Source organism: Ambystoma mexicanum, chromosome 2q (assembly GCF_040938575.1).
Source record: "Ambystoma mexicanum isolate Mex_15411 chromosome 2q, UKY_AmexF1_1, whole genome shotgun sequence".
Lineage (NCBI taxonomy): Eukaryota > Metazoa > Chordata > Amphibia > Caudata > Ambystomatidae > Ambystoma > Ambystoma mexicanum.
Window position 1 is genome coordinate 464814444 of NC_090924.1, and position 288358 is coordinate 465102801.

At 45.0% G+C, this 288358-nt stretch overlaps 1 protein-coding gene across 1 annotated transcript; it reads right to left on the minus strand.

Annotated features, from left to right (window-relative positions):
- Positions 1 to 14285: 14285 nt before the first annotated feature.
- LOC138569531 (cytochrome P450 3A24-like) lies at positions 14286 to 238694 on the minus strand. Its single transcript, XM_069647587.1, has 13 exons — positions 238527 to 238694; positions 198047 to 198140; positions 176940 to 176992; positions 155653 to 155752; positions 130120 to 130233; positions 128840 to 128925; positions 100592 to 100740; positions 95457 to 95584; positions 79186 to 79270; positions 68954 to 69114; positions 59294 to 59520; positions 28722 to 28884; positions 14286 to 15380 (listed from the first exon to the last, which is right to left on the minus strand). Exons 1-13 carry the CDS (start codon positions 238595 to 238597, stop codon positions 15288 to 15290), a joined length of 1524 nt encoding a protein of 507 aa, XP_069503688.1. The 5' UTR covers positions 238598 to 238694; the 3' UTR covers positions 14286 to 15287.
- Between the last annotated feature and the right edge of the window lie 49664 nt (positions 238695 to 288358).

Sequence of the window (288358 nt, forward strand, 5' to 3'; positions counted from 1 at the left end):
AGGAATCCACTGTCTCTATTCTCCTCTTTAAAACATTTTTTAACAAGTCCACGTTGATGAATTTGTTCGTCAATTTCATCGGGCCTACTTTCTTTGGTGCTTTTCTTTTCGTTGAGAATTTTCTTGCAATTTTGCTTATGTTTTATCGGATCTCTTTGTGCAGCGGGTTATTTTTTGTCCTGTGGTTTTCAGGTATTCTTTTAATCTCTTTTGGTGTTTTAGCCATGTTTTGGCACCCTTTAACACTCGCCTCCTCATGCAAGAGAGCAGATTTCGTCGGCAAGCTCTCTGAGGTATCCTGTGCTTTACCAGTTCTTTTCGTATTCCCTGGATTTTTTGCGTTGAAAGTTGTGGCTTTCTCTTGGTTAAAGCTGTGGGATGTTTCTGCATTCAGCTCTTCTAACTCGATCGGCCCGTTCTTTCCCTATATTAACGATGTCTTTTTCTGTAGAGGAGCTAACCCATCCCCTGGACTCTTCAGGTCTTCACAGACCGTTGTCGCTTGGATGTCTATTTTGCACGATGTAGTGGCTTTCGCAAGTTGAGTGGATTCAGCCTGCTTTGGAGACCATGTGCGTTCACTTGCTCGGACAGCCGTAGTTGAGCTTGTTGCGCCGTCAGAATGGTCTGGTGTAATCTCCCTTTCGACTAGCTGGGTGATTATGTCTGGCTCATGATTTTCGCATTGGCGCACTCGTTGCTATTGTAATCTTGCCCCCAATCTGTAGGAGTCTCACATTTTCCAGGGGGGGTTGCGGCGACAGCGCTGTTGTTAATTTGGGCCTGTCGGGCAGGCACTGGTCTGCTATGGTAGGCGAGGCAGTGCTAGGCGATAGCAACAGCAGGGTTCTTTCCTCGCTCCCTTCCCCAACCCCACCCCACCTGCCTTTCATGATCGGCGGGATCGTTATTTTCTCTGGGGTGTTTTTTCCAAGGAGTCATTTCGTTGCGGTCAGTTTTTCGGACCATTTCTTGAAGTTTGCTTTGAAAATTGTCGATTCTTTAGGGGGCCGTAGCACCCGCCTGTTAATTTCCGGCTCGCTGGATTCTGTTGAACTACTGCATACAGGTAGGTCAAGAGGTTGTGGCAAAAGTAGAGGAAGAGGAGCATCCTTACCTGGGGTAGCTTTGCCTGTTTTCTCTGCTGGTTCGTCTGTTTGATCCATTGTTGGTAGCAGATGAAAATAGGGGAAGATAGCAGGGAGGGGGACTTTACTTCAGGGCTCCTTTCTCACCTTTTTCTGCACTCGTTGTTCCTCGATGGTTGTTGGTTTTTACACTGGTCACATGGAATTATCGCCCTTACAGCCCGCCACAATCTGCCAACGTCTGCAGTCACTCTGCAACTCACTCCCTGGCCGCTCCATGGCCAGCCCCAGTACTTGAGGGATAGATAAGGTTTGTTCCGCCTCTTCAATGAAACCAGTAGAAAACTCAGGTAGTGGTCTGCCAACGTCTCCAGTCACTCTGCAACTCACTCCGTGGCCGCTCCGTGGCCAGCCCCAGTACTTGAGGGATAGACAAGGTTTGTTCCGCCTCTTCAATGGAACCAGTAGTGAGACTCAGGTAGTGGTCTGCCAAGGTCTGCAGTCACTCTGCAACTCACTCTGCTTTTTTGTATCACTTTCAAACTTTTGTCCAACATACATTGGCTTACTCATTCTACCTTTGTTGTAAGGATATTATGCTATTGTCTTAGAAATAGAACAATATCACACAAATGATCTTAAAAATGTGTTGTACTTATTAATTTGATAAAGCCAATGCATTTTGTTTGCAAATTGAGAGCCAACGTATTTGCCTAATTCTTGACCAGTTTCAAGGCCAGCATACAATATTACAACACAGTGTAATTGGCCAAGGCTCAAATAAGGCAGAGACGGGGCACCCATGACTACAGTGACAGGCATATTTATGAGGGGACCCCCTAAATGCCCGGGAATGTCAGAACAGGTCACAGAATGGGACATGGTCTCATGGTCCTTTTATAAATATTTAAGATTTCCTGTTTTCAATCGTTGGTTTTCCAGTTCTTGTGGTGTTTTTCCTTGATTTTCAAAATTTCTCAAAAACGGTTTTATCCATGTTTCCCTTGATAAATTGCAGACAACTTTTGAAAGTGTAGACACAAATCTTATTATTGCATGTACAATAGGATATCTTGGCATTGTATAGCACCTCCTGCTATAGGTTATGGAGACGCTCTACCTGTCAGAGATGCAATTTAGTAATGTGATAGAACATGCAGTAGTGATAGGGAGGGGCAAAGTCGAGTAGATAGTTGGGATGAGGGTTAAGGATAGATAAGATGTTCAGAAAGGCAAGTGAAGGTGGAGGAGCTATGTATACAATAGGACCTAATCTACCATAGGACTCAACTGTATTGTATGGGGTGCAGCCAGGGGGTATGTCCAGAATGTACTCACTACATGTTGAAGCATTGCCCAAGAAAACACAGGCAGCAAAGCCCTTCTACTTACTTCCCTAGACCCCCCAGCAACATTTGGGAGGGGGTATATGTCAGAAACCCTGATTTGCAATGTCTGCAAAATCTCCAGTTTCTGGATTTGAATTGTGCATAATTCTTTTGAAGCAAAAAGAATGCACATGCAGAATCACAAATGATGCAGACGCAACCGCTGTTCTCTTTTTGCATTCTTGGACTTTTAGTCCTGAGTTTATAATGAAAAGGAAATCTAAACGTACAAATAACAAAGACTTGATGGGCTCATATTGCCCGGTATGGGGCAAGGTAAGAGTTTGAATTCATTTTGCAGGGAACCCAAAGGCATGCACTATTCAAAGTGCAAATGAATCATGCTGTACCGAGAGGAAGGGGCGTGGGGACAGCTGTAGGTTTAGCTGTTTATTCATTTTCAAAGCTCCATGTAGGATAAAGAACCAACCAAACATTTTTAAAACCGACTTGTGGGGAAGTGAGCTTTTTTTAGTCCATGTCATCAATATAACAGAGGATCAGTGGAATACCAGGTGCCCTTTGATCAAGTAGTCCATTCAGATCCTCTTACTAGTGGACTTACTGATGTTTTGTTTTTCAGCACTGCATCTTTGGGAATCCAACAGTTAAAGTCAAATTGCTACTTTGTCAATACAAAAAAATTAAAAGAACATATATGGCCTACTTCAGATCAAATCTTCAGGTTTGCAAAGTGCAGGATGGCAGAGTAGCCGGGATTGGAAGGAGCTAAGCTTGCGAGGGGCTGGCTCCGAGCTGTAAGGATATGCAATGCAGAAATGGGATGAACCGTGGTAAATTGACCTCAACCATCCCCTCACACGCAGCAATGCAGCTGGAAACTACATCATCTTGGTATTGGCTATCAGCAAGGAAGCACTGCGGAGCAGCAGCGACGTGCCTGCTGACAGACATGAAGCTACAGATCAGAGGCAGGGCTCCAAGATGGCTTCTGGGTCAGTTAATTGAGAGTATACAGGTGAGCCAGATTGCACTCAGATTAATCACGAGCCAGAGACCATGGACCCAATGGGAATGGGGACTCCCCCCACCTGCAACTCGGGATCTGGCGCTAATTGCGCCAGACCAAGTTATGATAACGCTATTAGCGTTGGGCGGTATTCTGGCGCATTTACCACCAGGATACCGCTCAACGTCTGATGATCCCCTGAATATTTTGCTTTTCCAACACTGTTTCGTATAAAAATGAGAAGTGGGTTTGCTATCCATTACAAAACATGTGTACAAGACACAAGTGGTCGAAATCTGAAAATGCGGTCAGTTTGCTGCTTTATCCGCGCCCGCTCGTGGAGGTTGATATTTTTCAACTTCACTATACTTGAAAAAAAACAATATTTCTATTGGATTAAACTTGGTACTATAGTAAATTCACACAAGCAGCTCTTAAAAGCTATTTATTCCAGAGCTCATCAATCCTGCACCTCTCTTCCTTGCTGTTCCTTTCCTAGCTCCCACTCTGGAAAAGCGGAGCCTCCTCCATTTTTGGAAATCAAATGGCAAACACGCGTTTAGATATATCAGCTATGCATGATTGTGTCACTGCACTGGTTGCCCTATCAGTCTCTATCTGAGTGTCCAAAAAGGGCACTTGAGCCGTAGCTCTAATGGAGGCTCCTCTGATGAAGTTCCCCATACTGAACGTCAAAGAAATGATGGGTGACAATACTGGTCCTTCTCAGTAGATGTCGCTATACTGAACGTCAAAGAAATGATGGGTGACAATACTGGTCCTTCTCAGTAGATGTCGCTATACTGAACGTCAAAGAAATGATGGGTAACAATACTGGTCCTTCTCAGTAGATGTCGCTATACTGAACGTCAAAGAAATGATGGGTGACAATACTGGTCCTTCTCAGTAGATGTCGCTATACTGAACGTCAAAGAAATGATGGGTGACAATACTGGTCCTTCTCAGTAGATGTCGCTATAGCTCATGTTTAGAACCACATCATTAGTTTCTGACATGTATTTTGCTTATTTGATTTGCAACATATTGCATGGAAGATCCTATTCATTTATTTTTGCATGTATATAGCGCACACAAACACTCAGGCATCCGGGCGCTTGTGGAAACGAGTTGTCTGTGGCCCGTAGGCAAGAAGCGTACAAATTCAAAAGCATAACGAGTGCCAGTCTTATAGTCGTACTATCCAGAAAATACATTGTTCGTGTTCTGCAACCAGTTATTACACTGATGTGCTGTCATTAGAAGGATTTAATAACATTGGTGAACAAATACAAATCATGGATTTCCATCCAAAGAACTGAGGCACTGGAATCTGCATTGGTCCATTTCGTTTTAATATGTATATATTTTATATTAGTCCTTTTTTACTGCTGGTTAATTACATTATTTTTAAAGCACCTTTCCAAATAGATTTCACTCACTTTCAAGCTAGGTCTGAAAAAGTGAAACCGTCTACTAAGCCACGCCTTAAGTTACAAAGGACGCACGTCTTTTAAAAGGTTCCTTAGCTTCTTGCGATTCTTGGGCCTCACCAAACACTTCTTAGGCCCTGCCACCAAATATTTTTTTTTTACCTGAAATAGGTCATAGCCAATCATCTCAGTGATACTGCTGGAGTGTAGCAGCACAGGCCTCAAAGCACCCAGTTACAGTCCCTCTTAAAAAAAACACATTGGATCCCAAACCACCAGTTTTCCAATCTGCAATGGAAATCTTGTGGAGCGGATAGTGGCAACACGGGAGCAATCTTATGGAGAGCAAGCACCTGCTTTGGAGTCAGCGGGCTGGTTTGCTTCCCGCTATGGGGCCTGGATCTGTGCTAGTGGCAGTCTTGGATCACAGTCAAGAGGCGCTGCTTGGTAACCGTGCTGAAGCTCCAATAGCCTTTGATCTCCCTGGCTGGGCACTTACATGGATTCATTTGCTCCTGGTAGTAGAGCTCAGGGGATGCCTCTGTTCCACCTGTTTCCTCATGAACAGTTGGCCCTGGCTTCAGGACTCCCTGAGTCTCCTCTTCCTCCCACCATTTCATTTGACCTCTTACTCGGAGCCCTGGCCACAGAGAGTCCTCTTCCACACGCACATATGCATGTGAACACAAGTCCTGGGTGGCTCTGTGGCCATCTTAAGGCCGGAGCAGAGGATATCCATGCGTGCCTTTCTACCAGCTGCGGTTGAAAGGATCCATTTGCCTAAAGTTGAATGTATGCAAGAAAGAGCTCATTATTAAAGACAGGGAGATTGCACCCTGGAGCCTCCACAGTTGACCTATCTGTATGTGTGCTTGCTCTTCTCCAGTAGATCATGTTGTGTTGTTATGTTATGTTAAAGGTATTTATATAGCGCACCGTCACCACCGGAATTGGTCCCGAGGTGCTCTGGCGGATCTGTAACCAAGAAGGAGGGTGGGTAGGGTTAATCGGGTGGAGGTGGAGTAGGAGAGTGGAATAAGTGTTGTGCTGTTGGCGGCTTCAGTTCGTTATACACTGTGCGCTGAGCTTTGGTGCAAGTATCGGACCGGGCGAAACCTCGTGTGCTGTTGGTGCTGTTTATGTGTTGTTTGCATGTTGTTGATGCAGTGTTCTAAAGTGTGTGCCTATTGCTCGGTGAGAGATGGTTGTGTGAGTTTTGGGTGGGTTGGGTATGCAGAGAGTTGAAAGTAGAGTTGGTGGGTTCTGTATACTGATTCTAATTTGAGTTGTATTCCTGTGGGTGGGTTTGTTACTGATTTCTTATTGGCTGTCTGGCTGTAGCGTGTGATGGTGCAGTGCGGTCCCAGCTGTATTCAATGAGCATTGTATAGTGTAGTTAGGTATGTCTCATTTCCATCCTTCTATTGTGGGAGCTGAGGATGTGGGTTCCCTTGTTATGTTTTGTGACACTGGTCTGTTGGCACTGGGTATGGTTCAGGGCCGGGTGCTAATGATGAGTCGTCCTAGTACTCCCGTCTCGGTGAGCCTATGGATTCAGTCTTTAGTGTGCTCCTATCATGGCTATCTCTCAGTTAGTTGTTCAGAGTGTCGTGGCTATCTTCCTTAAAATCTATGATTTGGTTGTTGCGTGTGTGATGGTGCGGCGCATTCCCAGCTGTATCCTAATGAGCTTTGTATAATGTGATTCGGTATGTCTATTCCTCGCCCTCTGGTTTCTGAGCTAGGTGATGGGTGTTCCCTATTCTTTGAGGGCGCTATTGTTGATTCACCCTAGTGCTTCCGTCTTAGTTTTGCTATGTATTCGGTCTTTAGTTTCCTATCATGGCTATCTCTCGGCTAGTCGTTCGCTATGTTGTAGAGTGTCTTCCTTAGAATCTATTCCCAATTGATTGCTTAGTGTGAATCGGTGTCTGCCTCTTCATTCATTGTTGTTTCAGTTGTGTGTGTGTCCCTCGTGTCCGTAACATGGCAGTAATGCTGGATAAATAACTGACTGGGAACCGAGGCAAAATGCTGTTTTTTCAGGTAAACAATCTCAACTAAGAACGACATTTTTGTTCCAAAATCTAGGTACCGGCAATGTATTCCTTGGTGTCCTTGAGATTAGAACATGCTGACGCCCTGCACCCGAGTATGCCTAAAGACATCATATAGCTTCTACAAATCATTCAAAATTCTGCTGCCTAAACTCTACTTGTTCCTTTTAGGAGACATCATGGCTCATGTCAAATAAAGGCTGTGGGCGGCTGGAATTGCTCCCTAGCCTGTTCCCGGTCCCAACCTATAGTATATTTTACCTGCAAAAAGCCTAATCAATAGCTCAGTTATATCCAAGCATTTCGGCCTCTCCTTTTGTTTGAGAAATAACAAGATTAAGGGCCTCATTACAACAGTGCCAGTCTGGAAACGGGGCCGGCGAGCTTACCGGCACCGTTGTTTCCGGACCGGCACACTACAACTCTGCGGGCGGGTGTCGTCCCACCCACCAGGTCAGACCTGCCGGGCGGGACAGCACCCGCATGCAGAGTTTTCACGGAAGCACCGGCAACAATGGTGCCGGTGGTCTTCCGTGGTCCCTATACCCTATGGGAATGGGCATTTACAAACATATCGGCACCTGACTTCCCGGCCGCTGGGGTTGTAATCCTCCAGTGTTACTGGGAAGTCAGATGCTGGTAATTCATTACGGGTCTGGCGGTACCCGCACGGTTACCGCTGGACCGTAATGAGGCCCTAAAACAAAAAACTTCACAAACATGCATTAGAGCGCTGTAGAATAAAAAGATTACATTCAAAACAAGAGGAGAGAGTGGCTGCAATACGGGGGGCTCTTGCAAAGGTTGTTTGAAGGACATCATAAGTGCCCTAATAAATGCGTGCTAATAGCATAGACTTGCTTGTGGGTGGAGGGTGTGAGCATCACCATCAGCATACCTGGGATTAGGATTTCAAGTATTTTTTAAGGAATGGAGTACCAGCCGTATCCTGGAACATGTGACAATCATTGGCAAAGCCAACAATTTTGACTTTTAAGTAGGTTCGGGATAAGTATGTGCCACGCTTTGCCTTAATGATACCTGGCCATTAGATGGAGACAGCTGGCAAATGGCTTGCGCATCTGGGTATATGATGACAGTGCCGGCAAATGTTTATCTAATGCCTTCTAATGAAGCAGAACTATTGGTGGTGCCTTTGTTTGTTTATAACAGAAATTCGAAGGAAGAAAACACACTGCTTCAAAATCAATTAGCTAAAAGAACATTTGGTTACAATATTTATATCACAAGAAGAGCTGATTTACAACTGCAACTAAGCCATTACAATGGCAGCCGCATCAAAGGCCATTGTTTGATGCTATTGGATGATACATGCTAGTTCAAACACATTCCCGCAGGGTGGCAAAGGGACAGTTGCAGGGTGGAATGGCCATAGGGATTATATGGCCATGGGCGGTAAATGGTCGAGTATGGAGCCAAACACCAACATGCTGTGTATCCCTCCTCACATTTCATCTCCCTTCTCTCTGTACTCCTATGCCTAAAGTAGGTAGACTGAGCAGACCAACTTAGAATTATAGATAATACTCTGATGACATCATCCCGGCCTCCATCGTTAAACAAATGATGGGACCCACACTGAATACGCTCCTCAGCATCATTAATGCCTAACTCACAGAATTGTCATTCTGGACACCCTCAAATCTGGTCTTATACAACCTCTTTTAAAAAAATAACAAATTACATACTTTGACAACCTGGCCAACTAGCGACCCATTATGAACCTTACATTTATTGGCAAAATCTTGGAAGAAAACGTTGCTACACAGCTACTCGCCAGGACTCAACAACTACATCTCGTAAATGAGTCAGGCTTTTGTCCCAAGTATAGAATCAAAACAGCCACCAACCACGAGTTGGATTATTCCCTCCAAATCATGGATAAGGGTGACTGATGCCTTCCTGTCCTCCTTAACCTCTGATGCTGTCGACCACTGCATTCTCCTCTTCCTCCTCAGGAACAGGATGGCATTCCCTGGTACTGTCCTGAATTGGTTACCTCCTACATCTTAGTTTACCTTGGACATTTTGGACAGACACCAAGGTGCTACATGTTGGGTTCTCTCCTGCAGAGTTCCTGAAAGCTCCATCCTGTCACCCATTACATTTAACCTTTACTTCAAGCCTCTGGGCACGCTCCTCAAAGATCCTGATATACCCATGCACCATTACATGGATGATATTCAGTTGTACATGAGGGTAATAAGCCGGTATTGGCATAGTTGACCTAATACCAACTTCACCTACTACGATTTGACTGCATCTTTTTGGTCGAAATTGGTAGGTCAAATGGTATATTTCAGTTAAAAAATAGTTGGTCGGTGGGGTTATTTAATAGGTTGAGGTGGGGTGAAGTCGGGAGGGGTGCCGGGGGTCTCCCCCACATCAGGTGGGGATGCGGGGGGTCTCCCTCCACAGTAGGTTGAACAAAATGTGACAAAAAGAGTCAAATTGGCAGTAGGTCAAGGTTTTTAGGTCAAACAACCATATCAAATCAGCCCACAGGCCATCATTTGTCTCTGCGATTCCCTAGCCATTATCATCATCCATTCCTGGATGTCGACTGCCTACCTCAAACATAACCCATCCAAGACCAAATGTGTCCTCATCAGTCCCCCCTGCTAAACAACAACTTGTCCAACAATGGCTCAGTGATATATGCCGAGAAGGATTTGATCCACAACTCGCAAATTCAGAAAAATCTTTAGGCTTCAGCATTGACAGTATACTGTCCTCCCAGAAACACATAGCCAAGTAGGCCCAAACGGCATGACTCCAAATCTCCGGCCTTGGCAAAATCAAATCCTTCATCCTGCCACAGGAATTACAGACCACAGTGGAGGCCCTTGTGTTCTTGGACATCGATGGGGGAAATCCCTCCTGACAGGGCTCCCAACTGCTCACTTGGGTTCCATGTGTTAATATCCCCGCAAAAATATTGCAATACAAAAATATCGCCATGTCTTTGCGACAATATTGAGCCATGAACCCTGTGGGGGACACCCCCTCAACCCCTGCAACCCGCGCACCCACAAATTATCCACCCCAAAAATATCGCTTATGGCGAGATATACAACCATTTGTATGGCGATATTTTTGGTGGGGATAATATGTAGGGATACCCTCACTTGTCTTCCCTAAAAGAAGTCAACAGTGCTGCAGCATGTCTTATTACAGGTATGCAGCAATGTGACCGAATCACCTCTGTCCTACTTGAACTACATTGGCTCCCTCTCCACACCAGGATACTGTTCAGGACTGCATGCATCATCTACAAAGGAGTCAGGAGGAGCACGTCAGCATAACTGGCGGCTGAGCTTCGCATATCTGGAGGCACATGTTTATCCTTTAGCAAACTGATGAACCCCATTGAATCCCAACTAGACCACCAATAGAGGAGCCGCAAATAATCCTCCTCTCGACATGCACACACCTTCTTGAACTCAATTCCGGTATTGGCTCAGAATACCCCCACAATTATCCAATTTCACAAATCACTCAGAATGTGGCTTTACCAACAACACCTGACCAAGGACTAATCTCAATGAATGCACAGTCCACAACTCACAGTACTGCTATGATATGATATGATATGGCATTTATACCGTGCCTATATACAAGTGTTTCAAGGCGCTACTGTTAAAAGATGCCAGCCCAAACACTGGCTACCCACGTCCTGTACAGTGCTCTGCTGCTCTTGAGCTAGGTCTGAGCTTTAAACAATAAAAAAAAAATAAATGGTACCCCGGTGGCAGAGGCCTAAAACAGTAACACAGATGAAAGAGATTGAGGGACCGATATTTTTATTTATTTATAGAAATCACAAGGAAGCAATGCATTGTTGGCACAAACACTTACAAAATGTAACATTGATAAAGGAGAGGACATGGGTCCTTGACAAAGGGATAGAGAATGTGATTTGAAGACCAGATGTTGGCGGGGTAACAACTTTGACAAGGAAGCTATTGCTTTAGGAGCCGCTCTGAATAACATTAACCATCACGTTCAAAATAAAAATCGAACAATAGGGTATAACAACATTTTGGACTGGATTGTGATCGAGAACCTTAACAGCAATATTGAACAGCCTGGGCCATATTTGTGGGGTTCTATGCTCTTAGATCGCCAGGCTTTTTTCTACTGAGTTTTTGATGAAAAGTTTTGGCCGAAAGAAACTCATCGATTTTTTTTTTTGGGAGGTCCCACCAAACCACCCTTCCCTTTTTTGTGGTCCCTATACCCCAAACCCCCCTACCCCTTATATGCTCTTTCCCACCCACCCCCTATATTTTTCAATGACATTTTTGGCCGAAAACCTTTGGCAAAAATATAGCAAAAAAAGCCTGGTGATGGAATAACATCTTACAGTGTGTGGGCGGACCATTTATTTTATAATAGACTTCGACATCTGTCCACCTAATCTCACAATGAAACCTAAAAACCTCACAAAGATTGTCTGTAGCCATCATTTTAAAAAGGTGTTATTGCAGGACTATCAAACGTGTCTCGATTGCATCATGACCAATACCTCTAGTAGCACCTCGGGTAGTGACCCGGTGGATGTTTTTACTAGGAACTTTCTAACAATGTTAGACAAATCTGCCCCCATCAAATCAAAGTTGTTGAGAGAGAACCTAGGGCACCAGAAATGGTTTACCACACCACTCACGACATTGAAAAAGCTAAAACACAATCTATGGTCTCTCTAGCTGGAGCATCCTACTGAGGAAAACAAAACTGCTTCGAAAGTGGCAGATATAACCTATAGGCTTCAAATAGAGAAAACTGAAAAATATTTCTTTAACTCCCACATAGACTTATCAACTAAACATACAGGTAAACTCTTTGAAATTCTTAAATCATTGGAAAAACCCAAGGCTTTGCAGGTTCTGTTTCAACCAACTAACCAGGACTACGAGAGAGTTCAGGGGGCTTTTGAAGTTAAAGTCAATAATGCCAGAAAAAAAATAAAAAACCTGCTAAATCAGAACATCAAATGCAATCTGGAGCAAGAAGCTCTTCAATGGACCTCTGCACAGGCAAAGTTCCGCCTATCTCCTATTTCCACTACCGAGATGGTAAAAATGCTCTCATCTATGTGCCCTACTTCTTGCGCTGGAAATCTCTTTCCACCCAAGATTATTTTATAGCACAAAGATCTTTTTGCTCCTTTTTTTAATAGGTTTATAAATTCATCTTTTAGAGACAGTCAGGTACCAGCCTCCATCTTAACAGTTATTGTTACTTCTCTTTTGAAAAAATCTAATCTTGAGCCTAAGGAACCCAGTAATCTTAGGCCAATCACTAATTGTAATTTCCTCCTGAGAATTCTTGATAGGTTCGCCACATGGCAACTGCAAAATTTTGTTGAAACAAATTCTATCCTGCATGATAGACAATCTAGCTTTCAACCATCCTTCAGTAACAAGACTGCTCTAGTTGACTTGCAGACCCATTTGTTGGGAATGATGGATGAGGGCAAAACGGGTCTTCTGATGCTGCTTGACTTGTCGTCAGTGTTCGACCTAGTGCACCTCGATCTCCTTCTCGGTACTCTTGGTAACTTGAGGCAATGCTCAAAGGAAGCCATTGTATGGTTTCGCTCCGTTCTTACCACCAGGGAGTCAAGAAGCCAATGGGACCAGGTCTGCTCCCTCTCTGATCCCACTTTATGTGAAGTACCACAGGGGGCCTGCCTTTCACCCCTCTTGTTTAACTTGTACATTAGATCTCTTTGTTTGCTCCTGGAACACTTGGGTTTGGTGTTTACAAATTATGGGGGCAACACCCAGGTGGTCATTAAGCGAACAGGGGACTATGTTCAAGATCTGGCTGCCCTGACCAGGGTGTATAATCAAATAGAATCTTGGATGTCTGCAAATTGGCTCTGTTGGAATGGAAACCAGACAGAGCTTCTTATGGTGGGATCTCAGCAGGCTCTGACCAAATTGAGTCCCAGCTACAAATCTTTTGAGTGGCATGGGAAGATCCTTCCCAGTTAGAGCAGTTAAATCTTGAAACACTCTGCCCTCTGTTCTTCGGCAGGAAGTAAACATTGGAATGTTTAGGAAATCGTTGAAAGCGTTTCTGTTCAACTAGTTTGCAACATGATTGATTCTCTGAATGGTTACTTTCGATTGTCCCGTTTTTGATGGTTGTCTTTTGTGTGTAGTTGTTGCGCCCGATGCCCGCAGGCTATTGGCGTGGTACAAACAAATAAATAAAAATAAATTAAAAATGTTGCAGGGGGAGGTGGAAACATAAACCAGGGACGAGGACAGGACAGAATAACATAGGAATGGGATGGTGGAGGAATCATCATTATTATTAGACTAATGGTTGCCACTTAGGTGGCTGCAATCTGCCCAGGGTGCATGGGCTGTGTCCGCATGAGTCGGGTTAGTGTTGTTGGAAGAGAAATGTTTCTAAGCCTCTGTGAAAGAAAACGAGGTTGAGGACTTGTCACAATCAGTGGTGGAAGGCACTTATAGCTTTTGGAGGTAAGAGCAACACAGTCTCGCCCACTGGAGTGAGATGTGTAGTAAATAGTGATGATGAAGAAGAGAATGTCAACGGAAAAACAAAGGTCCCCGGTAGGAAGGTAGCGTTGGTATTTGTAGGCAATGAAAATTAGCTCTTGATACTGGAAGGCACAATGAACAAGGCGGAGAGACTTGAGCAGTGTGAAATTAGCAACTGGTACTCAGTAGAGGGCAAATAGTGACTAGAGGTGATTCTTACTGGATCGCAGCAAGTGAGGGAAAAGCCTTAAACTATGTGGGGCCCACAGAGTGCAATAAGCATGCAACTTTACAGAGCGGATACCATATCCCATAGTTTATGATAAAAGCAAAAAAACAGGAAACAATTTTTCCTTCACTGAAATTAAATGACGTTCCCATTAATTGTTTCTCAACTTCTTGTCTAAGAAGTCACCTCACCACTGAAGGTCTGTTACATGCCTTTGACATTTGAGTTGAGTTGAAATGCAATGGGGCAGCCAGCAATATTTGCCACCAGCTCCCAACAGGACCCAACCACAGCATTATCCAGAGGCAGAAAGTGGGCTGCTCGTCCGAATTCATCATTGCTATTTTGAACGTTCTTGGGATTGTTGCTGGCAAAATCAAAAAAGGACTCCAGTGACATCAGTGGTTTGAACAGGTTCTACAGGACTGACAGTCCCAGGTGCAGCAGAAACGGTAATACGTTCATGTAGCTGCATGCAGCCTATAACCTGAGCCATGAACATTTATTCTCCTCAGACTTTACTTTAATGTGAGAAATATTTTCGGTCCTACTTTTAAAAGTTAATGTAATTTACATTCACGTTTTTCCAAGTGGTAAACATTTTCTTTCTTTATTCCTGCAATGTTGCTTCTTAAAACATTCCTTACCATTTATTTCCATAATTCTTCAAGAAAATCACCTGGAGATGTGTATTGTCAAATTACAGTTCTTTTGTAGCCCTTCCCACAAAAAAATGCATTGAAATGAGTCAATATTTTCAATAAAAAATTCTTTCAGGCCATGTAAGCCACATATCTAGAATTGATCTCGCAATCACGCTATTTAAAATGCGTACATAAAAACAATGTGTCAATGATTGATCATGCTGATAATGAGGCCTCATGATCAATCCATTGACGTATTCATGCCACTGATATGCCGGAAATGAGGCCTCATATCAGAGGAATGAATAGTTCAATGGATTGATCATGCCGGAAATGAGGCCTCATATCAGAGGAATGAATAGGTCAATGGATGGGCCATGCTGGACATTATGCCTCACATCAGTGGAATGAATATGTCAATGGATTTATCATGCTAGAAATGAGACCTCATATCAGCGTAATGAATAGACCAATGGATTGATCATGCTGTAAAGTGGACCTAATATCAGCAGAATGAATATGTCAATGGATTGATCATGCTAGAAATGAGACCTCATATCAGCGTAATGAATAGACTAATGGATTGATCATGCTGTAAAGTAGAACTCATATCAGCGGAATGAATAGGTCAATGGATTGATCATGCTAGAAATGAGGCCTCATATGATCGGAATGAACAGGTCACTTGAAGCTCTGACACTGAACGTATAATCCAATTAAAGAAAGAGCATCAGAAAGTCAAAGGTCTTCTAAAACCTTAAGGCTTTTGCAGAAGAATATTGTGTCTGAGTTGGTCAGATGCATGAGCTACTGGCCCATATTTGTTCATCTATTTTGAAAGTAGAGTGGCGGTTCGCTGTCGACGAGAGCAGGTAGGTTTTCCAGGAGAACTCTTGTTTGGATGACCTCAGATCGCTAAACTGCTGTCGATCACCCTGATCATTTTTCTTCAGCCGCCGTCCTCGGCACAAGCTTTAACATTATCGGCTTCATGGATTTTATGATGCCTCTGGTGTCCAGTTCAAGTGGAATCTAGGGACAAGGAACGAAGAGATGATCAGTGACAGCAAGTCAAAAACAAGCATTGGCAAAGCCAATAGTTTTGGAGTTTACTGCTGTTCTTTGCATTTTGCCCTTATTGGCACCATAGTGCAAGGAGGAAAGTGCAACATTTCAAAGGAGGATGCAATAAGAGGTTCAGGTGTGCAAGAGAATGAGAAGGAAGAAGAATAGTGAAAGAGAGGAAATGATTGAGAGGGGGTGTCATCGATGATGAGCAAGAGGAAATATGAGCGAGTAAGGTTGAGTGAGAGGAAAAGAAATAAAGCGAGAGTGAGAGAGGAAGGATGAGAGGGGTAAAGAGTGGGGGTGGATGCTTTGTAGAGAGTGTTGGGTAGGTTGGGGTGGAGAGAGTGGAGGTAGGGTGGTTAGGGTAGAGAGAGTGGAGGTAGGGTGGGTAGGTTAGGGCAGAGAGAGTGGGGGTAGCTTGGATGGGGTACAGTAAGTTGGGGTAGGGTGGGTGTTGGTAGAGAGTGGGGGTACGTTGGGTGGGGGTAGAGAGTGGAGGTAGGGTGGGTGTAGAGAGAGTGGAGGTAGGGTGGGTGGTGGTAGAGAGAGTGGAGGTAGGCTGGATGGGGGTATAGAGAGTGGAGGTAGGATGGGTGGGGGTAGAGAGAGTGGTGGTAGGATGGGTGGGGGTAGAGACAGTGGAGGTAGGGTGGGTGTGTGACGGTAGAGGGTGGAGGTAGGGTGGGTGGGGTGGGTGTTGGAAGGGTAGGTGTGTGGGGGCAGAGAGTGGAGGTAGGTGGGTGGGGGTAGAGTGTGGAGGTAGGATGGGTGGGGGTAGATAGTGGGGTGGGTAGTGAAGATTGGTCTTAGGGTGGGTTGCAGTAGAAAGAGTTGGGGAAAGGTGGGTGGGATAGAGATTGTGAAGTTAGGGTGGGTGGGGATAGAGATAGTGGGGGTAGGGTAGGTGGGTGGGTTTAGCGAGAGTAGGGCTGGGTGGGGTGTGTGGGGGTAGAGAGTGAAGGTAAGGTGGGTGGCGGTACAAAGAGTAGGGGTAGGGTGGGTTGGGTAGAGAGAGTGATGGGATTAGATGGGTGGTTGGGGATATAGAGAGTGGGTGTAGGGTGTATGGGATAGAAAGAGTAGAGGTAGTGTGGGTGAGGGTAGAGAAAGTGGAGGTAGGTGGTGGTATGGGGTAGGTGGGGATAGCGAGAGGTGGGTTGGTAGAGAGAGTGGGGATGGGTGGGTGGGGTAGAGAGACTAGGGCTAGGGTGGGTGGGATAGAGAGGGTGAAGATAGTGGAGGTAGGGTCGGTGGGGGTAGAATTAGTGGAGGTAGGGTGTGTGGGTCAGTGGGTGGGTAGGGGAGTGAGTGGGTAGGGTGGATGGCTGAGGTTAGAGAGAGTGGGGGGTAGGGTGGGTGTGAGTAGAGAGAGTGAGAGTGGGCGGGTGGGTGATGATGGTTGGTTGGGGCAAAAAAGCAGCCTCAGAAGGACTCGTCTAAAGTAGTCCAAAATAGCCCAAACAAAACCCAACCAGCACAGCAATGGGGTGGGGTGTTTGGGTGTAGAGAGCGTGGGAGTGGGGTGCGTGAGGGTAGAGAGAGTGGGGGTGGGCAGGTGTATGTAGAAAGGCAGCCCCAGGAAGACAAAAAAACAGATTGTCAAACGTATCCCAAACACAGCACAAATGTCCGTGTCAAATAGCTAAAAATGGCCCAATATGAAATCACTGCACAGCTGGGAAACGGAAAGTCCAGCAGTCGACTTGCTTATTGCAAAGCTGCTCATTGGAGCACATATTGCTAAAGGAAATTATCATTGGGTAGTACAGCAGAGGAGTTTGGGAAAAGATATTTTAGTGATTTGACAGTTTCATGCCATGGCATTTCCCGTTGCTATGCCAACCAGATATTCTCATTTCAGAAGCCCAATTACCTCTCTCTTCTGTAAGAAGGGTTTCTGCAATTTTGTGGTGCAAGTGCCACAGCAATTTGCCAAAACCGACCAGGAACATGAAGCAATACATTGCCTGCTCAAAAGGGCCTTCAATTGTGGATCCACATTAATTACGTTTGGGTGTTAATATTTGATATATCCAACGGAAGCAACAATCATAAATATAAATGTTTTGGGTTGATGGTTTCCAGATGGCAGCAGGAGAAAGTTTTATAGTCGCTTTATAATAGGAAAATCCTGTGTTGCCCACAAAAGCGCAATTGACGTGGTGTCTATGTGGCTACTCCCACTGGGCATTCCTACCACAACAAATTGTTTCACAGCCCCTTCCCTCTGTGGGAACCCTCAAGCACACGCTGCGTGGGTTCCGCTCTAAAGGCAGTGCGCCGGCCTGCTTTGGGCCAAGAATCACGCACACATGGAGAATCGGGGAAATAACATCTTTATTGCCTCACCACATAACAGCCAACTGCCGATCCTCCAGAACCCTGTGACCAAGTGGACCTTCCCTCTTCCCTAGCCTAAGGTAATCATTGAAGCTCTTATGACCTGAACTTCAAACCACCCACTTAACGATGTGGGGTGGCTGGAGAAATCCCTTTACATCCTGACATCTCCTCCCCTTTTAAAGTTCAACTAGGTTGGCACTATCATTCCATTTCTTCAATTAGTCTGATGGGCTTTATACGACTATGCTTCGGTCTTCCATAGAATGGAGGTTCTTGAGCTATTGAGCCATCTTCATGCATTGTCTTCCTCGTCAGAGGGTTCACTGTCACCTTGGTATGACTAATCCAAGCTTAACAGTTCGTCACTGTCTTCGAACATTTCCCGTCTCTCTGGAATGTGACCATGACATTTTTAGAAGTATGATGAGTTTCTCATTACTTCCTGTTGATGGTCTCCACTGGCCGTACCATGTTGCCTTTTTTTGCAATTACTACCAGCATCTCAGGGACAAACACAGAGTCTTCTTTTCGGATCTTTGGTTGACACATTATGACCTGGTCTCCTAACTCTATCTCACACTCTTGTGCTCTTCTTTTCTTATCTGGGCTGTTCTTCATTTTCTCTTTTTGTTCTAAATCATGCGTTTGGACTTGTTGTTCAAGTTGTGTGATGGGTGGTTTGTTTGGACTCTCAGGCAGCTGTGATCTTATAATTCACCGAAACATCAGGTCCGAAGGCCTTACCCCTGTGGTACTATGAGGAGTGTGACGATAGTCACGTAGCAATTGGTACAGTACCCGTTCAAATGGCCTGTTGAGCAGATGTGCTATTTGTAAAGATCTCTTGAAGTTTGCCATAAAATGCTCTACAATTCCATTGGCTTGAGGCCATCGTGGCGTTATCTTGCGGTGTAAGAAGCCCATGTATTTGGCGACATTTTCAAAGTCATAACTTGTAAAGGGTGGTCCATTGTCCGTTTTCACAATTTTTGGTATTCCATATATGGATAGAATGCAGTCCAGAGCAGGAATCACACAGTTTGCTGATGTGGAGTCAATGATCTTGGCATCCGGAAATCTCGAATGTTCATCAACTAGCACTATGACATATTTTCAGTTTTGCAGGGGCCCAAATAAGTCGACTGCCACTTCCTCCTTGACACCTCCAGGTAGCGTTGACATTTTCAAGGGATTTGGATGAGACTTGGGAGCCACTAGGGCACATAACTCACATTTTCCAATCACCTGTTCAACTAGAGTGTCCAACTTTGGAAACCAAACTTTTCCCCTTAAGAGGCGTTTTGTGGAGGTTGGACCACAATGACTCATGAGCAAGTTTGACTACACGTTCTCTGAGCATTGAGGGTATGAAAATTTTTGATCCTTTCATCAGTATGTGATTCTCGATGAATGTCAGTTTATCTTTTACGAGATCCAAAGCTTTGACATCTTCATTTACTGTATCTTTTTCTGGCCTGGCTTGTTTTGCCTGAGACATCCTGTCTCTACGTAAACACTGAGTTACTATACTGAAAGCCTTATCATTTTCTGATTCTTTTCTTAGAGTTGACCATTCCACAGGCAGTGGCTGAAGATTATGAATGATATAGTTGATGTAGTAATCTGCGATTGAAGGCTTATTATCGGGTGGTCCAACCGGGTGTCTCGACAGGTAGTCTGCTGGGTTATTTTCTTTTCCGGGATGATGTATGATGTCAAATTTGTAATCTAACAGACGTAGACCCCATCTTGCTATTCTTGGTGGCATTCTTGATTTTAGATCACCAAAGATTATAAGGAGGGCCTGGTGATCAGTGAAGACTGTAAAGGCCTTTCCATATGAGAAAAAATGAAAGTATTCACATGCCCATACCATCGCTAAGCTTTCTTTTTCCACCTGTGAATAAGCTTCTTTTGTCGTCGTGAGGCTCCATCTCACGTAAGCCACCACAAATCTTTCATTGGGTTCAGCAGGGTTGCACTGTGTTAGTATGGCCCCAAGTCCTACAGGGATAGCATCCACTATTATGTCAGTTTTCCTTGAATTGTCAAAATATGCCATGGTATCAGCCCGAGTGATGTTTTCCCGAATGGTCTCAAAAGCTGTTTGACACTCCTTCGACCACTCAAAACTATTTTTGCGAGTGAGTAGGCGGAAAGGATTGCTCACTGTCGCATAGTCTTGTATGTATCGAAAACAATAACTCGCCAATCCAATAAATGATCGAAGTTCTGAGATATGCTGTTGTGGCTGAGCTGAGTTGAGGGCAGTCACTTTTTCTGTATGTGGTCTCATTCCCTTTTCTGAAAATATGTGACCAAAGAATCTTAGAGAGTCTTTCCGAAATTCACATTTTGCTCGATTGAGCGCGAGACATGCTGTTTCAAGTGCTGAACAAACTTTGTGTAGAGCAGCATCATGTTCTTCCTTTGTTTTTCCATACACGAGTACATCATCTGAATAATTTAGACAGTTAGGGACATGATGGATGACCGTATATATTTCTTTCTGAAAGATCTCTACTGCCGATTAAATACCAAAACTGAGCCTTTTATATTGGAAAAGTCCTAGATGTGTTACAAATGTGGTAATGTATCTAAATTCTGGGGTGATTTCAATTTGATGATATCCTTTGGTTAGGTCAAGTTTTGGAAAGTACTTGGCTCCATGCAGTAAGTGAATCATAGCTGTTATTCTTGAGGGTTGGTGTCTTTCTCTTTCAATGGCCTCATTTGCTCATATCCAGACATAACCTAATTGATCCTTCTGATGTTTTCTTAGGTAGTTTGTATCCCATCCTCGTCGCCAGTTGAGGGAACCCTCAAGCACAAGTTGCTAGGGTTCCGCTCTCAACGCGGTGCACCGGCCTTCTTTGGGCCAAGAATCACACGCACGTGGAGAATCTGGGCAATAACATCTTTATTGCCTCACCACATAACGGCCAACTGCCGATCCTCCAGAACCCTGTGACCCCACCCTCTTCCCTAGCCCAAGGTAATCATTGAAGCTCTTATGACCTGAACTTCAAACCACCCACATAACAATGTGGGGTGGCTGGAGAAATCCCTTTACATCCTGACATCCTGCATCACGGATGAAAAGGGGAATTACAGACACTAGAGGAAGACGGATGCTGAGTTAATGTTACCACGTGTAATGGGTCCCACTTGCCTGTTCCTCCAAATCAGAATAGCCAGTCTGGACATAGGATTTGAGCTGGACTTTTCATCAGGCCCAGACACCTAACGCATGAGCCCTACTGCTCATGTTCCTCCACTTTAGTGGGGAGATGAGAGGACCCCCACCCCAACTGCTGCTTTCACTTCTCTTTACCAGAATGTGAAAGTTGAAAAGGGGTACATTTTGGGTCAGAAAGAGAGTTTCCTCGATAGATGGGTAGCTGTGGCAATGTATCTCCATTCAGCTAATACTAATACTGAATTATTTTTAGAATCCATCTCTTAACGTTTGCCAACAGCAAGTGGTAAGAAAACAAAACAAATGGATCAATCTCATTAAACGCTTGAGAAGGTCATTTGTGTTCCCTATTTTGGGCGAGGAACACATTTAATTCACCCATTTAACCACTTAAATGAAAGGGTGTGTTTCCTTGCAATATGTTCAGCTTTTTAGTAGGGTCCAGGTAGAAGCCCTAGCTATGCTTTGTCACTATTATTCACCTATATGACAACCTCATCCATTTCGTTCGGGAGCCGCTTGTCCAGGCCTAGTTTTAGATTTGCATTCTAGGACTTGTAGTCCTGGGTTAATCGTTGGGAGATCCAGGACTACAATTCCCAGAATGGAAAGTTAACACTGGCACAGGACTAATGTCTGATGGTTGGAATGGACAATGTTGGCATGTGTCCATGTATTTGAGTTGTCTGAGAATGGAGAAATGCTGGGCACTGGGAATATTGGATTTACCTGAATGTACATTGAACTGCAAAGGCACAGAAGAGTACACAATGATAGGGCACTGAGAAGGGCAGAATGCCAGGACACCTAGACGAAACAAATAGTTTAAAGGAGTTGAGAATACTTATTTTTAAGGGCCTAAAGCCTAATTACGTGAATTAAAGCTACTGTGAATAACAGAAGGCTGGGTACGGAAATGATGAATGAATGTTCAGAGGGGTGCAGAGAAAGACGATATGGTTGGGTGCAGCGGATAATTAAATACTCGAAATTGGGATATATGAACAGGCTGAGAAGTGAGAAGAATTAAACCCTGGCCACAGACAGCAAGGAGACCTTTGGAGGGTGCGTGGAACCATTAGGCTGCACAAAGAAATTAACTTCTTTATGGGTGCAACTTACTAAATGAAAAATGACGAATTTGGTGACAGGCACTGACAACTTAAAATGGAACACTGGGATTTTATAAGTGGCACAGAGACCTTAAATATAAGCTGTAAAATAACAGAAGACTATCCAATCACTGCAGTGTAGGCGGGATAGTACCTGCAAAAGCGAGTTCACTTTGTAGGGTGCTGCTGATTTGTAGGGCATGGGTGAATTAGGAGTGGTCTCAGATAATGCCCATGTTTCTAAATGGGTTGACTCGTCTTGGTGCCAGCCCGAGCCACTGGTACCAGCCAAGTGATCATGTAAAGCAGGCCTCTACTCTGGACTCAATGCATTTTCCGGGGATATTGACAACGATGAGAGGGTGATTTCAAAATCTATTGCCTGTGACTGCATATCATTCACTGTGCATGTACGCTGCATATAGCACCGTGCCCCACAGCACACAGTTGAATCCCACAAACAAATTCTGGCTAGCTGTCACATACTCTCTGCCATATGCATGTAAAGTATAAAGAGCGTCAACTGTACACATATAATAATAATAATAATAATAATAATAATAATAATAATAATAACAATTTCGCATTTATATAGCGCTACGAACCCTCAGGTATCTGAGCGCTGCTTATTATTACCCACAGTGTGTGGTTGCCCTAGGGATCCATACACTTGTCTTGCCCACTAATTTCCTCCTTTAGGTCTGCGCCCCATACCTTTACTGCATAGTCCCATGACAAAACAATCAGCCCAGTCTATACTCAATCAGCTCCAATACAGTCTTTGCCTCTTCCTTATCCATTCTTTGGCCAAGAATGTCTCCAGGCTAAACATTTTTGCTTTCTGTACAGTGCTTAAATTACAATTTCTGTTGCATGCATTGCGTTGCTCCTCTCTCTCATCTTTTCTGACCACTGGCTGCGGAAGGGCCATGATTCCTACATTGCTTCGACACCATTACATATGGCAGGAGGATCTTTTCAAATATGAGATAACATAACTTGTCAAACCACCCAAACATACTCAGTGACTTTTTGGGAAAAAGTTGTGCAGGAGGGCCCTGTGTGAAATTGCTGCCATCCGATGCGGACCCTAAAACACGTACCACTGCCCTGTGAGGGCCAAAGTTGGTCCCTTCAGGGCAGTGGGTAATGATTTCTACCCTATTGCCGCCCACGCTCGAAATAATGTTTTCTCTTCCTCTAGCTTGAGGTGGATCTCAGGCACGACATACACAAACATTTTATTTTTTTAATTCGTTATTTTCATTTGTGTCCCTAATTTGTTAATACACTTTAACACCCACAAATCAATAATACAAACAATTCAAATATTCAAATGTACAATTGATCTATATAAACAGATGATCATTAACATCATTTTATTAAAATTCTTTTGTCAATCAACTAGACCTAAGAATCCCAAAATTCCCCTCATTAATTCATATATGCTATTTCTTCCAATGGATTATGTACAACTAAAACTTTCACTAAAGCTATAATTAATGTCCTCATTTGACATCCTATCAACTTGTTCCAAAACCATTCACTGTCCAAGACCTCTTCCTATGATACAAATCTATGTAATGTAAATATTCTTATATTGAAGGTTGCTGGACAATGAATTAACCAATGCTTAAGGGTTTCTAGACAGTTCTTGCATAGCCTACAAAATTGACCCTTTCTCTATATTCATCTCATCGGAATGCATCTCTGCAAATCCTAACCAGCAGATAGAGAAAACTAAATTTAGTGCTGGGGAATTTCAACACATACCCTATATTTTTACATTTCTAGCATGTGCAAACTCACACAACAGCCCTTGCAAGTTCTTTCAAATCCTCCTAGACCTGCAGGTAGAGTATCTAATTTACCTACTGGACCTAAGAGAAGTGCACTCACCCCACTGTTGAAGGGTGAAACATTTTAGCAACACTTTCTGTAAAATAGTGCATGTCACCATAAGCCCACTTGATTTTTGGTGCACTGCTGTCAGTCAGAGGTCAGCCAGACACAGATAAACATATTTTGCAGTAAATGTCCAAAGATTAAAGTTTCAAACACCCAAGAATATAACTGTAGACGGCAGGAAGGTCAAGTTCCAGGTACATGTTACTTGATCTTCATTCAAAGTCCTAAACAAGGAAATGTTTTGTTTCTATTTGTATTGTAGGGGTGAAGCTAAGAGAGAGTCTGTCATTGCATGGGGCAGCATGATCCAAAGGCCAGTGATTGGTTATAGAGGAGACAAGCAGTGTTCAGGCTAAAGCTAAACAGCTTTCTTTTTTACTGAGGAGTCCCAGCGTGAGCATGTGAATTCATGCCAGACCCATGCTGGAGAATAATGAAATGTAAAATAAGAGTAGTGTTTTCTTCTAACACAAAACAATAGAAAGTGTGACACCAGTATTAAGGCCTTACACTGGAAGATCTCTTAACAAGCATTAGCAAAGTCAGGTATTGGGAACACATGGACAGATAATCAAACAGTCTGTCAACTATTACAATCACATGATCAGTTGCTACCATACCTTGCCATGACATGCACACAGACCTGCATCATATGGCAGGTGTTGCCATTATTTAACCAGTAATGCTATAATATTCCTGACTGCTCTCTCCACTTCCCAGGTTTTGGGATTCTGGCAAGTGATCACAGCATATGCCACATTTTGCCATCAAATGTCCAGGAAGTCACACCATTTGTTTGGGATTTCTATTATGTGTTCCGGCACTCATATTTCCCAGGCTTTCTTAGCAAAGTCCAAGGTACTTGCCAACAAATGGGCAGGTAGCTATCCCAGTAACTGGGCTAATATGACAGGTGTCACAATGTTAGGTTTTGCCATTATATGCCCAACCACTGACATGTGCCAGGATTGCCCTCAAATGACGAGGAACTTAGACCATTTACCAGCTACAGATATGTGGCAAGCTAAAAACGAAAGTGATGGATGGGCTGCTTTGAATCCATCATAACCACTGGCATTGCATCAGGCAGCATTCCCTACCATCTTTTTACGGAGTCTAAACCATCACAGAGGGGGAATAGCCAAACGCAAATCAGTCATGATCCTGTCACTATTATCCAGTTTGAAACACAAGCGACCTAATAAATGGCCTGGGCCTGTCGGGCCTCTGTGAGGTACAGCTAACACTAATGTTCGTATAATATCCTTGACGAAACCCAGACTCACTGAGTCTTCTGGGTATTCGTGATTTGCTGAGTCAGCAGTCTTTCATCTTGTTAATAGGTAAATCAGAGTGTTATGTTGGCTTGCCATTGTCATGGCCTCTTAGTGCGTAGGCACCTGAAAGAAGAAAGGCGGGGGGTTGGCAGGTGTGGTAAATTAGTGGGCACATAGGGCAAGGTAGCTATGGCTGTTATTTTGACATATACAAATTGGAAGTAACCAGGCTCTATGTGCATCTAAGTGTCTAGGAATATGTGACGGAATTGTGTGCCATGAGGCCCAGCCTGGTCATACCTTGTGGTGAGCATCTTTGGTATCAAGCATGAATTTGTGTGAGTACATGGGTATGTTAGTGAATGTATGTCATGTGCTTTGAGATTGAACAGAGTGTTTTGGTATGATGGTGGTATAGAGGAATGTAGTGTTGGCTGGTGGGGCATCTGAAAGGTTGGTGGGTGGTTAGCAAGGAAATGCTACAAGGAAATGCCACAGGTGAATTACATTATTTCTGAACTGGTGTTCCTTCCATCTGGACCACCCGTAAGCAAGAAATGGAGGGAAGGCAGTTGCTGAATGGTAAACATTGGGCAGGTTTATACTTTGCAAATGAGTGTTAATTTACATTGCATGCAGCATAGCACAACCAATCAGCAAATATAGTAGGCTATGCTGTACCAGACATTGGGCCTCATTACACGGTAGGCGGCAACCGTGGCGCTATTAGCGCCACGGTTGCCGCCGGTATTTTACTGTGTCCGCCTTGGTGGATGGTGGAATTACCGCCCTACTCCAACGTGGCAAGGGCGGTAATTCCCCATTCACCAAGGCACTTCCCCATTCCCATTTTTGCCCCCATAGGCTCAATGGGAATGGGGAAAGCGCTAATTACGGTACCGCTAATTGCGGAACCGTAATTAGCACCAAGGTCCCTTAGCGGGCCCGTTCCTTAACGGCTGGTAAAACCAGCCGTTAAGGTCGGGTCCCGGAAAGGGACCTCGTAGTAAGGCGGTAAGGGTTTACCAGTACCGGTGCCCTTACCGCTACCGGTAAACCCTTACCGCCTACCATGTAATGAGGCCCATTGTCAGTGTGGTAAAGCTGTGGTATCGATGTGTATGGTTGGCTACATCAGTTGCTACTGGTGGTGCTGTGGTTGGAATATATGTGAGATGTCAGTGGTCATTCCAAAGAGATACCTCAGACAGATGGCTACAAATTGCGTCTCTTTGCATAATGCGACCTGACAGAACAGCATAACCTAACATTGCATAAAGTACTCAAAGACTCAAGACTCAAGACCCAACTCACGACCCACCCGTCTTCAAGGAGTCTCTCTCCCTCACACCTAGGCCATCATATCGCCCTTCACGCCACTTGACGAGCTAGACGCCGCTTGCCCCTCTCTTCCCCGCCACCCGGTACATCTGTACCCCTCCTCTGTGCGCCTCTGTATCCTACCCCCGTTGTATATCCGTTCTGTTGCTACCTCTGAAAAGCGCTCTGTTGCTTCTCAAAGCTATGTCCGCGCTTAATAAATATCATAATAATAATAATAATAAAAATCGGAAGTAGCCAAAAATTGCATGTCATGCTGTACAAGCGACTAACCAGGCCTAGAAATACATGAAAGGCATTCCAAGATTTAAGAAACAACTTCGTATAACACAGCATAACAAAGTACAGCAAGTCATAAAAAGGAAGATCTTCCTCTTTCACAATGGGAAACAAGTATCAGGGGATGGCAGATAATAAGTACCATAGAAGTATTGGTAGAGGATCTAGGAGGCATGCGTTTATTTATGCCGGGGAGGGACTGAGTCCCAATCATAAGTAGGCAGATTAGAAAGATTACACCAAGCTGCACAGGCTTAGTAGAAGAAGTCCTTCTACTATGTCCATACCAGAGATCAATGGAACAGAGGTGGCGACTGAGGAAGAAGATGGAAGTTAAAGATGGAAGCGGAAGAGCTTCCTTCTAAAAAAACAAAAACTAAGTTTCAATGACATCCAAGTTTGTATGTGTTCAACAGCAAGGATTCACTGGAACTCTGATTTACACATTTTCGAGATTTTCCTCATTTTTCAGGGGTTGACATCCGAATCTCTGTGGATCACTTTAAAAAAAAGTTGTTGATGGTTAGTACCCACACAATGGCAGGTTTCCCTATCACAGGTGCTCATGCCATTTGACAGCTATTGCAGACATTTTCTGGGGTCTACACACCACTTGATCAGCATTGCCAGCATTGCCCACATACTCTCCAGATGCTAAATGTGTTGACTCGTGTTAGCGCCAGCCAGACCTAATGGGGCTATTCAAAGGGTAATGGAGAGCTTGGGCAATGGGCTTACTATGTATTCTAGGGAAAGAGGTGAACATGAGAGGCTGATCCAGTAACTAGGATCAACGCATGTTCTGGAACAGTGACGATAATAAAAACATGGTAAATGGATAGTCCTGCTCAAACTAGTTCAAGCAAACTTTGAATGGACCAAATTCCAGGTGACTCGAAAGTTGTGTATAAAAAAAAAAACCTCTTGAATTAATCATATGGCATGTACTCACATTATGTCAGTTTATGCCATGAAGTGGCCTCATGCACTAATCCCTGGGTATTGTAACAATCCTGCAAAGAATACCTAGGCCCTCATGCCTACTATAGGTCGGGTTTGGTGTTAAATGCCCAAGGGCACACAGCTCTTGCAGGTACTGTGTGACATTCGAGGTCTGAGAGGACCCAGGAGGTGGGAAGAAGGACATGAGGGATACCACACTCCTCGCCGTGCGTCTCTCCGCTGGCAGCCACCACCAGAAGGATGCTGTATTCTTACTCTCCACTCCACCGCCTGGCTGTCTATTCCCACTGCAAAGGCAGAGAGGAAGGCATTTGGGTCAGTGAGAGAGCAGAGACAAAATGCTCCTGTCCCGCTCCTCCCTTCTGGCAGTGGGAGAGGAGCGTTGCTAGCCTTCACTACCCAGGAAAAAAATTTATTGCAAGTATAGTTTTTCATATCAGGAAACCCACCGCTCAGCAGTTCATCAAAGCATTTTTTGGTTGACAAAGGCACGTGGGTCTAGATCTGTGGCTCAGTGGACTAATACATCCACTACAGCAGGGTTCCCCTGGAACCCTTGGCTCTCCAGATGTTTTGGACTACAATTCTCATCAGCCCTATCCAGTATAGTCAATTGGGGTCATTGGGGACAGTCTAAAACATCTGGGGAGTTACAAGTTGCAGACCCTGCACTTCAGAGATCTATGTTTGATCTCGTAGTCAAAAGTTCAAATCCCAGCAGATCCACTTAGCGCCTTGCCTGTCGATAAATTGAGTACCATTGAGTTATGCAACACACATCTGTTATGCAGCTGCAAGAGAATGCTGGGATAATGTGCACTTTACAAATACACTGGTTATGTTATCCATAAGGGTTATGGTCCTGGGGTCTTTGGTTACCCACCGTGGTGTCTTTGCAGGTCTGGAAAGTGAAGTGCTGGAGCAGGGCAACGGTGGCCACTTTTATGTTGAGAAGAGCGAATCGCATCCCAATGCAATTCCTAGGCCCGCTTCCGAAGGGCAGGAAAGTGTAGGGCTCTTGCGACTCTTTGTTCTCTTTGCTGAATCTGAAAATATTCATAAGGAAAAGAAGATGGAACATCAGCACAGAGGTGAAAGCACTGGTTAACAATGGTTTCAAATTGTATGGAAACGGATTCTACTGTCAATGGTGGTTGCAACTGGTATTTAGTAAAAATGTTAAACATGCACAATCATTTTTATTTGCCTCCAACTTAAAGGACACACTAGAAAAGCAAGTGCACATTACATTTAACTGAGTGTAATCCAAAAATGTTTGTTGTTTACTTTTCAGATCAGCATCTACTTAAATGGGCACGGTCTGGAGCAACTGTGGAGTTATAGAACTTGGCATTAGTATCTAGACTATTGGTTGAATGCTTATGCCTAAATGGATACAAGCATTAGTGGACTTAGAACAAATGTATCAATAATTACGAAGATGACTGACAAAGGGTGTACGATTGTATTAATGAATGATAAAGACTATGGCGCTGCAGCATACCAACAACTTAATTATGAGCAATGTTATGAAAAATTGAAAACCAAACCACTCAAGAAACTTTATGAAGACTGGCACATACTGAGCAAACACTGGCAATATTCGGGATTACTATCTGAAGATGAATACAATTTCATGCATACCTTGTTCCCACTATGGCCACAATATACTTCATTCCAAAGATCCATAAACCATTCAATACCTTTCCAAACTGTAGACCAATCATCAATGTCCCTTAGTGAGCCCATCTCAGAATATATTGATTAGCATTTACAACCTCTAGCTTCAGGGCTAGCATCTTTCATCAAAGACACCAAACATGTTATTCAACAGTTAGAAAATATTAATTGGGAAACAGATGGCTACTCTGGATGTTTCATCATTGTGCACAAGTATTCTTCACAGTAAAGGTATAGACATCATTCATTACTTTCTGAAATCCCGTTTAGTCTCTTACCATTTTCAAAACTTGATGCTCATTGAAATGTTGAACTTTACACTAAAGAATAATATGTTTACCTTTGACCAGCACATTTTTCGACAAAAGCAAGGGAATGCCATGGGTGCTAAATTTGCAACCACATATGCAAACTTGTATATGGGCCATTATGAACTCAATTTTGCATGGCAACATCCCTGTTTCACAACTACAAACCAAATAATATACTGGGGTCGATCCATCAACAACATTCTCATTATCTGGAAAGGAGATGAAACTTCACTAATTAACTATTTTCAATATCTCAATAACAATGACTACAATTTGAAATGTACATCACACAACAGTATCAACAAATTGAGCTTTCTAGATTTGGAGCTCTATGTGGAGCAAGATAAGATTCAAACTACTCTGTTCATCAAACCGAAGGCTGGAAATAGCACATTTCATGCTGCAAGCAATCACCCGACTTATGTCATCCACAATATCTCTTTTGGTGAACAATTGAGGATTAAAAGAAACTGTACACAACAATCAGAATTTGAAAAACATGCTGAAATCGGTGTACATAAATTTTGAGCAAGAGGCTACTCAAGGACAACCCTTCCGAAAGCATATGTCAAAACTCTTCAACGTTCTCAGGAAGATCTTCTCATTTCAAAACCCAAACCACCAAAGAGGCCTAAAAAAAGTCCAGTGAGCTTCATCAGAATATACAGTTCCCAAACACACATAATGAGACAAATACTAACAAAAACTGGTCCATTCTAAAGTCAGATCCAGATCTAGCCCCACACATTAAAGATCATCCACTAATTACGTATCAACGGGCAAAAACAATCATGAATATCATTAGCACGTCGCATTTCAAGGCAGAATCCAAAGAGGCTGGACTTCCACAACTCTGGAAAACTAAAGCTCTACGGGAGAATTATAAATGTGGCAAAAGTACCGTATGTCTACTGTCTGATAATGGGAAACAATCTTTCAAATTACCAAATGTCAAAATCTGTCAGATCAGGCACTTTATTAATTGCAACTCTAAATATGTAGTGTACGCAATACAATGCACATGTCCAAAAATATACATTGGGAGCACCTTTCGTCTGCTAAAAACCAGAATTGCAGAACATGTTCGAGCAATTAAAAATAAGGACCTTAAGTACCCTTTAGCATACCATTTTGCAACCAAGCATACAGAACGGGATACTCGGAACATTACATTTTTTGGCCTGGAAAATATTCAGCTTCCGCCAAGAGGAGGTAATATGGAACTTATCTTACGCCGCAGAGAATGCTTTTGGATAAATATATTGGACACATGTTATTCTGGATTAAATTCAGATACAGGATGAATCATTATCTGAAACTCTATGGACATAAGTATTTTGTTTTGTTTTGCAATTTCAGATATTAAGTAAGCATTTTCATAAATAATGTATTTTATGTCCTGCTCATGGTATACCATGTTTTTCATGAATGTGTATTAACAGGCTCTACCCAATATAAAGGCACCCGATTACCTTATTTCAAAAAGCACAAATTAAATTAGACTAAAGGTAACGTTAATTTAAAGCCAAGGCAAATCTAGTCTCAAGTAATATGGCTGCGGCGTAAAGCCAGTGCTATCATTGCGCAATCCTGATGCGATTGCGCAACCGCGCCGATATAAAATCGCTGCGAGAGTCACAGAAACGCACAGCGAAACACTTTAAAATCTACAATTTTTGTTAAGTGTTGGATTTCACTAAAACTTTATGGCCAACATTTAACTTTGACTACCCAGAAATGTTTTTATATCATAAGATTTGCAAAATAATGAGTAACGCTCCTACTACCATAAAACGTTTCTTCACTCCTTTAGGCTCCTCCACATACAGCAATCTGAACAAAGTGGAGTGTAATACTCATTATTGAGTTTGAATTTGATACCCAAAACTTCATTTGGTGCATATAACATACAATATCAGTAAGTACTAGTATTTGAAACTTCTTTTCCTTTGAGCAAGTTTCAATAGCAGAATAGGCAATCGAGTGCAATTGTTCAAGGGCAGAGCCTAAAAACAACAACATAGCTTTGTCTTTTTTCTTTAACTTTCAGATCAGCACTATTCCCCCTGATGAACCGCATGAAACAAGGCGGGTAAACACGTTTTGAGGATGTTATTTTGAAGAAGTTACTTTAAAATTTGAGGATGTTACAGTACAATTGACTGTGCCACAACTGGCAATCCATAATCTTTCTCTTTGAACTTTGACATTAAAAAAGTTAAATTGGCGCAACAAATGGATTCCGACCCTCTCTAACACTACATGGATATTGGTGGGTGATTTTGTATTCATTTGGTTAATTAACATGGACAAATACATGAGGGACTCTCCACGAGAGAGAGATCCCTGCAGAAGTCAAGAAGGGCTGCGTCTGAACACTTAGGGTCATGACAAGTGGACTTTGAAAAGGTTTAGTTATCAATGGGATCTCGCCACCAATAATTTCCATTGCCACGTTGTCATTGCTTGCTTAGCTGAATGGCACTGCCCTACCCTACAAGACTGAGCAAGGAGGTCAAATTCACCTTTGTGCATTAAATGCATGTGTGGCTCCAAAAGAAGAAGTCTCAATAATCAAAAGGGAGTCACTTTATTATTTAGAGCCGGCTGCTTTGCACAAAACAGAATTCGGACTGCGTAAATCCATCAAATGGCAAATGGGATATTTCATCGCAAGAGATTTGGTCAAAGCCAAATCCATTGAATATTTGGGCCAGAATTTACTGCAAATATTTGTGGGGGTGTGTAAGGGTAATAATTAAGGTAGGAGGGCAAGGAGGGGCTGCGTGCAGTCTCCCCCCTGCATATATTTGCAGCTAAATGGCATAAAAGAAAAAAAGAATTAGATGGATTTGGATTCCATGAAATCTCCTCGATGAAATCACATAGACCCCATCAAATTGTAGAAAGTGATGAGCCACGCTATGCAGTTGGGCAGGGATTCAGAGAAGCTCGGTGTAAATAGTGCACAAACAATGGCAACGAAAGGCAGCAGACAGCCCTACAGATAAGAGGTGCATCGGCCACTTTTACACCCTAAAAATAGGCAAATACTCACAAAAAATAAAATCAGGGAGTAAAATTACTCCAAATAAAAAATGGGAAATGGACACACATAGGAGCTTGTGCCCCTGCTTTCATCCAAACAGATCCATGGATGTGTTTGGACCAGTATTTTACGCAGTACAACAGGAAGAAACAACTATAATTATGGAAGAGGTCAAATGTAATCTTTTAATGGGCATGAATGACTTGGTGCCAAGAGGTATTTCTCATAAAAACATTTCTGTTCTATAGTTGAACATATATTTACTCATTTATAAAATACTCCCATTGGGAACGAGACTCAAGTGTTTACTCCCAAAAAAATAATTTTACTCCCAACTTTCAAAAATAGGGACTATCCCATTTTAAAACCTTATCTGGAGTACTGTCAGCAGGATTTCTGTGTTGAAAACAGCGCTTGTGATGAACATTTGAATGGACGGGTAATTATAACACAGGAAAAGGCACGGAAGTCAAGGTTAAGGTAAATGTCTCTGGGGCGCCAAATTCGCCCCATCTCTGGCAAATTTGTTTATGGCTCAGTTTGAGGAATCACACATATACAACCAAGTGGCTTTCAGAAGGAATCTCATTGCATGGAGGCGTTTGATAGATGATGTCTAGTTTAGCCGGAAAGCTGACCACGTTTCTTTTGATAATTCTGTTCTGCACGTCAAAGCAAATGATTTTGGCATCAATTTTACAGGTTCCGCCAATCCAGACACCATTGATTTCTTAGACCTGCATATCTTTGTTGAACACGGCCACTTGCAAACCAAAACCTATCGTAAGCCAACAGAGGTCATTTCTGTACTTTGTGCTCACAGCAGTCATCAACGCTCAACAATCACTAACATACCTTCAGGAGAATTTTATAGGGCAAGAAGAAATTGTTGCAAAGATGCTGATTATGTGGAAGAGTCCAGTGCTCTGACTAGAAGGTTTCTGAATAGAGGGTATCATCCAGACAGCATTAGCAAGGCTGTGAACAAGTATACCAGATGCAAGCAGTCATATTTGCTTTGCGAATACTCCAATGTGAAAGCAGAACAGAAGCAGATTGCTATCATTACCCAATTTTCTCGAGATTCATCCACTCTCTACCACTTGGTGTTGAAACATTGGAATACTTTGAGATTAGAGAAGGATTTGTTACCCTTTCTGTCTGACAGACCCAAATTCACTTACACAAGAGCTCAGACGATTAAGCAGAAGTTAAGCCCTTCCTTCTTGAGCACTAAAGATGATAGCACCAATGATAATTGGCTCAGAAAAAGCAAGGGTTTTTTCAAGTGTGGTAGCTGTAATTATTGCAAGTATGCCCATGGAAACTGTCAAACATTTACAGATACTAATGGAACTGTTATTAAGATTAATGGGTTCATCAATTGTAAAACATGTTATGTACTGTATGCTATCATATGTGTCTGTGGCAAACTATATGTGGGGAGCACGATTAGACAGCTCAGAATTAGAATTAGGGAACATTTGGCAAGTTTGAGAAACATTGACCCTAAATCTCCACTGGCCATACATTGGCAGGAACAGCACCAGTGGAGCAACCGAGAGGACATACGCTTGATTGGATTGATTAAGGCTAAGAGAGGGAAAAGAGGTGGTAATGTTAGGCTCAAACTAAGACAATTGGAATGTAAACTAATCTGTTTCCTGCGATGTACTTGACTTGGCTTGAATTGTGATCATGAGATGCATGTATTTTTATGAATTTTGCTTGGAGGCTATTGAAGGACATACTAAGAGTCAATACCTGATGGCACAATGGTTTATTGTATCTCATACTTTTTCAGATTGTGAAACCTCTCTGTATCCCCAGTGACAATAGATAGGTCGTGAACAGCATATAAGAGGATCTTCAATTCAAAGATTGGTAGATAACTCAACCCAGAACCCAAGCACGGGGATACTACATTTTCTTTGCTAACAATGTCAGGACACAGTTCATATTGGACTACAAGTCCCCTTTATTCACACAGTAAAATGATCTAACATCTGATATGAGTAAATGACAACCTCAAAAGGGTACACCTATGTGGAAGCACATTTCGGATATCTATATTTAATCTTTTGCTTCTGAATACTATGATATAATACCTTCCCTAGGGAAATTATGATACTGTGTGTTAATAATGTAGGCTTTAATGTCTTACAATATACTTTCAGGTGCATCAGAGCTGGTTTTCTGTGCTTTGGAGATCAGTGTAGTTTACTGAAAACTGATTGCTGCGTTGCTATTTAAAAAAAATGTTTTACCTCAAGAGCGTACCATAACAAATCTTGGTCAAGTTGGCTTGTGGCATCTAACATCGTATCGTTGTAGTCTAGTACTAGTCAACGGGTTTATAATTTCTCTACCCATCAGCGTAATTGATACAATCACCAGCACAATCATATATATTTCATCATGACATTTGGATGTTAATTACTCATTTACCATATTTTTGTTACAATAATGTAACTCATACCGCATCAGGACCGCGGGAAGTGACGTATTGGGTTAGATTTGTTTACTTAGGATGTCATGCGCAAGGCAACACATGACGTCATCACGTTCTAGATGCAATTTTTTTCTTTTTTTGATTATTGGCGGGTTTGTATCTCGTAGATCAGTCGAGAAGCACATTTCGCTACGGGCCATGAGCCAAAACATATAATTTTTGGATGGATTAATCCTGAAATTATAGGTAATGTTACTTATGATCTCTACCATTAGGGTGTTAGCTTTTTAATTTGTTAGACTTTTAAGGGGACTTTGAAATCCAATCTCTCTGGGGTCCACTTTGTGAACCAACACCATTTATTTCAGGCTAAACACAATGGATGGAGATACAGAGCTTACATTGAATTAATGATTTGTTTGACACTAATACGTAACATTTAATATATAATTTTTGAGCATCCTGGATTTTGGGGTAATCTTTAAATATCATTATTCTTTATAGGGCACGCCACTCGCAGAAACTAGTATTAGAAATCTCAAGCGAGGTTTTCTAGCACCAATCCTGTTATTTAAACCTTACAACAAAAGATAACTTTGGAAGGTAAGACTTCTGTGCTAGCACTCATAGTTTTTGAATTTTGAATGTTGATTTCTCACTGGAAGAGGACTCTATTTGTTGAGGACTCTATTTTTACAATATCTTACAGAGTCAGACAAATTTGACTACAATCAGTCACTTTCTTTGGAATTGGATGCGTTTAAGTATTACATGTGAGAATCTTCCGGCCCAATCAACGGGCTAAGATTCCTGGAAATTATTTCAGGTGAGCGACATTTTGCCTCCTACTGTTAGCTATATTCTTTCCTCAATCGGTTTTTATGCACAATTTAGTAATATCAATCACTGAACTTAATAGATCACACAAATTAATTACATTATGCACTATCTCGCCTTGAAATGGCTTTTAGCAATAAAGACACGCTAGTGGGTTTTCCACTGAATACTCAAGGGGTGTAACTTTTTGGTTTCACAATCTAAAAATAAACAATTTGCAAAAATCAACAAGAATACACTAATCAATTATTGTTCTTGACAAAAAAGAAAAATATATGTTGACATGTATCTGGACCCACAAAGTGTGTGCAATGGATTTACAATTTTGTTGTGGCATTGTCACCTAATACAATGATTTTCTGTTCTCTGGTCATTTTGGTTAATCTGTGGTTCCCCCTTTTACCTCCTGTCCTACATCATTTCTCTCCAAACCAACTTGTCTTAATTTGACTCCACTCCTCCGTCCCTGATCTGACCTGTGACACAACATGGTATATCTTTTAATTATGTAATAATGATGATACCACAAACCTTATTTTAATTTATTTGCCTTGGGATGAATGTCAGATAACCTTTAGTTGGATTTCTTTATGTTTAATTACTTTGTATTTGATTTTATTTCCCGCAGCCTTGATAACGACCAAGGGGTCGAAACACGTGTCGGCGGCATATGTATTGAAGAATAACTATCATCTATTTCACAGATTCTTCTGAGTGATATACTATTTTGATATCTGTGAACATTCTAAATTGGGGTCTTGAGTGTGAGATACCTTCCCGAACCTCAATCCATTGTGTACCTGTTTTCAAACTCTGTGGGAAGTTTGAGGAATCAGTGTACTCGCTGCCACTCATCTCTTTTCTTCATTCCTTTTTCCCTTTATAGTAACATAGGTTCAAGAATGAATAATTAGCGAGTGGTAACTAGCGCACCTGCAGAGATTGATCCCACAATAACAATTAAGTTTGTGGGGAGAGACTTCCATCTTTATGTGTTCATGTTCCATAAAAAAACACAAAATGTCATGCGTGAAACATGTTTGCACTCCAAGCGCATTCCATTCTTAGTCCATATATATGTTCACACTGAAAACAAAGCACGGTGGTGTTAGCCCCGGGCCTTTAACAGCTTTACATACCAGAGCTCTGGCCTCTGCCGGCTGCTACAGCCCTTAAACCTGCTTAGCCACCTTTGCTTCACACAGGCTGTTAACTCAGGTTTCCGGGCTGTAAGAGCCATCATAGCCCATTTGCAGTCAGACCACACAGGATTAATCAGTTTCATCATCATGCTGTCCAAAGGTAAAGGTGGGTCAATAACTAATTCCAAGAGTTTTGGATGATGAATCGAGAGGAGATGGATTCAGGGATCTGCATGCTATGGTCATGTGATTAGGCCATGAACGGACTGGGATGGATTCTGAAGTGTTGATTAGGATGAAACCCCAGCAATTCGCAATGTAAAGAGTTTGGGGGGAGCAAGTGGTGTGCACGGTAAAAGGGGGGATAGCTCTGCATAGCTGTACTGGTATACTAGCCCACCGATATCTGAGCAGGAGGGCAGAATTAGTTAAACACTTCATCGAAAGACTATATTTAAAGACGAAAGGTGTAGGTTTTTGGAAACATTTGAGGTCTATAAAGTTATTGGCCCTAAAGACGTTGTGGGGATTCCACACTATTGGAAAAATGAGGTGGATGGTGGTCAGGCGAAGGTATTTCGAATTGCGGTTTGGCAAAGGAGTGCATTGTTTGGAAGGTGAGAGTCACAAGTAAAACCTGCTTTGAAGGGGGATAGTGAGATTGGTGTAAATGAGCGTAGGTTGGAAAATGTCAAATGTTTAACATGGCTTGCCTCGTGGGGAAGATTACATTTTGAAGGACAGAGATTAGTGTAAGGTGAGACAAGCAGAACACAGGGGCCAGATAGCAGAAACTGTGCCACGGTGCAAGTGCAAAGTTGCATAGTATTAGCAGTTGTGCAAAAACATTGGGGCCATATTAAAAAACATTTCACCATGACAGCTGCAACTTTGCATGGTATAAGCAAACATTGCCCTAGTGCAAAAAACATTCACTTTCAATGCATTTTTGAACCAGAGCAAAGTTTGCACCAGTGCTAATACCATTCCCTGTTAGGACTAAGGCAGATTTTGCCCTGGTGAAAAAATGCATGTTTTTTTTTGCAAAAGGACAATGTTTGTCCTGGTGCCTATAACATGCAAAATTGCACTTGTCATGGTGCACATTTTTTTTAATATGGCCCCAAAGTTTGCCCAAGTAAGAATGATGTGCAACTTTGCACTTGCACCAATACACAGTTACTGTAATCTGTCCCCAGGAGATGAATAATGTGATCATTTAATGGTGACAACATTGAGGTACACATGTGAATCAAACCTCAGTGATGTTTTTGTGGACGTCACCAGAGGAAGTGATAGAAAATTAGTCAATGCCAGGCTGCCTCCTTTTGTTTTATTAATTTGGATTTGGGAGAAAACGGAAATTCAGGATGGGGGAGAAGTGGTGCCACATTTAATTTAGAGAATAGTAGATGTAGGCCATTGTGCAGGATGAGGGCGGTAATTCCAATACAATGAAAAACGGACAAGTGACATTTGATAAGCATTCCTTTTCTGTTGAAAGTCTAGGTTTGAGGTAGGTTGAGTGGGTCTGCAATCAATACATTGCCATGGAAAGACCCTAAAACAATTAAGAAACACTCTATAAGGAAATTACATGATTTCAACATTAATTTAGCTTATTAGCATACTATTAAAGTATGGACTCACCAGAGGCAGGTAGGTTCCAAAGAGAACATATTTATTTAAGTAAAATAGTATCCCTCGCCTCTCAACCTCTGCTTCTCTCACAACCATCTCACATGCAACCCACACTACCTTCTAGTACCTCTTCGTCTGTAAACATTCCAGCAGGGAGATGCAGCTCGTAGGCTGGTAGGATGCATAATACATTTTCATGAACACAATATAACATACCTCAAACCTCCCGCTTTCACGTCCTCGCCTCAATTTGTAGCCACGTCCATCTTGGCCCTCCCCCTGACATCCACCTTCCCTTTTGTCCACACCTTGCCATTATCATTGACCACCGCACCTTTGAATATTCGCACTACTTTCTACGGACGCCTAAACCGCTTTTGGATTTTCGAACCAAGCACTTCTTTCACCTGCTCCTCATCCCATTCCACAAAACGTGCCCGCCCCAACTAAGAAGGGCAAATGGAAGTGGGAGGCTTCCTTCTTTTACATCAAACAGGATTAACCTCGTTGTGGGATGATCGGCTAATCTACATGCATAGACCCTCTTCTCCACCACCTCCCCTTAACTCTCTCCATCTCATAAAGCCCTGCTGATGGCTTGCATAAGGGTGTTAATAAATCTTTCCACTGCACTGTTCGTTTCAGGATGGTAGAGGGATTTCTCATGGTGCGCTACCCCCATTCCCAGCAGAAAAGTCCCAACCATGTGTAAGAAAAATTGGGTACTGTCATCATTTAGTAGCTTGCTGGGTAACCCCTCTCTTTGGAACACTTTATCCAAAACAAAATCACTACCGCCCTACAGTCAGCCTCAAATTCCACTTTCATTTTCACCCATTGGCATACAAAACCATTAACGCACCATCTAGCGGTCCCAATACATCAAGCACAACATATTCACAGGGTAAGCTGGGAAGCGCCGAGGGTGTCAACGGCTGAATCCAGCTCCTCCGGAACCTATCCCTTCACTACACACTGCAGATCCCTTCACCATCTCCTCTATGTCCCCATCAATCCTTGGGCACCAATAATCTCCTCTGAGTCTCCTGTTGGTCTTTGACATTCCTAAATGGCCCTCATGACTCGCCTCAAATATCCTCTTGTGAACTCCCTTACACAGATACCCATTGTCTACATTTAGTTCCTACATGACTTTTTCGAAATGGTCTCAAAGCATCCCTTTCCACTGCAACACCTCATTCCATTTCATCACATCTAATGACATCTTTAAAAATTGAATCTTCCGTAATGGCCTTCTGCCAATGCTCCTTACCAACTACACCACAACATATTTGAGGCCTTCCTAGCCCCAGTCTCATATTTCTGTTCACTGTTTCAGCTCGAGAGAAGAAATCCGCCATTCACAGCAACAATCATGACCTTGCAATGATTTGACCCACCGCATTATCCTGTGTGAGTCCCATCCCAGCCCCTTAGCCATGAACACCCTCACAAGAGGTTTGTGATCGGTGTGAATCCCAAATCTCCTTCCCAACAGGAACGCACAGAGCCTATTCACTGCCCAAATTACACTGAGCACCTCCTTTTCAATAACATACTACCTGAGTTCCACTCCCCTCAAGGTGTGGGACAAGAATTCCATCACTCTTGCCACTCCCTCTGGTTCTGCAAGAGGATAATACCTAACCCGGGCTCTCAGGCATCCATAACCACCCAAGTTTCACATTGTGTATCAAGGTTAGCAAGTGCTGAAGAGCTCACTATTGCTTTCTAAACCCCTTCAAATTCCACACCGCACTCACTCGACCACACAAATTCAATGTGTTTTACACCGGTGGTAAATATGTTTGCATTTATCTGAAAAGCGAGCAACACATTTGGTGCAATATCCTACCATTCCTAAAAAAGACAAACTCTTGTCTGATTCTGGACTTTTCCAGGTGCACAGCTGTCACAATCAGATCTGTATTTGGTTCCAAGCTCACCTCACTCAAATTATGTTCTAAATAGTCAATAGTAGTCACCCACCCACCTCTGATCATGTTCCTTCTCTGTCACCCTGTCGACCAACATATCATCCTGAAAACACACAACTCCATCCACCCCCTTTATCATGGCATGCCTTACCCGCTGAAAGAACGCGGTTGCTGAAACTAATCCGGCAGGCATCCTCCTGAACCTATATATCACTTCTGGCATTATGAAAGTGGTATGCTGCCTCAAGCTGCAATACTAGTGAATCTGATGATAGCCAGAGGCTTAATTCAAAGTACTGAATAACTTCAACCCCCCTCCCTACAAAGCTCATCATCTCCCCTATATTGGGCAGGGGAACTTATACACTGACTCCACACAGTGATTGACTGCTCTAAGGTCCACACAAAATCTAATCTGTTAATTTGCTTTGCATGCCACCACTAGGGCAGAAACACATTCCGACGTCTTCAATGGTTCTAAAAACCCCTGGTCCTTTAGCTTGCAGGATTCCTCAGCTAATTCTGTGTGCAGGCATATCAGAACATTCCTTACTTTGGCAACTGAGGGGGGTGACCCTCAACTTCATGTGAATTTGATGTTGATATCCTCTCATACATCAATGTTCCTCACTAAATACCCCTGCATACCTGTTCTTCCACTCTATGAGCATTCTCTACAGTTTAAATTATCCATGGCACTGGGGTCCAACATGACACACATGTCACTCACACCAACCCAGGAGGCATCCTCCACCCCTTCACAATACACGTTGGCAACAGTCGTGTGCTGCTTGCATTTTTAGGTTTGCCTTAAATTCAGGAATTATCTCAATGTGTGCCCGTCCATATTCATTTGCACAGACTCTTGGCTTTTCCAGATTTACCTCTGTACATTTCGACCTTCCCTTCCAGGTTTTCCCAATCGATGATAGTGTAATCAATGACACTAAGATCCTCAGTCAATTAACATGGGAATGTCCCTCGCATTGACCCTGACCTCCAGGTGAGGTTTTTCCTTTGTGTCCTGCTTTGGACCGCAACTTGCTCACCGAACAACACACCTCCCTCTTTCTCTAGGCCTTCTTCCCCCATCCATCCATACGCATTGTGATGCTGGAAATATATTGGAGGGACAGGGCATCCGTATCCTTGTCTTTTATCGTGTGTTCTGTCGTGTTTTCCGCACAGGAGTTCATGTGGGACTCCTGGCGGTGCAGCTCTCTCTCTTTTGGTTTTGTGAATGGACCGGTGGGATACCCTATGGCACCCATGGGTGAGGGTACAACCCTGTGCCCCTAGTGTATGTTTTTGGGCACCTGTGGGTGGCCCGCAGAGCAGGGTATGGGCTGGTGGCAGCTCCATGCTGAAATTGACAGGTGCGCGGAGTATCCTCCATTTTGGGATACCCCGGCCCTGCCATTGGGATCAGTTGATTCCTGATGGAAAACAAGATGGCCCCTGTGGCCTCTTGCTTTCTATTACCCATTACCTTGTTTTCCCAAAGTCCTGGGAAGCCCTGACTCTGTCCCTTCCCCCTGACTGGCTGTTGGGTGGAAGTGCCATATATGGTTTTGTTGTGAAGGCCCGGCCAGACTAGCTGGAGCCTTCCCGTTGATGTATGTTGTGGGTACCTCCTGTGGGTGGGACCTGGGTGAATAGAGTGTGTGACGAATATGCATTCTGTGTTGTGGATGTCTAGTATCTGGTGGTTGCCACAATGACTGAGACAGCCCTGCCCGAAACCGGTATGAATGCAGCTTGGAGTGTTGAATGGCTCGGTACTTGTCCCAATACACATAACTTGTTGTGAGTGTCTGGAGAGAAGTGAATGGCCTGAATACCTCATGTGCTTGATTGGCTGCCTGCCTGCATGAATGCCCTTAGTCGTGATTGGATGCTTGAGTGTGACCCAGTGGAATGAATGGGAGATCAACAGTATATCTGGGGACCTCTCACTGCTAGGAATCGTGTTCAGAAGCTGAAGTCCACTACGACGAGTAACTGGAGTAAGTGAAGCTTGACCTTGAAGCCCCGCTGGATGAGAAGAAGTGCTGTTGCTCTCCTTCACAATCTGAAAGCTGTTGTGCCTCCAAGGACTGACTCAGAGAGGACCTGGTAAGGCGCCCTCTTCCCGAGCTACGAGGGACCATCGTGCACAGCTGATCTTTGCCAACGCTCCCTGGTAGACAGTACTTCGACAGGCTGCCGACCCGAGACGGGGACTGCCGCGGAATCTCAAAGAGAAGCACTCGGACTGTTGTCCGCCACTGTCGACGACCGCCGTCGCCGACGGGATCCGCCATGCTCCCGTTTGCCTAAGAACTTCATTTGATCATCGGACGCTCTCTTCTGCATCGTCGCCCGCTTTATCCCGCTGGAGAAGGCCCGACCGTTGATGCGCCGAGGAGCATCCGCCGGTGGGTTTCCCGCCACCTAAAGACCACAGAGACGCCTACGACTCGACGCCCTTGCTGGACCACAGTTCTTCATCATCTCTTTGCGGTCCAAAACTATCGTCACCGAGGTGCCCCGCACGCCTCTTCCTTGCAGGACGCCAACGCTCTGTCGTCGACGAGCACCGCTAGGAACGAAGCTGCCACTTCACTGCCGTAGTTCAACCTGTTCGCCGTCGGACGTTCGACGACCTGTGACTCCTGCCTTAAAGGGAGGGCACTCAAGAAGGGCTGTCGATTTCCCGACACCGAACGCCAAGTTCCTCGACAGCTCTCGACGATCCGTGGCTCCTGCTTTAAAGGGAGTCACTCAAGAAGGATCGGTCGACGCATCTTCGAAGAACTCTACTCCACCAGGTACATTGGGGGGGTAAAACCTTAATAGGAGGAAATAAGACTATTGAACAATATATGGACTGGGCTTGTGCTATATATCTTTATTTACAGGTTGCCCAGGTGGGGGGATCTCCACACAGAACTGTGCCTAGCGGTAGGGGTCAGCATTCTGCCTATTGTTTCAACCATCTTGTGTTCCTTCCCATCTCTATTGCTGGTTTCCTCGTTATTGATCTGTGTGACATTTTAACCGTACAGTTGATGCACTTTAATGAGATTCGATAACATTGGTGGTACCACTTTAGAATTGTATATATTTATCATTATTGACTTCCGAGTACAAAGTGCGTTATTGTGATCGTGTACATACCTTTGAATATTAATTATATAAAGACTGTTTTCAGTAATACAGTGTGTGGACATTCCTTTGTGGGGGTTCATGGACTACACTGTACTTAAGAACCAGCCCGCATCACCTCCTGAAAAGCTAGGCCTTGATTGCTCGTCCTTTGCTACCTTATAGAGAATCTTGGCTGGGGTCCTCTGTGCCTCTCCTCTACCATATAGAGAGCAGAAGTACAGACACCCCCTACCAGTCTTTACACGCATCCCCTGAAAAGATTGCCTTAACTTCCCCTTTTTGAGAAGTTCTCACATTGATGTTTTTGGACAATGCACTCATTATTTCAAGAACCTCAATGGAACTCTTTAAAGCAGTTGTAAGCCCTATTCTATGCCGGTATAAAGTCACGTCTACAAATCAACATTAAAAACACAAACTCAATGGTGTGCCATAACACCAAGTAAATATCACTTGAGTTGTCGCTGGAGGATGAACACATGAAATCTATTGAGTGCTACGGTTTACCTTGCGAATAAACTATCTAGAAGGGCAACTTGGGAGAACCAGTTAAGTAAAAGCGAGGTGACCCTGATCTGTAGATTGGGGATGACTATCTTTCGAGAACATATTTGGTTAGAAGGAGTTAGAAGAAAAAAAAACATTGGTTCATTTGAAAATTGTGATAATTACCAAGGGGTACCCCAATATTACCCCTGAAGCATGAAAAGGGATTTACGGATATCAATTATGTGATCCTCTTCAAGCCCGTTTTACTTTGGCCCAGATAGTGGTCGCTACCACAGCTTCCTCCATAATAAGAAGCCCTGTCTGATACTAAGCCCCTGGCAGCGTAACCCATGTGAAGAAACACTGCATGGAGCACTTTCACACAACCGGAAAATCCAAGTGAAGGCATGGTTGGCAGGATCAATGTAGATCACAAGAAATGGGCCATTGATGGGATTATTTCAAAAGGCACGTGCAAGATACCGGCAGGTAATATATAGCTCAGGGGCAACGCGTTTGTCTTGAAAGCAAGATAAATCCGGGCAACATAGGTTCCAATCCCAATCCCGCCCTTAGAAGCAACTCCTGGTATTAAGGGTGATATAAAAGAACAAATAATTTTAAAAAAGAACAATTAATTATTCTGCAAAAGACCAACCTCGGTGCTGGATACATTGGTTTTGCAACATGAAATGTAAGAGTAAGAAATAACAATGAATTGAATTTGTGGCGTTTGCAGTTTGTAAACAGGCTGCGCACAAAAGCGTGACATGCCGTGCGTCGACCTTGCGGGTCCAGACAGTCCGCGAACAGAGGCGCTGGAGTCAGCAGCAGGAAAGTGGTGGTCGCACAGCAGAGTGACCCCCCGGGAATCTGCAAGGTCGGACCTTTGGTCCCGGCCTCTGACCTAGATCCATGGGTTGCGCATATAAGGGAGCCATTGCAGGTTCTCCTTTAGTCGAAGCATGCATGGGAAGCCACGGAAACTCTCTCCGTGTTATCTTCCAGCAGATAACAATTTTACTTTCCATGGGCCAGTACCATTTGTTTAACACATCTCACTGCATGACTTTCAGTTTCACATCTGTAGCCAGGGGCGCAACGAAACCTACATTTGTGGGGGTCATGGGGGCTAAGTGGTGATGGGAGGGCCCTCTTCAGAAAATAGGTGGGGCAAACATGGAGGCTCCGCCCCCACTGTTCTACCCCCCACCCCCATGGTCTGGTATGGAGACAAACTATCAAATAGTGTATTTTAAAGCGCAATATGCAGAAAGGCGATGGAAGTCTTTCTTGAAAGTAGCAGCTTTAAAGTTTTACTGTGTTTGTTCAAGTACATTTTTCTTAACAAACACAGTAAAACGTTAACACTGCCAGTTTCAGGAAAGGCTTCCCTTACCACTCTGCCTAACAGAATTCAAGTGCACACATCCAGGGGTGCACCTAGGCTAAAATTTAGGCAGGGGCTAACACTTCAAATGTTGCGAGAGGTGCTAACTTCAAAGACAGTGGAGGAGCGGCAAAACTTACTTGTGTAGGGGCATCACACTTCTTTACTAATTGTAATGAGACTATTCTAGTGCAGCTTCAATGCTACAATCAGTTAACTCTCTCCTTTAAGTCTGAAAACACCCACTTCTTGCAGATCCTGAAGGTCCTAGAAAGTTCGAAAATGGCAAATGGTGTGGAATCAAAGATTCAATATCTTAGCATAACAGGACATAGCAGAGTCTGGGGCAGTACTCTGGACGGCCCAAGCAACTTCAGTGTCTGGGAGCAACAGGGGAGAAAATGTAATGTTGGTTCTACCACAGTTAGTCCGCTAAACTAGAATCTCTGGTGCACTGACAGGCTGGTGAGACTATGGGCCTCATTATGACTAGTGCGGAATGGGTTTAACGATGCTGGTAATGGTGCCGGCGCCGTTAAACCCACTCCGCACTATTACGCGGTCCCCTTGCGGGACGGGAGCTAACAATGGGCCGGTTTGTAATGGGACCGTTGTCAGCTCCCTCCCCATTCCCATTGAGCCCTATGGGGGCTCGAATGGGAATGGGGAAGGACCGGGCCCGGATTCCCTGAAGGAGGAAATACTGGGTCCTGCATACTCGGAATGGCCCGGTATTTCCCCATTCAGGGAACCCGGACACGATTTTGGAGGCAGCCATGCCCTTAATAATGGCTGCCTCCAAAGTCGTAATGAGTCCCCATGCCTGCCTGTCAAATCAAGTGACAACAGACTGGTGGAGGGCCAGTGCAGCAATAATGCAATTCTATGTGACAGTATTAGAGCTACTAGCAGTGGAACACCAGGGCACACCAACCTGTCCCTACACTTATTCAAACTGGCCTATTGTAAGGGTGCAAACGTAATAACTTATGGGTGTGTCTGTGAGGTGGCTTCCCAAGGCCTAGAAGAGCCAAGCATGTGAGTAAACGAAAAGACCTAGCATACATACTGGCTAAACGTAGGATTGCAATGTGTTGGAAAGCACAGACGCAACCGTCTGCTCAAGGATGGTGGAGAGATTTAGTGAAATGGGCAAATGTGGAAACAGTTATGTGGCAAGAAGCAAGAGGGAGGAACGAAGATTCAGAGGATGGAGGGTTGGAGGCATGGAGGCAACTGATTGCTGCTCTGTACGTCCCAGAGCAGGTTGCCCAGGACGGAGGCAAGTCCAGGTGTGGATAGGATACTATTTGTAGGACTGTGGGATGGGATAGAGTAGGTGGAACACGGAGTGGGCCATGTTGGGAGGTGGAAGGGTAAAAGCATATAACTTGTTGTATATGTTGATGGTTGAATAATGGTTTGTAAATGTGAATGTTATATGTAAAATCCAATTAAAATTGTTTACAAAACAAAACGTAATCAGTTATAAGCACTCCAATTTTTACAGTTGAAGTCAAGGTGAGATTACATCATTTGCCTGGGATCACACATTTACGCTAAACAGCAAAGCTGCGATTGTAACCAACTCTGCAATTTAGGCACAACCACCTTCTTCCACGCTTTACTTGGAACAAATATTTAAGTTTTGGGTGTGAAGGCCTACAATAATACTGTCCTATAGAGTTTACTTGCAAAATACACAAATTGCATAGTAAAGCATCATGATAACAAATAAATCCTTATAGCAGCAAGTTGAACCAAAATAATATCAGTGTACCTTTATTTTCCACATCCTGAATGCAAAACTATAAGAGGCAAAATATATATGTACCCACTTTATTTTCAGCGCTTTAAGACACACAATAAAAGGATTTGTGTAATAAACTCACTTAGGTTTGGAGATTCATCACAAACCTCCAGAGTGTTGTTATGTATGGTTTTAAGAACATTCAACTAAGGACATCAAAGCAAACTTTACTTTTTAGCATATGAAGCTTTTAGTCATTATGGGTTGAACACATTTTCAAAGCATGCTTTATTGTGTTGCTCGCTTTAACTATCACAGCTTTGCAAGGTGACGTGTTCTTTCAGTTGGAAATTCACCATCATGCATAAGAAAGGCTATGTTGCGGATGACAAACGAAAGGTGTTGTCGAGTTCATTACGGCACTGGCTGCAGAGCCAGAGACACAGCCTGTGTGTCTCAGGGGGGTTGTGACTCGGGGAAACGGACAGTGCTTGATCATCCGATCCGAGCCGAGCAGATTTGGCCGGACGAAAGAAAATGTGCCAAAAGGAACATGTTCCTGATCCTTTGAACTGTTAAAGGCTCAGCACGGAAGCCCCACCCCTCAGCTACCATTTGGGGGGGGCTTCAGCCCGTTCAGCTCAATGATGTTGTGCGCGTGTCTGTAGCAAAAATATAACGTCCCTACAGAATTACTCCCATACTCTTTTGCTGAGAATTCAGTGTTTAGGTTCATGCACAATATATCTTGAGTTCAGTGAAGGACAGAACTAGCAACTTAAGGACACCACTTAAATCCTAGTGAAATATTGATAATTCACACTTTTCTGTGGTTGTAACCCTGAGCTAAATTGGTGTGATTGCTACATGCACATAGACAACTTGTCATGGTTTAGCGCTGAACTGAGCTTGGTCGGCGTGCATAGATTTCACGGTTTCTTTTTCTCTTGGGTGGATCCGGGGGTCAAAAGACTGGGGGTAGGGTGGGTGAGTCCGGGGGTCAAAAGACTGAAGGTAGGGTGGGTGGGTCCGGGGGCTGAAAGACTGGGGTTAGGGTGGGTGGGTCAGGGGTCGAAAGACAGGTAAGGGGGAACCGGCAGTCGAAAGACCCGGGGTAGGGTGGGTGTTTAGGTGGGTGTTAAAAGACTGAGGGTAGGGTGGGCGGCTGGGGGGGGGGTCAAAAGACTTGGGTATGGTGGGTGGGGGCTAGAGAGAGAGGAGTAAGGTGGGTGGGAGTATGATGGGTGGTTGGGTGTAGAGAGAGTGGGATCCAGGCGTGGCATTGCTCATTGCTATGCCAACCAGACAGTCTCAGTTCATCAGTTCAGAGCCCCATTTCCCTCTCCCTCTTTTATCTTTATATGTAATTCAATATTACAATATTAAAATAAGATGTAATGGCATCTGATTGGTCCTAGCTGGGTTTCCAATTTAATTGCACTTCATGAACCCCAACCACCTAAGGGCTCTTCCCAAAAAACACTCCCCCAAGAATGTAGAAGCGTTTGTTTGGCTTGCTGCCCTTTGCATTCCGCGACCTTTTCACATTGTAAACACAAGATTGAAATGCACAAACTGCATGACAAGGTGGGATACCAAGTTAGGGATGGCTACATATCTCGCATGCAGCACAGAGCTAAGGGGGAGCCGTCAGCACTGCTTTCAAGCGCCCCGAACCTGCTCATAAATAATCACGGGGCTGGAGTTTCAGCATCCCCCCTCCTAGGGGCAAACCCATGGATCGTATTACAGAAGCATGAGGGCTGGGCTCAAGGGAAAACAATAGATTTGCCTAAACTCAGACTACTGCTGTTGGGTCACAATATGGATGTCAAACATAATTTAAAGAAGTGCAGTTGCCACTGTGTGTGATGTAAGATGACAAGAGGCAGAACCTCAGCTGGTGCTGCACAGAGCAGTCAAAGAGGTGGTGGGCAGAGGTGTGGGTTGGAGGAGGATGAGACATGGTGAAAGGAAGAGACAGAGTGACAGTCACAGGTAGTGGCTGAGACGGGCATACAGAAAGACCCAGAGGGGCCTAGAGAGAGGAAGGCACTTAGGGTCATAAACTGGCAGCAAAACTGAGCTGCGCAAAGGCAAAGAAAATATATAAATATATACATGTACATTTTTTGAAAGTGGACTGAAGCTTCGCCTTGTGTCTGCAGGTCTACGGGTCTTCCGTGCCAGACTCAGCAAGCTTCTAGGAAGCCAGTTCCTCTCCGGTAAATAAATCACTGCTGTGGACCCATTTTGGACTTTGCCAGCATGGAGGTCACGCTGCATTCTAACAACAAAGGCAGCTTGCCTTGCCTCGTAAATCAGAGGGCTGCCTGCATGCCTCAGTCTCCCTCTGCCAACAGATCACTCCACTCTGAATTTATACATAGACCGACAGGAGTTCATCTGACAAAAAGCACTGGTGCATACAAATGAAAATCTAATGTGCATCTAGTTAAGTGCTGTCATTTTGCTCCTACTTCAGTAGCACGCACAGCTCCCCAGCAACAGTAGCAGGCCTGCAGATGCGAGTGAGAGGGTCAAGGCACGGCTGGTGCTTCGGCCATTTCATAGCCAAGCATCTGCAATTTGCCTGCCATTGCCATATACTGCTGCCAAACTCCCCTTTCTCCTATTCTTTTTAAAATATTTACAGTATCAATGTTTTAGCAATTAGGTGGCTTACGCCACCAAAGCACCAAAACCAAAAAATGCATTCCCAGAGTTCAGCCATTGAGGCAAGCAGCTCATTAAGAACATTGCTGTTAACTGCTTGTCATTTCATCATCCACACTTCCTCCTTAGTGCTTGTAGCCTATGACTATATTTGTGTACTTAATGTTTGCACAAATCATATATATTAAGGGTTTACTCCAAAGAATGAACCATGCATAGATTTCTCATTTTGTTGTTATTATTTTGCAGAGTTCTAAATAGAAAGTTAAGTGTATTTTGCCACAACGCCAAATCACCGACTTTTGTAAAGAAAACAGCTGTCAAGCGGCCCTCCAAGTTGCAAATGGCCAACCTTGAGTCAGCTTTTCAGCCATCAGCTCTTTGCATTCTGAGGGCCTCATTACAACTCAGGCGGTAAGGGGTTTACGGCGCCGTAAACAGCGCCGACCCTTACTGCCTGAGTACGAGGTCCCTTAGCTTTTAGCAGGTGTTAAAATCCATGGCGCTAAGGGACCATGGAGTTAATTACACCACCGTAATTTACGGTGGCGTAATTAACGCCTTCCCCACTCCCATTATGCCCTATGGGGCAAAATGGGAATGGGGAAGGGAAAATGGGAAAATGGGGATTTACCGCCCCGCCAAGGTTGGAATGGGGCGGTAAATCCGCCAACCACCATGGCGTAAACATAGTTTACGCCATGGTGGTAAAGTCACGGCCCAGGCGGTAACTTACCGCCTGGGTCGTAATGAGGCCCTGAGACTTGCAACTTGGTTGTCCTCGTTATAAGTAGTATGTGCCTTCAGTGGGTTAATCAACCTGCTATAGAGATTTCTGTGCATTCGAAGATCATACTTTTGACTGAGTCTCATGCTTGCAAGATGTGGAAACTGCAAATTCTAGTGGCATGCATATAAGTGACACGATTATTTGGGCTACATAAACTTCAAATCTGTGGGGAGCAACAATGTGTGCTAATAGCTCAAATTTGTACTGCATTGGAATACTTTTTGGGTGCTATCTTATGGGTGTTCTAGCATCTGTTGCAAGTGTTAGCTCTGATGTAGGCATTAGAAAGGCTTCTACCAGGCAGTGCCTGCCATCATGTGCCCATGGGCTCACATCATTTTCCAGCTGTTGCCATCTTATGGCCATGTAATGCCATTACAGCAGGGGCTGCGAAATACCTATCATTACACAAAACCCAAAACTGTTGGCTTTGCAAATGCTTGCTTGCTTTGTCTTCTGGTATGCTTGCGAGGGGCTCCAGCCACCACAACTCCTCAGAAGACCTCTAGAGTGTAAGCTCTGAGTTGCTAACCCACACAGCCCTAACAAATTCAGTTCTGAATACAGAAGACATTCTCTTGAGTGACAGTGGCTGTCACAGATCATTTCGGTAATATGACTAGTGTGCCGACACTGCATTGCAGTTAAGTCAACTGCTGCAAGTTATTAAACCAAAATCTATGATGCCGAAAGAGACCCACTTTTCAAGGTGCTGGAGAAGAAACCTCTCAGTAGGATACAGCAAGTCAATATTTCTATTCCTGATTCTCGGTAGAAACCATGTGGGATTTCATTCACGTTACAATGTCCCATCAAGAGAATCTACCAAGGGAATGACTGACCATGCTGTTGCTAATGGAAACCAGATCCAAAAATCCTAATGTTTATGCCTCTGGACATAGTCTCATATCAGAACGCTACTAGGCAATGCATACCCACACCACTATTTCTACACCAGGTTACGGTATACACATTATAAGAACACACATTTCACAAGTCCCTGCATAATGTTTACAATGCCATGCTATCGCAATGAGCTGGATTCCTGTACGGACAATACATACACACATAGCATGCCTTTAGTGCATGCAGTTTTTACATATTGATTCCTTCAGATTACGCACTCTACCAATCACCTGTGGATTCATGCAAAGATCCATCATTTCCACTGTGATGTCCAGTCTTTACAAGCAACCGCTCAAAACCCTCCTCTCTCCATAAAACATCAAAATCCACCAATACGCAGATGACAAGCAGGTCTCCCTCAACATAATCTCCATCAAAGACATCAACAGGTTCAAGGCCTGCCTCACATAGATCCAGTCGTGGATGTCCAGTGCTTTCATGAAGCTCAACCCCTCCAAGACTGAATTCCTACTGCTGACAAACAAAACTGAAAACCCAGACATCCAGACATGGCTCTCTGCTATGAACCTCAAGGGCCCCAGACCCCAGCTGACCACCTGTTCCAAACCCTTGGGTTCGAAAATGACAGACACCTCACCTTCAAACAGCAGCTAGCAAGGAAGACAGAAATGGCTTGATACCTACTTTCTCTCCGGCAGAAAATCAAGAAAATATGGGTCCATTCAACAATATCACAAATGCAATCGATATTAAAGCATAGCTGTGGGCTTGGCACACTTTTTTTTTATGTCCATTGATTTTTTTTTATACAAAACAGAGTAGTGTCATTATCATATCATAACAGTATCCAACATATCCCAAACTTCTTAATAACCAATTAAATTCCTAACTTCCCGCCCTCCGCCCCAAGCCTGTTTATAGTGTTCCAGGATCTACGTTGTAGACTTTCGCACACTCGCTACATACTTGTCCCATACCGACTAGACCAAACGTTCGCTCTCACTATCATTGAACAATGTTACTGTGAGGGCAACCCACTGCTGTATATCCCTCCAGATTCTAGTTTTTGCTCCCCTAGCACCTTCTCCCATACCCCGGTTTCCGCTGTTGCCCATTTCCTCAGGTCTCCCCACCATCTGTTAACACACGGCTCTTTGTGTGCTTTCCACCGCATGGCTATGTTGCGCTTGACCAGCACATATAGCAAATCATTGATCTTGCCCATCGCTTTCTGTTTAGCACCTCTCTTAAACAGTCCCAGTATACATGCCTCCGGGGATTGTGCATCTAGGATAACGCCCCCCGGGGGAACTGTGTTCGCCATGTGCTTCCAAAATTCCTGTATGATGCTGCATTCCCAAAACATATGTGTCATACCTGTATTCTCCCTTTTAAACTTGGGACATGTCTGCATGCCTGCCCCTTTAAACTTGGCAATTGCATTCGGCGTGAGATATGCTCTTTGTGTGATGTTTAACTGAAGCAGCTGTATTCTGGCATTCCTGGAGACTATTTTGGGATATGAGACTGGGTTTCCCAGTTCTTTGTCATCAAAGGACCTCCCCAGTTATTTCTCCCATCCAGCTTTACATTTAAATACTTCCCTAGAGTTGCACTCTATCAGGACCTAGTAGAGTCTGAATATGGCGTGACCCGCCTACGAGATATTTATAATAGTTTCTATTTCCTCCCTCTCTATCGTGTCTTCTGTAGCTGTCAGCCACCTTCCCTTTATTGTGCTTAGTATAGTTCTGTGCAATAGGAACTGGCCTTCATGTATACCCATGGCTGTTCGCAATTCCCTAAAATCTAGCAACTTGTTTTCTCCCCGCAGGTCCCCTATTGTCGCAATACCATAAGACTCCCAATGTGCTCGCACTCCTGCCCGTAGGCCTCTTTTATCAGTCATTACTGCAGCCAGAGGTATCTCTGGCGATATCAGGTCTTTGATTCCCATTGTCCTACAGGTATGTTGCCATATTTGGATTCCTAAGGCCACTAGTTGTGGGTAAGGACTTAATTCCCGTTGGGCCAACCATATCAGGTCTCTCAGGTGTAGCTGCTTTATTGCCAGCTGCAGGAGTGTAGTGTCTGTTGTGGGGTTGCCTGCCAACCAATTTACAACATACTGTAGCTGGCACGCCAAGAAAGACAATTCAAAGTTAGGAGTCCTCAGCCCTCCCTGCGCATATGGTCGTTGCAGTGTGCTGAGAGCAACTCTCTGCCTAACCCCTGCAAAAAGAAGCTCCTGCACTCCTTGTCCAGTTCAAGAAAGAATCCTCGTGGTAGGTTATATGGGATGTTCCCAAAGCAGTGCATTAGTCTAGGGAGTGCTAACATTTTCAGAAGGGCTGCTCTACCCGCCATGGACAAGGGCAACCTACCCCAGAACTGCATAGACTTGATCAACCTCTCCTTTGCTTTCATAGTATTGTGTTCATGTTCCTGCTTGGGATCATGATAAATATCTAGTCCAAGATATCCAAAGGAGGTCCTGTTCCACGGTAGTGGCAAAGCAGCCAGCCCTGCTTCAGTCCTTGCAGCTAACTGTGCCATTGGAAATAAGGAGGAGCTGTTATTTTTGATACCTATCCCTATTAGTACACTAAAGTTGTCCTGAAAATCCAGAATATACTGTATGTTCTCTTCAGGGTTTTGTAAATATATCAACATATCATCTGAATGCATAGATATTGTGTGTTGTACTCCATCAATGTCTATTCCGGCATAGCTATATTCCTGCCGAAGGAACACTGCTATGGGCTCCACCACAATTATATAAAGCATCGGGGACAAATGGACAACCTGCCTGGTACCTTTTTGCAGCTCCCACCTACCTGTGTATGTGGCTCCTGTCCTTACCCTCGCCATTCGTTTAGTATATATTAGTCTTACCCATTTCATGCAGTGCGGCCCGTTTCCCATTTTAATCATAGTAGCATACAGCCAGTCCCAGTGCACCAAATGAATCAAATGCTTTGGTCGCATCTAATGAAACAAACACACAGTTTCCTTTCCTATCTCTGGTACTGTTTATTACATGATGTAGCCTTCTTAAGTACCTGGAAATATTGCTCCTGGGAACATAACCCATCTGGTCAGGGTGTATGATCTTTCATATCACCTTCCGTAGTCTATCAGCCAATATTGCTGTGAGTTTCTTACTGTCTTGGTTTGATAGAGAGAGGGGTCTGTAAGATCTGCATTCTGTAGCGCTTTTATTTGGTTTGAGGAGAGAAATGATCAAAGCTTCTCGCATGCTACTTGGAGGATCCCTATGTCATATGCTTCGTTGTATATCCGTGCTAGGATTGGCACTAGTGTACTGGCAAATTCTTTGTAGTATTCCCCTGGTAAGCTATCCGTTCCTGGGGTTTTGCCCATGGGCAGAGATCTTATTGTGGCAAGCACTTCCTCTGCGGTTATGGGCTCTTCTAACATGCCCCCCTGTTGGTCATCCAGGTGAGGCAGGGTGACAAGATCCAGTGTGTCTTGTACCTCTTCATCCCTGTTCGCATGAGAGTCCTTGTAGTACTCCTGAAATGCCGAATTGACCGCTAATTGTGTATTTACCACTACGTCTTCTGAAGTTTCAATAGAGTATATTGGAACTTTTTTATTGTTGCTTCTATACAACCAGACTAGCATTTTACCGGGATTGTCTCTGTGTGCATGACTTTGCTCAAGAAAGTTAGCATAATTAAATTTACCCAGCCTGTCCCATTGTATCAGGAAAGTCTGTTGCAGTCTAATCTCCTCCTCCAGGTGATCTCCCCAGCACTATTCCTCCTCTCAATTTCAGCTAGTTTTGATTCAGTTTCTCCTATATCTGCGGTTATCGCTTTCCTAACTCCCACAGCAATAGCTATCATCTCACCCCTAATCACTACCTTATACGTTTCCCATACTGTGGCCACCTGCTTGACACTACCTTTATTGACTTATATAAATGTGGGCGCACATTTCCTGACATGCTCCCTAAACGCAGTGTCTAATAGCACTTGGCTACTGAGTCTCCAGCTGGGTATTGGCGGTCTTGGGGCCACCATCGCCCATTTGACCAGCAGAGGGCCGTGGTCCGAGAGAGTTCTCGCTAAGTACAATGGGGGCTTGGCACACTTATACTTTCACTAACCTTACACCCACTTTGCTTTGGCTTCATTGGCGAAGTTTAATGTACAAAGGCTGTAGTGATTTGTTCCACTTGCGGGTAGCAATCGACCTAAGCAATATTTACAAATATTTTAAGAAGGTGAAACACAAGGTAACGCTTTAAAAAATCCAATTTGGTGAATGCATTGGATTTATGTGAATTCCTTCTGATTTTGATAGTCAAGTTTTGTGGCAATTTTTCATGGCTTAGTGTGGCTACCACATCCAGTTACAATTCATTATCACAAGTAGGACTCAATTACACATAACAAAATCTATCAAATAAAACAGTGATTGTTGATCAGCTCCATCGTCAAAAGCCATCTGTTCCTGTGATTTCTGAAGCCATACATTTGACAACTAATAAACGACATTAAAAATGCAGCACCCGCATTTGCACTTTATGCATTTATTACGTTGCATATGTGCTCATTGAATTCTTGTTGTACCACCAAGTGATCCCACCTTACTTAAGTCATATCTACGGTGTCTCTTCTCCTTTGCATGCCTGGGTCGCAGAATGTCAGTTCATTCTTACTTGCTCTAACCATAGGAACTTTGTTCTCTATGTTTCACCTTTTTTTATAGAGTCTTGCATTCCTCCATATCTCTTAAAGGCATCTGTGTTACACATTTGCAGCACACAGCACCCTATGTGCAGTGTTGCTGGGGACCCTTTGGGCGCTCCTTTTTATATTCTTTCATTTTCCCTAAAAACTGCTGTTCTTAAGGAAAGAGAGGTACTGTGTATCCTTCCTAAAACTTTAACCTATGAGAGATTAGTACACCTCACCTTATGTTGAAGGTTGACTTTTTGGTCAAAGCGACAACCCTATAGTTGGTTATGGCTGGTGGCAGTGGACTTGTTCACAGCTGCAGGTATGCACAAAAGGGTCACCTATGTTCTAACCTGGTGTCTTTCTTTTTTTGCCATTTCTTGTATGGTTGTCCTTTGTTAGCCCTTCTTCTACAATCCCACGAGGAGGAGGTCTGAATGAGAGTTTTGCCTTTGGCAGGAATCCTTTGTGTGTTCGCCAACGCTCCAGTGTGTCTGTGAGGACAGGAAGCAGGGGAGGCGTATGACACTCCCCAGTCTTTTGTTTGCTGATGTGCTTGAATGGAACCAGTTCCCAGTGGGGAGTCGGTGGGAGGTGGCTGTCTGATTGGACACCCACCCACCCCTTTCAGTAAACTCCAGGGAGTGTTTGCAGAGGAGTAAATGGGAAAACTGAATTAAAGGTGAGGTTCCTGAAGGCAATTCGACCACTGGAACAGAAGATCTGGAGCAGAAGATGAACAGAGACACTGGCAGACCCTTCCAGTAACCATGAAGCGACCACTGCTGTCCTGACTGTTTTTTCTTATCGATAGAGGAGCTCCGAAGAGAATGACTCCTTCCCTTTGGCTGGTGGGACCAACCAGCCCTAAGACAAACTGCAGAACGAGCCATCCCCTGACATGCTGTGACCTCCCAGGGCTGCAAAACGTGAATACCAGGGGACCTCCAATGCAATTGCAGTGCAACTTTTTTGTGTGAACGAATCCTTCCAAAACTTTGGTGAGCTTCAGTTGGGCCACCAGAGGCACAATCTCACTCCTCCAAGTCCCTCACTAGAGTTCCGGACTGCAGAATCAAGACGGATTGGCCGGGCAGTAACCGTTCACTGTTGGAGCCGATAAAAAGATGCCAAAACCGCAGACCAATGTGGGAGAGCAAACAAATCCTTGCTGAGGGGCCATTCTCAGGACTGCTGATGCGACATCCTTTCAGAGTCCTTCCTTTCATCAGCAGACCGAGGAATCAGGAGATCGGATCCGTCGCTATTGCACAAGAAAGAATCCAGCTGCATTTTCTTCATCCACCCTAAGGTACTGTGGGGCTCAAGGTAGTACTTACCTCAAGCTGAATAGTCGCTCCAGTGTGACTGGGGTGCGATGCCAGGTGTTCCCATACCTCTTACCCAGGCTTACAGCTTGTGCTGTTTTAGGGAGTCCTTTGCAAGCTTCCTATTGATTTTGTTATTATACTAAAGCATTTTATTTAAGGTAACTGAAAGTATCCTGAGGAACTTTACCTTTTCTGCTGCTGCATAAGAAATTTCACCCATCCTCCACTGACTCTGATATATTCTTGAATAGTCAGGGATTGGACTGCTAAAGCATTAGGATCAATGAAAAGTGTTACTAAGAAGTAAAGTATTGCTGCTAATGCTGAATAACCTCTTTTTCCTTCCTACAGACTGGGCCTCATTACGAGTCCGGCAGTAACCCTTTCTGTGCTACCGGCGGGTTGCCGCCGGACTTGTAAAGTTTTACCGGCACCTGACTTCCCAGTGCCACACAGGAAGATTCCAACTCCGGCGGCCCGGGAAATCAGGCGCTGGTAAAATGTAATTCCCCATTCCCATACAGTCCTATAGGACTTGATGGGATTGAGGGCATGGAAGCACCAGCACCATTGCTAACAGTGCAGTGCTTCCGTGACCGGTTTGCCTACCGTGGCCCCTGCGCCCAGCAGGGTCAGACCTGTCGGGTACGACGGCTCCGGCAGGCAGACTCATAGTGTGCCAGTCCGGAAACAAGGGTGCCGGTGCGCTTACCGGCACCCTTGTTTCCAGACCGGCAAACTTATAATAAAGCCCTTTGTCTGAGTGACTTTGTAAATTAATGAAACTGTCATTTCACTGTAACAATTGCAGGTGCGCTGCACTACTATTTAAACAGTGGAACTGTCATTACTGTCATTTTCTATAACAATTGTGGGCAGGAGCCACTACTATTGAAGCAGTCACCTGTGAAAAGTATTACTTGTGTTTTCAATGTGTATTGGTTAGTCTAAAATAGTATTTACTTACCTTGCCTTTTGTATATAAAATACATGTATATTTTCTTATAACTTCCAGTGTGTAAGAGTTTCTTTAGGCTAATGTACTGACTGGGTTCATTGTACTTACCTACAGCTCACATCCTCCTCATAAAATAAGCCTGGCTGCGCTGCCATTCTACCAATCCGTTGGGTAGTACAGACGTATACTAAGAGTTGGGGACCTGTATACCAACGGATTGTTTTATTGAGTCTCACCACCCGGAACACTTTAGGAAATATCTCCTATCACATTAACTCTATGCATGCAAGTGATACCTGTCTGGATTGAACACATCTGGTTCCGGCCAATAGTCTGGGTCCCGATGCAGCACATACACTGGTATCATCGTCACAACCCCTTCTGGAATGGTCAGTCCATTGATCTCAATGGTCTTCTTACAGATTCTTTCAAGCCGTCCTCCGGGGGGGTATAATCTCATAGTTTCATTAATCGCCATCTCCATATACTCCATCTGCACAAGCGCATCGTATGTAGGGCTGGCCTGCGGTAAAAGGGAGATATGATGACAAGATAGCTTTTAAAAACTTCAAGTTAAATTGTATTTCATGCTACACACGCATGCATCACACATGTAGAAACTCTACACTTTGTGGTTCATTACCATATTGATTATAGGGGCAGAGTTGAAGTAATAGGCCAACTATCTGAAACATTGGTCTGCATCCCTTCTCCCTCTGAGCCACTCACCTATACCAGGCATCGCATGTTGACAAATTCAATACTCCATGGTCTACACAGTCCTGATGACATGGATGACCACTTGCTTCATATTTCCCCAATGCATATCCATAGAGTTTAGTCAAACGTAGTTAAACGTACAAAATCTACAGTATATGTTCTGCCATAACAGGTAAATTCCCTGTGAGTCAACACATACGGTGAATTTATTTGTGTGTGTATGTGTGTGCTTTGCAGGTACCAATAGTGACTTTCAAAGTGTAACAAGTCATTCCAAGGGATCTCTGGGGATTTATAGCCAAAAGTCGTAAACATAAATCCTGTATACCTATATTTGTGTGTTGCATTTATTAGAGAGAACATAGTGCTTCAAACATAAGATCTGTTGATAATGACAAAATAGCAGGCAGGTTACTCCCATAGTTTTGTGCTTTACAATCATTGAGTGAGGAGAGATGGGCATAGCATGTGCCAGTTAGAGTGATGGTGGGAGGCAACATTGGGAACAGAAAATATTGAAGGCACCAAATGAACAGTCTAACACTATAGATCGTGTACTGAAATACATAGATGGGGAGAGGGAGTCATGAAACCAGCGCACCCCACAGGTGCACACTCAAGAGGTAGCACCTGCTTTGTAAATGCAAATGTCAAGTCTTGTAATGAGTTTATGCGGCAGATTTCATAAGAAAGGGAGCTCCTGCGGTAAGGAGAAAGGAGAGTAAAGGACCGGAAGCAGCCGGTAGTGCAGATTGGGTGGAAATGGAGTGGTTGAGGAGGACGCAGGAACACAGCATGCAAGGAGCAGAGTCGCTGGCAGTAGAGTTGGTCAGTTAGGGAATTTGTAGACCAGAAGAGTGAGTTCATAAAGGGAACAGGGTTGGATGGAGAGCAACCCCATTTGGAGGCAATGTGCTGAGGTGGGTGAGAAACATTGAACGTTTCAGACAGCGTGACTCAGTGGAATAGTTGTGCAGCCTGTTGTGGACAAGAGTGGAAATCAGGGTTTTTAGAAGGAGTGGTAGGTGAAGTGGGGTTTGGATTTGCAAATATTCAGACGAAAGAGCCTGGCAGCAGAGTTGATGAACAGTTCGAGTTTGAAGTCTTTGAAAAAGAGGACTACTAGGTTACTGCTAACTTTGGGAGATTGGGTGAGGAGATCAGAGGGAAAGAACATGGGAGATTTGAGGAGAGGGAGCACGATCACATCTGTTATGGAAAGGTGAGTATTAGGCAACAGAGTGCCACCCAGAAGGGTGTGTAAAAGGACAGTTTATTATGGGAGAAGATAGTTTGTCTGTTAAGGAGGAGACCATTTCCATGCCATGAACAACTAGGTACGGGAATATGAAGGACGACAGGAGTTTGCCAAGTGCAGAGTGGTTAGGGAACTGCTACTGGGGGCAGTTTGGCAGAGAAGTTCCCACTGCTCCTTTCATGAGCTAGAGTAGGTTCAATCAGGGAGATAAGAAATCCCAGGTATGAGACAGAGTGAGGAGAAAGATGATTAACTGTGTCAAAGACTGAAGAGCGATCAAGAAACCTGGTTAGAAACAAGTGTGGAGAGGTGAGCTATCATTATGAGCTTGGAGATGTGAGTGACAGATGTTTCCGTGGAGTGACTGCTGCCCACAGAACTTGGAGGGGGTCCCTGTGTACTTTCATTTCTAGGTAGTTTTAATGTGGTTGAATAGCATACACCCACAGACATTAGAGAAGTGGGAGAGAAAGGGCCATGCCAAAAGTTAAAGTCAGTCGATGAATTTTCAGGATTGGTAGCATGGTAGCCACCTTAAAGAGTGCTGAGAAGGTCCCAAAGGCAAGTGATAAGATGAAAGGAGGGGAAAGGCATGAGTAAAAGAGGGTGCTACTTCCTTCAATATCTCTGGTACAATTGGGTTCCAGAGCACTCTCTTTGGCAGACAAAAGAAGGGGTGCCAAATCAGCTTGGGCAGTGGGAGGATGTAATCATAAAGAAGTATTGGTGCCTGGAGTGTTTTTGATGTTTGGTGAAACCTGCTGTTCGAACTGCAAAGTCTTTTTTTCATTGCTACCAATAAGTGGAGTGGAAGAGCTTGCCCTCTCTACATAAACCCCAGTATTCACAGAGTGCACAGAATGCCTGCAGTGTTTTTGGTGTTTGCTGTGTTGTGAGTGAGGTTTGCCTGATCCAGCCGAGTTAGTTTTCGAGGACTGGCTGAGTTTAGGCTGTAATATTCTTCTCGCTCGCCCGCCCCTCTACCCAGCCCTTCTCGTTCTGTCTGCAGGACTCCCACAGCGCAAAAGGCAAAACGCACTTTCTCCGATCCACCGAGGTCGGAATCGTCCTTCCCTCTGGTAAGCACCTTTTATTTATTGCCCTTTGAGATTGTTGGACTGTAGGCAATTTACACACATGAAAAACAACATCTCTCGAAGGCACAGCCTTCACAGCGGCTCGCCCAATATGGGCAAGCGTGCCCACAGTGTGGTATAAAATCAGGCCAGTGCTAATGAAGCGCCTTGCCCTAAGAAAAGGAAAAAAAGACTACAAAAACAAGAGCATGCAACCCGTAAGTGAAGCGACGTCCCAATCAAAAATCACAGGCTTTTCTGAGGTGGCAACAGTAATGGCGGATACCAAGGAGAGTCCACTGGTAAAACCTTCATTGAAAGAAAGCACTCCTGTGTGCTCCCCCTGCACCGACAACAATATAGAAAATAACATTGATAATAATGGATCCCTCCTTAACCTTTGTCTCAACTTTAGGAGAAATTCTCTGGGCCCCACTTCAATTAGCTTTGACAACATAGTTGGTTCAAACCTCTCTGCCTGCCCTAACCTAGAACAGTTGGTCTCCTCCTCAGACTCTTCCAGCAGCAAGAACGATAGGGAAGAATGGACGACCATACTCTCGCATAATGACTCCTTTGGCTACTAGGTTCTCCAGACGAGCCTCTTGCCACAAACAAATACTATCTTAGCCAAACGTGACACTTTACTAGCACTTTGTACAAACATTGCTGTAGAACATTGTGAGCTGCAATATATACTGGGCAAAGTTATTGACATTATCCTTGACAGCAATGACAATCCTCATATGCCAATATTTGAAGACCTTGAGGTACGTAGGCCTTTATATTTCCCTAAACCTGGCCCCTCCTCAGCGTGTGTTGTACTGGGTGAGCAGCAAATGGTCGACTTAATTGACCCATCAAAAAATAACGGGCCGAGCGCCGGTTTTTTAATCTCACACTAACATTGATTCTTGGCCTGTTCCATCTCTAGTTAATTTATCTCTAATTAACATCGCTGCAGAGACAGAGGAAGGCGCCCTCAACGCATTATGTAATGAAATATCAATGACCTATAGTCCAGCCATTCCGCGGAAAAGACGATGATGGAAGCTCCAGCTGGCTTGTTCCATTTATCAACGAGATAAGTATGTGACACCTACAAACTCTTTGCTGTGGCAGGCTACTTTGGGCAGAACAACCTTGGAAAAATAAGCACCAAACCTACGTGAAACTATCTTTACAAAAGTCCAAGGCGCTGCCTCTATTAGACAAGTTGTACTGGAGGGCCCTTTGGATAAAAGGGTAGGCCTTGGCAACTTGCCTGCTATTAAGAAAGTCCAGAGCGAGTCATTGGGCCTCATTACGAGGTTGGAGATAGCCATGGTGCTGTAAGCACCATGGCTACCCCCTTACCGCATACTGGGTCCGGGTTCCCTGAATGGGGAATTACCGGGCCTTTACAACCTTGGAGGACCCGGTATTTCCCCATTCAGGGAACCCATACCCATTCCCATTCGAGCCCCCATAGGGCTCAATCGGAATGGGGAACATGCTAATAACGGGCCCGTTATTAGCATGCTGGTCCTTTAGCGGCTCCCGCTAAGGGCGCCTGGTAAAACCCGCTAAAGGACTTCGTAATGCAGAGGTAAGGGGTTAACGGCACCAGCACCGTTACCGGCTCCACTAACCCCTTACCCCCAACCTCATAATGAGGCCCCTTGTCTTCCAAAAATCCTAAACTATTGGAGATCGCCCTGACAACGCAAGCTGGACCTCCTGTAGAGTTTGCCACTTTTATTCCTCTTGGCGTTCCATCCCAAATTCAGGCGCCTCTGCAACAACAAACTATAGCAGTGTCTTATGGTGCAGTCTTACCCTCAAATATCACCTTTCCTTGTTTGACATTTCCAGCTCCGGTGCCATAATGCATCTCCAACCTTGCCACATCCTGGGAGCCTACTATCCCTGTCTCATTAGGAAAATAGGTGAGGTGGAAGAGCTTGAACCTAGAGTGGATAGTCCTTTTCCTAATCGCACATTGCTATTAGACATGTGGAGTAATATCCTTTGACTTTCGTCCATCTCTAGCAATGATCTAGCTTACATTGAGCTCCCTACAGCAGAGAGCAATACCAATTGAGTGCTGATTGAATGTGCTTCTCCAGCAATAGTGTCACTTTTCTGCATGTGCAGGAACGTTCCAATATCTGGAATTTAAGCTCACAGTGTGCCACAAGAAAATTGTTAGGGTGGCCGAGCACGAGGATCCTTTCCTATCTATGCCAACACAAATTTGCAATAATTGTACAGCTGTACAAGCCACTGAAAGATCCAGTCTGTGGGCTGCCTTCGATAACTCCAACGTCCGTTCAAAAACCGGAAAGGAGATTATTCACTGGGTCCTCGAGTCACTTGACCAGGATAATTAAATGGACTTGCTGGAATACGCGTGTTTATCGCTCATCCAGGTGCATCCAGTGGTGTTTTTATCCTTCAAGAAACTTGGACAGTCAAGGACTTCTTTCTTGATGGCTATACCATGTCACATTGACCAGCAAGTAGTGGCGTCAGGGGTCGCCCAGTGTGAGGCCTTGCAATAGGAGCACAATCTGCTTTTAATTTAAAACCTTTTTGTGAGGCCCTCATCTCTCCCTATATACTGCCAGCCATTTTTCCCGATTCCTTCTGCCCCTCCCCTACATTAATCATTAACATATATAATCCTCCTGGAGGCAAAGCCACTAAAGCAATCCAGGGCTTTATTAACGTCCTCCTTAACTGATCCGAAATATGTTCTAACAGCAGTATTATAGTGGCAGGCGACTTCAACTCTTCATCCCTATCGCCAAACATCTTACCCTCATTGGATGATTCCATTTACGATCTGAGCTGGTCCACTAACTCATTGTCAACAGGGGGGGTCTTGCACTGGGTCAATCTTTTTCACACTTTCGACCTGTTTGCTTGAACTACAAATTCAGCAATGCAAAGACCTGGGAACTTTGCAGTAATTTGTCTACCACCTCACTTCTATCAGCAATCATGCCTACTTACTTATCAGAAAATATTCTCGGCTATACTATTGAAAAAGCTTTCTCGACGGGCCCTAGATAAAGGACTGCTCTCTCCCTGTTAAACAGGATTTTGTAAAGGGCACAACACACTACATAATGTATGTGCCCTTACCTTTGTTATGGCGACATGCAAGAGCAAAGCCAAGAGCAAACTCCATCTTTCCTCCATTGATTTCACCAAGGCCTTTGACACAGTGTCTCGTCCACTGCTTTGGATGAAATTAACGGCCTGTGTAAAAGACCCATCTTTATTATTCTTTATTACTACACTGTATTCCAACACAGTGGTTGTGGGGTGCACCAATCGGGAGGGAGTAATCGCATGGGAAATATCAGTTAACATAGGTTTAAAGCAGGGGTGCATGTTAGCCCCCTTGTTTTATAAAAAATGTTATTACTGCGTCGTGAAATCTCCCCCCCAACACCTCCCTCCCCGTATATGTGGTTTCACAGTTTCCTGGCTTGGATACGCTGATGATACTGTCTCCTTGGGCTTAACCCCTATTGGATTGCAGCGCTCATTAGATGCCCTGTCATCGTATGCCACCAAGAACCATCTTAACGTTAATGGTACAAAAAGGAAAATATTGTTTTTTGGTGGCAAATCAAAGGAGAATAAACACTGCTGGCATCTTAATGTAGCCCCTTTGGAAATAGTGGACCAATTTATACATATCTAGGCACCCCAAATGGCGCATTCCCTAACATTGATTTTAATGGTGAGTTTATTCGACCACACATTTTTAAGAAATGGTTTTACCTTAAAAAATGTAGCACTACAAACAAGGGGCTCCAATGTCACACACCCTTGACATTAGAGCCCCCTTTTGTATTGATACTTTTTTATGGTAAAACCATTTTTTTCAGAGGAGCATATTGCCAGGGATTCTTTACGGCCTTTCAGTACTTACAGAATACTAACTGGGCTGGGTGGGCAAATTTGAAGGGAAACGTCTGCGCTTAGTTTTGGGAGTTCCTATCTCGGTGCCAGTTGAGTGAATTCCCTCCCTTCGCTCACTATGGCTCCAACAACGCTGTAGCCTTTTTTTTTGGATAAAATCATCACTACTCCCCCGGGACCAGATACATTAATAGGTCTCCTGGCAATTCATTATTTCCAGGACGCCTCCAATACTTTTCTGACGAACCTAAACTCTACATCACTTACTCAACTCAGTAATATTGAAATTGCATTGGACACAATGACACAACTCCCAAATTGTATTGATATTTTAAAGAACAAAACCAGAGCTTTTGATACGATATTAAACCTTGATAGTTGATCAAAGAAAAAACGGTATGTGGCAGAGAGTATAGTAAAACTCCCTGAGATCATATTTGACCAAGTTATGCCCTCCTCATCTACGTCGTCCTTACATAGTGAGGTTTTAATATACTTCCGTGCAGGGAGCACACAGGCAGATGGTCAAATTTACCCTGTGAGGAGTGGATTTTTTTGTAATTTGACTGTTGAAACGGCACGTCACATTCTCACCAAATGTTCTAAATTGATGCCACAATATTTGAAGAGCTACTCCAGTCATGTAAGTAACATCAATTTTATTGAAACAGAGCAGTTTTAGAGCAGCCTATTTGGGGCAGAATCAATTATAATATTGGCTGCTTCTTACCACGTCTGGAAAGTCGCTCTTAACCTGATTGCTGATGAGAGCTTTAATCAAGAGCATGAACATTTTATTTATCGTATTGATACAATTTTTATTAGCATGGTTTTAATTTCATATATATTGGTGTCAAGCTGTCATCAATTGAAACATCTTGTCATTTCAGGACATGGTGAAATGCATATAGTACTCGATTTTACTTTCTTTTCCCTTAACATGACTTACTTTGTACGCTGAGGTTTTGTATAATTATAGCCAATGCACAATTAAAAAAAAAAAATAAGTATTTGGTAATGGAGGGCGGTCTTCCCTTTCATCTCTTAAACCAGTATGTGAATTATTGCAATTAACATCCAAAACAGTACAATCGCTTTTTAGATTGTTTACAGCCTTTTAAAAATGTATTGAACTGAAATGAGTATGTAATGATGTTAATTGCTGTACAAGAGAGATTCTGATAAATTAGGACATATTTTAATGTTATGTAGATTGTACCTTGTATAATTAGTACAGTACGGTGAAGGTTATTATTTAATCGTCTGGTTAAAATATCTTTATAGATCATAATATCCTTTTAATGAACGTTAGGTATTTAATTAATGACATAAGAAAAATACAGGTTTTTTCATTTGATTCCACATTGATTATTGAGAAAATTAATTATACACATTTCACACACGGATCCAAGTAATGTGCATTTATTGTTAGCATCATCTCAACCGCCTTTCCATCGATAAAGATAAATAGAGTTTATCTGTTGATCGATCCTACATCATCCCTATGGACATTACACTTACAAGGGCCTTTTCTCGCTACACCTCTAGCTCTTGCAACCTCTGCTTTACATTTGTTCCATGAGAGCTAGCAGCTACAGCTGTTGCACTCACACTTCTGTCCTCATAGACAGACACTCAAAATGAGCCTATTACAAGAGCGCAGAGGCGTAGAATGTAACTTTGCTTGGATGGCGCAACTCCTTGAACCATGAGAAAAGAAGAGCACACTGATAACACATGGGACCTAATGGGTGCACCTAGCAACAACGGATGCTAACAGTTTACAACAACTAATAGTGTTTCAAAGAACAGAGGGCTCATAAACATTGTAGCTGTTGGTAAGTGTGTGCTTCTTTGCTTCTGTTTTTGTGTAAAGATGTTTGGCATGAAAACGGTGTTGATCATACTGGAATGTTTAAGTTTCAGGTCACAACCTCCCAAAAATTCTTGAATTGTTAAGAATGTTTTTTGCTCACTTAGAACAAAGACGTAATCTCCAAAACATGCAATCCAAATGCTACCGAAAAGGTTTTGTGTACTTCACTTGTCATTTTGAACAATAGACATGCTTTTGAGAAGTAGTATGAACATAAGGTAGTTGCTAGCAAGCCATTTGTGAAGTGGCTTTAGTGTTCAAGGCTCCATGTTCGGGACACACTGGGACATTATAGGAGTAATGTATTTATATAGGGGCCTATATAATAATAACATGTGCAAAAGTATCGGCATGAAGAGGCCTTATGGAAATGAGTGATGTGGCACTGGCGCATTAGGGAAAGTGATAATGTTGGCATATTCTGCATCCTGTGTTTAGTTTATCTGAGTAGTGTACAAAAAGCAAGGACGCAGGCTCGTAGACTACCTACCACGTGCACTCACTAAACAAAGCCAATACTTGAAGACTTACATTCAGGGCTTTTGTGATGCACAGAGATTCTAGTGCTTGTGTAGTGCAGTGTGCCGCTACATTCTTTTTGGAAGAATATGTGTACCATGAACATACCAAAAAAGCATCCCACAGCCTCTGGATGTGTACCGTGTTTAGTGTATATGCATGGTGCACACAGCCCTGGGCAGATGTCCACCTCAGATCAGCACAGGATTGAAGTGCACGCACCCGCTATGCTTTTATGCAGACATTGTAAGTTACCTACTAATTAAAGCAGAGCAAGCTTCCCATTCAGTAAACTGGAAAAACACGTTCTCATGCAAATGCTTAACCTCTGCATTTTGTGATGGCCGTCATTTTGTGGGTATGCCGCGTGTCAGCTACTTTACGTCGGACCATAGAGACTATATTTAAGAGTCAAAATTCTCATGCTTTGTTCCCACCAAATGGAGCTTGACTACCAAGATAATACCTGTGAGATAGGCTAGTGGTAATGTACTTTGACACGTCACTGGAGCAAGACTGTCACTCACTATCACTACGCAAGTACAAAGTCTCCCAAAGGCCTCCCGTCCAGGTGAAAACATCTGCTCACCTTGTTTGGTAAGAGGGTATCGATCTCCTCCTGCATCCTCTTCTGAACGTCAGGGTGGGTCGCCAGATTGTAGGCCAGGAAGGCAAGAGCGGTGCTAGTGGTCTCGTACCCCGCCAGGATGAAGACCATAGACTGGGCCATAATCTCTTCATCGGTCAGTGCTGCGAGAAGAAGAAAACCACCAGGAAAGTGTCAGGCCCAAAGAAGGGACAAGAAAGGGGCAAGGGTTGAGGGAAAGATACACAAATCGTGACCAGAAACAAAAATGCTTTTTTTCTCAATTTGTATACAAAACATTTTGGCATTTTCTCTTTTGAAATGGCCAAAGTACAGGATTTCTCTCTGGGCTACAATTTTAGAGTTAAGCACTTTTGGCAAGCATGCGATGACAGGAATTAACTTTCTTCTGAGGTCAGGGCATTACACAAGTCTAGCAACACCTTCCTCTTAATTGGGACTTGGCAATGTTGACTGCATGACCTTGTCTGAATTTGTACTATATGGGTATAAATTTCAATTTGCAAGCTGGTAGCCACACAAACCGTCACTTGCCCCCTCAATTCTCCAGATGCACGCAGAACAGCATTACCTATTCGCCAAGAGCCAATTATCCCTTGCCAATGGCTAGCTGCAAGTGCCCACTTTGAGACCTGGTATTACCAGGATGGGCCTCTACAGTGGGATATTCTTGATGAATTGCATTGGTATATTATTGGCATGACGCGCCGGGGAATATACGACTGACCTTTTACTGCATCTTTTAGTATTGTAAAATATGGACAGCAGTAATTTAATGTATATTTGAGGTGGATGCAGGAGCTGCACTAGTGAAGATTGTCTTCTGGATTTGAATGAAAATGAAGATATAATAAGACTGACAAGTGGTCAATGTGAAGTGATGAAATAAGGTTCAAGAAAAGTTGGGAAGGGAACTAGGAGAGCCCCCACCATAAAAGCAAGAGGTCTGGCTCAGGGGAAAACCCCATGCTCAAGTAACGGAGGAGTCCAGGAGTGTGAAAAAATTACTGCTTTAATAATGAAATTTGAGAAAAGCACAGATATGCATGGCCCTCTCAAGATTTTCAATGCTCTCAACTTGTTACAGGCTTGTCATGAAGTTGTATTACAAAGTGATGTCACAAGCAAATGATACATTGCAAAAACCTAAGGTGGGATAGGATTGTTTAGTGAAGTAGGTTACAAATATAAACTACAGGGGGTTAGTGTTTCCATTGGCTAAAAGCTATCTGGTGGCTTCACCTGCGACCCCCTCCTAAATGTTGCAAGTGAAATCATGTCATGCTAGTGTCATGCTAGTGTGTTGTGAGTGGATACTGCAACAAAGTGTAAGCAGCGTTAGAGGAGGGTAGGGATTGGCCATTCTTTCTAAGTCTTGATAAATTACCAGCACATCAGCTCAATGGAGGTGGTGAGAAGGGCCTCAGAGTGCCTTTTCCCAATAAGGTTACCACTCTCTGACTCCCCTGGCTGCAAGCAAGGACTTGATACCTTTCAACTTCATGCTGTATTGTATCCTTTTCTCCAACTGAAATGGATTCTCTGAATAGGCCTTCTATGCCACTTCAAGTCATGTGTATAGACACTGCATTTCGGATTATCCGGCTCAGTACTTTGTGAGAAGTTGAGCTGGTTTTACTGTAGATGTTATTACCTCCCTTGGCCTAGATAGAGTTCTGTCTCTCGCCTGGGATTTAGTGACTGTCTGTACTTTTCAAATGCTGGCTCAAACCTCCCTTTTCATAACCACCTTGGTACTGTGCACGAACTGTGGCTCTTTTTGCTGGCTGAGCAAGACTGGATCTTTCTCCCCACAGATGCACATTCATTTACCATGGCTGTGTCTTCCATCTTGCTTTATATGGCCACTCAGTTTGGTTGATTTCTGCATCAAGCAAGCAGTTACATGTATTCTTTGTTACATGTATTCTTTGTGTGATTGTCATTTCTGCATAAGAGATAGGGCTTGTGTGATCTGTATCTTAGTGATTGCAAACATGTTCATGTGTCTAAGAGCAGTTTGGCCTAAGTGTCTGTGTAGCTTCATGCAGGGATGCATGCCCTTCATGTCTAACGCATCTACATATATGTGTGTGTGTATGTGTGTGTGGTCGACGCCCACTGCAGAATATTTTAGTTTCAAAGGATATTTGTCAAATAAAACATCCCATCTTAGATTTCACAGAATGGCGTTTATTCTACTGGTAAGGAATGAATCGTCATATACAGGTAGACGGGCTCACATGCATTCAAAACGAGACATGGTCCAGTCTACGTGTGATAGTTGGAAGGATTCATTCTCCAGCATCATGAGAATTAGAGGTCTGTTACATACTAGGTGATGGCCTTTGATACTGGCATTTCTGGTTGGCTCAGTGAAGGATTGGTCTTTAGTAGTCCTGGAAAAGGAACAATTGTTCTGGATATTTCCAAAGCAGATATGTTGGGTTTAGTCATGATCGGTAATGGTGGTTGTTACATGGCCTGCAGGAGAAATGTATTCAAAATTCTCTGACACAGGCTCAAAGGCAGAGGTTATGGGACATTTGAAAAGGCGTTAAAATAGTACTTCATGCCCAATTCATCAAGTTTCTAAGCACTGGGAAGGGCAAGCTTGGACAATGTTAGGGGACTTAATCTGCCATCTATCAACCCAGCCGAGTTTTAAGAGTGGAAAATGGTCCTTAATGGGTCAGCTAAACTGAGGGTATATCTGGGTATCATCAGCACAGGAGTGGAAAAGACTGGAGCCTTTAGAAATAGCTTTAAACTCCTAGCGGTTTGAATACCCTGTTCTTATGATGCAGCATTTAGGAGGGACTCAATGGCCAACGATGGAGACGTTGATTCCTAACCAAATACTTAACACTCTTGACCCCAGGGTTGGATGTCAGGGAAATGATAAAGAACAAAGGACTACAAGATGAAATTCCACCCTGTCCTCAGAAATAGGTTGGCATTTTTTTTTTTGATGAAATGCCAAATAAGGTACTGTGATCTGTGTCCTGCAAAATCACGTGTACTGGCCCCAATTACAGGTAGATGATGATACCAATAAAACAGATTGCTTATTTACTTATTCTATTCTCTCTTTTACATCATGAAGCGAATATGTGGCACTCATACAAATAATTTAAAAGGATATAGGTGCACAATTAGAGTAACACACTGAATAAAAACCCAGAGGAAAAATAAATAATTGTACATAATGTTCACTAGGGAATTTCGGGAGATTGTAAATTTTTCCTAGCTACCTTCCGGAAAATTGGGCTTGGATGGAAAGCATTCCTTGGCCTGTAGTAATTTTCTTTGATGGATCCATGTCATTTCATCGCCAGTAATTACTTGGTGGTAATTTGCTACAAAGTTATTACATCGAAATTTTACATCTAAATGTTTCTTTTGATTGGGGGTCCCCTCTTCCTCTTCATTACTACCCCAACCTAAAACCCTCCCCACCCCCTTTTTGCCCCATAACCCATAAATAGTCATATTTTTCATAATAATGTTCAGTAATTACTTTGTAGTAAATTACCACAAAGTAATTACTATCGATAAAACAACAGGATACCTCTTTGATTATTCCATGTGTAGCTTTCCTGTGGGTACAGATCAGAGTGGGGAGAGAAGATGGTAGTGTGGAACGCAGGTCCTTAGATGAGGGCACCTGAGATAGAGCTTCTTGTGGCTCAAGATCAAAACTTTCTTTGCATAATGAAAGCCAGAGAATGAGAAGAGATTTTAGTGCTGATGAACATGGTTTAATTACTTTGAGCTAAAGATGTGCTTGACATCTCGGGTTATGGACAACTGTAACTGGTTTGAAGGTCGTTGGGTAGGCCCAGATAGAAGCTGTTGCATTAAGCCAGTGTACTTAGTGCAACTGCTTTGATGAGTTCCACCTTATGGTTTCTACCGAGGAAGGGTAGGAGTTTCTTTAGGATGTGCAGTTGACGGTGGACCATTTTGGTGAGGGAAGTGGTCTGGAGGAGGAAAATAAGAATGGCAAACCAAACAAGAACCTAGGTACCTCAACATTGTTGGTAGCTTGGGATCGGGAGATTACTGCACAGCATATTTGGCCGGATTGTGCCAAATATATATGTGGGAGGTGGGTTTTGGGAAATAATTACTGTAGGGGAGTCATGGGGTTGGGGGGCTCTGGGTTGTCTCCACCCATATATATATGCAGCAAAATCAAACTATAAAAACATTTTTTTTTTATTAATTCTCATTCAACCAAATGTTTTCGTTTAAGTCACCCTAAACCGTTAGCTTCAAAGGATCCCTGATGTGGGGACCAAATGAATGAAAAATGAGGGTCAATGGGTTGATGACAGGCATCGACTATTTCAGTTTTCCCAGGATTGAGAAAGATCATAATGGAGACCATCCAGTCCTGGATTTAAGTGAGGTACTGGGAAATCGGGACATTACCACACATTATCATGAACCTTGAAAAGTAGTTGCATGTTGCCAGCATAGAGGTGTAATGATTCTAACAGGGATTCAATAGGAGGGTTGCATGTACAAGTTGAAAAGCAACAGCGAGTTAGGGGTGGATAATAACATGAATTTGCCTAGTGCAGGGGTTTGCAACCTGTGGCTGCCCAGATGTTTTGGACTACAACTCCAATGATCCCTCAAGATTAACTATGCTGGCTAGGACTGGTAGGATTTGAAGTTGAAAACATCTGGAGAGTAAAAGGTTGAAAACCCCTGGCAAAGTTATACCTGGGAGAAACACCATGAAGGAATGTCTATCAATTTCAGTGGGGTGCCTTGTATCCCAAAGCAGTTCAGTGACCTATTGAGGATGATCTAATTGTCCACTGTATCAAAGGCTGTAAACAGAGGGAAGAGAATCAGCAATCCCCTTTGGTAACTACCTACCAGCTTCATAGTAGTGCAATAATCTCCCTGTAGCTATCGCTTCTAGGATACTGGTGATGGATCGCAAATTCTAGTGATCTGTTGAGTCCGCAAATGCCTTTTTTAGTGCAGGAGAAATGTTTGCATGCTTAAACTGACATGGAACTATCCCTGACAGGAGAGGCATCACACAAGATTGTAATGGCTGGAGCTACTGTTTCATTGCTTGCCTTGATTAAAGAAGCGAGGCATGTATTGCACAGGGTTGTTAGCACGTTTATCGACTTTATCAACTCAGTGATTGCTGGTTCCTTCAGTGGAGTGAAGGATGTGAATTATGAGTTTGGACCCGTTAAGACTAGGATGGTGGAAGAAACAGGATGCTATTTTTTTGCTCTTTCATATAAAAGCTGGTTTTCTTGTGCCAGCTTGAAAAGGTCACTGGAAAGTAAGAAGAGTTATTTTGCTTTATTCAGTACTTATATGTTGCTATCAGTGAAATATTCTTGCTCTCTACTCTGAATGGTTTATTTATACCCCTTGCGTGCATTTGGCATGCAGGCGCTTCTTCAGGGACAAAGGATTGGTACCATTTCCTTGGTCTTCCAGAGCGTTTGAGGTTTGCCAGTTCAAGACTAAACAATTAATTTGCTTTTCTTAGTAACAGTTTTTTTCTCTTTCATATGCAACTATGGCTAGTTTATCGCTTGACTGTCTTAGCTGGTCATGTTGGAACACCTAAATAGTGGAGGGAAATGTGGCTGCTGTGATGGAGAGGCAAAGATTTGGTGGAAGGATTTATTTGTGATTGATTGATTATTTATAATACGCCTATGTGTTCCGAGGCGCAACAAGACAAGAGGGTGGGGGAAGGGATGATAAAACAAAGACAAAAAAACGATCCTACTAGGCCTTGTGACATTCGGAACGTGCGAGTGCAATAAGAGACGTACAGGGGAGAGGGTGAGGGTGGAGTAGTGCCGGTCAGGGTGGAAGGGCCATGAGAAAAGCGAGTGCCAAGGAAGGCCAGAGCCAGGGGACAGCAGAGAGTGCAGGGGAAGGAAGGTCCATGAGCTAAGTGCAAGGTAAGGGGCTGAAAGGGCTACAGGGTACATGCCCAACCAGGCAAGTGTGGAGGGAGGGGTCCAGAAGGGCAGTGCAGGTTAAGGGCACATCCTGGGAGACCAAGTGCAAGGGGAGATTGGAAAGCGAGGCCTGGTGCCCTGAAGACTCTGAAGAAACCAGGAAGCCAGTCAAAAAGCAGACATGAACATTAGCAGGGAAGGGGGATAGGGTAGGAAGAAGAGAAAGGCAGGGTCTTGATGAGCTTCTGGAACTTAAGGAGATTCGTCTCAAGTCTGAGAGGGGCAGGGAGGTTGTTGCAGAGGGAGGCACCTGCAGAGGAGAGAGATCTACCCCGCCACTCTCTGCTTGTAAAAGCGTCTGATCTGCAGAGAGTTATAGCTAGACGACTGAAGGGCTCTAACAGGGTGTTATTGATGGCATGGAGTGGTCATGCAGTGGCCCGATTATTTATTTTTGTGTACCCTGTACATGTGGAAACAGTTCAGTATTTTGATTGTTAGCAAGAGGCAATCTGTTCCGAATTTATTGCTGGTGTTTGGAGTCCTGAGATAGATGTCACAACAAGAATTCTGCTAGTTGATGTCCATCCTTAGTGGAGGGACCAGAAGGTTGGTGTATGTAACCAAGTGATGCCATAGTGGATAGAAACTCTTGAGCTGCTTTGTTTCTAGCTCATTATAGCCACGGGTTCATATATCCTATTACTAGTACTTTGCTGGAGGAGTTGGAGATTCATCATTAAATCTGACCATTGCTCTAGGAATTATTTTTAATTGATAGTGGGCGCTATACTGTGACTATGATAAATATGGAGTTAGTGCACGGTAAACATTTGGCGATTAAGGCTTCAAAAGGTGTCAAATTGGTTTATTTTGAAGATTGAGCACTATAGCATTGCATTGTATTGTATTGTATATGGATTTGTAGAGTGCTAACCCAGGCCCAAAGGCATCGAAGGTGCTAACAGTCACTGACAGGGGAGGGAAACTGCTCCAAGTCAAACTCCAAAGAGATATATTTTCAGGATCCTTCGAAACTGCAGGTGGTCAACAATGTCTCGGATAGCCGCCGGGAGAGAGTTCCACATAGTGACGGCCAGGACAGAAAAAGAGCGACCTCCCGCTCGTGCCCTGTGGTAACTCGGAATTTTAAGCAAGATTTGTGAAGAGGAATGCAGCAGTCTGGCCAGCTTATATAAAGTAAGTTTAGAGTAGAGATATTCTGCACCAGTACCGTGAATAGCGCAATGTGCTAGGTTTAGTATTTTAAACTTAATCCGGCTGTCAATCGGAAGCCAGGGCAGCTGACAAAGCATAGGCACAAAGTGAGACAGCCTCTGGGCTCTAAGAGCCAATCTGGCTGGCGCATTCTGTAAAATCTGGAATTGCTTAAGCAGGACTGCAGGCTCCCCCAAGTAAATGCCATTGCAGTAATCAATATAACCCATGGTGGAAGAGGTAACCACTTTGGTCCTAGACTTCGGTGGAAGAAAAGGAAGATCCTTTTTCAATACTTTCCGATTAACAAAACCCATCAGGCACACAGAGGAGACTTGAACCTAACTGGACCATAAAGCAAGAAGTTTCACACCTAGGCTTTTCACAGCTTGCACCGGCTCAGGACAAGGCCTCAAGGAGGTAGGCCAATAGTTGACACTCAATGAGGCCCCAGTGGTAGCAGAGCCAACCACTACAACCTCTGTGTTATCACTGTTAAGCTTTAACCAATTTGCAGCCATCCTTTCCCCAATGAAGACAGGCAGTTCCTCAGCTTGAAAGGGGAATCCATCCTGGGGCATTTAAACGAAGGATAATCTGCTCGCCACATGCGTATGTATAGAAGCCTACCCCAGGGGCCAGCAATAAGGTTGGCCAATGGGCGCAGATACAAATTATACAAGGGCGAGAGGGTAGGACCCTGGGGGACACCGCACATTAATGCCGTTGGCGAGGATTTAAATGGTGGAAGCGACGCAGTCTGAAATTTATCGGATAAGAAAGATGTAAACCATAAGAGTGGAAATCCTGTGATGCCAATCCCTTCCAGACTGCGTAGCAGAGTCCTGTGATCAATGGTATCATAAGCCGCAGAGAGGTCAAGGAGGATCAAAACTCTGACCTCTCCATGGTCCTGAAGCAAGGAGATGTCATCAAGAATAGAAATCATCACAGACTCCGTGCACATAAGGGGGCAAAAACTAGACTGGAATGGGTGAAGGTGGCGATTTACTTCAAGAAATTGAGAACATTGATTAGTGATAATTGCCTCCATCAGCTTTGTGAGGACAGGGAGAAGCGAGATGGGCCGGTAGTTCTCCGCCAAAGAAGGGTCAAGATTGCCCTTCAGTAGCAGAGAAACAATTGTATGTTTTAAAAGCATTGGAATGTTGTCAGGTCATTGTAAATAATGGGTCAGCAGAGGGCCTTAATCATTGTTACAAAGCTCTCTCATTATTCTGCCTGAATGTTCAGTGTCTTAGTCCACATTCCTATTGGACAAATGCTCACAGCAACTTCTCCAACTGTTTTTGTATATGTTTTACCTGTTTATACCTGGTATTGTGATATTTCCATATTATAATGACTTTACATCCCTGGGAGAGGGCTCTAAAATGTTTTCTTGCCCCTACTCTCATTATCCCCTTCTCGGCTTTGTCTCGGGCCTACAACTAAGATGCGGAATGATACCACCTACTACAACCCTCTCCTCTGGCGGAAATGTCTCATTTAATCACTATGAGTATATAGGGCAACTCTTTGACCCATTTTGGGGCCTCTCTATTTCTGGTGATGATTTTATAGCATGATGGGTCCAGCGTGTCAAGGGTCACCCAAATAACACTCTTCAAGGAGGTAGTTGTCATTTGTAGCTAGGTGTCCACACTTTCTCGAGACTTAGCAATGGCCAGATTTACTGCCAAAGAACTGACATTGAATTAACTAAATTGTTGTTCAGAAAAACCTTGCTGTGATTTAGATGAGGTTAGGGTAGTAATAACATATCTAAAGGGCAAAAGACCACCTGGAGCACTAAGATATGATGGTAACATTGAGAACTGAACTGAAGGTAACCCTGATATACAAAAAATACCTCAAAAGAAAGTTAGGTCCCAGATTGTTGGAGATAAATTGGAGTATGAACAACACTCCATAAAGAATGCAATGATAAAAATTAGAACATTTCTCGGAAGAAGACAAGGCAATATGTGGTCCTAAACTCTCCTGAAGATAGCTATGTGATGATGAGCTGTGAAGATAGTCTTTATGAAGATAGGAGACATATAGCAATGTTTTTGGAGGGCTCTATTGTAGAAAGATGGTCATCCCAAATACAGCAGAGTTAAGTGGTCTTGAAAAGAGCTGCAAGACATTACACTGGTTGTTAATTATTATTATTATTTGTATTATTATTATTAGGATATTTATTAAGCGCAGACCTAGCTTTGGAAAGCAACAGACCCCTTTACAATCATAGGGGGAAGAACAATGTTAGGGAGCAGAGAAACAAGGGAGTGGGGATCTAATAACAGGGGGAGGGAGGGCAATTGTCAGCAATGGATCTACAAGTAACCAGGGGAAGACAGTGGGGGTCAGATCACCCAGTCTCAGGTATGGTGCAGAGTGAACTGTGATGGACCTCGGTTATAAAGGAGGAGCCATTAATTTGTTAACTAAAGTTTGAAGGGAGTCCTCCGAAGAATTGCTGTAATTGGTCAAATTGAAAATGCTTGGGTGACTAGCTCTCTGAATTATGCAATATTGGACATGCTAAACATTTAGAAGAGATGCTTCAGTGGAGTCACTTGAATGCAAAAAGTACTGGCGAGGGGGCCAGGGATATTAGAATTGTAGTCTCTTGCATTAAATGGTTTCCATTCATTGAGTAAGGCCTCCACCCACACAGCCTGGGGAATCTGGATTTTGCATTTTAGCAGACCCTGGCCATAACTGAAGATATTCAACAATGGGAACTTTTCTATGGAGATACAAATAATAATATCAACCTCAACTAGAGGAAGGGCTGAGTCAGTATCCGGCAGGTCTAGTGTGGGTGGGTAACAAATTATCTTCCCTTGACCATAACACTCTTTAATATGCTCAAGAGCTAGAAGGCACCACTCATAGATCAGTGAGCCCCTCAAAAAACAATATCACTCTTATTGTCACAGTTATCCACCCCCCTCCAGCATATTCTTAGGTACCCAAAACTCAATTTCCACATAGAAAGAAATGGCCAGCCATAGTCTACAGTGTTACCTTTAAACCCGTGATTCGTGCCATTGTCTTCTGGGATTTTGTCGGTCTGAGAATCTACCATCAACTGCAAAAAATCCACACGGTTCTGGAAAGAGAGAAATACTCTGATTATAATAAGCAATTTTAAAATTCCAGTGGCTAGCAAAATCATTAAGGAAAGTTATTAAAATACATGTTTTGGGATAAAAATAAGAAACTGTTATTGTTGTTACTAAGAATGCTCGGGAGATCAGGTAAATTGACATGAAGTTCTTTATTAAGTTACATCAGTAGGTTCTCATGTAAACCTCCTTGCAGACTCAGTAAGACTCAGGGTAGACTCACTGGCTCCCACCAACCAGGCTCTATTCCTTCAAATGCCTCAATATGGAAGCCCCTTCATGCATACACATTCTAAACATTCACTCAACATTCTCTCATGAGGTCACACACACGTCTTGCATTCAGAAACCAGCGGAATGATATATAAAACATGATATAACAGTTATGTATAGTCTTTCTCAGAGACTGCTAGCAGTCGGTTTGCAGTACAAATCAAACGATACGTTAGGAAATTTACAAAACCACTTGGTATGACATTGGACAAAGAAAAGATAGGACACAGCCTCAGTTATCCCTTTACATTTTTTTAGTGTCTACTATACAGTCTATTGGCAGAATCGAGATCTTGTTTCATTAGCCCACACAACTCAGTGTGCAGGCATTTGGTCTTGAAGGAAAATATCGGTTTTGTCTTTCCCCAATGTCTCCCCATTTACACCCGTTTTTATTTATTAAGGACAGATACAATACACATCCACAAATGGAGAAATGAATGTAATAATATTATTTAAAATGATGGTTGTCATTTGGCAGAATATTGAGCAGCACTGAGATATAAGCTTAATTATTTTGCAAGGGCACATTAGGAAAGGGTGCATCAAGTCCTATAATGGAAAAAACTAAAAGGGGGCCTGGTAAAGCTTTGATCGCCCAGGTCAATACATCAAATACTCTACAGAAATTATCACGGCCTATATATCAGACAGACCAGGCCATGCAAGCTGCTCAGCCAAATTACTCAACAAAATATATAATTTTTTATTTTTCTAAATCAAATGTTAAAAACACAAGAAATATAAATCACTAATGTAAAGTGTGATAGCAGCCACTTAAACCACAAAAAGAAACCAGAAATAAATGATCAGACATATAGAAGGTAATAAGAACGAATACAGAATGACACCTACTCTTACACTCTGGTGACACCAAGAAGTCACATACAAAGGTTCAAAACATCAATATTGAAAAATCTAGAGACACAGGGAAAAACAGACTTATACAGTTCTAGACAATGGTAAGAAATACATTTAACATATACAAATGGGCACCCCTCTCAACTCGGGGGAAGCTACCTTCATTTTTAGTTTTCTCTGCAACACCTGTACGGTCTAGGCAGGTACTACTATTATATACCTAGGAACTCCCACCATTTTGCAGCTGCTACCATGAATAGCCACTACAACAGTGTCTGGCAAATGGCTTTCCCATGCCTACACAAAGGCTCTAACTATTGCCATTACCAACGCTGGTTTCTCTTTGCATAGGTGCTAGCACACACACGAGATGCACAGCTATGGCCAAGGTTTGGCTGTGCCACATTTTGAACTCCCCAGTGATGCAAGAATCAGTGAAGGTAGTGTGCGCACACACACATTGACATTTAAAGGGGGCATAGCACCTCTCCGCTGGAAAGTAGACTTGAGCCGCTACGCTACAAAATGTCCATATACAGGTAGGATATACCATCATGTTGTATAGTGATGCTCCGGAGGAGTGGATCATTTCTTTATAGTAGGATCTTGCAGATTCTTCTTGGCGCAATCATTTTTTTTTGTATTTACATTTGTATTAATTTTCAAAATACAACATTTTAAAAAGGTAAAATTATCAAAATAATACAATATATACGAAAAACAAACATATAAATAACAGGAACAGCGGGTCTAGCACAAGTCAAGATTTCAGATAGTCGCCTCAAACTTCCCCCATATACCCTCATACAGTTTCATTTTCCTCTTTTTCCCCAGAATTACCCTCTCCAACTATGACATTTTACGTAAGTCCTCTATCCATGGTGAAGTGGTAGGAGCAGTGACAGATCTCCAGTCACTTAGAATCATTTTCTTTGCCGAAAGTGAAGCCCTAAAAAAAACAGCATTTTTCTGGGTGCTCCAACTCTTCTAATAGGGCATTGTCTCCCAATATCACAGTTTTAAAATCAATATATGTTAACAATATTCTGTTCATTGTTTTGATCACATCCCCCCAAAACAGTTTCACTTTTGAGCATTCCCAGATAGCAGTATTGTAGTTTGGCCTTGTCTTCTTTATACCCTTTTTCTGCTAGTACTGTCAACATGTGTACTAAGTCGTTTCTAAGTCGTTTCTACACTGTTCCTCTGTCTTGCTGCAAATTAATATGTCAACTACATACTGTATGGCTGTGCCCTCCATCTGTACGTTGTCTAAGTCCATTTGGATTACTCTGTTGAATATGAAAGGTGATTCACAGTACCCTTGAGGAAGTCTTGTATGTTTTCACTTCTTATTTCTATATAGAAGTGAAGTTAAGTCCTGTGGGTCTGGGTGTAAGGGTATAGAGAATAATGCGTTCTTCAAATCTATGACCGTGAAGTAGGCAGCTTCCGTGGGGATGCTACACAAAATTGTCGCTGGATTCAGAACTTAAGGAAATTCTGCTTCAACAATGCAGTTGAGAGGGCACAAGTTCTACATAAAACGCCATGACCCCGTTACCTTTTTGACAGGGTACACAGCTGTGTTGCATTATGATTCTGATGGCATTAGGATGCCCTGTTTCACTAGTGCTGCAGTGGTCTCATAGATACCCTTGCCTGCCTCCCTCGACAGTGGATATTGTCTAACTCTTGGTAAAATGGCTCCTGGCTTCAGCTTTATTTTCATTGCCCCTATCTCTTTCAGAAGCCCTACATCATAGGGACTTGTGGTCCATAAAATGCTCGAGACCTTGACCAAGTCATCCTCGAGAAACGTCAGTGGTGCTTTTAGCATCATCACCATCCTCTGAGGTACCTCTCTGTAATGTAGTCCCACCCAATATGTGATGCTCATTTTGAACACCAGCTCGTGATCTGATCTGTTGTCCTTGAATAGCTCTTCATCTGTAACTGTAGTCAACCTGTATTCTTCTGCCACCGTGATCACTACTCGCCATGGTCGCCTTTGTCATCTGTCCCATGTACTGCTATCCAGTCATCTCCCATTATTACTGCCTCTAATTCTAGTGGCACTATCGTTCTTTCCTTCTCATCTAATGGCATTTCTGGCCTGAATAAGTACTCATTTGGAATGCGCCACATTTTCCCCATAATTCCTGCTATTATTGTTTCAGTCCCATAATGGAACAGTTCATCATCTACTAGCACCCTCCTCTGTACTGTCTGTCCCCAATAAGCTTGAATAATCGCTCTCACATTTAGAAGGCGTGTCCCTGGTGTGGAACACACTATCCCCTTGTCAGTGAATGAAATGGTCATGTTACTTTTTCTCATGATATCTGTCCCCAGTATGTTTACGGGTGTCTGTCGAGAATATAGTAGGGGTAAAGCTAAGTCGTGTTCCCCTATAAAAGTGCAATATCGTCTGTAAAAGGAACCAATTCTTTCGCCCCAGAGAAACCTTCAGCATTCATGGCATCACCTGACATAATATACTTCCCCTCCCGGATGCAGGATCTAGTCGCCCCTGTGTCTACAAGAAAGGAAAAGGTTTTGTCATCCATTGTCACCCTTATGCAAGGTTCTTCCGCAGGGTTGGGTGTAATTGATAGGATGGAACACATCAAGTCTGTCTGTGGGATGTCCTATTGAGGATATAATGACATTCCATTGTTGCCCCCACCACTGTGACCCCCCAAGTTTCCTAATTGGAGTTGTTGTTTTGGAGTCTGTGCGTGCCACTATCCCATCATTTGGCTGCGTGCGGTTCTGCATCTGCGGTATCTACTGTGCTGTGTGTAATTGCTGCATGTTACCATGCATCTGTGGTATCTGTGGTGCATGTGAACACTGCTGCACAGGTGTCTGCATTTGTGGTGTCTGTTTCATGGGCTGATGTGTCTGCGGGTATGTGTTCAGTCTCTGTCCTTGCTGCTGCATCTGATCCTGGGCATAGAACTCATTTTGTCCCCTGGATATGCTGGCTGGTATTGCATTTCACCATTCTGTTGAATCCCTCCTCTGCTTCTGCATACCCTTGTTATATGTCCTATCTGTCCACACACCCAGCACGGGGCAGTTCTCTCACTTGTCGCTGATACTACCCAGATAATCCCCCTGTACCCTGCTGCACTTGTTGTCCATATCCTCAATACCCTCCTGGAAACCCCCCTTGGCTCTGCTGCATTTGCTGCCCATACCCGCATCCTCTTGTTGGCCCCCCTCTTCCTTGACACCCATGCTGCGCATCCCCCCACCTATGAACCCCCTCCCGTGGGCGGTGGTGCGTACGTGTCTGTGGCATCCCTTGTCCTCCCGCGCTTGTTAATACTGCCCCTTGCATGGCTTATTTAGACAGCTTATTCTGCTCTAACTTCAGATCCTCCTGCTTTCTTTCTTCATGCTTTTTCCTCACATTCTCTTGCATTAGCCTGCAGTAATGTACTATTGTGAGTTGTATTTCTGACCATTGTTTTGCTTCCATTCCCACCAACTTCTTTAGTTGCCTTTGCACCTGTTCTGGTAACCCTGGCATAGTATATGATAGAATAATGCCACTGTTTTATCCCAGGGTTCTCGCGTTTAAAGGCGCCAGATCTTTTGAATAGCCTGGATATATTGAATAGGGTCTTTGTGTTCCCCCATTCAGCATCCCATAATCGCACGAATGTCTGGGCACTGCGTACGTAGAGCTTGCCCTATGGCTGCTCAGCAGTTAGCGAATGGGGAACCTTTGTGCACCATGTTCTGTGTTGTTATTCCTGGGTTCCCTGATCTTTTCCATACAACAGCGGCAGCCTCTCCAAGGACCGCCACTAGTAAACCTTTTATGTCCTCTACTGCGAATTTCTGTCCTGCCATCATCCTTTCCACCTCTTATATCCATTTCCCTGCACCTGTGGTCAACAAAGGTAGCCTACACCTCACGTTTTCCTTGTCTATATGCTTCCATGGTATGTACTTAGGTTGCCCCCCTCCCTTTTCCAGTAAGGGCAACTTTGTGAACCCAATCTCCCCATCCAATCCTCTTGTCAACTGAATCTCCCCCTCTGATCTCCTTGTGTCTTTGGTGGTGGTGAACGCCCTTACCATTAACTCCCTCCATCGTGCTGGGAGGCCCCTAAACCTCTGCACATATGGGGTTATCCCATCCAGGCAGCATGATGTATCCCTGAGCCATCGTGGTCTCTCGTCCTTGTCGCCCTGCAATTCCCCATGCATCTCTGTCTGCTCCCCATGTCGAGCTTTGGTCGGTCTTATTCCCTGTCGATCGACTAACAGGTTACCCCATCCCCTCGTCCTTGCACTCTACCTAGTCGTCTTCTGACTCAGTGTCTCCCAGGTCACTGTCAAAGTCATCAGGGAAACTTAGTCTCCTCAGTACCTTGCCTCTCTGTGACTCCCCTCCTAAGTCCATGAGGTTCCCACCGTACCCCCTCATGGAAGACCATGCGCACGTTTTGTCTGGCAGCATGGCTGCCTTATCATATGTCTTGCTGTGATCTTGCTCCGCTTGCCTATCTTTTCCTGTGTTATCGTCAGACGCAATCAATCCCCATTTCAGTCTTATGTGTCTTACTGCATGATCCTGCGCCTCCTCCTTGCATTTGTGCTCTCCTGCAAGCCACTCTAGTTCCCACTTCCCCCTTGCCCTTCTTACCAAAACTTGCTTCTCATCTTGCTCCCTTTGCCTCTCTATTTACTCAAGCTCCCTCTTTCTCCTCATCTCTCGCTGCTCCTGCTCTTTCGTTTCTTCCCTTTGCTTTTCTCTTCACACCCTCTTGTGTACCTCCTTCTCTTCCTTCTCTTTCCTACTTTTTATATATCTCTGTTCACTCCCATGCTTCACTGCTTCCCTTACACCCATATACTTCCTTACTTCCCCCTCCTTTTTCTCCCACTGCCTTCCCATCTAATTTCAATAGTATTTGCCCTCCTACCCACTTGTTCACTGCTATATTTTTCCGCCCCTCCCTTGTGCTCGTCTGTGTCTCGCTGTGTGCCCCTTACTGCCCCTCCTCCTTGGTATATGGTGGAGTTTCGAGCTTTGGATTTGTGTACCCCTTTGCTGCTTGCAATACCTGTATAGGGTACAATCCCTGTGCTTCTGTTGTAGCTCCTTGGTTCTCATGGTCAGGTGGAGTTGGGGGAGCAGGGGCTGAGCGCAGGGTCGCCTGCTGGAGAAGCTCCTACATTGTGGCACTGCTTGCCAACCCCATTGCCGCACTCTGCCCCAACTTCCAGTGCTATACAGATGACACTCAGCTCATTTTCAGGCTACCTACAGCCACCTCCTCTCCCTCTCTCATCTCTGACTGCCAGTCCGCCATCCAGGAGTGGTGTGCCGCCAATGATCTCTGCCTCAATGCCAGTAAGACTGAGATTCTCCTCATTGGCACACCCAAGCCCTCCTTTGCTGTCACTCTCTGGCCAGCCTCTCTTGGCCCTATTCCTGCTCCCACCTGTGAGGAAAGAGACCTCAGGGTCATCTTCGACTCCACACTCTCCTTCTCGCCTCACATCTCCAACGTCTCTAAGAAGTCACACTACCAGCTGCACCTCCTCAGAGGTATTCTTCCTTTCCTCTACTTCCCCCAGAAGCTTCCTGTCTCCAGAGCTCTGGTTCTCTCTACGCTTGATTATTGCAACAGCCTCTTTCTAAATTTGCCTGCTTCTACTCTCTACCCTCTGCAACTCATCCGGAACAGGACTGCGAGACTTGTCCTTGGCCTTAAGCCCAGGGATTGTATCTCTCCAGTACTGACATTTCTGCACTGGCTCCCAGTGGCTGCACGGATTAAGTTCAAAACCTTCTGCATTGTCCACAAGGCCTTCTGGGGCCTGGGGCCTCAATACCTTCAACTCTCTCTTCCTAAATATCTTCCTTCTCGAGCTCTTCGCTGATCCACCTCCAACTTCCTCAGGCTCAGTCGCTTCTCCAAGCAACGAGTTGGTGGTAGATCTCTTTCTTCTGCCAGGGCCTCCCTCTGCAACAGCCTCCCTGCCTCCCTGACATTTGAGGAAAACCATTTACGGTTCCGGAAGTACCTCAAAACCTTTCTCTTTGCTTCTGCTTTCTCTCCTCCTCTCCCCTGCTGATTTTCCTGGCTGATACTGAAACTGCACCGGTTACCTGGCCACCCTCTGATCTTGGGCCCAGGTCCACTCCCCCGCCATTCGCACACCTGCACTGGCTTACTGGCAACCCCTGCACTTGAGGACTGTTTTCTGTATCCCTTCAGTCCCCCTACCATCACTTGACACCGGTTGTCTGCACTTACCCCTTGCACTTTTACTTATTTCTATTTATTCTATTATCCCATGTTCTGCACTGTCCCCTCCTTCCCCCTTCCACCGCTGCACTTTCCCGCTTCCCCCTACCCATGCACGTGTGTGATCTGAATGACACCTGGCCTGGTAGGATTGCTGTCTTTGTCTTCCCTCTGTTCCCCCTCCCTTGCCTTGTCGCGCCTTGAAACACTTGTGTATAGGCGCGTTATAAATGCCATATCATATCATATCATATCATATCATGGCGTGGTCAATTTACCTTCTGTGTTTTCCATCCATTCCGTGCTATATTTACAAATCTTGCCTTATGTCACGGGAGGGCCTTACATAGGTGCTGTAGGGACGTATCTCCCCCGCACTTCCCCTGATACATTGCTTTATACTCACTTGACCTCAAGTCATGGCTTTCGACAAATCCATTATTATTCAAACAAGAAAATACTTTTAATCTTGTTTTTCTCAACTTCACACATTTCAGTTCTTGTCAATTATAACTAGCCTCTCTGGCTCCCAGCCAACCTTTCAGGTGTGCTCTGTGCATCACCCTTCTATAACTCCTCTGCCTCCTCAGGAACACCTACTAATCTTGCGTCAATTGTAAATTGTAAACACCTACTCCTATACCCCCTCGTGCTCTCCTACTCCTATGCAAAGGCCCTCTGGGTGATGTCAACGCTACAGTATATAAGGGAATGATGGGAATCACTGACAAAGCTCACAACGCTATTGTTCCATCACACAGACATTTTCACAAACCCGTCATAAACCCACAGCTGTCTTCCTGCCTCCTAAAAGGGGATATCAATATTTCTCATGGTCAATCTGTACCTGCTGCATCGCCTTGTCGATAAAACGCCTCCACGAGACTTAACCAGAAGAACACCTTCTGCAATTTTAAGGTAGCTCCATTTGCTAATCCCTATACACAAGGATGCCATCATCCATGACCCGAGCTGAAACACCCAGATCTAATCCAGAACAGGACTGCAAGACTTGTCCTTGGCCTCAAGCCCTGGGATTGTATCTCTCCAGCTCTGAAATCTCTCCATTGGCTCCCAGTGGATGCAATAATTAAATTCAAAACCCTCTGCATTGTCCACAAGGCTTTCTGGGGCCTGGGTCCAAAATACCTTCAGCTATCCCTCCGCAAATACCTCCCGTCTCAAGCTCTTCGCTCCTCTACCTCCAACTCCCTCAGGGTCAGTTATTTTTCAAAGAAACGAGCTGGGGGTAGATCTCTGTCTTTGGCTGGGGCCTCCCTCTGGAACAGCATCCCTGCGACTCTAAAACTTGAGGAGTACATAGCTGCGGTTCCGGAAGCACCTCAAGACCTTCCTCTTTTCTTCTGCCTTTGCTCCCACTCTCCTCGTCTGTTCTCTCTTGGCACTGTGCACCTGGCCACCCTCTGTCCTCCGGGCCCAGCTACCTGCTCACCCTGACACCCCCCTGCACTTCCTCCGGGCCACCCCTCACACTGGAGTCTGTATCTGTACCCCTACAGCCCCCCCTTTTTCTTCCTGCACTTATCAGACCTACCCTGTCTGCTGCCTTAAACCTAGCACTTGCAAATTGCTGGCTGCACTAAAACTGTTTGTTGCCTTTATTATTTATTTATTGTTATTTATCTGTTTCTCCTCTGCTTCGCACTTTCCACTTCTCCCCCTTTCCATGCACTTTTCCCCTCCCTTTCTCCCATGCACTTGCGCGTTCTCAATGTCACTGGGCCTAGTAAAATCGCAGTTTTATTCTCCCCTGTTCCCCTCCCTTGCCTTGTCGCGCTCTGAAACACTTTTGTACGAGCGCGATAGAAATAAAATATCAATATCAAAACCAATATCAATCCACAGGAAATTCAATATTTACATAACGTTTGTCATCCGTACCCTTAAGTCAATAGTCTAGGTTAATCGCCTGAACCTTTTACCTCAAGACTGAATACTCCCTGGCCACAAAAATGACATCTACCTCTGCTCCTTTCCCTACTATACTTCACAGTACTCAATACTCCTATACAATACTCAATGATACTTCAAAGACACTCAACAAAACTCGTCACCACCCCATAGCCAACATTTCTTTACCACCCCCCTCAGTTGCTGTGTGGCTGAGTCAATACTTACACTCCATGATCCACTGACACTGCTCAGCTACTGGCTCCCCCAAAGCTGCTGCATCACCCTTCTGGTTTGCTGGGCTACCCATGGACCGTGGACAGGATATTCTCCAAACTGGCTCCTCACGGCATCGGCATGGGGGTGCACCTCACCTGGGGCTCACACTCCGTGAGGCGCTGCGATGGAAGAGGCGGCTTTATGCCAAACGGGCATAGTCAACCATACCTCTGCTACAAACTTGTTGGCTTTGGTATATTATAGGGACTGGGGTTCACACTACAAGCTCACCATTCGCTCACCAAGTGCCCCAACAAACCCTCCCCTAGTACACAGACGGAGGACTCAGTCAAGAGCAAGTTAGAACTGTTGTTTATTACACAAACAGACAGGGATTGTACAGGACATTGAGAGTCTCCCGAAGTCACATCTCCTAAGCCTGTGTCGGCCATTTTGTTAATTTACCATGTCACAACATGGGGCTCTTCCCCAAAAACCTGAAGCTGATCCCTCCCCAGGCCTGGGACCCAGCTCTGTTGTCAGCGCTCAGTGCACCTTCTCAAGATGATGAGAAAGACAGTGTAGCTATTAGTATTACCACTTTTGCCTTTGAATGTGGCTGCAGGATTGCAACGTTGTTAAAGAATCCATGTTTCACTTCATGTCGGTGTCGCTGGGAACGGCTCATCTTCCCACAGTCGTTGAATGATCATTGTCTGGCTCAGCCGAACTACGTGGTTGAGGAACGCAAAATCGAGCTCTCTGGTCTGCAATTTGTGAGGATTTATGCTAGTATTTTGCAGATGGCTTCTTGTCTCCGAGGCTCAGGAATGTTCTGCTCATTGCTGACCTTGGCTGTGAGCCCTGGCCTGCTGCTTCATGCAGTCTGATTCTGTTTTTCTTCGCCTCTCATCCAAAGGCTTGTGGCCTCATGTAATCGCACTACAATTATACTATGATTTCTATATATCTATAACATGCTTTGTTTCTTATTGGTTAGTAGTATCGTGGTCCTTCCAGGATTCTTATACGATCCTGTAGTTCCATATGGTTAGTTGCAATAAGCGTCTGCAAGCTTGATCTGCAGCTCTTCTTCTTGCCTTGCGTTCTGTGTTTCTGCGTTTGACTAATGAAAAAATAATAAAGGCTTTCGATAGTATGTCTATGTATCTGTCCTCTATCTACAGAACTGTGTAAGCATGTTCTTCGTGTGTGCACGTGTGTGTCCGTGTAACTTTGTGCATGGGTGAGAGTTTGCTTCATGACTAATGCTGCTATGTGGTGGTATCACTAATGATGTCAGCACAATGGATTTCCTTTATGAGTCAATCTGATCCATTGAGGCATTAGGATCCATGATCAGTGTTGTGGCACCTGTATCCAGTGAATATGAGTGAATATCTGTTTGCATATGTGGATGTCACCGGCCCTCCGGGGGGGCCTGTCCAAACAGTGAGTTGCACCTTGGGTTATTGACTCTTCAGCTGTCATGTTCATGGGGGTGAGGAGGGGCTTTCCAGGGACCCTCTCTTCAGAGAAAAGGAAGAATACCTCTAATGAGGTGCAGTTGGAGTGGGCCTTCTTGGGAACATCTGTGATGTGAGGAGACAAGGAGAGAGTAGAGTCGAAGATGACACCAAGGATTTTTGCTTCACAGGAAGGAGGAGGAAGAGTGCCCAAGGAGGTTGGCCAGAGGGAGAGAGGGAAATTGGGAGCAGGGGTCCCAATGAGAAGGATCGCAGTCTTACTGGCATTAAGCCAGAGATTGTTAGAGGCGCACCAATACTTAATCGCAGACAGACAGTGAGGAATGAGCAAGAGAGGAGAGGAGGCTAAGGGGAGTCTGAAAGAGAGCTGACTGTCATCTGCATAACACTGAAAGTTAGAGGAGAAGGTGGAGATCAGGTGGGCCAAAGTGGCCAAGTAGACATTGAAGAGCCAGTACGAGAGGTTAGAGCCCTGGGAACACCACAAGTGGAGAGAGAGGTGGAGGAGTGTAAGGACCCAAGTTGGACCAGCAAGGGTCGGTCCAGGAGGAAGGACAACCACTCCAGGGCCTGATCTGTGATGCTGAGGTTCTCACAGAGTTGATTGATCAGGTTGCCGTGATTGACTGTGCCAAAAGCCGAGGAAAGGTCAAGGAGGTATGAGGACAGAAGGAAGGCTTGAATCGAGATTAGTGAGCAGATCTTCACGGGTGTTCAAGAGAGCTGTTTCCATGCCTCTGGCTGCTCTGAATCCAGACTGATGGTCATGGAGACAACCAACAGGTTCCGTGTGGAGAGTAAGCTGGGAGATGGCCAGCTTTTCCAGGAGTTTGCCCAGGAAGTAGAGTGATAGATGTCGGGCGATAGTTTGCTGGACAGGTAGGATCGGCGGCAGGCTTTTTAAGGAGGGGTGCACAAAGGATTGTTTGAGGAGAGCAGGGAAAGTTCCAGTGGCAAATGACTGATTGCAGAAATCGGCCAAGGGTGCAGCAAGGGTGTTAATGTGGTCCTTGGTGGTTCTGGAGGAGCAAGGGTGCACCTGTTTGGACGACACTTTCATAGATCGGACCTGTCTAGAAACCTTGTCAGGTGTAGTCGGAGAGAAGGGAGGAGAAGAGGGAGAGGCAGCCAGAGAGAGGCCACAAGAGGTAGAGGAAGTAGAGAGGGAGGGCAAGATGTCCTGAGTTTTATTATGAAGTGAGAAGCCAGAGCTGTAAAGAGGGCCTGGGAGAGAACAGGAGAGGTGGTGACTGCAGAAGGATTGGCCAGCTCTTTGCATATTTTAACAAGTTTGGCCATGTTGTTAGAGGCCATAGAGATGCGGGCTTGAGTGTGGGCTCTCTTCTTGGACAACACAGAGTCTGTATTGCCTTTGGAGCAGGCGGCAGGCCAGTTTGTCAGAGGATGCGCCTGATGCCCTACACTTCCTCTCAGCCTCCATACACCTTTGTTTCTGGGTAGTGAGGTTGGAGTCATACCAAGAGTTGCACTTGGAGGTAGGCTTCAGATGGATTATTTTTACAGGGGCAAGGTGGTCCAGAGTGTTGGAGATAGAAAGATGCAGGTTTGAGAGGGCTGTGTCAGGGTGTGAGTCAGCTTCAGGTGTGGGAGGAGCAGAGAAAGTAGCGGCACAGGCATCCACTGACACACCCTTCATGGGCCTAATGACAGAGAAGGTAGGCGGCAGTGCTGTACAGGGCTTAGCCTGGGGCACAGAGAGCGTCAGGTGAGAGGAGAGCAGAAAGTGGTCAGTCCAAGAGAGAATAGTGGTGAGAGGGTTTGAGAGGGGAATGTCTGAAGAGATGAGAACATCTAAGGTATGCCCGGCAGAGTGTATCGGGCCAGAGGGTAGAATGGAAATGGAGAATGTTGCAGAGGTTGCGCAAAAGAGTCCCAAGGAGGGAGAAGCCAGAGCCGTACTTGCCGTACTCAGCCTTGTTATGTTAGAGGTGGGGCTAGGGTGGGGCATTTGCGGGGACGTGATGTGCGTGGACAGGATGTCCACAGGCAGTTGAATAAAGAAGGGTTTGAGCCCAGTGCAACTGTGTGGGTGTTTGTTTATTGTCAGGGCAGCTGGAAAGGTACCTGTGCCTGCAGGTCCATTGTCGGGGGCTGCCTGTCAGACAGACAGTGATTTACACAAAGAATAGCACACTTAAAAAGTTAGGACATAGTGTAAATGCAGCGTACCGGGATATGTGCTGTAGCTCTTGCCCCAGAGGTAGTCTGAATATGCAGGTTTCCATAAAGCCCTTTGCCAACTATCAGTGCTTTTAGTGGGCCGAGGGTAGTCGTGTGAGTTCAACGCTCGCTTAAATCACGATACAGGAGAGGGGCTGAGCAGGGCCTTGACACAAGTTATTGTAATGATGGCCTCTGCATCGATATGCAGAAACCCATTAACGCATGTTTCTCTGCGTGCTTTTTAGTGCGCACATTACAGTAGCCATGGATTGATTGCTGCTGCTATCAGGCAGGTGTTCTTTGCTTTCTCAGACCATTGCCCCTAACTCCCATTGAGCAGTACCATGGCAGGGTGCTACCTGACTACAAAAGGTGCGCATTTTTTTTAAAAAGAAATTGAAGCTCCTGGGCTGTAGCCAGCGCCATATGGCTCTTTGTTTCTGGAGTGGCTGGCTTTCTTGTTCAAGCCTCTTAAAAAGACAGGGGTTCCACAAGTGTAACACTTTAGAAGTGACCCTAAATAAGAAAGAATAGGAATAACAATATGTCTTTCTGGAATTCTATACAATAATTGCTAGACTCATTAAAGGTTTATTTCAGGCACGCTTCAGTCACTGATTTAGTCTGTTCTTAAACACTTCAAATTGACAATGCAGCCAAAAACGTCCAAAAAGCATCTAGAGTAGAATAAGCATCCATGTTGGACTATGTATTTTGCTTTTCACACGTTTTTTCTGCGGTTGTCTCTATTACAGTCATCACAAGACATTCCATCTCGGTGTCCTCGGTCACTTAACAAAATCCTTGTGCCATAAAGCTTGTGTACAGTGTATAAATGTTTCACCATTGCACATAAAGTGGCCCTTGATATCATTGTGCCACAATTATTGCTTTGTTGCAATGTGTCTATCCTATCTCCATGGCATGCTTTTCAGGATGTTTGTTTGCATGTATGTGATAACGAGTGCTTAGAGTACGGGATGCCATGTTAGTGCGCTGCTTTCCCTGTGCTGCTCTAAATTCTTTAATAAACTGTTATGAACCCTCCCAATGATATGTATTTTGCCAACCTCTGAAGCCTGAAAAGTAGATCCATGTAGGCTTGAAATGTGGCCAACTTTGCAACGGACCTGCAGATTAACTGGCCTGCTGTTAACTACCAGTTTAAAGGTATGCACTACAGAGTGTAATTTGCTTTCTTACTTTGAGAACATTTAGACATGCAATTATTCATTTTACTATAGCTGGTAAGATAGCTCAGTGGGTTGAGCGCTCGCTGCTGCGATGTGTGTGTTATCTGCAGTGTGAAGGTTCAACACCTGGCAAGCCCAACTCAGCCTTTCATCCTTCTGAGGTTGATAAATGAGTACCAACACAGGTTGGGTGATATTGTTTGTATATTTGTTCTATATAAAGCGCTTAAGCATAGGTGCTATATAATAACTTATCATTTGGCCTTGGACGCCGGCTTTCATTCACAGTAATTTGGTAATATGGGCCTATATACATTGATATTAACGATACAGACGGTGATCCATTCTTGTATGAAATGTATATCACATTACAGTGATATCGTAACCATATCTTGCGTACTGTACTTAGGAACAATGCTATCTGATGCCACTTCCTGTTTTGTCAAGTGGTGAAATGTTGTGTTTCATTGCCTTCCATGATGTCATTTTGGGGTGGGGTCCAATGATACCACTTCCTCTGATGCAATCAGAGGTCAAGGCTCATGTGAGCTCTCTTCCACTACCCCAGGCATTTTGGTGAAATGTTGTCCCTGAAGGCAGAAAAGCCTTACAATCATAAAACATGAACACTAAAGGAAGCCCAGCAGCTGGAATCTATCTGGCAGAAGGAAACTCGCGATGCTTACACCCGGCAACAACAGGCGGTGACCTGGCCTGCTAGGCAGGGCTGCTGGTGCCAAACTGCCAGCTTGCAAATGCTGGGTTCAGCCACATCACCCTCTCCTGAGCCATGGAGACACCTATTGCATTCTCCTAGTACAGCTGACCAAGTGGGTGACCTCCTTGAGTATTCCTTCATGGCCCAGGGTGGAGCAGGAGGAGGAGCTACTGTCCCTTCATACCTGGCATTTGCACTAGCTCCACATCCATCAACAGCTATTTAGGCAGTGGCAGTGTATTGCCAGACATTGGCAGCAGCATCTTTCATCCAATGCTTAAATCATTTACATTTTGCCACTTTGACGTAAAACATTAACATTACTTTTTACAAATCCCTACTATTTCCATACAAGGAATGTGAGGATGGAAGTTTATTTTGTGCCATTTGATTTATTTTTAGTGCAGAAATTATACATGTGAATCAACTGCATATTAAGTTGCATTAAGTCCAAATGATGCGTAAGAAGTAAGGCCTAGTCAGCCAAATTCTTAAGAATCCAACTAGACTAGTTCCTTTGTTTACGTACTCTACCTAAGAGAAATGCACCTGGCCCTTGGTGATGAGTGACAGCATTTTTTTCCAGTTCTTTCTATAAAATGGTGCATGTCACCATGAGCACACTCATATTTGGAGCAATGCTGCCACCAAAAGGCCAGCCATTTACAGTAAAACGTTTATTTGCCATTTACTGCAAGCAAAGTTTGTTTGCAGTAAATGCAAGTTTGCAGTAAATGGCAAATAAAAGTTCCCAACAACTCAGCAGCAAGGTTGAGTGCAATGTAAATGGTACTCACCCTTCATAAGAATCTCCTTGACAATACGAGTAGGTTAGTAGATTTTGAAAGCACAACTGGTGATTAATGTGCTGTGTTAAGGCCCTGAAGTTTGTGTGCTTTGATCACGCTGTCTCTCCATATTAGTCACCTGTAGCTTGAATCCACTTACCATAGGGTGGTATTAGATGCAATATAATGTGAACATTTTAATATAAACATTTGATATGTTGTACATCGTTTCCATTTATGAGGTAAGGTTGGACTCACCTCATGGTTCCCTTTTTGCCTCTTCTCTTTGATACTTTTGACTGCAGATGTGAAAAACTGGACCAGCTCCTTGGGAAACAGCGAGATGTCCATTTTTTGAAGAATAGGAATCAGAAATGGAAAAAACACTGGAAAGGAAAATAAATAACTGATGGTAAGTTTTCCAAAAGAGTTAATTTCATTGTTGAATCTTGGCAGGTGTTGGGGCCACCTATGTTTCTAGCGAGTAGCTATTTCCCAAACCTGGACATCAAAATCCCTACCTGCCATTGAAACTTAGGCACTTACATTTATCAACATGGTGATGCTACTAGGTTGGTCAACAAACTTGAGCACACTTTCATGGAAATGTGTTGATCATGGTTTTCAAGTCCCTCAAATTCCACAAAATAGAACTGTAGCGGAAATCAACAGTGTGTATATGTGAACGTTTATAATCTGTGTGTGACCCTCAACTTCATGGAACCAACTAACCATCTAAATGGCAGGAAAAAAAGATCTAAAGGAAACAAAATGATGAATGTGTGCTCCTGGTGAGACGATACAGAACGCAAATGATCTCCTTCCCAGCAACACAAATCAGTCGATAGGTTGCAAAACAGAAAAGTTCTAGTCCTCTCATGCGTTGGTCTTTAACAGTGGATATAATAAGAGCAATTGCCAGGTGTGGTGGCGTGCGCCTGCAATCCCAGCATGAGTGCGGGAGGCTGAGGTTGTGGATGGGGGTTCGGGGCTGCTGTTTGCATCCACTGGTGATCTGCTAGAGCTATCCTGAGTATATTCTGTGTAACCCCGAGTGAAGGGGCCTGTGTTCTGCTCCTGGTGAACCCTAAGAGAAGGGGACTTGCTTCTGTGTCAAGTGGGATCTACGATGTACACGAGCAGTGAGCTGGGCAACACAGACATAACCTCCACACAAAAGAAATTAATACAAAATAATAAATAAATAAATACATAAATAAATAAATAAAGAGCAATTCATGGTGTATACATGGTAGTAATAGTAGATATTCGAAAAACATCCAGAGATCACATGGGTTGGCACAGGAGCAGGGAGATTAAGGTGTTTGCCATTGGAACTGTTCTATAACATGCCCACATGGCTGACTCAGAAACCTACAGACCACAGACTTCGCAAATGGGGGTGGGAGTACTGCAGGGGAAAGAGGTATTAAGTTAACTGAACATAATACACTTTCATCTGTGCAATGGAGTCCTGCCAATTTCTAAGTGCACCCCTGGCTTTGAAGAATGAGGTTGGGTTTATGCCCACATTGCCTATGACCAAGGAGCATGCCAAGACCATATACTGAAGTTCAACGCCTTTATTTGTAAGTTAGTCACAAGAAGGAACCAATTTAAAATAGAAATGGGATTTCGCTGGGTCTCACCACGTCAGGGTCCTGGGTTTCCAGGGCCTCTTTAAGACTCTGATCCATTCCTTACAGTTCTACAGGGGTTTCATCACCTCTTTCCAAGATTCATGGAGTAATGGACTTTAGGTCCTCCCAAACCCTTAATCTGATGACTGCTTAGTTGCATAGCGTTTGGGGTAACATACTCCAAGACTCACTTTGGATCAAAGTCTCTCAAACAAACGGACCAGGGGAGGTAGCTGACAGGGAGAAATCGAGAGGCGTCCCTGGGGGTCAATCTTGCGTGCGGTACCTGCTGCTTGTTTTCCCCTTGCTTCTCTGGTCTCACTGTAACCTCCCTGGTACATACTCCTTCCTATCACTGCCTGGTCCTTATTAGAGCTGGCCTGGCCCACCGGATCCTTCCCATCATGTCTGCATAGAGGACTGGTTTACACCTACTCCTCAGTTGCACCTTCGTACCTGATGCACCCACCTCCTCCTCTTCTGTACCACCTTCACCTCCTGATGGTGCCCTGTCCTTCTCCTATCTCACTATGACCTGGTGGTCCATGACACATTTACCACCTGCTGTCACCTGCTCTCACCACCCCTAAACCACCTTCTTTTGGTGTTCTCTCTTCCAGGCTACTGCCTTTTACTTTCACTATTACTACTTCTACTTCTTTAACACCTTGAGGTTCCACTTCCCCCTCCTCTGTATCGCCACTTAAAGTTATTATCTCCACTGTGTCACTTCCGATCCCTGGTGTATCATACCACATCTTCCTGCACTCAAACTCTCACCACCTCCTCCTTACTTTTATCTCATCCTCCTGATGTTACCACCCCTTTCTTAAGTCTCTTAGCTCCCATCATCTCCTTCAGTTTTCCTCTACGGCCACCATTCCAGTCTTCTCCGTCTCACCTGCCTCTACTTTCTCTTACTCACTCCCATCTCCAACCACCACCAAATGCAAGCATCCTGCTCTTTCCAACCCACACTGGCAGGCTAGTTTTTATTGTGCTCGCCATGGGTTGAGTTCTTAGTGAGTCGCTGTGTCTGGTAATTGGTTTAGATTTGAGATTGGTTGGTGCTCCTGGCCTCACTTTGGGACTAGCGGGCTGGAACAAGCCTTCATCTGGCATGTCTGCCATCTTGTTTTCACTTTACTGCAACCCTGTAGTGCCGCCTGTGCCTTAGTTCGTGCTCTCCAGTCCCCTCAAAGTATGAATTACAAGTGGAATTGAAAACGCAGTGAGATGGATAGAAGGTGTTAGTTACACAGAATATACAACATTTTCTCTGCGGAAAAGAAAAGCTGTTCCATGAGACAATGAAGTGGCAACTTTGCATCATATACAGGAAACTGCATTTGGAAAACCATAGACTTGTAATATTTTAGCCAGCACCGGTCTCCACAGCCCACAGAGCATCTCACTAGTAACCTTTGTTTTGGTGAACGAAGAACCACAAGTTTGCAACATTGTATAATGAATGAAATTGACTTGATGTGAATTAAAGTGCTTTCCCCCAGACCACCCGCCCCCCCACACCACCTTCCCCCCCCCCCGGGGATTCAGGGTCTCAGTTGATAAGATGGCCCACTATAATTGCTCAGTACAGCCATACTAGGAATGGGCCCGGACTGTCATGACTGTCCTGTCAGAAGCTTACACACGGGAGCACCTGGATTGACCCTTGCTCTATGATGGAGATAAAGGGAGGGGAATCAGGGCATCCTCCCCAAACAGATACTTGTTTGCGGTGTAACCAGCCCCCCCCCCTCACTCACTACTGTTTTGTGTTGCCCAGGTTTCAGCAGAATCCAAAACAGAGGCGAGTTGGTGCTTTTGACTGTGGCAAATAAATTTTATTTTGCACTGATGTTAACCTTTTTTTACATATTCATCTACGCATTATAGAGATCTAAATTCATGTCACTAGACATACATTTCAAACTAGTTTGAACTCACTTGTCATAAACTATCCCAAGGTTTTGAGGATGCTCACATTTGCACTGCTGATGTTCTGGTGAATTAGAGTGTATCAATGAATCCCGTCGGCTCCTTCTGCTAGTGCAGGGATCTGCCAGGGCTAGGGCAGGGGTCTGCCACCTTTGGCTCTCCAGATGTTTTGGACTACAGCCCCTATCGGCTCTAGCCAGCATATTCAGTAGTGACAAATCATGGCAGTTGAAGTACAAAATATCTGGAGATCCACAGGTTGCAGACCCATGCAGACCCCTGTGCTATGGCATATGCAATAGGTCAAGATGAGCCTGTCTTTTTGGCTCCCTGTATGCCTTCTCTGTGAGTATGTGGCTGAATGATTAAAGTCTTGCCCTTGGACGACCTCCAGCTATCTCCAAACAACAGCGTGTGACCTTGGTTCCTAGTGATAGATCAGAGACATGGACAGTGCCTTTCAACATGGCTTGAGATGCAAAGGCTGGTGCAAAGAACTCATTGGAGATCTTCCCCTCAAGCTCCAATCCTTCTAATGAACATGGGTGGGTTAGATTGGAATTTGGTGGTGTGGTCTTACAGTAGGAACCAACCTTCAACATTAAGGGTCACTTAGGGAGAAAAAAGGAATAACAAAGCCATTTAAGGTTTGGAGAGCTCATTCTCCATCATGGCTCATGTTGGGTTTAAGTTGTGGGTGGGTGTATTGCCACTATCACTATACTGTTTATAATCCACTCAGTAGTTTCTTACCAACCCTGCCCCGCATCTAGCACCAAGACACCAGTAATGGTGATAGTCACACAACACACATTGAATTAAATAAAAATATGCAAGTTATCATTTAGGTGGAGTTCAAGCATAAGTTGCAAGTGATACAAAAGCAGTAACACTGACCACTCCAGTACTCTCTGGCAATCTTTTTTGACACAAGTGAATGACCTTTCCTCAAGAGTCCAAGTTCTTCGCCTTAGTCTTATAGCCAGTTTTCTTTTAGTAGGATGTCTCGGAGGAGGTGAATTCCCTCCATCTTGAAATGTGGCTAGTCATGTAGGGTCACTTATTTGAGTGGGACTTGAGACCTGTTAATGGCAGCGTACTGCCTCATGTGGCTGGCAAATCAACCTTTCAAAAATAGTATGGCTTTCCAACTATAGATTATTTTAGTATTTTGACTGCTATTACAAATTTACATTTTTCCCAGAACTGAAAGATCTTATTCTGAAGAAATATATTGTGGCTGCCTAATTCTAATATTCTTCACTTGGAAAAATCAGTAATAGAAGATATTTAAGATGGGAGCTCCTGGATAACGAAATAGTTATTTCTCAAATGTTTGCCTCTTATTCTATGTCAAGACTGCAGGCGAGCACTATACTTTATTTCGATTAATGCTACCATCCAACAGCTTTTAAATCTCAGAAAAGAATATTCTATAACAACTTTTAAACCTTTTAAAAAAAAATTCTAGTCACATTAAATCCACTAGAAGCTATCTGGGAAAACCTCCCTCTCATGAGTCTTTTCCTCCCTCAGTAGTTTCCTCTTCAAAATCCACATGTTGGGTTCAAATGAATTATTGTGCAAATCGGTGCAACATTCTGCTTGAAAAGTGTAGCACGCCCCTATCAGCAGAGAGTCAGCAAATGTCAGACTGCTAGCTTACGTCTGATATTATTTATGCTATTTTAGGAGTATGGTGGTGGAGCAGACAGGATCATTGACCTTTTGCTGTGTGGTTTTTCAAACAAATATTCTTAGCTTCTCAGAGGAGAAAGGTTTGTAAGATGTTGAAAGAATTCCGTGTCTCACCTACGAGAAGTAGCTTTGGACTCAGGAAGCGGAAGTTGAACAGTCTCCTGCCATTGGTCACAAAGGGATCATTAGGGTTGTTCATCGAGTCCACATTTACGCTGAAGGAGGTGCTTAGGACCACGTCAGTACTGTAGCTGGCAAAAATCCTGAGAAGAAAGATAAAGCAAGTGAAACATGTTAACTTCAGGTGGTGAACCACAAAACCTTACAAAATGTTCGTAGAACAGAAACAACAAAAGCCTAATCTAGTAGCATTGAAAATGACAGTCATTTCAACTATTCCCCGTCAGTGTCATGAACCGGCGAAATTGCCCCTTCTGGACCTCATGTTCATTGTCACGAAGGGCTTGTACTCCTTGTTCCTCCCAACATGGCCGTACCAAGCTCCATGCTATGCACTAGCTTTCACGTCGTAGCACGTACTATAAATTGGTCACGCCCCTGCGGGTCCGCGCGTCTCAACGCTATCTTCGATAGTGACCCGACGTGTGTTTGCTCTCTACATTTGCTTCCTTGATCCTCTTTCTTCCTTCCTTGCCTTTTTTCCTGTTCCTGTACTTCCCCCCTACATTGCTTGTTTATCGCTAATCCTGGACACCCTGGAACCACGAACTTCCCGGAACTCTGAACGCGCTCTGCAACCTGACGAGGCTCGGGCGAGCCTATTCAAGACCCGAACCACCCACAGGAAGAGTCCTGCGGCCGAACAAGGGAGATCCCGATCACAGGTGAGACGGGGGGAGATTTATGACAGTTTGAGACGCCAAACGATCAATACGGATTCTACCATGGAGAATGCTATTCAGGACCTGATGCGCGGAATGCAAGAACTTTCCACAGAGATGCAGAATATAAAAGCCGAGAATGCAGCGCTAAGACAGCTCGTCTTGTCACGCGACTCCGCGAACAAGGACAGCGTATTATTGGGAGGAGTGGTTGATAAATACGACGGTTCAACAAAGACCTTACGTGGATTCCTGGATTCTTGTTTGGTACATTTTACCTTTAAGCCCTACTATTTCACAACTCCTAGGGCTAAGGTGTGCTTCATAATATCGCATCTTTCCGGTAATGCCCTTACATGGGCCACTCCATTACTCAATTCAGGGGATGCTCTCCTGGATGATTATGAAGGGTTCATCGCGGAACTCAAGACCATGTTCGAACGACCAGAGCTGGTTCACAGTGCTCAAGAAAAGCTACTTGACTTCCAACAAGGATCCCAAGACATGTTGACCTATGTTACCAGATTCAAACAGCTAGCCAAAGAGGCAGACTGGCCCATGGAAGCCAGTTTTACTTTGTTTCTCAGAGGTCTAAATGAAGAGATTAAGGACGAGCTAGCCAGGGTGGCACGTCCTAGTTCATTCCAGGCCCTCCTGGACTTGTCTATGCAAATAGACTTTAGAATCCAAGAAAGAAAGGCCGAAAAGAAAAAGAATAAAGTATCAATTCAAAGATACTCCCTGTAGAATACTACAAGGACAGAATCTGCCAAGAGTCCGAGCACCGATTCTGAACCCATGCAACTTGGAGCCTTTCGTGGACCAATTTCCCCGCAGGAAAGGTTAAGAAGAATACACACAGGCTTATGCATGTATTGTGCCTCGGATAAACATCTAGTTAAAGAATGTCCTCTGGCTCCTCCCCGGCGCTCGGGAAATGCCAGCTCCCGATCCTAAATGAAGCAAGGTTTCGGGAGAGCGATGTTTGCTCCACATCAATTCCATTCTTGAACTCTCCTGGACAAAACAAATTGGTGATATTACAGGCCTTTTTATCGCCATCCAAGGACAAGGTCTACCCCATACTGGCCTTGGTGGATTGCGGAGCAATGGAAGTCTTCATTGATCAAGATTGGGTCAGAAGTCATAACATTCCGTATGAAGCAAGAAGTTTTTCACAGCCAGTGGAAGCGATCGACGGAAGACCTCTTTCCTCAGGACCCATAAGTCTGCAAACAATGGAGATCCATCTTTTCATAAATCATCATCAAGAAAGAATTGTGTTTGACATTATAAAATCAGCCCATTACCCAATGGTTTTGGGCATGCCCTGGCTACAAAGGCACAATCCATATATCAACTGGACGGCCGGATCCTTATTCCTGGGCTCGGAGTTCTGTATGAACCATTGTTTAAACCTGGATACCTCTGTCACAGCCCCTAAAGGTCCACCAAGGTGTCCGGAGACACCACTCATGGTTTCCAATATTGTACAAGTTCCAGAGATCTATCAAGGGTATGCTGATGTATTCTCTACTGCCATCGTTCAAGCCTTACTCCACATAGACCCGAAGACTGTGCCATAGATACTGAACCCTCAGCAGTGATTCCCTTTGGCAGGATGTTTATCCTTTCAGAACCAGAAAAGAGAGCCCTCCGGGAATACCTAGACACTAATCTTGAGAATGGCACCATAACACCTTCAAAATCACCAGCTGGTGCTTTCATTGTTCTTTGTTCCTAAAAAGGATACCAAAGAGCTCAGACCTTGCCTGGACTATCGGGGCCTAAATCAACACACCCTGAAAGACAGATACCCACTACCCCTGATCTCAGATATCCTTGAAGCTGTGAGAGGTGCAGTGATATTCACAAAACTGGATCTTCGAGGTGCTTACCATTTGATCCATATCAGGGAAGGAGACGAATGGAAAACAGCCTTTAGAACACCCTTTGGTCACTTTGAATACCTAGTCATGCCCTTTGGTCTGACTAATGCTCCCGCAGTCTTCCAGCGTTTTATGGATAGGGTGTTCTCTGACATGTTATTTCTCAATGTTATCGTCTACCTGGATGACATATTGATCTTCTCAAAGGATTCCTTGAAACATGAAGAACATGTAAAGGCAGTACTTCAACGTCTCTGTGAAAATCAACTCTTAGCCAAACCAGAAAAATGTTTGTTTCATGCTACATCAGTTCACTATCTGGGGTTTGTCCTTAGTTCAGAAGGAATTAGTATGGATCCTTCAAAGGTGAAGGCCATACTGGCTTGGCCCGCCCCAACATCTGTAAAGCAAATACAGTCCTTCCTGGGGCTTGCCAACTTCTACCGGAAATTCATTCCCACCTTTTCCGAGATTGTTCAACCCATTGTTAATCTCCTGAAGAAAGACGTTCCATTCAACTGGTCTATACCATGAGACAAGGCATTCCAACGCTTGAAAAAAGAATTCACTCAGGCCCCCATCCTGGCCCAACCTGACATAAATCGTCCTTTTCTAGTGGAAACAGATGCCTCCAATTACGCCATAGGAGCAGTTTTAAAACAAGAATCCGATGATAAGTTGGAACATCCCATTGCTTACCTTTCACGGACCCTGACTACCAGTGAGACTCACTACTCAGTTCTGGAGAAGGAGTTATTGGCCATTCGTCATGCCTTCACTGAATGGAGACATCTACTCCTGGGTGCTAAATATCCAGTTCAAGTCCGTACTGATCATCGAAATCTTCAGGTCCTACAATCCATGGAGTGCAGGAACAGTAGACAAGCTCGATGGGCCTACTTCTTTGCTCAGTATCAATTTCAAATCTCACATGTTCCTGGACCGCAAAACATGATTGCCGATGCCCTTTCTCGGCGTCCCGACTACGTTCCCTTGGAGGATAAGATCTCTCCTAAAATGTTTCCACCTACAATCTTTGTAGCTCAAGCGATCAATCTCCTGGAAGAAATCAGAGTACAGACTCAATCATCTGAACTCTGGAAGGACATATCCGAGAAAAATCCCTGGCGTTTGTCAATCAGGGAAGGATATTTATTCAAGAACAATTCAGTGGTCATTCCGACAAAAGAACTTCAACAGAAGGTAATGAATCTATGCCATGATACTCTTCACTCCGGCCACGAGGGGTAACCAACACCTTCCGTCTTATACAAAGACAGTTCTGGTGGCCAGGAATGAAGTCCAGTGTAGTTCAATACATCAAGACCTGTGCAATTTGTAGTCAGAACAAATACGATAATCAGAGGCCGGCGGGTCTGCTTCTACAACCTACGTTGCCAACCAGACCCTGGGAAGTTATTGCCACTGACTTCATTGTTGAATTACCACCTTCCCGAGGATATACAACCATCATGGTAACCATTGACTTGTTCACTCACCTAGCTCATTTTACACCATTGTATAAACTACCATCTTCCTCAGAACTTGCTGGAATTTTCCTGGAACATATTTTTCATCTTCATGGCCTCCCTTTCAAGATTATTTCGGATCGGGGACCTCAATATATTTCACAATTCTGGAAACATCTCTGTCGTGTCCTAGGAATCCAACATGCCCTTTCTTCAGGCTATCATCCACAAACCAATGGGGCAACGGAACGAGTAAATCAAACCCTGGAACAATATCTTTGTTGTTTTGCCACCAAGGTTCAAGACGATTGGTCTCTCCTTATACCTTTAGCCGAATTCTCCTACAATAACTCAGATCATTCAGCTCTCAAGATCAGCCCTTTCTATTGAAGTCAAGGTTATCATCCGTCTGTTTTACCATCAGTTCTTCCAGAATCTACTCCGGTACCTACCCTTGACTCTTGGATTCAGACGCTGATCGACTTACAAAGAGAGGCAAATGGATCAGTTAGAACAGGCCCAGACTCGAACTAAAAGATATGCGGACTCTAACAGAAGACCATCACCTTCCTATGCAGTTGGCGATCAAGTCTGGCTAGCCTCGAAACTGTTACCTCGACATCTACGACCAAACAAATTGGCTCCTTGCTATTATGGTCCATTTTCTATAAAGGAGATCATCAATCCTGTCTCCTTCCTACTTAAGCTCCCAGATTCCTGGAAGAAGATACATCCAGTCTTCCATACTTCCCTGTTGAAACCCTACGTTAGTTCTACTCGAAAACCCTTCAAACCCACACCTGTTGTTGTGGACGACCAGTTGGAATATGAGGTGTCCAGGATTTGTGATTCCAGGTATAGAAGGGGTCGATTACAATTTCTGGTCGAGTGGAATGGCTACCCCCCTAGCGAGAGAACATGGGAACCAGTTTCTAATTTAAAGACCCCTCGTTTGCTCAGAAGATTCCATCTTATTCACCCAGGCAAGCCTGGAGGAACCAGTCTTCGGAGGGGGCATGCTGTCATGACCCGGAGAAATTGCCTCTTCTGGACCTCATGGTCATTGTCACGAAGGGCTTGTACTCCTTGTTCCTCCCAACATGGCCGTACCAAGCTCCGTGCTACGCACTAGCTTTCACGTCGTAGCACGTACTATAAATTGATCACGCCCCTGCGGGTCCGCGCGTCTCAACGCTATCTTCGATAGTGACCCGACGTGTGTTTGCTCTCTACATTTGCTTCCTTGATCCTCTTTCTTCCTTCCTTGCCTTTTTTCCTGTTCCTGGACTTCCCCCCTACATTGCTTGTTTATCGCTAATCCTGGACACCCTGGAACCACACACTTCCCGGAACTCTGAACGCGCTCTGCAACCTGACGAGGCTCGGGCGAGCCTATTCAAGACCCGAACCACCCACAGGAAGAGTCCTGCGGCCGAACAAGGGAGATCCCGATCACAGGTGAGACGGGGGAGATTTATGACAGTCAGTGAGTATAATTAAAAATAGTAGCTTAAGTGTTTAATGACGTGACTTAGCGCTCCCCTACGTTGGAATTATTTAACTTCAATCTCATTTCTAGCTACTTGCAATGTGCTTCCTTGCAATATGGAAAGGTACGGAGGATGAGCTCAAAGCATTCAACCAATACCTGAATAATAACAACTTTGGACTGGAATTGACTTTGGAATCAAGCACACGCAGTATAACATTTTTGGACTTACTCATCAATGTCAAAAATTTAGAATTATGCACACAAACTTATAGTAAAGAAACTGATGTGAATTCCATTCTGCATTCAACGAGCTGTCATAAGAAAAAAAATGCATATGCTCGCTAATCAGTTGATGTTGGTGTTTTTGTAAGGTCTTTATAATTTGTGTTTTTGCTATATGGTGTTTTTGTAAGGTGTTTACAATTTGTGTTTTTGTTAGATCTTTGTAATTAGCTGTGTTTGTGAGGTCTTTATGCGTACAATCTTTTGACAACTTTCATAAAAAGCATAATGACATAATTATATAAACAGTAAAACCTTTTTCCTCAGCGCATGGTAGTGTCTGGATTTCTTTTTCCTTTCTTTTAACAGTGAGTATAATTACTTTGCATGCATTTGAATACAATCCAAATGGTGATGCTCTGTCCTTTTACATAAAATGCACATCTTCCAAAGCCAAAAAGAAATTCAGAGCCATGAATTACTCTTACTATATGTGTACTTTACTTATTAAGAGCACTCACATTTTACCAAACAAATCCCCAAAGCTCTTCTTCTGAATTTCAATCAAGAGCACCCCCATCCCACTTAGCAGCCTTAACATTGCATGCTGTTATACTTCGTCACAATGAATGGACGCGACACCCAGATCGAGGCGCTCCTTCGCTTTATTACCTCCTTCCTCGTAATATATATACCAACAACCACTCCCGTGGTCCGTGCCCCTTTCTCCTCCTCCCTCTTCCCGCCTTGTGTCATGGCTCTGCTTAAAGGTGCAGTAGCCTACAACACTACCCCCGGACATGTGTTCTAAGGTCTGACTCAGCATTCTTCCACTAATCTTGGAGGTCATCTGATAACCCTTTGGGGGAGGCGTATTCCACCCTCAGCTTCCTCGTCAGCCGGTTCCCTTACTTTTTCACCTTCATTTTTTCCTCCCCTCATGGGGGCAGCGATAGGTTGTCTTGTGGTTCTGACCTCTCTGGCTCTTGGTCCACCATTGTTCCTTTCAGGGCCACCACTGTGAGGGGTCTAAGTGAAATTCTCATGGTCATCGGATGTCTTACTAGGGCCTCCTCGCCGACTGCACATCTTTGGGCACTGCTTTCCGCCTTTCGTCTGTGTCTTGTTTGGCCCTTTCTTTCTTCACTGCTACTCTGGTCGCTATGTCCTCATCTTGCTCCTCGTGGTCATCTGGGTTCGTCACCAGTCTGGTCTGTATCTGATGGGCCATTAGGATTTCAGCCATCGCCTTTTCGGTAGCTTCATGGGGGGTATTGCGGTAATCCCTGAGCATCCTACACAGTCCCTGGTGGGGGTTTGTGGCTTCGACATGAGCCCTTTGGATGGTCAATTTGATAGATGCCATGAATCGCTCCACCATACCATTTGCCTGGGGCCCTCGGGGTGTGATCTTTTGATGGCTGAACCCCAAATGCTTCACAAATGCAGCAAAGTCATGGCCTTTGAACAGTGGGCCATTGTCGGATTTGATTGTGGCCACTTTCTTGATGATGGGGAAACGTGAATATTCATCAATGAAAACTAGTAGGTATTCACCTGTGTCCATAGGGCCAAAGAAATCAACTGCCACAGGGTCTTTCTGGGATTTGTGTGTGTACGAGCAGTATTGGCGCTTCCGCCCTCGCAGTGCATTGCGGGGTAGGCAGTTCTTTACCCATTCCTCTATGCGGTTGTCCATGAAGGGGAACCAGACGTGGCACCTCAGTAGCATCTTTGTGTTGTCAGGGAAGTACTGACTGCTACAAATGTTGACCACTTACATGTGGGAGCGGGGAGGGGTTTGCAATGTACCATGTTAATGTTTCTTTTCGTTTTGCTTTGTTTCACAAAATGCCAATAAAATGTGGTATAAAAAAAGCTGTTCTTGAGATATTGTCTGAAGCCAAACTCACCTTCAAACAATGCATTTGTCTTGGATTATCGCTCCAGGGTACAGATTTAAAATACAAACCTGACCTTTTGTCAAACCTGTTCGTGTCCTAGCAAGAAAATATTGTTGCATTGTTCAATCCCGTCACAGCTAAAGAAGATGCAGAATAAATAGCTTCCTCTCCAAGCCAGTCAAGCTACTCGTTTTCTACAGGTAGTCAAACGTTTCGGCTGAGCACATCTGCAAGAAGATTGTGTTCTCCTGGAGCTTGTTGAGACTGGAGGAACATATTGGGCCTCATTATAAGGCTGGCGGCCGCGGTATGAACGGTGCCGGTAAGGCACCGGCACCATTCATACCGGGCCGCCGCATTACGAGTTCTGCTCGCGGGTTCCTGACAGCCCGCCAGGTCTGACCTGGCAGGCTGTGCAGCACCCGTGAGCATAACCATGCTCCCCACCCCCATTTTGGCCTATGGGGCAGAATAGGGATTGGGAGCCCGGCATTACCGCCTCCCGCGAATGGGCAATTACCGGCCCACTCATCTCGTAATGGGCCGGTTATTGTCCAATCGCAGGAAGACGGTGCCGGTAGCGAGCATGGCAGTAGCCGTGCCTGGCATACAGGCACGGCTACCGCCATGCTCGTAATGAGGCCCATTGTGTTTAAGTGCCCACTTCCAAATGCTTTGGGCCAGTTTTGACAGCCCTGGAGAGTGTGTCCCTCCCTGCTTGTTTATGTAAAACATGGCCATGGTACTGTCTGTCAGGTCTAGTGCGGGTTTCCCCTGTAGCTGTTGTTGGAAAACATTTAAGGCTTAGAAGACTGCTAGAAGTTCTAACAGGTTAATATGTTGGTTTGCCACTGATTATGGCCACGTGCCATGCGCTGTCTGGTGGAGAAGGTGTGCTCCCCACCATGACAGGGATGCGCCTGTGGTGAGAGTGCCCCTTTTTGTCCACCACTGCAGTGACAGTATGAGGGCTTTTGAGACAACCACTAGATTGTCCCACTGACCGCTTGCTTGACACCATGGGCTCGAGAGTCACTCTTGCCTTTGACGCATGTGCAGATGGGCGTGTGGCACCAGTAAAATGCAGGAAGCCATCATTCCTATCAGCCACATGGCTTTCTGTGCGGTTATCTGACTACCGGCTACATATTGAGGGATTTGAAACAACACGTCTTGGACCCTCTCGCTGTAGGGCAAAACAATCCTGTCTTCTGTCCAAATTAGAGTTACCAGAAACTGTTATACTTGGCCGGCGACAAGGGTTGTTTTTTTTCTCATTGATGGAGAACCCCAGTTGGAAGAGTAGGTCTATAGTCTTTTGGGTGTTCTCTAGACATGCTTGATGTATGTCCCTGGTTATTAGCCAGTCGTCTAGAAAAGGGTACAACGGAATGGGCTATCTGTGTAAGTGGAGAGGGCAAAGTGTGTTGATCACTCTCAACCTGCGCCAGCTATGATAATGAGAACAGGATCACGTGTATTCGTGGGTGTCAACATTTATTTTCAAAGTGTCAAGCCAACACGTGTTTCGACCTGCTAGGGTTTTCCTTATGGATTTCGAGCGAGTATTTCAGTTCAAATATCAAATAATGCAGCGGGCTAAGTCGCCTAACTTCTGTGTTTAGAGCAAATAGGGTGTTTCAGAATACAATAATACAGCAGTCTCCTAATACCTATATAGCCGCCTGCCTGGGGTCCGCGTCAACAGTGTGTCAATGTTCAGCATAAGTGAGCTTCTGCCACTGCAGAACCTTGGTAAAAACCCTTGACTCTGAGGCAAAGCCAAAGGGAAGGACCTTGAATTGATTGATAGTGAGTGTCTCCTATTTTGAACCTCAGGTATTTTATGTGCGCTGGCAACATTGAAGTATGAAGTATGCATCTTTCATATCCAAGGTTGCTATGTAATCCCCAATGCTTTAGCAGTGGATATCCTCCTGCAGAGTGGTCATCCTGAACCTTTGAGGCTTCACATACTTTTTTGCAGGATGCAGATCTAACACTGGGTGCATGGTTAGATCCTTTTTGGGTACAAGGAAGTAGATTGATTAGATACCCTTGTTTCCCTTGTGAGCAGGGACATGTTCTATCGCTCCCTTTTGCAGCAGGGCCTCCACCTCTGCTTGAAGAATAAGAAGATGGTATTGGGTCATTCTTCTTGTTTTTGGCGAGTGGTACCGAGGTGTCTGGAGGAGCTCCACAGTATCCCTCGCCCACTGTCTTGAGCACCCACTTGTCTGAGGTAATCCCCTTCCATGCGTGGGTGAAACATGTTATCCGATCTCCTACTGGAGATGCATGGGAGGGGACGCAGACTGGAGAGTCATTTGTTGGCAAGGGAGCCTCGGAAGACTGCATTCCTACCTCTTCCTTTGCCACGGCAAAAACCTTGTTGCTGATGGTTTGATAGGAGCTTTGGGGACCTTGAGTTAAGTACCAGGGTGAACCTCCTGTGGTGTAGGAGGCTTGTGTAGGTCTGGAAAAGGACTGCCCTCGAAAGGACCAGTGGTTTTGAAAACCCTGCGCTGCAGGTACCATTGGTTGGATATTTTATTCAATGACTTTAAAGTTTCATGCTCTTTGTTTGTCTGTCTCGAATGCTTCCTCTGCTGCCTTCTCAAACAAAGCAGACTCCTTAATTGGCCTGTTATTAAGGGAAGCCTGTGTCTCTGGTATGAACCCTGAGTTCCGTAATCATATGTGGCGCTTGAGTAGAGTCCCTTCAGCCAAGACTCGGCCAGCTGTCTTGGCAGTGTCTAAGGTGTTTTTTTAAATATTTGGGTGACCTGTCTGCCCTCCTGAACAATAGTAAGCAATTGCGACCTGGCAGGCTCAGGAACACTTTCCAGGCCTTCTTGTACAAGACCCCATCGAACGTCATTAAAACTGGCAAGTAAAGTAGTGTTGTTTGTAATGCGGGTAATATAGGCTGCTGTAGTTGTGATCCTTTTGCCAAGGGCATATAACTTCTTACATTCCTTGTCAAGAGGAGTCAGCCAAAGACAGTGGGGCTCATGCATGCTTCCTGGTTGGAGTAAAAACCCGACAATCAGGAACAGAGTGTACCCGAAAGTATAGGGGATCTGAGGGAGCGTGTCTAAACATTTTTTCAACCTATAGGCTAAATGCGCGTGTCAAGGAAGGCGTGAGAAGAGAAGGGGCAAATCTCTTCTTTACATAGTTAAGTAATGGAATCGATTGACTCACTAGCTTTTTCTCCTTAAGGATATCCTCAACAAGGTCAGGCACTGCCTCCTGAGTGTGTAGCTTAAAATGTTCTGCTGCTTTTGTCAACATATTATTTAACAGCAGCTGATCATCAATGGGGGATGTGTCTCGAGGCTGCACAACAGGTGTAGCATCTGCAAATATATTGTCCGACTCTGCTTCATGAGTGGGCGTTGTAGGCCCAGGCCTCTGATTATCGTGGTCATCAAGCCATGTGTCTGGGTCCTGGGTAATAGGATCCTGGATGTTGTCCTCCTGGTCTGGGACATAATATAAATCATCATCCTGCTCATATTGATCATTGAGAAAAATATCACCTGAGGTATTAGTGTGTTTAGGTATGGGCTAGGTAGTTGAAATAGGAGGGGTTGAAGCGTAGGTGATTTAATTGGCCGTGTGCCCTCATCTAAGGTAAGCGTTCTTTTAGGAAATCTGTCGGAGAAATAAATACATTCAGACACTCTCTCCATGGTGTGTTCCAATCTGACCCTTGTTAAGGACCCTGGCTACCTCATCTTGAACTGGACTTTTATGATTTACTTGAATGGTACCAGCTTGGTCCAAGGCCCCCAAGCCAACCTTTTCCTCTTTGATAGACGCTTCCTGCACCTCATCAATTTCCTTTCTTCTCCTGCTGTCCCCTCTGTCCCCTCTACGGCTTCCTCGCCTCCCCCTACTGTCTCATCCTCGGATACCTTGCCCTCTCTTCCTTCCTCTTCTGCCCCCCCTTGGGATGCTTTTACACAGGGAATACCTCTGACTTGTACCCCTCCCCGGAAGTCTTTCAAGGATGGCAACCTTTACCATATTGCCACTCTAAACTCTCGCTCAGCTGTCAAACACTCCTCTGACATCTGCCGCTTCCTGGAGGAACTTGACCTCGATGTCCTCAGTCTCACCGAGACATGGTTCACGGCCAGCTCTGTCACGAGCTTTGACACTCTCTTCCCTGATGGCTACAAGATCTTCTCCGGACCCAGATCCAACCGTTCCGAACGGGGTGTAGTCCTGATCTTCCCTGAGTGGATTCCTGCCTCTGTCATTCCTACGCAGGCATACTCCTCTTTCAAATGCCTTGGTTGCAGGCTCTCGCTCTCTCCTGACCATTCCCTTACTATGGCTACCATCTATCAGCCACCTGGTCAAATCTCCTCCTTCCTCTCTGAGTGGGCAGGCCTCTCCTTTTCCCTCCTGGTCTCAACCACTCAACTCCTCCTTCCTGGTGACTTAAACATCCAACTGGATGCTTCCTGTCCTTACACTGGACTCTTTCCTGACCTCTGTGACTCTCTCTCACTCTCTATTCTCCCCTCTGGCCCGACTCACTCTGCAGGGCACACTCTGGATGCTCTGATCTCTTCAGACCTTCCCCGTTCTATCCTTCTCACCACTCCTCTCCCCTGGAGTGATCACTTTCTCCTTTCCTCCCATCTCACCCTCTCTCCTCCTCAGGCCAAGCCAATTCCAGCACTGCCCACCTACCTTCTCGGTTATCCAATCCATGAAGCGTGTGTCAGTTGAGGCTTTCGCCGCCACTTTCTCACCTCCCGCTCCCCCCTTGGCTGACTCACACCCTGACACCGCCCTTTCCATGCTCCCCTCTGCTATATACGATACTCTTGATGTTCTTGCCCCCGTCATGAGGATCCGATTGAAGCCCAAAGCCAAGTGCAACTCTTGGTACAACTCAGACTTCGCCACCCTTAAACGCAAGTGCAGGGTTGCTGAGAGTAAATGCATACTTCCGGTACATCCTCTGACAAACTGGCCTGGCACCTGCTCCAAAGGCAATACCGGCTCTCTGTCCGCACCAAGAAAAGAGCCCACATCCAAGCCTGCGTCTCTTTGCATCTAACAACTCGGCTGAAATCTTTAAAATCTGCAAGGAGCTGGCCAACCCTGCCGCCGTCTCTACCTCTCCTGTCCCCTCCCAGATCCTCTGCATGGTCCTGGCATCTCATTTCGTCTCTAAAACTAAGGACATCCTGTCCTCTCTCTCTTCCTCTCCCCCTCCTCCCTGCTCTTCCTCTGGCTCTTCCTCTGGCCCTTCCTCGGCCACTTCTCCTCCCTCCTTCTCTGCCTTTCCCCTGATCTCCTCAGATGAGGTTTCTAGACAAGTCCTATCTATGAAAGTCTCATCAAAACAGGTTCACCCCTGTTCCTCCAAAACAATCAAGGACCAAATTGACACCCTGGCTCCTGCTCTGGCTTATTTCTGCAACCACTCCTTTGCCACTTGAGTCTTCCCCTAGCCCCTGAAGCACTCCCTTGTGCACCCTCCTCTTAAGAAACCCTCTGCCGACCCTTCCTGCCCGGCTAACTATCGTCCATTTCCATTCCTGGGAAAAATCCTGGAAAAGCTGGCCATCTCCCAGCTTAATCTTCACTCTGAATCTGTTGGCTGTCTCCATGACCACCAGTCTGGCTTCAGAGCTGCCAGAAGCATGGAAACTGCTCTCCTGAACATCCGTGAAGACCTGCTCTCCAACCTCGATTCCAACACCCATGTGTCCTCAGCTTACTTGATCTCTCTTCTACCTTTGACACTGTCAACCATGCCATCCTGCTCAACCGTCTCCGTGATAACCTGGGTATCACTGATCAGGCCCTAGCTTCGCCGACCTCCTTCCTCTCCGATCGACACTCCAACCTCCAACTTGGGTCCTTCCTATCATCTATCTCTACCTGTGGTGTTCCCCAGGGGTCTTACCTCTCTCCCTGGCTGTTCAACCAATACCTGGCACTTCTTGTCCACCACGTTGCCGCTCTCTGCCCCAACTTTCAGTGCTATGCGGATGACACTAAGCTCATTTTCAAGCTCCCTTCAGCCACCTCTTCTCCTTCTCTCATCTCTGACTGTCTGTCCACCATCCAGGAGTGGTGTGCCACCAATGATCTCTGCCTTAATGCCAGTAAGAACGAGATTCTCCTTATCGGCACACCTGCTCCCTCCTTTCCTGTCACTCTCTGGCCTGCTTCTCTTGGCCCTCTCCCTGCTCCCACCTGTGTGGCCAAAAACCTTGGGGTCATCTTCGACTCCACACTTTCCTTCTCTCCTCACATCTCTGACATCTCTAAGAAGCCACACCACCAGCTGCACCTCCTCAGAGGTATTCTTCCTTTCCTCTCCTTCCCCAAGAAGCTCACTGTCTCCAGAGCTCTGGTTCTCTCTAGGCTGGACTACTGTAACAGCCTCTTGCTAAATCTGGGATCGTATCTCTCCAGGACTGAAATCTCTGAACTGGTTCAAAACCCTCTGCATTGTCCACAAGGCCTTCTGAGGCCTGGGGCCTCAATACCTTCAACTCTTTCTTCCAAAATATCTTCCTTCTTGAGCTCTTCGCTCATCCACCTCCAACTCCCTCAGGGTTAGTCGCTTCTCCAAGCAGCGAGTTGATGGTAGATCTCTTTCTTATGCTGGGGCCTCCCTCTACAACAGCCTCCCTGTCTCTCTGAAACTTGAGGAGAACCATCTCCGGTTCCGGAAGCACCTCATGACCTTCCTCTTGGCTTCTGCTTTCTCTCCTCCTCTCCCCTGCTGACCTCCTGACTGAATCTGAAACTGCACTGGTTACCTGGCTACCCTCTCATCTCGGGCCCAGGTCCCCTCCTCACCAGTTGCACAATTGCACTGCCCCCCTGGCACCTCTTGCACTCTGGGACTACTTTCTGTATCCCTACAGACCCCACTAGCACTTGATACTCGTTGTCTGCACTTACCCATGCACTTGCCACCAGCTGGCCGCACTTTTATTTGTTGTCTTTATTTATTCTACTGGTATCCTATGTACTGTACTGCTCCCTCCCACTTCCCCCCCTCCCCTGCACTTGCACAATCTCAATGTCTCCTGGCCTAGTAGGATCATTGTCTCTGTCTTCCCTCTGTTTACCCTCCCTCGCATCGTCGCGCCTTGAAACACTTGTGTGCATTTTTGGCCTTGGAGGATTGCAGGGGTGTCCCCCGCTTCCTAAGGATTGGAGGTGGGGCACGGGAAAAAAAAAGAAAAGGGGACCCTGCGGCATCGGATCCGACCCACATTGCAGGGATGGAACTGGCACTACGGTGGCAAGAGGGGCAGCAGCTGAGGCAAAGGTAAGTGGGGGGCATAGATTTGGCCGCTGCAAAATTGGTTTAGTATAAAAATTGACTACGGTCATTTCCGCCGCAAACAATTCTGCCACAGCCAAATCACACACATCCCTCAGTTTGCTTATGTATTTTAAAACGCTTTTCCCAAAAATTAGGTTGAGTTTTTATCATCCACGTGCATTTTGACATGTTCGAAAATGGCCGTCAAAGATTTAGGAGGAGCACCCTAAGAAGTTGAAGACTTCAAACCATGCGCTGCACACGGAGGCAGAAGCGCAGCGGGTTGAGAACAGGTAGGTTCTCCCAATTTCGTAGTGGATTTCAATGTACCTGTAGGTGCAGTCAGCTTCATCGAGGATCGCATGTGGGTTGTGTGTTTAACCTTTGTGTGAGTGTGTGTGCCTCTGTCATCAATGGGTGGAACCCCATAGCAGCGCGTTCAGCATGTGGGGCTGGAGACCGGCATGCGGGAGTCCAAAGACTCCACTATAATGTCTTCGGCATCCGAGATGGAGCCGTGGCTGCTGGAGTTTCTCATCCGACGCGACAGCGCCAGTGGGGGAATGGGATTTCCCTGCATAGTGTAGGCCGCCGACCGCTTAATGTGTCGCTCTTTAAGCGTTGGTCGTGGTCACGAGGAAAACAGTTTTTAAACTCTTTGTAAGTGTCCCTCTAAGGGATTTTCCTGTTACAGGAATGGCAAAATTTAAATGGAGTTCTATCCATCATCAAATATAAAGAGTAGAGCAGCCAGACAAGGGAAAGTATAGGGAAGGACAAGAAATGGCATTCTCTAATGAAGAAGTATGTCCAGAATAAGACACTCCACTCTCCCTACTGTCAAAGGCCGAAGCCAAATGGTGAAGTCCCCAACCAATCATCGAGAGTCCAGAAGAGGTCTTCAGATGGTAGAGGTAGACAGTCGAAGGAACGTCAAACGTACGGCAAAAGCTGGACTGTAGTTTAAATAATAGCAATATAACCGTAGCACGCTATGAGCTCCGCATTATGGGAGCAACCATTATGGCGGAAAAAAACAATCTTGGGTACACCGACGCGTGAAGGATCATGGGTACACTACACATCACGGTAGGGATAGTGTAATAAACACGCCCAGGTCGACGTCCCTTTTCAAACTTTGAAAACAAGATGCAATACTCAGCGATTACCACTGGATGTCGGACTATATGCACAGCATGTGACTCTAAGCAGATTCAAAAGCATCAGAAATATTGTTACCTTAAAGATTCGCCTCTGCTCAGGTAGTAATAATATAGCTTCTTCTTGAGGCAAGGCTCCGCTCGTACAGATTCCCTGAACAGATCCGTTGAGTTGTGTGGGTGGAAGCAGTGGGGCAGGCCTCCTCGTGCCAGTGGTTTCACATGTTTTATTGGGAGGATGTGCATTCTCTTTTTGTTGCGATAATAGGTTATGTGGATTTTTTGTATACTGTGTCAAATCACCAACGTAGTAGACTCCAAGCACCTAGACCAATCAGAGAGTTAGCGTATTGTGCCCAGGACAGGGGCATTCAGAACTAAGTCTCTGAAAGGAAAGTGAGCAGGTGAAAAATAAGAGAATGGGAAGGTAGGGATAAATGTCACAGACATAATGAAGGGAGAGATGAAGGGGGAAGAATGAATGTTGATAGCATGGGTGCATGTCAGTCCTGTTCGGTGGTCCATACAATTTATGATTAAGAAAATATTGGTTTATTCTAATATGTAAGGGATTAATGGCAAAATGTTATAAGCCAGATTTGGAGAATAGGAAAATATTGATAATATGAAATATTAGGATGCATGCATGGCATGACGTGTGCTCAGGAAATCCTAAGATTTGGTGACTTGTCCGCCCAGGCCAACCTTTAAATTATTCCATGGCTAAATGCCAAAATATTAATTCTGCGGCCGCCGAGCATGAGGGCCGAGTGTGGCCCATCAAAAAATAGATTGTCTATAGAGGAGAATGTGGATGAAAGAGCGAGGGAAGGTGAGGGAGAAGAGGTAGAGTCTGACTGAAAAATTAAAGCATTGGCGAGCAGTATTGAAACGGCTCCAGTTCCAACTGCAGCTCATCTTTGCATACTTTTAGCACTCTGCAAACTGCATTCCAACACATAGGCAGAGTGCTTTGTGTAAGCCAGTATGCCACGTCTGAGTGATGATAGAGTAACACATCCAAGGGCAAAGACCTGCAATGAAGCCCAAAGGTACAAATGAGTCATGAAACACACGCAACGTATAGAAGAGGTCATGCAATACAAAGAAGACACCCATGGGTATTACATGATAAATGAGAAGGCGTGAGACTCACCATTTAACAAAACTTGGTCTGTGCCAATAAACTCAACAGTGCTGCCCTAAAACAGGCATTAGAACCGATATGGTTGTGCAATCATAAACACGAAAGGTCCATATGAGAGGGTGCTCATAAATGATGAATAAGTCTGTGTGATTGAATCCATCTGCACAATTTACCTCTGTCCCTGACAAGGCGATTATGGTTTGGGTTTTCAAACTCTATCGAATGGCCTAATCATTTTTGTTTAGATATCTTTCCTCATCGGTATAAATTGTTGATAGTGGTCCTCTAAAATATCAAGTGTTTTTGTATGCTATTCATGTTATATTGTGTGAAATTAACCAGCTTCTAATGCACGTTTCGAACTTCATAGGATCACACATTTTAGATGTCCTTCCCCAGGGCTAAACTTTGATGCTAGTGATGCACTACTTTTAGTTTTTGCCCGTTTCAAAGCGTACAAGTGGATGGTTCGCTTCTTATTTGTAGGGATGATGAGTAACAAACATGGAAGGTGATGACCAATCGATATGCAGCTTAGTGATGGAGTAGTTGTCATGGTCAAGCCATCTTTTTTAGAATTGTCTTTGGGCCTCATTATGAGTTTGGAGGCAGCCATGCCCTTGTTAAGGGCATGGCTGCCTCCAAACTCGGGTCTGGGTTCCTTGAATGAGGAATTACCGGGTCACTCCAACCTTGGAGGACCCGGTAATTCCTCATTCAAAAAACCCATTCCCATTTGAGACCCCATCATAGTGCTCAATGGGAATGGGGAGGGAGCTAATAACGGGCCCGTTATTAACAGGCCCGTTATTAGCTCCCTGGTCCACTTGCGGGACCCGCAAAGGCCGTCTGGTCTGACCAGACGTTCAGAGCGGGTCCCGCAAGGGAACCTCGTAATAGGGCGGAATGGGTTTACCGGCATCGGCACCATTACCAGTGCCGTTAAACCCATTCTGCCCACCTCGTAATGAGGCCCCTTGAGGCTCATTACGAGTTTGGCAGTGTGGGAAAAATACGGAGTTAATACCGTTTACCTCAATTTTTCCCACACCACCAAACTACATGTTTGCCGGTATTACCACTGCTGGTGTTACCACATGCTGGAGGTAACTCCTCCACTTAACCTCCCAAAATCGCTGGTATTCCCATCCAGTAATACCGGCAAAAATCCCCAATAGAGTCCTATGTACTCCGTTAAATGGGGATTTCCAGTGACAAACGGTCACTTGTAATCAGGTGGTAATACTGCCTGGCCATGTGGTGTTATCCGTAACTCTATTTGCCAGGATTCTGGTGGATTTACCGCCAGAATACCGGCAAACTCGTAATGACCCCAATTTGCTATTTACCCTTTTGCACCACTTTGCACATTGATGCTTTTTGTGCACATACTGAGTCGAATGATCCAATGATCCCCAACCACTTCTCTTTGGTGTTATGCAGAAAGGCTAAGATCCTTGTGGGTCAATGCTGACACGTTCTGGTTATTGTGTTTCTGACGCAGAGCAGCCTTATCATGCAAATAGAAAAAGTAAATGCATTTTTCAGGGGTGGGGGGGGTCCCCCTGTCCATTCATTTTTCGTTTTTTGCATACTAATCACAAGCTTTAAATATATTGTTGCCCAGGCTGGACTGGATAGGGTTCAGCTGCTTTGCTATTCATTGGAATTTTAAGGTGATACAAATAATGCTGTCTGGTGCCTGGGACCACGCTATCTGCAACTCTCTCTTACTAAATACTCTCTCTCTAGACCTCTGCAGTTCTCTGGCACCAACTCTCTATGTGTAAAGCGCTTCGCTAAACAGAGTGCCGGAGGCAGATCACTTTCTGCAGCTGGCTCCCTCTTATGGAACAACCTCCCCCGTCCCTCTTCGTCTTGAGCAGGACCTCCTGAAGTTCCAGAAAACTCCTCAAGACCTTCCTCTTCACCTCCTCCTTCACTTCGTCCCTCCTCTGCTAATCTCACTGTCGCTGTGATTGGTGGCCAGAGCACTTATGTGTCACTCGGGGACCTGGCCTCCCACACCCAATCACCCCAGCCTCTACCTACCTCTCAGAACTTGCCTTGGCACCCTCCGGCCTTACTTCTGTAGGCCTGCACTTTCCACCCAATAGCACTTACCATACTATGCACTTCATTTCCTGCTCGCTCACGAGCACGGACATTCCAGCACTTACACACACACCCTATTTCCCCTCCTCTCGCTGCACTTGCACGTTCTGAATACTCACAAGGCATAGCAGGTCCGTCTTTATTTTCCACTGTATTCATTGTTTTTTATTTCTATCCTATGTTCCCTCCCTGTTGCCCTGTGGGCGCTTTGAAACAGAATTGACTTACTGTGGAAGCGCTGTAAAAATGCACAATAAAGTAAATAAAAAATAAAACCTATTTATGTGGCAATCTTTGCAAAGAAAGTTTTCCGCCATGTTAGACAGTATTAAAATCACACGAAAAAGGCGGTTGTGATACCTTTTATTGGACTGATGTAGTGTAATTTGTCATTTGTATGGCACCTTTTCCCATTGGTATGGTCTCAAAGCGCTGTAGGTGAACGCCCTCGGGGGACCAAAGTCCAAGGTATGGGAACATTTATCAGAGGAGTCTAGAATGCATGTGTGCATTTTAGCCAATGCAAAGGTGGGTAGGGGTGACCATGCCCCTATTGAGCTGGCATGTGGATGGTTGTTTTAAGGACGTCTGGGGTGTATGCGAGTGCAGGAGACGCATAATGTGTCCAGCTAGACCACATTTTTGTCGTGGGGGATAGCTGTATTCTAATGGCAGAGGTGTTGTGCGATATGTCTTAAAAATGGTGTATGATTGTAGATGCGTGCCGGTGGATGGCCTTGCCTTCAGCTATCTTCCATAAGCATGGAATATGATACGTGCCTATGTTTTCTGGCTGGTTTCTTGGTTTCGTAGAATTGGCGTGGTTCCATCCAGTGGTCTGCTGAAGTGTATTCTCTCCGTCACTTGGTGGGTTCATTGCTGTCACAGCCTACCAGAAAGGTGGTTAACGAACCCGAAGAGGGCATGGGTTTGTCAGGATGCATATGCCAAAGTGCCCCGCTGGTCTGGGAGTTGGTTGGCACGATGGATAGACTGTTGCATCTGCTTTGGTGGCTAGAATGGGTTACTGGGGGGCCTGCCACACTATCAGCGCACTCAAAAGGAAGCTAGGTTGAAAATGATATGCAGGGATGGGACATTGGGCTTCATTACGAGTTTGGAGGTAGCCATGCCGTTTTTAGTGGCATGGCTACCCCCAAACCGGGTACCGGGTCCGGGTCCCATAAAAAGGGAATTACCGGGCCATGCCGACTTTAAAAGGCCTGGTAATTTCCATTCTCGGGACCCGGACCCGGTACATCCCCAGTCCCATTTGAGCCCCGATAGGGCTCATTGGGAATGGGGAGGATGTTAACAACGGGCCCGTTAATGACGGGCCCGTTGTTAGCATCCTGGTCTGATAGTGGGTCCAACTCTGCACATCTGGTCTGGCCTGGCGTCCAGAGTGGGGCCCGCTGCAGACCTCGCAATGTGACGGCCCAGAATGAACGGTGCTGGTCCCTTACCGGCACGGTTCATTTCGCAGCTGCCTTCCTCGTAATGAGGCCCATTGTCTTGGCTTTTGAAGTTACATAGATTTCTTCATCAGACGTTGGAGTGAAATGAATAGTAAAAAAACACTGATATTACACATTCCAAAAGCATACACAAAAAAAGCCTTCCCAATTTAAACTTCATTGGTTGGTTGGTTGGAAAGTATGCAAGGAATGCAGGTCTTATCTAAAGGAACATAAAACTCCTGGAATCAGAGAACGCATAACAATTTTCAATGAAAAGCAGTCCACATTTGTTGCTAAGAGCTGAATGTAATATGTTCTCAAATGTAGACACATGTAGTCCTAAATTGGGCTCCATTAATTTCATAAAATGACTGGTGTTCTTTTAAAAACATTTTATATTGAAAGATTTAAAACCGCATAAGTGGAAAGCAGGGCATGTATTGCATTTTCCTCACACAAAGTTCAAAAGAGCGTAACTGCCACGGGCACAGAAATGGTGCCAAAGTATGCTAACCTCTTCCTGGCAGACCTCGAAACAAGAGTTCTTACAACAATCTCTGAGACCACCAAAAGACATGCGGCACATTGACATTGTTCTGATTTGGACAAAAGACAAAGACCCTCGAAAACAATTTCACTAAATTAAATCACTAAATGGTTTCAACCAAAGTTCACCATGGAACACTCCATTGAGAGTATCTGCTTCCTGGATACAAATATCTCTGTTGGAAGGAATGGTCATCTAGAAACAGCTGTATATAGGAAACCCACTGACAGGAACAAATACCTGCACAGGGCACGTTTCCATTCAAGCCACATACAAATGTCCCTTTTACAGCAAATCCATCCAATCGCAACACATATGCTCAAACAGGAAGCCAAGGGACAATCAACTTGTTGCATGCTATACGTCCTTCTTGCTTTTGGCCACTCAGCCAGACAAATTGACAGGGAATTTGATCCTGCATTAAAAATACCCAAAGACAACCTACTGCAATACAAAGACAGCAGATATGCAGAATGAAAACCCTTGGCTGTCACCTACAGCTAGCACTAACAACTGAATAGGATTGAGATGGACCTTCAACCAATATTGAATAGAGAGGATGCACTGAAAGTTATTTTCAAAGAAGCTCCCCTAATTGCATAGAAGCAATTGAGAAATTTAGCACAATCCCTGACCATGTGTACATTTCCGCTAGATCAAGAACAAGGAAGACCTGGAACGTTGCCATTTAATGAGAGGAAATACATTACGTGGCAAATATTGGCACCAGATAAGCCATAACAACCCCACAGAACTGGATAAAATAGATAAAAGGGAAATACATGCATATCATCCAATGTTGTATACGCCATCCAATTGCAAGAAATGCCTGCAAGGAAAATAATTAGGGGAGAGCTGACAGGAGCAAAGTGAAATGTTGAACCTTCATAGTCAACCACAAAAAAGAAAGGACTAGTGGGGCGCCACTTCATACAAAATGGCAACATACTGCAGGATCTATCAGTGATGGTTTTAAAAGGTGACCTCTCAAATAACACACATAAAAATCTGGGAGCTCATGTATCTGAAGATGCTTAGTCTAAAAGACAGAGGTCTGAATAAAGGTATAGGTTTTATGGCGCACTATGGTCAACTTTGAGCAGAGGAACAGCAAGGCAATCACATCAACAAAGTGAGATGACAACCCTCTGGTGCCACCTCTTGTAGGTGTCCTCTAGCTGTTGGACACGATAGTTCGGAACCCCTAATGGGTTTTTCGATAACGGAAATCTTGGTCGTCTAGGCTGAAATGGCTGGTACACATTGCATGACTGTTATACACAATGAGATAACAACAAACACTGCACAGTTAAAAAATGAGTAATATATTTTGTATTTGCCACATTGTATACAAACCAGGAAGCCATTGTGAAGCCTGAAGCATACTGTGAAAACACTCGAGACTGCACGAGTCATACCTGGTGAAAATATGCTTTGGTGTCACGTTAGGAAAGATTTATTTGCTGCTTTCCCTCAATAGACAGCTATGGGACCCACAAGGTTTTGTACTAGTCTTGACTTTTGGAGGCAAGTGAAGCCTTTTACCATCACTTGCCTTGCAAAGCTCATCTGTTTTGGGGGCTCTGATCAGTCCCTATGGCTATCAGTGCAGGAGAACTGTTCTCTTTTGTGAAACTTGGTCTCATTTACACTGCATACTTCACCTTAGATTGAGGTATGGTAGGAGAGTGTGTCCCTTTAACTTTATTATTCGTAACTTTGTGGTTACTTCCATGATATGTCCAAGATGGGCTGGTGGCAGTGGATCTTTTTCTACCGTGTTTTTTATTTGTCTTGTACTCTTTTGCATTTTACTGCATAATGCCTTTTCGAGTAACATATGCAAAAATGGCCATGCCACGAGGTTTTCCCCCGGTACTTTGGCCAGATTATATTTTGCCCTTTTTCCTGCCCTCCCCGGTCTGGATTTACCATATATGGGAAGCTGTTTTCCAGTGTTCAAGGCCGGATGCGGAGGCTGGACTGTCTGGTCCCAGTCCACATGCATGTCAAAGTGTGTCCTTTGCTGATTGGACACCCCCTGACAGTTTGAATGGTGCATATCCTTACCTTTGGTTGGCTTGTGGGAGACTCCAGCTCAAATCCTGGATAAAAGGAGGATTTCTGCAGCCATTGAACAGATTGTCATTTGAGCCAAGACTCCTACAAAGAGGAGCATCCCGCTGATGACTCGGAACTCGTTGGTGCAGCCATCCAGCTTTGTCTTCATCGATTGTCCCGGAAAAGCCCTGCTCCTTTGTGGTTCTCCAGAAGGCCTTCATCATTTAATCGACCCCTGTACCAGTTGGAACAACCAGTTCTGAACCCGGCTTAAGTATCCTGCTCTTAGACCTTAGAAGCCCTCACTGGTGACCCAGAACCATCCTGGTCTGACCAGCTTCCTCATGGGCTACCTTGTTGCATCAGTCACTCCCGAGAGTTTGGATGTTGGACTCCCCAGACCCTAGCCTTGTGAAACAAGAGGCATCCCTTTGCAATTGCAGCTCTCCAGCTTCTTTGTTTCTGCCATGAGGGTTGTCTGCCATCATTTCTTCAGAGTGGCCATTGCTAAACTCCACCTGCCTCGTGTCCTGGGGTCTCAGAGGACATCGACAATGTGGTTGTCCTTTCTTCATCGTACCAGGGTCGTCCAGTTGTCCAGTCTCAGGCAGCTTCTTGTCAGAGCGCAGAACCGCTGACTAGCCTAATCTAAATCTGGATGCTGAAAGTGATCTCTGCACTCACGATCCCATGACCTCCTTCACTGGAACCAAGACACAGAGCATGGGGCTCAGCAATTTCAGGAGCTGACAAAATGGTCCATGAGTGTATCAGAGCACTAGGGGTGAGTAAACATACCCTTTTTACATCCTGCCTGCATAGGGTTTAACAGGCACAAAAAGTCCTTGTCCTACCACTACATCATCTGCCGTGATTGTTGGAGTTCATCAAGGAGCATCCCGGGGCTCCCCCAGGGTGTTTGGATTAGGAGAGGGCTTTACCAAGAAATGTGCATTCATTGTTCTTCAACTTTGAGACACTTGCATCTGCTTGTTAGCTATGCCAACACTTGTTCAGACTCCCTTTAAAGACTCCCCGCCTTCTGAAAAGAATTGCATTGGGGCCTGCGACTCTACGGGTACTAAGCCCCCACCTTTCTAGCTAGGCAAGGACTTTAAGGTCTAGTGCCTTATTTTATAATAAGGCTGTGTATGGTCTTTCTAACTCCTTTCTTTCCTACATAGGAGTTCTCAAATTTGGTTTTTACTTACCTTGTTCTTTATTCACCTGCTTTACTACACTACAGTTGTGTAGTTTTTTTCGTATTGTATATGGTTTAAACATTTTTTACAATTCATCAGATAAAAGAAAAAGAAAAAACACATATACACATCATTAAGAATAGACAATTACATAAAAATGATCTTGTCATATTACTGCCATCATTACAATTATCCTTCAAGTAATACACAACTATTTCAATGTATAAAACATCCTCAGTCTAATATTAAAACACATCAGTGCGAAAAGAGACTAAGAAAACGATTTAAAATGCATTTCAACAAATTACACTCTCCTTAATATCGAGTGTATTATCGAGAGCGGCACCCATCTTCAGAGAATTAAAAAATCTTGCCACAGCAATTCCAACTGATGGTAAATTGGTACTTGAACCACCATTTCCAAAAACTCTCTCTGGCCGTCCAATTTATTTCAAGGAGCAATTTCTTAAAATACACCATTCTCTACACAGAGAGGGTGGAACTCTCCAAGAGTAGGGGCCTTGGTGTTTCTGTTTCCATTTTATCGTTACAAAATGGCCACATGGATTCCCCACTGCAAATTTCTTTGCTTTTTAACAAGACCTCGCTTGTCGGCAACGGGTTCCATCTCAGGCGTAACAGAGTTGATCTATAAAAATGATTTGGAAGCAAGAGCAAGTAGGGAGTCAAAGTGACACTGCTTTTGTGTTAATGTGCAAGATGGGACATCGACGGATAATTTTGAAAATGTTCAATTCTGGTGCACCAATCAACATTATACAAGACAATTCACTAGCTAGGAGTCCTTCAGCAATAAAACACAATTCTCTTTTAACCTTTCCATAAAATGAGAGTGGTCGGCCTGGCCCTGCTTCATTTTCATACAAATGTTTATAGCACTATATATGGAATCACTGGATGAAGTAATTATTTTGTGGAAGGGGGACCGTGGTCTTCACTGAACGCATACATTCATTGATAGAAGACCAAGCTCAAAGCGCATTGCTGCTAGCGGGACTGTGTCTCCAAAGCATGGTCTCCAATCTGCCCAACCGACCGTAAATGGCCTTAAGCCATAATTCAATCCCATGGATCAGTTTGGGTACGAACTTACCTTCGTAAAGGTCAATAGCCAGTTTCACAGAAAAACAACCGTATTTCCTGTCTATCTTTAACAGTTGGTTGGACAGAGATGACGCCTTCTGCCTTAGGATAGTACGGATGTTCAGGCTACCCTGTTATGTGGAAGCCTAAGTATGTTACTCTCAAGGCTCGAGTCAGCAAAGTGTTTTCCAAGTACCATTTGAATAGGCTATGTTTTTACCCCTTGGAAAACTCAAGGATTCCAGTTTTCCCTGGATTAATTAGAAGGCTGTTGACTTTAGAGTATTTAGTGAAAACACATTGAAGACCAATTCGTCTAGTATCAAAAATTTAAACGTAATTAGCATAGGCAATCTAGAGAATTTTAAATGCACCCATTTTGGGGGATATAAAAGCAGACCAGTTTAAAAAAAATCACAGGCGTCTGATATATATATATATATAGGTTGAAAAGGCAGGGCGCCAAACACGCAGCCATGTCTCAAACCTGATACCATTTTCATTCTTCTTGACAAGCTTCCCTTGTTATTGAGTTTTACTTTAATTCCAGAGCCTTCGTGGAGCCGATTATCAATTTAAGTAAACCATCAGGCAACCCCAGGCGAGCCAGTTTTTACCAGAGTCTACCCAGGTCAACCCTGTCAAATGCTGATGAGAGGCTGATTGAAGCAGCAAAGGTGCTGCGAGTCTTATCTTCCCGTGCTTGTTCTTGTATGGCTCTTACTGCCAAGCCATTCATATAATCGTCCAGTGGCCCTTTTGTAAGCCAGTTTGTAACTTGTTCGTCCTACCAGAGGTGTGCGCCCAGTCCTCATAGGACAGATTGTTTTAACTATGTTCATGAGTAAAGTTTTAGTGCACTATAGCAGAGCACACTAAAAGTGCATGTGTGCTGTAATACTTACTTGTAGTTTTGAAATGCTAAGAGTTTGTCCAAGTCCAGAAAGAATTATTGTAATAATTACATGTGTAAACATTCTGCCTAACTTCACGAGTTTCACACTGTCCTAAGTAAAAGCTGGTATGGATTTCACTCTCCCCCCCTGGCAAAGAAGACTATTGCTTAAATGTTTCTATTCTAGCTTTATTCCAAATGTCCAAATCCCTGCAGGATTATTCGACAAGGCACTTCTCTGTCTCCAACCTTCGTAGCACTGGGACTCCCCAAAGTCTGTTGGTTCTCTGTTAGGTGTCTTATTTTACAACAATAATATTTAACTTGGGATGTCTGCTTGTTCGGGTATTGCAGGTTCTCGTGGCCTTATGCCCTTAGCAAGTCTTGCTGCACAAACTTCACCTTCCCTTCACACTGGTTTTCATAGGACGTATCGATGTCCTCGGCAATTCCAGCCTTGATATACAATGTTCATATCTCGCTCATGCTGTGTTAGTGGGGGCATGTGCCCCTCAGTTTCTCTTAAGTTTCTGTGCTTTTGCCGGCTATCCCAGCCATAACACAGTGTTCATATCGCTTTCAAATTGTTTTTTGTATCTGCATCATTGTCAGTACTGGGTCAAACCAACCGTTTAGGGCTCACTGGCATCCACACATTAGTAGCGTCCATGTTCCCACCGGTGGAGCAAGCACTTGCCTGGTGGTGCTTGTAGGATCAGGCTCCTCTCCGGTCTCTGGTCTTGACGTTGGTAGCAGGGTGCTTGGCTCACCACTGATCTTCAGTAGTCGCCCAACGAGAAGACGGGTGTCTTCCCACTGCATCTCTTCTCCTTACTGGAGCCTCTTACTCGGTCAATGCACCTGCCGTCCAGTCTCCAGCTAGTGGGTCTCACTTCATTCACGCCACCGCTGGCTCCGTGGCTTGTCGGTGCTCCACCCCTCCAGGTCATTGTTGCTACAGAGGCTTACCTCTGCGTAGCGGTTGTTCTCCTCCCTCCCTAGGAGTCTCTCCCTAATTCATGGTCCGTCCTCTTCACAGCCTTACCAATTACACACTTGGGTACACACCCTAGCATCAGACACACTCACAACTCTAATCATTTCACATACCTTCACAATTTAAACAGATTCCATCAATCTCACAAGCATCCACATTTCCACCTCATAACCGCCCGCTGTTTTCCTCATCCATTCAACCTTCAATACAACTCACTCTTCCAGTCAGAGCCATCCTTCTATTCACATACTGCACACTGTACAATCCTCTATATTTCATCCACCCCACAACTACCCATACTCTTAAAATTCTCTCCCTTAACTTACAACACCTAAGGTTTACCACTATTTGCCAACCCCCACTGTTCCCTTAACCATTTCAACTGCACACATACCCTAAGCTTAGTTGGTGTAAAGTGTTGGGTTCTGCTACAAGCAATAGTATTTGCTACATTGTGATAACCTCTACCTTTTGCAACACTTGAACTGGATCCATTCCCCCTCCACACACCGCCGATCAGCTTTCAAATCTTACTTACTGCTTCATATCCATGGGCTCTTGTCCAGATTTTTTCTGGATATTTTTCACCAAAACATCTCCAAAGTTCTTCATGATTGGAAACATCTGAAACGAAAGCACATACACAATATATTGGTTGCACTGATCATCGAAATGTCTGGCAAATAATGCTAAACCTTGAATACAGGCTGAGATTTTGAGTTTATCCACATAGCAAAAATGGGCTCTTGCTTTTTTTATGCATAGACAAATGCACTGAAAGTTGTGTGCCATTCTCAACACGCAATCGACCGAGTGAGCTAGACATAGAAGGGACCAGGCAAAGCAACAGCTCAGGCTCTCGTAAGGAGTAGGGTAGCAATGGTAAACACATGTGATATTTGAAAACCCACATTTTACCCCCAAACACAAACCAATTAGGATATGGGATATTTACTCAGGGTGCGAAATTAAAATTTGATGACTGCGTATCGGTCATCAAGCAGTAAGCAGAGGTTACCACAGCAGAACCACGAGTCAATACATAAAATGCACTGCAAATCTAACTGCTGCATGAGATGAACATGTTAACGTTTTGCCCGTCATGCATGATCCATTATTTTTAAATGTGTCCTAATTCTTCTTTATTTACATTCTCAAATATTTAAAGTTAAGGTCACATATATACATGTTTGTAAGGTATCGGTTGTCCTGGTAAGGGTTGGTTTTAAGCTATCCATCCTCTCCTAGGGGAGAAGCACAAGCTAAATAGCTCCCAGCTATTTAGAAACCGGTTTACTCCATAGGGGCCATGGAAAGTAATGCATATGGGCTATTTATTAGCTATGCCATGTCACAAAAAACCCAATCGACCCCCAATTCCTAAATAGGTGCTATTTTAAAAATAGTAGGTATTTAAAATCTCACATATCATCAACATGAGGCTCGAGAGGCTCTCGTAAGAGCTTAAAGGGAGCTTGTGTGGATTTTGTTGGATGCATTGCCAAGGCAAAAGGCAGGAGAAATGGCACCTCTTTTTTTCGCTCAATTTTGATACTTGGAAAAACCTCATGAAATGTATATAAACCAAAGAAGCAAACTATCATATTCAACAGGAGGAGAGGCACGCGCCAGGGTCAAAAGAGGGGCATTTAACAACACCAAAGCCTTTCACGCAGACAGCGCCTTCTCAAGGTTTGATCTACATACAGAGTGTGTGAAGGTGCTCGGTTACTCTTACAGGTGCCAGTCAGAGGTAGGGGGGGAACCACACCTTCAGCCATGCAGTGTACATGCAAACGTATGACTTTTCTTTGCTACCTCCTTCAATTTCCCACTGGTGAATGTCGGCGACAGCACTGCACGAATCCTCTTCCATTGCTCGTCCTTGGCATTGGTGATGGCACGCTTCAGAGGTCCATCCAAACCCAGGGACTGCAGCACAAAAAAAGAACACAATCATGATTACTGACAATAAACTGCAGCAACAAGGTATTGCTGTTCTATTCACTGTAGATACTAGAAAGACTGCCTCATTTTATGCAATATTTTTACAAAGTAGTGAACATTCAGTAATCCTGGTGTATTGCGCTGTACGAAAGTATTAATAGTAATAATGATTAATTGCCTAACAGAAGACCCTGGTTCTCTGCTGGATTTTCTGTAATCAGGTTTCATGACGACCTAAACAAAGCAGAATTGACTCTCCATGTTACCAATTCCGGTCCCTCTAACTCCCCCTCCCCTTGGTCGCCAGTGTGAGTGAATGCCCCACACCCCCTCCCCTTGGTCGCCAGTGTGAGTGAATGCCCGCGACAGCCCCTCCCCTTGGTCGCCAGTGTGAGTGAATGCCCCACACTCCCTCCCCTTGGTCGCCAGTGTGAGTGAATGCCCCCTAAAGCCCCTCGCCTTGGTCGCCAGTGTGAGTGAATGCCCCCCACACCCCCTGCCATTGGTCGCCAGTGTGAGTGAATGCCCCCCACGACCCCTCCCCTTGGTCACCAGTGTGAGTGAATGCCCCCACCCCCTCCGCTGCTCCTGTATGTCTCAACTCACCTCTTAACCCCTGCTGCCCCCTGTATGTCTTACCCCCACCCCTCCTCTGCCCCCTGCACATCCCCACTCTCCACCCCCCCGGTTGTCCCTGTTTATCTCTACCCCCTACACCAACCCCCTAGTCGTTCCTTCCACCCCTCTCCTCCCACCCCAGTAAGTGTATTTAGTTGCCCGCCATACTTTGAGATTTGCTCCAGGCTGGTGCCCGTTGATTGACACCTATGTATTAGTATGCACTTGCCACCGTCCAATAAGGGACTGGCCCCATGCTTTTCTATGCTGATACCAACTAAGCACCTATGTGTAGCTTCTCTCCTTGGTATCTGTGCTGGGCACCACGCACTTGCCCATTGAACATGACCACGCATTCATGTGCTGCTGCCGCCATGCAACCCTTCGGTGGCACCTAATGTACACATACTATTCTTGACCTCACAACTGTTTTGTAGCTGCCTCCATGCAACATGTGGCTGGCACCATGCTCTTGCCCATCGATGCTGACCTTGCAACTTTATGTAGCTGCCGCCGTATAAGATGTGGCTGGCACCATATACTTGTCCACCAATCTATGTAATCACTGTTATGCACTTATTGTAATTGCCTAAGCAACATCTATGTGTGTATGCCCTCTAATGCACTTATGTAATCAAGTAAGCCTTCTTAACAGCGCCATAATGCCCGAGGGTAGTGAGCGCTTTACAAATTCAAATAAATAAAAATAAGTATGATCACTCTGTAACTGAAGGGTTTGGGGACATCACCTTGATGTTCTCTCCATGCTATAACAATGATGGATACAGCTACTTGTCAATGCATGCACAGCTAGCTTGGTGCATATTGCTATCTATCTACCTTCATCTACTTTATCTGAGAACCTCTATACCTGGCAAATGTCCTGAACTTAATATTATTTCTGGTGACTCTCATTTTAGAAATAATTGGTATGTTTGCTGTATAAATTGATGATTAAAACACTATTCTGCAGAATGGTTAAGTAAGACATCTCTGTGAGGTGGAAAAAGGAAGGACTCCAGTGACCTTCTACTCCCCAAAGATATGCCAATTTACATGCCCTTCATAAAAATGAGATTTTCTATGAAAGGCTTAGACTGGCAAGTCATGGATATGTTTGGAGTTCCAGGGAATCCGAGTCTGAGGAAAAGTAAGGAGAGCCACAAAGGTACTGGGACTCTGGCTTTGACTGAACATATAGCTCATGGAATAGTCCTAGAAAATGCAAGGATTTCCAATATTGTGTATTGAATTAAGCATAGAACAAGCAGGTAGTCTCTTAGGAATTAGATGCTGGAAAAGCTGGAGAATCAAGAATCATATTGTTCTAAAAAAACATGTACTACAATATCCCAGGAAAATCCAAGAATTTCCAAAAATAGGGATGTGACGGTTATTGCCTTTGCTCGGTCTGCCTTCTGTCTTCTCCTCTATGCCAGAGGTCTTTGGAATAGACTGTATTCCCAACAGTGGTCCAGTGAATCCTTCTTGTGATAGTCAAAAAATCAACTAAGAAGTGGGTTTCCTATCACTATGGATTTTGCAATCCTATATGAGGTTGAGCAACATGTCAGTGGATTGGCCAAAAGCAAGCCTGTTGTAAGGGGTGCAATCCATCTCTCAGCTTACCTCTCCCATGGCTACACTAACTCCACCTCCTTCCCATGTCTGCTGACTTCAGGGGGACACCAGTGCTCAACACTCTTGTGTGAGAGTTTCTTGATTATGCCCCTCCTGTCTTTGATGCACTGATTCCTTGGGGAGAGTACCTACGCCCTGCGGGGAAGGTTTTCGAGTTTTATGTGATATTATTGGTAGAAAAACCATTATTGAGAGAATTATATTTTTGTTCCCATTTTTCCTAACATTTTCTAGGAGGAGAATCATCTACATAAACAAACTCCTTTTCCTGAAACATGTCGGGAAAGTTCTGGACAGTGTGAGAAAAATGTGTTTTGTTCTACCAACAATGTTTCTTTCTACACTATAAACAACACTGGATACTGGTTTATTATCATTTCTCCAGGCGGATCAAAATTCAGCTTCCTGGCCATTGTCACACATCGCTGTGTTGAAGACATTGTGGCCAGACAACTAATACACATTACACTGTCATATGATGAGGGCGCTCACCGATGCTGACACTAGCATGATATCAAATTCTGTGGCTGTATAATTGTGTGACCCTACTAGCCAGCATGCCATAGGCAACCATGACTTATATTTACAGTTTAAAATACCACCACGCTGACTAGGATGCACAATTATGTTTTGAATCAAAGAGGCAGACAATTAAAAATCCACCTCTGTGTGCTGTAACATGTGTTTCAGCAGCTGTCAGGAAAACAAATGTCACAGCTGAACCTGCCGTTCTGCCACTGCAGGGCTAGTGCTGCATGTGTCAGGAGACTGTCTCAGAAAACAGTGAATGCACTAGAATTCTGGCAAAGAGCATCTCAGATAGAGGGGTCTGATTAGCAGGCCCCCCTTTCAGAAAACAAATTGTCTGATTTATTTTAATTGAATACAAATCCCTTCCTCACCAGGTGGCATTATGTCACCCTGCCATATCTAGGATTTATGACCAATAGATTGCACAGAGATTGCTGCAGCATGTGTTTCAACCAACTCAGGTGCCCTACACATTATTTTTAATTATCTATTCTATGGAGTTAAACTCTTATGGGTAAATGGATCATAAGGGTTGATGATACATGGGAACTGTAATTCTGGAGCAGATAGCAGTGTAAAATCAAAAATGAATGCCATGTAATTGTGTTTTGTATACTGTGACTTCTATTTGGGAGGCCTTTCTGCACTACAAAAATGATGCATGGCCTTGAATGAATCCCGAGGAAATATATAACATAGCAGCCATGCACCACTCTTCGTTTGATAGTTATGTGATAATGTACAGAATATGTATTTGGTGCTCACCAGAAAACCACACTAAACACAATGTGGTAAACAAAAGCATTCAAGGCAAAACAGGAGCACCTCTCCTTGCGACTGGTGCAGAATGACTACATCCGATTCAAAACAAAATGATACAGTCACTGTAAAAATAATTGCAGTCCACAAGTTATGCAAAAGGGGCTTGGCCCACGGAATGCTCCTGACATCATGGTATGTGTGGATTATTCAGAGATTCTCCACTGATGATGGACCGCCCGGTCCGCAATGCACTGCCACTTTTTGATCAGCCGCATGTAAAAAAAATAAAGATGCTGTCTCATTCATTTGCACCAAGGAATGAATCATTTTTGAATTACTTGTGGACTAGAATTATTATTTTTAATGTAGCTTATAATTTTATTTCAAGGGGATGTAGTCGTCGAATGTATCCCGATCACTATCAATTCTCTAGGCAGCATCCCGTGCCATCTGCCTCCTGGCAACCCTTGCACTTGGGTCTGTGTCTGCAACCCTACAGTCCCCTTCCTGCACTTATTGACACCCGTTGTATGAGCCCTATTCTTGCACTTGCCACCTGCTGGCCGCACTACCTGTTGTTGCTCTATCTTGTGTCCAGCACGTTCCACTCCTCCCCTGCCCCTTGCACTTTCCCCCCTTCCCTCTCCCCTGCACTTGCACGTTCTCAATGTCACTAGGCCTAGTAAGATCGTTGTTTTGTCCTCCGTTGTACCCCTCCCTTGCCTCGTCGTGCCCTGAAGCACTTGTGTATGGGCGGGATATAAAGAAAATATCATATCATCACACTTTGGACTGGCTGTGCCATTACACAAGAGGACCAGCCAGTTCCAGTTGCAAACCAGTCTCTGTCCTGCTACCTAGGTGTGGTATGTAAGATCGCCCAAGGCAATGTTAGTGGTTAGGATTTATTTAAAACTTTCGAACCATCACTTTTTAGTTTTGATAGAAAGCAGGCTATAATGTTTTTTTTAAAAACAAGCCTAACCCAATATGTTATCCACAGGATCAGCCCTGTGAAGTCACTTCACATGACATCACCAGGGTCAAAAGTTGAGCCATAAGTTTCAGAACTCCACCCCATTAAAATTTAAAAGTTGGCATCCCTGCTTGGGGCCATTGGGACCCCATCCTGTCTATAGTCACAAGGGAATTAAGAATATGTGGCTTGGACCCCAAACGTTTTTTCGGGTGATCAAGAGAAGAGCACTTACAAGAGCTGTGCAGATGGCAGAATTGTGAAAACATACAGGGTATCTTTTTGGCGCCCCAAATTTATAAGTTAGGGTTGCACTGAACTTCGGCTTTAACCAGCTATTGCTCCACGTTCGGCTCCAAAGATGCGATTCGGCTTCAGGCGACTAAAGATCACCCCATTCCAAGACACATATCATTTCAGAGAGGTTGGGGGTGCAGGCCACAAAAGTGAAGTATAACATAGGCTGACTGAATTCTTGAATGAATACCAGAATTGAGTGAGCATGTTTGTGTAGTGGGTGGAAAGAGGCAAAAAGGAATAAAACGTGATATGGCTTTGTTCCTAAGAACAAGGCTATGGAGAAAGTTGAAGATTGCACAGCAGATAGACAAAGAGCAGCAGGACTGGCGGGAAGTCTGTTTCATATCGGATAGACGCATATCACCCGTCTGGCCGATTAGAGGAACTTCTCATTGGAAATCAGTCCAATTCACCTATAGGACAGTCTGCATTAGAGGTTAATGAGTGATGTGTGGGAGGGATCGGGTGGATTGAGCAATGTTAAGAGAACGCGGCTCTGCTTCTGTAATTGGGAGGAAGTGACGTAAGCCAAAGTGGACTGGCCTCTCCGGTACATTGGAAGATGGCCCCCAAAAGGAGATTCTCTCATAGGTTGGAAAGACTGAGAAAAAAGTAGGGCCTCAATATGAGATTGGCTGGGTGGTTAACATTACCACCAGTGGCAACCTGATCAGCTCCACGTAATTACAAATGCACTACCATATGGAAGTACCACAAGCGGCAATGGTAATTGCGTGGTCCGGACAAACACCCTATTAGCACCATTGTGTAGCCAAAATACAACTATCGCGGGTGGAAATTACCTAACAGGAAAAGGAAGCTGAGTGGCAGCCATTACTGAGATTTAATCTATTGACAATATCTGTGTCATGATGACATATGTTCCGGCATCAGGGAGGTGGGAGGTTAGGAGGGGGAAGTGACGCGGGGGGGGTGGGCGCGGGAAGGGGCAGTTCGAAGGGAAATTTCAATAAAGGAAGACGTACAAGTTAAAGCTCTGTGTGCAGTGTTTTATTTGCAGCGTCACCGCTATATGGAAGGGCCCAAGGAGGCCAGAACACTGGCGACGAGGTGGCAGCAGAGCCGCAGAGAACCACTAACGCACCCACAGTCAATCCAGCGGCTGCCTGGAGGAGCCGCACGCCCATACTAGGTAGGTGACGGCGGGCCCCACATCCCGGCGCAGGTGCGCTGGCCTGGTCCGCTCATCTCCCAGGCTCACAGGGGCGTGACCATACCCCAGGCCACAGTGGTTCTATAGAACACTCATCTAACATTCCACCGAGCGGGCAGGAGCCTGGGACAAAGGGAAACACATCCCGGGCTGCGGTGGTGATTTCGAACGTGTGCTCAATGTTCCACAAACATTTACAGGCCCAGGCTGCGACGGTGAAAAAGGGAGAACACCCAAGGCTCTGAGACCATGCACCACGGGAAACAGAGGGATACCAAGGGGATGGATGGTGCTCTTGCCTCATAGGGCAGCCATCTCCTGAACATGACAAGGCACGTGGAGGAGACCCTTCACATGGTGCTTGTGCCTCCAAGGCAGCCGTGGGAGCCATCAGAGGTCTACAAGGACCTGGGTGATCTCATATCAACACAATGTCGGATCAGGATGGAGCACAAGCCCTGCAGGCCCAAGCTCAGGGGCCACCAGCACAGGGGCTACTGGCACAAGACCAAGTGCCTTATAAATTACCAGACACTCTGGCAGCCCAAATGCGAGATGCTTTTGACGTAACAGACAAAAGCAACATGGGTCCCAGATGGGCTCGATGGATAAGGGACTGAGTTATACATTGGGGCCACAGGGCCCATTGAAGACGAAAGACAAAAATGCCTTCTCAAGCTGGCTGTCAGCTCCGCCACACACGACATCATCGACAAAATGCCCACCGACTCAATCTACTCCATTCAAGAACGAAAGGACGTTTTGGCAGCATATTTCACCCCGCATACTAATGTGGACTATGAGTGCCACCTATTCCATAGCACCAAGCAGACCAAAGAGACACATATGTCATGAGGCTATGAACGAAACTAAAACACTGACTTTGCAAACTATTCCAACACGGAAGCTCTGAGGTCGCAGATTATCGTGGGATGCGAGTCACAAACCTTCAGAAGAAAACTACTACAAAAATCTCGTACATTGGATGAGATTCTAGCACTGGCTCAGGCTGAGAGAGCTGTTGACTCACAAGTGGAAAGATTCAACACCTCTACGCCTACTGAAACTGTGCATCGTCTCCAACAGGAGAGAAGGACGGAGGAACCATTCTGCTACAAATGATGATTTGAATATCCGCATGATGGCACGTGCCCAGCAATTGGCCAGCGGTGCACCACATGCGGGGGGAAGGTCACTTCATGTCGGTATGCCGGCTCTTCCGTGAAAAAGGAAGGGACAGAACCAAAGAAATGCTGGTGAAACTCAAAGGGAGGTCCACTCCACCAACGCCAACACACTCCAGCACCGCATCAAAACGCCCACAAGGCCAATCATACTCGGACCAGAGAGAAAGAGACTTGGGGGAGGAGAAGCTGAGAAGAGATAGGAGAGAGCGCAGAAGATATGTCACGTGCATGAGACCCAAGCGCAGATCCAGGCGCCATGTACGATACTTAGTGGAACAATCTCCATCGGAATCAGACCCCAGTTCATCCAGAAGGGACCAAAGGAAGAAGGTATACGTATATGTACTTGGAAACCCCACAGCCAAACAGCCCGACCCTCATCATAAAATTGAATGAACAACCTACGGAGTTCCTCATTGACACCGGGGCCACAGTGAATGTGGTGAGTGAGAAGATCTTCACTGAACTCCGTCAAAGGCCAAAGCTAAGCCCAGCAACAGTGGACATTTATGCATACTGGGCCAAAGCACCCCTCAGGTGCCTAGGACAATTTGAAGGTTTGTGTCACTACAAAGGCATGAGAAATGGATACCCATACATGTGCTTGCCACTGAAACAGAAAGTGGCTGTGTCCTCAGCTTTAAGACGGCCATCGACACGGGGCTCATACACATAATACACAACATGATGGTACACAAATATATCGACCCAGTGGAGATTATCAACAACCTTTAGCACAGCTTATTCAAGGGAGTTGGAAGACTAAAACATAGACAGGTAAAACTACATATAGACGATTCCATACGCCCCAACATTACAGAGGCATTCCCATCAACATAAAAATAAAAGATGAACTACATAAACTGCTGGAGCAGGACATAATAGAGCCCACCACGGGTCCCACGACCTGGGTTTCGCCAATAGTACCCGTCCCCAAAAAGGGATCTGATGGCATCCGGCTATGCGACAACATGAGGCGACCCAACCAAGCCATACTAAGAGAGAGTCACATGGCCCCACGCATAACAGACATGATCTACCTTCTGAATGGGGCCAAGGTGTTCTCCAAACTGGACTTAAAGAAAGGATACCATCAGCTCGTCCTGAGCCCCGAAAGTAGAAACATAACAACATTTGTCACACACCTGGGGTTATTTCGCTACAAAAGGCTAAGCTTTGGAGTGTCCTCAGCAGCAGAAATATTTCAAGCTGAGTTGCACAACGTAATAAAGCACATTCCGAACTGCCTTAATTATAGTGATGATATCCTGGTATTTGGAACGGACGTCCAAAAGCATGACGAAGTCCTCTCAAAGGTGTGCAAAGCATTGGAAGCCGCCAATCTCACACTAAATCGCAATGAATGCGAATTCAGGAAAAGCACATTGTGGTTCTTGGGACACATCTTCTCGGAGTGTGGCATGAGACCCGACCCGGAAAAGGTGGCAGCGCCAAATGAGACAACACCTCCCGCCAATGTATCGGAGCTCAGGTCCTTTCTGGGCCTCGCCGTTATATTAAGGACTTTGCCACGGTGAGTGAACCGTTGAGGGCACTAACAAAACAGGATGCCACCTTCAATTGGACCGTCAAATGTCAAAAGGCATTCAAAATCATACGTGAACGGGTCGCAAAAGCTGAAAACCTGTCATACTATGACACAAACTGTAAGACAGTGCTAACAGTGGACGCAAGCCCGGTGGGCCTTATAGCCACCCTGGCTCAAGTGGACCCAAACCACACATCTCAAACCCACGTTGTCGCATACGCCAGCAGGCATACTCCCAGGCAGAAAAGGAGGGTCTGGCCATGGTGTGAGCATGCAAACACTTCCACCTCTTCCTATATGGCAAACCAATTTGCATAGTGACAGATCACCAAGCCCTGCTGTTTCTGTATGGCAATCCACAAGCGAAAATGCCACCCACATCGCGAGGTGGGGGTTGAGACTGCAGGACTACTCCTTTGAGATCACCCACAAGCCTGGAAAAGGCGAGAACCCTGCTGACTTTCTCTCCAGATGCCCAAGAACCGGGTGTGTCCCAGAACCGTCTGTGGCGGATAGATGCCTTCGATATCTGACACATCAGGCTGCGCCTGAAGGAATGGGTACCGAGCAGATAGCCTGTGAAGTCAAAAATGGCACAGCCTGTCAGATCATCTGCCAAGGTCTAAGCTCGGGACTCTGGAGAAGAGCTAACGAGAGAGGGAGGGCAGCAAGCGAGGCTATACAATCGAAGTAGAGCGGCTACTACATGTCAAAGAGGAGCTGGCACTCTCGGATGATCACCTACTGCTGAAAGACCGCAAACTGGTGATTCCCGCTTCACTGCGGAAACAAGTCATTGAGCTTGCTCATGAGAATCACAGAGGTGTAGTAACCACCAAGCGCATGCTGCACCAGAAAGTGTGGTTTCTGCATCTCGATTCCCTGGTGGAAGAAGCACTTGGCGCTTGCCCCATCTGTAGCCTCCTCAGTCTGAGCAGACACCCAGAACCACTAAACATATCAGCACACCCAGAAGGGGTATGGGAGGACGTAGCTGCTGATTTCTTTGGACCTAATAAAGGGGGAAAGTATGTGCTAGCAATCATGGACGAATACTCCAGGTACCCTGAAGCGCAGCTAGTCTCCTCCACAGCTGCCCAACATGTAATACCCGTACTAGATCGCCTCTTCACTGCGTACGGAATCCCCAAGGTGCTAAAGACGGACAACGGACCCCCATTTAACGGACACCACTTCACCCAGTTCGCAGAGTACATGGGATTCCACCATCGGAAGATCACTCTACTATGGCCGCAAGCCAATGGCATGATCGAGAGATTCATGGCTAACCTGCAGACAGCGTTCCAGATCGCCAAACTCACAGGACAACCATGTGAGCAGGTAATGCATCAGCTCCTGCGGAACTACAGGAGTACCCCGCATAGGACCACCAGGAAAATCAGGACAAGGATACCCCAATCAAAGGCAACAGACAATCGTCCAGACATGGACCAATAAGTGAGAGAGCGCGATGATGCAGCGAAAGAATGCATGAAAGCTTACGCATATGCTGCAGAAATATGTTTTTAGGCAGTGTTAATGTACACAAGTGTACCAAAACGCAAAAAGCGAGCCCTTAGGGCCAGTGTTTGTGGAAGCAGTGTCCAGGCAGCAGCAGAGTGTCAAAGCAGGCAGCAGGTCACAGGGGTCGGCCTCTCCCTCCCTCCCTCCCATCCTGAAGAGAGGGCCAGGGCCCCATCTGGCACCACCCTTAAGATGCCATTGATGCGCTCCTGACGCTTATGTATGACAGGCTCCCGGCACCGCATGGTTGCCGACAGCACATTTCACCGAGACAGGTCATTAAATGCTCGAGTAAAAATAAAGTATTTCCATCCGTGTTTGCGGATGAAAATGCAAGTGTGACAGCCGCGGTTTTCAGAGCAGCTGTCACACTTTAAAGCAATCATGACAGGGTCTGAAACTACCCTGCCATGATTTGCGCCATGCCCTGCACCTGCTTCAAATGGTGCAGGGGGAGGACCCTCATTTCTGGCCACAAAATGTTCCTTTATTTACGCAAATGCACAAAGGGGGAGGAAAGGGCATCTGAGATGCGCTCATTCAGATGCCCTTTGTGAGTTGCGCTGCTCCTTTTTTTGGCACAAGTGACTAACTTGTTCCAAAAAAAGTTTTGTGAACCTGGCCAGATTCATTTAAAAGAGACTTTACAGATTGCACAATATTTGAACAAAATGAAATGGGGTGTAGGTGTTTGTAAAATCAGCATTTTTAGTTGCTATTTTAATGAAATCGCATAATCTTATCTCATTTTACCTGAATTTATAAAGCAGAGCGTAAGCCTGAAGGCATCATGGCACTAAATAACATAATGCACAGTGTTCTCAAGTTTCCCTGTGCCATGCCCGAACTGGTCCATCCTGATCTGATTTCTACTAGTCTCATAATCAGTCCAGTAGCACAATGCCATGTTGCTCTGGGTTTATCAAAGTGCTCCACATAAGAGCTTTTCATGTCTACGCACCGTTACTGAATAATAATAATATATTTCTTATATAGCGCTACACACCCCTATGTCTCAAATAACAGAAGACATTAAATACCTGTCTCGAAGCCAGAGGACTTTGAAGCCTTCACCACAAATGGTGTAGACGCAAGTGGCAGGGTACCTGAAGCAGGGGTGAGACCGGAAGAGACTCCCACCTGCAATGTCGCGACATCCAACAGACATGCGCTCCGGGCGGACCTCCAGGTGGAGGCCTGCAAACCTGATGGGCCTGATGAAGGCAAGACTAGCGAAACAATTCCCAGCAAAGCAAGGGAACATCGCCTGGAAGGAGCAAGGGACCTGACCATAATAGAATAGCTATGGGGGCGGGGGGGATCAGGACGCTGACCCAAGCCATGGCAGTCAAAATAGATAGTCTCTTAAGAAATGCAACCGAAAGGGGGGAAACCTCTTACACCAGGAAAGACATTGGTGCTAATTAACTATATTGTTTGACTTGTGGCTCTGGGTGTGCAGCCAAGAATCGCCCGGGATCCGCTGCCGAGGGATCAAACATACCCTCTGATGCACCACTGCGGTTACCGACAAAGGTTGTAACAGGCATAGAGGGTCGCGGCTCAGGCTTATTGTGCTCTGACATACCGCAACCAGGGAGAGGCCTCCTTGCTACCCTGAATTCAGTGCAGCCATGGGAAATGGATGATGGAGGTTATCCCCTAAATATGGGAAAGCGCCCCTGTCCCAGGCGCCCTGGACGGGCAGACAACAGGGCTAGCCCAGTGATCACAGCAGCCATTGATAGGTTCGCCCAAGCTAATCCTTGCAGCAGGCCCCAACACCCCAAAGCAAACACAGTGCATAGAGCACCCGAGAGACCAAAGTCTACATCTGCATATGTGCATCCTAGGATCATGTCCCACAATAAAGGTTCCAATATTTTCCTACATAATGTCCCTAGACTACCAAAGGGGCAAATTTGAGAACAGCAAGTCGTTGGTTAACAAGGTTATATACTGGGTAAGAAGCACAAGGGGGGTTGCACCTCCTTGTTTAGAGAGTATATTCTCTCCTGTACCAGGGTAGAGATGCAGGGAGGTGGCACTGATTGTATTCGATTAACCTTAAGGACTGACTTTTTGACCAATGGCTTGCTGTCAATTGAGCTGCGTTCATATCCCCCGAATGGTACCAACATTATACTAAGAGCTGCCCAGCCTGAGAATGGACTGTCTGGCAGGACTTAGGGACAGTGAAGAGGCCAAACCAACCAGGAGCAGGGGGAATCTGGCTTGAATGAAGTGGACTGACTTAGACACCCTCAGAATATTGCAGAGGCTCAAGCCTCGGAAGACATCAAATGCCTCTCAGGGAACATTGCAGGAGTGGCTAAACACGTGGTGGACCCAGACTGGAGAAGCTTTATCCAAGGCTTCGACATAATATGGTTTCAAGAGACCTGGGCTTTAGAACCAATTGACATACAAGGATTCTTGGTCTTTGACATTCCAGTAAAAAAATGGGAAAGAGGCCGCCCGAGAGGTGGCCTGACGAACTAGGTCAGCTCATTACTAAGCTGGGAGGTTGTACAGGTCCCCACTGATTTCCCGATTTGCAGTTTTTGAAAATCATTACTAGTGGGGGAACGAGGATGCATTTGTTTAATGTTTATAATAGACTGACGGGTCCCCGCCGATGCCAGGCTTGCTAAGAATGAGGGAGATCATAGTAGGTTGCGAAAATCTGGAGAGCTCACCACCATTAATAGTAGTATCTGGCGATTGGAATATTCAGTATGAACCGCACTGGTTGGCTGACGATAAGTGGGAAGAGCAAGATACCGCATGCGGCATCCCACCATTAATGGCCGACTACCCTAAAAGAGTTAACCCATTATCTGTTGAAGCAGAACAACCCCTGAGTGATCTTAATCTTAGGGCATGCAATGGTCGTTGTGCTGGGAACTATCCTGCTAAGAACACTTTTTTATGGATATAATGGTAGGAGCAGAATTTATTATGCATTGATTGGAGTGAAAGATTGGGACCTGATAATGGTCACTGCAGCGCGTGTTAATTCTGACTGATACCAGCGGTCATTCTAGAAGGGTGGTGACGCGGGCAGAGGTGCTGATCAAAGAGCAACGTCCAGAGATTTATATCTCTACTACTGGGCACATAATGGCAATCTGTGATTTTAATAAGGGTCCAGAAAATATACTGGACGAATATGCTGATATGGTTGCATCTTTACATCCTTTATTCACTAAGCCAGGCAAAAAGAGCAAGTGGGGTAAACCATCTGGCCCGGGTTGGTATGGCAAGGAGTGTCGCTTGTGCAAAGCCAATATCCTGAAATGTCGTAAAGAAGGCCCCCTACTGCAGGCGTTATTAACCTGCAGATTTACAGATCCATCTATAAATCCACCATAGAGAGTAGAGTAAGAAAAAGCACTTCTTGTGAGAAAAGTGGGAGGCCTTTGAGGAGGCATGCAGGAATAACAAAACTTTTTGGAAGCTCGTTCTTCGCATGTCACCTGATGCGGGCCGCAACTCGCAATGTAGCATAGCACCTGAAGTCTGGCGTAACCACTTCCAAAATCAGTTCAAGGATCCCGAGGCTCAGAACTATGCACAGAATGTGGTGGTATCTAAAGGGGATTCATCCAGGCATTGCATGGACTACACTACGAGTTTAGAAGATGTGGAGAAAGCCATTTGTGCCCAGGGTTGTGGGAAAGCAGCAGACCCTGACTGCATACCAGTGGACCTCTTCAAAAGCGAGCTGATAGTTTGGGGCATGGCCTGGTCTTGACAAGAGCTTTTAATGCAGTAACACAGCTTGGTGCTGTGCCTACGACTTGGGGGTGGGGGGGGGCTGAAATCGCCCTGACCTTTAAGAAGGTAGCAAAAGATCCCCCAGAGAATTATCGCCCCATTTCTCTGCTGGATCGGGCGGGAAAATTGTAGGCAAAAGTAATCCTAGCCCAGCTGCAGGAGTGGGTTGAAACAAGAGCGATCATCAGTACATTGCATGTGGGCTTCAAACAGGAAATGGGAACCCTTGAGCACTGTCTCAGGCTGAACCTCATTGTTAGTAAGTACATAACTCTGAATAACAGTATTACCGAAATTGATCGAATATTATTGATCGAATGGTACATTTGACTGAATTCGGCCAGTACCATTCGATCGATTTGATTCAATCAAGTTGGGTAAGAAATACAGAACATTGGGAGCAGGGGTTGCGGGGGGGGTGTCCCCCGCTCCCCATGTTCAATATTTTTGGCCTTGGGGGGTTACGGGGGTGTCCCCCGCTTCCTGAAAATTTGTGGCAGGGGACGAAGAAAAAAATAATGGGACCTTGCAACTTCAGAGCAGACCCGCGTTAGAGGGACAGAACTGACACCACAGGGTCAGGAGAGGCAACGAATGGAGAAAACGTTAAGTGGGGGATGTATTGAGGGAGTAAGGGCACATAGATTTGATGAGTTTGGCCGCAGTAAAATTGTATCCGCAATTCCGCCACAAACAATTCTGCCACAGTCAAACAACTCAGATCCTGAATAACAGCAAGCTGTACAATGTTTTTGCTGACCTAAAAACAGCCTTCGGCCTAGTTCCAAGAAACCAACCATGGCAAACCTTAAAAAGATACAATATTCTGGCTAGCTTACTGTCTATTATCTAAGCCCTATATTCGACCAATAGGGCATATGTGCTCTGGGGCACGAGTTGGGAAAACACAGAGGATCAGCGTGGTGTAAGGCAAGGATGTGTATTGGCCCCGCTCCTCTTCAGTATATCAACAGATTGATAGAGGAACTAGAGGCAAATGGCATGGACTCACTGAGGGTGGGTTCTCTGCGTTTTCCCGCCATATTCTTCGCAGAGGACGCGCTATTGCTATTGACAACTCCATGGGTATAAAACATACCACTGCCGTCTTTGTGTAGAAAGTGCAGCACTCTCTGCCTGGTTATCAACAAAAGCAAAACGAAGACACTTGTTTTTAAACGCAGGACAACCAAGCATCTCAGAATCAATATCGAGGTAGAAGGAGTCATCTTGGAGCAAGTGAACTATTACAAATATTTGGGCCTGTCTTTTCTGAGAACGGCTCCCGGGGTGAACAAGTCACAAAAGCTGCCATGACCCTAAACAAATATAGTGGGGGTATTAAGAAGTTTTTTTAAACACATGGAAGGGGGGCACTAGCTCCAGCCCTAAACTTGTACAGATTACAAGATATTCTGGCCTCTCTGTATGGTGCAGAGATTTTGGGGGGACACCAAAATTGGGACTATGAGCATGGTCGAAAATAATTTTCTAAAATCTTTGATGATGCAGCCCAGTAGTGCACCCAACGCCATATTGCAACATCAACAAAACCACTTAGTTTTTGGGTTCGGATTTGGACGACACCTGGGTTGCATATGTTTAGAGAATTGTTAACTAACTATCTAGCGTTGGGGGGCAGCTGCAATGGTTCTATGTAGGAAAAGTGATGACCTTAACCTTTTGTGTAGCAAAATATTTGCACAGTGGCTGGCTAAGAAGAATGAGCTTTGGTTGTATTGGGGGTGTCGAACATGTTTAACTGGCCTTTTATAGTTTTAAAGTGGAATTTGTTCAAAAAATGAAATGAAATTTTACATTTTAACTGTGTTATTGAAGAATTGTACTATTTTTAGAATGTTGATATTTATTGGAAATGTATTTTGCTTTGATGGCACAAATGCTGAATAAAGCTATACATCGTCATCATTAAATGCCGTTTCCAAGAAGATTCCTCTCCTTAGCCAGTCTTTTTACACTTCAGGCATTCCCTTATAAAATCCATATTTCAAGCATGTTCTTTGCTTCTATTACATATCTAGATGAAGTGAATAAACAAATCCACACGCGTGTGGTGTTGCTATTGCTCATTATATGTTCATGTGGCTCTTTGTTTGCAGCTGTGGAATTTGATTGTGTGGAGAGGGGGAAAACGAGGCATCGGCAAAGAATCTTGGCAGCCAGCAAGGACAGGTCTTCTTGCGCAGTACTGTCGCATTAGTGTATTATGGGCAAACCCGACATGACTGAGGGTGTCTTTCGGTTGGACCAATGGCATATCATGGAGCAGCCAACCTGTACATGTTTTGTTACACGTGCATTACTACGGTTCCATGTGATAATGCCGCCTGGAAAAAGTCACCAGGTAGGGGACATTTTTCTCCCTGACCCCTAAAATACGTTCCCCAAATATTCTAGGTGGGGTATAATTTTATATTATAAAATCCAATCCTGGACTATTTGGGGAAAGTGTTTGATTTTACTGTGGGTGCATTTGTGGGGAAATGTCGCTCCCCTGGCATGCCATTTCCCAGGGGACACCATTATAACTGCATTATGGGCAAAACCGAGATGAGAGCATTCTAATGTGGGGGGTACTGTCATATTGGCGCAGCCAGTATAAAGTGCCTTCTTAAAGTGGCAAAACAGGCATATATTATGAGCAAAAATCAAGGAAAGGCATCAAGAAAATGTACTGGGATATTCTGCTGTGCACTGTTTGTGACATGGCTTCTATTGGCCCAGAGGTGTATGGGTAGGTGCTTTCATCCCACTGTAGCTGCTCGTGGCTTCTTACAATGAATTCTGGTACTTGTAGTGGGGTTTTAGTGGAGTGGTTATTGACCCACAAGTCTCAGCACGCCTTGCCAAAGGCCATGGTATAGAGGTCGAAGTGATATATTTTATTGGGCCACTTGCCAGAGTGTGACAGGGATGGGGGTATGTGGCTGGGTAACAAGTGATGAGCAGAGTCTGCTAGTATGAAATACCTCTGCATTATTCCCACCCTCCTTCCCTCTTGTCCTTTTCATTGTCTTGCCTCCCAATATCCCTTCGCTTGCCTTGTTTGGTGTGTCTACCCTGTCTTATACCTGCATGTGGTTTCTGACAAAGTGTTGTCATGTAGCACCATGCCATCCTGCATGGAACAACGGTATTGGGTGCAGCAATGGCTGAAGGTGGCCTGCGATTACTGGAATCCTGCGCCATGGCACAGGGGCACCAATAACAAAAACGAAAATGCCACATGTGTGCAGTCTAGTGCAGCAAGAACATTGGGAATGTGGCCAATAGATGTAATTGTGCCCTGTAAGGCATGGTGGGCATCCTGGGTTGTGGTGATGGTGAGCTTGGACAATCCACAGAACTTCATCACTGACACCAACTTCATGGTGGATGAGGCGTGTGTCAATATTTATGCCACTCAGATCTACCTCTATCAAGGCAAGGAGGTATCCGATGCTGTACCGGTCTTGGAGATCAGTGTCATATCTGTGAAATGTTACTATTGCATCTCCTATAGGCCTCTCGAAGAAACGCACTTCTTTGGAAATATCCTATGTTATCTATCGTCCTGCCCAGCACACTACAGGAGATACATAAGTAGTCAGGTGGGAGATCAGTAAGAAAGACCAACATCTGAGGGTGGCCTGTATTGCCCTGCATGTCATGCGTCCATCATGCCAGCCTGTTCCGGTGCCTAGGATGTATAAATCCTGTGCATGCCAGAGGAGCCATACAAAATGGTGAGAGCCTTGAGAATCTTACTGAAGCATATTTTGGTGTGCCCTTCATTGCACACAGCAGTGAAGGATGGCTGGAGGCCTCAACAGGGCAGCAGGCCTCCCCCTCTGCACTTGCATTTGTCTCAACAGCTGAATAAACTCTCCCTGATCCCCCCCCCACGCTCCCCAGACCTTCTTGCCACCCTCTGCCCTGCAGATATCCCAGTTTCATTAAGAAGCGTTGCGTTGTCATTCTATGGAATAACCGGGACCAGTACGTTTAATGAATGGAACGTGTGGGCAACATGTGTCAGTGAGTCATTTATTCTCCATTCTCAGTGTCATCGCCATTCGTGCATCAATCAAACTGATCTTCAGCAATACTGTTGAACTGTGCAGTATTTAAAATCTAATTATGAGTGTAGTTTGGCGAGAGGAGATACTTAGAATGCCCAAATAATAGTTTGTTACTAAAAGTGCGTGTTCATGTCAGTCAACTGGGCACTAACTTTACCAAGAAATCCCCCATCCTATCAGGGTCATACCCATTGCGTCTCCGGTGGCTACCAAACACTGTGACAGCTGGACTCGTTATTTCTTTTAATTTTCTTTACTTAAATGTGTTTATTGGTATTTTGAAGCAAGCAATGTTTCAATAATCACATTACAATAAGTGTCTGCATGCATTACACCAGTATAGCACATCCTGCCGCAATAAACACACAGTAACCCAAACATTAACAAACACATTAACATGTCCACGCACTATAACTAGGTCCTATCCTCAATGTCATCTTGAACAGGCCACATATACGAATCGCTAGCAGCAGCCCGGTATGGTGGACCCCTGCCCAGAGTTGCACGAAACCAGGTAGCATCAGAGTTGATGTCTCACAGCCTGGTAATCATGCAACACAGTTATAGGTCAAGGTTCAGAGGATGCTCAATGGGGCTGATTGATTGCTCTGGAAAGCTCAACACAATGCTGGACTGCCTTTCTGTGATCCTTGACTGTCCAAAGACTAGAGGCCACCCCCTTCAATCTGCACATCAAAGATTGAGAACAGCTTCCTCCTGGCCGTCTCATGCAGCAGGAGCAGGAAGAACAATGCCTGTTTGGGAGTCCAGTTCCTACACTTCACTGAATATCATCAGAGCTTCTGCAGAGTATCTCTAAAGCGAAGTGGGTTTGGCCGTGTTTATAATCCGGTAATCCGGCAATGCAGAGATGGCTATTTCAGGTCTCCATCTGGAGTGACTCCCGGTTTGATCTCCCGCTACTCATGGCTGTTCTAGCTAACTTTGCATTAATATATATATATATATATATATATATATATATATATATATATATATATATATATATATATATATATATATAATTTAATTTTATGTTGGTTGCCATTTTTTTTAATGTGAACTGAGACTCTGGCACTGATTGAGTGGTTGGTTGACTTCTTTCAGGTTTCAAGACGAGTTTAGTAGTATACAAAGAAAACAAATGCCATTCAGAGTTGCATATCAAATCCATGTTGTCATTAAAGCCACGTGGAAGTAAATAAGTGTTACAGAAAGTGTGTCCCCCTAAGCTTTTAAATGCTGCGCTGCCATTGGCTATTCCTGCACCACATCTAGTTTCTTTCTAAGTGCTATACCATTTCACTGACTTATTTCCCTGGATGTATAACTTCTAAGGTGTGACAACTTCATGAATTGTACTGTAAACAGTAGTCTCACCAGAGTGAACATGTATGGGATATATAACATGAGCAGAATTGTGAGGTTTACCAAACACAAAGAAACTGATACTGGGTTCATTTTGTGACAATGGGATTTCCCCTCTGAGAAACTAAAGGGTGTCTCACTTGCTAGTCTCCGGGGATCTCTCTCTTAGGTGGCCAGGGCATGGCCATTGCCTTTGGATCCATACCCTGGTGGTGGACCAGTGTGGGAGGATCACCTGGGTAAGGGATCTTCAGGGAGTGGGGGTGAGACAACCGATGGTGAGACGCGGTATCCCCCCTTTCCGATGCCCATATCCCATCCTATTTTATAGGACTCTTCGACATCCCAACCACTCCCACCCCTTTTCTATGCAAAAACTGGGCAGAGAAAGAGGAGGAATGAGCGAAGAGAGGCTAATCCTTACATATCCCATTGGACGTGTCTCATTAATAAAGTCAGGCAAAGTCAGGCTCTTGACCTTAATCACATACATCTGATATACATTAGCTCCCCCAACACCTATAAAAGGCAGAACATGGAGACACACTCTGAGCAAGGTGGAACACGAGAAGGAGCAGATCTTCCGGGGCAAAGGCAAACCCACTGGAGCAGGACGGCTGATTGAGGGACCAGAGTGAGGGGCTGGGAAACCTCTCTCTCTGCAGGAGGTTGTTGCCGCGGGGAAAGCATAAGAGATACGTGATGAAGGCCAGAACCCAGACAAGAAGAAGCATGCATTGTGTTTCAAGGATGCCAGCGACACACCCGGATTAATGGCAACATTGGGGAGGTGAGGCCAAGCCTAGGGTTTAACCTTGACACATGAATGAAAGCCACAGAGAACAGAAAAGAATGCACACAACCGGTGAGTTAGAGGACAACATGAAAGGCCCATTTGTGTCAAGGAAAGATTGAAGCCGCAACAGTGTATCTCACAATTGAAGGTTACATGCTTTCTGATGAGGCGTGAAGGAAAGCAAACCTTTGGAGCCAGTGATACAGAGTAGCGGAGTGGTCCGGCAAAAGGAAACGGCCCACTCGAAAGTCTCTGTGAAATGGTTGATGTTTGTTATAAAGCAACAAATGGAATGAACTTTGAAATACGCGATAGTCAAGATTAACCCAGACGAAAGGTGAAGTTAAAAAGTTATTGCTTCAAGTGAAAGACTTCTTCGAACTTTTTGCACTACACAGACCAAGAGACACTCGGGTAAATATTACAAGGAAGAGTTGAAGTGGAAGTTGAAGTGGTCCAGTGGAGGTTTGTGGAAAAGCCTTGCACATTCAGGGGTCTTCGACATCAGTGAAAGGTCCGAGCCTGACTGAGGGAGACCTAAAAGATGAAATAAGTGAGGGGAAGGGATCCCCCTTACAAATGTAAATAAAGTTTGGGGAAGTGAGCCCCTGCAAGCGCTGTGATTGCGAGGTCCGAGCGCAACAGAGGGAGATCTACGTTGAATCAGGTGCTTTTCTAGAGAAGTCCGAGCCCGACAGAGGGAGACCTATATGAACTATTGATGCCTTGAGAGTCTGGGCCGACAGAGGGAGACCTACGTGAATGTTGTTGAATCGTGAAGGAATTTTTTTGTGAACTTAAGTGTCTTTAATGTGGAAGGCCAAGTGGGCCTCGACCCACATTTTGAACTGCCTTTTTTTATAACCGGAGCCAGAATGTTTCATGTCTACAGGGATGCCTTACGCAGTGCTGTCCAATGTGGGGAGGAGAGCTGACTCAGCCATCTTGATCCTTTATGTTATAACACTGACTTTCCTTTGCATACACATTTCCCTTTACGCACTTATTGTATTATTGTATAAAAGATAGGACAGGCATTCCTTTTTATTTTTAGTATAGGCCATTTTGATTTGACATAGACTGACTAGGACTGTGTTTTCTTTGTTTGATGGAGAGACTACTTCCTTCATAGCTATAGGGCAAAGTAAGAGTTTTTCCAAACCCCAAGAGTTTAATAAAAGTTTGGAAATGTGTACCTCTTGTGTCAGTGTCATACATGTGGTACCATGCCTCCCTTACACATTGCATTGCCAGAAGTTTCATCTGCGATACAGAAGCAATGGGACCTTGTTAGAAATGGTGCAGATGATAAGCCCCTTAATGCTCAAATGTATAGTGACCATCAATGCATAATATTATGCTTGCAGTAGATATAGGGGACAGCCGTGCCAGGCTCCTAGCATCAGTATTTTCAGTTTCTCCAAACCATCTAGATTTGCAAACACGAAGGTGTAAGCCAGAAAACACATCCCACGACAGGTAATTGCAATTGAACTGATTTCGGACCAACACTGGTTTGGAAAGGGATGGAGATTGGTCACTGCTCCTGTATCTGTAAAAGACGCCCTGGAGAGAAGTCAGGCCCCCTGACGTCCACACCAAAGAAGTTTGAGCAGGCATGTTAGCCACAGGGTGAGGCTATTCCTGCCCTTTGCTGGGCTGGAACGGGTGAAGCAAGACTGAGGGCATGAGGCCCATGGGTGCACAAGTGTGTAAACCAGAACTCAACCACTAGAATCTTGGCCCATTCAACGTGCCCTAGGTGCCTGCTTTGGAGGAGGGCTGATGAAGGCAAGACATTGAAAAGTTGATTTGATTGGCATAAGTCTGCGTAGGAAGGTGAAATAAAATTAAAACATTGTATATGCAGGAGCTCCACAGGGAAAGGTTGGCTGGAGGCTCAGTGCTCATGTTTAGAGCTCATGGGGGGGGAGGTGGTAGAATGTAAACACTGCCCCAGGGAAGAAATGTATGCCCATATTGACAGCAAGGTTATAGTGAGAGATCAGGTTTTGAAGAACGTCAAGGCAATATTGATGATGTAAGAACTGATCGGGCAGAGGTCCGTATGTCCAGGTATGGCTTGTGCAAAGGATACGTAGGAGTTTATCAATTTTATGTATTAGCTGACAGTCATGTGATGCAAAAGAGCCTGAAAGTAGCAGGTATTGCAAGCTTGGACTGGTTCGCCATGAAGCAGGGTTCTTCAGCGACAGGTCTTTCACCTGTAGCACTGTGCGGGCCCAAGTGTGGTATGAGCCTCTCCCTGGTCAAGTTATTTATCATAACAGGGAAGCAAAGGCGCTACCGGAACCAGAATCCTGCCTCCCCCACTGGGAGTTCTACTGCATCCTGGGCAATGCCCATATTGTTTTCCCTTAGCATCCATCAGTAGGAACGATACAGAGGGGGTGAGGAAATGGCCGTTTCCTTTTCGGCAAATCATTCTGGCCTTCATCCACCTGCTGGTGATAAAGCATACATTCCCGCTGCTGCCTGAGCATTGACAACCCGGAACCGCAACATTCCGCAGGACCTGACGGCAGCGAGGCAGGTCACCAGAGTTTCAACTTTCCCCTTCTAGGATAACTAGGAGAAAGAGCGCCAAATGTGTTTGGTGTCCCAGCACGAGCCTTTGAAAGTCACATCGACTTATACGATTTTCTAGTCTGCTTTTTCTTGTTATTATATTTTCAGGTTATTTCAATTAATTATGTTCTGTGTTAATGCACCTTTTCTGGTGCCATGAATCGCTCTGAAATGCATTGAGTGATCTTGAAAAATGAAGGGACGCAGAATAGAAAGGACAGGAGCAACTACCATGACAGAATGAGTTGCTTAGAGTGTGTCGTAAAAAATGAATGATTCCAGGTCTCTTTTCATGTATGGGGTAACTAAAATGCTCTTGATTTCCAATTCGACGAAAGTGACAGTAGGTGTCGAGAAGCTATAATGTTTACAACACATACTACCCCTTTCACTCAACCTCTCATAGCAGCAATGGCCAAACTTTACATTTGTAAAGCGTCTTGAATTGAAAACACAGTAAATTAATCTGCTCAGTTTTATATGTTGACCTGGTATGATATGAGGGTTTCATCCCAAACCCCCATAACTTAGTCAGACGTGCACTTATGGAGAGACTAGATGGGGTCTATTTAATGCAGATGTTCTTTTCAACGAACATCTTTGCATGGTCGTCCCTCAAAGCGCCATCTACAAGCATCGAAGGTTTGTGAATTATTTAATTGGAGGGGGGTAAAAGCGTAGGAAGAGAGCCCGTAACAACCCAGTTGAATCAGTAATGGTTAACATGGTAAATTTCACACCACACTTTCTGTAAACATTTGGGTAAAAAGTCACCGTTTGAAATCGGTTTTGAAGTGGAACACGTGAAAATATCCTATGGATGCAAGTTACCAACAGTGCACAGGAGCATTGTGGAACAAATTTTCATGATGCCTTTTCCCACAATATATGCAGATATGAAAACCATTTTATTGCTGCTGTGGCGATACATTGATATGCTGGCTGCACCAATATATGACACCATTCCCATTTCAGAACATACTCATGTTTGCTTTGTGCATAATGCCAGTAATGATACTATAATATAACATGCCCATGCTGGCTCAGCCAATTATGCTGGTATTCCCACGTAAGAACATACTCCCGCAGGCCTATACAGTAAGAATGACATACCACAATAAGAAAATAATGTGCAAACTGGCTACACCAAAGTTGTCCATTATGGCCATGTAAGAAATACTCATAATGCTGGCTTTACCCGTGATGCCCAGTAAAAAATGACATGCCACAGTAAGAAACATGTTCAGGCTTGCTTGCACGAATGTAGGCCAGATTAGCCATATAATAACACTCGTCAAACTGTCTTTAGCCTTGATGGCAATAAAAAATACAATGTAACATTAAAAAATATATACAGACTGGCTGCACCAATGCAGGCCAGTCTAGCCTCATTTATCATGTTTGCTTTAGCATTGATGTCAAGTAAAAAATGGCATTCCATATTAAGAAAATATTTCCAGACTGACAGCCAAATGACTCCCAACACTCCGCTGCAAATCATAAGCCCATGGGCTCAGCATAAGCACATTCATTAAGCATGTACCTGCTCATTCACAAGCGCACCCACACAGCATTCACTCTGTAAGTCATAGGTGCACCCAAACAAAATATACTTGCTCATCCACATGCACACCCACCCATACACCATAGACTCTCATTCACACACACGCTTACAGACACAAACTCATGCCTACACACATACAGTCATACTTTGTTTTCCTTAGCGTTGGCCCCAGTCTGGACTCTACTTACACTGCCTGTCATTAAGACCCTCCGGCTCCAATGCAGAATGAAACAGGAACCAGGAAGCGAGGAGTGCTTTGTAGTTCTGCACATGCGTGGAGGAACCAGAGTGTCCACAGCGTGACTCCTCAGGCTTTTTGAATGTGCAGTGAGGTGCAGAAGTACCTGCTACACACATTCAGACCTGCAGTTCCCCAGCCTGCATCGTCAATGGGCCATTCAAGGCAGGAGAAGCAAAAGCCCAAAAGGCATGCGTGATGGGGGACCAAAGAGTATCCACATTTACCCTTTGACAGTTAAAGCCATCCCAGCATCTGAGGGAGCGCTCAGTGTTTTCACTGGGCTGGCTTGGTTGTCCAGAATGGGTGGCAGGTCAGCACCCCAGCACCCATTATGGATGAGCCACCCTGTCCACAAGCCCTCTTCGAGTAGGTGACTGGGTTTGACACTGTGCAGCTCACCTGACCCTCCCCACACACCTCTTTGCATCCTCTAATCCCCACTGCATTCCTTGTTATTCATTTCCTGCTTCTCTGTATCCTTCCAACAGACCACAGCGCCATTGCTGGGGCCTATTCAAATCTGCGTGTTACAGCGGGAGTTGCTCTTGGCTGCCAATATCTGGTCAGTGGGTTTCCCGTCACCCTGTTATTTCTTGTATCTTGTTCACGGGGGACAACCTTGCTAGTTTATATTTTTCATTTCCACTTTCAAAGCACACACACTGAAATGTGGCCAAAGGTATCTTATCTGAGAAAACTTGACCCACTCCCCAGAAACCTACCCGTCGGTTTGTGAAGTAGGTGTAGCACTCTTTCACAAGGACGCTTTTGATTATTGCAGGTTCCACAATGGCGAGTATGGGAGTCCTTCCATCAAAGATCCTGCAGAGAAAAAAACATGTACAGTCATGTTAGTAAACTACGTGCTAAACAGTAACATTGTTGGACAGCAGCAGATAAAACATGGTTTTATAGGGGGACAACTCAGCAGTAGAACCCGCAGTCGAGCATCCCCTCTTCCTACAACCACAGAAGGGGCGCGCTACTCACACACATCCAATGAACGCACTCATCCATGCAGAGAAGATACCACAATTATCCAGAAGGTAAAAAGTCATGGTTTCCTGCAATGGGGTTTTCCATTGTTGGAAATTCCGATTGATATGATTGGAACAAGGGAAAATACAATGGCCCTCATTAGGACCCTGGCGCTAAGGGGTTTGCGCCAGCGTTAGCTGCGCCGACCCCTTACCGCCAACTACGAGTTCCCATAGCGCCATGGTCATTTTTCCGCCCGCTTTTTGCGGGCGTAAAAATCCATGGCGCTATGGGACCTCGGTGTTAATTACGCCACCGTAGTGTACGGTGGCGTAATTAACACCTTCCCCACTCCCATTGAGCCCTATGGGGCCGAAATGGGAATGGGGAAGGGTAAATGGGTCAATGGGGACTTACCGCCCCGCCGACCTCGGAATGGGGCGGTAAGTCCGCCATCCGCCATGGCGTAAAGGGACTTTGCGCCATGGCGGAAAAGTCCGCCGATGGCGGAAAAAATCCGCCAGGGTCGTAATGAGGGCCAATGACATTCTTACAGGCCATGAACAACAAGAATGTGAAATTAACTATCGTACTCGGTCTGATGACATTTCAGATAGTGCAAGAGCTAAAACACAGAAATGGGAAACAGACAGGCGACTACTGTACTAGGTCTGACAACATTTCTGGTAGAGCCAGAGATCAACAAGAGGTGAGGGAGGGGGAAGGAGAGAGGAGGCAGAGGAACAAAACAAGCGACTATCATACTACCTGATGACCTTGCAGATAGTGCTGGGGGGGGACAAGTAAAGGGAAGTGGGAGGAGACAAACATTTGTTGCTATCATACTAGGTCCATGGACAATTCTGATAGATTAAGTGCATAGAAAAAGTAAAGGAGGGCGGGAAGAGAGAGGGAGACGGGAGAAGGGAGAGGTGGAGGTGAAAACAGAGAATGAAACAGAAATATATATATATATATATATATATATAAAAAGCAGACCCCAACTGATAAGCTGCAAGTGGTTTTGATGGAATCCTGTTGGCACCATATGGGTTTTGGGGCTCTGATGATCTGCTATAGAGAACATTCAAGTTGATTCCTGGTTTCTTGTGTTTATTGGTTGCAGTTATTTTGTATCCAACCAAAAGATTTTCAGGGTAATTCATAGAATTTCGCACAAAAGTGGCGCATGCAGCTGGTGCACAGTGTGCGCGTGCGAATGTCTGCGCCAGCCGCGTGCGCTAAAATCGATTTCCGCGCACAGCGTATTCATGGATTTTAGCCTCCAAAACCAGCCGTGGCGCAGCGACCCTGCAGCAGCGCCAGTTACGCCCCCAAGAACGCCCTCGCGCAAGGAAAAGCCATCAAAATTCCCAATTCAGCGCAAAGGGCTGCGCTAACCCTGGACCAGTTTACAGGCTAGGAGTCTTGAGTAAATTAACACCAGGCTTCTTATTCCTTGTTCTCTCCTACCTAGGGAATGCTACACCTACATTGAGTAGGCTGCTGGTCATGTGACCGGGCCCTGCCACTCAGTTGCTCCACCCACCTCCATTTTTCATGCCTTCCAAACCTCTACTTAAGGACTGTAGGCCAGCTCCAGGCAGACAGCATTGAGTAGGAAGCTGGCCACGTGACCAGGCCCTGCCACCCAGTTGCTCCGCCCACCACCTATTTAATCAGTCCCCCTTAGGTGTCCCCCTCGCCAGCATCCTCAAAGGTTGTGCAAGACAAGGACCGCACCTGTTTGTGCCTGTTCGGGAACAATAGGGCTAAGGACCTGACCTGCTATCCTGCATTTCACCTACAAACAGATCACTTCTACTGCTACTCACCAAAGGACATCACCATATGTCTCTTCCCTTCACAGCCCATCCCCACTCTCACTAGGGTTCGAATGTCCAAGTACCCTGGGCAGCCCCAGAAAGCTACCCTAGCAAACTTCATCAATATTGCCCTTGCCCCCATCCAACACCCACAGACCACATAAACATGCACTCTCATGTTGAACAATCAGGGTTAGAAATTGGGAGCTATTTAGCACCTGTTTGTAACGTAGAAGGGCCTTGTTAGCTTGACAACAACAGCTATCAGATGCTACTTTTGGCTCCCCAGTCCAACTGAAGATGAACAAACACACCTAAATTAATTTAACTCTGTTCAGTTTGGACAATCTATAAATAAACATTAAGACACATCTATATGACATTTAAAGCAAAAGAACATCTACATCATGGACAAAATGATAAGTTTGAATTGTTTGTGGAAGTTAGATTTGAAGAACGCTATGCACTAGTTCATTCATTCCTCATTCCCCAGGGGTAGCTCATGGTCACTGGTTAATGCTAGATACCCAGGAGCTGTGTTTAGCTCCTGCCTGTCTAATCTTAATTTTGACCCATGTCAATGCTTGCTCAGCAGTCGCGCTCCTGGTGCAAAAAGACAAATCACCTTAATCTTGTTGGCTCCTGGTGCAAAAAGACAAATCACTTTAATCTTGTTGTCCCAGCATTGGCTACATTTCCAGTATTGAGACTTTTGTACTTCACAAATGTAACCTACAATGCTATACATTAAAATATGGCTGACTTACTGCTTCGCTCCCATGACAGGGCCTGGACCCTATAAACTTCTTCTTAGGGGTTAAAATTTAAAAAGTGTCAAAAGTACCTGGGTGTAAGGGTGATCAGAAGCCTCCCAGATCTGGCAATAGCCAATTATGGCCCAATACTGTCCACCATTAAAACGGATTTAAAATGATGGGGGAGCATGATTCTGTCATGGTACGGCCGTATGACCGCGATAAAGATGAATATCCTACCGTGATTGCTCTATCTGTTTATAGTCTTTCCCACAAAAGAATCCGATTTCACCTTTAAAGAGCTCCAGTCAGTGGTGCAAAATTTTATCTGGCAAGTCGAAACCCCTAGGACAAAGAGGTCCATCCTCACCCTCCCCAGAGAAGAGGGAGGCTTCGGACTGCCTGACTTCTGGCTATATTACAAAGCAGCCCAGCTCCTGGTCCTCCTGGAACATATGAGAGACGATATGGGTACGTACTGGACCTATTTAGAGGACATGGACGCCTACCAGCTCAAAGTGAGGGATCTTCTCTGGACCCCCAGTAAGGACTTCACCGGAAAATTACTTGATCACCCCACCCTCAGGGTAGTGTTGTCCCTGTGGAGGGAGGGCGCACAAACAAAGGGCTTAACGTCTTGGCCGTCCCCAATGACTTTGCTATGGGGCCCCGTGATCAGATTGCGAGAGAGGGGACTCCGGAACACGCAGATTTGGTCAGAGGAAGGCATGGAAAGGGCAGGACAACTATTCCAAGGAGGGGAATTCCAAGGGTATGAGGCTGTGGTAGGGGTCCTGGGAGCTGTCAAGATCACAGTGTTCGAATACCTTAGGCTAAAGGTCCCCCTGTGCAATCGTAAATGGGTAGAGAACTTCAGAAGACCACTGACCCCCTTTGAGAAACTGCTCGATTCAGCCAGTTGCAGGAAAGAGTTGGTATCAAAACTATATAAAATCATAAATACCAGCAACTTAAAAGAGAGACAGGGGTTCCGACAATACTGGAATGATCTGGCGGGGGAGGAACTTACGGAGGAGATGTGGAGCAAGGTTTTTAAAGCAGCCTTCCACAGGAACCTTTTTATGGCCGACATGGAGGACAAATTTAAAGTACTCCAGGGATGGCACAGGGACCCCCCTCAAGATATCGAAAATGTTTGCTGAGGCTTCCCCACGATGGCCGAGGGGGTGTGGGCAGGTGAGCACAAGGGAGCACATGTGGTGACATTGTCCACGGATACAAGAATATTGGGAATGCCTACTGGGGTGAATGGCTGAAGCCACGGGGGTAGTCACTGACTAGGGGGCACTGAAAAAACAGTGTGCAGGGTAATTCCCTAACTGGTCATTATTGTATCACAAAAAAAGGGGCAAGACACAACTGCGTGTACATTTTCTACGGAGCAGAAAGTTCTTCCCCATAAAGATGGTGGCTTAGGAGATGCAAGGTTTTTCACGGAAGACAGAAGGCTAGATGGATTTTCTCACTGTCCCTACCTAGTCCCAAACTAATGCTGGAATGCGCTGGTGAGCCGCTTATCTAACAGGGACAGGAAAAGAAAATAAAGAGAAATTATTTTTAAAAAAAGTTTATTCACAATCTAACGATTGTTTAAACCTTGTCTGTCCCAAGTCACACACTGCATGGAAGAGAGTGTGGAAAGAAGATACCACCTATGTCAAAAGACAAGGCCATCTACTGGGAGTACAAAACAATTTATTATCCCGTAGACAAGCCGAGTGGTCCTCAGGTGACTTCAGATAAAATAAAAGCCAAATAGAGGAGTTGTGCCAAAAAGAAGGGCGCTACCTGTTTGGACACACATAAAAGGACGAAGACACAATACCCTGCACCTTCTGTTCTAGATGCTTAGTACAGGACAGGGTGTAGGGAAAGTAAAACAAGGGGGGTTGTTCACAGTGGTAGGTTTTTTGTTCTCTACCGTTTCATAACCACTGGGGGACCTTCTCCCTCAGGACCCACTGACAATGTTACTGGGATTACTGCAGAGAGACTCAGATATATATAGATGCCCTAGGATGTGGGAGACAATGTTGCAGACGGGGAGGGTTGCCCTGGCCCAGAAAAGGAGGAGTCCAATGACCCTGAGTAAGGAAGAATGGCTGACCGAATTAAGAAATATGTTTCTAATGGACAAGCTGACGGCCCTGGTGAATGATGAATTAGGCATCCTCTGAGCTGTGTGGGAGGGGATGAGACAGAATTGGGGGTGGGAAGTGCATTAAGGGTTAGAAGATCCCAGTGTGTCATGGTGGGGGAATTGGGAATCTCCGTTAGGAGGTGGAAGGGAGGTGGGGGAGTCCCCGAACACAGAAAGAGTAATGAGCCAAGGGGATGTAAGAGGGCAGGGATCCCAGATCAGGTTTAAAATATCGAGAGCCCACAGGTCCAGCGGGAATTGCTCTAAGCGCGAATCCAAAGACTGGGAATAATGTGCCCGGCAGGGGTAGCGGACTTACCAAGAACTTTCACCAATCGGTTCGATGTTCATTGTGCGAGAACCCACCCTTGTTGTTTGTTGGGTAAGGGGATGGAGGGAGGTGGGGGCGGGGGACCCGTTAAATTAACACGGTCAGATTGATTGTTCCAGTGAATGGTATTAAAGCTCCTTGTTCATGTATGTTTAAATGCTAATAAAAACGAAAGTAAAAAAAAATATATATATATATATATTCCTGACAAGAAATGTCCCAATCAAAGAAAGATAATCCTTAGACTTGAAACACTGACATTCTGTTAAAAAAAAAAAACACTTCACCAAACCTTCTGATCCGGGGACCTCGTGGCCAGCATCATCACCTTAAAGCATGTGTTAAACTTCTGCAAACTCACAGGGAAAGCCCCAGTGCTAAGAACAGTCTGCTCAAGATGGTGAGTAAGAGCAACGTGGCCTTTGCGGATTTCGAAACTCAAGCTGCCGGCTGCCACAGCTGTTCCATGTCTGTGTGCCATGCAATAGAATACAAGATGCACTGATAAACACACTTACCAGGTAATGCGAAGAAGGAGTCGTGGGACATAACGAGAGGACGGCACAGACATAAAATGAGTGCATATACTTAGGTTACCATTAACATAAATTACGCTTATATGGAGATGATGGGGCAGAGTGGGGGATGGCCGGGGATAGTTGATGTCAACTGGAGACTCAGGTGTTCCATGGTGGAAAGGGAGATGCCTTTTCAGAGCAGCCCCAGTGTACATATTGTGGGTGGGAGGGAGCTCTAATGGTGGGGAACAAGGAAAGTGAAGAAGTGAAAGTGGGGGGTAACTCAGAGTATGGAGATCTGATATGTCAAGGAGGGCATGAGATCTCAGAGTGCGTGGTTGGGGGGGGGGGGGTATCAGGAGATGGAATTAGTGAGTCAGCCGGGTGAGGTATACAGCTTAGATAGATTTAAAGACAAGGAGGAGACATTTGAAAAGGGTGTGATTGCTCATTGATAGCCATCCCAAATGGAGGTGGTGAAAACAGGTGAGCAAGGATCGAGGGAGGTTGAGGACTGTGAGGAGGGCAAAGTTCAGTACCTTGTCAAGTGAGGTAAATAAGCACAGAGGGAAGGCCATGGAGAGGCTGCAGCAATGGTCCAACTTACTGAGGAATAGTGTGAAGAGGAGTCCGAGCAGCCAGAAAAGGGGGATGGGCTGGATTTTCAGATGTTCAGGAGGTTACGCTGAGCAGCCATTGCATTGGAACTTATGAAATGTTGCAGAGTAAGGTCGCTGCCCAAGATAACTCCCAGGTTGCGAGCTTTGAGAGATGGGTCGAGGATATACTGGGGAACCTACAGAGGAGAGGGCGGGATGGGTGATGCGTTAGAAGATGGAAGGCAGAGCACTGCAATTTTGCAGGTGTGAAGCATCAGGCAGTGTGGACGCAGCCGGTGGCGATTGGCAGAGTGCCAGCTAATGATTCCTGAGAGAAAACAAGAGAAGGCTAAGAACAGTGCCCTTTCTTTATGGGACAACACAGGGAATGTTCAAACGTTCCAGGAGATTTAATGTAAAGTGGTATTATGTAGCACCCTTCTGCCATTTTTGTTAGACTCACTGAGGTTGGCCCTAAAAGAAAAGTGGTGGGCGTGGGAGTTATTAGCGGGAAAGTTTGACAGACAGTTGCAAAACCTTTGTTGATGGGTGCAGGTTGGAAGATTCCTCAGTGCCCTTCTGCTTTTATAGGTTTGAAGGAGACACTTAGCAATTTTTTATCGAAAGAGGGGAGCTCAAGATTTGATAAGGTAGGGCACTTTGGGTCTGATTTGCTAGTAATGCACAGACTGGTAATAGGGCTAAAGGAGGGCTTATTTATAGCTCGATTAATTTTGGTGCGGTAACGATTAGGTTTGCTGTAGATGTGTGTGTGTGCAATGTAAGTGGCAAGAGATAGTAAAGGGAGTCAGTTAGCTGGGGGAGGGAAGTAGACAAATGAGGTGTACAAGATGTGGGTGGAAAGGAAAAACAATGGGTGTCATCTGGAAGCAAGACAGTTGGCGCCATGTGGGTAAATGATTGGGACAGTTTGTCTCATGATCTGGGGGTTATTGGATCCTGTTTTGCGTTTGTGGGGTAGGATCCAAGTGAAACATTCTTTATAGGCAGGTTGAGAGATATAAAAGGGACCGTCAGCCAAAAAAGAAGCAATCCAAGCTAGGGCCATGATCTAGAAGTCAAGGGGAGAGAGTTGTGAGGTGAGAAGAGTGGTCGGCATTGTCAAACGCAGTGAAGAGGTATAGTAGAATGATGATCGGGTATTGGTGGGAGTGTAAGGAAGTTGGAAGCACGTTAAGCATTTTGGAGGCAGGGGTAAGCACTGTTTGCATGGAGTGAAAGCTACAGAACCCATAATGGAGTGTTGGACTCGGGGGGGGGGGGGGGGTGGGGCATAATGTCCAGGTAGGTGGGATTCATCTGAACACCATGCACGCTGAGATTCCGGAGTAGTGGGAGAGAAGGGAGAATGGATGCTTGGTGACAGGGATGCTGTGTTGAGCCACCGTTCTTTTTAAAGATCAGTATGATGGTAGACACCATAAAGCAATCTGAGAAGGTTTGAGGTGCAGTGAAGCCTTCAGATCCTCAGGCTGGGTTGGTAGACCAGAGTTTCAGGACAGTTCTGCTGGAATGGTGGGAGGAAGGTCAGAGAATGCAAGGAGTGAGGGTGAAGGGTGGAGGAGAAAAGGACAAAAGAAGGAAGAGGAGAGAGTGAGAGAAAACAAAGAGCACCGTTAGGTTGCCAAAGAAGTATCATATAATAGTAGAGAAGTTGCATGCAAACTCATCGACAGAAAGGGTAGGATGTGAGGGATTGGAGGGTTGCGAGCATGGATGGCAGGTTCTGGACAGTTAAAGGGAGTAAGAGCTGAGAGAGAAGCAATGAGGTGAGGTTGGCATAATAGTGTCTCTTGGTGGGGTTGACAGCAGAGAGTGGAGGGATCACTTGTAAGAGGGCAGGGGAGGGGTGTAGGTTTTATGCCACCAGCGTAAATGAAGGCGCATTGTTGTCCTCAGCGGTTGGATGACTGAGAAGATTCCAATTTGCAGGTGTGATCAGACTTGGTGTAAAAGAGCAAGTTGGATAGTGGTGCTTGAAGGGAGCAGTGAGTCTAAGGTTAAAGTCAGAAAAGCTGTGTTCAATAAATTGGGCAGTCGGTGGAAAGAACATATGAATGAGGAACTGACTATATTCAGATACAGCAAATTGGATCAAATGTACTTTAAGTAGAGAGGGGTGTAGTATGGAAGCACAATCGGTACAGGGAAGCATAGTAGAAAGTGGAAAAATGATGAAGGATCAATAGATGGGGAACTTGAATATGAAATATAGAAAGATGGTCCATTGAGTTGCCATGATGATGGTGTTAGGTAAGATTTTCATATCAATGATAAATCTTACTGATCTGTATCAACCCAAGACCATTTGGCTGGACTGGTAGATCATTTTTCCATATAGGTCAGTGAGTGGTAACTTTTTCCCACACTCAGAGTCTTTTACTCTTTTTATGGGTGCCATTTTTAAGACTTTCCATAGTGTCTTTTAAAAAGTTATCCTCTTTGACAACTTTTTGGCAATAAGTGCCTATTGTTGCTGGGTTGCCCTAGGGGCTCCCCTTTTAACTTTCTCTGGCTAACCTTGTGAGAACTACAGTTCCAAGGGTAAAAAGGATCTTTGTATCCCTTTTACATTTTATTAGGTGAGACCAGCAACCCCACCTTATGTGGAGTGCTAGGGAGATACTGAAAATCCCCTTTCTCATTTTAAATGTAACATGTATGTTACAAGGACAAACTTACCTTTGGCTGGTGGCAATGTGTTAGGGAAAATTCTCCAGAATGGCTAATTTCCCTTACCTACTGATTCCCTCAGCAGCTTTGCTGGATTTCTTGGATTGATTTTTTTCACCTGGTAAGAGTGAGAGCCTTTTTTCCCACTCTTACGTGTGTTTTGCTGTGTGTTTAACATTTTTGTGTTCATAGACTATGGAGCCTCATCACCTACTCCATAGGCATCATCATTTTACTGTGTGACACACAGCACCTTTAGTGCAGTGACACAGGTTTGTATTTTTTGACTTCCCACTTTAAACTCCATTTTCTGGAACTGACTACTGTCTCCCAGAACATGTAAAGTTGCCATTGACTTTATTAGTCTTTTTAAAATCACGGACCCAGTACAAACTATCTTCCAAAGAGTACTGGAAAGGGTTAATAGTTATCCCTTTGTGTCTGTCTCTCATTTCGTTCCCCTTTCTTTAGGATTTGGCTGGTGGCAGTGGTGTCTTCCATATGTTTCCTACCGCGGTCTATGTAAATAGCCTTGGTACTGTTTTAGGCTAAGTTAGTAGCCTCGAAATTAAATCCGCTGGACCCCATTTACTTTTATTTGGTTCTGGCTGAAACTCAAGTCGCACTTTTGTAGATTGGTTGGGTGACTGTCCTGCCAAGACAGCCACGCTGCTGTGTGATTGACAGCCAGGCTGTGTGAATGGGGGAAAACTGCATAAAATGCAGGTCTCTGGGACTTGAAAGGCAGAGTCACCACTGGATCGAGAGAACCGAAGAGAAGCTGAAAGAAGAGGACCACTACCACGACTGAACCTCCCGGTGAAGCCCTGCTGCGGGTCTGAATCTCCAAACTTCGACGACAGAGAAGATCTGCAAGGAATCTTCTCCCCTTGAGCTGGTGGGACCAACCAGTACACCAAACACCAAGCAAGACCTTCCTCCTCTGGTCGAATTTCCAGTGCACAGCTGCAGTGAACCGGATAGCCAGGAGGACAAGACCCTGTTTGGGTTTTAAGGAGCGCACCTTTTATTTGTTGCTTTGCTCTGCTGCTGGTTTCTTACCTGGGCAGTGCAGGACCATCCAGTCTTCCTCCTTCGTGTCAGTCTGACAGTCGCATTAGGAACTGTCAGCCTGCAGGATCTGCCAGGAACTTCTGCCTCTACTACAGCATCCTTCCTCTTCTAAAGGTACTGTTCAAACCCGGTTGTTCGTTCCGTCCGACCGCAGTGAAAGTGTTTGCAATCTTTCACCAATCCGAGGGCTTTTCCTTCTCTATTATTTTAAGTAACTTTTCTTCCAACCAACTTTATTTCGAACTCTTGGCAAAGACTTAACCGCAAACTACTATGAACTGGGTGATCCTCTGCAAAGACTCTGAACCATTAACATTGGCCCAGGCCTATTGATTTGAATCCTCATATAACAAGCCTTTTCTAGATTGCCCTGCCTACTTACTTGTTGGTGCTGCTTAATTTTGTATAGCCTTGTCTTTCCCTCCCTTTTTAATTGCTGAAGTGCCATTTTGCTCACACTTCATTTTGAGCCTAACTTGTCCAGAAATGATTGGGTGTTGTGTAGTATATAAGAGTGTGATTTTTCTGCTGCTTTATTTAGTGAACTGTTTTACAAATGAATATCCAAATAAATGTATATTCTTGTACTCAGAAACCTTAAGTCAGTGTTTGTTTGAACCATAGTAATTGCTGTCCTTTGTGTAACTTCTGCTACTGCTCACTTTACTCTTAAGATAAGTCTGGCTGCTCAGCCATCGCTACCACTTTTCTGTGTAGTACAGGCTTGTACCAAAGGTGAATTTGTACTTGCACTTGTAGTTTTAATTGTGTGTGGTGTTCCCAAAGGGTACTGCATATGATTCTGCCTAACACAGTGAACCTTTTTATTAATTTGGTGCACCTTTTCTGCAGGCTGTTTGCATTGCCCCGGTAAAGGCACCCATGGGTGCTCATTGTGCCAAAATGGCCCTGGTTATCTTTTTTGACATTTTAGTGTTCCTTGTCCTTTCTTGTTCCTTCCCCTGATCTACAGGGCAGGAAATTCCTTTGCGTGATTTTCATCTTCTGCAGCAGTCCTGTTGACTCCCTGCCAACACTCCAGAGTGTCTGTGAAGGCAGGAAGCAAGCGATGAGTCCAAAACTCTGCAACCCTTTGTATTGCAGCCTGCCTGTGAGAACCCAATTCCAACTTGGTGGCTGGCAGTCCTGAAAGGATTGCTAACACCCCAAGTTTGAATGTTGCATGGCTGTTTGATTGGCTGGGTTTCTGCATAAAAGTCTGATCCTGGAAGCTGAAGAGGTAATTGACCACTGTAACCAAAACCAAAGAGGAAGATGACAAAAACGCAGTTGATATGATTTCCAGCGACCGGAGACCCTGCTGCGTAACCAGAGCCTGCTGTAGCCCTTCTGTCTAATCAACCTAGGGACTCCAAAAAGGATTACCCCGACCCAGAGCCTGGTGAAACTGACTAGACTAAAAAAAGACATGCATTTTGAGCCATCCCACGCCATGCTGCAATCTTGCGGTGCTGCAATACCCCAACACCCTAGGACTTCGAGCCATTGGGAGGTGCACAGTCTTTTGAATTCTGAATCTCGCTGAAACTTTGTGGGCATTCTGCTGGATCTCCAGAGGCACGATTCTGGTCCAAAACGTCCCCTTACCAGAGTGCTGGACTTTGCAAATGATGAGAATCCAACAAGCGATATTCTTTCTTCTTCTGTATTCCTCAAAAGGTGGCAAATCCACAGAGCTTCATCCAGCCACAAGGAAACACTTGCCTGGAGCCTTCTCCCATGGTCCCTACTGCAGAAATCCTTCCAAAGTCCTATCTTCCCTCTTCTTGACAAAGGAATCCATCAACCAGATTTTTGGCTGCAGATCCTGAAGTCTTCCTGCTACAACTCTTATTCTGTGCTGAGGTACTGTGTTGGCTGGGGTATTTTACCTACCTTAAGCCTTTGTGATTTCTGAATAGCTTTGGGGTGTTTCTGTGATTGGGAGGCCACTCATCCAGTTCACCCAGTCCCATTGCAGAATCCTCCTAGGGTGCCTTCTCTGAAGTCCCTGGACCCTCAATTAACTTTAAAGTGAAATACTTACTTGTTTGAACAGTCTTCCTCTGGAACTCTGACTATGCCTGCAACTAAACCCTATCTCACCCTGCCTACAGCTGGCACCTAGACCACTAGGGTCCCTCTACTGCATCTGATTGAACGCATGCTATAAAATAAGGGAAGGACTGGATAAGAAAATGGTTCTGCCTTGAAAAGTATAACAAGTGTTATAAAGTTACTTACTTGTAAAATAAGTTGGTTGGTAACTGTAACTCTGCGAGTGAACAGTTACAAAAGTTCTTACGTACCTTGAGTGTGTGTTGCACTATTCTAAAAAGTATATATAAGGTTTATTTACCCACCTGTGAATTGGTTGTGTATCTTCCCCAAAGGTAATGCTGTTGGCTTCACTTTACTATTCCTGTTAGGATACATGTATGAGTGTCCCCAATTGGGTCTTGCTTCCTCTGGCTTCCTGTTAGCCTGTCCAGAATAAGTCTGCCTAAAGTTATACTTACCTTTAAGTTGCTGATAGCCCCTTTAAAAAGTTTATAGGTTTTACTTACCTTGGGTTGGCTGTGTGCCATCCTAAAACAAGTTAAAGAGTTATTGCTTATCTCAATCTGTGTTCCACTGATCTTAAAAAGCAACCGTAAGAGAATAGTACAACATTAGGTTTTACCTGCCTGGAATAGCTGTGTGCCATTCCTGAACCGTGTTCCTTTAGGTGTAGCTAACCTTGGTCTGCCTGGTGCAAACACAATTAGTGTAAAGAGTTCTTGCTTATCTTAGCCTGTGTTCCACTGAGCCGAAAAGCAGCTGCAATTGTATATTACACTAAAAAGGTCTTACACACCTAGTATAGCTGTGTGTTACCACAAAATTAGTAGAGGTATATACTGTTCCTTGAATCTGTGTTCCACTATTCAGAAAAGTATATTCGCAAGTTGGTTTTCTGTGTGATTTCATTGTTCAGTGTCACTGCATAACTGACAGGGTATACTACCCTTGAATTACTGTAAAGTAAACGGAAAGTAACTTATGGGTTTACTCCCTAAGAATTGTTTTCACCTATACTAAATGTGTATGAAATGGTCTGACTTACCTAGAAATACTGTTAGGTGTTCGAAATAAGGTCTGTGCTTTGATCTGTGTATTTAAAGCATAGTGTAGTGTTTTTATAATGTGTTTATATGCATTCGGATAGTACTTACCCAATAATCTCTTGGTCTGCTTGCATGTAAAATAAACCCTTTATTTTTACAATTCATACTGTGTCAGTGTTTCCTTGGACCATATGTATAATACCATTTCTTTGTACTGATTCTACAGCCCTCTCTCCCTCCTAAGGTATGCCTGGCTGCTCTGTCTACGCTACCATGAACTCAGGGGGTACAGCCTTATACTAAGAGTAGAGTCAGTTGGATGGTTTTACTAAGTCCTTAGTTGGACTTCAGAAGAACTGTCCTAACAGATGGGTAGACTGAAGTGGAGGGTTACCAAAGGGGTGGCCAGAGAGACAGAAGTCAAGCGAAGAAGGTAGGGCATGGTCATGTTTGGGAGGTTAAGGCCTCTAGTAAGTATGGTTGGCACTTCAGGGGCGAAATTCGAGTAGGAGATCCAGGAAATAAAAACGAGAGGCTTAGGGTGCAAGACACTCATAGATGATGATTATTAGGAGAGGTGATGAAGCAAAGAGCTGAACGCCAATGGCTTCAAAAGAAGATGGGATATCTGGGTATGGGGGGCAGTGTATGGGGTGTATTAACCTTCCACGCTAAACTCACACTTTGTTGCACCCACCAATCGCAGTCCACCAACCTGAAATATTTGTAGTTGCAAAATTTAGGAGGTGGTCGCAGGAGGAGTCACCACATATGTTTTACCTAATCAATGTACTAATCCCCTACATATTCTATATGTAGTCCACCTTACTAACCAACCCATAGTGTCATTATTTTGTGATGTCACGGTGCTTCAAAAATTCCTGGCCAGGCCTTTAATCGATGAGAAAGTATTGGAGAATTCTGTGCTGTCCGTTGCTTGATCCATGTGCGAGAACTCTCAAATAAACAGTAAACTTTTGTTACATTGTTGGACTCCTTCGTTTTTAAGTGCGTGGGATTTCCTCGGCCCAGTTCCAGTAATAAAGTCTTATACTGAGCAAGATGCAGTATTTTATTTTAGTGTGCTTATATAAATAATGACAGTTCAGATGAGCAAGTAAGACTGTGGTGCTGAGAGAAAGTTGGTGTTTATGAGGATTAGAGTGTGTGGAAGAAGGCAGTATCAGTCCTTGTGAGAAAGAGGATGAGCCAAGAGAACGGGCGAGGCCTTTTTCTAACTGTACTCTGCCTGGACATCTGGCCTGCTGGTCTCCTGGGCCTAAGAATTTAGTGGTAGGCCCGAGCCACGTGCACAATCCACTCTACAATCAGAGGGCCAGTACCGTTTGGGGAGCTCCAGTGCTGTTGTGTAACCTATAGTGCAGACACAGGACAAAAGAGTTTGAAACTCATGCTAACTTCTTACGTTCTGGGGATCCTGGCCACATGGCCATATATTTGTAGCACGATAATAAGCCAGCTTTGGCGCGAGCTTCTACACCCGCACTCATCACTTGTGCACAGCGTAGTTATGATTGTGTTCCCACTTATGTCCACATCATTTGCTGTTGAACAAGGCGCGCATTGCAATGTGCGCCTCGTTCCTTCATTACCTGTGGCCCAGACTGGCCGGTAAGTCCATTGCTTGAGTGTCATTATTTTCATAGTTCTGTTCCAATTCTGCGCATGCAAGGCACGCCAGGGGTTTTCCCAAAACAAAAAGTGATAGAGGAGAATAAAGCTTCAAATGGAAATGCATGAGCAAAAGCAGAAATGCGCATTCCCCCAAGTGCACGCCGGTATCGGTGAGGGGGAAAAAAAGACTGGTTTCCGGTTTTCAGTTGAATCAGTAAACCTCCGACAAACGCCACCGGGAGAAAAGGTGTCTCCTTGGTTTACACTGAAAACACTGTTGTTTCTTCCCTCCCAGTGGTGCCTTGATATGAGCAAGGATGGGAGAACAGGGGGCTGGCATTCAATAGGAAAAGGGCCCTAGTGCCTCACAAGTATGCCTGTATGATTTCCTCCATTGCTTCCCCTCCCGTCCCCTGACCTTATTTCAAAAACACGGCACATTCTTACATAGGTTTCTTTGTAAAAAACTATATATATATTTGGCAGTGGACAGAGAAAGACTATTTTGAGAAATAGTAAACAAATTAGAGCAATTTTTGTGGCTGCCGATTCACGTCCCAAAATCGGCCAACATTTCTCAAAATATCTTGTGACCACTGACAATTATTAGTACTTGATTTAAAATGGAATTTTCTGTGTCTCTATTTATGCCCCTAGACCCTCTTTTTTCCCCTTCGCTAAAATGTAGGTTTTCAATAACATATGAACAGACAGCAAACAATGTATGTTACATCAGTTCTTTGCAAATGTCAGTGCGCAAGTTCTACTTTGAGCAATTGTAGCCAATGTTGAGCCTTTTTATTTTTTCATGAATTCCTCCTCCCCAAAAAAATACAAGTATCTAAGAATTTGCCACCATTTCTCAAAATAGCCCGATTACTGACAAATACTTTGTTTTCAACTAAAAAATGGCGTTGCATCCCTTTTTTGTAAAATAAAATATTTTTAAGTGGACAGAGTCTTTTTTGAGAAATTGTAACCAACTTTGTAGCCATTTTTGCTAGCTTACATTCCCTTGGCTCCAAAAATAAAAATCGCCCCGAAATGTGCCACACTTCCTCTAAACAGCCCCAACTACTGCCAAATAGTTTATTTTCCTTTTACAGATAAAAACAATATAACCTTGTATTTGCAGTATCTGCATTCACACTACCAGGCTTTTGCTTCTGTTCCTGCACTCATGTTGAGATAAGGCAAGCAAAAGGTGGAAGGGAGGTGGTGCTTAATAAGTCGGCTACAAAGTTCATTTTTTGCACACTATTGTTACACATTTAAGGGCATCCTGCTCCAGCGCATTGACGCCCTGCTAACCCGCCATGGTCTCCACTTGGATTCCTGTGTCTTAACCAGTTGACCGTATCAGCATATTTTGTTGCACTTAACTCTTGAAAGTACATTTACACAACTCAACCATCATTATTTAGTCTCACGCTGCTTAACATGTTGATATACACAGGATTTTGTTCAAGATGATGAAAACAAACCATTATCTTCTAATTGCTTAGCATATTTCCACATGGATGCATATGTTTTTTGGAGTGGTTTATTATTATTTGTGTGTGCAATATTCTTTTAAGATAAAAACACATCTTTCTACTAACTCGAGGCTGTAAGATACATGTGGTCAAAATTCTATATTTCAGACTGGGCTCAAATTCCTGCAGCACCAGTTAACTGATTCGTACGTAAATTATCTTATCTCACTGTGACTTGTTCATGAAAAGTAGAAGTCCTTAGAATTGATTCTATCCACATTGTACTATAGAGACAAAATGGCCCATTCATTCTTTTAGCTCTATAAATAATAACAGTGACCATTCATAGAGATCCTTGGATAAAGTTCAAAACCCTCTGCATCGTCCACAAGGCCTTCTGGGGCCTGGGGCCTCAATACCTTCAACTCTCTCTTCCTAAATACCTTCCTTCTCAAGCTCTTTGCTCATCTGCCTCTAGCTCCCTCAGGGTCAGTCGCATCTCCAAGCAACAAGTTGATGGTAGATCTCTTCTTTGGCTAGGGCCTCTCTCTGGAACAGCCTCCCTGCCCCCCTGAAACTTGAGGAGAATCACCTTTGGTTCCGGAAGCTCCTCAAAACCTTTCTATTTGCTTCTGCTTTTTCTCCTCCTCTCCCTTGCTGACTTCTTGGCTGAAATTGAAATTGCACTGGTTACCTGACCAACCTCTAATCTCGGGCCCAGGTCCCCACGCCCTCCAGTCGCACTCCTGCACTGCCTTCCTGGCAACCCCAGCACTTGGTGACTGTTTCTGTATTCCTACAGTCCCACTTCCAGCACTTTACGCCTGATGTCTGCACTTACCTTGCACTTGCCACCGTCTAGCCGTACTTTTACTTATTATTTATTCTTATTCCTTGTACTGCACTGTCCTCCCCCTCGCACTTCTCCTCCCTTCCCTTCCCATGCACTTACGCGATCTGAATGACACCTGGCCTAGTAAGATTGTTGTCTCTCTTCCCTCTGTCCCCCTCCTTGTCGCGCCTCAAAACACTTGTGTATAGGCGCGTTATAAATGCCATATCATATCATATACCCCTTTTGAGAGACTGTTCCTTCAATAACCTGTCCATTTAGAACATTGCATATCCCATGATATTTCTACTCCAAAAGTATGCATGTTAATAAATGCATGTTTCTCATGTACCCTGGAAAAACAATGTTGTGCTCTATTATTTTCCACAAAAATGTATGTGTGATCACGGATATACACAGATTTAAAATTTTGGGAAAAACGCTGGAAAAACACCACTGAAATTGACAAAACATACACTGAAAACCGGAGACCCTATTTATATCTATCTGATATAAATTGCAGTTTGAAAATGTTACATTTTCATCGATGCAAAGGCAACCTGGTAATCTTGCACCAATGTCAAAACATGGCACAGCATCGAGAACATGACAACATTCTACGTAACCTCAGATTGGCCAGGAAGGAGAGTGATGAGGAAGCAGCTGTACAGGTCAAATGAATTAGCTAAGTGTTGTTTAGAAGATGGGTGATGTGCTCTACATTGAGGCATTTTGGGAATTATGCGGCACATGTGTTTGTGAAATAGAGGCAACAACAAAGCCCTGAAACAATGACTTTACCATATGCACAAAGATTTCAGAAAGGCAAATGTGATGGAGGGATTCTAAGGAAACTGTCACAAGTCTTACCAGGTAGTCAGGGATGTGCATGTGGGAGAGTGGCCCCATTAGGGGTGTGGCTGTTGGGGGTACTAGAGAATTTTCTTTCCTTGTTTCATTCCACGAAAACAAGGATGTTGAAGGAGTCTGCTTTTCCTTTTCACTGTGGCAGGGCTAGTTGTTCAACACTACATTGTTTTAAGTCATTTCTAGAAGTGACGGAAGGGAGTAATGTATTCTATACATTTTTACCCCCCACATCAATAGCAAAAAAAATAAAACTAAATACAATGGGAATGCTAAAAATCTATCAACAGCAAAAACGAGCTTCCACCATCAGATGCCTTCTTTGCAGGAGGACCCTAAGAAAACTATTCAGGAATGGACCTTTTCTTTCCACCTCTTTACATCTAAGCATTTACATCTTTATGCATTGGTATCTGTGGATTGGCATTGTTTATTTAACAAATCCAATGTAAATGCACACATGCAAGTGTATCAATGAAAATGCATCACAATGTAAATGCATTGATGTACAGACAGGTCATGAACATTTCATACTTGTATTGTGGCGGGGAGCTGTAGCTATGTTCATCACAGCCAGCTCTGATCATGTGCAATTTAACAGAAGTATTTGAAACCATTCTTGGTCATTGCAGAGGGTAATTTGAAGTACTCCCTTCTGCACATCAATCTGACAAATGCTGAAAATATATCATAAGATAAGCGGTAAACAGCTCATACACTCACACACAAATTACAGTTCCTGGTCAAGAACAGTATTGCTTTCTATTAGGAGTGTCAGCTGGTTGCAAAGAACAGCAACATCATGGCAAAGGCAGACAAACTCAAGATGAGATGGGAAAGACCCAGCCTGTTCTCAAGGTAATGAGGAAAAAGCCAGGAGATGCTGTGGGGCTTAATGTACTAGAAATGGTAAGTGGTGCAGATGATGGATTTTAATATCACTAAATCAAAGGCATAGGGAGGAATAAAGCAAATCATATGTAAATGCCTTCCTGACCTACCTACTGACAAGATGCATCGCACCAGTGAAGGAAATCCAGCATGTTACAGTCTGATATCCAGCACTCAGCCTTGCAATCAGAGACAGCTAGTCCATAATGGGCGACAGGGGATCGACCCATCCATTTTAGATGGGCCGCCAAGACAGCGCGGTGAACACAGCGCTCTTGAGTTCACTTGATCTGAACTGTCAATGGGAAAAACAGTTTCCCTTTGACAGTTCGTACCCCAGCACGCATGTCCAATGGTCCATGCAAGGCAAGGAGCATTTACCTTCCCAAGCTTTGCATGGCCCATTGGGGATTTAGGCTGGGATACTGCAGCTCTGGGTGTGTGAGGGGGTGCTCCTGAGTCTCCCTGCACATTCAGAGCTGCTGGCGTGCTTGAGGAGACCATCGGGTTCTGTGTGCATGTGCAGGAACCAGGAAGCTCTCCCTGCTTACTGCTCATGTTGTGCAGGAGTTGGAGGGGCATTGTGGGACCTGGCATAGCGGATCCTGGACCAGGGCAGCAGGTAAGAAAAAAATATGTGTGAATGTCTGCATGTCTAGGAATTAGTGTATGTTTTGTGGGTGTGCATGTGAATGAGAGCGTGTATGTTGTGGGTGCATGGGTGAATGAGTGAATGAGTTATGAATGATGTTGATGTGTATGAATGCATGACAAATGCACCCCTTCCTCCTGGGTAGTAAGATCAGAGGCCCTCTCATCAGCACAGTAAGCAAGCTTCCTATTTGTGGATGCCAGGGGTGGTGGGGCATTTTTATTAGGCATCACTTTTAATGCAATAATGATATTATGTTTGCTTTAACCATGATGCCCAGTAAACAATGTCATGCCAGAGTCAGAAAATGTAACCAAACTGCCTGCAGCAGTGCAGTTCAGTCTAGCCATGTAATAACACTTATCGTGCATGATAAGTTATTATGCAGTTAGACTGGCTGGACATTTCTCATTGTGGCATGACATTTTTTACTGAGCATTTATGATAAAGAATGCCTGATAAGAGCTATTAGATGGATATATTGGCATGCTGGTGCTGTCAGTCTACTTTTGCTTACTGTGGCATGACTTTTTTTTACCAGGCATCTATCACAGATGCTTAGTAAAAAAGTAATGCGAGTCATGCCCGAGAGTCATATGAATGATAGGAGCGAGCGGACACAGTAAGCACAATCCTAAATTATGGACCTTAAAGGACCCATGTTGAAGAATTGCAAAAGTATATCAAATAGACGTCTCCTCCAACAAAAGGTAGATGTTTCTTTTCTGAATGTTCTGCTGTCCTGAACATGGCCGAGGCACAGAAGTGTTTAGAACGACCCTTTCGAGGAAACTTACATATATTAACCCATTTGAGTAGATTCCGTTTGGGAATGTGAATACACAAGTGTTATACCCGCTCCTCCATAAATATCCATCATTGTGCAATTGCAGGATACAAAACAAAAATGGTCATTTGAATGTGCACATCTGTGGTGTGCACTTTCAGGGGGGGCTTTTTTTGTGAATTTACAATTACACATCTTTAAAGATGCATTCATTTGTGTTTGCACATATGCACGCACAGATTGGAGAGTATCCATGCGAATACCTGTTGGGCATTTTTAAATAAGTCAGATGGCGGCACTACGAAGCCGTTCCCTCTTCCCCTGTCAACATTGAGGATAATGTAACTATTTATCTGGAACCTTTGAAAAGGAACAGGAAATGGGATATGACATTACTTAAGATAGGGGGCATGTTTGTGACTTCACAATTTTGTAATGTTTTTGAACAAGCAGGAATTTTGATTTTTGAAGGCACACTCAGCCACCAAATAAACCCAACCGAGGAATTCAACATTCTGGGAAGGCATTTGAACTTAAATGTGCTTAATTGGGTGGGCGAGATCACCAGCGTTAGCCCATGTGGCAAATGGTTTGAAGACCTTGAAAGCTAATACAGCATGGACAATCCTTAGCAATGCTAAGCATAAGTTCAGTTACACCTATGACCTATGGACGGCCAGATCTTCCATCATGTCAAGATTTGAAAAGGCAGCGGAAAAGGGGAGACAGAATGTTTTAGAGATTGAGATGGAGGACCCCAACATGATGTCAAACAAAAGTGGTAGTAACTATAGCACAGAAAGGGGAATACACAGTATTTTACTTACCCCCAGGTTTTTCCATATTTTTTAAAACACTCCATGTCAAATTGCAGCATGCCCTAAAAAGGAGGGCAACACAAGTTAATTATTGCCACACAATAGACAAATGAGCAATACAACAGTCAAGTGAACTCAAAAGTAATGTTGATCCCAAAATCAAGAAACAGCTTTTCCGGTGTGCCTTTGGAACTTGGGGTACAATTTGCTATGGCTATGGTGTGTTGTCAATGAGATGCTCATCAACAACACTCCATAGCTTATATGATTTGTGTCATTCAGATAAATATTATCGTGATTGCATATCATACTAACATAGCAAATGCAATAAAAGCATTGTCAAAGCCAATAGGTCGTAGTTTGTAAATAGAGACATAAAACCCCTAGAGGGCAAACCATGTTCATCTGTTATATATTTCCCACCCCACTGAAGAGAATTCCCAATGATTCCTCTTTATACCATCTGCCAAATTTCTAAACTCTTTATTTTCTCAAGTGATTTATTTGAATTTTAATTTCTCTGGAAATGCTCCTGAAATCAACCAGCTCTCATTGCATATTATGCATTTACCCCATTGTTTGGGTTAGCCACTTCTGTTGCTTGTTGTGTTTTGACACATGATGGATTACAAAGTGTTGGGTGTAGAGAAATGAGTTGATGGGCAGTGGTGTGAGAATGAACATGGTCACCCGGACACTTTTCACAAATAACGCTCGTTATGCAATAGCTTGATCTACATTGGAAATGCCTGGTCAGTACAATACAGGGAAAAGAATCATCACAAATTGTTTAACAAAAGTTATCGCACATTACATACCACAACTCAAAGTTGAAACACATACCGAAAAAACACACATTGAAAAACCCTGGTGGTATAATGCACTGATCAATTAACCTAAATGTTTCATTACTTGCCAAAGGTCAAAGTCATCATAGATAAGGAAAAGGCACACTATGTGACAAATCTGAACAATTCGTCCCTTCTTCCCACAGGTGAGCCATCCCATTTGGGGCTAAGGAGGTCAGCCCACTAAGCAAGACACTTCAAGGAGTCTGGGCAAGTGGGACCTCACTGGGAGTGACTCCCCTCTTAGGGACAAGGACTCCCATTCATAAGGCAATCCCAGTCCAAACCACCCTTTCTGCATATATGGATGTTGGAAAGACTTAGGCATTTCCTGTTACAACCAAAATCAAAAAAGATCCTTCTTTCACTCTATTGGCTTCCGTTGATGCTTAACATCACCGAAATGCAACGATCAAGGAAGACAGACAATTCCTTTTGCTCCATTGACGTTTGTAAGAAGAGAGCGGACTGTGAATGGAGAAGAGACTGCTACAGAGGGAGGAGAGCATCCGCTATGCAGAGGCAATCCACTGTAGCAATGGCGTCCTGGAGGGGAGGAGCAACATCGAACCACAGAGCCAGTGGTGGCAAGAATGAGGCTGAATAGGAGGTGCTTTGACTGAGCAAGAGGGTCTGGGCCGGGGGGGAAGAGATTTGATGAGAAGACAGCCATCTTCTCTGGTGACGTGATCCCTAAAGAGCAATGGTGGGCCTGGTGCCAAGCAACCAACGTCGAGACCAGAGACAAGAAAGGAGCTCGGGTCCCTGAGCTCCACCCAGCAAGCGCCTTTTCCACCAAGAGAAGTACAGACGGGTAACCAGGTGCTACCGACGATACCGGTGAGGCCTATGACTGTTGGTTTCCAGGAGTACCGGAACCAACAAAGGTACATGAAACAGTAGAATGAAACAAGCACTTGGCCCCACTAAAACAGAGTGAAAGAGATATGAACATTGTATATTGAGGCTGGAATAACTGCCAAAAGCATGAGAACTTAAGAGAAGCTAACGGGCACACAGGCCTGCTAAAACAGAGTGAAATAAATATGAATATTATATATCAAGGCTGCAATAGCCGACCAGGTTACTAAAGACGGATGGGCACACATCCTACAGGGAACAAAGTGAAAGGAAGGTGAACGATCTGCAGCAAGGCTAGCAAAGGGCATGAGGCCACAGTAACCTGCAATACCCGAGCGAGCTGACACCCTAAGTTAAATACTGTAATTGAGAATTAAGACACCTATTGTATGTGTTTTCTAAAGTGATAGGGCCAGTTAGTTGATTAGGATTCGGACAGAATACTTTTTACTTTGGACTGGATGTACACCCTTACCTTTAGTTTTACGAGGTAGGCAACTCCGCTCATAGCGATAGGGCTAGTTAGGCATTTTGCTTTTCATTTAAATGGACATCTTTAACTATGACCCAAAGTAGTCTGAGTCTTTCTTCTGGTTCACTACAACCGATCTCTCTCTCTCCTTCTCTCTCTCAAATATGATACCATTCATAGTGTAAAACCCCAATTAGAGAAATGGAGTGCAACAGATGCACAACCAAAGCTTCAGGAGCCCAAGTGGTGCCTTGCTGTAGTCATGTGTGTTGTGTTTTGCTTAACTACCATGTAAAAGGACACCTGACAAATGACAATGATTTCCTCACAAACATTAACTCAATATTTGAATTGCTATTGACCAAAACGCAAGAAGGTCCCAAGACAGGGTTCTGATAAACCTTCAGTTCAATTAGCAGCGAGAAATGCTGAAAGTCCCTTTCTACATAAGAGTGTCTACATTTACATTGAAGGTCTTGTCATGAAATTTCAAATGAAGCATAACGTTGTACAAAACTTTGCTTTACTTTTGCTGTGTATTTAGAATATATGAAATAATGTGTGTTAAATGTATTAAATGTACACACTTACATGTAAGACTGGTAGATGTTGTACAAGGAAGACATTACTGTTTAATGTGCATGGTCACACAAGAGTTCTTGGTTTTGCTGGGCCAATGCTTGTTGCTGGTTCTCCAGTCAGTCAAAAATTCGAAATTACTGTTCAACCTATGTGAAAACCTATTCCTTATGGTGGAAGCCTAGGGCCCCGTGGGTATTGGTACAGCCATCTGTAAACCAGATTCTCTGATCTAGCTATCAAAGAAACACATTATATTTGGTACAACAAATGGATCAGGTACTCAGGGCTTACGAAAATAGCTTATATGTACATCTTTGCATTCAATACAGCCAAATATATGCTCCTTCAGCTGATGAAAAGCTAAGTTCGTCACATGGTGTAGAGGCCTGAGAGTCCATTTTCAAAGCATCAAAGGACAGAATGCACTTAAGGTTTCACCTCTTGATATAAGCCTACCCATTAAAATCTACCCTCTGATGCACTAAGAGAATACCAAACCAAATGAGGCTGTCAGCCGCTCTCATTAATCATTAATTGAAGGCAAGCCTGTCAATAAGGTTTCATTCCCAATTAGAAAGAAATTAAACGTATGATTTGAAAAGGATATTTAAGATGCAAAACACAACTTTCGGCACAAACCTATTATGATATGACTTAGAGCCAAAAGGAAAACATTTCCTGATATTATGAGACTTTCATGCATGCTTGGAGACTAGACTGAAAATGTTTACATGTATTCCATATTGATAGAATCATACAATTTAATAGCGTTTTCATAATGTAGCTTACAAACTCATGCATCCCTGAATTTGTGAGGAAGAGGCAACTCTATAAATCCACATGTCAATGATGGGAGGAATTCCTGTCAGAAGATATGGCAGAAAGTATGATTATGAGTCCAAATTGTTCATAACATACCCCTGTCACATGCTGAAATAATTCTGCCTATTAAAATCTAATTATCTAAACAGGCCAATGGAAATACTTGACCAGTTACAAAGTATGTCAATTATGAACATACTGTAGGAAAATAGATATTATGTAAGCAGATACACACATGAAGTGATGGAGAGCTCTGGGATTGTGAAGGGTGCGGAAAGGCAAACTTCTGTTGAATTGGATGAGTGCTGAGCTTGGATAATATATGGAGGTGAATGGGCCCAGTCCAGAAGGAAGGCTGACACGTTTTTTTTCTGGGGCCGACCCGATTTCGTAGATGCAGGAGAGCGTTTAATATGAAAAAGGTTTATATAACTCACTGTTGCTACCTGTGTGTTCTCTTGACACTCTGATAAAAAAGGACACTTTAAAATGCTGGTGTGAAATGCAATATTGCTTTCTCACTATATTCAACGAAAGTGAGATTTGACTTAGTGCAGAACAGATATAATTTCCTGAGCACACCATGCACTGTTTGATAAATCATAATCAAGGTGCACAATTTCCACTCACCACTAGCCACAAGTTAGTGATAATTGGCTCTTGGCGAATAAGAAAGGGTATGCTGAGTTTATGTGTAGAATTATGATGGCAAATAATTTTGTATGGCTGGCTAGTAGCTTGCAACCCAAAATGCATACCCCTGTTATAACCAATTGAATGCAAGTAGAATGTTTTAGCCTGTCCTGTTAGCATGACATGTATCCTGCTTTCTGCGCATAATCAAAGCCAAAGAGTAGGCTAAAATGAAACCAAGTAGCATTTCTGTGTAGAGAGCGCACCCCTTTGTGAACCAAAACCAACTTAAATCTAACCCTGCATGTTTTCACAGGTGTAGTTTTACACTGGATTTGTAGAATGGTGTACAACTTCCATATGTCATGATTGATTGAATTGTGACCTGTGAAAACAATATATTGGGATGAAAGGGAGCCTAGTTGGACTATTTCCGTCCATACAAAAGATGCAATTTCAAATGAAGAGTAAAACGTGATAGGACCTTCAGATATCACTCAAATCATCCAAGAGAATTGAGGCAGATGAATCAATATTCTGTGTGTTCAAAATTGACAACACAGCTTCCCAAAATATTAGCCTGTAGATTGTGACACTGCTCACATTGACTTGTATTTTTTTTTATATGATATGAACCCACAGCACCATATTTACATGGGGGGGGGGGGTGAATTACAAACGAAGCGTGGTAATGTTGGTGTGTTTGAAACCCTTCTCTGGTACCAATGCTTGTTATTAATATTGGAGAAAACAGATTTTAAGATTTACTCTGACATTTATAAAAGAACTCTACTTTTATGTACATGTGGGGCAAAGTATTTGAAATATAAATTGTATTGTACTATTTAGAAATAGGAGTTAAGAAATATATTTATTGCAGTCTTATGAGAGCATGTTTGTAACATCTTAGTGAAATACTTACATGCAGGGAACCTTTCGTTTTTGCAAACCAGAAGCTTTTGTTTATCAGAGTGATTGTGGTGACTTCCTCAGCATAAAGCTAGGGGAACACCTTTGAGTTTTTACTTTAATAAAATACTGATTTCTGATAGACCCTGTGTATTTCTCCAGAATTGTGATGTAGGACTGTATATCAGGGATTGTTAAATACAGATTGCCAATTAGTGAAAAGAACAATTACAACGCCAAGATATTGTACACATAGGCACATTCTACCATTGCAAGATGGTTACTGTAAAGTTACTGTTTTTTGACATGAAGCAATGCACCTATAAAGTGTACTCTTTGCATCATGGATCAGTTGATTGTAATGGAGTGGAAGCCTTGTTAGTATATTCCTTAACCATACTTACAGCTACCGTCAGAAAGAAATTAAAAAGGAAAGTCTACTGCAAAAAGGTAACAGTGCAAAAATGGAACACCATCAATGTACCAAGGAGCATTGGTACAAAAGCAGCATTTGACAACTGTTCCCAACTTGCAGTTACGGCCAACACTAAGAGAACTTTCACCTTAATGCCTCTTTCTGTTTGACAACAGTTCCATTAAAACATGCTGCTGTAATAGCTCTGCCAGAGAGTTAAAGCTCACTGGAAGCAGTCTTAAAATGGACCAATTTTGCTTTGTGAACAGCAATAAATATAGCCTCTTTATATTGATGGAAACCTCACTAATAGGAAAACCCAATGGGTCTGGCATTCCAAATGCAGAGACTAAGGCTTTTTTCTCCATTGTGGGTTTATAAAAGAATCGTACCCGTTGCATTTGCAAGCCACACCTATTGGCATTGCCAGTGCTTTTTCCTCTAGTGGGGAAGAACATAACAACGTTTTAATAGCACTAACCTAAGCGAACTTTAAATAAAATAAAGGAAGAAGACGTAAATTCTACCACACAGGTTCTTACAGGATTACGCCGAACACAGGTCTCATAAAATAAGGGTACCACCCCCTCACACATAAGTAGAAGCTGCATCTGTAAGGATTGGCCTGCACCTCTCAGAGGTATACCTATATCTCAGAAGACTTGTACGGTTCCCATCTAATGTACGTGAATGCAATCACATCAAAACATCAATAAGCAAAATGAAAACATAATCAACTGCTGGACTCATTTGACTGGAAACAATAAAATCAATAAAGATTGCAAGTAAAGCTAATTACATGAATTTCAATATTTTGCCTTGAAAAGGTGCAGAGCACGAAACACTTGCCAAATTAATTGAACGGAACAATGTGGGGATGCAAGATTGGCTGTCAGAATATAGAATTTTTGATTACTTCAATAATATGAAAACATCATTAATAAAATAAATCAAGCTCAAACCCTATGGAAAATGTACATCCACTGGTTATTTCTTCAAACCTATTTAGCATGTTTAAACTACACTATGTGAACATCTTGAACACATCACCATTGCACTATAAACAACACCCTGACCAACATTTGCATAAGTGGGAAATGATTGGCTTTAACATTATCCGCAGTAAATCCCTTCACATGTGTAAATAATACACAATAGAGTGAATTAAGATGCATGCCCAAGGCAAGCGCCCACGACCACTAACCCTGGCTGTATATGTATATCATGTGTTCTACTTTTCTGTCATGAGAGAATCATGATTCATAAGTGATTTGAGACCATGGTGTGCACTATATAATTAGACCATGAATTTGTTAGAATTTCTGTAGTACACATTTACTAGAATCACTTACAGGTGATCCTAATTTTGACAGCCAAGGAAAGTAAGAAGTATTGGATTAAGTGATTTGCATAGGATAACGGACTGGTCAAGTGGGACAGTCAAACTTTAAGCCCAGCTTTTCTAGTGCACATTTTGCAGTTTTAAGACTACACAGCCTCCCATTGCATCTTTAATTTTCGACCAACATACAATGTTTTCTGAATGACTCTCTGGCAAGAGCTGCAAGTACCCTGTGTATTGGTTCCAACTTCTAGATTTTCCTTATGCAGGAGAGAGGGCTGTCTAAAGACACCATCTAATTGACGCAGGCAGAAGTACTGTCACGGGACAGGGGACAAACTGTCTCAAACAAGCCAGAGCGATAGGAGAATTGAAGCTGGATGTGTCCCTGGGGTTCAGAATTCTATTTTTAGATGAAACGGTTCCATATTTCTCCAACAGCAAAGGGTAAAGTGATAAAGAACTAGCCATCTGAAGGTGGTAATTTTTACACTATTTTGTCAAAACTATGCAGAAGCAAAGATCTCATGTTGTCCCCACTAAGGATTGAAATCTTGGCTTGTTAAAAGGTGTCTCTTAACCGTGTGACCCCAACATTGTATGTGCAACAGAGCAGTACCAAACAGGGAGTGGTATAGCACAGGGGCAATGTGCTGCTCTTGGAAGCAAGACCATGCAGAGCAACAGAGGTCCGAATCTCGGATCCACGCTTAGAAACCGAACTCAGGTATGGTATTAGGCGCGTTATTAAAAAAAACAATGAAAATAAATTGAATATGTAATCTGGCATGACACTGAATGTACCTCATGCTGTTAATGATGTGTTATTTATATAGCACCTTAATCCAAAGCACTTTACAGAGCACATATTTGCACACAATATCACGCAACCGAAATTGGTACTCATTTATCGACCTCGGAAGGATGAAAGGCTCAGTTGGCCTTGCCGGGATTTGAACCTGCAACCTGCAGATCATGCTTAGATCGCAGCAGCAATCGCACAACCCACTGAGCTATCTTACCAGCATATTAACGTGTGGAGCTATTCAGTCTAGCAGACTTTGTGCCATTCACTCTGGCAAAATACCAGGTTGTTTGTTAAAAAACGAAAACCTTTCCCCCAGCATGGTTGCAAAATTAATTAACTTACTAGGTGGAAGATTTGGGGTCATGTGTTGCTGCAAGAGCAGGGCTAGAAAATCGCACACGTCGGGCCGTACAGCCTAATAACAAAGAGACTGAGCAATACAATCCATTGTGTGTTATTGATTTGTATTGCCATTGCAGCGCCAGCTAGGATGGCATAAGGGTCTGTCCTAGCACATGAGTCACGTGGGGATAGTCAATGATTACGCAAAGAATGGAGAAGACGGCAGTGTTAGAATACATGACATCACTGAGCAATTAAGTAGTGCTGCCTTTAATAAGTTTTGGTATGTGCAGGGGGCAGAGAATTTTGAAAATGGGGCACTGCCATTTTTTATCCACCCCCCATTCCCTCAAAAAAGGGCTTACCCAGCCAGCAGCTCTGAGGTTCATTAGCTCCATTTCCTTCATTTCCTCACCCCACTCATTACCCGTGACGGCGATCTTGTTGCTTTCAATCCTTTTTCTTTATTGGTTCCCACGATTATGGCTGATTTCCCATGAGGATGAACTCCCGCTCCCCTTATACCTGCCCTTGTCAACTGAGGAGGGCATGATGTTGGACTCTCCTGCAGGCCACGCTGGTCTAGAGCAGAATGGAAAGATAGTGGCGTGACATGGAAAGGAGGTGCCAAACTTGGAGTCTGTACAGGGCAAGGTGAACTTGGGGGATGGGGGTCCAGTTGCAGAAACCAGGTGTCTGGAGGAGTCCTGGCTTCAGCTTAGTACAGCAGCAGCAAGGCAGGTGTTGTGCTTTGACGCCTGCTGACTACCCTCCTAGGGCAGAACCCAATAATACTCAGAGCCACTGCGTGGTTCAACCTTCTTTATTCGTGCCAACTACAAAACTGAAACTTTCCTCACCTCGTCCCTCCCCTTCCGCCCTCCTCCCATCCTGGCGTGGCACTCTGGTTAAAGGGGCAGCGTCCCTTTTAGGTATAAAACCTCCCCCATGCTTAACATGACAGCTGGGGGTTTACATGTGTTCACTGAGTCTCACTGGTCTCTTTACTGCTCTGTGTGGTCTTCCTGGAGACTCTCTGGTTTCACCGCTTGCTTCGATCGGAGGGTTTACATTTTCTTCGGACTTGAGTCCTCGGACATTATTCCTGATGTCTCTTGGTCCTCGAGGTACAACCTTTTGAAGAACAACGCGTTCCGAGTTATCTCTCCTGGCTCCCCAGTCGCGGTTATCATAGGCCTCTTTATGGCCGTAATTATTCGAGGTTTCGGGTTGTACTGGGTGTCTGTTTTCTTCCTCTGGGTTTGTCGCACTAGAACCGTCTGTCCTACCTCTAGCTGAGGTTCTCTCGTGCCTCTCTTTTTGTCGGCCCATTCCTTGGCCTTCCTCTTCTTTTCAGCGTCTCGTTCCCTTATGGCTGCATCTTCTTCTGGTGTATAGTCTTCCCACTGGGGAATGCGCGTCCGGGGTCTGTATCTTACCACCATTAATTCTGCTGGTGATTTCCCTGTTGCATCATGTGGTGTGTTCCTGTAGCTCCTGAGCATGCCGCAGATGGCCTGTGGGTGCGACACTTGCTCGGCTAGAGCTTTTTGTCTCGTTAGTTTTATGGTGCCATGAAACTTTCCACCATTCCATTGGCCTGTGGCCAGAGTGGTGTTACCTTTTGGAGGTGGAAGCCGAGGTAGTCTGCCAGTTTGGCAAACTTGCGCCCTTGGAACAGAGATTCGTTGTCTGTTTTGGCAATGTTGGGGATGCCCCACTCACTGAAGAGTTCATCTATGATGGGTGCCGTCTCGCAGAATGATGTTGACCGTGTTTGTTTGACGAATGGAAATCTTGAATATTCGTCGATGGCTACGAGCAGGTAACCGCCCTCTTCCAGGGGTCCATAGAAGTCCATCGTGACCCTTTGCCACTGCCTTTCTGGGTGTGTCGTCGGCTGCAGTGGGCTGGGAGATGACTTCTTCGCTGCTAGTTGGCAGGGTGTACAGTGTGCTAGCATGTCTTCCACAATAGTGTCCATGTAAGGGAACCAAACGCGGTTTCTTAGGATCTTTTTTGTATTGTCGACTCCTCTGTGGCCCTCGTGGGCTAGTGCTACTAGTGTTTTCCATAGGTCCTTCGGGGTGACTAGCCTGTTTCCTCATAGCAGTATGTCTTGGTCGGTCGCTACAAGTTCCGGGTGTATTTTGGCCAGGCGTTCTAAGTCTTTCTTGTCTGCCCCCTCCCTTCTGTTTCTTCTTTCGTGCGATTCCCTCCATTTGTTTGTGCGGGTGAGGTGTATGTCTGTACTGATTGTAGGGTCAGCTTTGCTCCGAGCTGCGAAGACTGCTGTTGAGATGGTTGGTGGCATGGCGCTGGAGGATAGGTATGAGATGTATTCCTCTGCTTCTTGGACAAAGGAGTCGTCACTACCCGTCTGTGGATGCCGTGACAGGTAGTCTGCCCGGTTGGCTTCTCCACCAGGCTTGTGGATGATTTCGTAGTTGTATTCCTGTAATGTTATCCCCAGCGTTCAATTCAGGGGGGCATTTTTGTCTTGGGGTTACCGAACAGCGAGAGGAGCGCTTGGTGGTCCTTGACTAGGGTGAACTTCCAGCCAACTATGAAGTGGTGGAACTTTTCGCAGGCCCATACAGTTGCGAGGCTTTCTCGTTCAGCTTGGGAGTAAGCCTTTTTGGTGTGAGATAGGGCACGGCTGGCATAGGCCACTATTGTATGTCATGTGTTGTCCTTGGTGTCTGTTTGGGCTAGGATGGCTCCTAGGCCGACTGGGCTGGCATCAACTGTGATGACCATGTGCCACTCCGGGTGGAAGTATGCCAGCTGGCGATGGTTGGCGAGGCCCTCTTTGATGGTCATGAAAGCCGCCTGGCAGTGTGGGTGCCAGTTGAAAGGTGTGTCCTTCTTGAGGAGGGCCCGGAGTGGGTCGGTGATCATGGCATGGTTTTGGAGGTAGCGTGCACAGTATCCTGCCATCCCCAGGAACGAGCATAGTTCTGCCGTCGTTGTCGTGGGAGCTTAAAGGTCGATAATCGCTTTTATTTTGTCTGGGTCAGCCCTTATGCCTTTGTCTGAAAATATGTGTCCGAAAAATCTGCGCCTGGATTTGTTGATGTCACACTTGGGTCCATTCAGTGTTAGGTCAGCTTCATGGAGAATCTTGCAGACTGCTGTAAGTGCCTTGTCATGTTGGTCTTGATCCTTCCCGAAGATCAGGATGTTGTCGCTGTAGTTCAGCTCGTTCACCTCAGATGATATGATGCGTCTGATAGCTTCTTGAAAGATTTCTGCGGCGGAAGAGATGCCAAAGTTGAGCTGCTTATATCTGAATAGCCATTTGTGTAAAGCAAAGGTGGTGATTGCCCTTGAGGCTGGGTCAATGACAAGCTGGTGGTAGCCCTGATTGAGGTCTAGCTTTGAGAAGCGTATTGCTTGGTTGAGGCTGGTGAGCATGTCCTCTAGACTTGCTCCTGGGTGCCTTTCTCTTTGGATGGCGGTGTTGGGGATGTGCATGTCGACACATATGCATAGTCGGCCGTTGTCCCTGGGCACTCTTACTATGGGGGATACCCATGGTGTTGGTCATTCCGCTTTTTCAATGATGTCATTGAGGAGGAGGAGTTGGATTTCTTTTGCTACTTGGGCTTGGAGGTGGAAGCCCACTTTGCGTGGGTGTTGTGGCACAGGCATGACTTTAGGGTCAATGTGCAATTTAATGACAGATTCTTTGAGCATTCCTACCCCTTCAAACAGTTTGGGGAATTGGGCTTTAATGTCCTCTTTGGTGAGGGGTCGGCATGTGATTGACCTAATGTCACCGCAGTTTGACGGGTGTCCTTTTATTATTTCCATTGGTTCATATTGCAGGTTGATAAGTTCCAGAGCCCTGGCCGTCCTGTAGCTGAGGAGGCAGCGTCCTATGGAGGGACTCCTTATGACGTGTATCGTGGTGGTTGTCGTGAGGTCACGGTGGGTTAGATCACATTGAATTTATTTTCAAGTTTGTTTATTGGCATTTTAGTTATAGTTACATATTTCAAGGTGACCGATTGGTCAGCGACATTCAGCCTTTGTGATTAAACAACAATCTTAACATAACAAGAACTTAAAAAAAAAACATTGGAAACATTAACTATCTCCGATTCAAGGGTGGGTGATGACTGATTGGATCGTGAGCGGGGAGGGAGTGGCCGGACAACATGGACGCAGGTATGGGCTTTCCAAGAATGTTAATGCTGGAGGGGTTTGGTTTCGAGTGTCTTAGGCAATCATTCGGGTCCTGTGCTAGGGCCGGTGGATGGTTCAGGGGGGCTTATCATCCGAGGAGTGAAACAGTCTAGACATGGTGTCTTTCCAAGCAGCAAGGGCCATGCTCGACTCATCCGTGGATCTAGCCACACTGTCCTCCCAAGCTCTTGTTTCGGCGATCGCCCATCTTTCAAATTCTTTGCGCCATGCCCTTTGATTTGGTCCTGCCGGCCGTTTCCATGCCATGGCTATGGTCCTTTTGGCTGTTATGCATAGCAAGTCCATCAGTTTAACTGCATATTTGAGTTTGGCCAATCTGGGGTAGCAGCCTAGGAGGCATTCGGCTGGGGTCCACTTATATCTAGTGACTTCTGCCTCTTCGCAGGTTTTTTTCACCGTTGACCAGAGGCTGCGGGTTTTGGTGCAGTTCCAGAGCATGTGGATTAGATCTGCTCCCTCCATCCCACACCAGGTGCATTGTGTCTGGGCGGTCCTATTGAACTTCGCAATCCTGCTCGGTGTTAAGTAGGTGCGATAGAGTACATTTAATTGGATTAGCCGAAATCTCTGGTTTCTAGAGACCTCTTTTGGAAAGGATAGCGCTCTACTCCATTCCTCTTCGGACAACTCCTGTCCCATGTCTGATTCCCAGCGGGTCTTCAGTATATCACCGCGGGGATTAGGGATGTCAACAAGGAGTTTGTATATCTGAGATATTGCTTTCCCCTCTTCGCTCAGGGTGTACATTAATGACAAGAGGGGGGTGGCCTCTGGTTCCTCTGGCCAGGTGTCCCATTTAGTGCGTACTATCTTGCGGATCTTTTGGTACCACAGGAATTGGCCAGCGTGAATGCCCTCTTCCTCTTGTAGCTCAGCGAAATCCCTGAATATGCCTCCGGAGTATAGATCGCCCCAGGTGTATACACCTTTTTCCTCCCAGTGCCTAATGGTGTGGAGGGTGGTGACAGATTTGTCGAGTCCCGAGAGTATTGGTACTTCTTGGAAGTATGGTTGCTTCAAGTGTAACATCGTCCCGGTTCTACACCATATTTTCCTGCCTAGGATTGTCAGAAAGGGCTGATCGTGTAGCAGAGTTTGAGGGGCCCAGAGCAATTCCCTCAGGCGGATTGGGGAGATCATGGCCTGTAGGAGGGGGTTCTCCGAAGTGGTCCCGTCCGCTAGCCATTTGGTTACATGACTCAGCTGAGCTGCGAGGTAGTATTTCTCTAGACTTGGTAACTGAATCCCTCCTTGGCTGTATGGTAATACTAAGGTAGACAGTGCCACCCGATGTCTGCCCTTACCCCATAGAAACTCCTTAATTATTGTGTCTAGAAGCTGGAAGAAGGGTTTGGTGATATAAAAGTGCACATTCTGGAACCCATATAGGAATCTAGGGAGAATGATCATCTTGGTTATTGAGGCCCTGCCCAGCATGGATAATGGAAGCTTAGACCAGAAACTTATGGATTTGCGCAATTTTGGTATCGCTGCCATCGTGTTTCGTGTATGCATTTGTTCTGGGGTGTGCATTATCTGGATCCCAAGATAACGGAAAGATTCGGTCTCCCACTTTATGCCCACTGAGGGAAGCTCTTCTGCAGATTTATTTTTCAGGGATGCTAATGGAAACATGCAGGATTTCGTTTTGCTAAATTGTATACCCGAAACTTTGGCGTAGTTATCAAGGATCTCCAGTATTGTCGGGACATTGAGATGAGGGTTGTTAACATATATTAGGACATTGTCTGCATATAATGAAACAATATGGTCAGTCCCGCCCAGCCTAATTCCTGCGTCAAAAAATTGCTGCCTGAGGAAGATTGCAATGGGTTCTAGACCCAGGATATAGAGCATGGGAGAAAGTGGGCAGCCCTGCCTAGTGCCCCTGCGAATATCCCATGTGTCCGATACATATTTCCCGGATTTTATCCTGGCCCTAGGTTCATTATATAGGATCACTACCCATCTGATAAATCGTTGGCCGAGTCCAAAACCCTCCAGGACCGCCACCAGCCACTCCCAATAAATGGAATCGAATGCTTTGATAGCATCTAGGGAGAGTAATGCGAGTTGTTTTTCGCTTGTATTGGTTTCAGCTATAATGTGCTGAAGCCTGCGTAAGTTTAGGGACGTGTTACGTCCAGGTATAAAGCCGTTCTGGTCTTCGTACACTATGTCACCAATCACTTTGGATAGTCGGCTCGCCAGTATTGTCGTCAATATTTTCACATCATAGTTAAGCATGGCGAGCGGGCGGTAGGAGTCGCATTTATCGGAGGGTTTATTGGGTTTGAGCATCGGGACCAGTAAGGTTTCCCTCATACTGTCAGGTAGGATACCAGTTTCGAATGTCTCAGAAAAGACCTGGTGTAGCAGGGGCGTCAGGGTGGGTTCGTATTCCTTGTAGAATTCTGGGGGGAGTCCATCGCATCCTGGGGTCTTACAAGTAGCGAGGGACCTGATAGCCTCTGTTATGTCTTCCGGTGTGATGTCAGAGTCTAGAGCTTCGGACTGCGTTAGCGACAATTTGGGCAGGCCAATTTCCTCCAGAGTGTCTAATATCTGGTCCTGTGGGACCTTGTGTGTGGGAGTATAGTTGTGCATAGAAACGCTGAAAGGTATTGTTTATGTCTTGTTGAGTCCTGTGTTCTATGCCTTGTTCGTCTTGTAGTGCTGTAGTAGCCTGCCTGGGGTGTTCTTTTTTGCAGAGCCACGCTAGTAGTCGACCCGGTCTGTCGGCCTCTGCATGTGCTCTATTAGTTCTAACGCTAAAATCGAACTTGGCCAGCCTGTCCCATGCCCTGGAGCAGTCCTCTCTGAGAGAGCTCAGTCCTTCCTCCCTCCCCATCGTGTCAATAGGGGTGGACTCTAGTTGTTGGACTTCCAGCTCTTTCTGGTTCAATTCCTCCCGTAGTGATTTCCTGATGCCCCCTGCTTTTGCAATTGCTTCTCCCCGTATTACCACCTTTAGGGCATCCCATAGCGTGCCTATTTGGTCCACACTGCCTGTGTTTACTGCTATATAGTTTTCCAAGGACTCCTGTAGCTCATCCCTAAAGGTCGGGTCTTTCAGAGCCTCAGCAGACATTCTCCACATAGGGATGGGCGGTCTAGGGCTATTGTGTTGCCAGTCTAACAGGAATGGGGAGTGGTCGGAGATGGTCCTTCCTAAATATTGTGTGTTAGCAGTCTGAGGCATGTGTTCTCTGCTTATGAAAAAATAATCTAGCCTCGTGTGAAGTTTGTGTGGGGATGAGTAATATGAGTATGTCCTTTCGCTTGGGTGGAGGTCCCGCCAAGCATCAATCAGATCAAGTTCGTGGACCATGACATGCAGGGATGAGGTGGCAGCGGGAAAGCCGCTTGTCGGTGGGTAAGACCTATCTAGTTCAGGATTGTAAACGCAATTAAAATCGCCTCCCCACAAGAAGAGGCCATCCCGATACTGTGACATCTGGGCGCTAAGTGTTTTTAAATGGGCTGGGATATTGTTGTTGGGGAAATATGAGTTTACTATACATATTTCTCTTTGTTCCACCGTTCCCCATATGATCAAATATCTACCTTCAGGGTCCCTCACCAACCTGCATAGGAGAAACGGTACCTGGGGGTTGAACCAGACGAACACTCCTCTGGCGAATTTAGAGTAGGGGGCTCCGTAGCCTTGTCCCCCCCAGTGTTCTCTGAGCTTCTCATCCGTTTCAGCGGTGCAGTGAGTCTCTTGTAGGAGAGCGATGTCCACTCTCTTTCTCTGTAGGTAGGATTTAATCCTGTTCCTGCGGTGGTAGGTGCCCAGGCCCCTTACATTCCAAGTCAATAGTCTAATGTGTGTAGCCATCTTGTTTTCGCAGAACACTAAAAGAGCCCCTGCTTCCTCCAGTAATGCGGATGGTGGCGGCCGGCGTCGCCAGTTCGGCACTGTTTTGTGTGGTCTTGCCCATCCTGGCCCTCCAGCCAATTCCCCCACCCGTCAGTTGTGATTTTGCCTTCGGAGATTTATCAACATTAACAACCTCCATCCCGTAGGATGGATCAACGGTAAACTGCCCCCAGCAGTTGTTATGAACTCACAACGCTCGGGGGCTCCCGGGCCTTCCAGTCCTCTCCAGGTCTTCCAGCCCGGGTGATGTGTAGGCATTTTACCTACACCGCTTCGATTGGGGCGGGTCGTCAGTGTTTATGCACAAGAGCCTCTGAGCTCCTGCCCGATTGCGTCGCCTTCTTGGTGCGGCGATGCGATTCATTCCGAGGTAGTAACCATGGTTGATGTGTCCTTCAACTTCTCGCGTGATCTTTGTCGTTGCCCTGGTGTTTATTGTTTCTCGCTATTCCCTCCGCATCTTCAGCCAGATTGTTGTGCTCAAGCCATAGATTTGCCGCCGCCGGGGTTTCAAGGAAGATCGCCTTCCCGTTGTGAAGCACTTTGAGTCTCGCTGGGTATAGCAACATATATTTAAGGTTGAGTTTCCTTAGAGTGGCCTTCACTGGTATAAAAGAGTTTCTCGCCCGTTGTACTACTGGGGTGTAATCAGGATACATGACTATTGACGCCGCGCCCCTTTTGATCTCTCTGCCTTCTCTCGAAAACCTCAGAATGGCCTCCCGATCCCTGAAGTTTAGGATTTTAGCTATTATAGGTCTCGGATGTGAGCCCGGGGGAGGTCGCTTTTGAAGGGATCGATGAGCTCGTTCCACAGAGAAACCCTGGGTGAGTTTGCCTGCCCCGATTTCCTGCAAGAACAGCGTTTCAATGTATTCGGTAGGGTCGGGGCCCTCTGAATCCTCCGGTATCCCCAGTATTCGGACATTGTTGCGACGGGCACGGCCTTCCGCATCTTCTGAGCGCGTTTCCAGTCGAGCTACTGTGGATTCCAGCTCTTTGACCTTCGCCTTAAGTTCCTGTGTGGTCTCCGCGGTGTCCTGCAGAGAGGCTTCAGCAGTGACCATTCTGTCGGTTAGGTTTCGCGCGTCTTGTCTCATCAGTTGAATGTCCGATTTTATTTCGCCGATCTTGTCTTCCATGGATGTTCGCAGTGCTGCTATCGCTTGTAGGATTTGGGAGTCTCGAGGATCTGTTGCCTGAGTCGGAGATCCTTGAACAGCGCTCATCTCCTGTGGAATCTGATGTTTGTTAGATCAAATTGAAACTGTCCTTTGAACATCATGGGCAGGGCTGCTCCCCATTGGAAGATGTGAGTTCTCGACTACCGCAGGGGGTAGAGGGTTGCTATCTCGTGGTATAGTTCCTCGTTCATAACGTTTACTGTCACCTCTGTGTCAATGACAAATTGGTTTTTGGTGTTTCCCCATTTGTATTGTGACCCTGGGGGCTGGCGTGTCTTCAGCATCGAAGCTGAGGAGTCGGACATATTCTCTGTCGTATCCGCCCTGCAGGTACTGAGGTTGTAGCACATCGTCTTGATTGTATTTTGGTGGAGAGTTATCGTATGGGTCGACATCCAGTGGGAAAGGTTGGACATGAGGTTCTTGTTCATGAGGTGGCGGGTGTTCCCTTGTATAGGTTCTCTCTTGGGTGGCCATTTGTATTTGGTCATAGTGGGGAAGATCGTACAGTTCATGAATGTTCCTGTCGGGTTCAATTTGTAATCCTTCTAGTGTCCTCACTGTGTTCGGACGTTGATATGTGTTTGTGGGGCCTGTCACTCCTCTTTTGATGGGGCGTAGGTCGTGGTGTTCTCTATGAAACTCCGGTGGCGACTGGCAATATGTGGGCGATTCTGGCCCGTTTCAGGGAGCTGTTCCTTGCATGTGGCTTGAAAGTGGTTTTCTTGGCCACATCTCAAGCATCGTTGGCCAATCGCGGGGCATGGCCTTCTGTGTGGGTATTCAAACCCACAACAGTAGCATTGTCGATCACTTTGCGTTCGTTGTGTGGAGTATCTGAGAGTTTGTCTGCTCTGGGTGTTCGGGTATCGGGTGTATTGGGTTATGGCTGCGATTATGTCACCCTTTTTTGGGTTTTCTATAGCTGCGGCTTGGACATCTATTCTTTCATACACTCTGGCCAGGTCTAGTACTTCTTTTTAGGATAGGGGTTTTTTCAATAGGTGTTGTCTGAACATTGAAGAGATACATCCCTCTATTATGCGTAGTCTGATGGCTTCATTGTTATTGAAGTTGGCAAAGTCAAATTTTATTATTTTCCGTTGGAGGCTGATGACGAATTCTCCTAAAGATTTGTGAGGGAGCTGGACCCACTAATTGAAGGTATAGCGTTCATAGTCTCGGTTGGATGTTATTACAAATTTTTCATTGATGGCTGCCAGGAGGCTTGTATAGGTGGAGCGGTCTTGCAGGGGAATTGTGCATATTATGTTCTTTATTTCTATTCCTGCTACGTTTGTGAAAATGCTGATCTTGTTGGGAGGGTCTTGGGTGCCAATGGCACCTACGAAATCTTCAAATTGCTCGACCCATTCCTCCCATCATTGACCCTGATCATGGTGTGGGTTGAGGGTGAAATGGGCTTGGCCTCCTCATGAGGCTGCCATGTGACGTGAGGTTTGTGGCGGCAGGCGAGGGGGATCCTGCATCTGCTGCTGATTGTGCGTGGTCGGTCATGGTTGCACTGTAGGTGGTGCATAATGGGATGTTGTGGCTTTGTGGTAGGTTGGGGCTGTTAGCGGTATTCAATTGAGGTTCTAACTCCTCTGTCGTATCTGAAAATGTCTATGTCCCCCGAAGGCTTTTTGGCTGCAGCTTCGTGGTGGGGGAAGGCTTGTGTGCCCCTTCTGCTTTGCAGGTGTGCCAGCTCCTGGCGTGGGTTTTCTTATTCCCTGGACTTGTTGTGGCAATGTTCTGGCAAGGTGAGGTCATGCCATCACTGTGAGGCGTGATGGTGCTCTGGCACGTCAGTGTTTAATCCTCTCCTCGCTCTCTAGCGTGTGGCTGGGAGCGTAGTGATGGTGGGCATGGTGTCACGCTCTGGTGGCTTCGCTGCGCTCTGCTCTCCCTTTATATATTTTCTTTTTGTGTGTGGCTGAGACTCGTGATGGTACGGGCGTATTGATATGCTCCGGGTTTCTCTGCTGTGCCTTGCGAGTGATTTGTTCTTGGGGGGGGCACAGGTCCTGTGCCTGGCTTCGCGCTAGTTTGCTTCTCCTCCCCCACTGTTAGCGCTCCTTACTTGTGGTCGACAGGGTACGGGTCTGCATTAGGCTCAGCGCGCGTGTGCTGCACCTCTCCCTCGTTGGCTCTTCACATACAGTTGGCCCCCCCAAACTGGCGGCGGCCTTCCGTAGTTGCTGGCTTGCGGTACTGCAATGTCCCCGTTCCTGGTTGGCGGTCCGGCGGCGTCTTCGCACTGCTGCTGGGGTCTTCTTTCTTGTGGCGTCTCAGCACACTGCTGGGCTCTTTGCTGCGGGCGACAGGCCTCCTCTGCTGCGGTCGGGTGACCGCTTCACAATTTCAGAGAGCTTCATTTTCCTTGCTCATGTGTCACGCTTGTGGTCTAGCTCCATTCAACAGGGTGCGGCGACCCTCTTCTGCCTCAGGCGTTGTTGCCTGCTCCTTGGGTCTGTGTCTGCTGGGCATGCAGCCCTCTCTGCTGGGTGGTCTTCACCCTCCAATGCTGCTGCACGACGTGAAGTCTCGTCGGCTTAGTTGCCAGTTGTTGCGCTTTGGCACCTGCTGACTACCCTCCTAGGGTAGAACCCAATAATACTCAGAGCCACTGCGTGGTTCAACCTTCTTTATTCGTGCCAACTCCAAAACTGAAACTTTCCTCCCCTCGTCCCTCCCCTTCCGCACTCCTCCTGCCCTGGCGTGTCCCTCTGGTTAAAGGGGCAGCGTCCCTTTTAGGTATAGCAGCAGGTGAGAGCATGGAGGATGACAGGGGCCATTATATACTATTAATGGAGGCGGAGGCCGCACCGATACAGAGGATCATGTCGGGGCTGGCCACAGGCTCAAAGTGACATTTGGGCCGAATGCACGGGGATCACGTGTGTGGGAGAGACTCTAGTTAAGGGAGCAACAGTTTTTTCTGCTGCAGGCCCAATGGTCCCTTGCATTTCCCGAGGGCTGGCACTGCCGTTAGGCCGCCATGGGAAACCATGTTGAGAAGAGAATGCAAAGGGATTCAGCAAAATAAGTGCAAAGAATGTGTTTGGAAAAGGATGAAAGGTGTGGGCTAGATAACTGATTGGAAGGGGCAACGAATATGGAGGAAAGGAAAGAGGTGCAATCTAGCGGGGGTGTCATGAGTGTGTCACGAAAGCAGAGGCTGGGTGGGAGCAGGCATGTTCTACGAGATTGGCTAATGGTCTTTAGGCTGATTGTCAGTGAAAGCTAAATCAGTGTTTCCAATGACTTTCTCACGGTCCCAACAAAATGCAACATCCGTGGGATGTCTCGGGAGGATAGCTCAGGGGCAACGTGCTCGCCTCGGAAGCAAAACAACACAGAGCAAAACAGGTTTGATCCCCGGGTCTGCGCTTAACAACCTCTGGGTATTAAGCGTGTTATAAATAACCTATCATATATAGTTCGGCTGGGAGCGTTTAGTAGTTTTCCGATGGTTCCTCTCCCAAACCTACATTATCTGCTGGCCAACAGGGGTGGACTGGGAACGAAAGAGGCCCTGAAAATAATTTACAAAGTGGCCCCATATAACACATTTTCAGCAAGCCCAACCCTTTTTCCTATGGAAACATTTGGAAACATCACACAAAAGAAGCCCAGTGTAAAGAGGCCCACAGGGAAATTTCCAGAGTTTCCTATAGATCAGTCCATCATTGCTGGCCAATCCCGGCAGCCGCCCACACCCACCACGTTTGGTGCCTAGCCCAAATAGATGTGTCCTTTTAAGCAGTGTGATGACAAATTGACGATTATATCATACGTACATTCCTGTATGAATGGAAGGTTCCAATGAATGGCAGGGGCCTCGGTCCAGGGATGCCCACTTTCCTAAATAAGCCATGTGTCCAGGTGCCGTAACTATGGAAGGAAAAGACGATAACTTTCAGAATCAAAAACACATCTAAGGTACATTTGAATCCACTCCAAGTATATACATGTTTTCATTGTTCAGATTAATTTAAAAAATGCAGATGTACAATTATGGCTAATAACAACACTTGCGAAATGCGCAACAACACAGAAACACTGCAGTTCAAAGCTCATTTGCACTTGCGCATCAGAACAATCACAAGCAAAAATGAGTACTGGTGCATTTTTCTAGGCAATTTTGCATAGGGGTGTGGGCGTGGTTTGGCCCAATAACACCACTTCAAGCCACGTGTGGTATTAAGAGCAGCAAGGAGTGAATGGGCGCGATCCGGCCACTTCCGCAATGTCCTGTGGCAATGCGCAGCCGCACTCTTCCCGAGCATGAATACTGCCGGATACAATTCATGCTGACACCTTGAAATGAAAAAGAAATCAGCAGGACGAGTCCATGCCCGTCGTGTACAATAGAGCTATGCCTTTCTGAAACAGAGAATCAACTGCTCCCACAAGCTTCCGTTCCCAAATTTCACAAACAGATTTTTTTTAAAGTGCATTGGCCGAAGCCACAAAAACATAAATATACCCCATCAGTGGAGTAACTTTGCTGAAAATGTTGGGAGGGGCATGACAACTGAAAGAAAGGGGCAGGTTGGAGGAAGGGCGGACAGTGGCTCTGAGGGAGAACGCTAAATTACTACACCACAAGAGTCCATCTTTCATAAGACTGGTGACGTATCTTTAAAATTCTATTCTTAAGACACTCCAGTTTTCTGAAACATATAACACTACAGTTGGTCTTTAGAATTCACTACATTGACAACAGTGAAAAAGCCCCTCCCCCCTCCTAATGAGGGCCTGCAAGCAGCCTGAAGGTAGCTGGTGTTTGATTATTGCCACCAGGGCACTGACTTTAACAAGCATATAGACATAATACAAAATGGATCCCTGCAAGATTTGAAACGGCACATTAGATTGCTTATTCTGATTTCATTAAATACTTGCAACAGTCTGACTCATTCAAATTCAGGTATGTTTTTCTATGTTCAAATAACCCCAAGCAGTAGCGTATCGAGCGGGAGGTCAGACAGGATATTTGTCAGTGGGGTGCCACTCCCATTCGACACCTCAAAGAGGGTGCCCAACGGAAAAGGTTTCCCACTGGTAGCACAATGTGTGCCAAGCAATTCCTGCTCAGCACGCATATGTCCTGGCAACAGGACACCTTACCCTTCCCGAACGGTACATGTGTTCCACAGCCAGGACAATGTTTCAAGAGCTCTAGTAAGCAGAGGGTCCTCACGTTGCTCTGTGTCAACAGAGTATTGCACTGTGAGCCATTAGGCACTGATGAGAGGGAGGGGGCGACTATTAGCAGGTACATTTGCCCTTTAGAAATGGGAATGGGATGGAGTGATAGAAGTGAGAAGGGTGCATAATATTGCACATTTTATGAAATAAGAGCTATGGCTTTAAAACCCAAGGGCGATTTGTTAGGCGTTAGGCTCACATTAATCTGCATGATGCTATTGTGACTTTGCATTCAGGATGGGGAGAATAAAACTAAAGCCATACTTTCATTCCTCAACATATTTCTATGACAATGTATGTAGTGTACAGTTAGTTTCTATGAAAGGCTAGCTTATTATGTAATGTGGTTTGCTTACAAGGCATTGCCAGAAATAACTATTTAAACACATGAAATGTAAAGCAAAACCTTAATAAATCTCTATATTACTAAACCTAGGAAGATGTGCACAGTTGCTTAAATCAGTTTTACCATTTAACCAAAGTGTGTGATCCTGGGCAATTCATTTAATCAATGGGCCTCATTACGAGTGTGCCGGTCCGAATCAATGGTGCTGGTAAACGTTCCGGCACTGCTGTTACCGGTCCAGCACACTACGAGTGTGCCTGCCGGAGTCGCTGTGCCCGGCAGGTCTGCCCTGCCGGGCACAGCGACCACAGTAAGCAGACTGTAACGGAGGCACTGGCACCGTTATTTACGGTGCTGGTGCCTCCGTGTTCTCCATTCTTGTTGAGCCAAATGGGAATAGGGAATTACATTTACTGGCAACTGACTTCCCGGAACGCCGGGGTCATAATTCCCCCGGTGATTCTGGCAAGCTAAGCGCCAGTAAATATTGCAAGCCTGCCGGCAGCACCCCCAGGCTTACTGCCGGACTTGTAATGAGGCCTATTGTGTCTTATCTGAAGCTCTGTACGTGATTCTGATTTACTTCAAATCTTATGTTAATATATCATGCTATTATAATAAATAATACTAATGACTATAGTGTTTCTCCATATATAACAATAGTGCAATGTAGGTATTGTGCAATACACATTTATTTGCCACTTGGCTTACTTATGGCAACTTATTCTAAAGTCCCTTCCATGGTGCCTCCACGTCTCAAAGACTAATGATGCTCCTTGCAATGTCCTTTTCCGTGAAGTCACTACTGTTGGTGCAATTAATATGCAAATTAGGAGGTTTTCATGTATTTTGCCTCAGAGCGCCTGGACAGAGCTCTAATAGATGACTTTCCTGCCTCCGCAATGATCCTGCAGTTTAATTGTTTTTATGTGTAAAAATGCCATATGCGACTAGTGTTACCAAAAAAGTAGATTGGGGTAGGGTTGGGCGGTTTGGGGGTGTGAATGAAACAATTACACACATTGCATTTCGTGGCTCAACTCACCCCTCACTCTTGCAATGCTGGATTCTCCACTGACACCTAATGTGATTGTCCAAATGTGCCCCCTAACTAGGGTCAGTCCACAGCTCAGCCCCCCAACATAAATACACACAGCTGAGCTCAGCTTGGCATTAAGTAATGAGACAGCGCGAGCCTGGCTGGGCACCTCAGCCAGGCTCAAGCTATCCATTACAAGATCATTGAATGCAGCTCCCCGGCACTCCCACCAAAAGATGGGGGAGACAAAAAGGCATGCCACAAAATTTGGGGGGACTTGTCCCCCCCTCCTCCCCTATAATTATGCCCATGTACCTCATTTCCAATCACACACTTAATTGCATTTAAGAGCACATTAAGCAAGTGAAGCCTTTCCTAAAGCATGGAGACCCATCCCTAATTAAACAAAAAAAACAAAGATGCCTTTAGCACCTATATAGTCCATATTAAAACTAGATTTACGCTCAGTATAGGGCACAAGTAAAAACACTACAAATGCCTGTAAATTAAAACAAAAACAGTTTGAACGGAGATGCAAATTCCAGAACTGCCGCTGCCTTTATGAACATGGTCACCGCAGGCCGGCACCCAAAAGAACCAATAAGAAGCCAAAGGCGCGTTGCCAAGGTCAGACTGCATCCTCCGTGTGTGGGCCAGGAAGGGGCGCTAGGAACATCAACCAGTGGGCAGGGGCAAATCGTATGTAGACTGTCCTCCAGGGACACTAGGGAGCACGGGCACAATCCTGCGCGCAGCCAGTTCAGTGACCCCGGACCTTCGTGGTGGCGGCAGTTGACTAATTCGGATTCCATGAATACCCAGCAGTACTCCATTACCAGGTAATGGCAATACATATTTTTCATACCCAAAGCCTTTCTTCCTCTGGTCAGAGCACTTCAGGCTCCTGAAGCCTTTGATTGCCTTGAGATGGCTACCTTGGGCGAGTTGCTGAACGACGTCCCTCACCGGTCGCCTTCTGACCACGGACACCTCAGCCATTTTGATCCCAAAAGGCAGGGATGAAATTTGGCATGCACTTTCAACCATGTCTGCAAAGGGGCATTCAAGTGTCTGCGCTTCGGCGGGCAAAAGGCATTCTGACGCAATATGCTTCATGGGCGTATTTCACAATGGCAGATTCTTTAAATAAATTCCTTAGCCTGCGGAGCCTTCATTTGGGGAAGTGCAGCGGTGGAATTTCAATATGTTTGCCATTTAGGATCTCCATGATAGTTTCCACCCCCACGCACACCGACAAGGATGCAACCATAGCCCATCTAGCACTCAATGACGCACCCATACAGCCCGCCCGGCCTCTGGAACAGAAGATCACATTCCGCTACGCTGGCTCCATCGATGGAGTTTCATATTTGTACGATACAAGGCAAGGAAGACGTGACAACTGCTCCAAAATATTTGTATTGCATCACAACCTCAATATCCTTACCGCCACCGTCAACTGCAATTGTTTTTCCCCCGCTCTTCCCACATAGCAATATTTTCATCTCGGCAGAGTTTACTGATAAATTATTCCTCACAAAATCCTTCCAAGGCACTAGGTTTTCTCTGGAGACCCACCAGGGTTAGGTCCACGAGAAAGTATAGTTGGCAAAGAGCACTGTCACCGGGGAGGGGGGGGGTGAATTAGTATTCTCAACCAAAGACGCCAAAGTCAGCAACAATTTAAAGAGAATGGGTGCTAAAATATAACACTGGCATAGCCAATTTGAGATATTAATAGCGTTTCTGTATGCAACCTCTCAACTCCGCCGAACATTATCCCAGGTACTCTGGTGCACCCCCTTATTCTAGCTAAAACTTCATCATTAATTGCGGGCTTTCTCCAGCACAGTCCATCCATCATTTACAGGTTACTGTTTTGTTTTCAGGTGCTTATGTTTTTTGCCAAGGCCTGTGCATAATGTTCGGGCTCTGTGTTGCATTTGTGAATTCCTTGCAAACCTCTGCCAATCTGCCACTGCATTATATTTCATGAATCAGGCCATACATTCATTGCTGAGGGCCGAGAGGTCCGTAGGATGTTTTATCGGGCGATATCTAATTCAGGGGAATTTTCCACCCACCCCATACCGGGTATGCACAATTCTGCTCTATTTAATAAAGTTATTTGTATAAATCTGGGACCCCACCCAATTTAATAGAATTGTTTCCCAGAGCTTCCATCCACTTTTGGGACATGAAACACACAGGGTTGCACAGAAGGTCTATTTATTAACAAAACAGAAATAATGGAATGCGATTAAAGATAAACAAATTGTCTCAAAGGCCAATGATGAGGAATAATGAACAAAACACACTAGTCACTTAATTTTTCAATGCTACAGTTATGGAAATGGGGACTTTAGTGATACACACTTCACCAAAGGAATCTATGCATTTAATTCATCCTGAGCGTGGATGCACCATGGATAGGATGCATGAGAGTCCAGGATGGGTCTTCCATTTGTAAAAACAACAAAGTAGTTAAAATAACCCTGCCTATCCACTTCTCGCTACTTCCCCTATATTGAAAATACTACCATCCCTTGCTCGATAGACATGTCGGAATCTCAACAGCATTTGAAACCCAATTGCAACTAACTACTGGACCTTCAGGTATGTGAATAGTTTGTAGAAAAGAAAATGTATGTTCAGCAGTATGTTTGCAAAATTCCCTTCAGTGAGGTTTCTTTTCAATTACCGTGTAAAATGTGCTTTTCTCCCTTTCAGTGGGCACCTTGAACAGCAGAAAGAAATGGACTGTGAATAAGCACCCTTTCCCTTTTAGCTTGAGCAACCCTGCATCAATAAGACAATTCTGCTTCATGGTAAACCCAGGAGTTACGTCAATTATCTTCTTTTTCTAGATAGGCACAATAATAAGATGACCGTTTCAACCGCTGTTAATAGTTATTTCGTGCTAGACTTCATTGCCAGGGAAAAGGGTCAGGTGAATCTCACTGTATACACACCCTGGGACCTAATCTATAAAATGTATCTTTTTCAGAAACACATACACTTCTAAAGTGTTCCCTAACTTCACGGAATGTACAAATAATGTGTTTATTGCCACCACTCAATACTGATAAATATTAGGGCAGGGATTTACTCAAATTCCCTTTATAGGATCACTCCACACAAGATTACTTCTCTTTCGGATAATACTCAAATTCAGATTCCTTTTGGCTGAATCACAGGCAAGTGGGCAACCCCTCTTAAGGGCTGCTTCAACTCCACCACTCCAAGAACAGGTGGTCATCAGCCAGTACAATAGGAGTAGCTTTTAGCCACAGCTTATTGCCTTTCTCCCTTACTGAAGGAAGCCTGGGAGTTTAACTACTTCCAAGGCCTCACTTTCAGGGCTCTGATGAGAATTGAAAATGGGTCCAAAAAGAGAGCAATCTATTCCATCTTCTTCTGTTTGTTATCAATCCTTATTTCTCTCCAACCATGAGTGAGCAGGCGAGTCTCAGTGTCTCTCGATGAGTGAGTGTCCCCTCTGCATGTGTGAATTTGACCTTTTATGGAACATAAAACCCCACCTTTTGAGGTGTCTACGTTTCCTAGGTGTCAGCAATTGTCCTGTGTTTGCATTCTGCTGTATCTGCATGTGTGCATGCTGCGACTGCCCATGCAGTGGATTCATTTGCTGTGGTTGCTGTGCCTGTTGCATTTGCGGCGTCTGTATCTGATACACTGTCTGGTCTTGGGCAAACCCTTACATAGCTTGTGAACTATATGCTGCAGGATAAGCTGTCCTCCCTCTTGAGAAATGACTATTCTGTACAGACACTTAGTGCAATGTGCCCTGTCATACAGGAGGAGCCCTTCTAACTAGCCCCCCTTGGTTGAACCCTCCTTGCACATTGTGATTCACATTCTGTGTGTTCTGAAACCCACCTTGATTATTCTGGAATCCACCCCTGCCTATGTAGCCCATACCTCTGCCTCGTGACATAAACCCATAACCACCATGGTCCATCGGGTGCTGATTAATCGCCTGCGATGTACCTGCTGCTTGTTGTACTCACAGCCCTTCTCCACTTGTCAATACAGCCCCTTCTATGGCGTATTTTGACAATTTCTTCCGAACTAATTTAGCTTCCTCAAGTTTCCTAGCCTCATCTCTATTCTTGTTTTTCTCCTGCAACAGTCGATAGTGATGCACTATTGTCAACTGTATTTCAGCCCATGGCTTGTCCTCCATCCCCACTTGCTTTTTTATTTGCCTCTGTACTCGCTCAGGCAACCCTTGACATAAAATGTGGTAAAACAATGCCACTGTTTTTTCCCACTGCTCTTTCGTTTCAAGAGTACAATGCTCTTGAATAGCCTATATGTAAGCAATAGGATCCTCACCTTCACCTCTTGCTTGTCATAATTGCACCCATGTTCTATATATCCGGATACTGCACCCTAAAACCCCTCCAAATGTCTGATCTACAATTATTAAATGGTGCTCCATCATGCGCTGTGTTCTGTGCCGTCACACTTGAATAGCCTGCTCTCCTCCAAATGTCATCAGCTCGTTCTCCAATAGTAGCTGCCAGGAAACCCTTAATGTCTCCAATGGCCAAAGTAGTTCCTCCTGTCATTTTCTCTAATTCATATATCCATTTTCCCGCACCCGATGTCACTCGGAAGTTTGCATCTTAAATTATCCTTATCCATCTGCGGCCATGGAATATTCTGCAGTCTTGCCTCCCTTCTTGCAATAAGGGAAACTGTAAGCCCTGACCCACAGTCGGCTCCCATTGTCTGCCTATCCATGGTAGGGACAATGGTCCCTTACCGTCTTCTCCCTGGTAACGATCTAAATCTACTCACATATGGCGGTGAGTCTCCTTCGCACTATACGATCATCCTTTGGGATGCTCTGGATAGGTTATGGGATCTGGAGTCCTGTCTGTTGGTTGCTCTAGATAATAAATATACATTATCATGGCCTGGTTCCAAGAAGGAGGGACTTTGTTCTGTGCAAGAAAGGTGTTTAATAACAGTGTTAAAAACAGAGCCTAGAGTGTTATTATTTTATGTTTTAAGATAGTGTTCTGACATAATAGACTCTTCAACATGCTCATTAATGAAACAGCTCTATTGATCTGCGTTATTGAGCTGAGACCATTTACATTGGCTTCCGTCTTTGAATTTGGGAATCTATTATCTATACAGCCTGAGCTAAAATGATTGTACCATTTTGCACCAGGAATTGACGAGCCTAGCACAATCACAACCTGGGCCAGCAGACACTAACCTCCAGAATTCAAGCTATTTGACATGAAGGCAAAGAGGAGAATAGCCAACCCAATGTTTATCCATATACAACATTTATTTTGTTGATTGTAAGTTTAAAATAATTTCTCGCCTGGGTAATTACAGTCTTATTCCTATCTTTGTTAAGCCCAACACCCTCCAATACTATTATTTTTTGCACTTGGCACTCCTTGTTGTAACAGCATTTTTTCCTTATCACAGTATAATTCAAGGAAGAAGGCCTTGTGACACAACATTGAATTGTAAGTACAATAATTCTGTAGGAATTCCAGGATTCACACAGCAGCACTCTCCCAGCCAGGCATTAGAATCTGCTCAATGGCAGGTACCATTTGGTAAATGTTTCTACTGGGTTAGACATATTCAAGGATGCTATTGCATCTTTCAGGAAGATATTGTGGCTGCTACACAACATCCAGGTCCTGCAAGCCAGGACTATGGCAATATTTGATTAAAACTAACAGCACATTAGTTAGCAACTGGCTTTATGACCAGAGGACATTCCCACCCACAGGCGTGAAAATTCAGATCAAACCAGTCCCACTTCTTTTATTATCTAAACCACAAACCTATTTAGAACCCAGCAACCATTCTTCAACCATAGGTTCTCAGCTACCCGCTGGCAATTCAGTTTTTAAGCTCAAATGATGCCACCTGATGCTCTTCTTGTTGGTAGAGCAATGCAAAGATAATGCAACATTGGGTGCGATAGAGCTGGGTCATCACTGATTTAATATTCATCTTCAATGTAACCGAAATGTGTAAGCTCCACTCTAGCGGAGACCTTCAAATGGTTTGCAAACTTCCAATTCTGAATGTTAACTAGGCTGTGAACTAAAATCACTTTAGGAGTTTTAAGATTTTTAAAAGTTGCCTGTGCAGGTGAATCTCCAGGTACCTGACTGTTTTGGCTTTGTCCAACCATTAAGTTGGAGAGTCAATTCTGTGCCAAACCTGACCAACCTTAACAACAGGTCTATTTATGGGCTTCTGTACGGTGGCAGTTCTTGTATTTTTCAAGGTCTCGTCTTCTTGGTTTTGTATGTTTTTAATGCTTTCGAGCAGCTCAAATTTCAGGTTAATATTCTGTTTCAAAAGTTACCTGTTAATGCACAACAATAATGCACTGAGCTTAGATACATCTAGGAAAAGATAGTTTCATACTATGGGCAATTTAAAAAGGGCTGAAGACCAATGGCTATACCCGACAGAAAGGAGAATTAACTATAAGGATTGTTACGCTGAAAACAATGTTGGGAGGAGATATAAGGAGCCAACCTCCATCAACCATCTCCTACACGAGGGACGGCAATCCTTTCAAAATCGCTCCCCAGACAAAAGTATTATCTGTGGTGTAAATACATCCATGAGCAAGCCTAACCTGCCCCTCACCCGGCTAAATTCATCCTCCAATACTCACCCCGTTGAACTTCATGCACCAAATCTCTTCTCAACTTAATTGGCTCTGACCATCCTGTAGTGCCCCCTCTTTTCCCTCATTCGCCCTCTCGGATCCCTATCACTGGAACTCCCTGGCCCCAGAAATGAAGAACCTTTCATAAGGGCCATCTTGAAGATTGCCCTAAAGAACCACCTTCTCCCTCAAGACTGAGCCACAGTCTTATAATGCTCTCAACCACCATCACTGGAGCAGAATGCATATTTGTGTATATATAGATGGAAACAATAGGTTTTTTAAGTCTGTCTTGTGCGGACCCCATTCTCTTTTTCCGGCTCCACCAGTGGGCCATTAATGGCCATGTAAGCCCTCAAACCTGACCATTAACACTGAAAGGACCAGCAGGTAAAGACACCTCCAGGAAGTTCAGAGCCATGTCAGGGGGTTAGGATACTGAAACTTGTTTGCCCATCAACTGTTGAACACACTCCGGCCATGTCCTTAACTATCTTTAGTGCCCTCACCCTGGATCAATATTGCTAAAATCAGGTGCACAAACGTCAGGGACGTGGAATAACAGGCATCAAGCTGAAAATAAATGGAAAAAGGCGACTTGTTCCTGTGGCTCGATGCAGCGAGCGCAGGTTTTTAATACAAATTGAAATACTTCTGTGCCTTAGGATCAGAATTAGGACAGATCAATGTTTCAACCAAAGCTAGTTTCTACGGATTCACAGCCGAAGTCTATCCAGATTCCTGAGGGTCAAACAGCAATATCCCAGACATTCACCCAAGACTCCCTAAATTCAACACACTAGCTGCCAAATCTCACTGAAGTAGGTATGCCTAGGTACATTTCTGGGCGTCTTGAATTTAGCAATGAGCAAAAATCAGTAATGATCCACATCTCACTAGGGACAGTGAAAGGCCAGTGTTAGTCGTGTAGGCAGTGCACAGAGTAATTCAAAGGGCCTCATTCCGAGTTTGGAGATAGCCATGGCGTTATTAGCACTACCACACTTTCAAAATGTTTTCTTTGTTTTCTACCATCCTCCAAAAAATTTGAAATGCATTCCCATGTTTATCCTCTAACCCGCCCCACGGAATTTGCAATGTGTTCTCGTGTTGCGCCATTGTAGTTATAGACATTGCTACATAGTAATTAAGCGATCGCATATTGTACAATTTAAGACAGCCACAGCCCTTTTCTGCAAAGCTTGGCAGCACTCACCCACAATTATACGAGATGCTGTTTACATAACACCTGTCTTAGGTATCTGGACACAGGTTAACACAGGTCGCATGGGAAATACACGTGCCAGTCTGCCAAAAGTAATAAAAATGGAGGCCTTATCTTTATAAGCCGGTGGGGCTGAATTGAGGGCGAGACGGAATTGTTTTAACCAATAGAACAATTATTCCAGAATAGCTAGAGCCGGGCCCTTTAAAAAATTGCTATTGCCAAATAGGCGACCTTCCCATTTTATTAGCTGTGGAAGGAAGAGGGTGAGTCACTCTGATTGGTCCACAAGACCGGGACATTACATGCAGATCACAGCAGCTGGTGCATGAGTCCACTAAGCTGCTTTATCACAATCCCAAACAGGAAGTGAATGATGCTTTAAGAGAAGTGCAGTCAAAGTTACCAGCAAACTTGAAGACCACTTGGTGATGGTCAATATGTGAGACAGGTAAGAATACACCCATGACAACGTTGTTAATATGGCGCAAGATGGCTAGGGGTATGTCCTTGTGTCTAGATATAGGGGATATGCTCCAACGGCAACACTGAACTGCCCCAGGCATTTGAAACAGATGCCCTGCACCTGTACTGCAGACCTATGGAGTCAGGATGAAACGGCAAACACAGGGAACAAGACTTACTAACCAGAAGACAGACCTGGACTGTGCCGGACTGATTGGTCCCTGCTATCACCAAGACTGAGGTATGGGTGATTGTCTGAATAATAACCAACACACCCTGTTGGGGAAAAAAGGGCGACATGGATGGTGGGGTGGGGGAAGCAGGTGGAGAGGAGTATGGCTGGGGACAAAGTCACCCTGTCAAATGATTGTAGCAGTCGAGCTGGGGGAGAAAGAGAGTCATGGTAGGCGCTGATTCCCTCCACCCCAGGAGAAACATAGCTGTTCAGTGGGAAGATGGAGGTATGCGGTGGGGCATGGCGATGCAACCCTATGTACCCACAGAGCCTCCCTGCACGTCTTCTGCTGCGCAGCCTCTGCCCTTCAGAGTTTGGGAAACCAGGACCCTCTCAGAACAAGCAGGTGAAATCTGCTGCATCCACGTTCCGGCATCCCTCGGTTTCTCCCACTTATCTTTGATTTGCCAGCCTCATGGCTTCTTCCTTCTTCCTCTGCTGCTACAGCGCTCACTCCAGCCACAGTTCCAGCTCCCTCTCATTGCCTGCACCTGAGGGGGCCTTTTATGTCTCCCGGGTTCCTTCAGGTGTGGACTGTTAGGCTCAATTGCCTGGCTACCACCACAGCATGCCTCTTCAGCACTCTTCCTCGTCGCAGTATTCATGGGACTATGGGACATATAGTCCCTAACAACAAAGTTAATTCTTTTATGTATTTGCTACCTTTAAGTGTAGATTTACTTCCCTTAAAGTGATTTGAAATTGAACCTTTAGAATTAGATGTTACAGAGGAAGCCCATTTATTCAAGGTAACATTTCCAGGTTCCTTTATATTATACCTTTGTGAATAAGGAGGATGTTTAGCTTGAAATACCCTGAAGGGTCTTTACATTGGTAAGACTTGTCCAGATTGTATGATAATTGCGCCCAGAATACCAAATCTTATATGTGCGTCAGGGACACTCTAATGTCAATAAGCCATTACCTGTTTTGGTAACCTGGAAAGGTTTTCCCTCTCACAGGACAAATACTGTGTCTCATCCCACAGGATCTCCCCACCACCCTGGGCCCGTCTCCTCCCAGGTGATCCCCACCGCAGTACACCACCCCCAAGGTCAGGATGAAGAAGCATCTGCCTTTTCCTGGCCCCCTGGAAGGAGACATTAGGCACGGGTACAGCGAGGGATCAATAGGATTCGTCACAGCCCTCTGTAAAACACACCCTTTTTGTGTCTCTGGTCACATAATTTCAGCCACTGATATTTCATTAGGTCGTTCATACCCTGAAATATCTCTAAAAGTTCTAAATCATTGCCAATCATCGTTGAAATAGCATTACAATTATACAACCAGGGACTGTTCATTTCTAGCATTACAATTATACAACCAGGGACTGTTCATTTCTAGCATTACAATTATACAACCAGGGACTGCTCATTTCTAGTGCAGGTTGTTCCTATGCTGTTGCCACGCCCTTACAAATGAAAGTACAGGTGCAGCCTTGGAAGTAGCCTCATGAAAAGATGCTGGTTGATATAAACAAAATGTAATTTTCACTTATTAATAAGACTTCTGTATGATCTTGCTTCCCCCATGAACCATTCTGGTTGATCCAAGGAAAAGGTTAGGACACCAACCACCTGGGACACCAGTGGCACAACAGGTGGTGCAGTCATCTGTGGAACAGCTGCAGGTGGCGTCACCTTCTCATCATCTGTGGTAAAGAGTGTGCATTATCTTGAATGTAATATAATATGGCATTTGGAGTAATGAGAGTTGCAATCCTGGCAAAACGGAGGAAGGCTATTGCCTAAATCAGGGCAGCCACCGCCTTCATAAAAATACAGCCGGACAATGGGGTCAACAAACTGTTATTGGTAGATGTCTAGCTAGATGAAGGCGCACCCTAAAGCCTCTTCCACCTGCAGTGCATTGATGTCAGTCTTCCCCCACAGTCAGTATTTCTTACATCAGGATTCACCCAATCAGGTGTCCAGGTCACCACAGGGTTACCCAGTCACTATTGGCCTGGAGTCGTACTCTTCTCCAGCCAAACTGTCCCCTACACTCATCACTCCACCAGGTCGTGGCCTCCTACTCACCAGCTCTGGAGCATGGGTATGTGATCACATCTGCTCCTCATGTGGCCTCGGTGGGTTGCCAAGACCCAGATGAGGGCCTCACATGCATGCCCCCACCAGTCCAACTCTTTAGCTTCACCTTGGGGCACCAAGGGAGCCGGATACGGCCTTCAAGTCACACCAGACATTGCCACCCTCCAGGAATTCTGAAGCAGTGTCACCCTGCGCACCCATGCCACTCTTCACTTCCCTTACCCATTTGCCACAGTCCATGGCTCGATGGTGCCACAGGGGTTGATTTTGGGGCATGGCAGCTGTCTTGGGTTGAGGTGTAGGATTACCTCAAAATTACCCCTCCGTCATCATCCCCATTGGTGCTCGCCCCTTCATAACCATCTCAGCGTCCCTGTGGTCTTCCTCACATGGGTCCCCCGTCCCTTCAGGATACTCGTTAAGTTGCAACAATAGCTTTTATTTCAAGTGTCACTTAGCAAAGCAGGTTCAATCCTGTGTTTCTCTAGCACTCAGAGTGTGAGACGCAACCACATTGCTTGCCGCATGCAGTTTACAAAATACTCTGCGTTTGGTAGAATACTTGCCAGGGGTTTTGGAGACAGTATGGACTCTCAGGGTGTCCTCATTCTACATAACCTCTCATGTCATCCACCTAGAAACCAAGATTTTATAATCATGGTGAAGGAAAATGTGTGGGGGGTTCCCTATCTAAATGGCAGAAGATAGGTTCCCAATGGTCGTTGTTGCCTCCCACCAGGAACATCTCCGTTGTAATCGACCTGAGCTTCAGCCAATGAGCAACCATCCATTCGTTAATGGCATTGAGGCCGTTTAGAAATATGGTTTCTGCAATAATCCTGTTTCTGCCCCATCTGAACAGAATTTCGTTGTGTCATCAGCAAATAAGCTGGGTGAGAGGGTAGATGTATAAACTGAATAATACAAGGGATAACAATTAGCCGCGTGGAACACCACACGTCAGTGAGGCGGGTTCAGACGAGAAAGGTGCGATTGCCATGATTGGGAACTATCACGCAAAAAAGTTCATAGCCAGGCAAAAACGTGCTTCAAAAGCTGCCTCAGCAAGTCTGTGGATCAGTAGAGTAGGGTCTATGGTGTTAAATAATGCAGGCAAGCTTGAGCTACCAGGCACTGTTGCCATCAGACACAAGGTGGAGCTCCTCAAGGATTGAAATTAGAACCAATGTGTTTTCATATGAAGGCCGATGTCCTGCTTGATAACCCAGAGTTCTATGGAATTGCGAATCACACCATTGATTGCTTCGGCCCAGACTTTAGCAGCAAAAGGTAGAAGGCATTGGCCCAAAGAACCAGCTGGTTTATGAGGGTTCGCAAGTGGGGGGGGGCTACTACTACTGTAGCATGTTTGAAGATAAGCAGCACACTTCCAGAACTGAATCTGGCATTAACTGTATGAGTGCAGTCGATATCTAGTGTTATGCACATCTCTCATGAAATCAAAATCTGGAGACGCAGCAGGTGTATTAATTCATAATTCTAAATGAGTTGTGGGTGCAGGCGAGAACATGCACCTCTGGCATAAAAGGCTGCTTCTGTATACCAAGAAACTATGAGTGTCCTATTAGCGGGCACTCCGCCCCCTGCACACCATGAAATGCTGAACTGAGGTTTCTCGGCATTTAATGGGGTGCAGGGGACGGGAGTGTGCGCTAATTAGGACACTACTAGTTTCTTGATCAACTGTATGAGTGACAGCAAGAATTAGACCAGAAAGATGATATTAAAATAGTCTAATGAGGGCTGGATTGATGAGTGAGGCACTCTCAGTAGCGGACATCGGAGGGCCAATCATCTTTTACGATAAGGGTGGGAACTTTTTTTCAGACCTGCTGGATACTTAGCGAGCAGAGAGCGAGGCAAGATGACAGTAGAGTGTGTGACAATCTGAGATGAGACAATATCAGAGTGAATCTTGTGCTTTTTACCCAGGAAAAGGGAAACAGTATCATTACAGATCTTGGCCAAAGCTGATCTGTTGCACTCCTTAGAATAAAGCACGATTCACGTTAAAGAGATCTGCAAATGATGTTCATGGTTTTGAGCATTGGGGAAAAATCATGCATACTGTTAAGGACAGATGGAACCTTTCTTGGTTTAAAACAGGGCAGAGATGCCGAAGGATTTGAAAGTCAAACTGAAACATTTGGAAGATATTGTTGATGGATCAGGGTTTCAGCCACCAGGGTAGAAAGAAATGGGGGCTCTGTTGGTCCCAGAGAACATCTAGGGAGCAACTGACAGGCTAACATTATTTAGGATTGAACTTGACTCGAACGAGATGCATTGAGGTTGCCTAGCAACCATTAATTGAGGTCAAGCAAGCAATGCAGAGCTCCGAAAGGTGCAGAGATTGTTGGGGAAATGTGTATCCAAGGCAGTGATGTCTGTGTGGTAGTTTTCCAGCAACGGTTGTGATCAATGTCAGTTGTGAAGTTCTCACATTAGAGAATTAGGTCATCAAGAGCCTTGCAGCTGGATGTCCGGAGTTATTAGAAGACATTTGCATGAGGTTGCAGGGGTGATCCGGGGAATGTGGAGTACATATTATTTCTGATGCTGCAGACATGAAGGGCTTTGGCTTATACTTGCAAGGGAAGTGGTGCACAGAGAGGGGGCTGGTGAGTTGGTGGGCGATAAAGCTGAACATATCCATTCTGGAATCTTTCCTGCCAGTGGTCGCACTGACCATGGAGGTGTAAGCAAGAGAATAGGAAAGAATTTCAAGATGGACAGTGAGGCGTTAGTGGCGGAACGGAATAGGTATTTATAATAATAATAACTTTGCATTTCTATAGCGCTACAAACCCTCAGGCATCTGAGCGCTACTTATTATTACCCACTGTGTGTGGTGCTCATTTATCGACTTTGGAAGGATGATATATTGAGTTTGGCCCTGCCGGGATTCGAACCTATGTCAGCAGGCACATGCACAGATGCCAAAGCGGGCGCTATCGGACTTTAGCAAGAGATCAGAAGGTGATGAAGTTGTTGGCCGTGTCTGCACTAGCTTAGATGGCACGTAATACGGCCTCTAAAGCTTGACCGTGTCTCGATATTGGTTTAGCCAATGTCTTAGCACCTTCGCAGTGATATATACTATGTGGTTCCGATCCGAATGGGGGGAAATGACAAAGGATTTTGGACCTTGGTCACAGGAGAAAAGCAGGAGGGTGTGAGGCAGCTGCTGGTGGTGGTTCAGTAGATACGCAGTGTGGTGGGGGTGTTGATCAAAGTGTGGCTGTTCAGAGTCGAAGCAACAGCTTTTTAGAATGTGTTTTTGTGGTTCTCCTTTGGAGCATTTCAGGTTTCAGAGCTGGAAGGGATAAAAGGGAAAAAGGCACTGCTTTTCGAAGACATCACGACATCAAGGGATGGATTGGATATTTTCATTAGCAAGGAAAAGTGTGACAAGGGAGGCGTTATTGTGTTGGTACTGAGAGGAACTCAAGGCAAGAGGATATGACCAATTAGGGCGAGTAAGGAGCAGATCTAAATTAGGGGACATGCGCGAGTGACCATATTGAGATATGCTGAAAGGCGAGGGGTGTGTAGGCTTTCTAATCTTTCCATATCGAGGAAATGCCCTAAGGGCTTTGGGAGAGAATGTCAAAGTCTTCTGCACATATCATTCGGGATAACTGCAAAAACAGAGGGAGAAAGGATGGGCTTGTGCAGTATAAAGTTATTTCATAAAGCCATAGAGATTTTGTGCCCCCTATGCTGATATGGCTTTTGGTGTTTTTAGAAATGGATGGCATGGGAAGGAGAAAGTTGAACAAGGAATTTAGGAGGTTTTGCCGGATTCTGGGATTTCAGGAGATTATATATGAAGTGATGGCATCACCACTACACCCATCAATTATAAAGTATGTTGCTCCCATTACCTGATGCTCTTTCTGGGACATGTTATCCTTACCTACGTGTTCTCCTATCAGCAGGTGTAGGAAGAAATCTTGTATTTGTTGACATGGTTATCTATATTGCCTGCCATTTACACTGGGTATATTTCTTTCTACATAACTCGGTGGCTGGGTTGACTGATCAAAATCTTATTTCTCAAGGTCAATGGCTGCAGCACCTTGCCAAAAGGCCGGCAATTGTTGATTACTCAGAGCTGCAGGGAGCCAAGATTGTGCTACCAGAATAGCCACATAGCTCCAAGATCGACGCCAACAAAACTCAAATTATTGCATCCAATGCACAGGGCCAGAGTGGCGGCATGGTCTTCGATCCGCTAATGCTTCTATTCTACACTCTAGGATCATGGAAGATTTCTACATGCTTAAGCTCAAGTAAGTGCATTCATTTGGAATGAGACATGTGTGTATAGTTCGAGCCTGGCTCACACTCCTTTCGAAGGAAACCACTGCAAACATTCTGGCCTTTGCCAAGGGAGTCGCTAGTTCTGGGTGGGGATTTTAGTCCAATAATTGCCCCCTTCAAGAGGTGCTCCAAAATCTACTAAAACAATGGCAACTTTTAAAGGGTTTTTACACAACACTTAGTTGGACACTTTGCCAACCTGATATCGAATAATTTCCCTTCCAATCCTCACACTGACTCTGAAATCGATTGCATCCTAACTTCCTGCAATGTATTGCAAGCCGTCTACAGTCCTTCTGATCGGCATATCCTGATCAAACTAGGAACATAAGAAGCATAAAAAACACTTCGGCAGTCCTCCAGCTGGAGGATGAATGTGGAAATGCTACTAGCCCCTACATATATCCCCCAAATCAGCGCAGCCGTTCAGAAGTACTTTCATGTAAATGGCACAGCTCATACTTTGCTCATTACCAAGGCGGGGCGCCTTTAAGGCATGCATGAGGGGCAGCACGGTAAGCCTCATGGCACAGGAGAGTAAAGCTTTCAAACCCGCAGCACTTCCAAAGACCCCGAGATGCAGCCAAAACTGTAGTACACTACTCATATGGCAGACTAATGTCCACACAGGCTGCCTGGGCACTTAGGGATGACAAGGTGAAACAATGCTCAGTCTTGATAGGAATTGCAGGGCTAAACGTTAGGAGTTCTCTGAATCACATTGCTGCTTCATAACATGATCAGGCTGGCTCATCAGGAGAAAGCATGATTGAATAATGTCAATGCTATCAGTGCTGGTAGTAATGTCTCTGACCAGAAAGTGCGGTTTCTCTGCCTATGTGTTATGTGTTGTACTCGAGTTGTTTACATCTGATAAACCTCCATAGATTTCTTTTGGACACTTGTTATTAAACTGTATATATTTCTGTTGATAAAAAAATGAAGGAGGGCGAGGTGCGCACTCCAGGTCCTGGTCAATTTAACCTGTTGCAAAAAATATATATTTGGGTTAAATCCCAAAATGGACAAGTATCCACCAGGATTAAATCCCATCTGCTGCAAATCCCAAAGATGAACAAATATTAACAGGGTTAGATCCCTTCTGCTGCAATTCATTTGCTCAGTATTAACATGGTTAGATCCCATCAGCTGCAGTTCTGTTGTCTGTAGTTGTTCTCCTCCAAGCGCTTTCTTATCTCAAATAATCATCAGGGAGGCTGTGTTTCTTTAACAGGTGTTACTGATTAGACTCAAAGGATTCTGGTAGCTGTAGTGAAAAAGTTTTCAGTTCAGGTGACCAGGGACCGACATCCCTTCAAAAGCACAAGCCCTTCCCAAGTTTGGGGGAGGGGAGAGAACCATCTTTATGATTCTCTAAAGTGTGGCAAAGTAACCCCGGTGCCGCTGCCTCTGGAGCCCGGGACTCCCATAGCATTAAGTGAAAAAATAAAGGAGGGCGAGGCGCGCACTCCAGGTCCTGGTCAATTATACCTGTTGCAAAAAATATATATCTGGGTTAAATCCCAAAATGGACAAGTATTCACCAGTGTTAAATCCCATCTGCTGCAAATCCCAAAGATGAACAAATATTAACAGTGTTAGATCCCTTCTGCTGCAATTCAGTTGCTCAGTATTAACAGGGTTAGATCCCAGCAGCTGCAGTTCTGTTGTCTGTAGTTGTTCTTGTCCAAGCGCTTTCTTATCTCAAATAACAATCAAGGAGGCTGCGTTTCTTTAACAGGTGTTACTGATTAGACTCAAAGGATTCTGGTAGCTGTAGTGAAAAAGTTTTTTCAGTTCAGGTGACCAGGGACCGACACCCCTTCAAAAGCACATGTCCTTCCCAAGATAACCCAGATATATATTTTTTGCAACAGGTTTAATTGACCAGGACCTGGAGTGCGCGCCTCGCCCTCGTTCATTTCATATTTCTGTTGGGCATGTGTTATTTGGTTGCTGTGTCACAGGGTTAAGGACATTGCATGTTTACCGGTATCCAGGGAAACTTGGAATCGTTCTCGGTTCCAGGCAAACAGCTATACAAGGCCTGCTGACTGAACAGTTGGAGAGGTGACAGGCTGGACAGGAGGGCCTCCATGTACATGAATGAATACTTCTGTTTGTGCAACTTACCTGAGGTTATGTGGATCCTTTATAACAGATTTGGCGACGAGGATCATGGACAGGTGCAAATTTGCCTGTATTGGTGTCTGCGACTAGCTAACTAACGCCAGTGCCCCCCACGTTTAACTCACGCTGAATGACCACCCGGATTCTGTCGAGTAGGGAAGGCACTTTACATTCAACCTCTGGCATCAGTCCTAGTCAATGGAACTTGCTCCACGGCGTTCTCTCTGCACAGAGGGACTAAAAAGATGTTCTCCCTTCTAGGACTTGATCTGTGCCTTGTTGCATCTGCAACGCTCAAGAAATTTAGATTGGCACTGCAGTAGTTAAGTTATCAGTTTATGCAGACAACATATTGTTACATAACTGATCTGCAGGCATCGGCTCACTGTATCCTTGATCAATATGCAGCAATGGCAGGTTATTCTTTAAATAGAACCAAGACAACATTATTTCCTCTGAACCGATTGTGTACACTGGATACACAAAATAGCATGGAGTTCAAACACCTTGCACCGTATAGGGGACTGTGCACCAATTCCCCTGAGGGCACCATAACAGCCAATGCAACATGTATTATAGACAATGTGGACAGGGCTTAAGTCGAGGGTACGGGTGGACGTAGTCCCCACCATCTAGAATTAGAAACATTGAATGCCATCTTAGAATTTATGAAATAAAGCCGACCTCAGGGATCGAACCTGCAGTCGTCAGGTTTGCAGGCAGGCCACTTTACCAAAACCTGATGAAAAACAACAAGCAACTAAAGGGGAATGTCCCATTTCGGTACTGCAAGTTCGAGGGAAATCAATCTATTGTTTTCTGGGAGTTTAAAACACGCACACCTTTTAACGTTCGCAAAAACACTATTTGAAGAAAATATCCTCTCTTGGTTTTGTGTGTGTGTTGATTTTATGAAAGTCAAATGGCATTCGTCCAGTGCAATTTGGATGGTTATGCAAAGCCAATTTAATTAAATGTGCATATTTCACTGTAATAGGCTAATTTCTGGTGACGTCACATCCCATTGCGTTTGTTAATGGGTCCCCCCACTCAGGACTTGACCCCTGAATGTGGATAGCATAGTGGTGGGATGGTCCCCTATAAACCTAGCTGGTGGAACAGACTTTCTTTTCGTCCATCTAAATGGACATTGCACTAGAGGTTTTTTACCCCCTTAGTCTGCTCCCGCAACCATTTCCCTCGTTTTTAGTCGGCTTGACAACATTGTATCCTCTTTTATAAGGCAAGAACAACATCAAACAGTTTTGAACTGTCTCAAGGCCACCAGAGAAAAGTGGCTGGCAAGAATGAAAAGATTGTGCTCTTTATAATAGGGCTTTTATGGGTAAGCAACACGTCACTACCAACACCCAGTAGTGGCTACAGACTGAACAGAGGTTTATTTCCCCCTGTACCCTCAGAAGCTCTGGCAGGAGGTGGAGATCTCATTCTGCGAGGTCAGAATCCTATGTTGCAATGAATGAACATGGCAGTGATTGGGACGGACTAGGGGTCGCAGGGAGATGTAGGCGCTTTGCTGTGGTAACAGAAAGCTGTCAGTAGGTCTTAAGTAATGGGGTTTGCAGGCATGGGCATTCATTTTTCTTCTTCGATGGATAGTAGATGGACATGCCCTTTACTTTCTACAAATCTGCTAGAAAGTTGGTCTTCTAATGCAGGAATTCATCCACTATTGCCAATGTGTTCCTAGAAAAAAAAAAGCAAAATACCCTCACTAATTGGCACAAGGGAGGTCATGTAGCTTCACAAGCCTTCATGGCCACTTCTCCTTTCTTGACCCCCTGTTGAATAAATGATCCACACAGGTGGGTGAACCAATACCAGAAGCTCTTTGGGAACAGGAATGGAGGAATAGCTCAGTTGCACTCTCTCCGAAAAAACATTCTATTTTACATATGGTTTTAAAGGTCTTCCTCATGCTTCTTCAAACGTAGACCGAAAGGCTTTTCCAAATGCTGGCATTGTGACTCTCAGGTTGATCAGTTCCATCGACTTTTCAGTGCCAGTGTCAGTGCAAGCATTGGGCTGAGGTGTGGAAAATCATAACTACTATAATAACTCGTGGGAGTGACGTGGCACTACCACATTGGGCAATTTTCGGACCATATGAGCTGGTACGGTTCAGAAATCAAAAAAGTCCAGGAAATCGGCCAATGAGAGAGTGTGCTGTGTGACTCCCCCCATTACTGCCGTAGACAGGGCCCTCACCGTAGCATTCCCTCTCATCACGGGAATGCCGCGCTGAGAGCCCTGCCTCGTGCATCTCTCTCTCTCTGCCTCACTTGGGCAGCACCTGACAGATGGAGCCCAGGGTCTCCAAAGAATCTCTTCCTTCCCCCGCCTCCTTCTCCTTAACTGAGAAGCAGGTCGCTCCTGGCATACACGACCGGGTAAACGACTTCTCCCTCAGAAGCTGCACTCCATCTTGATGGGCTCAGTTTGCTGTGAACCAACCAGTTCCCAGCAAACCCTGCAGGAAGATTGCCTCCTTTTTTAATCTCCCAAGCAGGAGTTAAGATAGCTTTATTGACCACACCGCCAAGCTGTAACTGGTTATGAGCCTGGAAACCTCTTTACATGCCCTCGCTGCGCTTGTTACTTTAACTCGGTCTTTTGGACCCATACATTCCCGGTATGGCCCTTGGGCTAGGTCTATAAAGCTTAATTATTCACCGACGGTGGAGCTGTCCCTCCGGGTCAGATCTTGTGGTCTGCTCTCTGGCGGGACACTCTTCCAAGTAGGACCTTGAAACCTCCTTACTTTCCGATATCTATGTCAGTAAAATCTGTCGCAGTAAAATGGAAGTCTGCTCACTTGATCTCTATCCATTTTTCAAAAAAGGTAGCAGGTGCCCCTCTCCAGAAAGAACATGGCATGATAACCTGTTCTGTGGTCTTTTCCCCACTTTGAGAGTTCGCAGCCATCGCTTTTTGCTCACTGTACTTTTCACAGATGGGAAATATCCATTTGCATATCAGTCTTTGTCCCACCCACATGCGCAGTCTAGCACCGAAATGCTATGGCAATTGCCTTCTGAACAAGAGTACCAACAGCAACCCCATACACGTGTTTCTCCCTTTTTCATCTCTATCCATACTTGGTGGCCGTGGGCGAATTTAGCTAGAAGAGGACATCCGTTATTGTAACAAAGCAGGACTGATGTCAATCCATGCACTGAATTCTCCATAGGACCCTTACACACGTATATGTCCTCTAAGAGCGATAGCTGAGCATACTCTAGCTATAACTACAGCAACATTCAACATGTCCAGTCTTGATATTGTTGTACAGTTAAGAAATGTAGTCTGAATGGCCATTCCTATGAAGTGTTCTAGCTTTATTTCATTTGATGCTTTTTGTTCTGAATGTAAAGATACCATTTGTACCACATGTATTGCTGATGTTTTATGAGCATATTGAAGGGCGCAATTGTGCTTGAGAGTGGATATTTGGTGTGTGCTCATGTTCTTAAGGTTGGCTGTCCACTAAAGTGTGAAGTCCTGAGAAACTTTGGAATGGACTTATATCTCATATTGTAATGTGGCATGCCCCACTCAACTGTACCAAAGTTAGTTTTATAGATCTTGTGTAATAGTATTAGCAGACACATGTCATTGCATCTTGACAGCTGCTGTTTGTTTCTTGTTTTGGGATCCCTTTCTAACCCTACCCTAACACGCCCGCCTCCTTTTCTGTTTTTTCCTCCCTTCATTTGTTAGAGGTATGTCTTATCCCCTCTCCCCCCTTTTAATTAATGAATACTTATGGTTTGGCAACATGCTTGTGCAATAGGGGATTTGTTCGTTTGGTCTATTGTTAGCCTGGATAACTGCCTGGTTTGTAGTAATTGAATAACATATGTGGAACTCAGAAAAATGCCTTTTTGAAAAAGAAAAGACTGTTTCAAGCGACTATCATACATACCTTATAATAATCCTTCAGAATTCAAATAACGACAAGCCAGGTTTTGGTTAGTGTTTTTATTGCAGTGCCAATATATTTTACTCAACAGCGGTTCATCAGGCATAATAGAAGTGAAGTCGATAAAATGCTTAAATAAAAAGGCTTAATGTGACAATTTGCATGGGATACGTTTGTGACTTATTTGTGAAACATTTGTAGTAGAATATGGTGGCCATACTGGAAAACAGGATTCATAGTGATGTACCAGAGTTTGTGTAGGAAAGTCAGCCTCGATAGCTGGAGGGCCAGAAATCGTGGATAGCTCTCATAAAAGACAGACATATGAAAAAACTGTGAAAAGTCATGTGCAAAAATGGTGAACGCAGCTTGAGGCCCGTAGGGAGTTCAGATATGATATGATATATATCATTTATATCGCACCTGTACAGAAGTGTTTCTAGGTGTGACAAGGCAAGGGAGGGAAGACAGATGGAGGACAAGACAAACTATCTTATTAGGCCTTTTGAAAAAACAATGGCAGTCAAAACAAAACTTTCCCACGGCGATTCCACACATTATAAAATATCAAGTTCCAGTTGCCTTAGCAAAAAGGACATGCCCGCTAATGTGACTGCTTCATAGCACAAATATGTTCAGAAATTGAAGAGTTATGTCCAAATGCGCCAGCCGGTTGGAACATAACTCTTCAATTTCTGAACATATCAGATCAGGCCATGTGTCATTCAGATCATGCAAGTGCGACAACGAAAAAAAGTGCAGGGGGAAGTGCCAGGGAGAGGGAAGGGGAAAGTGCAATCAGGGCAGCATTGCTCCGAGTAAGTGCAGCCAGGGCATTGTGGTTCTGGGTAAGTGCAAGGGGGCAGGGGACTGTAGCATTACAGTTACAGCCCCTAAGAGCGTAGTAGGCCTGGAAGCACTGTAAGGGAGACTGATCATGGAGGAGCCTGGTACCCAGTGAGGCTCTGAGGGCAACCAAGCAATCGGTTGGCGCAGCAGACAGTTAGGTCAGCAGGGGAGAGAGATTAAGAAAGCAGAGGAGAAAGGGAAGGTATTTAGCTGCTTCTGGAACTTTAGGTGGTCCGGCTCAAGTTTGAAAGGGTCAGGGAGTCCATTCCATAGGGAGGCACCTGCAGAGGAGAGGGATCTACCCCCCCACTCTCTGCCCGGAGAAGTGTCAGACCCTCAGCGAGTTTGAGGTAGCTGAGTGAAGGGCTCGAGAAGAAAGGTATTTTGGAAGAGAGAGTTGGATGAAGTGTTGGATGTAGTGCAGGCCGCGGTCCCAGAAAGCGTAGTGGACGATCCAGAGGGTCTGGAACTTGATCTGTGTAGCCACCGGGAGCCAGTGGAGAGATTTCAGGGCTGGAGAGATACAGTCCCTGGGCTTGAGGCAAAGAACACGTCTTGCAGTCCTGTTCTGGATACGTTGCAGAGTAGAGAAAGGCATATTGAGAAAGAGGATGTTGCAGTAGTCCAGCCTAGAGAGAACCAGGGCTCTGGAGACAGTGAGCTTCTGGGGCAAAGTGAGAAAAGGAAGAATGCCTGCACCTCTACGAAGGTGCAGCTGTTAGTGGGCCTTCTTGGCAAGGTCTGTGATGTGAAGAGAGAAGGGGAGAGTGGAGTGAAGATAGCACCAAGGTTTTTTGCCTCACAGGTACGCGAAGGAAGAGGCCCAAGGTGGGCGGCCAGAGTGAGAGACGGAAAGCGGAAGCAGGGGCCCAATGAGGAGCTCCATCTTACTGGCATTAAGGCAGAGATCGTAGGAGGCACACTAATCCTGAATCATGGATAGACAGTCGGGAATGAGCGAGAGAAGAGAGGAGGCTGAGGGGAGCCTGAAAGAGAGCTGGGTGTCATCCGCATAACACTGAAAGTTAGAGGAGAAGGTAAAGACAAAGTAGGCCAAAGGGGCCAAGTAGACATTGAAGAGCCAGGGTGAGAGGATAGAGTCCTGGGGAACCCCACATGTAGAGAGAGGTGGTGGAGAGAAAGGACCTGAGTTGGACCTCAGAGGGTCGGTCCCGGAGGAAGGAGGTCAACCATTCCAGAGCCTGATCCGTGATGCCCAGGTTCTCACTGAGTCAATTGCTCAGGATGGTGTGATTGATCATGTCAAAAGCAGAGGAAAGGTCAAGGAGGATGAGGACAGAAGGAAGGCTGGAGTCATGATTAGTGAGTAGATCTTCACGGGTGTTCAGGAGAGCAGTTTTCGTGCCTATAACTGATCTGAAGCCGGACTGATTGTCATGGAGACAACCAACAGATTCAGTGTGGGAAATGGCCAGCTTTTCCGGGAGTTTGCCCAGGAAAGGAGTGATAGAGATCGGGCGATAGTTTGCTGGACAGGTAGGATCGGCAGAAGGCTTTTTAAGGAGGGGGTGCACAAGGGAGTGCTTGAGGAGTGGAGGGAAGGATCCAGTGGCAAAGAGTAATTGCAGAAATCGGCCAAGGCTGGAGCGAGGGTGTCAATGTGGTCCTTGATGGTTCGGGAGGAGCAGGGGAGCACCTGTTTGGATGACACTTTCAGAGATCGGATTGTCTAGAAACATTGTCAGGTGTTGTCTGAGAGATAGAGGAGAAAGGAGGCGGAGAGGGAGAGGTGGCCAGAGGGAGAACGAGAGAGGGAGAGGAAGAGGAGAGAGGACAGGATGTCCTGAGTTTTAGTGGTGAAGTGAAAAGCCACAGCCGTACAGAGGGCCTGGGAGGGAACAGGAGAGGTGGAGACTGCAGAATGATTGGCCAGCTCCTTGCAGATTTTTAAAAGTTTGGCCGTGTTGTTAGAGGCCGCAGAGACGCGGGCTTGGATGTGGACTCTCTTCTTGGACATGACCGAGAATCTGTATTGCCTTTCCAGCTGGCGGCAGGCCAGTTTGTCAGAGGATGCGTCCGAAGCCCTCCACTTCATCTCAACCAACCTGCACTTGTGTTTCAGGGCGGCGAGGTCAGAGTCATACCAAGAGTTACACTTGGAGATAGGCTTCAGATGGATTCTCATGACAGGGGCAAGGACATACAGAGTGTTGGAGATAGAAATATGAAGGTTTCAGAAGGCTGTGTCAGAGTGTGAGTCCGCTGCAGGCATAGGAGGAGCAGATAAAGTAGAGGCAAAGGCATCCACTGACACACACCTCATGGGCCGAATGGTGGCAGTGCTGGGGTGGTTTTAGCCTGAGGGACAGAGAGTTACAGGTGAGAGGAAAGCAGAAAGTGCTTAGTCCAAGAGAGAGGAGTGGTGAGAGGTTTAGAGAGGGGGATGTCAGAGTAGATGAGGCCATCCAAGGTGTGTCCGGCAGAGTGTATCAGACCATAGGGTAGAATGGAAAGAGAGAGTGTCGCAGAGGTTGCGGAAGAGCCCAGAGGAGGGATTAGAAGCATCCAGGTGGCTGTTGAGATCTCCAAGGTGGAGAAGTTGAGAGGTAGTGGCAAGGAGAGAAGAGGAGAGGTCAGCCCTCTCTGAGAGGAAGAGGGCAACCTGGCCTGTAGATGGTGGCCACAGTCAGAGAGAGGCCAGGAGAGTGAGAGAGCCTGCAGACCATGCATTCAAAGGATGAGTAGGCCTGTGTCGGAATGACAGAAGTAGGGACCCATTTATGAGAGGATCTTGTAGCCATCAGGGAGGAGAGTGTCAAAATGCATGACAGAGCTGGCTGTGAACTAGAGCAGTCCTGGAATTGTAAACTAAGTAAAAGGGCACCTAAATAAATAAAAAAATGCCCATAGATCAAAGCCTAACTCGCTTTACTGTAAAATTACAATTAAGTGGTAGGATATGCAATGTGCAGAGGAATTATGTGCAAATAGTTCACAAAAGCGCAACAGGAGTTTAGTCACAAGGAAGTGGAGGAAATCCCAAAACAAAGAAATTGACAAAACACCTTATCTCTGTCTGGCAGTCTGTCTGTGATAAGAGAGAAGCCTGATTGAGCTGCCTATTAGTGTGAGATCGCGCTTTGGGGACCACTTCTTGGTTTTCCATCTCCAGTCTCTTTTTTGCCCTTGAGGTGGACATACCATGCTCAGAGGAGTGATTAGGGCAGTCTTTCTGTGGAAAGAAAGACACCACGTCTTGGTTTCCCATTTTCAAAATATTTCTAGCATTTCAAAAGAAATTACCAGGTAGAGGCAAGATATTTTAGTTGTTGGTGTCTGTGACAAGAGAACAGTGTACATGATCTGGTCAACCAATGTGATAAACTAGAGAAGCTAAAGCTGGGAGAGGCCACATATGACGTGCTCTTTAAATCCAACCTAAGTATGCACTGCCAAGCCTGCAGAAACGTGTACTCACTAGGGGAAAAGCCAGCTTTCGATGCCTTGTTTGTATCCCGAGTATGTCGTGACAGCTCCGGTATCATATAGGACGGTGTTACAGACCTGAAGGGCAGGAATGAGGATCTTTTCCGGTACAGAAGTTTGGTTCAGTTCCTTGTATCACTTTAAATCAGTGGTCGAAGTGAGCGGGAACGGTCGGGAGCAGTGTTCCACTACTTTTATTTTTTACTGTCAACAGCTCCACAACTTTTTGCAACCATATTCACCATCCCTGAACTGTTCTTTGTGAATTTAAAGCACACTTCTTCACTTTACCATCCAATATCAGTTACTGATGAACTGAAATCTATTTAAACTCCATTAGCTGTCAACCAGCATGACTGCAAAATGTGTTGCACGTTGCTCCCTTCCTTCCTACTCTGTACCCCGCCGGAGTCACAGTTTCGCTACTTTTTTGGTCCACTTCTATCACTGCTATAAATGTCATAGAGGGAGATGCAAGGATGATTCTCCTACCCGCCAGAAGCCAATGTAGAGAGGGTAGGGCCCGGGCGATACGTTCTCTGTATCCTAGATGCCGAAGCGATCAAGCAGCTAAAGTTTTAGTCTCTTTGGAGTCTAGCAATTTAATAAGCTGGGGAGGGCAAATTATATTGTAAAAGAACAGGAAAAAAAAAGGAATGAGAAGTGTCTTCATATTTTCGGTGTCCTAATGCGTATTTATCCACAGCAGTGATGTGGCCATTTAATGGGAGGTCGTCATTCATTATGCCCAAATGTTTAACTTGTGGAGATGGGGAAAGGTCAGGGCATCAATACTGGTACCTGGTAAGAGTCTTGGAAATGGAGCTACTTTATCTGTCTTCCCTAGGTGTAATAGCAAATGGTTTTAGTCCGTCCAGTCGTCGATTTTTTTGAATGCACTGAGAAATTCTGATCAAGGATAGGGTCTTATTTGAGATTCTTAAAATGAGCTGCGTGTGCAGAGCAGAGGGGAGGAGTGGCCCAGGGGGCGAGCCGAGCACCACTGCTAATTATTCTACACACCTGAACACGCCCCAAAACGACCTCCAAATCACCCCAGAATGGGATTGACAAGGTTTTCTCTGGGGAATGCTGGGCAAAAAGAACCAGACATTGCGGCCCGATTCGTGGAATATTTGCACGGTTCTAAGTGAATTTGAACTGTTGAAAAGTGACTTTGCACTGCCGACACAAACTCTGATTCATGCAACTGTGCAAAGTGTATTTTTGCACTGCATTGCAGTTGTGAGTCTGTCTCTGGGACCACGAGCTTGTTACCACCATATGATGATAACATTGGTGCGAGGTGGAAATACCTTGGCAAATGAGGTTCCTAGGCATCCGAGGCTTCACCTGGGCATGTGTGGCTCTGCTTAGCATACAAAGGTTGCATCTGAGTATATGATGTTGTACAGTGGCTCTACCATTGTTGATCTGGTTGTACTTATAAAATGATGTGCAGCTGGGCAAATGATGATGCGCCGGATATAACATGGTAGTAATTGTGTGGTGATCAGGTGGCCCATAAACCATTGCTAGCAGTGTGCTACCATTGCGCTCTGTGGCGGAGTGGCGAAATGACCCTCATCAAATTGCTGGATTACTTGCAGTCTGTTTTCCACTTCTTCCGGCGTTGACAACATCTGACTATAAACGCGTTGTGCTAGCAGTGCATTCTGCGTTCAGAGTTCGGAAGTAGGAGACGGAGTTGGTGAGAGAATACTCTAAACTGCGGTGAGATTCCGCTCCTTTGCTGCTAATTAGCTAATTGTGACTGCTCCACACATATGCTTTGGAAATCACGCTCGGGACTGCCTCTCTGCTCTTGAACCTCTCACCCTTCTTGCTTGCACTGTGGGTCAACACTAAATCCGTTTGTGGTCTAGGAGTGTGAGTGTACAAGACACTCATAGCCCTCTGACTCAGCATCCTGTTTTACAACCTGTTCTATACCAATGACAAGATGATGCCACATCAGTCGCAGCTAGCTCTATTAACCACTCATCATTAATGCAATCAAAACCAACTCATTTGATAACATTTTGTTTCCATTGCTAGGAACAATTAAAATTGTAAATAAAGTGACCACGACCACATGAACCACGTAAAGCACTGGGGATAGCTTTTGACAAATCTTACAAATCGAATACATAGAAGCATAGTTTTGCTGATACTGCTCCAACTATCTCTGCTTCACGCATCGACTCCTTTTTTGACTCTTCTTCTGTGAGTGCTCAACCCAGAAGACTCACGACAGTGACTCCAGGCATGCAATTCAGATGGAAAACTCCCTCTGACCAAACCTCAATCAAGTCCTGTGCACATTAGTTTCGCTTTATGAAGGTTTGAAGTTGGAGGCAAAAGCAAACTCTGTATCCCTTGAATCATTGTTATCCAAATTCGTCAATATACAATTACACATTGAAGCAAAAAGAGTTCTTATTTGGTCAACAATTATGTCCTCAAACAAAAGGGTTTGACCAAACAGCGATCATGGATGATTTGAGGGGGGGGGATATAGTTAATGATGCTCATTTTATTAATGACCCTGGCCACAAGGAAAATTCCAATGTGAATGCTGCAACACCGACTACATTGGTGTGAAATACACTATTGTCTCTCAAATCTACATTTAAATCGCCGGACGATCGTATCTGATGATGTTGTCTGCTTAACACCTATTTACCTTCCCATAATCATTAACATTGACCCTAACACTGACGCTTCCTGTTTTATAACAAATACTTCCTCCCTGCCCATTATAACTACCAACATCTACCAGAACAAAACAATTATGAAAAAATGCCTGCAACAGAATAAAACCAAAAATATACGCTCTTTGAAAAAAAATAACAATCGGCCATCTAGGCACTTTATATCCTCTTTTCTTAATTAGCTCACTGTAAAAGCTGTGTTATCTCAAAAGCTTGGCCGCAAACCACCTGTATGTACACCCAAATTGAACTCACTTTTAATTACAAATGAGGAAAATGATTCTACCATTGGGCACATTAAAGTTCGTTTTGAAAAAGCATATGTGATGACACACAGTCGCATCGTGAACTTGAACACATGTGTGAAACATGGCACGGCTAAATTTAGCCAAGTACTGCCTCGGTTCAATCTGGAGAATCCATCTCAGACTCCAGAGAACCAAAACAGTTCTTCCTCTATTATGAGTACAATGACGAGTACACCACAGAATTTCATAACTTCACAATTTGGAGATGAAATCAATGAACCTTCTAAGCTCACTTTAAAGCAGAACTATCCAATCATCAAGAACTTGCATCCCTATTACATAGGTCAAATGGTCCTAGTTGCTCTTCCTTAATTGGAATGGGGACTTCTTCTGAGATACCTCCTACAGATATAGGTTATAGTGAACCTGCCTCTGCACCAATAGACTGGCAAACTCACACAACATGAGCAGAAAGTTCTTACAATATGCTGAGCTCAAAATTAAGTACACTACACCAGCTGATATTAATTTCTTCTAATTCCATCGTGCACATGGAGCCCATTTAATCTCAAGATATTCACAATACATTCGATCATTTGACCAAGGGTCCTTCCAAGCGATTTTCGGTAGGTCCAAATGCACCGTACAGCGTGAACATAAATCACAAAACATGCATGTCCCTAATATGGATCACACAGCGAAGGAAAAAGAACATCTACAGCAGCACCCATATGTAATTTTATTTGAGGGTCTCTGTAATACTGAGATCAACCATTTTATAGCTACTCTTGGCAATACTAAGTCTCACTCAAATTTCCTCTCATGACATAGGAGTAGACTTCATGAATCGTTCCAGAGAAAGTTGCTCTCTTGTCTATCTCAATTCGAAATTTATTTTTGATCACATTATGAATGAAAGGGAAGACTTCAGAGTTTTAGGATTTGTCCTCTTTCAGTATACATGGCCTCATGCTAAAGACAGCAAAGCATGTGAGAATAGAAAATAATCTGTGCCAATTGCCAAAATCCAACGCCTAAAAAATATGATCCAAACCTCTGAGCAGACTAACAACTGGTTGCGGTTAATAAAAGCATTGTAACAACAGTGAGCCTCTGTTGTTTATGACAACACTCCAATAACAGAATTCAATGTACTTTCATGGAACACAAGAGGCCATGGTCATTTTTTCACTAATGTTTAACTTGGATGCAAACTATAAACCTCAGTTTTATTTGCTTTACCGGAGACCTGGTTCATCGACTCTCCTGTGATGGACGCTTAACATCTTTCCTGCCAACCTGCTAAGCAAGGTCCTTTAGGTTGCTCGTCCTGTGGCCTTGTAACAGGTATTCGTTCATCCTCCAACATGTTAATACTTGGTTCATATGAAGTATGTATTGGAATTTTGGCCACCCACGTACACAACAAGAGGGGACAGCTGATAAATTACTTAATTGTGAATATTTATTGGCATAACAAACTGAGAAATTTTAATTCCATACTATGTAACTGTTTTTACAGTACTGGTAATGTATGTATCCATGTGGTCAGTTAATAATAGTTGGAGATTTAAATTCTAATTGTATTAATCCAGAGTGTTTAGGGGATGTTGGAAGGAAAGGACTGTGGTCCTCAAATAAGAAAGGTAGTGGTAGGCGGTGGTTGACATGCATGAATGGCCTTGGTTTGTAACTAATGAATGATTGTTTTTCTTTCTCCTCTGCTGTAGCGTCCACTTGGACAAATTGCAAGGAATTGTCCACATTGGATTATATATTTGCTAGCCTGTGGTTACATTCTAGATGCACCATGTTGTTGGTTATTCCCACCACTCACAGTGATCATGCCATATTAGAAATTATATTTGCATCAATTTGGATGGCGATCAAACCGCGCTTTCGGCAACTCGTGATTTAATTGTCAACTGTGTTAAAACAAAATCACAGGACATGCTGGTTTAGTGAATCGGGTGAACAACCACCTCACTCGTCTCCTGAGTAATTCCTCGGGAGACAGGAAACGTGATTATCTCACTTTTGATCCCTTTGGTGAATTTGTAAGCTCTCTAATGATAACTTCTGCTGCCCTAAGTAGGCATCGGAGGTCGGCAAAGCTCACTAAAAGGGCCAATATTGCACGGCATACACATACTTATAACTAAGAACTAGTCATGAGAAGAGGAGTAATGTGAAAGAGTATTAGACGACTCAAATCTTACTTTGGACTCCTATCGCATGATGCTCAAAATCTCAATAGGGAGATTTGTCAGTCCTATAAAAACTGGATACGACACACCAGAGCAAAAAGACTACTGATGGAGTCAGAATCCATGCTAAATGGTTTTAAAAATAAGAATTCAAGAGCATTCTGGAAATTGATGAACAACTTGGAGCCATCACAATCTATCATACAAATCAATGCAGTTACCAAACAGGGTTGGGTTGATCATTTCACCGATATTTTTTCTCCTAAACATACTTATGAGACTTTCTCCTTGTACTCATTTATTGATGGTGCCTCACATATGAACTGCGAACACTTTGGTCCTGAGGTGGTACACATAACACTATTAAATCTCAGCTCCTCTCAAGCCCCGGGTCCCAGTGGGCTTTCATATATCTTATTTAAGAGTGATCCTACTCTTTGGGCTGAAGTCTTGTACCACTTTTTCAGAATATAGTCATCACTGTTGACTTGCCTCCTCTATGGTCATCTGCCTTTGTCATTCCAATCTATAAAAGAGGGGATAGATCCTGCCCGCTAAACTATTGCCCAATTACAATCCAAAACGCAGGGGGCAAGGTATTTGCCTGAAAACTCCTGCCCGATCTGGTGTCTTGGATAGCTGAATTTGAAATCTTGGGCAAATGGCAAATGGGATTTAGGCGCCACTTAGGCACTTCGCTAAATGGCTTGATGGTCAATTCATTACAACATTTGGCATCGGGGGTATCAGTCAATTTGTGTTGCTTCTCTCGATCTAAGTTCAGCATTTGATGCAGCCAATCGAAATAAGCTATGGCTTAAGCTTCAGAATTGGGGTATTCCTTCTGGTCTTCTATGAGCTCATTATAGGATTGTATACTAACACTCATATACAAGTTTGACTGAACAACACAGGTGGTCTTTCTAAATCTATTTCCACCGTTTGTGGAGTTCAACAGGGATGTGTCTTGGTCTTGTGTGTTTTTAATCTATATCTTGCAGATATTGATGACCATCTAAAATCGTCAGTCTTGGTTTCACCCAAATTATGTAATCTTAGACCACACTCCCTGGCGATGACTACCTATTATTTGACTGCAGTGGGTCTTCAACGCTTGATACATTATTTTGTTGGTTATGTTGAAGTCCACTCCTTGAAAGTCAATCCTGAAAAGACAAAGGTGCTGCAACTTTCAAAATTTAGGTGCAAGAGTTCTTACACTTGGAGGATCAGGGACTCAAAAATCAAGACGGTATCCTCCACGATCTATGTAGGATTTTTGATTCACTATAAACTTTGTATAGGAAATATGAAACAATGGTTCAAAGATCCTATTCACGTCATCTCAGCTATTTTGTACATTTTCCCTAAAACCTGCAATATCCTTTTATGAGGTAATATTGGTGCCAAAACTACTGTATGGCATAGAGACCTACCCTGCTAGCATAACAAACAGTCTCTCTGTTTTGGATGCCCTTTTCTGGTGAAAAATACTCAGACTTCCAAATTCCCTACCGATTGTTGCCACACGATACGAACTTGGTATTACATCTTTACATGCAAGAGCCAACTGGGAACTTTTATCACTTTATCGGAAGACCTTATCAAGGGCTCCTTATTTGAAGACTTTAATAACATCTTACAAACAAAGGGATGTTCCTGGGCTCTATCAATTATGAATAGATGCAATACTATACTTGATAACATCAATTCATACATTGAAGATCTTGTGAATTTCCCAGCAAAAGTAAAAACATCTTTGTGGCATTTTGATTGGATTAATACAACAAATCTTTTGTGTTCATAGCCCTCATGAAGTCATCTCTGTACTGATCATAAAAAGCTCGGCATTACTGCACCTTTTTTATGCATCTATCCTCATAAGCTCACAAGGTCCATCTTTCTACGTTTCCGTTGGAATCTGCCCATTACTAAACAAATCCTTGTTCGATATCATTATCTCTCCAGAACAATCTACCTGTCGTTTTTGCAATTTACCAGGCACATTCGAATCTTTAAGGCACTGGGTAACTGAATGTTTATGTTTGGAGAATGCTCGGGTACTATATTTTGGGAAACACCTATCAAAACTTCAGTCTGTTGGAATAGAACCTTTTTGGCGTTTATGTCTAGCTGGGCGTACAACCTCTTGTGTTATTGCAGTTGTTGGGTTTATAAAAATCGCTAAATTTGTAATCGTATACTATAAATGAACCACTGGAATTTCTATTGTTTAAATGTATGCTGCCAAATTGTCCACTCTTGTCTTAAAGCTCACTCATTAATTGTGACATGAATTGAAATGAATTGTTTTTTTATACATTTTTATGAATGTCTATGAATTTTAAACTATAAAAGTAATTGCTGTTTCACTATGTATCGATCATTAAAGGTTGATTGTATTAACCAAATAATAAAAACAAAAAATTAAACCATTAGTATTCCACTTCACAAAGCTTTTGTTTCATTTTTCAAAAGAAAATTTTTCTGGATCTTGTCAAGATAACACTTCAGTTAATGGATGTCTGAAGTCTCTTCAGAAAATTCAGTTCATTTCCCAGATATCTGGTCTCAGCATTGAATCAGTCTCTTTCACAAAGTCTCTTGTAAACACTGCAGTACTTCATGTCCCAGAATTCAGTTTGTATGGCGATATTTCCCGAGGCGGCACTCCAACCCTGTAGGTGCTAATGTTTGGGTTTTTTAAATAAAAAAAAAAGAAAAGCAACTTACCTTTCCTGAGCTCCCCTCAGGGTTGCCATGGAAATTGAAGGTGGGGCTCCACTCAGCGTCCCTCTTCCATTTCCATGGCTTTCAGCTTTCACCAGGAAACGAAGATGACAGTTTTGCCCGGGCAGAGGAGCCCCTTTGAGGTAAGGAGAGGGGGTGAGGAATTAGTGTACATGGGCAGCATTTAGGGGTGGGAGGAACAGGAGGGGGGAAGAGCAGCACTGGGTGGAGGGCGGGTGTAGAGAGCACTCGGGTTGATCCGAACCTGAGCTTGCATCGTAGCTACAGCCTAGGTTTGGAGCAACCTGATTGGCTCCCACACCCGCTGAGGGTGCCAACGAGAATTATTTATTTCACAACCTTCAAGAAGTACTTTGGTACAATGACTAGGCTTTCCACAATACATTATAAGAGCTTGTCTATGGTTAAGTGACTTTTAGACACTTTGGTGCTTAGATTACAATTCACAGAATTCAGTGTTTGTGCTTTCCCTAACTCACAAACCCGGTTGCACACTTTCTTGCACTAAATTTCAGTGTCTGAACTGTCTTCTCAGTGTGTTTTACGCTGTTGTACCTTACCTATAACTCCCAGATATTCAGTCTCTTAGCTTCCCCTCCCTCAGTTTTTATTGGATGCTGTTGTACTTTGCCTAATTTACCAATGAAAATCATCAGGGCTAGCTCGTCTACTTGTACCTCCAGGAGCTCTCTTGGAGACCTTCTCATTCCCTCTCTGGCTTGCTCTTGGACATTCAGTGTTGATGGCTTCTCTTTTCTGCCAAGGCATATCGTTCTCCAGTCTGGTTATCAGTTGCTTTGCTCCAGCTCTGCCTGGAGCCCTCACAATTCTTGTGTCGGCATCTTCAGAGACCCTTGCACCTAAGGAGGTACTGCCTCCTGGATCCTCTGCCAGCTTCTAACTGAGGCCAACACGTCTCAGCACAGCATGATCAACCCGGCTCTCTGGTACAGTCTTCCACCGGGGTCCAGCGCAACCAAAGCCTGTGTGCCACTTCTCACACCATTATATGCCATCCCTCCTCTCAACTTAGCAGCTACCACCTCTGACACATCTGCCAGGTTTCCAAAGCTTCTCCCCTGCTGCTGTGCCTCCTCCCCTTTTCAGAAGCGCACCTTAATGTTCCGGGGAGTCCCATGGCCTAGTCTAACTGGCCTCATTGGTCTACTGCTCGGTCTCCTCCTCATTCCATAAGTTTGTTTTGGACCTCTAATCACATGTTATAGGGAGGTGAGCTTATAAAACCATGCTATAGTGGATGTCACTGTCATTTCTCTTTGGATTTGTTTGGTCACAGGTCAGTGGTCTTGCAGTTCACCGGACTGTAATAGACCAGTATTGGTGACCACTGCACTACAGCAAGAGTAGGGCATGAAAGCAGCACAGCTAATAGACTGGTGCAGTGCTGAGCCATGCACTCCTGCAGGATTTTAATATTATCAATTGGGCTCTACTACATTGATATAAAGGGGGTTACTGCACTGAATAGCAATAAGCGGTCCATGGACCACTACAACACTAGTACAGTAGTAATCTCTGTAAGAATTGTACATTATGCCCAATATGACTGCACTACGCTCGTAAAGTGGTGATCCTTGAATTGTTTATTTATTTATTGAATATTTGTAGGGTGCCTATACACCAAAGGTGTTTCTAGGCACCACAAGACAAAAAGGGCAGGGGGGTGGACAAGGGAGAAGATACAATAACGGTCCTACTAGGCCTTGTGACATTCAGGTCGTGCAAGTGCAGAACAAGAAGTGTGGGGGGGGGTGGAAGTGCTGGTTTGCGCAAGAAGTAAGTGCTCAGGTGGAAAGGGAGAAGGGGAGAAGTGCTAATGGGAGGACAGAGGGCAAATGCCAGGGAATGCAGGTAAGTGGGGCCCTGCAAGAGGCAGACTGAGAACTTTTTCCTGGGCTCACCATATCTAGCCCAGATGCTGTGTCCAGAGGTCCTTATGATAATGTCTACTGGAAAAAGGGCCTCATTCTATGATTGCCGGTCCGGAAACAACGGTGCTGTCCCGCCCGGCAGGTCAGACCTGCCGGGGCAAAGGCACCCGCCCACAGAGTCTTCACAGAAGCACTGGCACGGTTACCGCCAGACCCGTAATGAGGCCCAAAGACTTGGCACCGACACCCTGCAGGTTCGATGGGTTAATATCCCCACAAAAATATGGCGAGATTTTTGCAGGGATATTAACACATGGAACTGTCTCAACTCGGTGACAGAAATACAATTCAAATGAACTTTGGTTCCGTGCAGCCACTGGTGGAAGCAGACAGCCAACCATTTATCCTAGTTCAACACACTGGAACAAACACACAATCACATTTGTGTACACTCATTAAAACATATACACACACACACTGCTCTTTTCATGTACTTTCTTGTGGTCATAGTATCCCCTCTCCCTATGGGTTCCTCTTGGTGGCGAGCGAGCAGTAGCAAAACAACACAGCAGAGACGGCCTGGGTGCTGCCCCCCCACCTTCACTCTTACCCATCCCCCCAGCTTCAGCATCAGACCAGGAGCAGGCTTAGCATTCTCACCCCACCCCCATCTTGTCGCGTGCAGGGAGAGGGAGGATGAAGACCATCCGCGAATATTATCAAGCTGAAATGAGGATCCCATCAGGAAAAACCATGGCAGTGAGCTCCCTTTCACTGGCTTTCTGCTCCCCCTGACGGCAAGCAAAGAGCTGTGCATGTATTAGGGTCTTTTAATGGCCAGACCCTTTCCAAAGCACAGCACTCTAGAAACGAGTGGCTGGTAACAGGAAATCTAGGAATTCATTGATTCCACAGACATTGATGTGAGCATCCTTCTTCTGTTTATTAGGTTTGGGTCTATTTGACCTAAAACATTGGACCTAATCACATTTGATCAAATTTATTTGACCTTTTTTTCGGTCTAAAATCCAGGTGGAGACCGCAGCAACGCCCCACTTCCACTCAAACTAATCTATACCAGTACCCACCACATATATATATATATATATATATATATATATATATATGTATTTAATTAAATTTGCCAGAAAAAAAGTTAAAAAAAATTCCATCAAATATTTTAGGGCAAAGGTTTTTAGGTCAATTATGCTAATACTGTTTATTAGCCTTCCTGTGCCATTACAGAAGCGGACCGGACACATGCAAATCAGTCTTGGTCCTGTCTCCAACTAGAGCTGTGTACCCCAACATGCTAGGTCGGGTCCTGCCTGCACAGAAATACAGGCAACTCAAACATGCTCCTGTCGGATTGGGGGAAATCAGTGAGATGCCACGTGAGTCCCCAGCAGTGGGGAACAAGAGACTCCTGTCTCAGCAAACCCCCTCCTACTTAGGGAGCCTCACACTAGATGGCAATGTGTGATGGATGAAAGGTTTGCATGGATCATAAGCGCCGGCAATGCCCTGCGCAGCAGTATCACTGGAGTGTTTAGCCGGCCTGCTGCACAAAAGAAGGGGGCAGCCAACGTCTGGCATTCACAGGTTTTTGGTTCTCTTTAGAGTGGGTGAGGCTGCCCTGAGCAACATAATGACTGTACCTAGCCACCGGCTGTACATGAGACTGCTGTGACTGGAGGGTGCCCCATGGCATTATGGGCACAGCTGTACATACGAGGGCTGTATCTGCACGTATCAACCTGCACCCGTCATAACACAGCAGTACTTCGACCAATAAGGAAAGTACCTGGTATACGAGTGCTCTCACTGAGGATATAGGGTGTACTTCTGCATGAGACAGTGGCAGGAATAGGCTGCTTGGGCCTATGAAGTCACGCCTGGAATCAATGTTGCAGTACCCAGGCAAGATTGATGTACCTGGACACAGAGGCTGTCTGACAGGAGACTGGATTTCGCAATGTGAGGCGCTTGGGCAAATGATGGCAGTAAAACTAAGCATCAAAAAGGGCGCGCCGGCAATCCATTATCTTTGCGAGTTCGGCACCGAGTTGTCCCTTTGCTTTCTGCATCGACACTTTTTCCGAGGCAGGCCTTCGCTTGCCCTCTGTAAACTGGTCAGTTCAGAGAGATATCGTGCACTGCTTATCTTGCCAGTGCTTGTTCGACACCGAAGCTTTCTCGGTCAGGAGTCGACCTTTGCCATGGTGAGGAAGTCAGCAGCAGTACTCGATGACCTTTGACAGAAAAGGTTGCGTTCTTTCATGATCTAACACACTGTCAACCAATCCCGAAAATATGGCACGGAAAAACAACACTCTCGCTCCTCAAACAAACTGAATTATGCCCACGTTCCGGGATTTCCCCCACCCCCTTTCACTTCAGAAAACAAAAGTCTGTCCACATCAGACGTTTTTTTTTAATTCAATCTGCCTCGATAGACAAGCAAGACGTCAGCGTGTCGTACTTACAGAAAAGAGACAGTCAAGAGGACCACGAGCAGAGTCCATGTTTCCATGGAGAGGGCTGGAAGGAAGTCCATGTCGCCTCTGTGCAGGGAGCCTTCGCACTCTGCCTTGCCACTGCCCGAGGTGGGTCTAATCAGCTGTTTGCTCGCACTGTTCCCCGTCACCCTGTGGGCTGGTTCTTGTAGAGCAACTAGTTGTTGCTGATTGGTTCACCGGTGAACCAATTGGACGAATGTATTCACCAGCGACCCAATTGGCAGGCTGCATGGCTTTTGGCATGCTAATTACTCGCGTGCAGCATATCGCACTGAACTGACCCGATTGCATGAGGAAATAAAAGGCTGATGTTGACACGCAAAGTTAAGTGACACCTGGTTCATGCTGTCTGGTTCCTTTTCACATTTTCAGCAAAACAGGGAAGCCTAGACTTTGGGTGAAATGTAATTTTCTTTCGTGTTGGCGCTTTCTGTTCTCTCTAGAATTTAGCTTTAAACCTTCTTAAATGTTCACAAAATCTGTACACTTGGATAGTTCGCGTTACAAACGGAAAGGGCCTCAGGGGCTTAAAACAGGTGTTATTGTTATGTGAGGGCGTGCCCAATAATTGTTGAGAAAAGTACAGTGCGGCATCCAGTTTCGCACAAATAAAGTTAGAACGTGAAAAAAATAATGCAAAGAACTCTCGTTTATCTGATTTTCATTTTCAAACCTAAAAAAGGATTTGACGAACTACAATTTTTACCATGCGACTTCTAATGGGGATAGTCAAATATTAGTGCACAGCAAATAGTCTGAGGAAGAATATCTGAATTTTCGTCACATTTTAGTACAGCCCTAACCATGGGTGTGGGGGCTCATTACCAATGGCCCCGCCCTGAATATGAGGAAGTGACTGACGGAGACCGACCCCCCGCCCCAGGTGAAAACGATGCATTTAATTTACAGCACATTTTTGAAGAAGAAATACGACAAGTCATAGGATATACAGACAGTTCTGAACTCATAGGATGTCAACAACAGCCACTCAACCTGCTGAGCTACCTTTCCAGCTTTATGCCTTGAGACTCGTCACTCAACTTTCAAATAATTCCACTTCGGATGTGGATCTCTGATCCTTGTCAAAATCGATGCAGTACCATCAGTGCAGTTCCTTTTTATGAACTGAAAGCCAATGTCCGGCAACATCAACATCTCCAGAAACATTAATGTTGAACAATCAGAAACTGGCAACTGGAAATATCTCTACCGGGGAAAGGGGTCGTTCCTGCGCCTGTTGCTGAAGGGCTTAAGGGGCATTTGTCCCATTTGCCCCAGTGTACTTTGCACCTTTGCTTTGCCCCTAAAGCCACTGAAGTTCAAGAAGTACTAAAAGGTGACACTTTTCCTACAGGCCTCCTTGCACTAGCAGAGGCAAGCAAAAGCTTATATCTAACAGTCACAGGAAATATGCTCACATACAAACAAAAACATATTTAATGGAAGGCCTAGGGATTCTGTCCACAGCAATTTTTTTGGGTGATACTGGATTTCCTGCCATTTTTACCATGCCACCAAATTAGATGTTTGCCCTTGAAGTGGAGGATTTACCCCCATCCAGCTGTGGGGCATATATTCTCCACCCTAAGGACACAAATGTGTGGAATTATTGCCAGCAGAATTAACACCCTCAGTAATTCCTCCAAAGTCCCCTGGGAATCCCATGGACTCCGAGAATGGAGACTAACTCTGCCGTACTGCCACTCATAATCTAGCGGTAATTCTGCCAGAACTGGTGGCTGCAATGGTTACCAAGTACGATGGTAATTCTTGCGGAATTACCTTCAAACCCAGAATGTGGGCCCTTGTCTCTTGGAATGGGACTATTGTACGGCTTGTCCTTCTTAGCAATTGCAACCTTTCACCTACCCCTCTTCTTCAAACACCTTCCTTCTTCCTTCTCCTTTTTGCAGCCTCTTAATGACTGCGGCAGACACAGGGAAATGCACATTTATTTCCAACCTTCAACCCCATTCTGTAATGGATTTCCCCAATGGAGCGGGAACCACAAGGGGAGCCCCGCACGAAAGGCTTTTCGGCTCCGTGAAGAGAATCCACCTGGCACTCCACAGTATCAGAAGTCAGTATTCCAGTGGACACCTGATAAATATCTAGCAGAGCCCACCGGGATCAATTGTATGATGGCTGCCATGATGTTTTTTCATGGCAGCCCACATCACTGATTTGCACCGTGCACCCATGCTGATGGAGCGGAAACAGCTACAGGAACTCAGGGTAGGCCTATGACCGCTCCATGCGGATGATCAGGAGAGGACCTGCACCACATCTGCGGATCTGCTGGGTTCTCCTCCAGGAGAAGAGTGAACTGTTAGTGTTTTTTTTTTCTTATGCAGCGTGCTACAAATCACCAATAAATACCAAAGTAACTTAGTGGTACTAATTGTATCAACCTGGAAAGAAATGAAAGCCAACATGAACACACCGAATTTCACACCTGCGAAATTCAGATTACTCAGACTTCACGTTTCACCCACTGCTAGATTAGTCTACTGACCAATATGACTTGTTTTCAGCGGATTAGGCAGCTCAGTGGTTAGTGTGCCTGCTGCAGAGATCTGTGGATAGTCTAAAGGACACTCATGCAAATTGTGGGAGATTCATTTAACCCTTCACCTTAAGGGGAGATGAAAAGAATATTACTGAGTTGGGTAGTCATATACACTCATCAATACATCAAATGTTTCAAAGCACAGGTGATTTAGCACTGCTTCACTGCACATTCATTGCGTCATTTTTGAGCCACCTCTCTGCAGTGGGAACACTAATTTCAATTAACAAAACAACAAACCAGACACGAAATGAAGACACATATTCAAAGAATAAATACAAGGCTTAATGTAAACGAACATCTCAGAAACAGACAAACCAACATTAACCCTTTCAATGGCACTAGGATGTGTTTTTATGTACACAAAATACGTGATTTTATTTGGCCATTTGGGGTGTGTGTTTGTGTACACATCCTAACTGTATTTTGGAGGGTTAAGTAAGTCTTGTGCCCCTCGAATTTCCAGGGACCCCTGGGTTAGCAGGCAGTCTAGCAACACCTAAAAATACAACTCACTTTTTTTTAAAAGTCCTCCCTTTCCCTTGATGAGGAAGTCCTACACATTTCATTTCCCTTCTGAGCTCCTGGACCCCATGATCTCTCCCTAGACCACCCTGACGGCTCAATATATGCCACACATTGGCCATGTAATGGTGCACAGGAGTGGACATTTCCGGCTGTGATTTGGAGGTCTGCAAAAGCAATACATCATATTGTTGTGTCTCTAGTTGTATCCAGATGGACAAGCAAGTCCTGTTACCTTCTTCCCTGTGTTCAATAATTCCTTATTCTGAGTCAAAGACACTGAGCAGCGGTCAAACAATCCATTCCCGATTGAATAATACTGGATCGTCCTTTTGTCCCCGAGGGATTGCCCACGCGACTGCGCCCTCAATCAGAGATGAGATAACAAATACATTCTGGCTTGGGTGGTCTGAAAAGCAGTAGTGTGACCAAGAACATGCAACTAACACTGTGTCATACATGTCAAACTATTTTGAAAATGCCCTGCAAACAATTCTGGCACTGCTAAAGGCACATAAGGTGATTGTGTGAGGACTACAGATGGCAGGTCTTCCCAGGGCATGAGAGACACCTATAAGCGTTTGATCTAGCTTGTCAGTGTTTGGAATCTAGACCTCAGAACATCTGTCCCCTGTCTGGCATTTGTTAATTCCCCTTGCATGCCCTGTACAACCTTTAATACATCTGAGGCAGTCGTGTGCATGTTGGCTGGAATGGTCCAGGTGTCATTGTTTGGGACCTGGAAATTCTGACAACGTCGAGCAGGAATGAGTGTGGTGTGCCCACGCCCTCCAAGTAACCACAGAAGCCGTATGACACGACCCTCCCAGCTTGGTTGATACAGGTGCTTTCATAAGCAGCATGTAGAGCGGTCCTGGTGTGCCAGGAACTGATCAGAGCAACTGCGGAAGGGATTCACAGGTAGCACAAGTCTAGTACTGTCTTGTCTGTGTCGGCAGTGCTTGAATGTTCGGCCTGAGCCGATTCTATATTTGGCTCGTGAGGATGAAAAAGCATCAAGTAGGCGTTTCTTGAGCCTTTGAACTAAAGGTACAATTTGTAAAAAGCAAACTGACTAGTGGTACGGCATAATTGACTAGTGGTACGGCGTACCAATGATTCATATCACACTTCCATCGCTGCCTCTAAGGGATATGAAGTAAGGTGGAAGAAATGAATCTTGGAATGCATGGCCTCCTGAATGAGGTAAGAACAGGTGATGGTTAGATCATCAACTACTTAGCACTTTGGAGTGGCCATTTAGGAAGGGGCAGTGGTCCGAGCTAGTAAAGGGAAAATTCTGCATCTGTGCTGGAGCTCCAGAGGCATTGAAGTTGAGGGGCAGTGGGGGGAGGGTGTGACGGGGCGGAGGAGTTTGGTTAGTTAATTGCATTACATTACTCAGAAGATTCTTCCAAGTTGTGGGGAGTGGGCATTGATGGGGACGTTGGGTGGGCAGCGAGGGGGATAATTTTGGACATACGTTATTGCTATGATGCTTGATTACTTGGGCACTTTAAACAAGCGTGGTGAATGGGCCGTGTCTGAGATCCGACATCAGATGTCTCCACGGATCTCGGACCCGGCCTGACTCGGCCCTGACAAGGCTTTTTCCTAGCACCCAGCTTTGCTGAGGGAAGCTGGGGGCTCGTGATCTAATCTGCTCTGTCTTCCTTTCTCCAGCCGTCATTTGCGCGTTTTCAGGTTCTATTTGCTTAGCCTGTGTATTTTCTTCTGGCCTGAAAGGGAAACCACTGGAATGAATGGGCCATGAATATCACTGGGGTGGGGGCCATCACTAAAAGCAGGCTTTCTACATGCTGGATAAACTATTGTTTTCCAAATGTACAGATTACACTTTCAAAGAGGAAAAAAAGGTAATTTAACAACTCAAAAATGCTACTTCAACTTGCATTCACCAGTTTTCTTTGAAATGTGTTTCTTTTTTTAAGACTACCACACAAATACCCTATACTTTTTCTGCCCCTTCATTGTGTTTTATCACAGGTTTTTTTTTACAAAGATGTTATATGCTTTTTGAACTGCTTAATCACAAAGAAATGCTTCTGTTGTGCTGAGAGCAGTTTTTAGGAAATTAAACTGTGGGATCATGGGTGCCAACTTTTGATTTTTACTAACGGGGCAGAAATAACCCCACCTCCACGCTGAAAATAAGCAAACGACCAGCCCAACCCATGCCTTGGCCAAGCACATTTTATAGCACTTGTTGGTTTATAAGGAATTGCAAAAAGACATACGATTAACGACCAGTTTTTAATATCTAACATCTCAGCAACTGTCTCTTACTGGCCTCTCAACGTGCTGAGCTACCCTGGTAGCCTTCTACTGTAGAGCGTGTCTATGGATCGCTTAATGTACCAAAAATCACTGCATTACCAACAGTTTTTTGGGAGCACCTCTGCCATGGAAGTGATTTCAAGTGGAATGAATGTAGCAATAAGCCCCGAGATGGCGTGACAATGCCGCCCCAGGTAATGCCCCCGGGCCCATAGTTACAGGCCCAAGTGATAACGAGGCCCTGGGGGCATTACCGCAGGTGGTATTGGCCCGCTGTTGAGGGGCTCATTGCCATTAGTATCCTGGCCCGTTAGACTCGGGTACCAATAGCATTTTTTTTCTGTTCCGCGTTTCGGAACAGAAAAAAAAAAGTCAAATAAAATTGCCACCGGGAAAGGGAAAACGTAGTCCGTTTTCCCTTTCCATGGCAGCCATCGGGAGCGGACGCACTGGGAACAGAAGTGTTACCAGTGTGTTCGCTCCAGAAAAAGAAGAAAAAATAAGGTGGGGTTGGGAGGGCGGGGAGAGGATAGTTTGCAGGGGAGGGGGGTAGAGGAAAAAAAAAACATACCAGAGTCCCTGTTGGGGACAAAGGCAGCCTCCAGCCTTGGGGAGGCTCGGAGCGGGGATTGCCCTGTTTCGAGCCTCCTCATTGGCTAAGGGGCTTCCACGCCCCCCGCCAGGAACAAACACAGGCACGTACGTGCGTGCGAGGGATTCCCGGCCGGGTAATGCCCCGGCGAGGGCCAATCAGAATGCTTGTTACATTCTTATTGACCCTCGCCGGGGACTAATGTACAGTGTGCCATTTGGAAAGAAGCAGCATGAAATTAACAGCCCCATTTAAAAACTATTATTTTGAACATTTCCTTTGAGCGGAGTTCAATACCCAGCTTCACCCCTTTGGAACTTCGCCCGCTCCTCCAAACTTCGCCCCCACCTCGGCTCTTGTGGGATTCCCCTTTAAGTTTTTTCCATTTTCACCACTGCTCTGGACAACAACTCAACTACAATTCTGAGATCATGATGGTGGATAATTACCATGTACCTGCCCCAAAATTAACGTGTTCCAAGACAAGGTGTATAGAAGTGCAGTTTTAACTTTGCAAAAAGGCATTAACCATACCTACTGCTGTTGCATAAAACACAGCAGACGCAGAATGCTTAGTTCCTGATGCGGTCACTGTACACGCTGGTCATCATGCAGGGCTCGCAAGTGTCTTGCTGAGGGTGGTTGTTTTATATAGGAAATCATTGGAAGTATGTGCGGAAACATCAGACTCGTAAATACAGTGGATTTGTAATGCTGCCTTTCATAGTAAATTGAAGGAGGTTCATAGTGTTGAATATAAACTGACCAGTCCCCTGGTTGACAACTGCTTTACTCCAATATGAATGCTATGGTCCGAAGACCCACATGGTATACTGACAGCGGGGAATTCAGTGCTGCAATGAAGACCTCTGACTGGACTCTTGGCAGGGATCATACAGGAGAACACAGACACCAAAATGAAAGGGCTATGTGAACACATCGGGGCTTAAATTCCAGGTTGGTGCTGAATACATGGACTAGGGAGATTTATATCTTTTGGGCTGACCGCTCCTCATTCTCAAGACTGGACTATTTCCTTCTCCCTCACACACTAATGCACTGGGTAATGGAGTATCACTCCCCACCACTAAGAATATAGGGCCATTCTATTTACCCTTACAATTCGAATTAGTAAGGAAGACAAAAACCTTGAGGAATGTGGAGGTTCAATGCAATATATTTAGCGAAGGAATATTAGATGAACCACTTAGAGGTCGAAACAGAATAGTACTTTAAATTGAACGTATGTTTGGTAGGGGATCGAGAGTGACTCTGTTGGCAGCCTTTTAAGCCAATCTTTAGAGGTAAGACAATGGCGTACCTCAAACACAAAGTGAAAGAAGAGAGAATTCAAGATGTGGAGGGGAAAATGAAAGATCCAGAGGCTTGTTCCCTGGGGCATCCCCAAGAACCCATATTTAGGGAGCTGGAGAATATAGGCAGATGGCCACCAATGGAGCTAAGGCAAAAGTACTAGTTACTCAAAGGAGAACCTGAGGTAGGAAACAAAGCAGGACAACTGTTTGCTTGGCTCAGTAAAATGAATGAGGCAGAGAAGCATGTATACTCTTTACTTGACCAAGGAGAAGTAGAGAGAATATTCTGGTCCAATATGGCTGGACCAGAAATTGCTAAATCCATCGCAAGTAATACTGGGCTAAAGATGGGAGAGATGCATGACTGATTGATCTATTTCTTAGAGATCTGAGGCAGAGACATGAATAGCTACGCTGCAGAAGTGGAGAATGCCAGGCAGACCAATTGGATAATCAGATTTGGTTAAGTGACTGAGTGGGGGAATTATTAACCACCTCCTTAAGCTATATCAAGGTCGGTGAAGCAAACAGCCCTCCCAGACCTGTGTATGACAACCAAACTTTGATGCATAAGTCTGTGAAACCACATGATGAATGCACGTCCCACCACCCCATCTTCTTTATGCCACAGATTTCCACAACACACAAAGTTTGAAGAGTGCATAATTCCTTGGTTAAGGCGAGTCAGATAAATGGCTCGTTGGCCATGGTGTCATCTGATGCAGAAAAGGCCTTTGGCTCAGTTGAAGTGTCCTCCCTCTTTAAAGTCCTTTAGAAATTGAACCTGTAAGTCAGTGTTCTTGTTTGGGTTCAACTCCAATATTTGAACCCCATGGCAAGAGTCTGTCAATGGCACTATTCAGGTGAAATGTGGAGGATTTTGAATGCAGACAACTTCATTCAGAGTTTGTTGGTCCGGAAATAACGGTGGTGGTAAACCGCCAACCACCGTTGTCTCCAGACCGGCAAACTACGAGTTCTGCAGGCGGGTGGCATTACTCCCACCTGGTCTGACCTGGCGGGAGTAACGCCACCCGCCTGCAGACGGAAATGGAAACACCGGCACCGTTAATTACGGTGCCGGTGTTTCTACAGTCCCCATTCCCATGGAGTCTTATTGGACTTCATGTAAATGGGGAGTAACGGAATGCCGGCTCCGAAATTACCGGATCATCGGGGCTGTAATGCCCCAGTGATTCCGGCAAGTCTGGAGCCGGTTATTCCCTACAGGTCCGGTGGCAGCCTGCCGGTTTTACTGGCACGGCTACCGCCGGACACATAATGAAGCCCACTGTTGTTGTACATGAGCGAGCCCTCACAATCTGTGCCTAGTTGTAATAAGGTAGTGTGGCAGATTATCAAGTTTCCATATACATTGGATTAAGTCTATGCTTTTTCTGGTATAACTGGGGGCTTTCATACCCAAACTGAATTGTCAATTATGGATGGAGAACAGTAATTTCAGGTATGAAGATGCCAAAAAACACAGGGGCTTCTGCTGGCTTAATCTAAAACACCTCATCTTAGATTTGCAAATAATGTTGATTACTGGAAAAATGCACCACTAACTTTTTGTCCAAGGTGACACTTTTGAACATGATTTCTCTCATGTGATTCATTTACTTAAGCTGAATATATACTGCTCCCCTGTAACATGTACAATGTTAACCCCCCGTCCTTCCACATTACACATGAGTCTGTCCGTGCATTGAAAGATAAGGGAATGGAGGGGTTTGCACTTCACACAATTCTTAAGTAGAATGCATTCCCTCAGCATGCATTTTGTTGTGCCAACACTGAATCTGACTATGGCTTCCCCCAGCTGCATGAAAGCAAGCTATCACCCAAAGCAACAATACTTTACAATGATATCATGACCCAATAAGAATCTGGACAGCTTAAGCTACTAATTATTTTTTAATGGCAATTCATTTTACAAAGGCAATTCCTCATTAAAGTGGAACCAACATGCATTCAGTTTTAAATGTTGTTTCTCAATACAAAGTGCATTGGTCTTTAAAAGAGTAACTCACATTGTGTCCCATGTACCTGGAGGAACACAGGGCATTGAATTATCACCCATGTTCCGTTTTTCGACATTCCCTGCATTTCCTTTATCTCTATTTTCCCAGTTTCTACCCTGATCATTTCATAAGGATAGTTTGGGTTGATCGGGCTGGTTTTATCATTTGAGATGCAACTTCTGATTTTTGGAGAATTATTTGGACACTCAGTAAGCCTGGAATAACTCCTTCAGCAACCCCTCTTTTCAGGTGGCTATTTGGAATTCAATCTCCCACAGACTGGTCATCCTTTTCTCATTGGATTGGCCTCCTCCTGCGGTTAATCCTTCAAGTTCTGTTCTTCTCTCTCCTGATAGTTCCTCATGTCCATCTCCCAATGTTCCATAATCCTCCTCTGTCCTATGTGCATGCCATTTTATATCTTTATGACTCCACCTCTGCCTTGTGACAATGTGATAACCAGTCCCAAAGGTGGGAGGGAAAGCACTCCTATTGAAGAAAAGTCTATTTTGATATTTGATATTTTATTTGAATATGTTAATAGGCAACAAAGGCTTTACATATATTATACAATTCACACAATTCAAATTCATCACATAAAAATTAAACAACAAAATACTTTAAAATGTACATTTGTCATGTTTAAAACAGGTTACTATAAAAAAAAAGTGCTGACAGACAATTCCCTTAAAATATATACACTTAGCTCAAAAAACTTCATCATGTGGAAAATAAGATTCAAGTTGTTTCCCTGCAAGATAGATTGCCACAGTTCATTCATATTCCCAATATTATGATTATTGTCATATGCTTTCAGATATTTCGTTCTTAGGGAATTTAAACTCTCACATTGACAAATAATATGTGCGTGCAGATGTTCCATACAATCTACAAAATCATTGATCTCTAGCGATACCACATTTAGCCCCCATAATTTCTAGTGTATCGCACATGTTGAATTTAAACCGTAAATAACATCCAGTGATATTACTGTCTAGAAATGCGGCTTGATATTTGGATTGTCTGGAAACATTCGGGCAGTACTCTAAAAATAAACCGCTATTAACTTTTGTAGCTAGGTTAATCATGTCTCGTTCTTTCCTATAATCATGTACAGACATTTTCAGTAATCGCTTAACCTTTCCGCGAGAGTATTCCAGCTATACATTTGCATTTTCCTTTGCCCATTTTAAATACACAGTGCAAATAGAATCTATTACACATAAGTCATGATCATTTTCCATTCTGTTAAAACATTTCATCCAGTCAACGATAAAAGCATCGTTGTCCAATGTGCACAATTTAACAAATAGCATTGCGATTTTTTATTATAGAATATCGCTACTGCACATCAAATTACACTCCAATAAAATGCATTCACAAGGGAGAGATTTCTGCATTCTGAATTAAATCCTTAACATTTTAGCTTCAAACTTCCTGATTTCAGATTTGAAATTATTACCCCAAATTTCAGCGGCATATAATAAACATGGAATCACTTTAGCAGAGTACAACAATAAGACTGTGCTAACAGAGAAACCCCCTTGGCAACCTATAAAATGACTCAGAGTCATAGCAGTCTTCATACATTTAATTTTGGTCTCATTCCAATGTTGTTTCCAACATAGATTACGGTCTATTAACACCACTAGGTACTTATAACACTCTACAACTTCAATATGTTGGTTATTAATTGACCACTTTGAATTTTTTGGGTAGGTGTGTTTGTCATTACCTAGAAATGTGATGATTTAAGTTTTTACAATATTAATTTTTAGACCATCTGTGGCTGAAAACTTCTCTAGTGCATGTAGTTTGGTCTGAAGGCCTTTAAGGGTATAATCTGTCTATTTTCAGACTGCCCATTTTACTGTCATCAGCTGTTGTTGCCTGAGGGTCAGCCAAAAGGTCAGCTTGGTAGAAGTTAAATAACGTAGCTGCCAGAATGCACCCTTACTTGACTCCTCGCAATGTTCTTATGGATTCAGATAATTTTCCTTCACCATCTAGTATATAAATGTTGAATCATGTATAGCAGTCCAGCCGGTATCCCCCATGTTTTTAGGTTAATCCACAATTCTTCCCTCTATATAGTGTTGAACGCCACACTAAAATGAATGAATGCGGCATAGACCAGTAATTCACGTCTATTGCATGAGTATTCAGTTGTGGCCACAAGATTAGCAATATTGTGCGTAGTGGATAATTTCACCCGAAATCCCAATTGATTAACATGTAAGATGTGGTGAGCTGCTACCCACTGATTCAATTCAACAAGAAGAGTTTTAGCAAAAATGTTGTCAGGGATGTCGAACATTGCCAGCATCCTATAATTGGCTGGATCTTTTCAGTTACCTTTTTTATGTATAGGTAGGATGACACTTTCTCGCCATGTTTCGGTATTTGACCATATTTTCCTATCCATTGAAATAAAGTGTTCAACGCCTGTGCCCACTTCTCTGGGCACAACCGAACTAGCACGTTGCAGGTGCCATCAGGGCAGACAGTCCTTGAGCTGTGTAACTTCCTGATCCGGTTAGTAAGACTATCTAAAGTACAACTGCCACTCCAAATTGCAACATTAGTTGGTACAACTTCTTAACAATCACTTGTCCCCCCTAGTGTCTTTTTTACATGAAGAATCCAATTTTGTCAGTTACACTATTTATATGCAACATTTTCTTTTTAGAACCATTGACTACAGACCCTATTCCCTGATTATTATTTTATTTGGCAAATGAAGCCACAGTACGTCATGTATCATTTGCTTTAAAAATTTGATGCCGTCGTAGCCAAGATTGATGCTGATTTTTGGCTACTTTTATTTTCCATGTTGCATCTAGGGCTTTGGAGTTCTTGAGGTGTCTATTTGTTATTCTTAATTGTTTTTTGCGTCATGTATTGCACTATCTTCGTATCATGAGAGGCATTCCATCTCTCACTATTGCTTGTGTATTTACGTTTTTGGATAATTACAGCTTTGATTGTACGAAGCATCTGTTCAAAAGTGAGAATCATTTTATCATCAGGATTGTCTACTAGTAAATCTGTATTTTCTATAAATTTACCCAGCTCACATTCGGCTACTGGTTTGCCTTTATCAATTTAGTTGGATTCCAATTGATGTGGTTGTCTGTGATATTAATACCTATGTTACCGTTCATTTGATAGAGATTAATCTCCTTGCTAATTGCCATCAATAGGTATGGGGGGAGGTGATTGCTTTCTTCGTGACAACCTACTGCCATATCTATTGCTAATGAGTTGGCGCTTTCATTCACAACTATATAATCTATGGTCGATAAACTAAGCCCACTAACTCGAGTAGCACTGCGATCAGAGTCGCTTATTGAATTCCAATTTAGCATGGCCAATCGGTTTGAGGAATAGATTCGCCCAGGGTGTACCTTGAGTATTAGAAAATCCATTTTCTATAGGACTAGAACACTGTCCTTCTTCAGCGAACTCATTCGAATACACAATCCTAGCATTCAGGTCTCCGAGTATTATAATAGGGGTATTGGGATCATTTTCTTCAAAGATCCTACTAAGAGTAGCATTTTTTTAAAAAAAACTCTTTTTATTGACTTGACAGCACAACAAAGAAACAGAGGGAGCCACATGGCACCAGCGCTGAGAGCAAGCAATGCGAATGATAAACAATACATCATGCATAAAATGTAGCTGATAGATAAAAGGCAATATACATAGTATTGATACATACACCATAACAGATCACTATCTAAGGGGAACCACCTGGGGAAGTAGAAGGAGAAGTTGACGGTGAGGCCATGGCAGAGATATGGGGCCTCATTACGAGTCCGGCGTTAACCGAGGCGGTAAAACCGCCTGGTTAACGCCGGACTCATATTACCATTCCGCCTCCGTGATTCCCGGAATTACCGGGGCATCACAACCCCGGTTTTCCGGGAATCACGGAGGCGGAATGGTGTAAATCCCCATTCCCATTGAGTCCTATGGGACTCAATGGGAATCGGGATCATGGAAACACCGGCAGCATCTTGTAATGCTGCCGGTGTTTCCTCGTCCGCCTGCAGGCGGGCGGTGTTAAACCCGCCAGCTCAGACCTGGCGGGAACATCACCTCCCGCCTGCAGGGGTCGTGATCAGGCGGTCCGGAAACAACGGTGGCGGCGGGTTTACCGCCACCGCTATTTCCGGACCGCCACGGTCGTAATGAGGCCCATGGTCTCGGAATCTCGACCAGATGTCCCTCAGCCTGGAGTGTGGACACTGCATCGCACTCCAGGACTGCTCCGTGTCGTGAGCCCATGTGACCGATCTGAGCCATTGTGTATAGGTAGGTGCTCTAGGGTGGAGCCAACAGAGTAGTATACAGCGAACTGCCAGTAGCATGCAAAGACCTGCCAGTTTCTTAGAATCACGGGGTAACTGCGGGAAGTCATGGAATAAGCAGTGCAGTGGGGTAGGGGTGATTGGGTGTTCCAGAATATCAGACAGTGTAGAGCAAATGTCGAACCAAAATTGGGACAGTCGGGGACAGAACAACAACATGTGTAGATAGGAGGCTTGATCTGCGCCGCACCTAGGACAGGAGGGGGAGTTGGCGTTAAACATACGGTGGAGTCTCATAGGTGTATGATGATACCTGTGTAAGATTTTAAACTGGATGAGTTTAAATTTAGTGTTGTAGGAAACCTCATGGGTACGAGCGCACATCCGAGACCACCTCTCATCGGTGATCTCAGAACCAATGTCCTCCTCCCATCTGCGTCTCAGCTCGGTGAAGTGGGGGGCCGCTCTAGTATGTAGTAAGGAGTAGAGCCTCGACACCTTGCCTCTGAAGGAGAGATAGGAGCAGAGCTCCTCCACTATATGTTCATCAGTGGGCAATGCGGGAAAGTATGAATATCTGGACTTGAGATGTGCGTGGAGTGAAGAGTACTATAGCCACACCGAGGGTCGGCACCTGAGTGAGGGAGTAAGGTCAGACCATTCTATAAAGTTTCCCTGTTCAAAGGCATCGCGCAGCGTCAGGAAGCCAGCAGCGGCCCAGCGAGTGACCACCGAAAGTGGAATGTGTGGAACATCGGGAAGGAAGTTCCACAGTGGCAAATCCCTGTGGAACAGGTGGGGTGTGTCGACCATGGACCAGAATTTGGTAAGAGCCAAGGATGTACTGGCTACAGGATTCGCAGAGTTTAAGTCAGGGGAGATTGGTTGGAGGACCAGGGATCCGATCACTCGGTCACAGACAGTTAGCTTCTCGAGGCGAACATGTGGGGGGGGATCAATGGTATTAAACCAGTGTGCAGCAAACTGTGGTTGGGCCACCAACCAGTATCTGATAAAATCGGGTGCGCCAAAACCGCCCAATGCCCTAGGAGCGGTTAGTGTGGATAATTTGAGGCGGACGGCCCCAGAGTGCCAAAGGAAGACATTACACATGCTGCGCAGTGTTTGGAAAAAGGTATCCCCGGGCCACAGAGGCAGATTGGTAAATCGGTGCAGTAATTGAGGTAATACAATCATTTTGAGTATTCCAATTCTGCCTGCTAGCGCGAGGGGAAGTTTAGTCCAGCTGGAGGTTTTAGTCTCCAGGTTAGTTAGATAAGTTTGGTAGTTGTCGTCACGCAGCTGTGAAGTGTGCCGAGAGACCACCACCCCTAGGTAGGTGAAGCTCGAAGGTGACCAGTTTAACCCATATAGATTGAGGGGGGGTTGTGTCAAATCTGTGAGTGGAAATAATGTAGACTTGGAGCAATTAACCTTCAGACCGGATATGTCACCAAATCGAGCCACATCTGTCAGTATAGGTGAAAGATTGATTTCAGGGGATCGAACATACAGCAGGGTATCATCAGCGTAGAGAGAGACTATCAGTCTGGCCTGACGTGCGCAACCCCCTGTGCGAGTGTGATTGCCGAATCATGTCAGTGAAGGGCTCCAAGGCTATAGCAAAAATGAGTGGGGAGAAGGGGCATCCCTGGCATGTACCTCTAAATATCTGGAAGGGGGAAGAGCACCTGTCTTCCGTGCGGACCATGGCTGATGGAGCTGTGTAAAGGAGTTTTATCCAGGTGCGGAAGTTAGGGCCGAATTTGCATTTCTCAAGAACACACCACAGGTATTTCCAGGAAACTGAATCAAATGCCTTTTGCATGTCCAATGTAGCTGCCACTGCTTGTGTGGCCGGGTCGATTCTGCTGATTACATTGAAGAGTCTCCTTAAATTTAGGGAGGTGGACCTACCAAGGACGAAGCCGGCCTGGTCTGGATGAATAATGTGGGACATGTATGGGGCTAAGCGGTTGGCAAGTAGTTTGGCAAATATTTTAATATCACTATTAATCAGTGAGAGGGGTCGGTATGAGGTACACTGCGTGGGGGTCTTACCAGGTTTAAGGAGCACTGTAATCAATGCCTCCTGGAGGGACGGTGGAAGTATGTCCCTGTCGCACGAATCTTCCCACAGGGTCAGTAGGTGCGGCGCTAGTTGGGCCTTGTATAGTTTGTAGAAGTCCATCGGGAGCCCATCTGGGCCAGGGGCCTTCCACGATGCCAGTGACTCAATGGCCTCCACAATTTCCTCTAGGGTGAAGGGCCTCTCGAGGGAGGTGCTAGCGTCGGTTGACAGGACTGACAAAGGGAGGTTCTCTAAATAGGAATCGATTTCAGGAATCTGGGAACTATCAACCTCCGAGTACAGGGAGGTGTAGAACGCGAGGAACTCAGAATTGATGTCTTGGGGGGAGGTGGCGAGTGTGCCATCTGGTCTAGCAATGGCTGGTATGTTGGGGGCACTGAATTCGTGACGTAGCAGCCTAGCTAGCATTCTGCCGGGGCGCTCGCCCTCGCCGTATTTCCTCGCCGATCGGGGGGAGTTCAGGAACTTAACCTCGCGCTCGGCAAGGCCACGGAACCTGTCCAGTTCAGAACCCAACATCGCTAAAGTAGCCGGGGAATGATCCACAACGTATTGGGATTCATAGACGGATAGGGCTGATTCGCTGGTAGCGATGTCGGCACGGATGCCCTTCAGGATGCCACTGCTCTTGGATATGGCGACCCCTCTCGTGTGTGCTTTGAAGTCTTCCCAGAGCACAGCTTGTGTTGAAACAGAGTTTGTGTTAATCTCAAAATATTCCTCAATGGAGGATTCAAGCTCGGAGGAAAAAACCTGGTCAAGAAGCGCATGAGGACTCATCCTCCACTGTCTTGTTTTGTTGGGGTCTAATCCCCAGTTTAAGGAGATAAGTACCGGTGAGTGGTCTGACAGCATCCTGGGGAGAATGGCCAAGTGAGTTACGCATCTAATCAGTATGTCTGTGACAAGCCATCTATCTATTCTAGAGTGGGAATCATGGACTGAGGAATAAAAGGAGTAAGTACGGTCCTCAGGATACATCAGGTGCCAAGCGTCCACCAGTGCCAGGCGGGGGAGCGAGGTCAGGATAGAATATGCTGCCTTAGACAGTTGGTGAGGACGAGAACCCGATATATCCAGGTTGACATCTAGTATCGTATTGAAGTCCCCGCCCCACAAAATAGGAATCAGGGGGTAGCTCTCAAGTAGAGTGATCAGGTGAAGATAGAAGTCAGGGTCGTCGACGTTGGGACCATATATGTTCAGGATGACTATCTCCTGATGCTGTAATATACCAGTGATGAGCGCAAACCTAGCAAGTGGATCTATGTGGGAGTGGTGACACGTAAATTTCAGACTTCTATGTATTAGGGTGAGGGTGCCTCGGCTCTGAGTGGAATAATTAGTGCAATACCTCTGGGGGGCCCATTGCTTGGCAAATCGTTCACATTGCTCCGAGCGAGCGTGGGTTTCCTGCAAACATAAGATCTTTACTCCGTGGCGTTCAGCGTGGAGCTGAATCTGTCGCATCTTTTTATAATTGCCTAATCCCCTGACGTTCCAGCTCATAAAGGTCAGAGTAGTGTCAGCCATATTTGAAGGGGTGATGGTGGAATAAGTAAAGGTGGATTTCAGTGAAACGAACGGCGTGTACCCTAGGTGTTTGCGGTCGCCTGACTACATATATGAATTGATTGGGCGCAGTGCCTGCGGCACCTCTGTAGGCTGTCAAGACATTTTTAAACCATAATGTTCCCTTCCAACCCCCTACCCACATCCCTCCCCCAATCAGAGGGACGAAACCCGAACAAAACCAAAACAAACATAAACCTTTAGACATCAACGCCTGGGGGTCTGTAAGCAGCAGAGCGTAAGTAGAGTTATGCTACGTAGTAGGATAAAGCGGGGCGTTTAGAGTGGGTGCGGGTTACATCAGGACCAGATCTATAAGCAATGACCCAGGGGAGAATGGGGTGCAGCCGTGTGCCATGGCACAGCATCAAAAGAATTGGGTGTGGTCCTAGTCCGGGGGGGGGCCAGGGTCCCGAGGCATAATCACAGGAGTGGCTGGGTTAAAATACCGGGTAGCTCCGAGCCGGGAACCCAACAAGAAACGGATATTACAGTCTACGATGCAACAGCATGGCGCGAAACATCACCTACACAGAGAGGTAATGGAGCAACATTGGCAACAAGTACAATAATAAACTACAATGAATAGTGGGCATCATGGGGGAGGAGGCGCCGTGGCGGTCCGGCCCCGTGGCCCAGGTATGATAACGAATATTGAAAAGCATGAAACTTATATTAACACTATTTAAATCAACCAGGAATGTGTTTGTCTATAAATTTCGAAGCCTCTTCCGGGATGGTGAAGAAGTATGTTTGATTGGAGTGTTCGATCCTCAGCTTGGCGGGGAAGAGCATGGGGTACTTGACTCCTAAGTCTCAAAGTCTCTTTTTCACTGCAAGGAAGGTTTTACGCTCTTGTTGCACAGCCACAGAGTAATCCGGGTACCAGTGTACCCTTGCCGCCCCAAGGTGCAGCTCCCCTTTGGCCCTGGCCGCCCGGAGCAGGCGGAAATTGAGGATTCTGGCTATGATGGGGCGGGGTGGGGCACCCGGCCTGGGCTTCACGGTCAAGGCACGGTGAGCTCTCTCAACTGCAAATTGTGCCAAAAGCTTGGGGTTATCCAGGAGTGTTAAAAGGGTACGTTCCAAGTAATCCTCCATGGGCTCTTTAATGTTGTCCTCCGTTATACCAACAATGCGGAGGTTATTCCGCCTAGAGCGGGATTCGAGGTCATCATTTTTCTTTTCAACCATAGAGACCTGGCTGGTCAGGGTGGTCACAGTGGCACGTAAGGAAACCAGGTCGTCCTCTGTGGTGCCAACCCTTGTCTCGATCTAGGCAACCCTACTGTCTGTCCTTTCAATATGGGCTTTTATGGACGAGATGGTCCCATTCATATCGTCTAACTTAGTGTGTAGCGTAGTGAAGCCCTCTCGCATGTACTCCAGCATTTTCTGCGAGTCATCAGAGGTTGAGGGCACCATGGTGGACGTTGACTCCTCCGGAGGGTCCATTAGCGGCTTGGAGGGAGTCTTAGCGAACATATTTAGTGAACTTTGCTTCATGCTAGACCCGGCTCTCTTAGTCATGGTGATAGGCCGCGTCTGGCGACCGGGGCTCAGTATAGTTGTAGTGGGAGGCCCTCCGATCGCAGCCCCACAGAGTGCCCTGGGGGGAAGGGCAGCAAGGTGTGGAAAGCAGTTGACGAGGCTGGGGGGAAATCCAGGGGCCCCACCAGAGCACACTGAGCCAGACGGCAATGCCACGGGGACCGGAGGGGTAAACCAGATGTGATGTTGCCACTGGATCGTTGGATCAGTGATGTGACGTAAGAGGACGCGGCGCAGGTTACTGGCTCGAGGGTGGGCCATCCAGGGTGAGGCACTCTAGCCTCTGCGGGGAGGCTGAGGGAGGTAAACTAGTGCCAACGCGGGTACCCACCCTTAGGTCATGAGGCATGGAGCGTATGTGCAGTTAGCACAGGAGTGGGGTGGCGAGTGGGCACACCGGTATAGGCCAGTATAGTTGAGGTAACAGGAGGCCCCTAGAAGCAGAGCTGCAAGTCAAGGTGTTCCTTATTTGAGAACAATGGGGGCACAACCGTAGGAGGTTTAGTGTAGCTGTTACGCTGCGAGAAGGCGAGGAGACAAAATGTTCACACGTCAAGCGGGAAGGCGTTCAGCAGTGATTCCTGGTAGGCAGCAGGTGCGAGTCCGAGTGCACCGGAAGCACACAGAGGGTGCAAATGTCACCGTGGTTGGTGAGGTTCCCCCACACCAGCCCAGGAGCGTCGCAGAGTAGACAAGAGGGATGGGGAAAACCAATCGGCCACGGCAAAGGAGTGGGTCCGGGGGCAGGGTGTACTGCGGTGGGCCGCCCAGCCGGAGCACGGGTTCAGCAGTTGTTCAAGTTAGGGACCCGCATCCAGGGATCCAGGAGAAACGGGCGCCTGCAGGAGGGATCAATGACACAGTGTGGGCAAGAGAATCCGGAGAGAGGCGCCAAGGGCTTCTGGTGGGGGAGCAGCACCAGCGCCAGCTCCTCAGCCACGCCGGCCTGCACACTCCAAAGCAGTAGAGCGATCGCAGCAGTAGCGGGAAGGAGGTTGGCAGGCCGTACCTCGGTACACAGATGGTGCAGTCAGCGGGGAGGTGGATGGAGCACAGAGTAGGTGAGCAGGCTTGTTGCCTGTAGCTATGAGGTTAAGAGGCAGCGTTTAGTACGCCATCCGTGGTGTACTGTCAGGCGTGAGGCAACAGTGTGTAGCCGAGGGCCCCATCAGTTGCAGGTGGCAGTGGACGCGGGAAGGCAGACCCAATGCGCGGGGATCCGACAGCGCAGAGAAGGGCCCGTGGCCGCCTCCAGGCCTGCCGCGGGGGGGGCCCAAGTCAACAAGTGGCACCGGCGGCGCGGGACCAACAGCCCAGGTCGGATGCTGATTCAGGATGCGAGGAGGCAAAGGGCAGCCGCCGGTGAGCACGCAGAGCCCAGGAGCCAAGCAAGTTGGGCCGTCCTCCACCCCGCGTGCCCCCCTACCTTGTTGTGGCTATGCTCAGTGGCCCGTAGGAGGGTTGCAGCGGAGGGCGGCAGGATGTGGTGCAGCATCGGCCTGGTCCCCGGGAGCGTCTCCGCCCTCCGTGGCGCGAGACGGGCGGCGGGAGGGGTCTGGGCTCAACGCCACCGGAGCACGCAGAAAGGGGCACCCGCAGGATGCAGCAGGGTCAGCAGGGTCCTCTTGGAGGGGCACAGGCACCCGTAGAAGCGATGTAGGGCGGCCCCCTGGCTGGGAGAGCCAGGCCGCCAATGAGGGCCGCAGCGCCCCTCCCCCACAGCAGGCCGCAGCACCACGCACTCGGGTGAAGGGAAAGCCAGAGGTGCCGGAGCCGCGACATGGCCCGAGGTGAGCCCCCGCAGTCCCGCTTCAGTCGCAGGGCCGCCGCTCAGTCCTCGAAGGGCGGTGGAAGATGAAAGCTCTCAGGGTTGCAGCGGAGAGGCTTATAGGTGGGCCCCCCCGATATGGAGCAGAGTAGATGCCGTTAGCCGGCGTTTAATAAGTTTGTAGTGATCTTCCCGTCCGGAGCTCCACTAGCAGGTGGCCATCTTGTTTCGGCGCAACAGCGTCCCCCAAGAGTAGCAATTTTTACTTTAGTGTATGTACAATTGGGAGGATTATACATATTTACTATTAAAAATGATAAAGTCTGAGGCAGATTACACTTTATGCACACAGCAAACTGTATTAGACCCTGTCCAAGGGTGCCTAATTGAGGTCAATAGGCCTCCTTTCGGTCTGCCTCAGAGCCCCTTAGATGCTAGACTGTGTTTTGTGCAGCAACCATTAATATCGCATTGTTCATGGAGTCACGTTTCCTGCAGGGCTACTATCCAAAAGTGGTCAATGTTTGCAAGCAGACCATTTTCACTTGGCTATTGCGAATTCCCTCTTGTGTTCCATGATATCACCACATCAATGTTATCAAGATTAATTCTCAAAGTGGGCCAGTAACCTTTGGGCTTCTCTCTGCATTGGACAGCATCTGATGTAATTTTGCCGTTATTATTCGCTAAGTCAATTGACTGTTTTGTTAATGTTTGTCTATCTTTTATGCTTGTCTCTGCAGTTTTCATTGATATTCTCCCATCTCCTTGCAGGCTCAAAGCCTTGACCGGGTTTTTTATTTTGCACTTGGATACTTCCTTACATGAATAGCCCAAGTTCTCAAAAAGACTACTGTGGATTAGAATATACTCAAGAGTCATAATCTCTGAGCACCACACATTAGTGGTTGCTATCATAGGAGTCACTAGTTGATCCACTATTGATCCACTATTTTAAAGTCTTTAGAAGACACCAAACATAGAGGCACAATTGTCTATTTTGTTTTTGTGGCTATAATTTATGATTAAAATATGTCAAATTATTGAAACAACTATTTTCAGGTTCTGATCATCGATTCATACATTTAGAGACTTTGAATGATCTCCCCCATGACAATTTTGCGCATTTCTGCATTTTCACCCGATCGATACATAGCAAGCTATATATTCTTTTAACATATTCTGATCAATATTATTTCAACATGTCAAAATGTTGTGTCCATTGGAGCTCCTGCAGTGATGCAGTGATCAATTTAGTGATTAAACACTTGTTCTAATTTTTCCTTCATGTTAATATGAATCAGGTTTTCTAGTGTGCAGTTGACATTTTCCTGCAGATGGCAGTGGCGGTGCATCAACTACCTATTCCTTTTTCATGATATATTTATTCTATGTATGTGAGAACAGATGTCTTTAGCTGTGTGTAGGTTGTATAACCTTTCTTTTGACCTCTTGGTAATGCAGATGTTAAGTGATACCTGGACTTCGATAAAAGTTAACAACCTCTGTTGAAGCTGAGGGCCACAATTCGATAAAGAAAACTGGCAATGAGCTTACCTTTTGAAACAGGTCGTCGAGGCTGTTTGTGTGATTTTTTATGTACATTCCTAGGCTGGGTAAGACCTTTTATGTGAATAGGTGAAGTGTTTCTAATTTGCCTTTTCAGCAGTTTGAACGCCCCCTTCAATTTCCATACTCAGACAGGTCTCTTTAATCTCACATGCAAGGACGCAAGGGAAATATATTTATGGTAAAATGTATTGGAATGTTTACATTAGTTCATCTATTACATTATTTATCTCTGTGTTTTAAGTAAAACAAAACATCTGAAAAATTAGAATTACATTTCACTGTAAATGCATTTTCTTGACACATGGCATCCAAATGATAAGGTCTTGTTTAAGAAATCCAGTTCTTCTGAGGTTTAGAGTTGTGAAAATGTGAATTTTGGGACCCAGGCTGAGTATGTATGTGGATAACATATTCCAGGTTGCTTAAGCCTTAGAACATAGATTCTGATAATGTCAATACATTCTGTGGCATGATGTATTCCTTCAGAAATAAATGCACTCCTTTTGCATGTGCATAGTTCTTGTTCAGTTCTCACCCTTGCCTTCAACACGGAAAAGCCAGTTTCTCAATATTGTTGAAAAATACACCAAACCTTGGAATTGTTATTGCACGCACAATTAGTTTGATTGTGGATGTTACCAGTCATCTATCTGTCTTAACAGTGAGCAAGAGGAATAGATTTCCAACAAATTCCATTATTGGTTAGAGGTGCATCTCTTGCTCTTTCAGGATCCCCTTCTTCAATTTCCTTTATTTTAGACTATTATCATTTGCTTAATTTATCATGACAGATTGAAATATTGCACTCTGTCCATATCTGGTTAATGAACAACCTATGGATTCCTGATCAATGCATACAGGCACAACATTACCTGTGCCCATAATATCTCAACCCTATGTCTACACTTCCTGCCTTTTCCTGTACTTGCAATTAGCCGAGCATATCTGTAACCAAGCTCAGCGCATCTCTGCACCTTCATCTGATTTCTATGTACCTGTAACCAAGTTGAGCATATCCTTGTCTGTTTGCGCCCTGATACTCCAGGGTATGGCGCGCTATACAAATAATAAACTAAACTAAACTAAACTAAAAGCTTTTTGAAATTGCCCCATTTATTGTGATATTGTGTGGATATCTGAGGTCAGCATTGGGAATGTAAGGTGAGACCTACAGACAACCAGACAATAAAAGCACTCCTCTAAGGAAAAAGGTTTGGTGCACCGCTTTGTAAGGAAAACAAGGTTTATTTTGTATACAAAAAGGAAAGCGTATGAGAAGGTCCAACAGAACTAAACTGACATGGAGCTCTCAGTTACTTCAAAGCAGGTACAAGGTTTTAAGGAAAGAAATTGTCACTCATGACGTGAACAATATACAGTGTTTTTACCCCACTCTCATTCGCTACCACCTATATACATTCTGCAAGTCCACTATAGTCCCTTGATCAATTGGCCACATCCTGATCTATCCCTACCCTGCAACACATGGTCCCCCCTAGTCCGTCACCTGGGTTCCCAGCTACTGGATTAGTGAGTTGGAATAGTACCCACCCCATCGGCCAAGTCAAAAGGTGTGCACCTGATCGTTAGCATGTGCTCAGTGGACAATGACAAGGTCACGTTGGATCTTTGAAATAAAAATACGCTCCTCTTGATACCAGATATACAGGCGTCCCAGCCATGCCTCCCAGCACTGAACTAAATTTGTTGGCATCACCTCTTGCTCTTCATATTACAAATCATGGGACTTTCTGATCCTAACGCCCCCCTTATTAATTGCCCACCCACATTACACCTCCCTGCTTTCTCAAGGACCACATTAATCAGCCTAATTCTTATGAATGTATGTACTCTATTCCTCAGCCAACTGGTAGTTCAAACAAGACAACCATTTTCCAAGGGGTGCTAGTGCCGTTCACATTCTAATTTAGGTAACCCAGGGTCTGCAGCTGCATACAATTAAACTGTTACCTATTCGGCATGAATGCCACTATTCTCAGCTTCAGTACGGGAAATAATTCAAAATCGTTATTGTGCCCCACTACTGCACTTACAACAAGGAATACAAAATGTTAGGCCTCAATATGGCGGTGCTTCAGTATTTCCCTCATCATTCTGGCTCTGTGCCCACACCACCATTGTCACATATGATCACTTCTTAATATTACTATAAATTCACTACTGCTGCACAATGCCACCCATGCCCTATACCTGGGGGTACATATGCCTCTATAACTACCTTAAGGATGGATTTATCACCTTTTCCATATTTTCATATGCTAACCTATCATATGGCCAGCTCCCAACTGCAATCCTCGCGCCCCCACTGCCGTGCACGTTCACTTTGTCGTACGCTAATAGGTTTTCCTCAGTCTGAATCTTTTGGCCATGCTTGGATGCGGTACGTGCATCCCAACTTGAAGCAGTGTATGTGAGATAGCATTCTGCAAGCTACTGAGAAAAGAGTAACCCCTGGTACTGGCATGTCTGCACTGGCACAAATCTGATAGCACCATTAACTCTGCAAAACTCCTAAACTGGGTTATCCATCCCATCTGCCCTGCCCTCCCTCCCCCAGTCTAGGCTTACTCCTATACAGTTCCCTATCTACGCTCACATTCATATCTCCCCTGACCACTAGCAACCTCTCGAGAGCATCTGTAAATAGCCCCTTCAATGTTTCCAAGAAATCAGTAGGCGTCAATGGTGAGGGCATATATTAAGGATATCCAGCTGCTAGACTATATATATATATATGCCCATGATCATTAAATATCACACATTGCCTGTCCAAATAATCTCCGCCTGCCATGGTGGATACTGCTATGTCAATGTAGTCCCTCCTCTCAAACATTTGGCAAAACCTGCATGGATTATCAGTATTTATTTCTAACTATTGAGGAACTGACATGCTCTTCCTATTAGTGTTGTCACCTGAATTACTATATCTGATTTATGCCACCTCAAGCATCCCCAGGCAATTATTAGCATAGCTGAGGTGCACGAAGAAGTGACCATGTCTGGGGAATAATATTTATTGTAGCTGTTAGTTCCATAGTTTCAGTTTAACTTTGTCAAATGATTTCCTTTTGTGCTGCACTGTGTGTGTAGTTGAGAGAATTGCGGCAGTGCCTTGCAAGCCCTTCTGCATGCCTCGCTCAGTATCTTGGCTTGATCACAGTATTTCAAGATCGCTTGAGATGCTCCAAGTCGGTCTCCAGGTGGTGGTTTCCGTGACAGGCCCAGTGTGCTCTCTGAGAGAAGCAGTGGGAGAGTTTGCTTGCCACGATCAATGCCTTCAGCCATGTTTCCAGAAAGACTTCCAAGACTCTACCCCCTTCTCACCTTCCGGGATCCTGACCATTTGTATGTTGCATCTTCTGTATCGCTTTTCTGCATCTTCTGCTCAGTGCTCCAGCGGTGCCGCATTCCTGTGCAGCTGTTGAACTGTCATTGAGATCATTTGCAGAGTCCACCAGCCATGATAGTCTCATCTACACTGACGATAGCCTTCATCACCTGATCTGCCATCTTTTGCATTTTGTTACAAATGATCATGTCTTCAGTGCCCCTTGGAGCTCATTTTGCACCAGGCCATGATTTGGCATCAGGGAGGCATTAGTACTCCCCGCCATCACATTTTGGCCATTTCCACAGTGGATTACAAATGTACAGGGCAAACGTGTACGCTGCCTTTTGTCCTGCACCTTTGGATTCCGCCATGCAAACTGAGCAAATGCTGCATGCCATGTATGCATGACAGGCAGGGTTTACAATGGATCCCTTGGGGTGTGCCAGCCTTTTGCTGGCACATAAACTCAGCAAAGCACATAGGGATCCACAGCATTCACACCGGCATAAAAATCCATGCTTGCGCAAATGCTGATGGATTTGAATGGCGGAGAGGAAGGGAGGCATCCGAAAGGAAAGTCGCATTCTGCCCCTCATCTCCGCCATACAAATCATTGGAAATAGCTGTGACATAAGAAAAATGCATAATTGCCTTACACGTTGAGCCCCATTGCCTCTGTTTTGGGGCCTTCTGGTGACCCGCTGCTGGTTTTGATTGCCTTTAGTATCATGGCTGTTGAGGCTGTTGGCATGGGGTCCAGCCATTTCATCCTCCTCATCATCGACTTCCTCTGGAGTGAAACCCTCTATTTTCCACTCTCTGCATTCCTGCATGTGTTTGACGCCTCCTCTTGTCCCTTCCCTACTCTGCTGCCCAAACAAAGCCTCTACCCACTCCCTGAATTGGGATAGGCCAGGTCCTGTCATGAGTAGCAGAGGCAACTTACAGCCCCCACAGGTGCCTGCCCGCAGTCTCCTTTATTCTTCCAGGATTAGTACTTCCCCTGACCGACCTACCCTTCCCCCTAAACACCCTCTTTAGTTTAGACTATTAGATGACGCTTCGGACACCTATAAGCCAAAAATATTGCATTGGAGTACAGATAGGGAGGCATGACATGCGAGGAGGGGCACAGAGTCTTAAAGTATTTGGTTATGTGCCCACCCATTGCCTGCCCACGACCATGCTATTCTCTCTGGCAATTCCCATCCATTCCTGCCTCTGCCAGCCCAAAGCACCTTCTCATTGGAACTCCTTCAGCATGCTTTAATAAAGCCTTCCCATCATGCTTTGCATTGAAAGTGCTTGCCAATGTTTGTTCAATGCAGTCTTCTGAGAGTTAATGACTTAATTGCAGTTGTAAACATGCTACTTGTGTAATAAAAATGTCTTGCCAGGCTTGCCTTCAGCCACTCGAAATCATCCTGCATGTCCTTCACTAAAGTCTTGTTAAAAACAAGCCAACATTTTTGACTTGTGCATACGTTTTAAGCTTTTGCCAGGTAGGGCTATTAGATGCCCAGGTACTTGCACTATTTTGCACTTGCTACCAACAATGGATAGTTAATATCACCATGGCTGTGCCTGGCAAGTGTCTTTCCCCTGCCTACACAAAAGCCGAAACTGGTGGCATTACCAATGCTTGTTTTACGCTTCTGTTCAGGGTTTCTGGGCGGGTCCCATTTATTGCACATCTCTCACTTTGTGGGTATGTAGAGTTCTATCGCCATGCCCCACCCCATACCTCCATCTTCCCAATAAGCAGCTCTGTTTTCCTGGGGTGGAGGGAATAAGTGCCTACCATATCTTTCTTCCCCTCCCCCAGCTCGATTGCTGCAAGCATTTGACACATTGACTTTGTCCTCAGCCACACATACTTTCTACATGCTTGCTGCACCCCGCCCCTGCATCCTTGTTCCCCTTATTTTTCTCCTAAAAGGGTGTCTCAGTTATTGTTGAGAAAATCACCCATACCTCAGCCCCGGTGAGAGCATCAACCACTCAGTCAGGCACAGTCCGGGACTGTCAACTGGTTAGTTAGTCTTGTTCCCTGTATCTGCCGTTTCATCCTGACTTCATAGCTCCGCAGTGCAGGTGCAGGGCATCTGTTCCAAAGGCCTGGGGCAGTTCAGTGTTTCCGTTGGAGCATATCCCCTATGTCTGGACAGGAGGAAATACCACCAGACACCTCACGCTTTATTAATAATGTTGCCAAGTGGGTATTCTTACCTGTTGTTAGGACCGTTTTTCTGAAATCCAACTAAGGGCTTTGCAAAACCATTCAACTGAGGCAGTACAAGACTCCACGCTTAGCAAAAGGCTGTGCAAACTGAGTTCCGGGCAGCATAGATAGAGCAGCCAGGCGTATTTTAGGAGGGAGAGAGGGATGTAGAATCAGTACAATGAAATTGTAATACAATTGGTCCAAAGAAACACTTAAACACTATGGGCCTGATCACGACTTCGGCGGTAATGCAGCAGATTGTCCGACGGACGTAAATAGCACTAACGCCAAGGTCCCCGGCGAACAATCCGCCAAATCACGACTTATCGTGCACGCGCCCCGGTCCATGCCGTAATCGCAAATTGCGCAAACCTTTAAATTCTGTGCACCGTGCGATACCGCCATATCAAAGCACGTGCTCATATCGCGTGGGAAACGCGTCACCACCGGAACGGGAAACAAAGCGGCGGCCATCTTGGAAATCACAATCCGTTGGATATCACAGCCCCAGGAAGCCATCCACGCCATCCAACCCCAAAACATGTCTCAGGAGCGCACTAGGGACAATTCGGCCCTGGACAGGGTGCGAAAGCCCAAATTCAGTGACCACGAGCTAGGTGTACTGGTGGAGGAGGTGGAGACACACCATGAGGAGCTGCAGCAGCGCAAAACAAGTGGCCAGCGCAGAGCACAAATCTGGTGCAACATCAGCCAGAGGGTCACTGCTGTGGGGCGCGTGCCCCGGGATGGGGAGGATTGCTGCAAGCGCCTGAACGACATGCGCGTGCGAGTCCGTGGCATCCTATCACAGCACAGGAGTGCAAGCAGGGCACTGGAGGAGGGCCACCACCACCCCCACCCAAGCTCACACCATGGGAGGAGAAAATGAGTGCCCTGATAGATGTTGGCACCATCGAGGGCATTGGCGGAGCGGAGGCAGGCACTGGCATCGATCCAACTGCAGGTGAGTCCCACCCCCGAATGCATGCAGCTGAAAGAACCACACATGCAGAACCTAAGTGAATAAATGGGATGAAATGTGTGTGAGGAACTGCATACACCCATAAGTGAGGCCTACATCCATTGAATCGTAGTGCTGCCTAGATGACCCTGCACGTGCAGTGCATGAATGACAGGGGCAGGGGATAGACATGCATAGCCATAGGACAGCTACGTAGAGTTGAAGTGCGCATGAATACACCCCCAAAACCCTGAGCGTAGTGTACCCCAACCACGCATGCATTTTTTTTCACTCCGACATTCCCATGCAGTCTACCTCCATACCCACTCACAACAAGCACCACATGGCGACAGAACAGAATGCAAGGAGAATGCGTGAATGATACTGTCTTCAATCCCACTTGTTGGCATGAACTGCATCACACAAATATATGTAGCATTGAACTCAAACCACACCCTATGTACCCCACAGGAACACTTTGATCCCAACGGGATGAAGATGATGGGGAGGAGGCCACACCATCACAGCGTCCACGGCACGGCCCCTCCACCAGCACCACCACCCCACAAAGAGGCCGCACGGAAGGGAGACGAACCAGGCCAACCCCCACTACACCCCAACGCAGCCCTAACAGACAGCAGCAGCACCCACATGGCCGCAGGCAAGCCACCAGTCACAGCCCCCATGCTGAGGGACAGAGCAGTGGATCAGAGCCCAACGTGGGAGGAACATCTCCACGTGCTCATCAGGCAGGAGGACAGCACAGTCCCAGAAGAAGTGACGCCGAAGGGATGGTCACACCCCAGGGGAGCCCAAGGCCAGGCACACAGCTTCCACAAAGTCCACACACCACAGCCGGACGAGGATACGCCATCATATGGCAGCCCAGAAGACCGGCACTCAGAGCCTGGCAGCCCAATCCAAGCCGACGCAATGTCCCCATGCAGTCCCCCCACCCGACAGCGCACAAGTCGCAGGCCAGCACATGACACACCAGGGGTGCCCTTCGTCACAGGGGCTGCAGTGATGGGCCGACTCGACATTATTGAGGCCAAACAGGCCAGGGTGGAATCAATGGCCAAGGTGCAGAGTCGTCACATCAAGGCCGTCAGTCCATCAATACGGCATGGATGCAAATACATAGCGCGTGACAATATGCGCACACGCAGAGTCGTTGAACAATGCACCGCTGCCCTGACAGGCTTCGGGCAACGAGTGAGGGAGTTGACCGAGACAGTCTCAGCACTTGCTGAGCAAACAAGGGAGGGAAACAACCTCATGCGACAGCACATGCTGGCTGCCACTTTTAGTCCCTTCGACTTCTACCACACCCACGGAGGGTTCCCTCGAGCCATCTCCTAGGTGCCGGTCTATGCGCCACCTGAGGGCACGCACACCAAAGGGGCCTGGAAAAGGAAAGCACCCACGACCATCCTAGTGGTGCATGGCATTGTTGTTGGTGCCCTGATAAGACACATGTGCCTATCGGCACAGTTGAGGGTAGTTCACTGGGGGGAGGGGGGTTTGTGTGCTGGGTGTTCACTGGGGGGAGGGGGGATTGTGTGCTGGGTGTTCACTGGGGGGAGGGAGGATTGTGTGCTGGGTGTTCACTGGGGGAGGGGGGATTGTATGCTGGGTGTTCACTGGGGGAGGGGGGTTTGTTGGACTGTAAATAGATCACGTTAGAAAAATCACAATGCATGGACAGTAGTGATTGTTACAAATACAATTTAATGTTGAAGTGACATATTTCCAATTTAACTATTACCCATTTAAAAAAAAAATACATCAATCAATCCCTTTCTGGCCAACCTCCCACCCCTCAGCCCAAACGTTTGTGCATGTGCAACACCTTCTGGCACTTCATCACCCTCACTACCATCCTCAGGTGGCTGCACATGAGCATCAGGGGGCAGTGGCACATTTCTGCGACAGCAGATGTTGTGCAGCATGGCTCATGTCAGTACAATTTTGCCAACTTTTTCTGGTGCATGCATCATGGCCCTTCCCGAGCGGTCGAGGCACCGGAAGCGTGCCTTCAGCAGTCCAAATGCCCTCTCCACACAGAACTGTGTACGGGCATGGGCAAGGTTGTATGCCTGCTCCGCTGCCGTGTGTAGATGGCGCACAGGGGTCATGAGCCACATGTACTGGGGATATCCAGAATCACCTGCAGGGGAGAGAAAGACAGTATGGGGACAAAGTAAGTCCAGTGGGTGTAAAGAGCTCTGTCATCAGTGTGATTTTGCCATATTTGTCATTTGGTCTATAACATTGTGGAATGTGCTGTCCTACGGGCACGATTGAATCAATGGGGTACTCTCCACTTGGTACGCCTATGTTTCTGGATGTAACAGTACTCAAATCCATTGGCTACAGTTGCATTTGCTGGTTGTCACTATTCTGTTACTGTTCTCCATGCATTTGCTAGGCCATTCTGGGGACAGTGTTCGTGGGATGTACATTGCCATTACTTAGCCTACTTATGTGTGGTGCATTTGTGGATGTGCCAACTTATGCTTTAGAATTTCATTACTGTCGGGTGGCCAGGGTGGGATTTCTGTACTGTGTCAGTGTTCGGAGCCATGGTGCTACTCACACAAGAGGCTTTATTGTGGTGGGGCTTCCATATGTCACTGTGCCGCCACATGTCTCTTGCATCCTGCATGGGTGTGTTCTGCTGTGTTGGACATGCCCAAGGTTTATCGTGCAAGGTGCTTGAATGTGAATGCTGCAGTAATGGTGCTACCTATTGGGAATAATGGATTCCGTGGCAGGCACCATCAGTTGTGGATTGACATGCTTTATGGTATACATTTGTACTCACCCCGTTGCCATGTGTTTTGGCCTCAGTGCATTTCCATGTAGGCCGGCAGGGTACTGTTGCGCAGGACCATGGAGTCGTGGGTGGATCCTGGGTAGCGGGCACAGCAGTGGCTGAAGGTGAGGCCAGGACCAAATGTCATCTGCACGTTGAGGGAATGGTACTGTTTCCAGTTTCTGTAGGCAGCCTCATGTGCCTGGGGTGGTACGAGTGCCACATCTGTGCAGTCCAGGGCTGCTATTACATTCGGGACTTGGGCAATGGCATAGAATTGGCCCTTTAGCTGGTGCACCTGTGCCTGGTTGGCTGGCCTCTGTAGCTCCAGGCGCAGCAGGTAGAAGTCAACATCAAGGCACCCGGCTCCAAATGGCAGCATGGTGTTGGGGAGGGTGTGTTGTGCATGGGTGGCTCCTTTGTAGGCCTCTGATTTGCATTGGTTCCACCTGGGCCCTTATTGCTGTTTCCTCCCTGCTCCTGCTGGTGTAATGGTGTTGGGGAGGTTGTGTTGTGCATGGGTGGGTCCTTTGTAGGCCTCTGATTTGCATTGGTTCCACCTGGGCCCTTATTGCTGTGGCCTGTGTTCTGTTACCTCCAGCTTTTTGCTGGAGGTATTTTCGGCGGATTATCTGCCGTTTTTCTGGCGCTAATTGCGCATACGCCGGACTCGTGATTGCAGATGTTTAGCGCGAATGGTTCCTGGCGCTATTATGGCCGGCGCTTGTACAACCGGCTGTACTTGTGCCGGCTGTAATGGCGCTGGCGGTATTTGGACTTGTGATCCGACGGACCCTTAGAATCGGCGCTAATAGCGTTACCGCCGATTTTAAGGGTTACCACCAAAGTCGTGATGAGGCCCTATGTATTGTAAAAATAAATCATTTAATTAAATACAAATAGGCCCAGATACATCTTGGGGGAAATAAGTACTACCACAGATCATATAAACATATTATAGAAAAACACAACACTATGCTTGAAGGTACACGGACCAAAGCTTATAACCTCATTTGGAACACCTAACAGGAGTTCTAGGGAAGTCAAAACAATAGTTACTTTTTAGATTACTTTCAGTAATATAAGGGTAGTAGATCCTAGCAGCTGTACCGTAATGCTCAGCAAGAAATCACTTAGTAACCCAACTGGACAAAATACATTTTGTGAATAGTGGAACACTTATTCTAGGAACAGTACATCACCTATAACTCTGATTCAGGATAACACAGTTATTCTAGGGGAGTCGGACCTTGGGGGTAACATTACAGTTGCTTTTCAGTTCACAGACTAAGGGAAGCAATAACTCTAACTTATTTTAGGATCACACAGTTATACTCAAGGTAAGTAAACCCTTTTGATGTAATATTAAATTACAGTTGCTTTTTAGTTCACAGAATAAGGGAAGCAATAACTCAAATGTATTTTAGGATTATACAGTTATGCCCAAAGTAAGTAAAATCTATACTCCTTTTACAGGAGCTATCAGCCACTTAAAGGCAGGTGTAAACATAAGATTGTTTTTGTGTCTGTATAAAGCAGACCAGGGAAAGCAAAACCCAATGTTACTCTTTATGAATGACTCAAGGTTATTCTAGGTAGGTAAAACCGAAGGCAGACTTATTCTGATTCTGGACAGGCTAACAGCAGGTCAGGGGAAGCAAGACCCAGTTGGGTACACTCATACATTTATCCTAACAGGAATAGTGCAGTGAAACCAACAGTATAACTCTTGGGAAGGGGCACCGCCAAATCACAGGCGAGTAATATACCATTACATCTACTTTCTGTTAGAATGGCCAAATAGTTTCTAAGGAAAGAGAACAACCGTATACATAATTTTCAGAATGGCAGAACATTTCTAAGGTAAGTAATAACGTTTGCAATTGTTCACTCACAGATTTACAGTTACAAACTCACTTCTTTTGCAAGTAAGTAACTTTTAAACACTTGTTCTTTTTTCCAGGCAAACGGCCCAATCCTTCGAACTCTTTCCCTTATTCATGGAACATGCATGTTCTTAGTAGCAGAAGGGTGGTCCCTAGGGTCTAGTGTCCAACAGGCAGGTCAGGATAGGTTCTTAAATAGCAAACGTCAGAGTTCCTAATGTAGACTGTAAGAACAAGTAAGTACTTTACTTTAGAGTTAGTTGAGGGTCCAGGGGCTTCACAGAAGACACCCAAGGAGGATTCCAGCAGAGGCCTGGGCGCACTGGACGCGAGGACTCCCAATCACAGAAAACACCCCAAAACTTCACAGGAATCACAAGAAACTTAAGATAAGTAAATACCTAGGTTAGCACAGTATCTCAGCACAGAAGATTTTGGTGCACAAGGACTTCAGAACTGCAGCCAAAAACCTAGTTGTTGAATTCCTTGATCAAGAAGACAGAAGACAGGACACTGGAAGGACCTCTGCAGCAAGGATCACAGGGAAGGCTCTAGGCAACGTTTTCCTCATGACTGGATGCAGCTCTGTGGATTTGGTGCCTTTTTCAGGAGCCCAGAAGAAGACAGAACATCACTGGTTGGATTCTTGTCGTTTGCAAGGTACATCACCCTGGTGATGGTCTTTTTAGGACTAGAATCATACTTCTGGGGATACAGCAGGCTGCCCACGAAGTTTCAGCAAGATTTGGAAAACCGTGCACCACACAATGTCTTGAGATCCCAAGGTATTGGGGTATTGTAGCCCCGCAAGGTTGAAGCATGGTGTGGGATGGCTCAAAATGCAGGTCTTCTTGAGTTTAGTGGGTCCCACCAGGGTCTGGTATGGGTTCTTAGTTTTCAGAGTCCCAAGATCGATTGGAAGGAAGGGCTACAGTAGGCTTCGGTTACACAGCAGGCTCTCCCATCACTGGAAATTGTTTCATCTGCAAATTCTTCCTCGTCCTCTTCAGTTTTGGTTCCAGTGGTCGACTACCACTTCATGTTCCAGGATCAGACTTTTATGCAGGAACCCAGCAGTTCAAACAGCCTTGCAACATTCAAACTTGGGGGGTTGGCAATACTTTCAGGACAGCCAGCCTCCCAGTTTGAACTGGAATCTCGCAGACAGGCTGGAAGACAAAGGGCTTCAGAGTCTTTGGACTCTTCCCTCGCATCCTGCCTTCACAGATACTGCAGAGCCTGGGCATGGAGTTCATAGGATTCCTGCCAAAGATAAAAATCACACAAAGGACTTTCCCACCCTGAATGTCAGAGGAAGAAACAAGAAAGGACAAGGAACACTAAAATGGTGAAAAAACAATACAGGGGCCATTTTGGTCAAATGAGCACCCAGGGCGGCCTTTATCGGGCTGTGCAAATAGCCCGCGGTAAAGGTGCACCACATTAATAAAAAGGTTCATGGCCAGCAGCCATTAAAGGTAAATGTGTCCTTGTAACATAAATGTTACATTTAAAATGAGAAAGGGGATTCTCAGTATCTCCCCAGCCCTCCACATGTAGTTTGGGGTGCTGGTCTCACCTAAGAAAATGTAAAAGGGATCCAAAGATCCTTTCTACCCTTGGGAACTGTAGTTCCCACAAGGTTGCCAGAGAAAGTTAAAAGAGGAGCCCCTAGGGCAACCCAGCAACAATAGGCACTTATTGCCAACATTTTGTCACAAAGGATAACTTTTAGAAGACATTATGCATAGTATTACAAATGACACCCATACAAAGAGTCAAAGATTCTGTGAGCGTGGGAAAAGGTTGCCACTCATAGAGGTATTAGGAAAAATGATCTACCAGACCAGCAAAAAGTTCTGGGGTTGACACAGGTCATGAAGATTTATCATTAATATGAAAATCTTACCTAACACTCGTCCCTCCCAGACTAAGGAACACAAGGATCTAATCCTCTCCAGGATGGATCTCATGTTTCAGTCAGTTAAAATGTTTGCTGAGTCCACCAGCAATCGTTTGGTGACTTTTGCTGTGACACTTTTGTATATTAGTTATCATTTGCAAACGTTTTGGGTCTATTTGACCTAAAACATTTGACCTAATCACATTTGATCAAATGTATTTGACTTTTTTTTGGTCTAAAATGCAGGGGGAGACCCCCCGGCAATGCCCCCCACTCCCTCTCAACCTAATCTATACCCTTACCTACCCCCATATGTATATTTAATTAAAAGTGCCTGAAAAAAAGGTCAAAAAAATGTGATCAATGTTTTAGGTCAAATGTTTTTAGGTCAAATGTTTTTAGGTCAATTATGCTAATACCTTTGCAAACTGTATGACCTACAATATTGTTGGGCACTTTTCTCTTCTCTACAATAGGCTTTTTCAAGGGGTTCTTAGCCTTGGTGTAAAGCGCACTATAAATAAATAAATAAATAAATCAAAGAAATGCCTTAGACCTAGAGGGGTCTACTTGATTCCTCCCCACCTCTCTCACTGGCGCAAGTTGGGTCTCAGGTATCTTAGGTGGAGTGGATGTGGCAAAGCATTGTATAGGCTTCCACTTCCTCCTGATTTTACCTTGGTCAGGAGTTTCCCTTCTAACACTGGTATTTACAAGCGAGTCTCCAGCAGAATATCCCACAATGTCAAGTTGTTTCGCCTTTGACTTATCGTTTCTGGATATCCACCAGCTTTGAGGGTACACTTAAATACTTCTCACTTTCCTTCCTGTATCTGACTGCATCTGTAGATCTATTTCTGTTCTTTCGTCACAGTGCCTAACTTGACTCTTAATATTTCTATTTTACTCTTACCTGGTTTAGTCTTTCTTCGGTTTTCACTTTTTCTGTCATTTCCTCTGCTTTGGTTATGGATCACGTACTTTTGGGTTCCTGGTTCTGACCTGACTGTTCTGTCTTTGTTTCGCCCTTTCTCTGGAAGACTCTCTGCACGCACACCTTTGTGCTCCCAGTCACATTTTCCTGGTGTCCGTTGATGTCCATTCCGTGTCAAAACTTCCTGTCACCATTCTCTTGCCGTACTTCCTATCTACGGCAGGATCCAGGAAGGGAAGTTCAGGCACTGCTGTGCCCGCTTCTGTAAGGAAGCAGGAGGACAATACCCTTGCTACCGAGTGCCGCTGACGGTACCTTTTGATTGAATCATAGCCGCTGTTGGTTTTTGAAGGAAGTTTAACCTACCATTTCAATTACCAGAAGGAAATTACTTCAAGACATCATCTCTTCTGACAACCCAGAAATGTCATCACACACAGGGTTTTTTCTGCCACATCAGGCTTTTTCCCTGGACATGTTTGGGAGCATGCTCCATGGGGTTCACCCTGATGCTGTTTCCCAACAGGTCATGGTGGCCTCCGAGGGAGCTCGCCCTTACTTGCATGAGAAAAAGGAAAGGAAACCAAAGGAAACTAAAAGGAACCGAAAGAAGAAGGTATCTGACAACTCTCTAGAAGACTCAGGTGAGGAGAGGGAACGGGGAGGTACCACAGACTTTGACACAAGAGCCGTATTTGATCAGTAATTTAGATGCCGTCTGTACCAACAAAATCTTTCCTGTTCAAATATCGAAACAGAATGTTGAATAGCTGAACATGTGCTTTTGCAGAAATCTTTGTTTTGGCTCCTTGAAAATAAACTGACTTCAAACTCAAGAACAATCGATTGACAAACACAAATGAGTAAAGTAAAGAATGTTAACATTGTGTCTTATGTGCAGAAAAACATGTCTAGTGTTTGAGGAAAACCTTGAACAATGTATAGTTGTTTGAATCTGTATTAGTTATGTGAACTGGCTGCGAACCCTAGTGAATGGATAACACGAAGAAGGACTGGACGATGTAACCGGGATTGTGGAAAATTGTATATAAACCTGTGTCTTTGTAATGTCCCGCACTCTATCATCTCACGGTGTCTGCTACCACACATTGCGAGGTGTTGAGAGACCAGACAGCTGTTCTGTGAAATAAAAGTGTACTTGTACCATTGTACTCGTGACTGGCGTATTTCTATTAAGTGGTATTAAGCCTCAATAGTTCTTTTAATCTTTTAAATGGTGCCCGAATAGGAACCCTCAGGATTGATGTCACATCGCTAAAAGAGAGACGAGGCTGCCACATCGGGATCGGAGAGTAAAGGCGGCCCCTGCAAAGTGAGATGCGATTCCTCCAGAGTACTGCACGCCCGATTCCTGAACGGTGAGCAGTGTTTAGTGAGATATCACGACGAGTGGGTCCCCGTATTGAGGTCTGTTTTGCGAAAACACCAGCCATGATGATTTGTAAGCCGATCGTACCCTTTGCATTTTGAAATCTGGTGAGTCGTACCCTGATTCCTAAGAATCCTGATATTGATTGCAGATTTGTGTTTGCAAATACAAATGACGCCAGGTAACAGTGATGCGATATGCCTGGAAAATTGTCATGCTGTTTGTCATTCTATAGCTGAACCATTCTCAGCTTGGCCTTAAAATTCCAGAAACCAGAATTCACCCCAAGAAACCTAAGGGGAACAAAAGAAACAGCCGGGCTGTGCTGTAACTGCTTTCCTGCTAAAAGAATTATTACCAGAATCAAAAGACCCAATCCAGTTGTGCCGTGCTGTGACCAGAGAGCCATTGCAGACCCAGTCCAGTCGTGCTGTGCCGTGCAGACCAGAGCGCCTTGCTGTCCAGTCTGGTGTGCCCAGCAGAATTTCTGACCAGAATCCCTGAGCAGAATTCCTGACGGTTCTGTTCAAACATATAAAGTGAGTATCCATAGAATAGGACTGTGTCACTAGCATATGTACTATCCATAGTCTATCCCTATCCAAATCCATCCTATCTTGTCTTCAGAACCTGCATTGTTAGAAATCTTTTTGAATTGCCTGAACTCTCTACCTTATCCCTACAATCTTCCTTCTGTACTAGTATTGTTAAAAAGATATTTGCGCTGATATATTGCATCTGAAGAAGGCAAGCTCCTCGGCAAGGCGGTCACCCTGATCCAGTGGCTGTGCTTCCGTGTGGTATTTGCTTCTTCATAGTCATCCCCTATTATAAGAAGTCCCATTTGTCTTTTAAAAGCGTTTCCCTGTTTTTCCCTTTCTTGCGCCTATCTCAGAAAAACCGCATCTCAAATCCATATAGTTCTCCCGCAATCGTGATTACCGCGCACAGAAAAGTTTGCCGCAAATTTTGTTTTAGGAAATTTCTATCACGTGTAAAACAACTTTTCATTGCATCCGACCTCAGTTTTAAGTTTTCACATTGCAAATTAGTGTCAAATCATTGCTAGTATTTGTCTGCAACTATATAAAGCGGCTCCCATTAGAATTTAAACAATTTCAGCAATTTAGCCCATGTTTAGTGTTTTACCCAATTCATTCCGAGATAACTTTAAAACCATTTTGACAGTTTGCCAATCATTTCTGTTTCTCTATTTTTGTTTCCTGGGGGTAAATTTGGATTTAAATTTTGTAGAATGATGCATTCCTGAATACCTTCTCTCTCTCCTTCTATCTCTTTATATTGCAGGGGGAAATAGTAACCACATTGCTATTTGATTTGAACACACAACCACAAAAGTATTATTTCTGTGCTGCATTGTTTTGGCTTACTATTACTCCTTATGATTGAAGAGATTGCTTAGTGTGCCATCACCCCATTGGTGATTATTGTATACCCATTAAACATAGTGTGATTATATTGTGAACTACATAAATACATATTTTAACTTTGCAAACCGGCCTGATTCCTGGTTCAGTGTGACCGGGGGGGCTCCAAGGGAGAGGCATGATATAGGTGGTACATCGTTCAGAATAAAAGAACTTTTAGACACAAATAAATAAGGATTTCAGTTGTGCATTACACACTAGGCATTGACTTAGGTGAAGTACCGGATTGAAATCACTTACATGATGCTCACAACAAGCCTGCTTTGATCGACACTGAGGATGTCAAGAAAGTCCTTCCTGAGCCTGTGGGGCCTGGGGAGATTGTTGGTGCATCTTTGAAAGTCTTTCCTGAGCCCGTGGGGACTGGGGAGATTGCTGCTTCTTTATTTTCTTCTTCACCATCAATCAATCTTGTCTCTGCTTCTTCATCTTCTTCAGGAAACATTGACGCTTTGTTTACCGATCATTCCGTACCTGGAGTTGTAAGTTTCGATCTGCGACCACGGAACCGGATTTAGATTTAGAGTTTGCTGACATTACATTAATGTAAATAGGATAGGAAAGTACAGCTAGGCTGTGCCCACAAGAAAGCCACAAGAAACCACCGTTGAGCCAGTCCCTCGTCATTCCTCTGCTGCATAAACTAGGAGGCAAGGACCGGCAAAGTTACCTTCAATCAAGATATGCCACGTGGTCAAGTGCCATCCACGGAGAACTAAAAGATCCTAACAGTGAGGCTTCTTAACGGACACTGAGAAACTATGCCTATTTTAGATGCCACTCATACTAAAAAGGATCTTGATCGTTTTGTTGATAATTAATCTGTTCATTGAGAGTCATGGTCCCTTAGGACCAAATGGATACTGTTCACAATAACAGCTTGTATTATAATTGCATTGACATTTGGGTTTTGGTATCTGGAAAATGCACATCAGCTTGATGTATTATTGCCAACTGCAAGTATCTCCACTGTGTCTCCACCTTATGGGCCTTTTCACACTGTACGTCCTCGAGACCTCCAACATAGAGGGGGTTATCATAACGACACTCTCTTAATGATCATGAATGCAACCCATGCCATTTTAAATCAGACCAATTGCTGGGTATGTTCACATCTGCCACAACATGGGGCTAAAGGGACTGGGTTGGTATAGACATCCTCTTCCTATAACTACTGCATGTTATGCTTCGCTTAGGGCATTATTCTTTTGCTGGTGGAACGATAGTGTCACTGGGAATTTTGATGGAACTAATCTCAACGAATTTGAAAAACGATTCTTAACACCTTTAGAATGTTCTTTGTTTGCAAATAGGAGCAAGCTAAATGTTGCTTCTATTAGGCCTTCTGACAGACTCTCTAGACCTTTCCAATCAATGATTACCTTCAAAATGGCTCCTGTAGGTAATAGGGATGCCATGCCTCCTTCCCATACCATCAACCATAGTCCAAACTCTGTTCCATTCTGCATACAAAGAGAAGGTTCCCAACGAATGGGTACATTTGAGGGTTGTATGAATACTGCTATATTAACCAGTGAGGATAGACCTTTGTATGTAGGAGATTAGGAGATCCTGTTTACTTTGTGGTAATGAGGCATATCCGTGATTACCCAAAGACTGAGAAGGTACTTGTTGGGTATATTGTTACCAGGAATATATGTCGCCACTACTGCTGAAGTATCAAAATCACATCCCAGGCGGAAGGAGGATGGTGACACTCCTTCACAAATTCTGGGTGACGTTGCCAAATCCTTTGTGCCATTCTGGGGACAGATAATAAACTCCCAACATATTAGAAAATTGGCAAGGGTTTTGGAGAAAACAATCAATGAGACCACTGACATCTTGTATAACATGACGTTAGAGCAAAAGGCTTTTAGACTAGTGGCTCTCCATAATGGGATGGTGCTAGACATCATTCTAGCTGAGTGTGGTGGGGTATGCAAAATGGTGGGATCTGCATGTTGTGTCTTTGTACCTGATTCCTCCCCCACCATATTTAAGGCAGTTAGGAAATTACATGTCTTAATTACTGAAGTACATGTTCCAGAGGGAAACTGGGATATTGGTACATGGTTCTGGGACTTGTTGCTATCTTGGGACTGGACAAAATGTGTAGTTCTAATGGTGATCCTTGGCATTGTACTATTTTGCTGTTGTTGTATACAATGTCTGCCTGTCATTTGTTCTATGATAGGAGGAAGTTGTGCATAAGCAATAGGTAAATTAGGACCTAAGATACATATGCCTGAAAAAGCTACTAAATCCTTGATAATGCAGGATATCGCCATAAAGGAGTTGATGGCGATCAATGTTTTTGAGGATAACGATTCAGGATATTCTGACGATGATACATGGTCTTCGAATTATGCAAATGTTTGAGTAATGCTCTTGGTTTAGGCCAAAAAGAGGGTTTGTAAAAGTATAATTCACATAATTCTGCCTGATATTAAACCTTGCCCTAAGCGCATTTGCATCGTAGTGTAAATTGCATTTGAATGAACATGAGAACAGGCTGACTACGCCACCATCTTAAATTATCCGCCATTTTGATTAACTCCTGCTTTCCGTCCCATGTAAGAATTTGTGTTTTTGGCTCCAGTAGAGCAAAATGAACTTTGTACTATGTCAACGTAGATAAATACGCTGAAGCTGCTAATGTGGATTGTTTGTCCTGCACTAAGAAACCCTGGTGCTAAACAAGAGCCGTATTTGATCAGTAATTTAGATGCCGTCTGGACCAACATAGTCTTTCCAGTTCAAATAGAGAAACAGAATGTTGAATAGCTGAACATGTGCTTTTGCAGAAATCTTTGTTTTCGCTCCTTGAAACTAAGCTGACTTCAAACTCAAGACCAAACGATAAACAAACACGAATGAGTAAAGTAAAGAATGTTACCATTGTGTCTTATGTGCAGAAAAACATGTCTAGTGTTTGAGGAAAACATTAAACAATGTAGAGTTGTTTGAATCTGTATTAGTTATGTGAACTGGCTACAAACCCTAGTGAATGGATAACACGAAGAAGGACTGGACGATGTAACCGGGATTGTGGAAAATTGTATATAAACCTGTGTCTTTGTAATGTCCAGCACTCTATCATCTCACTGTGTCCGCTACCACACATTATAAGGTGTTGAGAGACCAGACAGCTGTTCTGTGAAATAAAAGTGTACTTGTACCATTGTACTAGTGGCTGGCATATTTCTATTAAGTGGTATTAAGCCTCGATATTTCTTTTAATCTTTCAATCAGAACCCTCATATTCCTCCTCAGAGGAGTTTGGACAGCTGTCTGAAACCTCATCATCCTCGCTCTCACCAATATTGTTAGGAGTGGACATAGGTTCTCTGGAGACATTCTTAAAGTCCCACAACCTTTGTATTAAATCAAACTTACTTCCATTACAATTGAGGCCCTCCTCTTTACACATTGTTAACAATCTTTCTATTGTAACATAATACTAGCCCTCAGGCTTAAAGCAGGCCATGGTGTTGCTTCCTGTGTTAAATAGAATAAATACACCTCACTTTAGCTAAAGCAAACCTACTGGATAGTTTCCTTTGGACACAAAGTATCTCAATAATGAATGTAATGCAATCCACATTTATCCCAGCGCATGCCAACAGTGTTAGAACAGTGTTTCTGAAGTCCAACTAAGGGTTTAGCAAAACCATTCAAAGGAGGCAGTCCAAGACTACACTCTTCATGTATGGCTGTACCACCTGAGTTCAGTTTAGCGTAGACAGAGCAGCTAGGATTATCTTAGCAGGTAGAGAGGGCTGTAGAATCAGTACAATGAAATTGTAATACAAATGGTCCAAAGAAACACAGAAACACTATGGGCCTCATTCCGAGATTGGAGGCAGTCATGGCGCTATTTGCGCCATGACTGCCTCCAATAACGGTACCGGCACCAGTCTCGTTCAATGGGGACTTACCAGTGTAGTCCGACCTTTGCGGGACAGGTAAGTCCCCATTGAAAAAAACATTCCCCATTCCCATTTCAGCCCCCATAGGGCTCAATGGGAATGGGGAAGTAGCTAATAACGGTACCGCAATTTGCGGTACCGTTATTAGCTCTGAAGTCCCTTAGTGGGTCCCGTCCATAACGCCTGGTAAAACCAGGCATTGAAGGAGGGACACGCTAAGGGAACTCATAGTAGGACGGTAAGGGATTACCGGCACCAGTCTCCTTAACGGTGCCCCGTATCCCTTACCGTCCTACTCGTAATCAGGCCCAATGTATTGTAAAAATAAATGGTTTATTTAAATAAAAGTAGGCAGAGATACATCTTCGGGGGAAGTACTATCACAGATCATATAAACACATTATAGAAAAACACAAAACTATGCTTGCTGGTACACAGAACAAAGCATGTAACCTGATTTGGAACACCTAACAGGAGTTCTAGGGAAGTCAAACTAATAGTTACTTTTTAGATTACTTTCAGTAATGTAAGGGTAGTAGACCCTAGCAGTTGCACTGTGACGATCAGAAAGAAATCACATAGTAACCAACTGGACAATATACTTTATTCTAGGAAAAGTAAAACACCTTTAACTCTGATTCAGGATAACACAGTGGGCTTCATTATAAGTTTGGTGGTAGCCTTGCCGGTAAAACCGGCAGGCCGCCAGACTTGTGAAAAAATCTGGCGCCCGCTAATGGACAATTACCGGGCCATTACGGCCCTGCCAGACCCAGCATTTGCCCATTCACGGGCGCCGGAATTAAATGCTCCCCATTCCCATAGGGCTCAATGGGAATGGAGAGGTTGGCTGCACCTGCACCATTGAGAATGGTGCCGGTGCACACAACATGCTCTGCTAGCGGGTGCCGGTACGGCCGCCAGAATAGACCTGGTGGCCATAATGACACCTGCGAGCAGAACTCATAGTTTTCCGGTCCGGGAAGTACAGTACCGGCAAGCTTACCGGTACCATAGTTCCCGGACCGGCAAACTTGTAATGACCCCCAGTTATTCTAGTGAAGTTGGACCTCGGGGTGTAATATTCTATTACAGTTGCGTTTCTGTTCACGGACTAAAGGAAGCGATAATTCTAACTTATTTTAGGTTAACACAGATATGTTCAAGGTAAGTAAAACCTATACACCTTTTGCAGGAGCTATCAGCCACTTAAAGGCAAGTGTAAACCTAAGACTCTTTTTGTATCAGTCTAAAACAGACCAGGGAAAGCAAAACCCAGTTTTACTCTTTATGAATGACTCAATGGTATTCTAGATAGTTAAAACCGAAGGCAGACCTATTCTGGACAGTCTAATAGCAACTAACAGGAATAGTAAAGTGAAACCACCAGCATTACTTTTGGGAAGAGGCACAACCAAACCACAGGTGAGTAATATACCCTTACATCTACTTTCTGTTAGAATGGCGAAACAGTTTCTAAGGAAAGTAAAACAACCTTATATATACTTTTCAGAACGGCAGAACATTTCTAAGGTAAGTAATAACTATAGTAACTGTTCACTCACAGAGTTACATTTACCAACCAACTTCTTTTGCAAGTAAGTCACTTTTAAACACTTATTCTTTTTTCTAGGCAAAGGGACCAATCCTTGGAAGTCTTTCCCGTATTCTTGCTGCATGAGTGTTCTCAGTGGCAGAAGGGGGCCACTAGGGTCTAGTGTCCAACAGGCAGGTCAGGATAGGTTCTTAAGTAGCAAATGTCAGAGTTCCTAAGGAAAACTGTTAGAACAAGTAAGTGCTTTACTTTAGAGCTAGTTGAGGGTCCAGGGGCTTCACAGAAGACATCCTAAGAGGATTCCAGCAGGGTCCTCGGTGCACTGAATCAGAAGACTCCCAATCACAGAAGACACCCCAAAACTACACAGGAATCACAAGAGACCTAAGGTAAGTATATACCGAAGCCAGCACAGTACCTCAACACAGAAGAAGATTTTGCAGCAGGAGGACTTCAGGATCTGCAGCCAAAAACCTCATCATGAAGACAGAAGACACTGGAAGGACTTCTGCAGCAAGGATCACAGGGAAAGCTCCATGCACGTTTTTCCTCATGGCTGGATGCGGTTTTGTGGATTTGGCGCCTTTTTCAGGAGCACAGAAGAAGACAGAATATCGCTGGTCGTTTGCAAGTTCCAGCTCTCTGGTGAGGGGACTTTTTCAGACTGAAATCATGCCTCTAGAGATCCAGCAGGATAACCATGACGTTCCAGCGAGATTTGGAATTTATTGGGGTATTGCAAGGTTGCAGCGCAGCGTGGGATGGCTCAACATGCAGGTCTTCCTGCGCCTAGTGGGTCTCGTCAGGCTCTGGGTCGAGGTAAACGTATTCGAAGTCCCCAGGTCGATTGGAAAGAAGGGCTACAGCAGGCTCCAGTTACACAGCACACAGCAGGCTTTCTGGTTGCTGGAAATTGTTTCAGCCGCAAATTCTTCATCTCCCTCTTCGATTTTGGTTCCAGTGGTCGACTACCTCTTCAGCTTCCAGGATTAGACTTTTATGCAGGAACCCAGCCAATCAAACACCCTTGCAACATTCAAACTTCGGGGGTTGGCAATCCCTGCGGGACAGCCAGCCTCCCAGTTTAAATTGGAATCTCGCAGTCAGGCTGGAAGACAAAGGGCTGCAGAGCTTTGGATTCCTCCCTCACTTCCTGCCTTCACAGACACTCTGGACTTTGGGCGGGGAGTCCACAGGACTCCCGCCGAAGATGAAAACCACACAGAGGAACTTCACACCCTGGATGTCAGGGGAAGGAACAAGAAAGGACAAGGAGTACTAAAATGGTGAAAAAACAAGATAGGGGCCATTTTGGTAAAATGAGGACCCGTGGTGCCTTTACCGGGGGGGTGCAAACAGCCCACGGTAAAGGTGCACCGAATTAATAAAAAGGTTCACTGTCACCAGCCAATAAATGTAAGTTTGTGGTTGTGACATAAATGTTACATTTAAAATGAGAAAGGGGAAACTCAGTATCTCCCCAACACTCCTCATAAGGTGGGAGGTGCTGGTCTCAGCTAAGAAATTGTAAAAGGGATCCTTTCTACCCTTGGGAACTGTAGTTCCCACAAGGTTACCAGAGAAAGTTGAAAGGGGAGCCCCTAGTGCAACCCAGCAACAATAGGCACTTATTGCCAAAAAGTTGTCCAAGAGGATAACTCTTAAAAGACACTATGGAAAGTCTTAAAAATGACACCCATAAAAAGAGTAAAAGATTCTGTGAGTGTGGGGAAAGGTTCTCACTCACAGAGGTATAAGGAAAAATAATCCACCAGTAAAACCAAAATGTTCTGGGGTTGACACAGATCAGGAAGATTTATCATTAATATGAAAATCTTACCTAACAATTGTCTCACATATTGACCATCACCAAGTGGTCTTCAAGTTTGCTGTTAACTTTAACTACACTCCTCTTAAAGCATCACTCACTTCATGTTAGGAATTGTAATAAAGCAGCTTAGTGGACTCATGCACCAGCTGCTGTGATCTGCGTGTAATGTCCTGGTCTTGTGGACCAATCACAGAGTGACTCACCCCCTTTCTTCTACCGCTAATAAAATGGGAAGGTGCCCTATTTGGCAATAGCAATTTTTAAAAGGGCCCGGCTCTAGCTATTGTGAAACATAATTGTTCTGTTGGTTAAAACAAGTCCGTCTCACCTTCAGTTCTGCCCCACCTGCCTATAAAGCTAAGGTCTCCAATTAGACCAATTTCTTTTTTGCAGACTGGCAAAGAAGGTGAGTGCAACAAACAGGGCAGGTCGATGCAGCCGAAACCCAAACTAGGTGTTAGGTAAACAGCATGTCGTATAACTGTGGGTGAGTGCTGCCAAGCTTTGCAGCAAAGGGCTGTGGCTGTCTTAAATTGTGCAATATGCGATCGCTTAATTACTATGCAGCAATGTCTATACATACAATGGCGGAACACGAGAACACATTTCAAATTCCGTGGGGCAGGGTATAGGATAAACATGGGAATGCATTTCACATTCTTTGTAGAAGGGTAGAAAACAAAGAAAACATTTTGAAAGTGTGGTAGTGTGAGACTGAGGAAGAATGTTCAGGGAAAGTCATAGAAGATACACTTTCAAATACTCTTTGAATTACTCTGTGCACTGCTTACACGACTAACACTGGCCTTTCACTGTCCCTTGTGAGATGCGGATCATTACTGATTTTTTCTCATTGCTAAACTCAAGACGCCCAGAAATGTACCCAGGCATATCCACTTCAGAGAGATTTGGCAGCTAGTGTCTTGAATTTAGGGAGTATTGGTTGATTGTCCGGGATATTGCTGTTTCACCCTCAGGTATCTGGATAGACTTTGTCTGTGAATCGGTAGCAACCAGCTTTGGTTGAAGCATTGATCTGTCCTAATTCTGTTCCTGAGGCACGGAAGTATTTGAATTTGTATTAAAACCCTGCGCTCGCTTTAGCATTTTCTTGGTTGCATCAATCCACTAGAACAAGTCGTCTATTTCCATTTATTTTCAGCTGGATGCCTGTCATTCTACGTCACTGATGTATGTGCATCTGATTTTAGCAATATTGATCCAGGGTGAGGGCACTAAAAATAGTTAAGGACATGGCCAGAGTGTGTTCAACAGTTGATGGACAAACTAGTTTCAGTATCCTAACCCCCTGACATGGCCCTGAACTTCCTGGAGGTGCCACTACCTGCTGGTCCTTTTAGTGTTAATGGCCAGGTTTGCGGGCTTACATGGCCATTAATGGCCAACTGGTGGAGCCGAAGAAAGGGAATGGGGTCAGCACAAGACAGACTTCAAAATCCTATTGTTTCCATATATATTACAGGGCCTGCGGAAGTGGCCCTGTAGTTATGGTTAAGTTGCTCAACACTTAGAAAGAGCACTTTTTTGGTGGCTTATAACTTTGCCCCCCCTTCCCAGATGAATCCTCACCAAACTCTGCAAATAAAGTATATAGCCCCCTCAGAATGATTTTACAAGTTCGATGCAGTTTTGTCTGATTTGGGGGGGAGGGGAACAAAGCTTTAGTGGGGGACCTACAATTTGTTAAAATCCTCATAGATGCAACGGAAAAAAACTTTGCTTAAAAATGGCCAAAAAGAAGATTAAAAAAGGAGTGATATCTGGGTCCAGTCTGCTGACTCAGTTCCTGATTCGGGGTCCCCGGATACCTCTGGACCATCAGGGTCTTGTGTGACGTCCGCGGACATCGTACACACCCGCTGAGTGGATGTTCAAAAACGCAAGTTGCGTCATATTTTCTGCAATGGTTGCCATGTTGGATCCGCGGACAGCCGCCACTGTCCGCAGATAGTGCAGTGAAGAAAAATTCTGGAAAACAGATTTTGGGTTATTTGGGGGCCGAAACAGGGTATGGAAAAGGTAGAGGGGGTGGGGAAAAAGTTCACATGGAGGTGTTGGTTAGCAATAGGTGAATATCCTTCACAGTTTCCGTGTTATGTGTTGACCTCTATTGTGTGTTTATAGAGGTGTTGGTTAACAATAGGTGAAGGATATTTAACAAATAACATGGAAACTGTGAAGGATATTCACCTATCACTAACCAACACCTCTATGTGAACTTTTTCCCCACCCCCTCTACCTTTTCCATACCCTGTTTCGGCCCCCAAATAACCCAAATGGCTCGAATTTTCCAGATGTCCACAGACTTTCGTACTGTCTGAGGACTGTGCAGACTGCAAAAGGTCCTGTGATTTTTATTTTTAGTTCTATTTTTTAACTGTCAAAGGTGAGTCCTAAAGGAACCTTTTTGTTGTTGTATTTCTGGCTTTTGTACTTCTGGGGGATGTTTTTTTTTAAGGAGAGGTGAGGAGGGAAGGTGGGCGAGGAAAGGGAGGAAAGCGAGGGAAGGGGCACCAACCACAGATATGAAGGGGCGAGTGGACACAGGGAAGATGTTTGTGGTGCCTTAAAGCGAAGGTAGCTGGCAGCGTTTTTCGTGCTCCGCGACCATGTCCTCGAAAGCACTATGAAAGTGCTCTCCCCTGTAGAGTGGTATGTAACAGTACAACAGAGTATTGTGACTTTCAAAAGGTAAGGGATAACAGCGTACTGTGTGGCATGCAAGGCAGCCGGTGAGATCCTCTGCCTCATAGGAATAGTTATAAGTGTCGTTTTGAAGATTTGAAAGAGGCTTTGACCACTATAATTGCTGTAATGACAACCACTCACCCATGCCGCTGACCATATATAGTACCATTTACAACTTCACTGCATGTTAAGGTTTAATGGACTTTTAAACTAAACATTATATTCTCATCCATGACCCAGATAAGGTTTTGAGGTGGCAGTAATGTTACACTGTTTTAATAATTAGAGTATAAATTAAATTGCAAGAGTAAAAATAATTTGCCTTAGCAATAGTGTAAATAGTATGTGAAAGGCAACCAGAACATTACTGAACTTGAAAATGAATGGAACACAACTAAAATAGTTGTGTAGCAAAGATATCTGGCTTCAAACAAGTAATTACATTTGTGAAAAATCTTCTCTCACAAATTAATATTTAAGAACATACCACATAGATGCGCTCTGAAACACTTGTGTACGAGCGCGATATAAATAAAATATCAATATCAATATCATAAATGGGTAATATATCTCAGCAGGTTGGGCACTCGCTGAGATGTTCGAGTGATCTGCAGGTCGCAGGTACGAATCTCGGCAAGGCCAACTCAGCTTTTCATCCCTC

Bases quoted from the DNA above. Each gene is read 5' to 3' on its own strand.
- LOC138569531 (XM_069647587.1), bottom strand. From the start codon at position 238,597: ATGGACTTCCTTCCAGCCCTCTCCATGGAAACATGGACTCTGCTCGTG. The intron at 198,141-238,526 runs GTAAGTACGACA...TTCCTTCCATAG, and splicing joins CTCTTGACTGTCTCTTTTCT to TTACGGCACCTGGACACATG. The intron at 59,521-68,953 runs GTGAGCAGATGT...CTTTTACCGCAG, and splicing joins ATACCCTCTTACCAAACAAG to GCCAGCCCTACATACGATGC.